The sequence below is a fragment of the Xiphophorus couchianus genome, chromosome 24, assembly GCF_001444195.1.
Source record: "Xiphophorus couchianus chromosome 24, X_couchianus-1.0, whole genome shotgun sequence".
NCBI lineage: Eukaryota > Metazoa > Chordata > Actinopteri > Cyprinodontiformes > Poeciliidae > Xiphophorus > Xiphophorus couchianus.
In genome coordinates, this window is record NC_040251.1 from 18,231,630 (window position 1) to 18,489,853 (window position 258,224).

Here is a 258,224-nt window from a genome sequence, read left to right on the forward strand (position 1 = left end):
TACCAGAATTAAGTAGCAATTTTAATAAGAATTTCTATGCAGAAAAAAAATGAAAGCTTCCTGATAATCATTTGTTTAGGTTTTACAAATAATGGCAATTCATTTTTAAAACACATCATATTCAAATTATCAGATTTTAAGAACTACATCAAAAATCTACTTTTCTGAAAACTTTACAGTTTTCGTCTGGTATTATTATGTCTTCATTCTGCTAGTCTGGCCTCAATAAAGTTACATAAAAAGCTTTATTTAGAGATATGAGGAAGTTTTTCAGATTTTCAGGTAAAATTATTACTGGGAATTTACCGCCCTCTAGTGGCGACAGTAGAAAAAGACAAAAATATGACATGATGCGATAAATTTTCACTAAAACCACAAAAAACAGGATTAACACTTCATTGCAACGCAATATTATCATTTGTTTCTGTGAAGATAAAGCATGAGCAGCAATAAATGGAGGCAACAAAGCAATATTTGCTGGAAATCAACAACTTGAGTGTCAGTGGGAGCTCCAGCAGCGGCAGCCCACATGAGGCAGATATTTATATCTGTCCCCAAAGATGGCACTGGAGCGGACAACGGAGGGCACTGCCGGGTCCGGCCCGGTCCCACCTGGACTGTTCACTCAGCAGGAGCTCAGAGCAGGCGGCCAAAGTTCGCCTGCAGCCCCTTGGATCCTGACAAACAAACACAAACAAGCTGAGCGGGAGGATCCACGGGTTCATGCCGTCTGAGTGAAGGATGCACTGATCAAACAGCTGGAGAGGAATTTAAAACAACTGGACCGCAAAAAGGTTCTGTTTATCACAGAACAAGACGTCTGTGTGCACCGCAGCAACTGTGAAGCATGGTGGCAGTAGCATCATGCTGAGGGTTTGGTAATTAAATGCATTTCTGGGGAAAAACCCACAAATGTTAAACTCTAACCTCAAATTGTAAACTGTTTATAAAACAGAGTGCAGCTGATTAGCATCGCAAACGTAGCATACAATAATGCCTGACCTTTGACCCCGAAACCAAGGAGTTGCAGAGGAGGAAGTTCAAACCATCTCTAGTGGGGATTTTAATCCCCTACTCCAACGTCTTTCTGCTCGACTTTCAAAATGGACTTTATGCATTTCTGTTTTGACATATAAACACTCAATAAGCTCTTTAAGTTTCACATGACTCATTCAGCCGAGCTGCAACGTCTCATATAAAATGGCTGATTTGCTACGAAGGCGAGGATGTGATGAGAGAAAAGCAGATGGCATAACAGAGTTTATTTTTCTCTTAATCAAGGATTAGACAATAAGATAGAGAGCAGCAAAAGCAAAAGAGGTGGATTAGCCGAGCTGATGGTGTTACTATGGAGCTGTTAGCAGGTCATGACAGCTGTGAGTCAAAGCAATGATCTTCAGTCAGAGGCTTCTTGAGATTCGTTGGAAGACTGACTGCTACTGGAGATCCTTCCTTCTCACATCACTAAAGATTCTCAGATGATTTTTTGACATTTAATTTCCATTTGGGGAAGAAAACAAAGTATTTTTGAATTCTGTCAAGATCACCTATCATGATGCTGCCACCACCATGCCAAACAGATCAAACACGTTTAAATTACAAAAGAATATTAAGACATTCAGGAAAACAATCAACTTTACTCCAAGTTTTCTTCACAATAAATTTCAGTAGATTTTTATCACATTGTATCCAAAACTTTAACATAACTGGGATTTTATAGGATAAAACGAGGTAATTGAAGCTTGATTGTAAAGTGGAAGAACAATGAGACATTCTTAAGTTTTTTACAGTCAAAAATCTGAAAAGTGTGGCATGCCTTTGCATTCAACCCCTCTGAGTGGAAGCAGCTTTTTGTGTCAAAAGATAAAAATGTCCAAGTGGAAAATGTTTCACCTGAAAATAAAAAATTTTAATGGTTTTTTTTTCTACAAAATTTCTGTTTTGTTTTTTTCTTGCAAATGTTCAACTTTTCAAGCTCCAACGTTACACAAAAATACTCTAAAATTTCTGAGATGAATCTGAACATTTCTGCGCTATTTTGGCAGAAATTTACTCCTCCATTTTTATTTCTCCTGTCCAACATGTCCCTAATAGGCCGTCGTACTTTCCTGACGTCATGAAATCCCAGCAGTTTGCAGGTTTCTAGTTGTGGGAAAAGTTGAACCAGCATGAAACCGGTGGAGTCTAATTTAGACTCCATCCTCCAGACCACAACAGGTGCCTCCACCTGTCTCCCCCCTTCCGCGGCGCGCTGGCCGTGACCCAGAAAGCAGCCGTCATTCTGCAGAAATGGTATGCAGCCCGCTCGGTTCGGTCACCGGATCGGCGGCAGCTGCTGAGCCCCGTCCCCCCCGGGGCTATTTTCACCCGCCGGATAAAGTGCCGCAGCTCGGCGGGATTCGGCGCAGAGTAGCGGCACGATGAAGTCCCGCACAGACGACTGCGCCTCCGAACTGGACACCGACACGGACAGCTCCGATGGGAAGTCCACGGGCGGCTGCAGCCCACCCCGGGAGTCCGGGGAGAGACTGGAGGCGGAGGGCGGCTGCCCGGGCGCGGCGCGCCGGCGGCGGCGGCGCAGGAGCGGCGCGGGCAGCGGCAGAGACGCGCGGCTGTCCGGCGTCAACAAACAGCGGCAGGCGGCGAACGCGCGGGAGCGGGACAGGACGCACAGCGTGAACACGGCCTTCACCGCGCTGCGGACGCTCATCCCCACCGAGCCCGCGGACCGGAAGCTGTCCAAGATAGAGACGCTGCGCCTGGCCTCCAGCTACATCTCCCACCTGGCCAACGTGCTGCTGCTGGGGGAGGACTGCCGGGACGAGCAGCCCTGCCTCCGGTACCAGGACCTGATCCTGCACGGCCCCGCGCCGCTCAGCGGCCCCTCCCTGCGGCCCATCTGCACCTTCTGCCTCAGCAACCAGAGGAAACAGGTGGGGCCCTTTCTGGACCGCAGGGTCCGAGAGACGGTGCACCGATTTATCGGTCCGCCGATTCGGCCGATACTTGTGAGGCCGATCTACCTCAGCAAAGATCTAAAAAATTAACCTCTGCCCTCCTGTGAGCAGAGGAGGGCAGAGAAATCATAAAAATTATACTCAAGAGTAGAACTACTTCAACATATTTTTACTCAAGCAAAAAGTAGCCCTCCAAGAAATTACTCAGGTAAAAGTAAAAAAGTATTTGTTAAAACGTCTACTCAAGTACTGAGTAAATCAAATTATCAATCATTTCATATTTTAAAATTACATCATTAGATGGACCAAAATATAAAGTTAAGTGCAAATTTTGGTATTTAAGTACAAAAATAATGCATACGAAACTAAAGAAAAAAATAAAAACAGGCAAAAGAAAATGTTTCCAAATCAGTTTCTTTCAATAAAAAAACTCCATAAAAATTTGAACAAAACTGAAGTGTGTCTGGTGAGTCTTTGGTTAAAATATGTTTGTTCTTCATTCAGTGGCTAAAATCTGAATCGGCAGGTCAGGCTTTTTAAAAGATCGGCGATCGGACAGAAAACTGCAATCGGTGCATCTGTAGTCTGACTGCGGCTCTCAGCAGGAAGAAACAGAAAATCAGTTTTACAAAGTGCAAGTAGTTTTTAAAAAATTGCTTCAAAACGTAAATATTACATTAAAATACAAAAAGTTATATACCATACATGGCATGATTATAAAAAAAATAATAATGAAAATGTTTATCGTATTGTTTGTTGTTCATCATTTATGGTGGACAAAAAAAATAATCAGACAAATCTGAAGCTTAGGAGTCCATTTAGGATTCATTTTGTTTTTATTATTATTTTAAATATAAAAAGAAAAAATCCCCCCTAAAAAGGAAACTTATTTGATTCCAGCCCCAAAAAGAATAAATCTTTTCCTTTTTCCAGTTGAAAAAAGATTTAAATTTTAAGATTTAAATATTATTATGAAATTTTTTATTAATGGTTTCTGATAAGATCCAGCTACAGAAACATGCTGCACCGTGCCAGTAGGAGGCGCTCAAGGCTGTTATCCCACATATTTTATCACCAGAAACACAATAATGATGAACAAGAACAAAATAAACCCATTTCTACAATTTTTCATCAGCTTGGATGAATATTTAAAACGATTAAAACACGTTTTTAATCGCACTTAGAGCTCATCATCGTTGGCCTGCTATATATGGGCAGTGATGATGTCACAGGAAGAAGAAGCATGTCTTGCTAATGCTAACTGAAAATGTGCAGGATGTTAAAGGTGCCAATTTGTTTCTCATTTTATCTGTATTTTTTTTATTTACTTTTATTTTACAATAATAAAAACTATTTTATTTGTCACAAAATAAATAAAAAAAATCCATAAAAGCTCAATATAAAAATTAAATAATACAAATTTGACCCCATCTGGTTTCTGATAAGAGTTAATGAGATAGATATTTACATTTTTGATTAAACAAATGGAGCAAACTCAAATATGTATAATTAATTATGTCATTAATGCATTAAATAAACAATTAAATGTGAAAGTTATTATTTGAAAACTTGTATTCATAATAAACACACATATTTGATGCATTTTAGAGATTAAATTATAAAAATAATGAAGTATAATTTAAATGGTCATATTGTTCACTTCCTGTTGCTTCTTCCTGTCCCAGCCTGACCAGTAAAATCAGAAGTTTATAATAAAACTGCAAATTACAAAGAAAAGAAGAAGAATTTGCCATAGGTCGGGATGAAAACCGCAGTGAAAATCTTAAATATTAAACATTTAAAGTTATTAATCTACAAGATTCAGTTAAGAGAATCTAAAAAATCTTTGATTACTATAAGAAAAATGTAGAGAAGTCACCAGCGGTCAGAAACAGGTGGGGGAGGGACAGTGCTTTGACTTAGATGAAGTTCACCTTCCAATATGGCGACTAAATATGGAAATACAAAATTTATGACCAACTTTGATGGTTTTTATCCCCTTAGATTCCCTCTTTACTCAGCTGATAGTTTGTTTATGTACTATTTCTTGAATCTATTGTAGTTTTAAGATTATAACTTAAATTTTTGGTACGTTAATACCAGTGCGTAATATCTGACAAAATAAAACACAAACCCATAGAAAAACATCTATAAAAATAATACATTTATGCATTTCATCTCATTCTGTAGCACAGGTGTTAATCATTAGCTTGTATAGAAACCAGCGTCATTATAAAGACATTTAAATACACAATGTTGGTTAAAAAACGTTTCTTTATCTCCACAGCTCAGAGATGGAGGGAAACACTCCTCTTCAGTGTGAAACGAAGCGGCTCTGGACAAACCCTGAGTCCATCTGATGTTTACAGTCTAAACTTTGTAAATACATATTTATTTTTTTAACATACTACAGGACAAAAATGACTTTTTTGAGCACTTTCTGTCCAGCGTGGTGAGCTGCTGAACCTCAGTGTTTTGACTGAGACGTAACCTGAGCCCGTGAGCGCAGCTGCACCTGACCTGGGGCTATTTTGGTCCCCACCGATAGTACAAACTACCCCATGACCCACCACCACCAAGTGTACCTCCTAAAAACAAGCTGGTCACCTTCAGTGCAGTAGTTGCTGTCAGTTTACTGGTTTCTGCCTTCAGCAGTAAGAAGGCTGTCCATTACTACTGCCTCTAGTGGTGGACGTCAGTAACTGCAACACTTACAGAACCAGGTAGTGAAGTGGTTTAACTTTAGTCCCCAACAACCATTGGCTGAGGTTCTCAACATACTTGATAAAGAATTGGACACACTGATATTCTACCAATCAACAAGCTACAAAACCACCAATTGTAGGAGAAAATCAATTGGTTACCTAAAGAGACGGGTTGGTTGGCCTGTTGTGCCTTGCAGGAAGAAGGTTCTGGGTCTTCCTTGTGCCTGAGTGAGTTATCTACAGGTTCACTGAACAAAAACATGGCTGCTAGCTTTAATTGTTGCTCTAAACAAGCAGAGTTTCCAACTGTAGTTCTCCACAGCTACTATCCAACTTCTCCAACACACCTATTTCCAATGATTGGCTTGTTACTATTTGGTATCTGTTTTGCATTACTGCCATCTACTGGTATGGAGTGTCATTACCAGGTCTTCTTCCTCTTGTGGCATTTAGTTGGCGATTCTAACATCTACACCAAATAATTAAAAAATGTTAATTAAATCCTTCCAACTAAGCCTATACACAAAACACAAATCTTTCCCTATATTTCTAAAAATGTAGAATAATGTATTCGACTGCCTCTTCCCGATCACAAAACTCATAATGTTCAGTTCAGTGTGTCCAAAACTGAGTTGATTTTATTGTAGATGGAAAGAAGAACCTTCAGTTATGCCTGCTGAAAATAATTCGACTGGGAAGCAATGTAATTAAAAAATTACATTGTGCTAACAAAATGAATGTGTTCATGTGAAAAAATGAATGTGTTCATGTGAAAGCAATGGAAGTGAAAAGTTTAAACAAATTAGTCTATTCTTAACCAAAACGTCAATGTAGCTAGCTAGTTAGCTACACTGAAGCTAGTGAGTTTTCAATATGGCTAGCTAGTTAGCTACACTGAAGCTAGCTACTTTTCACTGCGATTAGACTGCAGGCAATGCTGAAGCTAACTAATTTTTGAGAGGCTAGCTAGCTTTCAATATATCAAACTGGCTGCACTGAAGCTAGCTAGCTAGCTTACTAGATGCAGTGGTAGATTAATTGTACATTTGACTTGTATGTAAAAGTCATATTTTTATAGATTAAGTAAAATATTTTCCAAAGTTGGATCTATGAGAGAGAACATGTTCAATATCCAACATGGCTCCCTCTAGCTAGCAAACATCTATTATTTAAGAAAAGGCAGGTTTATAACTTTGATTCTGACATCAGAAACTCAGATGTTTATAAATGTGACATTTCTATCGTGGAGATTTTCTTAACCTGCTTCAAATATTTTTATGATTAGTCGTAACTTGATTTCACTGCACACTGTTCAGACATATTAACCCAAAGTGTTGAAAAGTTTACTACTGCAATGCTGCACAGTCACTTTAACAGCACACGATGAGCCTTTTGCACTTTTATAGAGAATTTAAAAATGTGATATTAAACTCATGTGGATCCCTTTGATATTTATAATACAGCACTAAACTATTACTGGGAAATTTTGCTCTCTACCTCAGATCTGTGTTTTAAATACAAAGGCCTACCTCTGATCAAAATTAGTAACAGGACTGTAACAAATACTTGAATGTCAGACACGTCTGTCCTTTGCACATTGAATGAAACTGCTTGAAGAAAAATGTATTTTTGTACAAAAAAATAAACTTTATCAACCTGTCTTTGTACATTTCTTTCCAATAGTAATCTGAAGATTTTTTGACTAACCGATCACTAATCAATTAGAAAAGTGTTATCAATACCACGATTTTTAATGTACACTGATGTTTTACTCAAACACATCAGATTTTATATTTTAGTAAATCTATATATTGTTTAAAATATTTCTTATATGCACTTATTCATAAAAGTTTTATTAAAGTAGCAAAGCAAATTAAGTAAGTGGGAGGGGCCTGATCAGACCAATCAGAACTGGTTATAAATAGCCTGCGGAAACCTTTGTACTTTTGATATATTGCGGTAAAATACAACAAAAACAGCAAATAGCGTTTCAATAATCTTTATTTCATAAAAAAGTCAAATTGGTTTATATCAGATTAAAGAAAGTATAAACTGACGATAATCAGGTAGCTGGCGAGGCGTTTTACAGGGCGGTTGGGGCGTTTCCTCAGACGCACTGAGCAGAAACAGGGAAAAAAGTGGAAATAAAAATAAACTGAATTTGCCAAAAGAAAAAAAAAAAAGTAAAATAAAGCAGGACAAAAAAATAACTTTGGCAAGACCGATTACATTTGTCAGCCTTGCAGTCGCAAGGCTTTACCTTAAATATAAACCCAATCCTGCTTCAGAACCAAGAGGCTGAGATTACATCGAATCCTTGGATCCGGACTACAGAAGGCGTCGGAGACGAATCGAGAAAAGAGGGCAGAATTCCTGGTTCTTCAGATTCCCCTCCAGGACCGTTTGCTTTAAATACTACTGAAACGTTTCGGTGGTAGAGGTGAGTGTTTGTGGAGAGAAATCAGTAACAGGAGGTAGAAGAGGAAGGGTCAAGACATTCTACTGCTCCTGCTGCTACAAAACAAAACGGAACAAAAAAGAAAAAAAAACAGGAAAAGCTCGTCTGGTGATGAAGGTTTCAGTCTGCCTCCTCTTCATCAGATTCAGACTCTGCAGAAAAGAAAAACAGAATTTTTAGTAAAAGCTTTTGGAGCCCAACTGAGGCCATGTTGCAACGTTTATTTTGATACAAAGGAAAAGATAAAATCCCCATTAGCTCTCTAGCTAATTTTAATGTAAATGTTTTGCATTAGCAACACCTGATGGTTTTGGGTCAGTTTGCACATCATGATGCTGCAACTGCCAGGTTTCAAAGTGGATGTCAGGAACTTTGGACGATAACGAGTTTTTTTAGGTGAATATGAAAAGATCGGGAGAGTTGTGAGAAGTTGAAGCTTTCCAGTGTAATTTATCGTCCAGACAGGATAATAATGGTAGAGTTTAGAAACCGTAACATTTGCTTGTTCTTTAGAACTAAAAAGACTAAAAAAGCTTAAAAAAACAGCTTATAGACGAACCATTAGCTTGTAGATTGGAGCATTAGCTGCTTTACTGCTATAAGCTAATGCTACAAAGCACAAGCTAATGTCATTTGTTTAAATATTAGCGTCATGTGACTTGGTTCTATGTGTTTGAATATTAAGGTTATTTTTTGTATTAGCAAAAAGTTTTAAATAAAGTCAACAAAGATAAAAGTTTATTAGAAATCTGAGGCCTTGTCTCTACGGTTCGCTAGGCTACTTCATGAGTTTTCATCACTCAGTGAAAACAGGGCATCCATTATGGTCAGGATATACATTCATATTCTTTTAATTGGTCTTTTTCTAGAAAGCTCAGTAAATTAGCCACTAAGCTAACGTACCTTCCTCTGCGTTCTTCAGCCACTCGACGAATTTCTTCATCTGCTCGAGGAAAACGCTCTTCCCCTTGGCGACGTGGGTTTCAGAGTACCACTTCAGTATGGCCTCTTCGCTCAACACGTCAGCTGGGAGACGGAAGACAAAGTTTCTCAAAGCGTCTGCTTCGACTCAGACTTAACACAACGGAAACAGGAAAACAAAACGCGGTGACTCAGAGGTGGAGGCTGACCTTTATAGAGGAGCACCACGATCTTCTGAAACGCCTTCATGAAGTGGATGTTGTCGTAGCAATACTCCTGGATCTTCAGCAGCAGGCTGAGCTCAGACAGACCCTGGGAGGTGAAGGCTTTCAGCAGAGGGCTGTATTGCTTCAAAAAAAAGATTTACAGCAAATTTTACAACAAAACTGCATTATTTTTACTTAAACATCTTTGTTTTGGTCATAGTTGGAGCTGTAGACTGCTAAATCGTGATACGTTTTTCAAAAATACTTTCCCTGCGCCTCACCTTCAAGTGTTTGATGGCTTGTTCGGTCACCAGCTCTTCCTTCTTGTTCCACTCCACGCAGCTCATCACGCTGGTCCAGATGATGCCGATCATGCCCTGCTCTGACAGGCCTGCCTTCTTCATCTCCTCCCGGGTGAAGGTGATGATCTGAGGAGCAAACCCCGTCTGGTTACCGCCCGTTTCCCTCGCTGTGGGTGGAGTTACAGCAGGAGGAAGCTCACCTCTTTCTGAGGGTCTCCACGCGACATCATTTCCTGGAGCTCCTTCTGCAGCTCCTTGCGTGCGCCGATGGATTGCTGGTTGCGGGCGAAGTCGGACAGCTCCTTCAGCCCGGCGTCGGTGAAGTACTTAGAAAAATGCTCACAGCTCCGTTTGTTGGCAGGAAAGAGTTCCTGAAGGAAAAAAGATAAAACCATCCCAAAGCAGGCGAGGTGAGACGCAGCTCAGGACAAACTGATGGAAAATTCTCAAACATGGAAGCTATTTAGCCTTGTTAGCTAACATCATCATAATTTAACTATCTGATGTCGACAAAAAGGTCTGGTGAGGTTTGTTGTTTATGTCACAAAACACAGAAGGAGCAATTTAAATATAATTTTAAAAAATCTAAATTTTATTTCATAATTAAGACAAATTAATTTGTATGTCACATTTAAGTATTTAATTCCTGATTCACAAATAAAATGCTGCATTTAACCTGAACAGAGAAGTCCAGACAAACAGTTAGCTTGTGCAAATTTCTTCCTTTCACTTAACTTTCCATTTACATTCTTGAATATGATATAAACAATCTTTGTAGCCTACTTATTTCACAGTGAACTATTTCAGAGTTAAACCTGAAAAGAGAAGTTTAGACCTGCAGTTAATTTGTGCAAATTTGTTCCTTCTACTTAACTTTCCATTCATTCACTTTGATATAAACACCGTTTGTAGCTAACTTCTTTTAGAATGAATATTTTGGAGTTAACCTCAGCAGAAAAGATTAAAGTAAAACCCATGTGGAATATATTTACATAATAAATTAGCTTGTTATTAATTGACAAATTAAAGCTAATCTACTTCATTTGGATTCACCAAGAGCAACTTTTCTTATAAAAACAGTTTAGTTGCCTCAACATTTTAAAAATAATGTTGATTTTCAGCTTAATATTTAGACATCAGGTCAACATCTGGATTTCAGGCGGCTCTTCTGTAAAAACACTGGGCGTTTCCATGGTTACAGGAGACGGCGAGCAGCTCCGCCGACTCTGCGGCGTTTTACCATCAGCCTGTTGTCCATGCCGACTTTGCGCAGACTGCCTGCAACAGAGTTGATGTCCTTCTCGTTGATCCACGACTTGAACAGCTTGACAGCAAAAGCTGCAGAAACTCCTGGAAGCAGAAGCAGAGCCGGGTAGAAGCTAGTTACATTTACTCAATTACAGTTGCTACAATAACTTCTTTTATTGAAAAAAACAGAGTTTTAGGAGCATTTTTCATTTTTACTGCAGTTTTAAACTGAAAGAAACTGATGTGGAAAAAACTATTTTGTTATTTTTGTCACTTATATGAATTATTGTCATTAAGTAAGAAATTTTCCACTTAACTTTAGAATTTGGTGTCTGATTATGTAGTTTTTAAATATTAAAGGATTATTTGATCAGTACTTTTTACTTTTACTTGAGTAAAAATATGTTGAAGCAGTTCTGCTCTTGAGTGAAAGTTTTGGGCACATTCGGGTCAAACAGAGGAACAGGAAGTGGTGACCCCCAGCAGGAAGTGGTTGCAGCCTCACCCTCTTTGACGAGGTTCTCGTTGTAGAGGCTGCTCAGGATGGAGGCGGATATGCTGCCGTTGGCCAGCAGGATGCCGGTCAGCATGGCCAGCTTGTTGCGCTCAGACTCAGTGAAACCCTTTAGAAACAGCAGCAGCTGCAAACAAACAGCCGCAGCGTTAGCTGGTGCCGCAGCGTTAGCTGGTGCCGCAGCGTTAGCTGGTGCCGCAGCTGCGTTGCGGCAATAATCCTCCTCACCTTCTTGATCTCCTCCTCGAAGCCCTTCTCCAGGTACTTGTAGCGCCTGATCAGCTTGTTAAAAACCTGTTGAGAGGAACAAAAACCTTGTCAGCGTCCGTCATTTCAACCCGCCGGAACGCTGCGTCGCGTCTCACCTGAGCGTAGGCTTGCATGGTCTCCAGGTCTTCCTGCGCCGTAAAGAGGCAGAACTCGGTGCGGGTCATGTCGTCAGACAGCGTCCCGCCTGGTGCTGCAGGACACACGCCGCCGCCGGTTAGCTTTCAGGAAACTCAAACACAAACCGTCGCCGGTCTATGACACTTACCCAGCATGCCGCCGGCCACCAGGATGTCGAAGAGCGTCTCTGCATACCGGCGGTAGTCAAGTTTGGCGCCAGAGGCATCAAGGAACTTTGCAACCGCCTCCAAATCAGTGCCAGTTTGATTCAAGCCTTGTACGATACTTTCTTGAAACTGAGTAGGGTCAAATCTCTCCTTTTCATCTGGAAGGGGTGAAATAAAAACGTTAAAACAGAGGAAGAGAAACGGAGGAAGAAACACCAAGAGGACAGCCGTTACCTCTTTTCCTCGTTTTGAAACGCTGGCCGGTTAGCGTTGGCTTTTGCTGCTTTTGATTATTCATAAAAGACACCTGGGAGGAAACGAAGACGGCGGTTAGCAACCAAACTCCAACAGAAGAAAGTCTTTAAACCTTTCAGACGCTCTGCTGCTCTGTTTAACAATAAACGGTGAAGGAGAGCGCCACCTTGTGGAATTAAAAGGGCGTGCTGGTCAATCCACTTCAACACAATCTGACCATATTCAAACTGATCACACTGCAGCTCAAACGCCTCAACTTAGCATCTGATTTACACATAAATTAACAGTTTTCCTTCAAAATTTACTAAAACCAACAAGATTTAATATTTCTGATAAACGGCAAAACTGAAATTGAACAAACTGGATGGAAGATGAAAAACAAACAAAACTCTATTGGTAAATTTGTTTTAAAAATAAACCAAATTAAGGAGGAAACTTTTCTAAATGTTTTTAAAACAATTTCACACACGCTGCTGAAAAACAGGCAAGAAGATAAAAAAACATCTGACCGTTTAAATAACATTTAAAATATTAATATAGTTTTGCAGCAGAAGAAAAAAATTGTTGCTTTTCAGATTTTAGAAAACTATAAAAATTCAGCTTTTTACTCAATTTTGCTGAATATCTTAGAGTTATATCTGCTACAGGTAATGCAGGAGAAAAAGTTTTACAATACAGAGTTTTTTTCTAAACACATTTATGTTTTTAACACTTCAGTTATAGAAATAAACACAAGAAAATGTAAATATTTTGTTGCCATTTTGCTCACATTGTCCAAAAAAAGAGCTGATTATGCAAAAAAGTAATAAAATATTTATAATTATTAAAATATGTTCTACAGTAGCTGAATTTAACAAAATACAGACTAATAAGTCAACTTATCCATGTTTACTGGTAATTAAGTATCAAAGGTTTAAACTTAATGTAAAATGTTTGAACTATCTCAACATTTAATCTATATATATATATATATATATATATATATATATTAGAAAAGTCTCCTGATTCCGTCATATTTTCCAGGTTGACCTGAATTTCCGGGCAGTTCGGGTCACTTCGTGCCACCTGACCCAACATGTCTCCATACCGAAGGTCTTTACAGTAGTTTGCTCAATAATTACCATCAGATTGTTTTAAAACACACCACAAAACTGTTTTTAAAGTTATTCTATGTAAAATGACGCGAAACAACAGATTTGAGTCCGATTTTCCCCCCAGATGAGGCTTTTAAAGGAAGGAGGCCAAACAAAAGGCGAAGCTGGGAGGTACAATGGAGCTGGTGGGTGTCGCGTCGCGGTTTCGAACAAGTGCCGTCATTTTCGGCCTTTTTATAAGGAATTGTACGTTAATCCAACGAGGAAAGACATCAGAAATATTCCTGAACTATCTGATTATTTGTAAGATGGGATCATTTCATACTAAAGCCAGCTAACTGAGGGATTAGCTCAAGCTAACTTCGGGCCTCACCATGCGCCGGGCCGCTGTTTGTTAGCCGGGCCTGCTGCGTTACTGACCGGGCTTACATCACCATCAATCTTCGGTCCAAACCTCACTGACACCTAAAGACAGTTAGTCTGTACTTAAACACAACCTGCCGTCGCAATGTCACGCCAATCCGCGACACTTTGTTGAGGCGGAGCTAAAGAAAGCGTGAGCGCAGCTAATGCTAGCAGTAAGCTAACTGAACTGGAGGAAACAGGATTCGCCCTCCGGTGGAAAAAAAAAAACCCGGATCCAAAAAAGCCTCTAAACTTCACTTACAACAGCTGGTCAGACCTGCCCCCGGTCCAAATGACCAACCCGTAGTTCGGAGAACACTTGAGTTTGCTGGTGAGGATACTCACCGAAATTAATGCAGATAAAAAACGGTTGTGAACCAGGGGAAGTGAAGCAAGAGTCGAGTCTGTGAGCGGCCCAAACAAAAAGACCTTCCCGTCAGAATCACAGCTGGCTCCGCCCACCGCGCATGCGTGGTTAAAGGGGATGAGAAAAGGAGGATTACCAAATCTTTCAGTCCACCCAAAGCTCAAAGTTTACGTTTTATTTTCAATTTATTGTGTCTAGTTATAATATATGTCCGGTTTTGGTATGTTATTTATCTCTTTATAGATTTTTACATTTTTTCCCTTTTTTGTGATATTTAAATATTTCAGATCAGCAAAGGCGAAGATTAACTTTACATTTTAAACTGTGCATTTCATACATTAATAAAAACTGTAAAAAAAAAACAACTGTTCATGTGTAGCTAAAGCTATTAGCATGAAAGTAGATTAAATAAACATTTTCTGGACATTTCACAGGGTCATATGCTTGACATTTTATGGATGCATAAAATTAAAATCAAACTCACACTGAAAGAATAAAGAAAATCAGTTGAATAAAGTTAAAGTTTTTACCATAAAGTATGACGGAACAATGGGGCTCTAAATAAGCAGCAAGGTTTCAGACAGGCAGTTATCCAAACTTTGGAAACGTGGAATAAAAATCTTATTTAACAGGACAAGAAAACATCTTTCTGCATCAGTGTTGATATCAGAAACAAAAAAGACCAACAAGTTCACTCAAATCTTTAAGTTTACACACAATTTATTGTTGATTACATGTTTTTTTTTAAAGTTACCTACACATTTACATGTGGTTACCAGTTTTTAAATGATCCTCCAGTTACATGATTGATTCTTGCAAAAGTTAAAGTTAAAATAATCAGAATCCTAAATTGGTTCCTTTCATTATTCTGCTCTAGGAGCAAAAGCACATAATCAATGTCACATTTCATGCTTGCAGATGAATTAATTCCTCTTGTAGTGGAAAGCATTTACAGGACAATAAGTACATTTGTTGGTTAAGGTTAATTCACAGTTGATTGATTGGATATTAGATGTCTAAGGCCCAGGGTTTGAAGGATCCCGGCTCACTGGCTGGAACCTGTGAATGAAAACAGATAAAAGTTGTAATATCAAGATGAATCTTTCACTTTTCGGAGTCTAATTAACCGTTCTCAACTCGACCTTCTTAATAAACGGCGAGGCACAAGCCAGACAGGCCCTCTCTGGAGTCGCAGGCGTGTCCAGGAAAAATGGGCCGGACAGACCGGAGTCGGAGCGAGCCGCTGCCAACGCGTCTTTGATGGCGAAGAAGACGGAGCTGCCCAGGAAGAGGGTGGGTTCTCCGATTCCCTGTGGCGCCAGAAACAGCCATGAAAGGTCAAGTATAGGTCGAGAATCGCTTCAGCACTCGGTGCTGACCTTTGAGGAGTAGATGGCGTGGGGGTTGCAGGAGTCCGGCAGGAGGAAGACGTTGAACGTAAGAGGCACGTCGCACACCGCCGGGATCTTGTACTGGGAAGGACCTCGGGAGTACAGGATCCCAGTTGGGGAGTACTTCAGCTCCTCCAGAGTGTAGAGACCCAAACCCTGCATGAACGCTCCTTCAATCTGAGGAAGACGACAAACAAAGAGGTAAGGAAGTTTAAATATGTACGTTTTTGCTGTGAGGTCCTCTAACCGGGTCCTACCTGGCCGATGTCCACAGACGGGTTTATGCTTCTGCCGATGTCCATCACAATGTCCGTTCTCAGCGTCTGCAAGAAGCAGGAAGACACCGACGTTACTCCGTTTTCAACAAACCCGAGGGATGGTCCAACGGTTCAGACAACAGAGATCCAAACCCGGTAGTCTCCTGTGAGGCAGTCCAGCTCCACCTCAGAGCAGCACACCCCAAAGGTAAAGTAGGCGTACGGATGGCCCTCCATCTTTTCCCAGTCATAGTATTGGTCTTTCCCTCTGAGAAGGAACAGAGGAGAAAGTTCTCACCTTTGGTCAGGAAAGACCTGAAACAGTTTAGACGTACCTGAAGAACCCAGTGGCTGATAAACTGATCTTCTGCAGATGAGCCTCCTTGATCTGCCATCAGACAAACAACCATTTACAGACCCATTAAAACCAGCGGTGGGCATTGCTAACTAAAAAGCTAGTTCTGCTAAAACTAAAACACTAATTATAAATGCTAGCTCTGCTAGTGCTAAGTGTAAATATTAGTCTCAATTACAGGTATTAATTCTCCAAAAGCTAAAGCACTCATCATAAATATTAGTTTTATCGTTGTTGATTTCTCCTACTGCTTTAAGACTTCTTAACAACTTCAAACTTTAACGTTTTAGAAATTATCTGGAGAAAAATAACTCAGAGGAAGCTAACACTTTTGAAAGTTGTCAAAAGACCTAAAGCGCTAAGCTAAAAATTAGCTCCACTATTAGCAGATTCATGGAAATGTGCCACCCACTGATTAAAACCATTCAACTTCATGTTTCCAACACTTCATACCCAACTCTCCCATGATCCTTTAGGGTCCTTCAGCCTGATCGGCTCCAGTCTGCGGTACAGAATCTCACAGGCGTCCTGAAAACAGTAACAGCAGCAGAAATGAGCAAAGATGGTTCATATAGTCAACAAGGACAGCAGGAACCAGGCTCACCTTGACCGCCATGCCGTTGGCGTCGGTGCCGAAGGAAGCGGCGGAGGGACAGGTGTTTGGAACGGTGCCGGTGCTGGTTTCACTGAGGAAGATCTTTGACGTTGGGATGTGAAGCTCCCGACTTGCAACCTGACAGCATTGTTTTTTTCTTAGAAACATTTTTCCACTAAAAATAATAATCAGAAATGTCTTTAAATATATAAAAACCCAATTTGTCCTAAAAACCAGCCACATCCGGTTGAGTTCAGTACCTGCTGCATCTTGGTGTGGATCCCCTGACCCATCTCCGTCCCGCCATGAGTCACCAGAACAGAACCGTCTTTATAAATGTGGACCAGCGCGCCGGCCTGACAAACACACCAACAGAAACCCTGAAAATGTTCTGGTAGTTGACGTGGATCCAGAGGGAAGCGATGTGAACAGAACCTCACGGACCTGGTTTAAGAAGCTCTCTGCGAAGGCGATGCCGTACTTGATGGGAATGAGGGCGACGCCCCTCTTCCTCCAGCGGTTCTGCTGGTTGAACTGGTCGACGGCCTGGCGCCGGGCGCTGTAGTCGCTCTTCAGCTTGCAAAGCTCCCAGCAGCGATGCAGGTTCTCTGGGCTGAACTCGAACTTGTAGTGAGTGGCTGACGGGCCTTTGTACATGTTGACCTCTCTGACCTGCAGAGCAATTCACAATCAGACAAAGGAAAGTTCTTCTTGAAGACCATTTGAGCACCATGATGACCCCTGACCTGGTCTGCGGGGCGTCCCAGCGCCATGGCAACGTCATTGATCATGTTTTCCACCACCAGCAGGCCCTGCGGGACGCCAAACCCTCTGAACGCCGTGTTGGAGGGCAGATTGGTCCTGCAGGCGGCCGAGTGGCCTCTCATGTTGGGAATGTCGTAAACGTTGTCCAGATGAAGCAGAATCTTCTCAGAGATCTACAAGGCGGTCCAAATCAGAGATTCTGTTTTATGTTCTTGTAGGTCAGCAAATATTTTCTTGAAGAACATAAACTCATTGACCTACCAGCACAGATTCGTCCACAAAGCAGCCGCCGTTGGCGTAATAGTAGTAATCCACAGCCACGATCCTTCCATCGTTCATAAAACCCACCTGGAACAAGTTTCATAATAAACTCAGAATAAATTTAAATCTTTGGTAGTAAAAACCTGACAATTTTTACAATTTATACAAACTTGGACAAACAAAAAAAGACTGCAGTTCCCAGCTTTTTCACTTTCCCACTGCAATCCCTGTTCTGGCCAGTAGATGGCACTGAATGTTCCAGCTGCTCCTTTAAATTTGGGGGAATTTCTGGACAGAAATGGCAACTCATAACTCAGACCAACTACCATTTAAGTAATGCAGATCAGATGGCTTCAGACGAATATGTTGGAGACTTGTGTTGCATCTTTTGTCCTGGAATGTAAAGTCTCACAACAGGAAGTAACTAAATTAGTTTTTTGTGTTTCACCGTTGTTTACAGAACAGGATCCATCTTTTTTTCTAGTTAGTGGGTACTATGGCAAAATATTAATGGCTAATTCTTAACATGACTAACATTAATTCAAAATATGAAAAAATACATAAACAGCTATACCCAACTTAGCCAGTAGATGGCAATATGTGATCTATGGGGTTCCTTTAAACCTTCAGGAAAGTCCAACCAACTCTCATTTTTATAATGTGACTAGGCCTGTCACGATAGCAAATTTTGCTGAGCGATTAATTGTCTCAAAAAGTTATTGCGATAAACGATAATATTGTTTGAAGACCTTTTTACACTGATTTAATGGAAATGACCTAATAATGATGCGATTTCCTGCCAAAGATAGATACACTTTATTTTCAAAAGAATATTTAACACTGGAGCTGATAAACAAAATAAACAAAACAACCAAAAACAAAAATAAAATGGATTCTCAGTCTCCATTAACAATAAATGTACTTGAATAAAAACTAAACAACATAAAGCCAAAGTGGAAATAAATACTGCATTCAACCAGAAGAGTGCAGATTATGAAGTCTGTATATTATGTTGCCCTTCAGTAATAATTAGATTTAAATAGAGAAGATGGGCACATCGACTACCTGATGCAATAATTCACACTACATGATTTTTGCTCCTATTTTTCCCCTTACAACAATCTTAAAACATTGGTCTTTCTAAGATTGTGTGGTGTGTTACGGTAGATCATCGTTGCCGCTCCGATCCAAATCAGGGGTTTTTCCCCACTGGGATCTTAACGCAGCCTGTCGAATGTGACAGGCAGCCAATCAGAAAGCGCAGATTCTCCTCCGTGTTTTCTGAGGGGAAATTACGGAGGGAATCCCAAACAGCTGACACGGAGCAACCGACGCCCGACGTGGAAACAACTTAATGTTTATTCAAAGAATATAGAAATGACAAGAGGAGGAGTTGGAGCGAAATTGCTACCGCAGTTGATAAACCCGGTAACTTTTCAGCTGTTCTTCGGTAACGTGACGTAAGGACTGACACTAGCCACATGCATTGCAGGTAGATTGTAGTAAAGCATTGATTAATGTCTGGTTTTAAAATTAGTTCACTGAACTTGTAGCCATTATTTTGTGCCCATTGTTGGACACCACACGGCAGGAACGAACCCGATCGAACCGTTATACCTAGGATTTCTGTCGGCTAATGTTTGGTCTGTCAGGTTTTGAAAATGGGCCGACAATCGGCTGACAGCTCTAAGATCGTGTAGTGTGTGCTGGGCTTTACACTAAGGAAATGAGGAAGGGAGGGTCAGTGGAGAGCACCGGAGTTGAGCCTTTTTTCATTCAGTGTCATCAACAGAAAGAGAAAAAGGCCGGAAGAGACGATAAAACCGATAATTAAAATGAGGTCGATAGTTTTAATTTATCGTACGATTAATCGATTTATCGTTTATCGCGACAGGCCTAAATGTGACTATTTCACACACGAGATGCCTTGAGATAATTAGAGAAAATAAATACTTACCAAATAGTTGTACTTTTGTTGAGTGTTTTGTCTTAATTGTTATTTCCGGGAACAAGATATCAATAAAATGTATATAAACAAAACAGCTGGCTATTTTTATTTCCAAATTGCCATGTGGAAATAAAAAATGTGAAATAAAAAAAACAAAACCATGATCCCTGCTTCGACCACTAGATGGCAATAACTGATCCACACTGCTTCTTTAATCCTGTTGGGTTTTGTGGGCTGAAAATCCGACCAGGTTGTTTTTATCTCATGCAGTTTTAGTCTTACTTTGAGTTTTTTCTTACTTTGTATTTTCCCAGGACAGGATGGCGCCCCCCGGTGATCAGCATGTCCTCGCCTCTCTCCAGGACACAGCGAACAGCTCGGTTGGTTCTAGAAACAAACAAACAAACGTAAACATTGTGCTGAGGAATTTTCTGATTGTTAAATAATATGAATAATTTCTAACTTTATTTTCATGAGACTCACTTCCACGCAGCCACAGAAGTGATGGAGGCCAAGACGGAGGTCACAATCACCTTCCCTCCAAAAGCTCCGCCCAGGCGTTTCACATGACAGGTCACTCTGTTGGACTGAATGTCCAGCGTTTCTGCAACTGCTTCCTGAAACCACAAAACGATCTCTTCTAAGCTTTTGTTTCAGTTTTAGGAAAGCCTTTCATTCCTCCATTGTGTACCTGAATAAGCGTGGGCCACTGGGTGGAGATGTAGACCTTGAACTCCTTCTCCTCGCCGACGGGAACAACCAGCATGCTCTGAGGCTCCATGTAGAAATGCTCTTGGCCTCCCAGTCGAATCTGTCCTGAGAGAAAAACACAACAAAAGCAATTAGATAAGCTAAAACATGTTTACCGTTTACATCTGAAGATATTTACCTTCGTAAACTCGATCACACGTCTTAAAAGCTTCAGTCACGTCTCCTTTGGAAACCATTCGCCGCGGCTCGTAGTAAGAAGACTTCTCGATGGCGTCCTGAGAAAAACGAGCGGCGCTGTAATGAGCCACGAGTCAACAGGTCAAAGGAAGTTGAGGTTAAACACAGACTCACCTCTATGGTGAAAATGGGGTCCGGCAGGTCTTCGTAGGTGATCTTCACGGCGGCTGCTCCTCGCTTAGCGTGCGTCTTCGTATCGGCCAGAACAGCGCAGACTGTCTGACCCACGCAGAACACCTGAACACATCAGGAGGGACTCAGCATTTCACACTTGGTTTAAAAGTCCTTAAATTTATTACATGTTGGATATTTTGAGCTTGGAAAAAACAGAAAAGGAAAAAAAGAAAATTGTCGCCATTTCCTTTGTGACCACTAGAAGGCGATACTTATTACACACGACTCCTTTAATTTATGAGAAACTTTATAGACAAAAAGTCAAACCAATCATGTATGAGCCAAATGGAGAACCTACAAAGTTCATACTTTCCATAACTCAAATTTCCATACCAGGATGAATAAGTGGATGGATGGATTGTTGGATGAAGGATGGATGGATTGGTGGATGAAGGATGGATGGATTGTTGGATGAAGGATGGATGGATTGTTGGATGAAGGATGGATGGATTGGTGGATGTAACCCAGAGTTTCTCCTCACCTGGTTCTCCGCCAGCAGCTCCTGCTCGTAGCCAAACATGGGGCGGGCTTTCTTCCCCGGAACATCACTGGCTGTGATCACGTCAACAACTCCTGGAAGCTTCAGGGCTTCGCTCACGTCCAGCAAACTGCCGGACCAAAAACATCAACTTATCTAAAGAAGAACAGAAAAACTCCAACGAGCTGAAGGTTTCCTGGAGTCTCTCCTCACGTGATCTTAGCATGTGCTCGAGAGCTGGTGACCAGAACCATGACGAGCTCCCCGTCCGTCTTGGGAATGTCATCGCAGTACACCGCCTCGCCCGTGGCCTGGCTGATGGCGGAGCGGTGCATCATGGGACGCCCCACTGGGTCCTGACTGTCCTGGTCCTTCGGCACATGCTGAAGAAGAGGAGAAGCGTTATGAAGGTGGTGCCGGGTGTTTGTGGTGTGAATGACTGAGGGAAAAGTCCTGACCTGGAACTCCTGCAGACTGGGTTGGATTTCTTTCGGCAAAGGCTGCAGCTTTTCTGGAAGCTCGTCTTTGATCACATTCTGCCAAGAAATGAGGAAGTTAAAGCAACTGGATGCTGTCCTGGTATAAAAGCGTAAAGAGGAAATGTGTTTTACCGCTTCTTTGAGCTTCTGCAGAACCTCCAGGTTGAATTTAAAGAGGAGGCTGAGTGTCAACGACCGGCGAAACTCAACCTTCCCACCAGGAGCAGACGGAGGGAGATCCAGCTCCTCCAGGAGGGAATCGTACGCCTGATTCAGGGTCTTCTCATCCCATGGCCTGACGGAAAACCAAACAGGAAGGGATAAAACACAGATAGGGGTTTAAAACAACATGAGAGAACACAGTAATACCAACATCCGACCTGCCGGTGATGGCCTTGCAGGTCTTGGTGGCGTTAACGGTGGTTGGACCCATTCCTCCGAAGTACAGGCTGACTTCCCGAACCACTCTGGATCCCTCTGAGAAACGCACTCTCATTCCAGTCGTTACCGTGGCGAAGGAGACCTCCTTCCTCGGCGCCTGTCGGAGAGCTCGCACATACTCCCCCTGCAGGTCAGATAAAGGTATTACATTTATGATCACTGCATTTTATAGCCCACAGTGGACACATGACTCTTCATAGTTCAGTACTTGCAGATTTTTCTGAGGAATGTAGCTTCAAATTATTAATGTAAAAGCCTCACTGCAACAACAAAGTCCACACGGCAAGATATGCTAAAACCAAGTTATGCTAAAACCAAGATATGCTAAAACCAAGTTATGCTAAAACCAAGTTATGCTAAAACCAAGATATGCTAAAACCAAGATATGCTAAAACCAAGTTATGCTAAAACCAAGATATGCTAAAACCAAGTTATGCTAAAACCAAGATATGCTAAAACCAAGATATGCTAAAACCAAGATATGCTAAAACCAAGATATGCTAAAACCAAGTTATGCTAAAACCAAGATATGCTAAAACCAAGATATGCTAAAACCACGTTATGCTAAAACCAAGTTATGCTAAAAGCAAGATATGCTAAAACCAAGATATGCTAAAACCAAGATATGCTAAAACCAAGATATGCTAAAACCAAGTTATGCTAAAACCAAGTTATGCTAAAACAGAAGTTAAGCTCAACTTGCTAGCATTAACAACTGTTGTAGTAAAACGTTTTTCCAAAGGTGTGTCGTGGTTTTGCATGTTCTTGGCCCTTCTGAGCCACCATAATGCTTGGTGTTAAAACTATTAAAAAAGTCAGTTATTAGCGTTTGTAGCAGAGGTTTCAAGTATTAGCCGTTATTAGCTATTCACAAACAGCTGTAGTTCCTAATTTCCTGCTAACATGGAGACTTCGCTGCACTGTCTCTTTAAAATACAAAGAGTCATTTATAAGCCTGATTCATTCCTTGAATAAGATGATGTCATCAATTCAGAACCTATCAGAACTCAGGGCAGTGATTAGCTCAATGAAATGTCCAAATGCGATCGATTAAAGGAGAATTCTGCACCTTTCTTGTGAATGGAATAAAAACTGAAACGACAACGTCCTCCGGCTTCAGGATGGTTTTCCCGAATCCAACGAAGAAGTCCTGATTCAGCGGAACCTCTCGTCTTCCTCCTGAAAGATTCAACCAAAACAAGCTTAGAAAGGATCTTACTTCTTTGTCCAGTAGAAGTGATGGAAGTGGAGGAAGTTCACCAGTGGAGACGACTTTAACTTTGCAGTTCCCAGCAGCCAGAACAGGGTTCAGGTCTGAGTTGGGGTACGCGCTCACAATGTTTCCTCCGAGGGACTAAAAATGAAAATCAATTACCCAGAAACATTTATACACTAATTTAACAGCATTTCCAACATGGCTGATGGTTCTTTGTTACTTTTTGAGCAAAAGAACTGTAAGTTTTATCCTACTGGAATGAAGTTAAGCAAGAAAACCAACAAATAATGAATTGTCCCTACGGCCACATTGCGGATCTGCAGGCTGCCCAGGTTCCTCAGCTGCTGGATCAGAGCTCTGAACAGCTCCGTCTTCTCCTCTGGGAGCTGAGGAACCATTTTCTCCAGCAGAGACTGGAGCTCAGACAGACTGGAGCCGGCGCCGACCCAAACACCTGCAGCAAACACGCAAAGACGAATTCAAAGACAAAATAGTTCATTTCAAGCCCTTATTAACTGAAGTTTTGATGCTTATGGATCCCAGAGAATGAAAACTCAAACTTCAGTGTCTCAGAAAATCTGAATTTTGTGAAAACTTAAATACATAGAAAGGTGAGTGGAAGGAAAAAGTGTAGTAGAATAGATTCTGTGAATTAGTGGGATCTTCATAAGCAATGATAAAGATGAGATGAAGGCAGGTTTTAAAACAAACTGGACTTCCTGAACCTCAACAGAACTACAGGCTGATCTCCTCCATGCTACGCCGCACTGATGCAGTAATTCATGCAGACCAATGTTTGAGTGCATAGAAATATGAAAATTCTGTTTAAAATATTATTTTTTATTGATCTAATGTAATATTCTGAGACTAATTTTTAGATTTTTCATTCTCCTTAAGCCATAAAGACTTAGAATATTACACCCTATGATTAAACAACACATTAATTTAATTTTTAAATATTGAACTTTCTCAGAATATTCTCACAGTTTGAGCTGCTCTGGTTTGGCTCAGTGTGGCTTCCAAAAATTCACCAGAACGTATTAAAAACTGGTACATTTTATATCTAACCATTAATAAAATACGGTTTTTAAATTTTACAGCTGCAAAACAATGAAATAAGTCTGCAGAAAGAAGTGAAGAAGAACCCACCGTCTGCCGCCTCTGAGACTTCGAACAGCTCTTTGACTCTGATGGGAGAGATGATCAGTGGATGCAGGACGCCTTTGAATTTTATATCTGGACCTGCAATCAAAAGAAAAGGAACCACCATGTTCAGTCTCAAAGCTGGTTCATTCCTACCATCACAAACATAAACTCTCTACTAGGACTTTAACTGGAGTTGTTGCAAAAACAACAAAAACAGGATGAATATTTTAAAAATTAGCATCTTAAAATTCCAGGTTTGATTTGTATTCAGCTGTTTTTGTGACAGTTTAAACATCTGAGTGCAAAACATTCACATACTTTGTTTTCTTTATCCGCTTTTCTTCACAAAAATCAGGAAAAACAAGGATCTAGAGGCCAAAGAGCCATTTTGGATATTTTTTAGATCTTTTCAGCAACTCAAAAAACAGAATTTCTGATAAGTGGAGCAAACACTTAGGTTTTGTTTATAAATCAATGCAGAAAACTTTATTTAATCAGATTTTTGTCTGTCAGATAACAAAATAAGACATGAAGAACTCAAATCTGGAAACTCAAATCAGTTTTCCATAATTATCCAGATTTGGAAAATAATCAAATCAAACTCAGCACTTCCCCAGACTGCACTGGAACCCTAACATGCCAAATGTTACGCATGGTGGTGGGCGTGTGATGCTGTGGGCTCTGGGAAGATTGTCAGGGTTCGTAATATCATGAAGAAACAAGCCTGTTGGCCTCTGGGAGCGATTAGAGAAGACTCATAACTGTGGATGGTTGGTATTGGATTGGTGACCCGTGCGGACCTATGTTGGTGTTGCCCAGGACCAGTGGAGCCTTTGGGTTCTTTGCCCTGAGCTGGACCAGCTCCTCCAGGGAGGTGGGGGTCACCCAGGTCATCCTCTCCCCATGAAAGGTCAATGTTTGGGGGTTCGCCGCCTCAGCCATCAACTGTGGATCATCACACAAAGAGATTAATGCGTATTTCCACAAAAAGGGCAGTGAGCTGCAGATTGATGACCTACAATCAGTTCTGGAGGAAAGATCAGCTCCTGGGTCGGGTCCAGGGGAAGGAACTTCTCTTGGTCAAATAGTTGTGGCTTTTCCTAAATAGTGGGGAGTAAAAAGTGGATTTTTAAAGACTAGTTGATGAAACAAGACGAGGTAATTGGAGTAAAAGTGGAGAAAGAGATAAAACTTGTTGGAACAGAGGTACAATGCTGGAAAAAAGGACAAGAAAAGACTGTAAGACGAGCTCACATGCTCTGATTCATTGGTATTTCCTTCTCCATTCAGGCAGCAGTTAGCTCCTCCATTGGCTTGGCAGCAGTTCCCTTCCTGCTGGCACAGATTAGACTGGTACTGTTTATGATTGACCATCACGTGAAACACGAAGCAGAGACGGTAAAAGTTAATCATTCCTGAATGATGAAACTCGAACCTGGCAGAAAGTCCTGCAGCCGTCCACAATGGGTCGATATCCAGTACAGCGACACAGATTTCCTGAAAATCACCAAAAACCACAATCTCAGGAGTGACAATAATTTACTCTGGGCCAGTAAGTGAGTACTTAAAGTTTAATAAAGCAAACGAACCACCCAGAGCCTGCGTGATGTCGTCCATGGTTGGCTTTGGCTTGTTCCTCAGCAAGGCGTACATGGACATCACCATCCCCGGAGTGCAGAATCCACACTGGGAGCCATGAGCCTTCGCTATTCGCTCCTGAAGGAACAACAAAAACTTGTTCCATAACTTGGTATAACTTCCAGAATCATTGTCTTATAATCTCTGGTACTATTGGCCGCCAGATCTCAGTACCCCAGGCTCCTGGATCACCCAGTACTTTAGACCGGCTAGACTCCAGAAATACTTTTACAACTGGATGTACTGGTACCCTACAATGCCTGAACCTTTCATTTAACTGACTGTCTAATCTTATTGGACCCAACTATAGTTTCTGAATGCCCAGGATGTCCAACTACAATAAATCAGACAACTCAGCACCTCCTCAGTCCTTTACCCTCCCTTGGTATTCCAGTCTGGAAAGCCTGAATCCCCAGTACTTCTTACTGGAAGGTGCTGTTCAGAGGAAGCTGCTGAATCTCTAGTATTCCCAAATCTCTCGAAAGTCTACATTGTCCAAACCCTGGTGATTCCTACTGCTGGATCCCTTTGTACTCTGAGCGACCCAAAACTCTATTCACTTCTCACTGATGGATCTCGTGTTGGTCTGCAGACTGCCCAAAGCCTCAGTACTCCCAACTGTTGGATCTTTGGGAGTAAATACTTCTTGAACTATTGCCACTCCTGACTGCAAGACCTCCTGGCATTATGGCGTCTCAACAAACCCTTGGTTCTTCTGATGGCTAAATATCTCAGTAACCTTTAGCTTCGCATGTATTTTGTGTTTCAAAAGAAGTAAAGACAGGAATTTTAATTTAAATAGCAACAAACAGCTACTGTTTAAAGAGACAGAGCAGATGTTTTTGCACAGTCATCCAGTTTTACACCATCAAGCCATTTTCCATAAAGTAGCTGTGGGACAAAGGTTCAGGTATGGGGCAATAGGACAGAGGTAAGTTTTAATTCCATTACTTTTAGTAACCACCAGCCAGTGTGATGCTTTTCTGTGCTGTAATTTCACTCCTAAATCCTAAAATGTGCAATATTTTCCTTGAAGTCTTTATGTATTTAGCCTGTTGTGCATCTCTTCTTGAATTATCTCCATGATGATTGAATTAAATTTGTCTTTAGAACACAATTAAAAACCTACATTAAGAAAACAACGTGCAGAAAACAAAGATGCAAGTTTTTGGTGCTGAAGTTTAGCAAAATCTGACATAAACTTGAAAATACTTCAGATATTTTATTCAGAACAGCCACATAAAATCAGGACTGACCTGCACAGGGTGGATCCTGGTCTTGGAGCTGCCGATACCCTCCACTGTGGTGACGGCGGCTCCATACAGCTGGCAGACCGGCAGCAGGCAGGCATTGGCTGAGTAATGGCTGATTGTACAGTGAAGGGAAACTGCTGCTGTTTTACTGGAAGCACTGGAAAACTTATGACTTTATTAAAAGACGGACAGACAGAATCTGAAGTGCGACCTTCTCCAGATCTGCCTTGTGCAGATTTGTTTTTATTTCTGTGAATTAGATGAATATGCAAACAGAGGGATCCTTTAAATGTCTTTAAAGTCTAAATAATAGGGAATAAAATGTCGTTTCTGAAAATATATTTGTTCTGTAATAAAATAAGGAGGTTCAGCAGCAGAAGTGTTGGCTTCTTATTCTCTGCCTGGAAATTTCTTGTCTGCTGTGTTTCATGACACTTTGTTTAATATCATTAAAATTTCCCCTTGTTCCCAACAACAGTAATCAAATTTAAACCTTATAAACCATAACAGCGCTAAATTTGAATTTAGAGAATCAGCAGAGCTCATGCCAAAAATGGGCGGAGTCTAATCAGACCACAGCAGCCAGCCAATCAGTGAGGTTCTCTTCTTTATATCCAACAATTCAGATATCTGCCATTATCTAAAGATAAAATAAAATGATCTGCCATTATAAAAAGATGATTTAGCTATCAGGTTTTTTCCATAATCAGTTCAAACAATTTCTGAGGTGTCAAAAAATGATTTCAAGGAAACTAAAACTATTATTTTTGTAGAAAAGTCGTACATATTAAAACTAGCATATTTTTTATAAATTTGTAGAAATGTAAACTAAAAGACTAATTACACATTACCTTAAATTATATTCTTAAAAAGTATGAAGTTCAATGCATTGCTAACTATCTGAATTGAACATTTAAAATAAAGTTTTAAATTATTTTAGTTTCTGTCAGACATCAATCTCTTTACTAAACAATAACTTTGCTATTATTTTGCAGCAAGTAAGGTTGTTAGCTTAGCATCTTCACAGTCCAGAAGCAACCAGAGAATCGTTTAAGAACTTATTATTCATTAGCTTTAGCATACGCTAGGCTAAAAGGTGTAGCTTTTGATCACTATTACATATTTTCACAGTAAAATTATTATTCTGAAACTGGTTTTCTATGATATTAAGATTAGTTTGATGATTTGAAACATTTAGCAGAACCTAAAAAGAAGATCTTTAGTTCTAATACCACAGAAGAAGAACCAGGAGGACAAAGGATACAGGATGGTCTTGGTAGTGGGTTGGTAGCGTGACACCATCACAGTACAAGCCCCGCATCCTCCGCCGCCGCAGCCAGACTTAGTTCCAGTTAACCTCACTGAGACAAGAGTCAAGAACAAAACAAACCTCCATTCATAAAACAAAACTGTAACAGGAAGGTGAAGATGATCTGAAGGATACGCTTCTCCCTGAGGAAGGGCAGCAGCATCGTCTCAGGATCCACATGGTTCTCAGTCACCTGTTAAATCAGAGAATCTAGTTTATTTATTCAGGTTCTGCAAACCAGAGAAACCCACAGCCTCCAAAACCTTCTGCTGCTAAACGACCTGCTGTTAAAAATGGATGCAGAAAAGGCATCAATTCCAAGATGTTCCAAAGTTTTTACTAATTATTTCTACAGTTTGCACAATAAATAAACATCACGCAGTTTTACACCATTAAAAACTACAATTTTCAAGAAAACAAACATTATGTAACTGTGTATTAGCACCGATAATGTCTAAAATCTTTTTTCCTACTTCTGCAACAGTTTGATGTGGTTCTGATTAATAGAAATAAAAAGTTACCATTATATTTACTCCTTTACGTTGTTTAACCCTAATAACGTATTAACTTCAAATCAAAAGAGCGTTTATTTGATGAACCGAGTGACGTCAATCCGTCCCAGAATCTGAGCCGTGACTAATGTGAGCAGAACACCTGAACTTCCCTTCTTTAAATCTGACCGAAATTTGCAGTTTTATATAAATATATTCTTATATAAACACACTTTATTGCTCAGATCGATGCTGCCTTCTGCTCTAACCCAAACGCAACATGTTTTCTTGGTTATAAAAAGTAAACGACAGTCAGAAAGTGAGGAAACCGAGATGAAAACAGTCTAAAATGTCTGCAGGTTGAGACAAAAACGGCATAATTCATGTGAAAAAGGACAAGTTTACCTTTTTCCCATTGATAAACACGCACAGAGCGTCTCCTACTTGTTGTGCAGACATCCTGCAACTGTATGCACAGTTGTTGCACAAGTGCAACTTTAACCCTGCGGCACTTCCGGTGGTGCACCTTTCAGAATAAGAGTCTCAGGTCAAAGAAAAATATTTCCCCCAGATTTTTATGTTTTTTATTCTATCCAGAATTTCTGGAGATGGTTTTGAATTATTGTTACTTGTTGACTCCTGAGGTTCGGTCCAGTTTATGGTTCGGAAATATTTAAGATGATGTTTTATTTATTTATTTTTTTTTTATCAAACTGATACTTTATAACACATTTAAATTACAAAATGAACTGAAAATCAGTGAGAATCGGATTTTTGTCTGTGTTTGATGAACTGTGAGAACAATTTCTCACAGTAATATTTAATTTCCAAACCATTTAACTTGTTTTTCTATCAAATTCACAATAAAGGAGTATTTTATTTTCATAGCTCACTTCCTGTCCCACTCTGCTGCTTAACTCTAATTTTATCAAAGTTAATGTGACGCATTTTGTGGGAGTAGAAGCTCCCACCTAAAACCCTGCAACCGAATCAAACATGACCTACTTTAGCAATAAAAACACTTCAGTTTATTACATACATTAAACATAAACATCTTGAAGTTTTTCCTGTTAAAAGTTCACAGAACTGCAGCGGGAAGCCATAATTAAAGTCACATTTCACATGTTTTGTAGTAAATCAGGTTAAACTGCAGTCAGCAGATCAGAAATCAACCAATAGGAGCTCAGAGTTACTAAAATAGTTCATAAACATTGTTTCTTTATATCTGCTGTAAAGTGATCCGTAATCATTAACACTGCTGCTTTGTTTCAGAGTTAATTATTCACAGTTTAGTTTATTCGCGTCTTTATCTCAGATAAAGAAGAGAGATTCATTTGAGAGCAATAAATGAGGATTATTAGATCCTATTTATTGGCGGTAATCTTTTCATATTAATCTTTATCTGCTTTAATTGTGAAGTAGCTGCGTCAGCAAGATGGACGGGACAGATGTGGAGAAAAATACATCTGAATAACGAACACAAGAGGGCGCTAAAGGGAAAGCTGACAAAGAAGTATACTGAAGAAATGCTCCGTTTTAAACCTACAAAACAAACATTCGCATTTTAATTCCTTAGAGTCTCATTAATACAGGAATGTTACATAAAACCTTATATTTATATTTGAGGAGATTTGTTGAAAAATACAAACTAACAGATGTTAGAGGAAACAAGGGAGAAAATCAACAGCAACAGGTAACTAAAAGTAAAAGTAAATAATTTAAGTAAAATTTACAAACAGCCCCCATAATCAAATTATTAATTATGGGGGCTGTTTGTAAAGTTACACAGTTTAAAATTAAAAACTTTTTTTTGCTATTTAGCAAGTCAAAAAAAGAAAAAAGGGGGTACATCTTTCAATGTCGTATTTTAACCGTTATTATCTATTTATTAATAAATGTTACAGCTCTGAGCTAAATATTTAGCTCGTAAATAATAGAGCTAGTCTAACATGATGCAGTTCAGTCAGAGTCCAGTAGAGGGAGCTGGTCCAACATGATGCAGTTCAGTCAGAGTCCAGTAGAGGGAGCTGGTCTAACATGATGCAGTTCAGTCAGAGTCCAGCAGAGGGAGCTGGTCCAACATGATGCAGTTCAGTCAGAGTCCAGTAGAGGGAGCTGGTCTAACATGATGCAGTTCAGTCAGAGTCCAGTAGAGGGAGCTGGTCCAACATGATGCAGTTCAGTCAGAGTCCAGTAGAGGGAGCTGGTCTAACATGATGCAGTTCAGTCAGAGTCCAGCAGAGGGAGCTGGTCTAACATGATGCAGTTCAGTCAGAGTCCAGCAGAGGGAGCTGGTCTAACATGATGCAGTTCAGTCAGAGTCCAGCAGGGAAAGTGCAGACTGGCTCCCCCTGCTGGACTCTGATTTGCCAACAGTCGGTTTCCTTTGAAAAGCGACATAAAGTGAGGAGGGTCTTCCATAGATAACCCTCACCATGTCACAATAAGCAATAAATCAGTGAACAAATAAATTGCATGAAAATTAAAACGAGCACAATAATTTCCATTTGGACAACAATCATCAGAGATTTGAATATTGGTGAAAACTTCCTGCCACTTTAGTGTGTTTTCTCTGTCTAAGCTGAATCACTATTATTTTTATTTTTAAATATAATTTTGGCTACAGAGACTTTCTAATCCATTTTAATTATTGGAGTTTTGTTTGTTGGTTTTTATATTTTGGATAATTTAAATCAAAGCTTTTTTTATCGTTGAAAACAGTAACAAATAATATTATCACTTATCGCAATATTTTCTGGGACAATTTATCATAAAGAATAATTTGCAATCATGATGATGTCACCATACCACAGAATAAGTTGAGCTAGCTGCCTCCCATCATCTGCTGAAAAAGCCGCCCTTCCCCCTCGTCTTTTGCTCCGTAATTCATCTTGTCCTCCAGGGAGTGCGGGTTTCATTCCAGTTCCTTCTGGAAGCAGCGTGACGCCATAACCCACAGCAGAGGCGTCCATATTGGATAGCAGCACCAACTCTCAGCCACATGATGCATCAGCTAACAACATAAACACAGCTTACATGTTCCAAGTGAGGAAGCTACCACTTTTTTCTGTCATTTCAAGAGTCAGACTGAATGAACCGAAGGGAAAACATTTAAATATGATGTATTTTAATACGACACAGACAGCCAGGAGCTCTGGAAAGTCATTTTCCTGCAGCCTGATGTAGTAAAATTGATTTAAAAAGCTTTTTGCCGGAGGATCTTTCTGCTCCAGAACATCACAGAGAAACAGGCTTTTGTTTCTGAGCCCATTTATTTATTATTTACAGTCCAGTTCTCATGAACAGCCAAAGGATTTGAGCAGTTTGGATGTAAAAGTTTTATTTATTTTTTAAAACTCTGTTCTGCCTGAAATAATGTTTGTTTCATTATTATTTCTCTTGATCCAGCAGTAACAAACATATAAACAAACATTTATTTCATGTTTTCTAAACCCTGGAGGTCTCGACAGATTAACGACAATTTCCAACAAGTTTGGAGCTTTTCTGTCTCCCAGTATCCTCCCAGTAAACGGGTCTCGCCCAGTGGATTGCAGAGGCGTGTAATTAAACATGCTAATGACACGCTCCAGCTAGCAGAAGTTACAGCCGTCTGACGCCACGTGTGTTTCTCACTTTATGACTTTTCTTCTTCTGTTGTGGAAAAAATAATAATTTTTAATCAACTTTCAGCTGCAGTTTCACAATCCAGCAGATTTTCTGACATGAAACAACCTGAAGCCTGTTTTACTCTCAAAAAAGGTAAAATTCTTTGTAATCAACTGTTAAAATATTCGTTAGATCCACTCCAGAGAAAATGATGAAACTCTGAAGATGTAGAAATAAAGTTAAAATATTTTAAAAAGCGACAAATCAAAGTAGAAAAGCTGTGAAAATTAAAAAAAGGTAAAAATAAATAGAAATAAAGAAATCGTCTGGAAAGAAACTTCTGTATTATTATAACACTAATTACATCTCAACACAATATGTAAGTGAAATTATTTAGAAATTATATATACTATGAATATAAGTAACAAAACAATCAGAATAAAGAAAATATGAGTAATCTAAATGAAGAAAAAATAAATTAAAAAATGTTTTAAAAATTGAACTGAACTAATAAAAAAATACCAAACAAATACAGTAAGATAAAATAATGAACATATGATTAAAATCTAGAAAATCTAACTAAAATGAAAATAAATAAGAAATAAAGCTGCAACATAAAGCAGCCAGAGCTTCACTGGAATGTCTTAGAATGGCCTAGTCAAAGTCCAGGCCAAACCTTGGTGAATTACTTTGTTTTTCTTGTAATCTAATCCTGAAAGTCATGTATTCTTTTAACTCCACAGCAGAAATTCGCTCTAGTTGGTGTCGTAACGTGGAAACTGAACCGACCAGAAAACCCCTGAGGTCCAGTCAAAGCCCGCCAACGCCGGCTGACGCAAACCGCCTCATTTCAGGACAACATTGTCAGATGAGTAACTGTAGCCTGTAAACAACATGTCTCTGCTCTGCGGTCAGAAACACGACCAGAGTAATTACACCTCTGGAGACAGGAAGGTAAATCTGCACCAACAAAACATCAACTTCTGTTTGCTCAACATGACGACCTAAAATAAAACTGGAAACATTTTCAATCAACCCATTTAATTATTATACTCTAAAAAACCATCGAGATTTTACAGACGACAAACACGAGCTCATTTATAAAGATTTTAATCCCAAAAATACTTTCTTACATTTACAACACATTGTTTGGTCTCGCTGTAGTTTGGCTTCAACACACAGATACAGATAAATATTGTCTGGAATCAGAGCAGCTGCCATGCAGGAGCAACCAGGAGCAACCAGGAGCAACCAGGAGCAACCAGGAGCAACCAGGAGCACTGACCGCTGGGGGCTACACATATTCACCAGCTGGACCAACATGCTGTTAGTTCGGTTCAGATGTGAAGCTTTGACACAATTCAGGATGTGAATCAAACGTCCAGTCTGTTTGAACGACAGGAAGTGATGTAGTTCAGACGTCCAGTCCGTTTGAACGACATCACTTCCTGTCGTTCCGACGTCCAGTCCGTTTGAACGACAGGAAGTGATGTCGTTCAGACGTCCAGTCCATCTGAACGACATCACTTCCTGTCGTTCAGATGTCCAGTCCGTTTGAACGACAGGAAGTGATGTCGTTCAGACGTCCAGTCCATCTGAACGACATCACTTCCTGTCGTTCCGACGTCCAGTCCGTTTGAACGACAGGAAGTGATGTCGTTCAGACGTCCAGTCCATCTGAACGACATCACTTCCTGTCGTTCAGATGTCCAGTCCGTTTGAACGACAGGAAGTGATGTCGGTCCGACGTCCAGTCCGTTTGAACGACAGGAAGTGATGTCGTTCAGACGTCCAGTCCATCTGAACGACATCACTTCCTGTCGTTCAGACGTCCAGTCCGTTTGCTCTGCAATCCTGAAGCTTTTAAAACGAAGCAGCTTCAGGTTCAGCCTGCAGGTTTTGCATAACTACAAGTTTATGTAAGGAAGACTTTGTGTCCTGATGTCTGCATTAAATCAGCAACAAGTCAAAAACATTTGGTTACAATAAATGATAAAATATTCTAAAATAATAATTCCTAAGGATTTGGTGTGATTTAACTAGCAGGAATTATTAGAGATGGAACTTTTAATAAATGGATTTATGGAAACAATTTCAGCAAACTGTCAAAACCAACAAAGGTTTTAGTGATTTTAGACTTTATCCAGTTATGACTGATGAATGCTTAGTGCTAATTATTCTGTTAAACATCCAGTTTGTCTGAATCTTCACCGTTTTGAACACAAACAAAATGTTTAAAGAAAATGACACGAGAGGAAGATTAAAGGATCCAAACCGTGGATCTGAGTCCGTCTTCTTCTCAAAACGTTAAATTTATCCATAAATCAGATTTTATGATGAATGTTTTAGAGCAAGATGTCTCCACTGTGGATAAAGAAAAACGTTGGAGGAGATTGAGAAAACTCACATTTCTGAGCTCTAAAGGTCAAAACATTTGTGAGAAAAAACCTCAGAAATCTGGAACTTAATCTAAAAAATATTCTAGAAAAAACAAGAACATTTCTAAATGTGAAAAATCAAAAAATCGGTTAGAAAAGAAAACTCAGAAATGGAGATTAATCCAAAAATCTCCATTTCAGGATTTTTATGGAGAATTCATGAAACTAATCTCAGAATTTCTATTTTTTTCTAGCAATTGTTTTACTTTTTTAACTCTGAATTTTAAAGGTTTTTCAGTAAAATTCCTGAAATTAATCTAAAAATGTCAGATTTCTTGTCTTGCAAGTTTTAGACTTTAGTAGCTCAGAATTTTCCACGGATCTGTTTCCGTCTTCAGTGGCTCTGATCCTCCATTCTGATGGAGGGAATCAAATGTTTTTCCTTTCATATAAACTTTACTTCTTCTTCCTCTGCTTCAGAGTCTTCCTCCTCTTCACTATCATCTCATACAGCTTGTCCATGCCCTCGTCCAGCCCCTCTCCGATGATGGCGCAGGCCGGCTGGACGTGGTACGGCGTGGACGGGCTCAGCTCGGACAGGGCCAGCTGCCTCTCGATGTCCCCCACGTCCAGGGCCCGCGGCAGGTCCTGCTTGTTGGCGATGACCAGCAGCGGGGTCCCCTGGTTCTCCTGGAAGCGGGTGATCCGGTGCAGCTCGGCGCGGGCCTCCTCCAGCCGCTCCGCGTCCACGGAGTCCACCACGTACACGATGCCGTCCGTGCAGCGGCTGTAGGGCTTCCACAGGGGCCGCAGCTTCTCCTGGCCCCCGACGTCCCAGAAGTGGCAGCTGATGCCCCGGGAGGCGCCCGGGCCGCCCAGCCGGATCCGCTCCGTGTTGAAGCCGATGGTGGGAACCGTGTTGACGAACTCGTTGAATTTGAGCCGGTAGAGGACGGTGGTCTTCCCGGCAGAGTCCAGACCCAGCATGACGATGTGCAGCGACTGGAAGGCTGCCAGACTGGACAAACTGGTCCCCATCTTACAGACTGGGATGGGGGGCAACGCGTGGAGAGGCGGAGGTGGAGGGCGCAGCCCCGGGTTGCAGCCAGAGCAGCCGCAGCATCCCTGGAGCCGCTCCAACCAGCGCACTCACTGCGCACTCACTGCGCGCAGCGCCGCTCCAAATGCGCAAAGTGTCCGATCATCACCATGCCGCCGCTTCTCCCTGCTCACCTTCATGCGTGGGAACATAAACACACCCCGCTGATGCTGCGTGGATCCGCCTCTAAACCGCGTCAGAAAACGTCACGTCATGTTGCATCCGGTGGGAGTTTCAAAATAAAAGCATTTCCTAAAGATTGGGTCATAACTTAAAAGCTTGCGTCAGTGTTTCCTCTGTAAAACATCGCCTCCTGGTGTCCAATACTAGCAATTACAAGTGCATTGCATAAACAACTATAAGTTTAAATGTTACCCCGAAATAAAAGATTTTTATTTCTAAGCAGTTTGTGTAATTGGGGCCTGCCATGCAAAGCAATGGCAGGAACCTATTACTATTGTCGGAGAGAAGCGTCTCTTTATTATTATTATTATTGGGGCCTGCCATGCAAAGCAATGGCAGGAACCTATTGCTATTCTCCCAAGAAAGGTTTCTTTATTATTTCTTTATTATTATTATTATTATTATTATTTATTTTTCATCCGTAACCGTTAATGCGGCTCATACCGCATGGTGCACACCTACAAATGAGGTATCAAAATGTGCAGAAAATTCACGCCATTGTTGCTATTACTTCTGGTGGGATTTGGGCTTAACGTGGCGACATAATTCGCAAAAAACTACGAAAAAAACCCCATTATAAGTCAATGGGAAAAATCCTAGAAATACCCTATTTTTGAGGATTTGCTGTGTCGTCACAAATTCACCTAGAAATGCCATTCAAATTTCATTTTGTAGATACGTCTGTGATCTCTTCGAAAGTGAAGACGGCTCGTCGATACCAGTTACGGTTTGTCCACAATTTGCCTCTAAGCGACCCAAAGTTTCTCATTTTTCCTCAAATTAGAGTGAGAGCAGACATCTGTTCAGATCTGGGCACAACATTTCTTTCTCTCATCGCTGTAAATGCTCTGAGTGAGGTACAGATATGAATCTCGGGACTATCGCAGAAGACCCATAGGCCTCTCATACGCTCCAAACGCTTTTCGAATATGTATTACGGTTCCCGAACAGGAAGGATTTGTTTCCAATGCTGTTTTTCAGTAAAACGTGTTTGCTCAAACACACATTTGTGTGTTTCAGAGCTCACAGCTCACACCTGCTGAGACCATTATTTACCATAGCAACGGAACTCAAGAGGCTATTGGCTGGTGGTTAGGACTACAAATACGCATCACTGTAGTTCTATATATAGTGGAATACTCAGTTGAAACAGATCAGGACTGAACTGGCCTTTAGAACTAATTGCTGCTATGGGCTGTATATAACTGATTTAACTCAGTAACTGTTACACATGGGATTAGTTTTGAACTTTGAAATTAAGCATATTGAAAATTTCAAAATAAAAGCCTTGAATATTTTTACATCATGTAATTGCTCTTTTTGGCTTTATTTGACTTTTTCATCCAAAGCACTCTTACATGTGGTATTAGTTCAGAACTTTAAAATGAAGCATACTGAAAATTTCAAAATAAAAGCCTTGAATATTTTTACATGACGTAATTGCTCTTTTTGGCTTTATTTGACTTTTTCATTCAAAGCACTCTTACACGTGGTATTAGTTCAGAACTTTAAAATGAAGCATACTGAAAATTTCAAAATAAAAGCCTTGAATATTTTTACATCATGTAATTGCTCTTTTTGGCTTTATTTGACTTTTTCATCCAAAGCACTGTTACACGTGGTATTAGTTTGGCCCTTTGAAATGAAGCTTAACAAAAATTTCAAAATAAAAGCCTTCAATATTTTTACATGACGTAATTGCTCTTTTTGGCTTTATTTGACTTTTTCATCCAAAGCACTCTTACACATGGTATTAGTTCGGCCCTTTGAAATGAAGCATACTGAAAATTTCAAAATAAAAGCCTTGAATTTTTTTCCATCATGTAATTGCTCTTTTTGGCTATATTTGACTTTTTCATCCAAAGCACTGTTACACATGGTATTAGTTCGGCCCTTTGAAATGAAGCATACTGAAAATTTCAAAATAAAAGCCTTGAATATTTTTACATGACGTAATTGCTCTTTTTGGCTTTATTTGACTTTTTCATTCAAAGCACTCTTACACGTGGTATTAGTTCAGAACTTTAAAATGAAGCATACTGAAAATTTCAAAATAAAAGCCTTGAATATTTTTACATCATGTAATTGCTCTTTTTGGCTTTATTTGACTTTTTCATCCAAAGCACTGTTACACGTGGTATTAGTTTGGCCCTTTGAAATGAAGCTTAACAAAAATTTCAAAATAAAAGCCTTCAATATTTTTACATGACGTAATTGCTCTTTTTGGCTTTATTTGACTTTTTCATCCAAAGCACTCTTACACATGGTATTAGTTCGGCCCTTTGAAATGAAGCATACTGAAAATTTCAAAATAAAAGCCTTGAATTTTTTTCCATCATGTAATTGCTCTTTTTGGCTATATTTGACTTTTTCATCCAAAGCACTGTTACACATGGTATTAGTTCGGCCCTTTGAAATGAAGCATACTGAAAATTTCAAAATAAAAGCCTTGAATATTTTTACATGACGTAATTGCTCTTTTTGGCTTTATTTGACTTTTTCATTCAAAGCACTCTTACACGTGGTATTAGTTCAGAACTTTAAAATGAAGCATACTAAAAATTTCAAAATAAAAGCCTTGAATATTTTTACATCATGTAATTGCTCTTTTTGGCTTTATTTGACTTTTTCATCCAAAGCACTGTTACACGTGGTATTAGTTTGGCCCTTTGAAATGAAGCTTAACAAAAATTTCAAAATAAAAGCCTTCAATATTTTTACATCATGTAATTGCTCTTTTTGGCTTTATTTGATTTTTTCATCCAAAGCACTGTTACACATGGTATTAGTTCGGCCCTTTGAAATGAAGCATACTGAAAATTTCAAAATAAAAGCCTTGAATATTTTTACATCAACTACTTGTGTTTTGAGCATTATATAACTGATTTTATCCAATGACTGTTATTCATGGGATTAGGTTGGCCCTTTGAAATGAAGTTTAACAAAAATTTCAAAATAAAAGCCTTGAATATTTTTACATCAACTACTTGCATTTTCAGCATTTTATAACTATTTTAACCCAATGACTATTACGCAGGGGATTAATTTGGACCTTTGACATGAAGCGTAACATTTCAAAATAAAAGCCTTGAATATTTTTACATCAACTACTTGTGTTTTGAGCATTATATAACTGATTTTATCCAATGACTGTTATTCATGGGATTAGGTTAGCCCTTTGAAATGAAGTTTAACAAAAATTCATTTGTTAAATTGATGTAAAAATTCATTCATTCATTCATTCCACTATTTTGAAACTACTTGCGTTTTCAGCATTATATAACTGATTTAAGCCAATGACTATTACACATGGGATTAGTTTGGCCCTTTGAAATGAAGTTTAACAAAAATTCCAAAATAAAAGCCTTGAATATTTTTACATCAACTACTTGTGTTTTGCGCATTATATAACTATTTTAACCCAATGACTATTACACATGGGATTAGTTCGGAACTTTAAAATGGAGCATAATAATAATTTCAAAATAAAAGCCTTTAATATTTTTACATCAACATTTTATCCAATGACTATTACACATGGGATTAGTTTGGCCCTTTGAAATGAAGTTTAACAAAAATTCCAAAATAAAAGCCTTGAATATTTTTACATCAACTACTTGTGTTTTGAGCATTATATAACTGATTTTATCCAATGACTGTTATTCATGGGATTAGGTTGGCCCTTTGGAATGAAGTTTAACAAAAATTCATTTGTTAAATTGATGTAAAAATTCATTCATTCATTCATTCCACTATTTTGAAACTACTTGCGTTTTCAGCATTATATAACTGATTTAAGCCAATGACTATTACACATGGGATTAGTTTGGCCCTTTGAAATGAAGTTTAACAAAAATTCCAAAATAAAAGCCTTGAATATTTTTACATCAACTACTTGTGTTTTGCGCATTATATAACTATTTTAACCCAATGACTATTACACATGGGATTAGTTCGGAACTTTAAAATGGAGCATAATAATAATTTCAAAATAAAAGCCTTTAATATTTTTACATCAACATTTTATCCAATGACTATTACACATGGGATTAGTTTGGCCCTTTGAAATGAAGTTTAACAAACATTTCAAATTAAAAGCCTTTAATATTTTTACATCAACTACTTGCATTTTCAGCATTATATAACTGATTTAACCCAATGACTGTTATACATGGGATTAGTTCGGAACTTTAAAATGAAGCATACTGAAAATTTCAAAATAAAAGCCTTGAATATTTTTACATCAGCTACTTGCGTTTTGAGCATTATATAACTATTTTAACCCAAGGACTATTACGCATGGGATTAGTTTGGCCCTTTGAAATGAAGTTTAACAAAACTTCCAAAATAAAAGCCTTGACAACATTTTAAATCGTACCGAATGGTGCGCGTCCGCCTCGCTTAACGTTCTTGCGGTTCTCCGCGTGCCACTGATTACGTTGCGGCGTTCTTTAGCGTCGACGCCGATTTGTGGCGTGACGACGCCGGGCCCGAGCCCGACGGGCGCGCCTCGGCAGGCCCCGGCTAAATTTCTTCCGAAATTTTCTAGGTTCTATATATTATTCAGCATATTAGATTTGTTTTTAGGAATTGTCTGGTTTTATATTTCATCTTTTATGCAGAAAATATTACAATAACAGAAGAAACACAACATTTTGCATGTGACAGAATTGAAGTTTTGCACTTTTCTTTTCAGAAACAAAATTTGGTTTCTGAAATAAAAATTAAAAAAAACAAACAAAGTAGAAAAATCGGAGCAAGACTCCATAAAAACAGCATGATTTTCTATCTCATAAACATATTCTTAATTTGTATATTTTAGTTATAATTGCATATCTCATTATTATAAATTAGAAAGTCGAAATATCTATCTTCAATCTCATAATTATGAGCTTTAAAATCGAAATTATGAGTTAGAAAATCAAAATATTTACTTTATTTTGTAATTATTACTTTAAAACTCGTAATTATAACTTCCTGTTGAGGTTCTACACACAAGTCAATTAAAAATAGAACTGAAATATTATTAAATCACAACAATTTAACGTTATCTAGTCCACATCTTATCGCTTATTGTAATAAAATGGTGAGGACTTACATGCTGTTCTAGCAGAGCGCCACCAGATGGCAGCACTGCAGTCTCTTTAGTTTTCTCTATTAAATCTGATTGGTTTCCATCAGTGTTTCCATCTAATCCTGATCTGAGACGGATCCAAAGTTTAAGACAAATGACACACAGACAGTGTTGTATAAAGTACTGAAATCTCAGAGTCAAGTAAAAGTACAAGTACCTCTCCAAAATATGACTTTGGTAAAAGTCGAAGTCACTGACTGAAATGTTACTTGAGTTAAAGTCTTAAAGTATCTGAAACTTCTTGTACTTAAGTATGGAAATTACTGTAAAAATGGATGTACTCAAGTAATGTAATGAAAAGTATAAGTAAAAAGTAAAACAAAGCAAATGCAGTTTGAATGACATTTTTTATATTTTGGTAAACTTGTCAAATACACTTAAAATAATGTAGCCAACCAAGTGCAGGCAAAATTAAACCTGCTAATAGATATACCTGCAGGCATCATTTAGTTAAGAAAATGAGGTGCTTTACCAATAGCACAAGGTTAACTTAACCTGCTTTACAACTGAACCAGCTTCTTAGTAAACCCTCCAGGACAGAAAATACAAAGTTTTTGTAAGCCTTAAGTTTTCCCTTCAAGTAAGGTCAGTGCTGAAAATGAGAAAAATAAATAGTACAGAAAATGCGGCCAACATGAAGAAAAAGAGCTGTTACGATTACTCTACCTCACAAATCAGTGAATCAGTCAATGCTACAGTCAGTAGGTGGTGCACACAACTGGTCATTATGCAAAAGAAAAAAGAATTGGGAGGGAAATGCAGCTTATTGGCATCTGTAAACCTGGTTTTGAACTTGCATGCCTTTCCTATATTCGTTACATTGAGTCTAAATTGCTATCGCTATGGCTTCTGTCCCCCTTGAACAGAGGAGTCTAGGTAGCCTGCTACAGTCAACATTAGGCCTAAGCTAAATACACCACGTATGGAACTGAAACAATGCCAAACAAAGTTCATTTAAGGTCAAGATTTCACAGTAGTGCCTAGTGACCAAGCTATAGTTACTGAAACAGGAGGATTATAACCATTTCATAAGACGTTACCTCGATGGTAGGGTGACCAGACGTCCTCTTTTTCCCGAACATGTCCTACTTTTCAGACCTAAAAATCGTCCGGGATTTTGGTTAACTGCCTCAAAACACATTACATAGCTTACAGTGCATTGTGATTACATTGCCACTCCGTTCCACTACTCCATTCCGGGTTTCTTTATATGGCAAATTAATCACGCCCTTCTCCCCAAATCCAATCATGTTGCATTATGTGTGCGAGTGTGTGTAGGAAAAGTAAAGATAACACCCCCCCTATCCCCCCCTCTCATCAAAGCCTAAATTGAGGTATTCAGCTGGATAATGTTCAGGTTGGCACCTTAACACTTGCTTGTCAACCTCTCTGGATGTCCACTCAAGGCATCACAACACCAAATTATTATTTTCTTTGCAGTTGTGAAACGTTTAAAACTTCCCATATTATTTCATTCCTCATAAATCATTTGCTTACTTAAACAAGCCACTCTAAAGAGAAAACTGTTCTCTGAATTTAGAAAACTAAAACTACATCAAAATCTTGCCTTATGCGATGATAATGACTTCTCTACTGTCAGACAGACCACAAAACAATCCTCACTCCCTCCTTGCATGAACTTCCTCTCACCTACTTTTCTTTCCAGCTTTTAGATAATTCATTATTTTTCATTTTGTTTACTAAATCATTTATTTATTTATCCATACTCTGTATCTTCAAAATCTTCTTTTTATTTTCTTTCTGTATTTGGTTGCTTAAGAGGAAAGGAGATCGGGTTTTTTCTGTTGTTGCTCCTCTTCTATGGAACAATCTACTTTTCCAAATTAGATCTGCCCACAGCCTGGATCATTTTAAATCGCTTCTTAAAACTCATTTTTATTCCTTGACATTTAATTGAACTAGTGTTTTGATACTCTGTTTTTATTCATTTGTGTTATTGTCATTCTTGTGCAGCACTTTGGTGCAGTTTTATGCCTGTTTTTAAAGTGCTATATAAATAAATTTGACATTGCTTTTTTCTTATAACTCCTACCTGAGCTCCTCCCTGCTCTGCTGCCTGATCTGCTTCACTCTTCTTGCTCTTCTGTTTTATCCTAACTTTTCTGATTGCCTTCTTCTCTCTTTTTAGCTCCTCCATCCACATTTCTAACTCGCCCATTCCTTCACTACTCATATTTTTTTGATTTGATTTTTGTTTTCTGTCGTACTTCATCCTATAACTCAGTCAGTTCTTTTGAGTGTTTAATTGGCCCTGAAAGTTATATTTTTCTATCAATTTATTTAAATTCTTTACTGAGTTAGGGTTTTGTCTTTCCATAAACTTCCAGTCCTTACACTGGAGTTTATCTTTCCTTGTTAATTTGCTATTCCCTTTTCCCATTTTGAGCAAATTAGTCAATTTCGTTCCAGTCTTAAAAACACATAGGGTGGACTCTAAAAGACTGGATAAATTCTTAGCAGGACGGTGATCAATCCCCTGTTGTGGTAATTCTCTCTTCAACCTTTTCAGGTGGGAAATTCTTGCCTACATGCATCCACCAGATGTTCACCGTTTGCACTCCTGCCGTTTGGTATGAGGACAAATACCTAGTGGTATTTAAATTCCTCCAAGTACTCTCACACTCACACTCACACACACACTTGGTATTACAGGTTTTTCAGTTTACGCGGACTCCGCCGTCCTTCTGTTACGGATTTTTCAGTCCTTCTGTTACCAATCAGTGCCTAGGATTCATGGGGTTTTACACCCCAAAGACCCTCAATCGTTCGCTCACTTTTTAATTTAAACGCTACTCACTTGTCCCCCCTTCACGGACGTCCCGTCAGCCGTTGGTTTCCAGCAGGCGGGTCGGAGACACAGTCCTGGAAAAGATGTGAGACTCCTAGGGGCCTGCCGTGGCCACGGTCTTCTGATGTCCGTCTCTCCCGCTGGAAACCGCAGGCGTATCGGACTCCAGCTTCGAAGGAGCAATTTATCCATCCATCCATCCATCCATCCATCCATCTTCTTCCACTTATCCAGGGTCAGGTCGCGGGGGTAGCAGCTTCAGAAGGGAGGCCCAGACTTCCCTCTCCCCGGCCACTTCTTCCAGCTCCTCCGGGGGAATCCCGAGGCGTTCCCAGGCCAGCTGAGAGACATAGTCCCTCCAGCGTGTCCTGGGTCTTCCCCGGGGCCTCCTCCTGGTGGGACGTGCCCGGAACACCTCACCAGGGAGGCGTCCAGGAGGCATCCTGACCAGATGCCCGAGCCACCTCAACTGGCTCCTCTGGATGTGAAGGAGCAGCGGCTCTACTCTGAGTCCCTCCCGGATGACTGAGCTTCTCACCCTATCTCTAAGGGAGAGCCCAGCCACCCTACGGAGAAAACCCATTTCTGCCGCTTATATCCGCGATCTCGTTCTTTCGGTCATGACCCAAAGCTCATGACCATAGATGAGGGTGGGAACGTAGATCGACCGGTAAATCGAGAGCTTCGCTTTTTGGCTCAGCTCTCTCTTCACCACGACGGACCGGTACAGCGCCCGCTTGACAGCAGACGCTGCGCCAATCCGCCTGTCGATCTCCCGCTCCCTTCTTCCCCCATTCGTGAACAAGATCCCGAGATACTTGAACTCCTCCACTTGGGACAGGACACCCCCCCTGACCCGGAGAAGGCACTCTACCCTTTTCCGGCTCAAAAAAATGGCCTCGGATTTGGAGGCACTGATCCCCATCCCGGCCGCTTCACACTCGGCTGCGAACCGATCCAGCGAGAGCTGCAGATCACGATCCGATGAAGCCAAAAGGACCACATCGTCTGCGAAAAGCAGAGATGAGATCCTAAGGCCACCAAATTGGATCCCCTCAACACCTTGGCTGCGCCTAGAAATTCTGTCCATGAAAGTGATGAACAGAATCGGTGACAAAGGGCAGCCCTGGCGGAGTCCAACTCTCACCGGAAACGAGCCCGACTTACTGCCGGCAATGCGGACCAGACTCTGACACCGGTCATACAGGGACCTGACAGCCCATATCAAAGGGCCCGGTACCCCATACTCCCGGAGAACCCCCCGCAGGGCTCCCCGAGGGACACGGTCGAACGCCTTCTCCAAGTCCACAAAACACATGTAGACTAGTTGGGCGAACTCCCATGCACCCTCCAGGACCCTGCCGAGGGTGTAGAGCTGGTCCAGTATTCCACGACCAGGACGAAAACCACACTGCTCTTCCTGGATCCGAGGTTCGACTGTCCGACGGATAGTTTCCAGCAGGCGGGTCGGAGACACAGTCCTGGAAAGGATCTGTGAGACTCCTAGGAGCCTGCGGTGGTCACGGTCTTCTGATGTCCGTTCCTCCCTCTGGAAGCCGCAGATTTCTGCCTCTGCTCTCAAGCTTCATCTGAGTCTTACCCTGCTTTTGTGGTCGCTATTTAATGTTTTTTTCGAAATTAAAATATCCAGGGTGGCACCCAATACCTCAAAGTCCCTGATTGATACATTTTGATGAATGTTCTCCCAATTGTCTGAAATATATTTGATTTCTCTTCTTTAGTTTCTTCTTCCGGGGTCTGATTCTTTGTTTTGTCCATCTTTTCTTTGTGTTGTGGCTCAGCCTTTAAATTTTCTTCCCTGGCTTTAAGTTTGTCCATCTTTAATTTCAGTCCAGCAATTTCTTGATTGAGCTCTTTGTTCACCTTGCCAATCCAGTACAACTGTTGTGATTTCTCTTTCATTGAATTGTTAAAGTTTTTTTTATCGACCATTGTTCCCCATTGTATCTTCCTATTATGGGTTGACAGGGCTTTGTTTTCTGATTGCAGTTGTTCAACTGTCGCTTTAGCCTCGTCCAATTCACTATTCAAAGTGCTGAATTGTTTTTTCAAATAATCATTTTTGTTGATCAGCCTTTCATTCTCTACCTGCCAGGTATCTTTTTTCCTGGCATTCAGTCGCTCAATCTTCAGCCTCAGATCTTCAACAGTTTTCTGAAGCTTCTTGTTCTCTCCTGCAAGCTTCCGGCAGCTCTTCTCCAAACTGTCCACGTTCTCCATCAATACATTTCGTCGCGCCATCGTTCAGTTTTGTTTGAGATTGAAGACTGCAAATGAATTTCTCTGTGGAACCTGGGAATACAAAGACAGGTGGCTGTGATGTCACAGACAGGATGAGTGACATCACAGCTTCACGTCAAAGCCACAAGAAGTCTGTTGGGTGAGGGGGAGGGAGAGGGGGGCGGATGTTGTTTTTTTTTAAACTTTATTCGCAGACACACTGTATAACGACAGAGTTATGCCTCATTTGTTCTGCCTCAAGAAAAAACAAATACAGATAAACATATTCAAGATAAAGAAAAAGCTAAGGGTTCATTTAAAGCAATACAGATTCCAATTGTTTTATTTTCTGTAGCTCTTTTTCTGTCATCTTCATGTCGAATCTTCACATTCAAAGACAAACTCCCAGGATTTTCTGGTTTTTATTCATTTTTATTTTTCACAGATTGTGAGAACATCCCACCTTTAAATGGCTTGTTTTCCGGTAGAGAAGAGACATTAAAAAAAAATTAAAGATAGGCAACAAGATTCTATGAAACAGTGTCATTGTTTTTATTGTTTCATACTTGTGCATATGTATTAATTGTTTTTATCTTGTAACCAGGTTGCTATGTATTGCAAATTTTTTGCTCAGGTCCCTCTTGAAAATGAGATCTAGATCTCAACGGGGTTTACCTGATTAAATAAGGGAATATGAATTACACCCATTGAGTAAATATGAATGCAGCAGCGCCCTCTGCTGTTTGACAAAGGTAAAAAAAAAAAACCCCAAAACTACTTGCCGCATGTTTACGTTTATTAAGTGTTATGTCACCGAATATCTTACAAAACTCAAACTCTTATGCATCACTCAATCAGTAGGTGGGTCAAAACACTTTGTTTCTCTCTCTCTCGCTTTTTTGTAACGAGTAACTAAACCACACATTGAAAATGTATCGGAGTAAAAGTACGCAATTAAGTTCGGAAATATAGTGAAGTAAAAGTGAAAGTCATCAAAACTTTTCATACTCGAGGAAAGTATGAAGTACTCCAAAATATACTTAAGTAAAGTAGTGAAGTATTTTTACTTCGTTACTATACAACACTGCACACAGACATTTTTAAAAAAATTATTTTGCATTCCTGGAAAATTATTTTGAAATTCTTGAAAAATCATTTTAATTTAATGAACCTTAGTTTTATAGAAACAGGAATGGATTCCTATGACAAGTTTCTATTGGCTACTCTTCAGAAGAGGAAAGCCATGAGAACATGACATTTGATCCCGATGTGTTTTGTTGATATGAAATATAATCATCAGAATCTTTTTCTGAGTCAGATCAGAACTTGTAGTTTGAAGCATTTGAGGTATTTAGTTACATTTTTATTGCGTTATCTGCAGTAAATCTAAAAAACAACACGTACCTGTCTGTGTTTTGTCTCTGATGTTCACCTGCCCACCTGTGATCGACAGAATCTCATCACTAAGCAAACAAACTCAGAGACGACGCCAACGAACAGAAAGAAAACCTCTCAGATCTCCAAATGTGGTAAAAACAAATTATATCAGCATTTGTAAATAAACCTTTTACTTACCTTGACTTGTCCTCAGTGCAATGTAGCATTTTATCACAAGTAAACCTTAAATATGACACTGGAATCCTCTGACTCCTTCCACTAAATTTTCCATTAATATGCTGGGATCCAGCGGGCTGTGAAAAATTATTTGCTGCTTTTTGTCAGCAGTCTGTGTTACAACTACACACATCAGTGATTTATACAATGAGTTTGACTTTTGTAATTGAATGAGCTTTTCTATAATTCTTCCAAATTATTGAGATAATTTATTCAATACATTTTAAACAAATTATAGTAGATTTAATTTTCTGTAAGGTACAGGTTGCTGCTATGTTTTCATATTGTCTTGGCCACTTTTGAGCAACTGTTACATAATCTCTGCCTGTTGATGCTTATTTTACACGTACAAACTATATTAGTTACCACTTTACTGCCATCTAGTGGCCAGAGTATGAACAACACATAGTTGAGAATGTAAAGGATTAAAATAAACACTGTGAGCAAAACATTTTCTCAATCTTTAAATGGTTGCAGATAAATTCAGAAATTAAAGTGTTGACAAGGGAAATGTTTTTGCTAAAAGGCTGGGGGTTAGCAGTAACCATGGCAACAAGATTCAGACCAAACTCTGAGCTTTTCTGCAACAAACACATCAAAGCAATAATTAAATTTGATTCAAAATGACCTTATTTATCCCAAAAGAAAATGAAATGTTTCGTAATGAATGGTGATGCTGTAACAGTCAGTATCACAAGGAATCTGAAGAGGCCTCTGACTGAAGCCTGTTCTGACATGCTAACAGCTAAATGAGCTAAATGAACTGTACTATATATCCAGGATATAGTAACAAATCCTGGATGGCACCATCAGTTGTTATCTAGCTCTGCTAATCCACTTCCTTTGCTTTTGCTTTTCCTCTTTAAATCTCTATCTGGTCCTTCTGTTAGAAAGATGTTGGAGTTGGGGATAAGATGCCATAATGATGGATAGTAGAGATGATTAAATCAAATGAAAGGATTTGTTTTAATATTTTTCTTCAAAGACGATGCAGCAGCAATAAAATCTTTATTTAACGATGAAATTAATCTACTAATGAACTTAGATTGCATTTTTCCACCAGCTCCAGCTTTTTGTTTGATTATCCAATAAAAGGGCTGAAACTAAAAGGCCTTGTTATGCAGAATAAGTCCCTGAGCAGCAGCAGCAACAACCTGAGTCATCACCGATTGTCCTCCAGCATCGACTCCTCTCCTGATCAATGAAGTAAATTAGAAACACAGGCGTTGATTTGAGCCCAAAATGATTCAAGCGCCTCCATCGGAGAGGAAGAATTTAACCTCTGAAGAGTCGGGTCTCCAGGAGAGGAGCAGAGTTTCATCCATGGAGGCGACAGGAAGTGGAGGGAATCGTCTGAAGGTCTGCGGCGCTGCTGGAGGAGCAGCAGATGAAGGTTTTTCTTTTCTGTTCTTTTCTCAGATGAAACCCGGTGAGCCGCTTGTCCCCGAGCTTTTCATCTCCGCACCTGCTCTGCATTTTCAAAAGCTGCTTGAATTAATTAATGGAAGGAGGGAAACGATGTTTTCTCCCTCTGATCTGCACACAGGATGTGTTTCTGTTGTATTTCTGTTTTATTCTGGTGGTAAAAACAGTCTGCTGTAAAAATAATCTGCTGGATTATTTTAAAAATCCTTATTAATGTATAAAAGCAGAGAAAAAGATTTAAGATAAAAATGTTCCAGGAAGCTAAAAGTTTGAACGTCTGCAGCCTCCAGCTCCGTCAGATTGAATTGAAAGCATCTAGTTCAGGTCTGGACTTTGACTAGGCCTTTTTAACACATGATCTAAACGATCCTCAGTGTGTGTGTTTATCCTTCTAAATAAAAATAAAGCTGTGGGCGTTTTTCTCTTTAAACGTCTGAGGGACGTCTGCAGTTTTTTGCATTTGGAGATTGAATACAAATTAAATTAAAAATCAACTTTTAGATGTTGAAGCTGCAAAAGAGAGTTAAAAATAGTTAAAAAGTAAATTTGGTGAATTTAGGACTGATGTTTTGGAATAATTTCTTTCTTCTCTTCAGGCTTGACTAACTTCTAAACTACAACATTTCTCTGAAATAAGACAATAAAAAAACCTTTCGAAAGATATTCCAAGAAAAAATGGACATTTAGAAGGATAATCTAAAGAAATGAGGGATTATTTTTGGACTAGATTTTAAAATAAATCCAACACAAAGTTAAATCCAGACAGAGTCGTTGCTTAGTTTCAAACTGTCTCCAGGAGACGAGCAGGAATGTGGAGGGTGAGTCATGAGAGGCGAAGGACGGCTGTGAAGGTGGCCGTCCTCTGAGCCAGAATAATTATCTGCTTTAATTAAGTCCATCAAACTCTCAGCAAGTGTGTGTGTGTGTGTGTGTAAAGGAGAGGGGATTGTGCTGAGAAATGAAGGATTCATGAGCTGCAACATCTTCATCTCTGGGTGTTTCTGCTGTTGGGAAGCGGTTTTATGTGCGGCGACGTAAAAACCATCTGCATGGGGATGAACCTGAGAACAACAACGGGTTCAGGATTCGCTCTTATTGCTGCTAGTGATTGAATGAGACACCTGGTGAGCAGAATAACAAGCACTATTAGTCTGTGAGGAGAAAGAAACGTGTTCAGTGATGCGACTCAGAAATACATTTGCTGCTACAGCAAAAAAAGGAAACATTGAGCTTAAATTTGGACATAAGTTTAGAGGGAAATGCTATTTTATAACTTCAAATAAAAACTACAAGCTGCATGTCTTGATCTTGTGAACAGAAGATTAAGAGATTTTGATTTTTTGCAGGGATTTGGAAATATTTGCAACTAAATAATCCCTGGGTATTAGTTTTGCAATTGTTTGTCCTGCCACAGGTACAGTAAGACCTTCAACACACACAGTTCTGGATGGAAATTAAAACCAGAATCTAAACATGTACTCGGTACATTCCCACTTTATTGATACTTTCTAAACAGTAATACTGAATTCTGATATGCTACCCATCACAAGTGATAGATTTTCTCTTATAAATCTGTCAATACTCGCTTGGTTTTCAGTAAAAATATAGAAATTTCTCACTCATTGTCTCTTCTGATAGTGTAAATATCCCAAGCACTGCAGAAGTCACCGGAAAAACATCAACATGACAAAAATATGAGCAGTTAATAAACAAAAAGCACAGAAATCAGATGATTATTGTTGCTGAAATTACATTCCAAACGTATTACAGCAGAAACAGTTTCTATAAATAAAACTGCAACAAAAAACAAAAAACATTCTTTGCCAAAGTAGGATTTTTTAAAGGCCTACCATTTTAAATGTGGTGACATCTAGTGGCAGAAAAGAAGATTGCATCAAAGTAAATATCCCTTTAACTAATATTTGACAATACAAGTTCAAATGTGAAATTATTGACCCTGACGGATTGAAATATTAATATTCAGTAAGTAATTTATATTTACGTTTAACAGGGGATGAACGTAAAAATTTACAGTCTTTGCTAAAAATATCTATTTTTTTTAGCTAAAGTTAACTCTTGATTATCAGAAACTCTGAGCAACCTGGTTGCTCTGAACACTAAACATTTTTATAAGGAACATTATCAACAATGTTAATGTTTTTATCTTCAAATATAAACTCATGTTTTTCTGTCATATATATAGTGACACTTTTTGGACATTAGATACTGTATACCCAATGCATTCATGTTAGCTTAGAAGCTAACATGAATGCAAGCTACATGAATGGCTAAGTGCTAGTCAGCTAGCACTTAGCTAAGAGTGTTTAAACTGATTGTAATTCCACTGAAAGGTATTTTTTGTTTATATTACACTTAAGTTTTACTTTGAAAATGAAGTACACTCATTAACATAGTTAATCTCTTACTTTACTGATTGTAAATGTTAACGGCTAATGCTAACTATAATGTTAGCCTTACTGTTTGGCAATTTATTTTCTAAAAAATTTAATCTTAATGTTTGAATTTATAAAACTGAAATATATAAATATGTTTTACTCAAGTACTTAAGTTTCGTTTTGATAGAAGATAACTTTTGTTTTTAGAACTAACAAATCTGTCCAAGTACATAAACAGCTCGCATTGTTGTTTATTTACTGTGGTATGTGAGGTTTTTGATGTTCTCCTGAGTAAAAACCTAAAGAAAAGCAACAATTAACAGTCAGACAGTGACAGGAGAAGTTTACAAGATAGCAAAGGACACAGTAGAAAGAAGTAGAAAAGCAAGAAAATCAAATAAGCAGGGCTCTCAACTAAAGTTTCCATATATCCTGATAATCAAAGCCTGGAGATTCAGTCATATTCTAGTTTTAAAAATGGGTTTGAATTATTCCCACCATGCGCTGAAGCGTTTAAATGTTTTCCAAGAGGGACAGAACGCTCAAACAGCAAAGTCCCCATAGCCGGTGGGGCAGAAAGCGGCACTGCGGAGGGTATCGAGGCAGTTTACGAGGATCAGCGCCCCCGTCAGGTGTTTCCACCTCTTAGTGATGGGGTTCCTCATTTTGTCCAGGCCGTGGTGGAGTTCCTGGATCACGTCCCGGTAGCTGTCCCCAACGTGGGCCGCCCACGTCAGCAGGAAATCATACGCTGGTTTCCACATGGACTGAAGAGTCAGACAAAGAAACGGGGTGATTTTAGCAGAGAGTGGGGTTTGGCACAAACTAGGGCTTTTTTATTGGACTCCCAGTAAGTGGACTATAGGATGGACAGAACATTTATAAGAACTCCAAACAATGGAAACACTTTCCTGCAGCCTTTCAGGTGATAATTATGTTTTTGGTGGCGAAACAAATGTGAGATCAACTGAAATGTTTTTGATTTCCAGTAAAAATTCAAGCTTCATATGCAAATGCAAGTTTTACGCCAATGGATTTTAATCAAGCGCATAAATTCACTAAATTAACAATTAAATATTATTTGTAGTGCTGGGACTTAAAATGTCTAATTGAGTTAATTGCAGCTTCTGTAGTTAATCAATCGCATTTTATTGACAAAATAAGCAACATTTTTAATTCAAAACTGACTGAGGATGCTAACATTAGCATTAGCCGCTACATGTGTAGCATTGAGATGCTATTTTAGGCCAGAATAGCTTCACTGATAGCACAACTTGAACACAACGATAGTCCAATCAGATTGTCTTTAGAAGCAGACATGAAACCCCAGTGGGCCGAGAGAAGCGATTTGATTGTTAGCGGACGTAGCTTGTGCGTCAGATTTGAGGGCGTACCACAAACGAATAAATACAAAAGTTCCAGATGGTTAAAAATATAGTTAATTGGCCTAAAATGCATTAAGATCTATACAATTAATCAAAATTTATGCATACACACTTATTCCTTTCTCTTGTTTTAGTAGAAGGTTATTAGACCTTCTGCAGGGTTAGCTAGCTACTCTGTTTAGCCGTGCTTTTTTTCTGTTTTGCCCCGAACAGACTTGTCCTCACCTCGTTGTCCAGGACGCCGTTCTTGTCGCGGTGCGGACCCTCATAAGCCTCCATCTGCTGCCTGGAAACTCGGGCCAGCTTCTCGGCCAGCTCCCTCCACCTGGACGCCACCTCCACCGCTGTGGTCAGCAAGACAAAGTCCAGCACCAGCTTAGCCACCAAACCCTGGCAGTCCATCTTCAGCAATGCCTGATCAATGAAAGATGGACAATCTCAGCATTCATTCACAACTTGAAAACCCGACCTCTACAACGTGTAGACAATGATCCAGACGCTCCTGTTTGTCCGTTTCTGATGATTGACGGATAAACAAAAGCAACTCTTGGGATTGGATTTGGTTTTCCTGGGAAAAGCATATCTGGATTATCTTGCAAAGTGTACATTTACCCTAACCTGGGTTTAGATGTGCTGTGAAACATGACCGCATGAACGGTCAGGGGGCCTCTCGCCAGGAGGAGAAATTTAAGACTTGACATGCAACAGATCCCTGGAAAACCAATCAGAGGAGTCAAGCAAAACGCCACAAACACCAGCAGGAGGATGATCCTCAGAAAAAATAGCTGGGTTCATAAAAATATATAAAAAGTTGTACAGATTGAATATTTTGGCTGCATTTTTGATTATCCTTTGATTTCCGTTGGACCTTTTAAACCAAACAGACGAATCTGTCATGTTTGCTGTTTCTTCTTCATGGATTTCCTTTTAAAATGGACACTAGCACTACAACATGAATTTATGAATCAATGAACGAATGAACAGATGGATGGTTATGTGAATGAACAAATGAATGAATGAATGGATGATCAGTTTGATAGTTGGAAAATCTCAATAATTTTTCCTCTTTTCTCATCCAGACATTAGAAACCCTTCTGGTGTCAGACGATGAAGGAATTCTTCTTCTTCTTCTTTAAAATAATTCCCCTGAACGTCGGTTCTCCAGATTGTGTCCAGGTCAGACTGTAAGCCCCGTCTGATGAGCTCTGCGTCTCTTTAGGCCACCTGCGGTTCTTCTGGTCTAAATATAAACTCTTTGAAGACCAGCTTGATCACAAACATGCCGCCTGCTAATGACCATGAGGCGTTCAGATGGAAATCTGCAGCTGGTTGCTGCTAGCAAAGCATTCAGGAGGAATTCGCATCAAACATGGCGCCTGTTTTATTCTATTTCTCACATTTTGCCAATTTTAATGAATCAATTCTCAACTTTAAACTTCTTTTATGTTAATGTGGGCCAATCAAACCCAAAGTATGACTCTTCCACCACCGTACAAGACAACTGCAAAGACGTTTTGCATATCAGAGTCCAGAGTGGAGCCTTTTTGTCCTTGATTAAGCAAGTTTTGGTGACCAATATGCAGTCAATTTCTTATTTTTCCTCCCATTTTTGTTAACCTAGGATCAGAAATTAGCCATTTTCTTTGCACATGTAACATATTTTGAGTTGGTTATAGCAGTAGCTGCTTTCTCCTGTGCTTCTATAGATTTGGTGGTGGAGACATTTTTATTTTAGGTTAGTCGCACTTTGTTTTTGAGAAAAATGTATGTTTTTAAATAAAAATTATATTACAAACATCTCAGGTTGATATAGCTGAGTTTGAAAGATCTTTAGAAAACTTTGAGAACAAACTAACTACGATAAGCGGTGGTTTTTTATAATTCATTCAGAGGCATTTTTGATAATACATTACTTTCTTTGTCCCCTTTTTCATAAAACCACGAAGAATGTTGATGAATTTCACGAATATAAGATGTAAGGATGAATAATAGGTGGTGGAGGTTTGCAGCTGGGTTTGAAAACCTGTGAAGCGGGTTCAGAGGCAGCAGCGCCGCAGAACATCCCTTCATCTGTTTCCAGCCTGGTTTGGTTTCCTGCTTATTAAACAACAACATGGTTGTGTCTAAAAATAGACAACGCTCCGCTGCACCAGGGAAAACAGCATCGGTACGAGAAAACGCAGGAAGTCCCTGCAGCAGACGGACAGACGGCGCTGACAGCTGTCAGGAAAATCAGACTCCGCAACGCAATTATGGACGACGCTGACAGGTAGAGACGAGGAAGAGGAGGAGGAAGACCTGGCAAATTAATATGCAGCAAAATATATTTAGTTTTCTCTCTCTACACAGAGACATGCATGAAAGCCTGGAAATTACCTGCCTGTTGAGATTTGGTGATTTATTTATTTATTGTGATGATTTTCTTTTAGCATTACAATAATTTAGATTTATTGTTGCCTTGATATATTTCAATTTATGATGTAAAAAAACAGGCTGATAATTGTCATTTTTATTGGTATTATACATTTTAAAATATTGCAATAAATTCATGAGTTCATATCTAATACCCCAATTATTTAGGTATTAAGATTTGCCAGGACAGAAATTAAAAGCTTAAAGTTGTAGTTTTGTTGGGTTTTCATCATTTACATAAACATTTTTAATACAAAATTTAAAAATAAAATGATCTAATTAATTAAAAAGTACTTAAAAAGCTCTGGAGATTTTGAGCTCCATCACTGCTGCAATAAATATGAATTAACTAATGTACTTTTCTTTATTTTTTAAATTAATTTATTTGAAGTTTAAGCTTAAATGTTTACCTTGACATGTTTTATAAATATATTCTAAGTATAAAAAGTGATTGTTTTTGTTAAGGCTGGATTATTGATTTTTTTTTTTTCAGCAAGGATTAAAATGTTATTTTTTGAGTAAAACTATAAAAATCTAAATAAAATTTGGATCTTTAAGAACCACAACAGTCAAACATTGTGCAACATTTTGTAAAATTAAATATTAGGTACAAATAAAGCTATTGTTGCTCAGGTCGGATTATTTATTTATTATTTACTTATTTTATTATATATTTTTCACTAGAAATATTAAATAGAACATTAAAAAACTTGACTTTTAATTTTATTTTAAAAATACAAAAAATATTATAAACAAAAATAAATGTAACTAATAAACTGACAAAGTTAAAATTAAGAATATTAAATCTGATAAAAATATAAAACTCCTCATAACAACAAGGTCAGCAGAATCAGATATTACCGCCACATAAACTGTTTAGGGTCTTTGTGGACATTTCAAAGACATTTTTTCAAGATTTTTGATGTTTTATTTTGCTTTGTGGAGCAGGAACTAAAATAAGGATTGTTTTTAAGTCATATCTGGACCAGAACCGGTTCTGGTTTGAGACAAGCTGAGATGAGTGGCGGTCCGGTCTCTCTGCCTCTCAGCGATGATCTATTATTAACAGCTCTCTCTTCGGCTCACAAACACCAGCTTTCTTATTCTGCCCTGTTGTAACCCGACACGCCGTGATGAAAGGATCTGCCGGGCGGTGTCGGATGCCCCACCGGGCCTCCGGGTCCGTCCTGATCAATGCCTGCTCAGATTTCACACAGGAGCACCTGTTGGCTTCGGGAAACATCTCCCGCTTTGGAGCTGCAGCTTCCCACAAAGCAAAACCTACAGAGACTCTGGTTAGATAAACAGAATTACTGTTACACTAATTTATGTTAGTGCTCAACATATTTAGAAACTGGAATATTTGGGAGATTATGCAAGAAGAGACTTTAGTGCAGATGAGGATTAGGGCCACAGGAAAATAAAACAGATTTTTTCTTAGAGTTCTGAGATTAAATTCAGAATTTTGTGAAAAAACGTCAAAATAATAAAAAATAAAGTCAAAATGTAGAGAAAAAAGTCAGAATGCAGTCAAGAAAGCCAGAATTAATTCTGAGAAAAAATCTGTAGAAAAAAAATCAGAATTTTGAAATTAAAAGTCAGAATTTAAAGAAAAAAACTGAGATGAAAGTTAATTAAGAGACGTCATTAAACTCATGACTTTGTTGATCTGAATTAACATCTGAACTCACAGCGAGGCAGAAAACAAAATACTCTTTTATATACATGTAAAACTTTAAAGAATATTTGTATATAAACTAGAACATTGTGAAAAAGTTCAATATTTTTTGTCACTTACTTCAGAAAGTGAAAATTGATACATTCATCATAGAACAAAATATTCTTGAACTTTTCATGATTCTGGTTCAGAAAATTTGCATTTTAATTCAAAATTAACTACAAACACCTGGACAAGACACAATCATGACCGGTTGCTCACAGACGTCTGTATCCAAGCATATTCAGAGAAAGTTTAGTGGAAGGAAGAAGTCTAGTAGGAAAAGGTAGAAACAGGGATAACTGCAGTGTTGAGAGGATTGTCAAGCAGAATCTAGTCAGGTGCCACAATAAAGGATACAAATGTTATATTCCTAATGTCAAGCCACTTTCTGAACCAGAACCAGGGTCCAAACTAATGTTTTAAAATAAAAGTAAAGATAATAAACTGTGGAGAGGATCACTAATGAGAGATGAGAGAGCTGCACTGATGCAGGAATTCATGCAAAAGAATTTAGAGAAGAAATGAATATATTAAAAAAGCTTTATATTTATATTATATTGATTTGATATAATATTCTAGTTTTCAGAGACATTGAACTGTGATTTTTATTCTTTGAAATGACATGATCAATCACAGAAACAACTCTTATTGATTATATGTGTTTCACTAACAAGTGAATGAATGAAATAGATTAAATTAGCCTGACAACAATGGCTCTCACCCTCTCATTACAGAGGTCACATCTAGTTAAGACATCAAGAGGCATCAACAATCATCAGCCTCTGTTGTTTTTTAATTAGCATAGAGAAACTGCATTTAATGAAGTCAGGCTCTTCAGATTGTATCTTTAGACAATGGGGCGATTTATCGGGCGCAGAGTTCCTCCTTTGTTCCTTACAAACACAGATTATTGTGGATTTGGTGTTTTGCTGCAGGTCTTTTCCGGATCCAGGAAAAAAAAACCAGGTCAAAAAACAACAGCTTGCTAATAGAGGGTTTTAAATCTGCAGCTTTTCACGGTCAGGAATGTCTGATTGAGTAACAATTACATAAGATTTCCTCCATTCCTTTAAGGAGAAGGTTTGTTTCGATCGATGCTGGGTGGCTGACTCGGCCGTCTTTCTGCAGCCTCATGATGACAGTCCGCTCTCCTCAGGGAAACATTGCATAAGACTTGTTGAAGCAGGAGCGTTTAGATGAGACCAGACATGAAGTCAGGGGGAATCAAAAGCTTTCAAATCCACCCAGTATTTAAAGAAAATGCTCAATAAGAGGAGCAGTCCAACTAACAACACGTCTACAAGAAATGTGTGAGTTGTTTTGGCGCTCTGGCTCCTAGCCCTACAATGTTTTACACAGCACAGACCACCGGTTCTCAGCAGGTTCTAATCTGAGTCCAGATTCAACAGAAATGTTGGTCAATACAATCATAAGGAACGCCACTGATTTCAACTGTTAAAAATCTGTTTTCAGATTTCTGTATCCAAAGATATCAGTGGAAGGTTTGGTGGAAGGAAAAACTCAGAAGAGTTGCAATTACCTATAAAAGGGAAGTGAAATACAGAAATGTTGGAAAACACATTGATGGGAAACACAATTTGGGCAAACCTATTAAGAAGCTACGTATATACAGATTCTTTATATAGATTCCTGTATTGAAGCATATGAGTGGAAAGTTTGGTGGAAGGAAAACTGGAAAGAGAGATGATTCCCTATAAAATGGAAGTTTAATGCAGAAATGTGGGTCAACACATCATAGAGAACTGATAAGATTTCTGATTCTCTCTTGACTGGTAGAAAAACCACGAGCCATTTCACCTGCTAGCGCCAGACTTGTGCGTTTGTTTGGTTTGTATTTACCCAGAATGCCCTGCACTATAGTGCACTTCCTGCTTTTGGAGCAGAGTTCAATGAACCATTCACACCTCTCCAAACAAACTGAACTTTGTAGGCAAACAAAGTAGAGTTCGATTAAAGCGGACTAAACATGGCTGATATCTGGTTTATTTTCTTTTTTGGGGGAGAAAATAAATTTTCTTTGTGCCAATCTGGGTTGTCTTTGCAAACTGCCATGCTCCATTTAGGTTTTATGTTGCTTAACTCAAAAATTGTTCAAATAATAGACAAGATGTTCCAGCCATTCAAAGATAATAACTTCTGATTTGACGCAAAATATAAAGAAAAGAAAAACTTAAGCGAAGGCTATGCACAAAGAGAAGTCTTACCATCATGAGTTCCCGTTGGAAGGACTTCCTCTCCTTGTTCTCCATGTTAGTACACTCTTCCTTTAGCTTCTCCAGAACCAACGCCACTCTCTCCGGCTCATTGTCCAGTTCTGTCCGACAAAAATAATTCAGGGGCAGGTTCCCGTATCCAAGTGCATCTGCAAATGCCCTCCAGCTGCCCACGTTCTCCATCAGGACCGTCCTCACAGTTGCGTAGATGTAGGTGAGGAACTTGCAAGGCTTCAGGATCTGATCCAGCAACATTGTGGTGGTGAGGTCTGGCCCACACCAGTAAATGGGCTTGACTTTACCAAGAACAAGAACGTTCTTAGCATGAACCAGCCCCAGCTTTCCCTGGTAGTATCCGATGTACCACTCCTTGGTCCGGAGCTGCCCTCGCAGCTTGATTTTCTCCTCGCTGAGCAAGGCGATAACATCCCCCTTCTTGTACTCCAGCAGGTACATGTTCTTATGCTGCCTGATCACCGTTTTAATCAGCTTACCAAACTTCAGGTTGGTAACACACCGATCCTGAAACTTTGGGTGTTTTGAGGTGACAGCCAGAGGCGACAGTACGATCTTATCGACCTCTCTCTTTTTCAGGAATCTCCGCTGGCCAGTGATCCTTGCTTCAGTTTTTGGTGGCGGCTGTGGCGTCTGGACGCAGAATTGGGTCAAGATGCAGTCTAAAGCATCCTTAACCTGGACCCTGAGAGTAAAGTCTGAGATACTGCTGGGGTTGTGCGACGTGATCATGAAGAGGAGCCTGCTAACCTTCCCTAGCTTCACCTGAAACCCCCGTATTATCCCGGTTCCTTCACTCGCCTTCACCTGGTAGTTGGTCATGTTGGAGTAGAGTCCAATCTGCAGGTCCTGAGGGAACGGCAACACAAACTGATGCTTCCCCCACAGCTGCAGCGCCACAGGTGGAGTCGAGGCCGCCTGCCATGTCACATCATTCACCAACAAGGTTTTGGGGGCACAGTCATGCCCGAACATAGCCACAACTGTCTTGAATGAGGGATGGATGTGTTTGGGTCCGTAAACACCCAGACTGACTTTCCTCTGCACATGGTCCCAGACTGTCGTGTTGTGTCCGACGTACTGTGCCTGAACAACAACCGCTACATACATGCAAGGCTCCAGACTGTCCAGCTGTACCTGAACTGTGTCTTTGAAGATGTAGGCATTGGGAATCGGGGTGTAAGGTCCTTCCTTGCAGTCACTGCGCACACAAAGTACATCGGCAGCATGACAACTCTCCTTCTTCACAGCCACTGACACTTTTATCTCTAGTGTTAGGAATGACTTTGTCTCCATGTTGCTGAGCTTGATCTCCACCACTGGGCTTACCGTGGTGCAGCGGTTGCTGTTCAGCTCCAGAGGGGGGTCCAGTAAGGCTTTCATGGAGATCTGCTGGTAGTCTCCATGACCGACGTGGCCCTCAGGGATGTGTACGCTGATGTGTGTGTCAGGAAGCTGAACAACTCCTCCGTTACAGTCCAACCGGCAGACAATATTGGTCTCCACCGGTTGGGTCTGCCCCCATCCAGGACTCTGGCCCAAAGAGTCCAGGTCATGGCAAGACCGAGCCAATTTTCTGTGGTTCAACCAGGCAGTCCGGAAGTCCTCTCTGCTCTGAAACTGCTCCGGTAAAGGAGCCGTCAGGCCCGTAAAGAACCCAGACGAAGGTAAAGTTGGATTCGACTGTGCCTGTAAGACAGAGAGTTCTGATAGACTGTGGGAACGTTTGCTTTTAAAAAAGGGGTTTTCACTCTGGAAGTTGGATGTAACCTCTTGGTTTGGACTGGTTGAGTTGAGGCTATTAATATGGCAGCTGCTAAACCCGTTGCTCATGATTGAACAACTGTTAGAACAAGACGACGGTGACGCCAGAGACTCCAAGTAGATAAGATCCGCCGAGTTCCTCACGCTTACGTCTTTGGAGTTTTGATTTAGTGGACAGATGAAAGGGTTCACAGAAAACGGGGTGTTGTTGTAAATGGTGGAGGGCTTCAGGCTCATCCCCATCCACTCCCCAAGACCTCCAAACTCCTTCCCACCATCATCATACCCCTCCCCGAGGCTGTCAATCATCCCACTGTCGCTTAGCGAAGAGTTCCTGAAGTTGACTGGCTGGACGTAGGCGGCTGGGATGTATCCCATCTCTGTGTTGTTGTGGGCGTACCACCATTCCCCGCCTGACGTGTCCAGCACGTAGAGGCGATCCCCCTTGGAGAACTTCAGGGTGGTGAAGCTGCTTGGGCAATAATCCTTGATAGCGACCACTTCCTGAGCAGCTCCAAGGGAGTCTTGACTGTCAAGCTTTAAGGCACTGGGAGAAGGCACTGAAAAGAAAGGAGAGGACAGAGTTTTTCATCTGGATCACAGACAAAAGGATGGATGGTTTTCTATGTGCTCCAGTGTTTCTCTCCTGTAATTAGTGGGTTATTTACGGCGCTGCAGTCAGAATCAAACAGTAACAATGAAACAGCTGAGCTAATGATATCGGGGTAATCTGGATCACACTTGGGTAATTGGCTCAATTTACATACAGATAATTTAGACGATCAAAACCAACAAATAAAGCAACTATTACATCACTTCCTGTCATCTGAATGCAGATCCTTCTCTTTTCATGTTCTTATTTTCTTTTTCTATACTTTGGCAGAACTTTATAACCCTGAACTCCACTTCCAGACGTTTCACTTAATAAATTCAAAGTGTAATTGAGTTTGAAGTGCAATGAGAGACTGACCTTTAACGTCACTGAGACTGGCCCCGGCCGGCCCCTCATCCAGCTCGATGAGCGTCCCCTCAGACTTACAGCGAGGGAGGATGTGATTGTGGTTCACTCGAATGATTCGATGGGCAGCCATGGCCGCTGCTTATGGAGTCATCGGCAGCTGGTGGCCTGAACGGCACCAAACAGACAGAGCGGGCTTCAACATGGACGACTGGAAGCTCGCATGTTCACCCAAGCAAATCTGAAACAGCTTCCAAACACTGCTGCTAATTTTCTAGATCAGCAATGGAGCTAAAGGTCAAAACTGCAGTGCTGGAAAATAAGGCTGACAGAGAAATTAGATTTTTCTGAATCAATGAAAAGAGCAGCAGAGCTGAAGCAAAGAGGAGATTTATACGGTGGAGTCTGCAATCATTTGAGCTCGCTACAGTTAAAACAGTGCAGTTAATTTCAACTAAATGGTCTGATCTCCATCAAAACAAAGCCCAAAATGAATTAATTGATTTGTTCAGGTATCAAAATAAAGCTAATACTCTAGAGATGTAAAAATAAATTAACTATGTTACTGAAAATGAAAACAAAATCATTTTTGCATCTACAATACATTTTATGGACGTGAATATCTGGTTAATAATTAGACAGCAATTTTTTTTTTTTAACCAGGTGAAGCTAAAACTATCACTTCTGGGTAAAATCTATACATTTATACAATTAACATACATTAACTACTGCTGTGAACATGTTTGTATATTCCAGTTAACAATTAATCAATTGTTAAATCAGCTAAAGATTATTTAAATAATTGATTAATGGATGGATTAATCCGATTAATCGTTTCAGATGTAAAACAGAGAAGCTGCAATAACTTCTAAGCTCACTGTGACTTTTGAAACTGTTTGTTAAAATGACCAGTTATAGAGAGTTATCTAAACTTTTGTAAGTTTAAACACTCTTAGTTTAGATTATTTAACAACCACAGCTGCATTAAACTAGTCAACGCCTCAGCAGAGAGACCTTTAATCTCATTAGTAACACAGCAAGAAATTGTTTCAATTCAAAACTTCCCAAGTGCCTTCATTACCCCTGCAGGGCGCGGCGAGCGTAAACAATGGGGACAGTTGTGTATTTACACACTAATGACGCCATTTTAATTTGATCCAAGCAACACAGGCTGCAGGAGCTGCTGTGGAAAAGCCTTCAGCTGATTATCGTCATTAAAGACGTAATGTGGTGGAAAGGAGGGACTGTCATTCCCACACAGGTGCTTGTTTTCATAAACTAATGATTTATAGTTAATATTCAGAGCAGCAAACAGAGAGTTATGAACTTTAGGTAAAGTCTGCTGTGAACCTCCAGGTGAAAAGTGTCAGGACTCCACTTAGATCTCATTATTTCACTGTAATGAATTTATGAAGGGAGCCATTAAAACGAGCAGACATCTGACTGCCGATGCAGCTCCAGGCTTTAAAAGGGTTTAAGAGTCAGGCTTCAATGCTCTAATGAAAGCTCTTTACATTAAAGCCCAAATGTTTTACCAACGGGACAGAATGACACGCCACAGGAGTTTAGATAAATGAAGATGTGTGTAAAGAGTTTGACAGAAGAGGGAAGCATAAATCTGACAAAGTGCAAAGTGAGTCCAAACGGTTTCAGTAGATGAGCTGATAGATTTCAGACCGGAGACGGTTTAAATATTCATGGCCGACTATTTTCAGGACTTTATCAGGTCAGACAGAGTCATGGAGGGAAACCGGGATGACAGTCGCCATAGCAACATACACCAAGTCCTCATGGTTGGATGATTGGATGGATGTATGGAGACTTGACTCTATAAATCTGCCTCTAATTCCAGCCCAGCTGGATTGAAACGGGACCGGACCGGTCTGATCTGGACTGAACCAGAACCGGTTTCCTGTCTCCATCTGGGCCTCTGCTCTTCATAAACAAACATCCAGCAGAGTGAAGCTCCAGAACCTCTGGGCGCCTCGTCCTTGTCCTGCAGCCGTCGATAAAATGCCTCCTTCAGGCAGGAAATGAGCAACATTAATCTCTGATCAATAAACTCACATTGATCAAAGATAAACACCGGAACTGGAATCTGCTGGTCGACGGGTCGGATCACTGGAAGAATTAACTCCCTGAAAAAAGCTGAAAGTTAATTTTTTAATCTGAGGAAGCCCAGAGAGAAACGGCAGCATAAACACATTTTCCTTTTGTTTTACATCAGCAGAGAAATTTCCACTACAGAGAGAAAAAATGTGCTTTGCAGCAAAACGCCGGGAGAGCTGCTGGGTCTGACTCTGAGAAACACAAACAGGGGATTGGGCTCACATCCGAGTCGACGTGTTAGGAACCCATTTTCCGTCAGGCTGAGCGATCCGAGGAGCGGTGAGCATGTCGGAGAGTTTAATTAACCACGAGTCGGCTGGTCCTAATCCCTGAGTGACTGTTATTACAATGACTGTTTCTAGGAGCCAGGAGCTGCTGGAAGGAGACGCAGCAGCAGATATGGCCGTCGTCTTTAGGCAATATCTTCAATTCATTTCAATCTGGAGCTGAACTGAAGCGTACCACTACTCCCAGATCCAGTTCAGAAAAATCTAACACTGAGATGATCTGAACACTTCAAATTGCTTTGACTTTCCTCCATTTAGATGTGCTTAGGCGTGTAGTACATGGCAGTTATATTGATTTTCATGTCTGAAGTTGAGAAAGGTGTTACACACCCCTGTTCAGTCCACTTTAATCAAATTCCAGGCCGTTTTTCTAGCAAAATGAATCATTTGTGGAGGTGTGAATGTGAAAAAACTCTAAGGCGGACCAAAATAGCAAAACTCTGGTTCATCTACTCTGGTCTCAGTCTGGTTGAAGTGAACTCTGGTGTGGTATATGACCCGGAGACCGCGCCAAAAGCAGGAATTCTGGGTAAATACAGCCAAAACAAATGCATTAGCTGAAATATTTCAAAGAAAATGCAGGTTGGGAAGCTAAAATAGCTAGCTACAATGCTTCTTGACACGCTATTGGCTGGTGTTTGCAAAGCAGCCAATCCGGAAGCACCATTTATTTTCTTCGTTGCTTATTAGCTGAATCCCCAAAAACGAAAATAAGGAACACCGAAGATGCTACCTTCTCCTGTAAAATGAACATTAATACATTTAAAAATATATTTAGGTGTGTGAACTATTAAAATACGCAGCTGTCAATATTTTTAGAGGAGGTCTCAAATATTTTATATATCAAAAGTTGATCAAATTGGACAATCATCTCTTGCTTTAAGAGTTATTTCATTATTTTATAACTGAGAAAACAAAAGCTGTTTTAAAGAGAAATGCTCCAGTACTTAGATCTGCTACTGTCCAAACCTGCAGGAGCAACAAAGTAATAAATAATAAACTTTCAGTTTGCAGGAAACACCTCCACTTCTGTTACAGCTGCGGCTATCAGTCATTTCATGGTCAAAAATACCCTCATGGTCTTCAAAAGTGGTCAGATAGACAATATCACAGCAGATAATCTTCAAGTTTTATTGAGCTAAATCAGATTAGACCATAATATCATTTCCTGCTTGCATTTGTTTTGTTTTTTTCCACATAAACTGATAGTTTCCACCTGAAAATGCTGTTGCACCACCCTCAAGGAAAAATGAAGAACCAGAGAAGGGAAACACACAAGGGCAATGAATCACAGACAACTTTGAGGATAAAATGAAGGCGATAAAGGAAGAGCTGTCTGCAGGATTTAGGAGGAAGAATGAGTCCTGGAGTTGGAGAGGAAGAAGAACAGAAGGATGATGATGAAGAAAAAGCACAAATGCTTCTTCTTAAAGCTTGTGGCAGACACACAGAGGATTTTCAGCTTATCAGATGACCTTATTGGCACAACCAAGAAGGTTCTGAACATTTGTCTTCATACACATTATGCTGCTGTTTTCAATACAATCAGTTTTCCTGCACCTACTGAGTCATTTCTGTCACAATTAAACAAAATGGCAAATGTTTCAATGTAATGTAAATATTAGAAATATCAGGCAGATATTACCAAAAGAAATATTTATCTACATTAGAAAAACACGAGTATTGAGAGCAAAAAAAAAGAGGCGCTATATTTACTGTAATTATTATAAAACAGCAGTTCACACAATACAAAGTAGATATATCTGTTTATACACACTGCAACATAAATATATTTATATGGTAGGTAAAGCCGAATTCATCCAAACAAACTTTAGTGTTGAAAACATAACAGTTCGAGGCAGAAGAAGCTGCTATGAAAAGGAGAAGAAGTAAAATGTAAATTTTGTGTTAATTTGAACTGACCTCTGGCTCGCTGGAAGCGCTCCCAGCACAAAGTGTCGGGACCTGAAGGAGAAGAAGATTGCTACTCTTCTGCCTCTCTTTTGACGTTTCTTCTCGACTCATTTGTCTTCGGAAAGAAAAATAAAGCAAATTTGAAACCAAAGTAACACACAACGCATCTCACGTGGAGTCGGCGAAGTTTTTAGCGGTGAAAACTGAGCAAACGAGCCACTTCTGGCCATTACTGCTCCGGTCTAACGGAGAACTGAACGACACGATCCGCTCCTGGAGGAGAGTGAGTGACGTCACTGGAAGGGGCGGAGCAAGAACGCAAGTACGTCAGCACGTACATATTCAGAACTATTCAAATTAAAATGTATTAAAGACAAAATAAAATCAAAAATATTCATTCATCTAATTTTAACACCAGATTAATTACATCAAGAAAATTATACATTTAAATTATTAAATTATTATCAAGAGACTGTTGAGGAAACTGTTTTAAATTACTTTTTAAAATCAAAGTATATTAAAACACGTTAAATAAAGTCTGTATATCAAGATTAAAAAGTATTCAGTGACCCAATCAAAACGTCAGAGGTACATGTAGAATAAATGTAAAAATCAAGACTTAAGTTCATATTTTTTTAAATGTTGCTTAAAAGTTGTTGTATAAAACAAACTGTTGCACAAAAATTATAAATGAATCCAAATATAAGAATAAAATGTAAATAAAATGTTGACATAAATATTCAGCCTTAAGTAATCATGCAATAATAATAATAATAAAGAAACCTTACAATAAAAGTAATATAAAAAGTCATAACTATTTTTAATGGTTGGAAATAACAGTATATTTTATTACTTAGATTCATTTATTGTTCATTTTTCAATTTAAAAAAATCACAATTATTAAAAAGACATTATTTTATGATTTTAAATGAGTTAAACCCATGATAGAAATATACTATGATACAAAAAATTAATAAATAAAAAAAAATCATGAAAAATGAAAATCCCACAAATCCAAGTTATTTTTGAGACCAGAAAAATAACACAAAATAATTGTAAACATAAAAACAAAAACTAATAAATGTATAAAGTTGTTTTTTAAAATATTTTATTCAATATTAAATATTTTTTAAGCGCCTCAAATGACGTTTTCGAACATGTATTTTTGTTTTTGCCTTACCTTAATGAGCACACAGGGACTCTCTATCACTGACGCATGGATCCAAACACAGCTGAAAGAAAACAATACATTCTGCCCTCAGGAGGTTTTAATGGTAAATGTTGCATGCATGCATGTCTCTATAAATAAAAGCCAAAGTTTAATGAGCCGTGGTTCACTAAGGGTCAGATTATTAAGCGCTGTTCTTACCCTAAGCACTGATGGCACCAAAACGCAGCAGAAAATCGTTTAACATCTCTGGATTGTAACAACAGTGAAATCGCTGCAATTTCATGGCGCATTAGTTTGGCTTACAGGAAATGCATTTACTGTAGAAGCATCTAAGCAAACCTGAATACTGGACGGATCCATTTTGACATTACAACAAAAACAACTACACTCATTTCAATCTTCTTTCTGTCGTCCCAAACCTGAAGGTGCTGCATCTGTTTCCGTTTCCATGCAGATGCTTTGATCAATTCTGCAGCAGCTTTACTTTACGTCTGAGAGAGATGTGATTTATTAATTTATCTCTGTCAGGGAGACACGATGAATAACCACCAAGGCCGGCTGAGAAGAAACTGGAGATAAATAAGAGAGTCTGATATCTGCTCAGCGTGCAGGAGTCACCTTGGAGACTTTTAAAGAAAACACAACTAAACCAAAAAGGATGATGTTTTTATTTATTTCACAGGTGACATCAGTCATTTTGTATGTAAATCATAAATCATGAAGGTTTTTTGCATGTAGTTTGGAGGCTCTATCCATTCATTTATTTTTCTCATATCTAAAATATCCAACAGGAAATGCAGCTTGGGAAGCTGAAATACTAATATAATACTATTATATTGGTATTAATAAAATACCAATATAATACCATTCATTTTCCCTGGTGCTGATTGGCTGGACCCATAAGGTTGAACATAATTAATGTGTTATAGCTGCTGAAACAGTTTCTACTCTGCATATCAACGCATATTAAGGCATATTTGGTGCTTCAATTTATAAATTGTGTAGGATATTTCAAAGAGTTGCTTGCTGTAAATGATTTCAGGGACATGCAGGAGCTAAAAGAAAAACTAAATCCAAACATTTTCCCCCAATAATAATTTGGGGGGGATAAATTATTATTAAGGACCTTAATTGGTCCTTAAGGGTTTTATATTTATGTTCCTGTACAAATTGTGACATTTTTATCTAAATTTCTTTAAATCTGCAATATTTGACCCAAAATTGTCTCAGTGCAGCCCTCTATAGGTTCAACGGTGGTATTGCAGCCAACTTTTTCTATTGGTTACATTGGATTGTGTTTCTCAGCTGTGCGCATGCGTGATTTATTTTAAATAATGCCTGCAGTGTTTAAGAAGTATAAAGGAAACACAGCAACACACGCTTCTCGCTACTGTAGAGGCAATTTCTGCTTCACGTGTTGTTGCCAAAGTCTCCAAAAACAGAAAAAAAGTTGCTACAGTTGTTGTTAGATGTTTTTTTTAAAAAAAGAAATAAAGTAATAATGAGAAAATGTTGTCATTATAACAAGATGCAAAAGTTACTACCACACTCTGGCAGCTAAAGTTTTCCTTATAAATCTTTGGAAAACAGTTTTTATGATACAAAGAGTGAGCTGTTTGATGACAGTATTTTTATTACGCTGTAATTTGAGTCATTTTATTACTTACTTGAGTAAAATTTGGTGAATATAATATGAGGTGCTTGAAGCAGCCGTTGCTGACCCCAGAGTTCATCTCTGATTGGAAACCCAGACTGGTTTTGACGGATCTATTCATGCAGGTTGAATGGGAACTGTGTGGAGAGAGAAAAGGGGAGCCTGCTATTCATCGTTTTATCAAGGAGCCTCGATATCAGCGTGCCTCACTTTGCATCAGAATAACTGGACATCAGCTTGTCGACCAGGTTGGTTATGGGAAAGAACGCCAGGAATTTGCTTGGGTGGAAATCTGAAAGAAAAAAAAAACCAAACTGTTCTCAAAGCAAAGCTAAACATTGTGTTTAGATATATATGAATGAATTAAAACTGTAAAAAACAAACAAAAATATCATCTAGTTTATAATTATTTATCGGTTTTCTAAAAGTGATGATTAGAAAGTGATGGAATGAAATGCTATGATTTTTTTCACCTGTCAGAGAACTGCAAAAACCTGAAATCTGAATTATTTATCTCATCTTTGCAACATTTTCCATTTAGCATTTCTCTGCTGCCTTGACGAGTTCTTCTGCTTATGCTGCACAACGTCTCAAATTAGCTATTCATTGCTTCAGGATTGGAAGGCTGCATATGTTTGGTCCTTATGCAGCATTTTCTGGGATTTACAGTTAAACCCTGATTGCATATTTGCATTTCAGGAGAGCGAGAAAGCTTTAAACGTCTGGACAAATCTCTTCAGATTGTAGTTTATTTTATATTTCAGGGAGATTTCTTTAATCTCTAAATGAGGCTGGCGATGGAGACGAGCCGTTTGATAAGAGCAGCAGTATTTAAACATGTAAACATCTGGATATTATTGCAATTTCAAAGCTTGGTTGCTTTGAATGAGCCACATTTTACCTCCAGAGCTGCTTTTAAGTAAAAACAAACGAAGCTCAGATGGAGGAAACTTGTTATGTTTCTGTTTCCACAGCTTCCATTGCTGACTGGTCAGATTTTTCTTTTTGTTTACTTCTCATTTTATTATTTTTTGATTTTGTGCAAAATGCTTTTACAGTAAGAGTGTGGTCAGTTTGGGAAATCTTCTCATTGCCTTGGATAAGTCAAGCTAATGACTAACTAGTGCAGCTAACGGCTAAGGAAAGTAAAGCTAACGGATAACAAAAGTCAAGTTAACGGCTAACTAGGGTCAAGCTAATAGATAACTAGATTCAAGCTAGCAGCAGCTTACTAGAGTGAAGCTGATGTCCAATGAGAGTCAAGCTAACGGCTAACGAGAGTTAAGCTAATGGATAACTAGATTCAAGCTAGCGACTAACGAGAGTTTTTATGTTTTTTTGACTTTAACTTGCTGCTAGCTTATCTGTGTTTGGAGTCAAAATTAAAATACTTTATTGATGTTTACCTGTTAGCTTGAGTTTTATTAAGCTAACTTACTAAAGTTAGAGTTACGCTAACCTTACAGTTAGCTTAACTCTAAAGTCTGAATTTCTCTGATTTTTCTAAACTGATATACATATTTGCCGTGTTTACTGTGAGTAAAATACTGACTACTCATAAATACACAACATACCTTACAAATAATAATAACAAATATATCTTAAATTTAACCACACAACTTATTTTGTTTGTTGAATGTAAAAATATGATTAACATTGAAATCCATTGCAGATTGTGTGATTACAGTTCTTATTTAGTGGCATTAAAATAAAAACTGTCACTTTTAACACTATTAATCTAAAGCCGCCCTGATCATTTCTTCTGTCTGAGACCTTCTCTGTCGATCAGTGATCAGCTTTGATTGATGAAGCTGCTGAGAAAATCAGACATCTAGAGCGGCCAGTTTCAGTGAAGCGATAATCCGTAAATTTATTGACAGAGGAGCGTGGTAAACCTCTTTTACGAGCTTTTTGAGCGATGCTGAGGTCAGAGCAGAATTAAAACACCATAAAAAGGTTAAATGGTTCAAACTCAGTGGAGAACAGAAGATAAAACATATGAGCTCATCAAGATAAAGTTTAAAACAAAACTGACAGGTTTGTTCTTATAAGAAAAATACAGATATTTAAACTGATGACCAGATTACATCAGTTTTCTTTTGAACTGTGACATCCAGCTCAGTCCTAATCCCTAAAGATGGCAGCTGAGGTGCTGCAGCATCCATGTTCCAGCCGTCTTAAGAGTTTGAAGATTTGCTCTCTGACCTGTCGGCAGCTTAGTTCCACCATATGTTGTTGTTGTTTTGGATCACAGAAGAACAATCAGCTTTTCTGCAAATATTCTGGATGGAAATGCAGATTAAAGGCAGATTAATTGCAAAAATAGGAATTAAATCAAAATAAACGCAACAAAAACTGGAACAGAGTCTCTCAATTAACATCAAAATAAGTCAAAGTAAAGAGGATGCTTTCAGATGAGACACAAAAACAGCTCAACTTGTGAAATATGACCAAATGGCAGCATCCAGAGGTGGCAAGGTTGTATTTGGAGTTGCAAAGCAGATATTGAAGGACAATAAAATCTTTTGTAGCGTCTCTTTGAAAAAGAATCAGGTTTTCAGGTTTTTCTTTGATAAGCACAAAGAAATCAGCTTCAAGTTCAAACTCCCATCCAGGAAAGACAAGTTTGCAAACTGCCTACGAAGGAGAATTAAGGTCAGACTAAGAGATTTCTTTGTGAAATAAAAATTACAGATTATCAGCGGAAAATTTTTGAATTGAATTATTTATTTATTTTGTAATGTTTGTTGTTGAATGAATTGTTTTGGTGTGTGAGCAGGAAGCAGATATTCAGGCCAGCAGGTTTCTGTGTGTGTGTGTCTGTGTGTGTGTGTGTGTGTTGAGGTCAGCAGCCTTTAATCCGATCGTGGGGGTGGTGAGAGTGCAAGCAGGGGAGGATTACGGGATTAGGCAGAGATGCGACATGAGATGGCCAATCTGCAGCCGCGGCGCTGGCTGGTCTGAGGTTGCCATGGTGGCGTAGAGACGGAAACACAAAACAGAGCTGGTTGTGTTTCTACTAAAGCAGGAAGATGAAACTCATTTAGCCGAGATAAAATGCAATTAAAATGATCTGGTGAAACAAATGTTCATTTTTTTATGAATAATGAACAAAGAAGTGAGTTGAAACAAATAATGAAAGTTATTTTCATCATTTCATACTTAAACAAACTATAAAAACATTAAAACAAACCAAATTTCCATTCAGCTGTCCAGTAAAGTCTTTACATATTAGGTTAATGTTTGTTAAAAGATTCCAAAGTTTCTTTATCCCTGAACAGGGAGAAAAAGATCGGACAGCATGAATCCTCCACAGAATAATAATCAGACTCTAGAAAGTAATTTTTAAAATCAGGCTTCTTGGCTGTAAGGGCTGCAGGAAGGATAGTAGTAACTTTGAACATATTCTAATGTCTGCTAGCGCCCCCTTGTGGTCAAAAGTTAAATCAAACAAAAGTGGTAAAAAGTACAAAAAAGTCCACAAAAGTAGGAAGCAAAGACACAACAGAAAAATTAAATCAATTATTTAGGAAAGTCAATTAGTCATAACCAAGTTTAGGCCATCAAACAACAAAACCAAACGTTGAAATAACTTAAATAAGCCACAGAGCTTTGCAAAAATATTTCCCTAAGTATTAAAAACGAATAACACACGAGCATAAAACAATAAAACAGCAAGAAATCAAGTTGAAATGCATCCAAAATGATCTGCAAAAGCTACGAAACGACCGTAAATAAGAGCTGGATGTCAGACACTGCCATCTAGCGGTTAGACGCAGAACAACACTTTCATTCCAGGAAGTTAAAATGTATTAAAAGAAAATACTTCATTTATTTTCTTCTAAAAAAATTAGCTCTGTTTTAACAGAACTTCAAAGTTTGTAAAAACTTTTGATGTTTTTTTTTTTTTTTTGCGTTTTTTTTTTTACACTAATCGCAATAAAAAGGCCAACATGGGAAATAAATGTTTACAAAATATTAATTTACTTCTCTCTAAGTATTTCCAGTCATGCGTTTTCAAATCACAGATTATTTACAGCTGTCCCGGTTAAATATTTATTCTACAAATAATTAAAACTACTATATATGGATCTGTTTTAACAGAATTTGATCAGTTTTACAAAAACAAATCATAAAAAGTCAATATCCAAACTAATCTGTTCGATGATTTGATCACATTTAGTTACAAAAGAAAAAAACTCGTAAAACTAACTCAGAACGTAACGAGTTATTTATAAAATGATAAAAATTAAAGTATATTTAAGGATTTTACTATAAAGTATTGTTCAACACGCTGCTGCCCCCTACTGGTAGAAACATATAAGGCCTTTTCTATCTTTCGTAGAAGGTTTATTCTTTCTGTCAGACTCAAATAGCATGCCTCATGTCCTCCAAAAATGTTGGTGAAAAGACTGAAAGGTAAAATGTTCTAATCTTAGAATAAAAAGCAAAACAACCCAAAACAGCAGCGGGCTTTGTCTGGTGACTCAGCGACCCGGTGGAGCTTTTTCCAGCCTGGCAGGAGATGCCAGCTGGCTGCTGTGGAGACGGTTGAGCTCATGGAGCCCGGCTGGCTCCCAGGAGAGAAAATCCTGAAAGAGACACGAAACACAGAGGAACAAAGAGGAGCTGGAGCTGAAGGGTGTCAGGAGAAACTGGACTGAGCTGCCAGATAAAAAAACAAACTTCAACAACAGTCACCAGTTAATCCTGGGAGGAAAACTAACCAACATAAGCAACAATACGGGAAAAACCAGGAAATACAATCATAAAATTATGTAAAAAATGGTTAAAAAGCAGCAGCTTATCTGAAATGAGAGAATTTCCAGTCATGTATTTTTAAAAGTTCAATTCAATACTTTACTGATCAACTAAATGTTGTTGTAGCTCATTAATTCAAGATTCTTCAAAGATTTAAAATAAGAACTCTAATTAGTTGATCATTTGTTTATTGTTTCATAATATAATTTTTGATTTAGGACAATTTACACACTAATATTCTATTATTCCAATTTTCTATTTAAAAGAAAGATTTAAGTGAGTTAAAGTGACAGATTTGCACTGATTGTGTTTCTTTCTCTCAGCCAGACTAAACAGCAGCTAAAGTGAGACGCTGTAAACCAGTGGGCCTGAACGTGTGGCGCTGGTTTCCAGTAAGTTGGTCCAGTTTCCTGCACAGAGTCGGATTGTTTGAGGCGAACAATGAAGCGGCCGGCAGTCGTCTGCGTTCATCACCAAACAAAGGCGAGTTTTGTTTGGAGAAGACAGCCTGATACCTGCTCTGTCACGATGCCCACACATCACCAGAACGTCGATTTAAAAACGTCAAAATCCAGATTTAATAGGGAATATTTTCCCAGTTTGTTGAGGAAAACGTGTGGCTGTTAGTTTGCGCTCTGTGGGCGGTGGAGGGCACACGTCTGGCCAAGAGGAGCTGTGAAAAGAGAGACTTCATTAATATGCACAGCCAGCCACTTCCTCTGAAACCAGCCTTTGTGGCTCAAACACGACCAGAACTGGACCAAATTGGGAGATTAAAAAATATGACTGTTTTTGTTTTCATCAGAGTGAAACAGAAACAGTCATTAGCCAGCTAATTTGAACCGATATCCTAAATCTTGGGAGATCGTTGATCAACCAACTTCACAAAAGTTTAAAAGTCAACCTCGGTTCTTTTGGGATGAACCCAAAACAATGAGCAAAACTCCAACACATTTACACTCAACTAAAAGTAAAATTACCAAATAAGAGTGAAAAACTATTTGGTAAAAAGTCTAATCAAGAACTGAACCAGATGGACCAAAATATAAAGTTTGGTATTAAATGGCAGTAATACAAATAAGTAACAAAAAATAACAAAATCAGGACAGTTTTCCAAATCAGTTTATCTCAATAAAAATAATTAAACTTTAACTGAAACTGCAGATGTGTGTCTGTTTATGGTGAATCTTAGGTTAAAACATGTTTATTTTTCATTCAGGGGTTAAAAAATCCTGAAATTTTACTCAAGTAAAAGCAGAAATACTTCATAATAAAATGACTCAAGTAAAAGTTAAAAGTACAGCGTAGTAAAAATACTCCTAAAAGTAAATTTTTCCCTAAATGTAACTAGTTACTACCCAGAGAGGTTTGACTGTTAGCCCCGCCCACCAGGTCATGTCTGCATGTTGACAGGTAACTATGTTACAACCAAACAATTTTTTTTTGCTATATTTTTGACATATCAGACAAAAAAACTATAATTGAGCAAAATCTGAAGTGGCCAGTGAGGTTTCTTAAAGATCGGTAATCGATGATCGGCCAGAAAATTGTGATCGGTGCGTCTCTGCTGCTGAGGTCTAAACGCCTCTGACAGAAAGCTGAGGCTGTTTCTGCAGAGGCAGTGGAGTGAGGGGAGGCGCTGGGCTGTGATTGGTCAGCGGTTTGACCGACAGCATGGCTGACCTCAGGTCTGTTTAAAGCCTGCAGCGCAGCGGCTGCCTCCACTGTCTGGAAACGCAGCGTCACTTTGCATCTGAACTACGGTAAGCACAACAAACCTTTAGACTGCAAAACACTTGAGTCATATACAGAATTAATGTCTTGTAGAGCAGGTAAATAATGTTATATACTTTGAAATATATTAACATTTTAAGGTCTTTTTTTAACCCAAGCTTTTACTTTTTTGATTTTAATTTGTTTAAATATGAGAGTTATTCCGTATCTGATTCTTCTGTTTCTAATCTTTTTTTATTTATCTTTGGTGAAGACAGCCGCTGCGTCTGAAATGAGTTCAAAACAATTATTTCTAAAGTATTATTTTTACTTTGTATCAAATATAATAATATCATTACATTACATCATGAAATTATCTTATTGTATACCAACATGTTGTTTTGTATATTTTGGGTTTTTATTGTATCATAAATCAAATATCATATTGTGTCAAATTAACATAAACATTGCGTGGTATTGTACTTTATTATATTATAATGTAAGATATTCTATCATATTATATGAATGTTAAATATTGTATTAATATGTACTGCACATTAATATAACGTTGCACTGTTTTCATTGTACAAAACTGTTTATTTTGTATTTTTATTACATTTTATTCAATTGTATAAATGTATCATATTGTACAATATTGTAAAATAACAACCTTATTATTATACACCATATTATATTGCCTCATTTATGTGATATTTTATTTTTCATAACCTAAAATATTACATTAAAATAGACATTTATCATGTCTGTGTCATAATAAATGGTATAATTTATAGTGGAAAAAATATATACTGTGTAATTAATTTGTATAATATTACATTGTATAATATTATTGTATCAAAATATTTTGTAATATTGCATCATGTTCTATTGTACTTGAGAATATTGTATCTTATTGAATCAAATTATATCACATATATCATATGATGTATAACCCAAATTTAATTATGCATGATATAGAATGGTGTCGTATATATTAATATACAACAAATACTGTATATATTATACATACAGATTAATCCTGATAACTTTAAAAAGTTTAACAGTTTTTCTTCCTTTCTTTCTCGGTGCTGAAGGTCAACGATGTCTGACCTTGAGACCTCCATAGCCACCATTATCGCCGTTTTCCAGAAATACTCCGAGAGAGAAGGAGACAAGCACAAACTGAAGAAGAGCGAGCTGAAGGATCTTCTTCACGACGAGCTGCCAGACCTGATGGCGGTGATTCAAACACTTGTTTTCTTTCTAAGAGCTGAAACGAGAGCAGGCTCCTGACCTCTGACCTCTGACCTTGCAGCACGTCAAAGACCAGTCCACGCTGGACGGCCTGATGGAGAGTCTGGACGCCGACGGCGACTCTGAGTGCAACTTCCAGGAGTTCATGACATTCGTCTCCGTGGTTACCGTCTGTTGCCACGAGTTCTTCGAGCACGAAGAAGAGTGAGGAAGGCGAGACGAAGAGGAGTGACAGCGAAATATAAAGAAATAGAAACCTAGCAACGAGAGACAACAACGCTTTTAGCTTCCAGTACAAGTAGCAACTAATAAAATGGAGTAGTTAAAACTTTACAGCAATAACAGCAATTTTTTGTTTAGCAGATTTAACCACTAATGTTTGCTTTGAAAGCAACTTCATCACATTCAGAAGAAAAAAGTAAAAATGTTTTGGAAATGTTTCCAAATTTGACCAATATTTGTCAACCAAAACTTGAGTTTTTTTCCTGGTTTTCAACTTATAATAAAGCTACTTTTATAACGTTGCTTCTTTTCAGCTGTTAGAAGAAATTAATTAAATATAGAGTCATAATTTAGCTAACTGCCAGTTTGGAAATGCCAGGATGTTAGCATACACAGCTATCAAGGCTTAATGAACAATATTTGTTATTCCAGTTTCCTCATAAGTGTTCAAATATATATGAAACTGAATGAGTCAATTCAGCTCAATGTTATGAAGTTAAACCAAAGGCAGGATTATTAAAATATCTTATTGATATTCTATGGAGAGCTGTTTCATTCAAAATCAAATAACTAAACATTAGCTCACATGCTATAAAAATAAAAGTCCATGAAATACATGAAGTAGCTTTACAAAATAAGTCTCACAAAATAAAACTATGAAATTAATAAATGAATAAATAAGAGGTGAAATACTTCATCAAATAAATTCTGAAATAAATAAATAAATAAAACTGTGATTGACAAAATAAGCTCCCAATGGAAAACAATGTATTTATTTTGTTTTTATTTCATGGGGACATTTATTTATTTGATGAAGCATTCTTAATTATTTATCAATAAAAGTATTTTTAAAAGTTATTTTTAGTTAAACGGCTTTCTATATAAGCTCTGGATTTAGCATTTTTTCTTGATTCTCCCTGCAGTTTCTAGTTTTTGTTCTTTATTAAAGCGCCATGTTTAATTAATTCCATATTTTTATCTGTTTTATGTTTATGCTGATGTTTTCCTGGGAAGAAATGATTTCAGATTGAATCTTTATACACTAATACTGCGGTCATGAGCCGGTTCATCATAAATGAACGTTTATTTTCTTCATCTGGATTCAAGGACAGAACTCACCGTGTAGGGATCAGGAGCTCCCCCTGCTGGACACCTTGAGATTACATGATATTCTGAAAAATGTAAAAACAGAAATAATCTAAATGTGATACATAAAGGGGAATTCTATGTAAGAGCATGAATGCTAAAATGTTTACACCTCTTTGTAAGTAAGGCACAATAATAATTCAAAACAGATGAAAAAGTGAAACTAAAACCCCAAATTATGCTAATATTTACCAGAGTTGGGTAGGAACTCTGGTACCTATACCTGGTAAAGGTATATATACCTTTACCTGAGCAACTTTAAAAAAAAAAAAGTACATTTAGGAGTATTTTTACTATGCTGTACTTCTAACTTTTACACAATTTATTATGAAGCATCTCTTCTCTTACTTGAGTAAAATTTCTGAATTTTCTACCTACTGAATGAAAAACAAACATGTTTTTACTAAAAATCCACCAGACACACACACACACACACAGCTGCTGTTTTTCTCAAAGTTTCATAGGTTTTAAATTGGAAAACAAAATTAATTTGGAATAATTTTCTTCTGACTGATTCTGTTATTTTTATTGTCATGTTGGTCCATAAAATACCAAAAATTTTAATTAACTTTATATTTTGGCTCATTTAATGATGTAATTTTTACATATTTAATGATTGATCATTCGATCAGTTACTCAGTACCTGAGTACAGACATTTCACCAAACACCTTCTTACACTTGAATAATTTCTTGCATTGCTACTTTTTACTTTTACTTGAGTAAAAATATGTTGAAGTTGTGCTACTCTTACTTGAGTATAATTTTTGAGCTCTGAAATTTACCATAAAATGCTGAGACGTTTCTTTGGCATCTAGATTTAGTTCAACAAGTGATCAGAAGTTGCTTTATTCCAAGTTTATTCTCTTTCTTGCAGTTTGACTTCAGGAAAATCTGTTGCAGAAAAATGAAATGAAACACTTTTTCTCCTGGGAATGTTTTAAAAGAATCAACATTTCACTGCATCAAAGGGAGGCTTGACATTAATGCTGCAGATTAATAAACAAGAATGATGCAAGAAAGCTGTGAGCTGCAGAGTTACACATCTGCAGGCTGTGGAGCATCACAGAGGCGGAGTCAGAGCGGCGATTGGCCGGATCTGGACCCGGGGGAGCAACACCACACCCAGCTGAGAGTCTGAGTGTCCAAAACATTTTTTTCTCCTTCTCTGTTTCTTCTTATTGGATCATAAACTGCTGCAGCCTGATCAATAGTAAGTTCTTGGCTTTATTTTCTATTTGCATCACATTCTCTGTTGATGATTTGAACTAAATGCTAATAGTTTTAGCTTCAGTTTTCATCATTTTATAACAAGAAAGTGATTATCATTCTTAAATATGTTGAAGTAAAAAGTTACTGATATTTAAGACTTCTGCTGTTATCTTAAAGTCAAGACTTGATAGAAAATAACAGCTTTCAGACTGAGGCTCATTTGTTTTTCTCCTAATGTTGTGCAGCTGTCAGAGTTAAGTGAAGCATGACTCTCATTGTGACAAACATCAACGCTCTCAGTTAACCTTACTGTCTCTCTAGGATTTGTGACTCAGGAGGTGAAAAATAGACTGGATTGTTCCTTTGCACACTAAACGGTTTCTCAAGACTTTTGTTATCAGGCAACAAAAATGAACATCTATGTTAGCGTTTTATTCTTTATCTTACAGAAATTTGGAAGTTTGCATGCAAAATATATAAATATCTGCTAAATTTAGTGCAAACAAGTTCAGGTTTTCTTGCAACAGCTGCAAAACAAGATCAAAGACAAAAACCAAATCACTTTATTAAATTAATTTCATAAAAAGGAAAACAATGGTTTTGATTTACTTTATTTTAAAAGGAAATGAAAATCTTTCCCATCAAACTCCGACTGAAACCCGTTTATTTCCTCTCCAGGTCAAGATGAACTCTTACTCGACTCCCTCTCCTCTGACTCAACCATCAACTGACGAATATTCAACCGTTTCAGATCTTGTGACCAAGATTGGAAAAAAAGGTGCGTCCATCTCCTTACAGATGGCAACATCTGTTATATATCACATTTAACAAAACTGTGAGAATGTGAACAGCTTCTGTCTGCTATTCTGACTGCAAGTCAGTGTAAATGTGATGTTTAAATATTTAATTTTAGTCAGCTGTTCTCCCGTTAACCTTTTGTAGTTTTCTCCAGGTATTACTGCCCGTATGTCAAAATAAATAAATGCAGAAAGAGTTTATTTAGTATTGACACTAAAGTAGCTGCAGAACCTTTAAGCGGATAATTTGATACGTTTACTTGTAAAACTAGTGGAAATAAAAATTATTGTGAAAACCCTGAAATCAAGCCACTATAACAGAAAAGGATGTAATGAAATACAGAAGAGAGAAAGGACTTGCCTTTTAGTAAGCTGTAATATTTCAACTGGAAAATGTTTTAGCTTAATTTTTCTGTCAAATCTTAAAGTGTTTAGTTATGACAACACAGATTGCAGAAAAAAACATTTATTTCTGCTCACTATTGCTGATCTAACCAATGCTAAGCTAATTATTAGTCAAATAAAACCCTCTAAAATCTGCCCAGCTAATAGTTACACAGAAAAGTGATGCAAAAGTAAAACTAAATGCTGATTAATAAAAATCTGTTCCAAGCTACTAAGCCAAAAGTGGCTAAGCTAAAATCATTTGACTAGCTAAATGGTTCTAAGCTAAAAGTTGCTAAGCTAATTGCTACTAAACTCCACTTCATCTAGCATTTAAAACACAATAATTTCACCTCTTTAGATGCAGTTAAATGCTGCCAGGATAAAGTCTAAATATTGCTTAGATGAAAATACTGCTAAATTAAAAGATGCTAATTGCTGCTAACCATTTAGCATTTAGCAAACAAAATAATCTGAGCAGTTAATGCATACGTCTATGTGGCTACAGCAGGGAGTGTCTTATCAGCGTTACGCCTCTGGGGCGTGTCGCCGTGGAGATGAGTGTCAAAACACTGATAGCAACAGGCGGCGGTTTCCACAGCAGGGGGCAACGGGTCCAACATGGGCTATAAGGAGAGATGCCCCTGAGAAATTCATTTATTACAATAAAAACATGTGAAATAAATGTTTTTAGGTTGATGGTTTAATGTTTAGATTATGAACTACAGTAAAGACTATTTCATTTTGAATTTACATTAAATAAATGTTGTTTTTACAGATATCTACAGCAGCACAGAGGATTTAGCAGCCTTAATCGGAGGTGAGAAAGTTTTACTTTTGTTTTGGTTCCACTTTCTGAAATGTTGAGAAGTAAAAAGTTTAATTTTGAGTCAAAAAACTAAACAACTTATGCAAATATTGATGAAATTTTAAAAAGCTAATTCCTCTTAAATATAGATGAAGATATAATTGATCATAATCTGTAAATTACTTTCTTTCTGATGCAACCGTGATGTAGTCTGAGTGGAGTTACGACTCATCTCTGCTGGAATAAATCAAACTGTTGGTGGAAGTTTGATTTCCAGTTCACCTGATCAGATTGAATTTTTAACGTTCAATTAGTTTTATTCCAGGTTTGATGCTTTTTCATGGAGTTCTTGCAACATTTCATACATTTCTTATTCAACACCTTACTGTTCTCATGTTTCCTTGCAGGTATCATCACTGTGGTGCTGCTGGTCTTCCTCTGCACCATCGCCGTCTTGCTGTGGTGTCTGTCCAGACAAAAAGGCTCGTATGTCACCAACGAGACGGAGGATGATGACGAGGAAGACAACGAAGATGATGAGTCTGTCGGCTCTGACGTGGCGCTTCAGTCCAAAGAACCTCTGAAGACGGACAAAGAGGACTGAAGAGGGACAGACGTAACTTCAACTTAAGGACTGCTGAGATTCATTTTTTAAAATAAAAGTAGAAAGATAAAAACATATTTTAGCATTTAAAAAAAAATAAACATCTTATTTTGTAAGCCAGTAATTGTGCATCAATCCCTATGAAACACCGATGAGACGTAACTGATTGTATGTAATTTCCTTCAGCTGTTCAGTTGTAATTTGTTGATTTATTCAACAAATTTTATTACTTCTTATGTGTTCAAACTCAATAGGTTCACTTAGAGTAAGTCTTGGATTTGAATGCTTTAGTTTGAGACACATTTGGCTGTCCAGGAAAGCAACATGAAGGATTTTTTATTTTTACAGGAACAGCAGAGATTATAAATTGTGTGTAGATGCCAGTGAGAACTCAGAAAAAGTAAATCTGGGAAATGGTTTCCTGCTCATTTTTATATTTTAGTGCTTTCTCCACACTGTTTTCTTGATTTAAAATAATCATTTTAAAAGAAAATGTATAAAAAGTTGTGTGTGGCTGTTTATTGGTGACAGAAAAAGGGAAGGAGTGAATGCATTCCCTACAAATATCTACAAGAAACACGACAGACAAGCAAACGAACCTTTTCCCCTGAATTCACAGCAGCGTTTTCTCAGATAATACCAAAAAGATTTAAGATGTTAGCATTTTAATAACCTTACAGTGGAGGTTTGCAATACTTCACACTTTGGTATAGATCCAATATCAAGTAAATGCAGCCCCAGTATCGCCAATATAAATTGCGATATTGATACTATAAGTGCCAGTTTAATACTGAACTAGTGAAGCGTTGACCCGTTGCTGCTTGTTATGACGCGCTGAGCGGCTAACGTTGCTAACGTTGTACCTGTTGATCTCGTGTAAAGTCAATCCCAGAGATTTTCTTCTTCTTCTTGTCCAAATTTGTTCCAGTCAGATGAACCATATGTGATCAATAAACATTTATTACACGACACACGGGAACAGTATTAACAATGACTCCGCCACAGCGATTAAAAACTTGTATGCCCTTCCGGATTCAACACCTCTCAACGACCTCTGACCTCTTGGTTCATATACTGGAGCCGACAGCCCCATCTAGTGACCAAAACCAAAAATACACACATTTGGCTCCAATAGATACATTTTATTAAAGTTTTAAATAGCGTCACACTTTGGATGTTTTATGTTTTCTTAAAGGGTATCAACCATTAGTTACAACAATAGACATTTTTTGGGGAAAATTATTATTTTAAATATAAAAACAATGTAGTAATAAAACCCTAGGTTATTTAGCTTTTATACATTTTAATTAAATATTGTCACAGAAATGTCGCCATGTTGTTCACGCTGCAATGCCTTCTGGGTAAATGATGTCAAACGGTCCAACTGCCAGCCAAAACAGTGATGAGTAACGTTGTTAAGCCTTTTAAATTGAACGTTGAAATTGATGGGAAAGTAGAAATCACAAGAGGTGATGAAGATGAGGAGGACCAAGTGGAGGAAGAGGCGAATGGCTCTGTATGTGTTTGGTCCAATAGCGCCCTCTAGTGGATGTTAAAGTTTAGTCTTTAAAGTGAAAGTAAAAGAGATATATTGTCAGAACGAAACACGCAAAGAGAAAATAAAGAAATCACACTGGTAAGACTGAACAGCGTCCACAGGTTATAATTTCCCCTGTTTTCACTAAATCGTTTAGATTGAAGCCGAGGCAGGAACTATTTAGATGTTAGCTCTTGTTTTCACATTTTATTGAAAATAGACGAGTATTTTTCGCTCTGATAGGACACGGTGTGTTTTTTTTTTTACTTTAGCTCTGTAAAATTGGATAGATTTATTTAATGTATGTGTTGTTTAAGCCCATAAGAAACGCTTTGCTGAAATGACTCATTCATTTCTGTGCGTCTTAAAGGAGGTTCAGGTGAGGGTTTCTACTTCCGGTCGACTTTCTACGTCATTTTCAAAACACTAGATTGTCATATGATGAACTAACTTCAATGAGAACTGCAGAACTTCCGTGTAAAGGTAGGTAAAGGTGTTTATTGGGATGTTAACGGGAGTCGTTTCGTCTTGTGTGAAAGGCAAACAGAGACTTTTAAACATGGAGTATTTTCAGGAGTTTAAAGTTTGCTTGATGTTAGCTTACCTTGCTATACTGTGGTGTTGCTAACCAAGTAGCTTTAGCAAATGTTACAGTTTGAATAACTTCACGGGTTTATGCGAATAGTTTGGTTGATCTAATGAAAACATTCATGTGTAAAAGTGAAAGTTGACTTTGTTTAGTTAGGCGACAATAAACTTGATAGATGCTATTTCAGTCTAACAGTGGACTAATTTTATAACAATAACTTCATTTTTGTTAAAGGTACCATATAAACACCAGATGAGTTTCGTTCATGGCAGAAAGAAAATATTCAAGGTAAGTAGAAAGGACTGCTGCTGTCCTCCAAAAGGGTTTATTTTTTAATTTCTTGCTGTGGAGTTTGCATGTTTTGTCTCCCATTCATGTGAGGTTACTCTCTGGGAACTCTGGCCTCATGTTGCATGTTAACCTCAGTTGTCTTTAGGTGTGTTTGTGTGTCTCTGTTGTAAAACATGATGTATTGGCAACCTGTGCCGGGTGTACCAGCTTATTGAAAGGGTGAAACAGGTATCAAAAATTCATATTAGTAGCAGTGGTTTGTGTTTACAGTTATGCCTCGTCTGTCAGACAACTTTAATACTAGTGATACAGGTTTGGAGATATTTGCTATAATATTAGCGGTTAAAGTTAATGTTAACTGATATTTACAGAAATTATATATATTTTCCTACCCTTAAACGCAGTAAAAAAATGGCCACACCTCTGACGTTGCTTCTCTGACTCACTGAAACACCCAACAGACCTGTGCTCAATAAGAACATTGACTAACTCTTTTTCTATTGTGGTTTATAATGTAGCATATATGTGAGAACCTCCAGGATGTTTCATTGAAATTCAAATCTTTTTGTCTCTAGGTCCAGAGAAAATGAGAAAAATCACACCGTTTTTACACCATGTAGTCCAGGCCTGTTTTCACCAATGAATATCATGTGTTGACGGTCAGAACAGGTGATGTTTAAGATTTGTTATAAAATATGCAAAAATAAATTCTACCAGTGAAATGCTGATCTTACTGGATGGTTTGTATGTAGCTGTTAATTTTCTTGTTTTCTCAGTGTTGGAAGGTAATGAACCATTGGTAGTTTATCATCATTTGAGACCTTAAGGGCAGTTTACCCTTAATGTAGATCTTAAAGGTAAGTCCTACATTTCCTAATGTACAAATTACATTGGGTAAGTTCTAAATTACGTACCCATCTTACGTAAATGTTTCTACGTTCTACGTCTGGTTTATGTGCAGAAGAGAGGTCAAGTGTCATGGCTTGTTCAAAACAGTCTGCGAAAGATTATATCGCCAATGCCAGAGTTTACCTGGTTGGAGAACTGAGGAATCTGTCAGTGATTCTTGAGAACTTGTATCAGCAAAAAGTTCTCACTGATGAAGAGGTCAGCAAGATAAAGGCAGAGAAAGATGACTATGATAGAACCAGAGCAATACTGGACTCAGTCACTAGAAAAGGTGAAGCAGCCTGCTACAGGTTTCTAAGGATTATTGACCAGACGAGGAGGAGAACCTTAGAGAGACCAACTCCTATTTTTAAGATCAGTCATGAAGCTTCAACTGAGGCTACAAAGTTTGACCTGCACCACTGGATCAGCTGCTTTTCCTTCACAGAAGATCCAGAAACGGATCAAAACTACATACAGGGTAATTATTGTCACGTTTTTGATATTTTATCTTTGTACTGATTCCTTAGTGGCATTTGTGACATAAATGCTACCAACTACAATATGAATGTTTCTTCTTTTTATTTTTTAATCTCAGAATCAAGGCCATGCTACAGATATCAAGCAAAGTTGAAATCAAAAGCAGAAAAAGTATCAAAGGACTTTTGGAAAAGAAGTGAAAATCTTTTTGCAGAAAAAAAGAAACCTGAACTGTTGTACACGTCACTTATATTAGATATTCAAGGGAAGAATTTTCCAACAAGAATAAATAGATTTAAAAGAGATATGTGCCGTCCTAAAAAGTTAAGAACAGAAATCTCCCCCAGTGACCTGCTGAAAACAGATAAAAACATCCTCCTGGTTGGAAAACCTGGAATTGGAAAGACGGCTCTGAGTCATGAAATATTGAGACTGTGGTCAGAAAGAGACAGTAAGGAGCTGGATTACATGTTTTACTTTGATATGAGGGAATTAACCAACATCCCACCAATCACGAGTTTGGAGGATCTTCTTTTCACTGCATGCAGTGAACCAGATGAGGGCAAAGATGAAGTCTTACATGACATAAAGAGCAACTCTGATAATGTTACAGTCATTTTGGATGGAGTCACTGATTTATCTTCATCAATTGTGAAGAATCTTGTAGACAAAGATTTCTTACCTGATGCTAAAATCATCATTACCTGCAGACCAGAAGATGAGGAATACCTCTGTCCTGAAGACTGGCTCAGAGTGGAGGTGAAAGGCTTCAGTGAGGAAACAATAAAGACATATTTGTCTTCAACTCTGGGTGAAGCTCACAGGAAGGTCCTGAGTAACGTGGAGCTGTTGACTCTTTGTCATGTTCCAATGTATGCGCTGATGGTGGCTGCCAGCTTTTCATCTAAAGACTCTCTGCAGCCCAGAACTGTGACTGAAATATACATCAATATTGTTCGATTTGGTCTTCAGATGAACAGCAACAAAACCAGGATCAGGAACCTCAATCAGTTCATCAAAACCAAGAGAAACGGAATCCTGTCTCTGGCCGAAGCTGCTTTTAATGCAACCGAAAGAAAAACTGTGAACCTGGGAGAACTTTCCTGTGAAGACAGCTGCGTCCTTTCCTTCCTGAAAACACTTGATGTAAAAGTTCCTCCTACTGAAACCAAAACTCTCTATGCTTTCCTCCATTACACCATGCAAGACTTTTTTGCAGCTCTGTGGCTTTTGGAGAATCCTGATAAGATCAGGGATGTTTTCCAGCAGTGCCTCACTGAGGAAAATAAACACATGAAGCATCTGATCCCGTTCATGTGCCGTTTGTTGAATGACAAGAGTCCACGTTTGATGAGCTGTTTGATTCCAGCTGAGGAGATCAAGGAAACATCTGGATGGTTCTTCACAGAGATAATTGACACATTTTTCCATCAGGCTGTCGCTAATATCAGTGAGCTTCATGTAGACACATTGTTTGTATACCAGTGTTTGTTTGAGTCACAGAGCTCCAAAGTCTGCATTTCCTTTCTGGACAAACTGGACTTCCATCTTGACCTCAGTGGAGAGAATCTGGACCCTTATTCCTGCTGTGCTGTGGCCTATGTGGTCACTCAGTCAAAGGAAAGGAAAATAAGTCTGAACCTTCAGGATGTGACGATCACAGCACAAGGAATGAGACATCTGTTTGGATGTCTTCAAAATGTTGAATGGTATGAATGGATATGCTTTTAATACTTACTAGTGTACTTTATGACTGAGCACTCTAAATAAACATCATGCATTTGCCTTTTAATGACAGGTACGATACTCTCAAACAGCAGCTGTGGAAAATCTTTCTTCTCAGTGAAGAACAGATGGATTACCAAACCTTACTGGGTCTCAGTGGGAACCTGCTACACCTCCCAGTTGTGGGTAAAAAAAAGCTGTTTGACAGAGCTGTGAAAGTTTTGCAGACGATTGCAACAAAGGTGAATGTTTGCCTCTACGGGGACAGAAAAGATCCTCTGTGCCCGATTTTGCGTAACTCTCTTTTAGAGACTTTGCCATGCATCAACTCTCTCAGGTCAGTTCATTTGCTTTTTTCTAAAACATATTTAAAAATGTGTTGCATATGTTGATTTTACATTTCTAATTTTTGATGATTGGTGGTTTAACATGAGAGCCATAATTCCAGTTCGAAGCATGTATGTCTCAGTTCGAGCAGATTTAGTTAGATACCGGAAATACCGGACTACCGGACTTGGATGTATGTTTACATTTGTTTACTTCCTGTCCCATATTAATAGAAGCACACAGAGATTGCTTTCTGTATTAAATTGTATTTGTTTTAGCTGAAGCAGGTCTAGTTTAATAATACTTTGTTGTCCTAGGAGTAAAAAAAAAAAAGTCAAAATTGAATTGAATGTGAAAAGGTTTTATTGTGGAGGTTTGATGGACATTGTTTCTTAATTCATCTGGTGTGTTGCGTTTGAAAAAAAACAAACATTTTCAGAACGCTTCATTATCACCGTAGGATAAGCAGACCCTTCACTATGATGCCACTCGTCTGGTACACCTGACAAGCTCAAAGTTTTCTGTATGTAGAAAGAATTTACTTGCATCTTACCTGTATTTTAAATAGGTTTTAAATAGGTTTTTATAGTTGATGCATTGAACTGGGCGCTGTAGCCTGCTGCGCTTTGGTGTTGCAGACTGTCACAATGCCCGGTAGTCCTCCTCCAACCTTTTGTTGTCTCGACCATCTTTCTCTTGATTTGGAAGGTGCTCCTGCAGAGCAGGTTTACCTGTATCGACATTTATATGATCCCTGTCTGAGGGGTCATTTTCAGAGAACACTGTACCACTGTACGAGTCAAACATGTTTGGCTCATGACTACACAGGCTGAATTATAGTCACTCTTTTAGAGGTATCTCATTGAACGTTAGACTGAAATAAAATGCAAGTTGGGAAGCTAAAGTCCCTAACCACGATCCAACATGAAGCATTATGGGCTGACATTTTCAAAGCAGACAATGTAGGAGCGCCATTATTTTTTCTTTGCATTGATTGCTTGGACCGCCCATATGTTTTGTAGAGACGTGCTGCGTAGACCTGTTCAAGTGTTTCATTGCGTAACTCTACACTTTGTATAGCTTTGTTTTTAATCTGTGTATGGATGGTTGTGGTCCCTGTGAATATCCAGGGTTGACCGGATTACCAATAGCTTTTTGAAGGACTATGGCGGCTTGTCAAACCAAAAGTCCCATGCAGTTCTCACAATGTACATTGTTTTTGCAGCTCAAACATAAATGTCACCATTTAATGCTCTTTAATAAGATTATAACATGAGCTAATTCATATGTGCATGAGATCAGATTGGGAAACATTAAACTAAATCAAGATGTTTAATTGATGAACCTTCAGGATGACCTACAGATCTGCAGGTTCAATGAACCAGGAAGAATTCAACAACACAATGGAAAAGGATCAGAAGAACATGTTCCTGGATTTATGCTTCACAACAGCACTGTACAGCAAACAAAAGTTTTATACTGCAATGCCTGAGCTCGTGAGAGTTTGTCAGGTTAAAACTGACTTGGTGAATACTCTTGTTGATTTACATCAACATGCAATTAGCAGAGGGCTTTCCACTGACTTTCCAACCCTGCGACCAGTTTTCCAATCAACCCCTGCAGACTGGCTCATAGACCTCTCAGAGAGAAAGGCCTCCACCCTCCTGGAAATGCTCAAACTCCAATCAGAGAAAAAGAAAGTGGAGCTGACTGGATGCTCACATGACAAGAGTGAAATGAGAAACTTGCTTCAGTGTCTGCCTTATCTCTCAAAGCTCAGGTACTTTCCCATTTTAATCTTTAATACTTTCTCTTTTGGTTTGCAGATTTTTTTCCTTAACTTTCGTTTTGTCTTTTATCAGTTTTGTGACTGAACCGACTGAGTCATCAGAGAGCATCTGGTTCTTGGAAAAGTTGATCTGCGCTGCGGCAGAAATGAAAGAGCAGAACGGAGTAAATATGCTGGAGCTGCTATCAGTTTGCACATATAGAGGAACCCCACTCCAGTGGAAATGGTGTGACTTCCTGCTGGACCTGTACTCTTCTAAAACTGAAACAGGCCCGACGTTTTCATCATTCACATCAGTCCTCCAGTCAGCAGATCCTGCAATATGGTTCGTTAAGCTCTCAAAGACGAAGGCCTCCATGCTACTGGATGTTTTAAAACTTCAGTCAGGGAAGAAACAAGTTAATCTGACTGGCTGCTCACATGAAGAGGCTGAAGTAAGGAGTTTCCTACATTGTCTGCCTTATATCTCACGACTCAGGTAAATAAGTCCTATATTACTGACCTTATATAGTATATAATATCACATTTTAAGACAGAGTTTTAATAATACCAATGAGTTATGGGCTAAAAAGTCACAGTGTAATTTTTTATTTTGCTTTCTTAAATTAGCTTTTTCTACTAAATATACTGCCTCAAAGTGAAGCAAATGCCCTAAAATTCAAAAAGGCAATAGGGATTGATTGGCTAAATGGTAAAAGACATTTAAGATTACAGATTATATTTATGATTAATTACTGCTTTTGAGTTACAGTGATGTGGAGATAGGTCTTCCAGATATAGCTATGTATAAATAATATTTATTCTTCTTTTTGTTGCAGTGTGGTTCCTCTTTGGTCAAGCTCTGTTGAACAAACCCGATTCTTAACCAGGCTGTTCTGTGCTGCAGCAGAGAAAGAAAAGCAGACAGGAGAGAAGATGCTGGAGATGTTAGCATCAGTCTGCAGATACGAGCATTTTCCATTCAATAACAGATCCATCGACGAAACATATAGGCGTAACTTCCTGCTGGATCTGTACTCCCAGATGAATGACTGTGAGACTGAAACAGGTCTGAGTCTCCTTCCATCAATACAGTCAGTTTTCCAGTCAGCTCCTGAAATCTGGACTTTAGATCTCTCAAAGATAAAGACCTCCATCCTCCTGGAAGTGATGAAACTCCAACCAGAGAAGAAACAAGTGAAAGTGACAAACTGGTCATATGAAGAACGTGAAGTGAGGAACCTCATAAAGTGTTTGCCTTATATATCCAAGTTCAGGTACATCAACTGTATTTCAGTTTCTATCTGAACAGGATAGCTTTTCAATAATTAGACAGTATGTTATGATGGTTAAATATTAAATTTGGTTGTAAATATTTTTCTTCTTCTTGCTCTAGATTTGTTCCTGAGAGCTCGAAGCTTCATGAGCAAACGAGCTTCTTGGTGACTCTGTACTGTGCAGCAGCTGAGAGAGAACAGCAGACAGGAGAGAAGATGCTGGACCGGTTGGCATCAGTCTGCACGTTTAAAATAATACCTGTGAGCGATACGGATATGAACGAGCAAGCACAGAAGTCTTTCCTGTTGAGTTTGTACGGTCAGGTGACGGACTGTGAGTCGAAAACAGGCCTGAGTTTGTTTCCTTTGTTAAAGTCAGTTTTCCAGTCTGTTGCTAATGTCTGGATAACTGACCTCTCAGAGAGAAATACTTTAATGCTGAGAGAACTATTAATCCAGTCAGAGAAGAAACAAGTGGTTTTGAAAGGCTGCTCACACGAAGAGAATGAAGTGAAGAGTTTCCTAGAGTGTCTGCCTTTTTTCTCACAACTCAGGTACAGTCATTCTTCTTTATAATCTGGATTATTTTCAGTAATTCTTCATTTTCATATAATTAGTTTAATCATTAAAAACAAATATTATTGTGAATTATTTAGCTTTGAGCCTTGGGTATCGGAGGCTTCTGAAGAAATCCAGTTTCTCCGGAGTTTGTTCTGCGCAGCAGAGAAAGACGAGCAAAAGGAAATGAAGACTCTGGATATGTTGGCATCAGTATACATTTATAGAGAAGCACCTCTTAAACAGAAATGGTCTGAATTCCTGCTGGAGTTGTTCTCTTATGAGCTTAAAACAGGCTTGAGTGTCCTGCCATTACAGAGAGCCAACGTCATTCTCTTCAAAGTGCTGAAGCTGAAGTCAAGCCGGACACACGGACCCAGGTAAGTCAACTGCTCTTTGCCTTTGGATCAAATGATCCATGTCAGCGAGATTTAGCAACGTCCAATACAATGCAACAGAAGAAGAAGAAGTTTGTATTGCATATGTCTTGCAATACAAACACTTGAAATAAGACAAAACAGACTACAGTGTGACGCAGCTCAGATCAAATCATCACTAATCGTTTCCTTCTTACAGGATTGCGCCTGGCAGCTCAGATCTTCAAGAACAAAGGAGGTTCTTAGTGAATCTGTTCTGTGCAGCAGCAGAGAGAGAACAGCAGACAGGAGAGAAGATGCTGGAGATGTTGGCACCACTCTGCAGATATAAAACATTCCCTTTTAAAGCTGGTGATAAATATCGGGTTGACTTCCTGCTGGATCTGTACTCCCAGATGAAGGACAGAGAGACTAAATCAGGTCTGAGTCTCCTTCCATCATTACAGTCAGTTTTCCAGTCAGCTCCTAAACTCTGGACCATAAAGTTCTCAAAAAGAAAGACCTCAGACTTTATGGAAGTGATGAAACTCCAAGCAGAGAAGAAACGCGTGGAGCTGACAGACTGCTCATATGAAGAGAGTGAAGTGAGGAGTTTCCTGCAGTGTCTGCCTTTTATCTCACAGCTCAGGTACAGTCATTTTACTCCATGTTGTTTTAACTTGAACCTTTCGATCTCTAATTAGCATCAAATAGCTTTTAATGACAAGCCCATTATTAGTACCCCTATCAGATGAACACACTATAGTCTATAGGCTATAGTCTATTTATTATTTTTAAGAGTTATGATGATTTATCTTTTTTTAAAGGAAAATGTTATTTTTCTGGGGTGAACACTAATTACTTTGAGGCCAATATATGTCGTATAAAGGCCACTGTGCCCTGGTGGAGGAGGAATGGGACTGCACCCAACTGGCTCATAAAACCTGCTAGTATCCATTTAGATTGTAGAAATGAAGGCATTTGTCATGAAGAATGTAATCAATCTGAACGATCGACTGGGAAATCTCAACTGTGAGTGCAGAGTCTGCAGTATGTGGGAGCCTCAAGTCAAGACACAGGCCAGATATTTTTCATCAGTAGCTTGATTGCTTGTTTGTAGTTGGAGAAAGAAGTTATGTCAATAATTCAGCTGTAAAGTTGGGCTGTTTTGTTCATAAATTCCCAGACATAATTAGAAATAAGAGAGTCAGTGATTATTGTGGTTAACGTTTTTTGCCAGTGGTTCTGAATTATGGTTCCAGTTTATGGAAGGTGCCCCAATTCAACTAAAGACACTTTAACTTTATTAATAATGTCATTAATAAGAAATTTTAAATCAGGATTATTAATAATTACATAAGATAAACATTGACTCAAATTTTAATTCCCAATATTTGTTTGTTGTGCTATTGTGTTATTACTGCATATATATTGCTGTTTTATTATTATTATTACTTTCATTAACTAAATTCCAATTGTAATTCTTTTAGTTGTGTATAAATGAAATTTAGTTAGATTGTAGAGGATTATGGTGCCGTCTACCTCTTTCTGTTTATACATGTAATTAGTATTGTTGTTCACCAGGTGGCTGCACAGTATTAAGATTTTTTACTTTTACATTTTTTCCTGTTTTTAAACATAATTCACAGACAACTTGTAACTCCATTTAAAATATTCCACCATGGGTTCACTACAACATTTTGTACGTCTTCCTCAACATCACTCTCTTCAACTTGAAGCAACAACCTTTAGATATTCGTCTGTGTGAAAGTACTGAGAAGGCAGCTAGCATTCGCACCCCATCACATACAAGATGGAGTCCATCAATGGTGTGTGGGGTTTTTTTCTCATAAATTGATAAAATCATCAATTTTCTTTACTTTTTTTAGCTTCAATTTGGATGACTGGGATGATTCCAGTTTTGATCCTGATAAACAGTCCAGGTTCTTAGTGAATCTGTTCTGTGCAGCAGCAGAGAGAGAACAGCAGACAGGAGAGACGATGCTGGAACGTTTTGCATCAGTCTGCAGATATAAAACATTCCCTTTTCATGACATTCATGCTGATGATGAAGATAGAAGTGACTTCCTGCTGGATCTGTACTCCCAGATGAAGGACAGAGAGACTAAATCAGGTCTGAGTCTCCTTCCATCATTACAGTCAGTTTTCCAGTCAGCTCCCAAAGTCTGGTTTATAAACCTCTCAGAGAGAAAGACCTCCATCCTCCTGGAAGTGATGAAACTCCAAGCAGAGAAGAAACCAGTGATGCTGACAGACTGCTCACATGGAGAGAGTGAAGTGAGGAGTTTCCTGCAGTGTCTGCCTTTTATCTCACAGCTCAGGTACAGTCACTTTATTTCCCACTGATTTAATCAGTTGTATTTGTACTGTTAAAAACAATGCTAAGCTGCTCTGATCAAACACGTTTTAGCTTATAATTTCATCACATTGAGGACAGACATGTAAAAGATGGGTTCTATCAGTAGTGTGGTTGTTTTTATGCAGCTCAGATCAAATCTTCGCTAAATGTTTCCTTCTTGTTGTTCCAGTTTGGATAATGGTGAGGGTCACAGCTGGGATCCTGATGAACAAACCAGGTTGTTAGTGAATCTGTTCTGTGCAGCAGCAGAGAGAGAACAGCAGACAGGAGAGAAAATATTGGACATGTTGGCATCTGTCTGCAAATTCGAAACATTTAGTTTTCAAAATGAAAAAACGAATAATGATGGTGATGCCATCAAAGATCGTCTTGACTTTCTGTTGGATCTCTATTCCTATATGAAGGACTGTGAGACTAAATCAGGTCTGAGTCTCCTTCCATCATTACAGTCAGTTTTCCATTCAGCTCCTTCATTCTGGACCATAAAGCTGTCAGAGAGAAAGACCTCCATCCTCCTGGAAGTGATGAAACTCCAAGCAGAGAAGAAACGAGTGAATCTGACAGACTGCTCACATGGAGAGAGTGAAGTGAGGAGTTTCCTGCAGTGTCTGCCTTTTATCTCACAGCTCAGGTACAGTCATTATATTTCACACTGATTTGATTATAGTTCTGACAACAACAATTTAACCTTCATACACAACATATCCATGGCAATATTTTATATCAAACTGTAAGATTTGTTTGGTATAAAATTCAGACTTTATTGACATGCAGTCATGTCTTAATTACTTTATAAATCAATTTCTAAAGAAAACATTGTTCTCAACACAACACATTTCTGTGCCAGAAAAGATTGAAAATTTGATGGTTTGAGATGAACATGTGAAACATTAACACCAGGACTGAATAGAAATACAAGTCATGAGAGTTTTTATTACATCACATACACAACATAAATTTACAAGTTATCCAATCAGTAGTATCTGGTAAATGTTATTTTCTTATTTTTCCAGCTTTGATCCTCAGAGCTCAGATCCTGATGAACAAACCAGGTTGTTAGTGAATCTGTTCTGTGCAGCAGCAGAGAGAGAACAGCAGACAGGAGAGAAGATGCTGGACATGTTGGCATCAGTCTGCAGATATAAAACATTCCCTTTATATTATAATAATAAATCTCAGAGTGACTTCCTGCTGGATCTGTACTCCCAGATGAAGGACAGAGAGATTAAATCAGGTCTGAGTCTCCTTCCATCATTACAGTCAGTTTTCCAGTCAGCTCCTGAAGTCTGGACCATCAAGCTGTCAAAGAGAAAGACCTCCATCCTCCTGGAAGTGATGAAACTCCAACCACAGAAGAAACCAGTGATGCTGACAGACTGCTCATATGAAGAGAGTGAAGTGAGGAGTTTCCTGGAGTGTCTGCCTTTTATCTCACAGCTCAGGTACAGTCATTATATTTAATCTAATTTAAATTTAAGTTATGAAAATGAATATCATGAATATTTTGTGAAAGTTAACAGTTTTCCATATGTAACATTTACATAAATTTCTATCCACATATACATAAATACACTCCATTCTGATTTAATTGGTAGTGTGTATAACTTCTCCTTTGTAACCAGATTAAAAAAGGTTAAGAAAGTAACTTCTTCCTACATGAAGTCAACCACAAATCATATGTGCCTTGGTCATCCACATGCCTAGTAACAACCAAGATTGAATTTATGCAGCTAAGATCAAACCATCACTAAATGTCTCCTTGTTGTTCCAGGTTTGATCCTCGAAGCTCAGATCTTCATGAACAAACCAGGTTGTTAGTGAATCTGTTCTGTGCAGCAGCAGAGAGAAAACAGCAGACAGGAGAGAAGATGCTGGAGATGTTAGCATCAGTCTGCAGATATAAAACATTCCCTTTAGATGACAGATGCATGGCTAATTTTGAATATGGATACAGAAAATATCAGAGTGACTTCCTGCTGGATCTGTACTCCCAGATGAAGGACAGAGAGACAAAATCAGGTCTGAGTCTCCTTCCATCATTACAGTCAGTTTTCCAGTCATTTCCTTTTTTCTGGACCATAAAACTCTCAGAGAGAAAGACCTCCATCCTCCTGGAAATGATGAAACTCCAACCAGAGAAGAAACCAGTGATGCTGACAGACTGCTCACATGAACAGGGTGAAGTGAGGAGTTTCCTGCAGTGTCTGCCTTTTATCTCACAGCTCAGGTACAGTCGCCCTACTTCAAACTGTTTTAATTTTTCAAGTACTTGTTAGATCTCAATACCAACGTCATTACAATGTTTCATATCACGTGGTCGTATTTCAGTTGCTTTATATAATTAACCTAAATTTTATGAAATGAGCACTGGATTCCTCTAGATATGTACAGACTAATTTTTTCTTGAATTTCCTGGTGTTCAGATTAATAAGCTCCCCAGGTCTGAAATAAGCTGGGGAGCCAAACTCCTTTGGATAATTACCTAATTACATTGTCTAATGACGCATGCAATGAGGAACAAGAACATCAAGGTTTAGAGATTAAATTGCTGCCTTCAGCTATGTTTCTCTGAGATTTGGAGGGAATTGAACATTAAATTTTCTCAGTACTCAAAATTTTAAAAAATGGTCAGACAACACAAGGTTATGAAGAAGTGCTGCTCCTAATATGTTGCTAGTTGCAGACTTGAGTTCATGGCAACAGTGCTTTCAAAGACCCACTCAGTCTTTAAAAAGTTGCATGTTACTGAGAGAAAACGAAAGTTACTACTTTAACTACGGTTCTATGAATCCCAGATGACCACCAGAGGCAGTGTTCCAAGCACTGAGTGATCATTCTTGTGCATGTGCAGGTCGAGTACTAATGACAACAAATTCACCTGTGACCTCCCGGGGACCCACGTGACTCTGTATAGTCACATGGTACTCGGCGTTCAATCCCTTAATCTTCTTGCGAGAAGCAAAGATTCGGAGGGACCAAGCACTCTGGCGGTCATCCGGGATTCATAGAACCGTAGTTACAGTAGTAACCTTCGTTCTATTTCATCCCTACTGACTGCCAGAGGTGGAGCTTCAAGCACTGGATGACTTATGTCAAAAGGTCACGAGGAATTTTCAACATTCAAGGGACAACCACTACACCACCCACCCTAATGTGATGCAGAGGTATGCTGCTCCAGGATTCCTTGAAGGGGATAGGGAGCAGCCACATTCACCCTGTAAAACCAAGTAAAGGTACTAGGTGATTTCCAGGAGGCCGCATGGCATATAACGTCCAACGGCACCCCAGTCATGGCAGCAAACGATGTCGACATGCCCCTTGTAGGGTGACACTTCACTGCTGCCGGCAGTGGCCGGTCCTGCAAGGCATAAGCCTTGGAAATCAAATCTACAAGCCAGTGTGCAAGTCGCTGCTTAGAAAGTTCCTGACCTTTCCGTGAGCCAGCGTAGCAAACAAAAAGGCTATTTGTCTTTTGGAAGGATGCCGTGGCATTGATATATGCCTCAAGGGCACAAACAGGGCACAGTGGTTCAGAGCGGCATCCGGTGTCCATAGACACTATAGCGCCCTTGGCCAGCAAGGTATAGATTTCTTGGTTCAGTGCCTGTGCCTTCACCAGGTCGCGGATCACAGTCATCCTGACCCAGCCAGGGACGGGTGGCGGAATTGAAGATGTTACCCCCGGGACAGGGTGGACAACACCCACAATTCCGGGGTGTGGGCAGGCCAGAAGCCGAGCTGTCTCGGGGTAAAATAACCGACCGCCAGCCATCGGGCATCATCTGCGGGCCCCCTGGCCCTTTGAAGGCTTGGGAGGACGCCGGCCAGACTGTGCGGTTCGAAAGGGATGAGATGACTTTTCCCCAGCTTGGTCTCGAGCCCGGTTTCCCTGATCTGGAGCAGGTCTTTGTACTGATCTCTGACCTGATACCAGACTCTGGGGCTCAATGGAAGAAGGAGATGGGTGTGAGGACCTCTGTGAAGGACCTGCAGCTGCCCAAGTGCTGCAGGCACCTGTGAAATTGGCGATCACATCTGTGAAGTCCTGCCAGCTGCTACCTTGTTCTAGAGGCCTGAGCTGTACGGTCCAAGGCGTCCAGTGCTGCAGAGCTGAAAAGTTTCCCCGGAACTACAGGCAGGGCCCAGAGGGTTCTCCTACAAGGCTCAGTAAGTGGTGACTGCGCCAACCAGACCTGGCGGCGAGCGTGAACCAGTGTGGAAAGTGTGTGTCCAAGCTCCCTCGTCATGAGAGCAAAGGCCTGCAGAGATGCATCAACCAGGCCTTGTGTGGTGTGGTCCAGTGGAACAGATTCCAAGGAAGAAGACATGGCCAGCATAAGATGGGAGAGAGAGTTCCCAATCCGGCCCATGCGGGCCCCAGAGTCATAGGCCTTGCAGAGAAGGTTGGGTGCCAGAGGCCGCCACCGAAATAGCATTGTCATCATTGTCATCCTGAGCAGGATGATACTTCATCCTGCTCAGGAGGGAGAGCCGCGCCATGATCACCATCAGCCTGTAAGGATTGGAGGAGGGCCTTCATTTGGGCCAGCTCAGTAGTGAGATGATCCACTCTTGTGTACAAGCTCCCTGCATTGGTCCGTCTGGCTCGCTTCGCCGGAACCAAAGGTACAGCCACAGTAGGCCGTTTGCACATCGCTTTTCCCTGTGGCAACGGACTATGCTGCGCAGCTCCTGCAGAGTTGGTAGGCTGCTCCAGCGCAGCCAACCAATCCAGCCTGACCGACCAGGATATGACGCAACAGTTGAGGCAAGCGTTATCCGACAGCGCCTCCCGGAGATGTTCCACACCGAGATCTGGTAAAGATGAAAACTGCTTGTGCAGCCCCTGGATGGCGAGACTTACCTGCAGCTCCAACCAAACTCGGTCACGGGGCTACCATCAACAAGCAGCTAAGATAACAGTGGTACACACAGAAGCAACCAGCTTCATACGACCACACATCTGTACTCAACACACCTGTGTGCAAGAAGAACAAAAGGGATTGAACACTGGGTGCCATGTGACTATATAGAGTCACGTGGGTCCCCAGCAGGTCACAGGTGACTTTGTTCTCAGTATTTGACCTGCGAATGCGCAAGAATGACCATTCAGTGCTTGAAGCACCGCCTCTGGCGGTCAGGAGGGATGAAATAGAACCATGTTTTCTATCGCCAGCCTTGTCTTCTCTTAATTCCAGCATCAAGCAGCGAGGGACTCTTAAGTATAATACCTAAATTCTGCCACTAGATGGCACCAAACGAACACTTTCACAGCATAAACCTGTGAAATGTCAATAAACTGACATGCAACAGCATTAAAGTTCCTCAGTCTAGTAATTTGCACCTAGAATGAGGAAAACAACGTTTTTTTAAAAAGTTCTGCCACTGGATGTTGTAAGGATTTTTGTGTTGATTATAACAAAATTTGGAGTTATTACATTTTGAAGTCAGTTATTACATGTTGCTTCATTATTACATGATGCGGTTTCACTGGTAGATTTTGGTGAGTGGTTGAAGGCCTGCTCTGGCTTATTACTCCTGGATTTATCCTAGAATAACACAGTTTTGTTTTTCTTATCTTTCCATGGTTTCTCTGTTTCAGGTGTATGCCAAGGTTTTTCCAGAGTGTTTGTTCATCTCTATCAGTGAGATCCAGAGAGGAGATCCAGCAGCTGGTTTCTCTCCTGCAGCTTCTGAACTTCAACCTTTTTCTAACAGGAGAGTTGAATGATAAAACCTGCAGCTCTGTGGGGAAAGTTCTCCCCTTGGTTGGATCTAAAGTGGATCTGATCCTCACAGATAGCCGGATGTCCGTCAGAGGAGCTGCAGTCCTGTTTAGATCTACAACACAGCTACACAGTCTGAGGCAGGAACCAGAAGAACAACGTCTCTTTCTCACTTCTTATCTGCTGTTGAATCATCAGTTCTTGATGTCCATCATCTCTGTTCTTCTCTCTGATCCAGACTCTCCAGCAGTCTGGTCTTGTTCTTCTCTCAGTGGGTGAGAAGAGGCAGAGTGGCTTTTCCTCTGGTCCTAGAAGAGCTTTCTGTGGTTTCCACCAAAGCTCAGCCACAGAGAGTCTTGCTGAAGGTCGGCAGCAGTTTGGCGTCTCTGCTGAGGTTCTGGACAGTGGGACGGTTGGACCTGACCGAGTCCGGACTCCCTGTTCAGAGTCTCTTCAGTCTGTTGCTTCACGATGGTCCTCTCACACTCAGGTGAACGTCTTCATCATGTCCATCAGAAAGTAAACAGATCAGAAACACAGTAAGAGTTTAATCTGTGATCTCTGCAGACTGAGTGAAGAGAGACTCCAGCAGCTTCTGGTTCTCCTCCACGAGGTTCAGGACCAGGACAGGACATTGTCCCTCTTGAATAAGCTCGGTGGAGACCTGAGCTCCTGCCAGTTGAGCTGGGAGCTTCTTCACTTCCTGCTGCAGCAGCCGACAAGTCAGACCATCACCGTGAACCTGAAGAAGAACCGATTCTTGGAGGAGAGAGCTGCTGAGCTGCTGCCCTTCCTGCACAGGATGGTGATTCAAAGGTGGAGCTTTTGTTTTCTAAGAAATATTTGGTCTGATCTTCCATCAGCAGCCTGTGGTTCCTGGAAGTAACAGAGTGTTGTGGCAAATCCTCTCTCTGCTTTCAGGCTCAGTCCCAGTTTTGTTAGGACTTCCATCAGGGAGATCTTCAGGATTCATCCCAGTCACATGATATCCTGGTTGCTGAGGTCACTGGATCTTGTGATCAACCTGAACTGCACAGAGCTGGACTCAAAGGACTGCGACGCTCTGCTGTTCATCCTCAGACACAGCGACGGAGTGAAACTGAAGCTGCTGTGGAGCTCCATCCCAGCAGAGGGAATCCAGTCCATCCTCTCTGTGCTGCACAGAGTTTCTGATCTCAGGTCAGACATCAGAACCTGCTCCTCAGGCCTCCTTCCCACGATGAACCATTCCCTCCTGGTCATGACCTGGTCGGTTTTCTTTCTTCTCTCTTCCCACCAGTGTGGACAGGAATCTCCTGCTGAGGTTCATCCACTGCTGCGCCGCCTCCGACAGCCAGCAGGGGGCAGCATCGGGCCTGCTGAGGACTCTACGGCACAGGTTGGATCTGTCCTGCTCCTCCTGCGTGGCGCTACCAGAGGAGGATCAGACGGAGCCTCTGAGGTTGACGGCCGCCGACTGCGGGGCCGTCTCCACCGTCCTGAGACACAGCAGCAGGGACACCCAGCTGGACCTGAGAGACTGCGAGGTGGAGGACAGCGGGCTGGACCTGCTGTTTCCTGTCCTGGACGGAGTCTGTCTCAGGTCAGTAAGAGAGCCGCCGAAGCCGAAGCAGGGAGAAGTGTGTTGACGTTCACGTTGATGTTGTTTGGTCTGTGTTTCCCGTTTAGAGTCAACAAGACGGTCCCGGTCCAGCTTCTGTCTCTGCTTGCCGCGAACAATCAGAGGGACACCGTGAGACGAGCAACGTCCCTGTGCAGAGCCCTGGGAGGAGAACTGGACCTGAGTCACAGGCCACTGGATCAGAGGCTCTGTGGAGCTCTGGCTCTGATGCTGGACTACTCTGAAGATCTAACAGAGCTGGACCTCAGCCACTGCCAGCTGACAGACCAGCTGCTGCTCCAACTCATCACACATCTGCACAAAGTCCACAACCTGGAGTAAGTTTCCCAGACTGTTGGATCTGGGGGAGCCAAACACAAACATTCCCTCGTTTTTAATCCAGTCAAAGTGGAGCAGCTGATGCAGTAATACTTCAGCCTAACATGCCGTGTTGCTGTCCCTGTTGGTGTCTTTATGATGAGGACAGACTTGTGTCCAGCAGGATATGTGGAACCTGTCACTGGCCTCCCTGGTTCAGAATGATCTCTGTTGTATAACCGGTGTTCACGGACATTTTTGGTGCTCAGCAAAAACATCTCTATGTTGTTCACCACTAAGTCCAGAGACCCTTATCTCTCAAGGTCAGGACCCTAATCACCACCTGTAGCTGCTGCATGCAGCATAGATGGCTCATTATTACTTTGGGTGCCAACTATTCCTATATAGGCGGCTCATTGGCACATTGATCACCATCTGTTGTTGGTTGTGGTGGTTAGCCCCACCCAACTAACTTCCTACTCTGAGAGGTTAATAACTAACCATCTTTCTACACCATGTGCTGAGATTCCCAAAGCCTGTCGGGTATTCAGGATTTTTACTGAATCTATTTAGCAGGATTTTTGGAGAAGACTCGTTTTGATTCTCAGGGGTAAACTGTGTCCCATTCTCTTTCTTCCATGATGAGTAACCATCAGTTATTAAACAGCCACTTTCCCTCTGTTACAACTAGCACTGGACACTGATCCAACTATGTTTTAGTGACTCGTGGAGTCGCAGGGGGTTTTAATAACTTTGGGCTTTTGTACTATTATACCAATTGAATGAATGTCCACAAGTTCTCTAAAATTTCAAATGCTTCTTTAATTAGTAAGGATTTGCAGTGGTTAATGCAGCTGAATTTCCATTTTTCAGTACATGGACATAGGGATTGATCTCACCTCATTTCAACATGTTCCCAGTAGAACCCAACATAATGTTCTGTGTTGTGTTTGTGTTCCAGTCTGAGTCACAATCAGATCACTGATGCCTCCACTGGCTGGTTACTCCACCTGGTCGCCATCAACCCTTTCATTGTTTCTGTGAGGTGAGCAAACATTCATCAGAGCTCCATCAGTGGATGGAGGATCCCTGGCTGATCTCTGAGCATTGGAAGCCATGTTGCTGTTTCTCAAATCGTTTGCTTTCTGCTTTGCTCTTTTTGTAGTCTTAACAACAACAACATCATCAACAAAACTCCTTTTAAGGACAACAGGAAGTTTGAAATCTCTTGAAGCGGCTGTCAATCAGCAGGTTAAGTGACCAACAGGAAGTCTGTGTCTCTGGTCCAATTAAAAACCGTCTCTTCTGGACCATCAGATGGACATAGTGGCTTCTGACACTAAGCCAGTTTGCACATGGATGTTGCACCAAAACACTAATTTAAATGCAGTTTTAAAAAATTATCTTATCTTAAATAGTTTTTTTTGACTTTTTTATCTTAAAATGTACGTTTTCTGTACACATAAGGGAGTATTGTTTACTTTACTTTACAAATGTAAAAGGTTAATGAGGTTTTAGATCATGTGGTAATTTATTTTCAGTTTATTCTGATGATGTGCAATTTTATGACATATTTACGTGCTAACCTTAGGTCTACACTGAATCTAGTGAATTTTGGAGAGATGCTGCGGTTTTTAAATCAGGGAAGATTATTGCTGGGATGTTTTATTTATTCAGACTCTACATTCTTTTTTAAACTTTTGAATAATTATATTGTGCAATTTGCTTTTTCCACAAGATACAAACCAGACCTCAGATAAATATTCAGATAGATTTGGTGCATCTGATTTATTTATCATGTCGTTATTTAATAATTATGTTAAAATGTTGGTTCTTTGCTTTTGGTGAATCAATAAAGTTAATAATCTTTTCTTTCCCTGTGCTTGATTACAAGGATTTACTGCACTCTCATGGAGAACTCAACAAAACACCCAAAAGTACTTTTATGAGATTTCCTATCTTTACTATATTAACATAATTTGAACTTTTTAATAGATTCAATGTAGGATCAGGTTTGATGTCCTGAAAACGGTCTAATCAATACTGTGGTTACCTTATGCGTCCACCAGATGGCAGCATGTGCCGCGCTCTGCTTTAAAAACAGTGCAGATCTTTATCATAACTGTAGTTGCTTGTTATTTTATTCTTCTTTTAGTAAAAACATGGTAATAATTTCCATGTTATGATTTCTGCCCTCTACCATCTCTACTATAAAAATGTTTTAAATATTTATGATTTCTTAATTACCGCTGTAGTTACCCTTAAAGGCAGGGGTGGGCATTCCAGGTCCTTGAGGCTCGGTGTCCTGCAGCTCTTAGATGTCTCCCTGGTCCAACACACCTGGATCCAACAGCTGAATCACCTCCTAAGTGCAGTCAGGTTCTCCAGAGTCCTGCTAATGACCTCATTATTTGACTCAGGTGTGTTGAAGTAGAGACACATGTAAAAGTTGCAGGAGACTTTTAGGCCCTCCAGGCCTGGAGTTGCCCACCGCTGCTTAAAGGGGACCAAAGGGCAGAAATGTGAAGAAATTCTCTTTAATTGTGCAGCTTTTAATTAATACTTTAACTCAGGGACGGTTCTAGGTTTTATGAGGCCCTAAAGAAATTGTAATTAGGCCCCCCATACTAACATGTCAACACCACATACATCATCATTTAGAGGCAACGCTAATTAGCGTAATTTGTAATTACTTACATGACACTGTGATGTCAAGTTTGCTACGTTACAGGAGCAAACAACCAGACGCTCTAATTAATTATGTTATTTTGTTTTGCATATTAATTGAACTATTTAAAAGTAAAATCTGCAGACTATGAATTTACAGTAAACAAGTTAGCAAGTTTATATAAATGACTGTTTTAAATATTTGAAACAAATTTGGAAAAAGGTGAAAATGTGCAATCTTTAAGGTACAAAATAATAAATGAATAAGTGATGCTCTTGGGGGCCCCCTGGTGGCGTGGAGGCATATTTTTAGGAATTCACTAACAGGTTTTATCAACGTTTTCTGGCTGTTTGAGGACATTCATGATTTTAATATGAGCCAAAATGAATTTGTTATGTTTGAACACCAAATCCATTAAGATTTTAATCACGAATTTTGTGATAAACTTTGGGAATATTTGTTAGCATCAACACTAGAGGAGGACGAGGAACTAAAACTGAACTGAAAATCTTTGGTACATATTTGGTACATATGTATCAAGATTTAAAAATTCATAGAAATGTTTTTCTGTTGGTAAATTCATAATTATCATCTACTCTAAGCAGAGGTCGTGATGTTCTCCAGGCTGCAGTTTGGGTCGTTCACTTCACTGCGACTCAAAAACTTGTTTGTCAAATAGTTGAGCTCACAGTTTTGTCCCTGACAGCAGATCAGCCGCAGCCAAAATCAACAACGAGTCGAGTTTTCTTTGAAGAGAGAAACCAGAGATGGGACTGACGGTAAGGTTTCCTGCAGAGCCGGGTTATTTCCCAGCAGCTTCGCCGCCGTGTTTTCCACAAGACCAAAAGCTTTGGCAGCGACTAATTTCCCACAAGATCATTAAACTCTGTGAAAAGCATCAGCTTGAGAAAGAAATGTATTAATCCTGCTGACAGTCTCCAAACTTTCACACAACTTTCAGGAAAACTAATAAGCTTTATTCTGCCGGAAATCAAACTCCATCTGGGACTGACTGCAAATCAACGATTTTCATTTTATTAGACTGTAAACTTTAGTTCAGGCTCATGATGATCCGGGTCGTTTTTCAGCTCCAACCTTTAATCCAAAACAATCAAATAATGTCAACATTTATAACCTTGGTCTTTATTTAAAAGTCAACAAGTTGTTAATCATCTGAACTCTAAAACCTTATTTTATTTTACACTCTTGTTGTCATGGAAACAGACACTTCATTGGTTTATTTACATTTCAGTTCTGAATGTTTTCTATTTGGTTTAAGAATATTAGAGCTGTGGCTCCTCAAGCCAAAGGTCAAAGTTCATTGTATATTTCTGAGAAAACTTCTCCTTCCTTTATTGATGTAACATTAGCTGCGCAGCACAGCTGACTGCAAGATGAACATAGAAAAGCAACACTTCAGGAACAAAACAAACACTTAAAATATAACTTTTGATCCATTTATTGATTTTTTAAAACCTGTGGCTGTTTAGAGAGATAACTGCTGCTGTTAGCACTGAAGCTAATATCAGCAATTAGCATCATTAGCAACCTGTGATATTCTGATGTGAAAACCATGCAGGTTAAATGTAATTAATCATATTTATATACTGTACAGCCACCTTGGTAAATGTTTTAATCTCTGCTGGGAGTTGTAGTTCTTTAAGTTTGTTTAGTACGTTTGGCAGCCATTTTGAAAAACCATCTCTTTTTATCTAGTTTTTGATATTTGCTCCCATTTGTGTTCAGTTTCCTCTGTTTTTATCTGCCGTTTAATAGTTTAAGTGGATGTTTGTAGTTCTGCTGGTTGTTACCTTTATATAGAAATAAATATTTTAATCTTTGTTTTTTCCAGATTCTTGTATGAATTTCTGGATTTTGTTTTGAACCATCCACCTGCTGCCTCTCAGTCACGCAACGAGGCTTTTGCTGCTAATGTTGTTTTTGTGGCGCTGTGTGAACTCTTCTTTCTCCACTTTCTTGACGGTGATTTGAGGAAACGAGGAGTGGCACAAAACGCCGCGCCAAAGCTGTTCATAGGAAATGATTTGAGAGTTCAGAAAGGAGATGTTTTCAAGAGGTGACTGGGTTTAAGCCGTCATCACATCCTTTAAAGCGTGTGTGTGTGTGTTGTTGGAAAGTAGGGATGCTAATCAGTCCCAGATGGCGAGCAGAATCCCATTTTGCCTGTGTGTGTGTGTGTGTGTGTGTGTGTGTTGCAGGGGTAAAAACAGTCTGGGCTGCCTCGCTCCGTCCCAGGATCTTGAGACGGCGGGTGAAACACACTCTCAGTGAATGCGAGGAGGGCCGAGGCGTTGCGTGAGAACGACTCTCATTCGGAGGGGGAGTGTTTGCACGAGTGTGTACTTCGCTGACAGACCCGGCTGCCAAACGGTTCTGCTCTCAGACTCAAAGTGAGTCATGCCTTCGAGGTCAAACGGGACTAATTGCCGTGATATACCCGAATGTTGTTGTTCTTTCAGCTTTGACACAGTAGCTAAGAGTTTGATGTGACGAGTCTGTTGTTTTTAACGCGATGCCAGGATGGGAAGACATCAGCAAGGACGTTTCAGGAACAACTGCTGCTGCCGTCAATCTGGCAAAGTTAAAAAAACTCTGAAAAAGACTGAAACAGCTGCGTCTTAAGGAGAAAACCTCCTTAAATTTCCATCTAAATGCACTTATAACTGTCTATTTGATACATGTATCAATATTACATTATTTACCTTCTTTTCCCATTTAATAAATTTATATTTATACATTTAAAATCTCAGGAGTTTATTGATTTCTTTTCAATTAGCATCAAAGAGTAAACTTGTCATTATTCAAGCTAATTTATAAAATAAAAAAAAAACACAAATCACAAAAGGAAAGCAACAAAAAATATATAAACAATAAAAATAAAACTTAGCAATCTTAAATTCGACTGATTTAACTCCAGTTGGTATTTAGGCCTTATCAGATTTTTTTGTGTTATATTTTCTTTAAGATGATCAGTTTCTGATCTGCTTCTGCTGTCTGTTAGCATGGATAGCATGTTAGCATGAGTAGCATGTTAGCATGCAGGCTGGAATTTTCACTTTTTAAGAATAAAACTTAAGAAAAATGGTTCGCATATTATATTAGCAAAAGACATAAATTACATCCATTGACTTTTTTTTTTTTTTTTTACAGAACTACACATGCTAACCGTTAGCCACTCCAAAAGTGCATTGGAGTGGCTAGCAGCGGACGTTTTGTTACTGATGCCAAAATATCATTGATCAAATCAGTAGCTGGACACAATGGCGGCACTGCTGGGTGAGTAATTTTCTTAATTTTGTCCCTAATTGCACTCCATACAAGTTTACAACAAAATGGCAGAAAAAGAAAACAGTTGTTGTTACAGCGGTCTAGTCCAAGTTGCAACCTGTAGAAAGAAATGTAGCTTCCACATCAGCTCCTAATAACTGGATTAAAATCTAATAAAGAATTAAATAAAGTTTTTACATAAAAATAAAATAAATGTATGGTTTAGGGTTAGTAACTATTCATGCAGAATTATTTCTCATCATTAGGTTGGAAATTATGTGAGGTTTAATTGCATTTTTTTAACATAATAACAACAGCCAATAAAAAAATATATCCATCATATTTTATCAAAACTTTTATGCATACATAAATAAATAAAAGTATGGAAACAGATTTCCTGTTGTAAATATTTGTCATGTTTTATTGAGCTTCACTGAATTAAAAAATACTTCTTGGACTGTAAGGGTTGCTTACCTCCGGTCTAGTCAAAGTCCAGACATTACATTAAGAGTTAAAGAGGAGAGGTCCAGAAATCGCTCCAGTAATTAGAGAAACAGAAAATTATTCCTGGAAGTTGCCGGCGGTTCTCAGTGAACTCAGTTGATCATGAATCATGTAAAAAATGATCTAATATTTTCCCAGCTCTCTGACCGCTGTGACGCCATCTTGTTTTTGACTACAGTATTTAATCCGATGAGTCAGAAGTTATGAAAACTAAAACGGATTCACACCAAACTCCCAAAACAACGAAGCAGAACTAAACTAAAGTCATCGTAGTTCATTCGGTTCCACCTGATGGCTTCAAGATTCATATTTTTCTGGAAACTCTTCCAGAAAATAGGACAGAAACAATAAATTGTGATTAATTGATTACTGAACTGATCATCAACTTGTCATTAATCATTAACTGGACTTTACAGACTCAAAAAAAGAACATTTGCTGAAAAAGACACAACATATTGTGAGCAGTAATGAAGCCAAAATGGTACAAAAAATATGAACATTTTCCATTTAAGGTTAAATATGTTCTACAAAAAACTCAAGTGGCATATAAGTTGTATCAAATTATAGTTAAAAAATCTTTTATTAATCATTATTAAAGCAGAAATGCTGAGTTTTCCACATAAATTGTCCCAGAAATTATTGCGATAAATAATAATATGGTTTTTTAAAAACTAGTTTCAAGTAATATTAATAAACTTTAATTTTGAAAAGACGACTTAAGTCTGAAACTGGAATAAAACAACCAAAAATAATAAATAAAATGTATTTTCATGTTTTCATAAACAAAATTTTCTTTAAAAAATGTTAATCATCAAAATGGAAATGATCCAATTAATTTGATTTATCATTAAGTTAATTGATTAATTCATATGTTGATGTTAGAAGTTTTTATTTAGCTGTATTGTTGCATTTTAGGTCATAAAAAGTTTATTTGCATTTTTAATATTTCTAATCTTGTATAAAAATGCTCAAATGAAAAATCAGCAGAATGTTCCCATGTTTTAAAATCCAATTATTAGATTAATCCATAACTGAATTAATAGTTGCAGCCTTACAGAAATGACATGAAGTTTTGTTTTCCAGCATGAAGCTCAGTCTCCTACTGGGAGCTGCCCATTACAGAACCAGTAAGACCAGTAGGAACCAGAACAGCTCTTCCATCTGAACATCTTCGGTTTGTTCTAACTAAACTCTCTGACGCTCGTCTGGTTTTGTTTCCACATATTTGAATCAGAAACAATGAAAACGCTGCGGCTCTGATTCAGGCGGCGGTTTGATGTCCCAGGAATGAAGTGGGAGGATAAAATATGTGATATTCCCCATAAATGATTTATTTTTCTGTTTCTGGGTTTGACCGAGGAAGAAGAAGCTGAGATGTTTTCACACCAGCAGGAGATCAGATGTTTTGGTTTATCTCCGTCTGACTCTGAGCTGTGAATTTTCTCATATTTCTGTTTCCGGAATATCGTTCTTCGCATCAGGAATTCCAGAAGTGCATCAGAGACCAGGATCACCAAACAAAGACGTTTTCCCACAGAGCACAAGAACAGCTTCGCGCTGGATGATGGAAACTTTCACGCTCACACATTTACTTCCAGCTGGGAGGTTGTTTCACAGTTTGGTAACATTTTGATCCGACAGCATCGAGTTATTTCAGCTTTAGGAACATTTTAAACATCTCAGATCGTTTCTGTCTTATTTCTTTCCCAATAATCTCCAAACTGCAGCTTCTCCATCTATTTTATGCCATAATTTATTCATTTTTATGCTCATTTTACGTGTGGTACCTACAAATAATGACCTGTTTTGCTGAATAAAAACTTTTTCAAAGTGGTCAAGAAGGATTTAAAGCTCAAGAAAGTCCTGGGTTTTAATCTCTTGGGGATTTTCTGTCATATCCTGGGATTATTTTGGGTTGTGTTTCTATTATGCTAAACCCAGATATCATTATTTATTTATTTAACTTTCCTGTCTTTACTCTTCCTCTGCTCCTCTCCCTCAGTCTGCCTGCCAGGTCTCCCCTCTCAGCTGCTCCCGTTTCTCCCAGTTTTAAACTTTTATTAACTGGTTGATGGATTCTCCTGCTGGATCCCATTCCTCCCTGCTTCCCTTTCTTTTCTTCTCGCTATGTGTAAGTTTGCTTTTATTTTTCATTACCAGTCTGTATTAGCTGCTGCCTTTCTTAGATTAAAACTGTTTTAAAGGCTATAAAACATCCATAAATAATAGTTTCAGTTTCAGAAAGAATAACTTACATTTCCCAGGCAATATCAATCACAAACATGCTAAATGATTAGATTTATTATTAATCCTAGTAGATTATATTCACTAAAGATTGAATAAAGTAAAAAGCAACACAAAATATCTCTTCATGGCCAAAAATGTATGGTTTTGGAGTGACCTAGTCAAAGTCTGAACTTTGATCAAGTGATACTTACTCAGGTTTTCTTTGTCAGACATTAAAATTTGTTTGCTCCGGAGCATTTAAATTTGACATTAAAGCTAGAATTATTGGCTCTTCCTTTACGTTTTCACAGAGTTTTATGAGTATTTTTATGTTTTATGTTTGCTAAACTTTAAAACTCCTGCATCACTCCGCCAAGCGTTTACAATCTGCAAAAGATTAAAATTCTCATAGATCCTTTCATACCGTCAGAATCAGCTGCTGCAGCTGAAATCTGCTCATCAAATCCAGATGTTTTTACATGTTTCATAATAAAACGCATAACATGTTGACACAGACATCTGCTAGCAGGAGGAATCTGGTTCTATTGCTAGCATGTAATTAGTTGTAGTCATAAATTATAAACTATAATTCTATATAAATGTTGTGGTTTTAGCAGGATTTCTGTATCCTGTTGATATTTTTGTCAGATCATGCAAAAAGTTTTATTCAAACTCTCCTCTTTGATCAGGTTCATAGCAATGAAATAGTGAAAGTAAGTAAGAAGAATTTGCAAAGTTCAAATCATATCCAACCTGATTCATTGGATTTTTTAAAACTTGTCTGTGAAACGACATCTTGATCTTGTATTTGGAACGAAAACTTTCCGTTTTGGTGCAAATTCATCCTGAACTGAAGAGGAAGTCGTTCTGAGCCGAACAGTGGAAACCTGGAAGCTTCCCTCTCCATTTCAGAACCATTTGAATATCTTCTGATTTGGATTTGCATCCAACAGACTTCAAAGGCTCATCCAAATTCACATGCAACTGTTTTTTTGTCTGATAACTCGGAAGGTTGAACAGTGGTTATTCAGAGCAGTTCCTGCCCAGAACGTCACGTCATAAACTGAACCGTAGCTTTAAGGCTAACAACCACCTGCCACCCAGTTATGGGAAGCTAAAGGGGCCAAAAAGATGCAACTTTTCCTGTCTTTGATGCATTATCTGCATAAACACTTAACACACAAATAAAGCATCATACAAGGAAAAGCGGAGGGGAAAAAATCACAAATTTTCATATTCAACATCCTGTTGCCCAAAGATTTTTGTCTGTTTCCTGTTATTTTAATGTATCAACTGAAGAAACTCCATTTATATAGTCTGTCTGTGTATTTCTGAGATGTGTGATAACAGAAAGTATCAACCATATTGAAGTAATAACAAACATTTTGTGTCTTTTTTTAAACCGTATTTCAAGTTAATAACCGTCTTTAGTTAGTTTAGTAGCAGAGCTAATGCTAACGTCTGAATCGTAGGTTAACATTATAAACCTCAGGTTTATTTCACATCAAATGCAAAACAAATGCTAAAGTCAAACTTGCTAGCAAGTTAACATGCTAATTTGTAGAAATACATTTTAAAAGGTTTATTAGTTTTTTGGTTTCCATCTTGACAAACCAGATGGAAAAAATAAGTCAGACTTTAAGTAAATTCTAATAATTTGCAGGTTTAACTCATCATGTGTTTTTATTTCTAGACTTAAATTCCTAAATAATTCAAGAATAATTCATCCCTAAAGTTTGGTCCTTAAAAAGATTCCTTTGCTAATTAATTTAGCTGAACTCTTCTTGTTTTAGCAGATTCCCAAAAATATCCTAACACTGATATAAACAACCTGCAACATGCAATTAATTGAGTTTCATTGTAGAAAATGGGCACCTATTTCCTGACTTTTCCTAATTTAATTTAAATGACCTTTTAAATAACATTAAGGCCAAAGTAGGAGCTACATTTCCTATTTATGTAAGAACAGGAGGAAAAATGCTGCCTTTGTTTGTCGCTCAGGAATAAAGTCCAGTCCAACTTGAAACTCAACATCCAAACTCAGCAACATCTGCTGTTAATTTACCAGCAGCCTGGTTCAACCAGATCTTCATCCTGCTGGGTTTTCTGTTCACCAGGACAGAACCACAACCGGCCCGCTGCTTCAACAACCTATAATCACATCCCGATTCACCAGCTTCATTTCTAGAAGTTAATTTGAGACGTTGTGAGCCTGGAAAGTTGCTCCACATTTCCATCGTTTGTTTTATAAACCAAACACAAAGCAGCAGAGATGAGTTGGCAGTTCAGAAAACACAAACATTGCTTTAAAAAAAAGTTTTATATGCCACCAGCCTGAGGTTTATTTTTAATACGGAGCAGATTTTCAGCTTTTTGCAGGCTGCATAAAAACAGCCGGCGCTATGTGAAGAGGACCCAGGAGGGTTAAACGACTCTACCACTTTAAAGCAATGGATTTTATTCAAGGTCTTGTATTTAGTTATTTGACCTAAATTCCTTTGCATTCGAGCAAGTCTACAACCAGGATCGTCCACGGCTGGTTACAGGAAGTAGATTTATTGGAAAAATTAAGCAAAACTCACAGAAGGAACTCAGGAGGAAGAGGAACAGCAGACTCATAGAAACTGGCTGGCTCAGAAATGCTGGGGAGGTGATTACTGGATCCTCTAAGTTTAATCCACAGAATGAAATAATACAAAATGATAGAATAAGAAAAACTACAGCTAAACATGAATCAACAGTAAGAAAACATGACTGAATATCAAAAACAAAGGCACAAAGAAGCATCAAGAAGATCTTCTGGCCAAACCAAACTCTCTAAAGCCGTTCCAGCCGCTCAGAGCAGATTGGATACAGCTGAATAATCAACAATTACATTTTTCCTGGAATAACTGGATTACCTTTTCTTGAAATTGATGAGCATTGACATAAAGCTGTTAATATGAAGCCTCAGCAGCTTTACGTTGGAGATAATTAACAAGTTGTACCCAGACCTACTGGAGCTTTTACTGCCATGTAAATGCCACCTCTGCATGTCGCAATAAAATGCTGCGGTGGTCTGCGGTGGCACAGTGGAAAGTTAACATTTTGGTGCTGCCAGTGTTTGAAATAGTGCCGTTTAGTCATGGATCTGGGCGGCTAATGATGGGAAACAAAGGCTGCTGGCTTCTCAGACAGATCTGCTCTCTGTACAGTTAATCCCAGCAACAAGAAACAGGCAGATTCCCTAATCCAGGGACAAGCTCTGATCAGAGGGAAACTTCAGTCTCTCTGTCAGCCAAAGACTTTACTTATTCCTGTAAGAACTTTTATTTGCTCTAATTACAGGAAAAGACCATTTAAAAGCTTGAGCTGTCCAGATCAATCAGCTTTGTCATGATGTGTGAAACTGGAAGGGCCAAAGTTACTTATTCTTCGTTTGAAGAAATTTACATTATTACTAAACAGACCTTTGAATCTTAAAGTTTCAGTTCCTGCTAGAAGTTTCCATGTCAGCAGATTTCAACCACCAGTGACCAATGAAGCTCCTTTAAAGACATCACAGAAACGATGGAAATATTCAGAAAAGTACTAACTTATTTCTAATTATTTGAAAAATACTTTGACTGGACAGTGGTGCGGTTGGTAGCGCTGTCTCTTGGTGCTCTGGACCTTTGGTGACTGAGAGACGATTGCTTCCTGAAGTCGAGTATTTTGAAGTTTTAAATTCCTCAATCGCTAATGTTTGTCTGATGGATTAAGAACAGAGAAAACCTGATGCCTTACCCAGAGAGCCGAGTCCTTACTGGTGAGCTACTGGTTCCCAGTCTGTGGATCCTTTGACATGACTGGGCCAGTATGAAGGAGTTAGAGGAAATCCCCTCTGGATAGACCCACAACCTGCAGGAAGGAGCTGGAGGAGGTTTCAACAACCAGCTCCTGAACATGATTCTTCCTCCAGTCCAAGCTCTTCCTGGTTCCTGTCATCACCTGCTTCATCTCTTCTTCCACCTGTTTCCACTCTTTCTTTTCCTCTTTACCCTTGTAGTGTTTCTTTGCTCGCCTGGTTAATGACAATATGTTTGTACCTTGCTCAGTGGTTCATGTTATAGGGCCATCAACTCCCAAAGCACAAATGATCTCAAGGCTGTTTCTGCTTCAGCGCCTTTCACTGCATCTCTTCGTCTTCTGTAGCCAAGCTGACATCAAACCACAGCCGTCTGCCTCGGACTGCCTCAGGTTTCCAGTCTGAGTCCACTGACTGGACGTTATCGCAGCTTTCTCTTCTGTCTTCTTATAGATTTTTGCACATATTTGCCGTCTTTGTTTGCACAAGCCTTTCTGTCAGGACTGTTTGCATCCTGATATGTGATCATTCTTCTTTTACAGTGTTGAATACCTGCAACATTACACCACCTGAGTCATCACTACAAGGTGTCTTGAATCAGAAACAAGCAAAAACTACTTCACACATGTCAAATGTGAGGACCAGCGAATACCAAGGTTCTTGTTTTTCACCCTGAAAGTCCCGAGATGTGAGTCTGTCTGCCTTTTGGTTTTGTAAATTTAGTCTTTGGCGTGCTGAAGCAGGTTTTTCTCAACAAAAACAGTGATATATCACACCGACTTTGGCTGCACTGAATAAAAGGAACGTCACAGGAATCCTTCACATTTATAGCTTTGCACAAGCCAGCGCACCTCAGTGTGACAGAGCGTAGGAGGATACGGTGAGTGACTGCCAAACGACCCAAACATTAAATAAATATGAGCAGGCACCTCGTGATTGCAAACCTCGAGCCAGCGCAGGAAGAGTTCAGCCACAGGGGAAGAAGTTCAGTCTTCACCTGCTGATTGTCCCCAGAAAGAATGACTCATTTACAGCCTGCGAAGCCAACTTGTTCTTTTAATGCATAAAATCAGACTGATTGTAGAAAACCCCACACACCTCAGACAGTAAAGACTTCAGTAGCTGCATTAGACTCATTAGTCATTAAGAATATCATAATGTAAAAGACGTGAGGTGGAAAAATGTATATTTTTGTTTAGAAACTGAATGTTTTAGCTCAACCAGTGACAGGAAACATCTAGTTAATATCATTATCTTACAGAGGGATTGTTCATTTCAGCAAAACAGGTGGAAAAACTGTTTAAATCTGTGAATTGTACAAAAACCCACTGCCTTTTGGCGTGATGGGTTGTGCATTATTACTAAACTTCTCTACTTTGGACTAATACTGTAATTGTTTAAAAGTATCAGGTAATTATTTTAATTTAGGCGCTGAAAAAAGTACATGTATGGATTTTTTTGTTACACTTAAATGTTTCAAATCATCAAAAAATTCAATAAATACAAAATAGTAATGACAAGAGGTAGTTTTTAATTAATTTACGACTTTATGACTCAAGTTAAGACATTTTAAAGCTACTTTTTGCTTTTATTTACGTCATCTTTGATTCATATTTTTGTTCGGATTATCTTAAAACATTTATAGCTTCAGTAAAACTAAAAACATTTTTAAAAATATATTTTTTATTTATTTGTTGAAACTCTCACTATGTCATGACAGTATAGTGAGACATACAATCTGTGAAAAAAAAAAATCAAGCTTCGCTGGAATCTTCCAGTGCTCCCAATGCTAACTAGAAACAACCAATCAGAGCCAGGAGGCGGGCCTTAGCGCTGTCAATCAAGCCCACCTTGCTCTCCTGTACATCTCTGTCACCAGAGCCTGTCGTGAATGCTAATACACGTTAGCATGGCTACTGATGATGGCAAGTAAATTATTTATCCACCATTAACACATGTAGCAACATGTTCACAAGGATGATTGACAGCGCTAAGACCCTCCTCCTGGCTCTGACTGGTTGTTTTTGACCAGAGTGGTGCATTTCTTCAGATTGCAATAGCAGCCCAGGGAGGAAGACGTTTTCTCAGATTATCTGTTTCATATTATACTGTCACAACATGGTGATAGTTTTAACAAATGTGTAAAAAAAACCCTTTTTTTAATAAAAGTTACATACAGCAGCTTTAAATGTGACAAAAACCAAAAGTAAGAACGATTTGTACTACATATAAGCTATAACTATTTATTTATACATCAAATAAGGTTTTTATTGTTATGAAAGTATAGATTTACGAAGTTGAACAGTTGTCCAAGTGTGATTGTTACAAAACTCTTCTTAAGGTCTTCCAGGGAGATAGCGCCTGTGTCGTCCCCGTGCGGCTGCGGTCGGTCTACCTTAAATATTTCCGCTCTGATGTTACAGTGACACATTACGCCGCTGCTCCGCTCCGTCAAATCACAACGGGGGCGCCGCCGCCGCAGTCTGAGGTCTTCAACCCTCCGAGGGAACCCCTTAAACTGCTCAGAGTTCGGGCTTTTGTTCGGATGATACCGGAGTGGAGACGCTCGAACAACCCAAGCATGACAATTTGTGACGGTTTGCTACGTCTTGCCATGTCGGCGTAGCGAGAAAAGTCCGGAAAAGTCTCCGCCGTCCGTAACAATAAGCCGAGCTGTACAGAGCAAAGCCGTCGAGTATTTCCCTAATCTTTCGCTGTTATTATCGGTTTCATTTTGATTTTTTTTCGGGGAATGTACCTTTTCCGAACCGGTCTGGACGTGTTGAGGTGTTTTTAAAGTCGGGATAGCTCTACTTTGTTCTTATTTGGACTTTGTTGCGTCGCCGCACCATGTTGCCGAGCACGGCGCAGTACGCCATGAAGAAACGGAAGAAGCCGGTGCAGAAAACGTAAGTTGACCGAAGAATAACTTCGCTAAATTGTTTTATTAACAACTGGTTACGTTCTAATAATGGTCATTTAAACACATTTTCCCAGTTTTCATGCTTTTCTTGGCTGCTAAGGAAGTGAATCTGATTGTTTTAATAACAACTTGGCTCTAAAATCTGTTTATATGTTTGGATTTTAAAAACAAGAAGGCGCAGCTTTACAAACACATCCAGACCAGTCAGCGCTTTGCAGCCTGTTGTTACAGAGTCATACAGCTGTAATAAACCCTGCTGTACTCTGTGTGTCGTGAAGTTGGGAAATATCCCAACCATCATTTCGATCCATTTATCCCCGCATGGCCGGGTTCCGCATTTTAGGGGGAAACCTTCTTGGTTTTCTAGTTATTTGTGTTTTTCTCTGGATTTCCGCTCTGCGGACTCTCTGAAGGGTCCGTGAGCGTAACGTGAAATAAACCTTGAATATTTCAGGTGAGTTTTGTCCGAATGAAGTAACTGGATCTCTTTGTTAACAGCCAGACGCCCACATTCACACACATCTCCTTCCTCTGCTGCAGCATTGTCAACAGATTCGCTCATTTTGTTCATGTGAACTCTGTGGACCCTGCATTGATCTCAGTAAACCCATAAACACTCACAGTAATCCTCTGTTGAATATAAGGAGCCATTATTGAAAACCATTTGGTGTGTTTAGTTCCTCTGGATTTGGATTTGCCTCCCATGCTGCTTCAATAAGCCAAGATGGCCGCTGGTTCTCCTTATGTAAACAGATTTGACTTGTTGTTCTGGCACCACAGCCAGGTGACATGCCAGCGTCTCGCTGCAGGACTCTGTACCGTGTCTGCTGCTGTGTTTGTGTTTGACCTGTTTGGTTGGAGCAGAAATGTCCTGTTGCTGCAAAACAAGCCCACAGTACCACCCCTCCACCACCATGCTTCCCAGTTGGTTTGAGGTCTGACATGCTGCATGTTAGAGCCAAGCGTCTTTACTTTGGTGCAGTGGTGTGCAGGTTTGGATACATTGATTATTCAGGGCTTCGGTTTCTGTTCTTCTCTTTAAAGTGTCTTAAGATGTTCTAGGTTTGCACCAGAAGGAATCAGTTTGTCGTAGCATGTCAGAGGTTTTTGAAAACTCTCTAAAACTGTTTCTCTGTTTGATTATTCGTCCAGAGACGATTTAATTTAGTGTTTTTCAGGCCAGCTAATCAGGACCTTCTATTTCTGATCTGTGTTTTTGGTTTGAATAATTTGGTTTTGGTCTAAACTGATGCTGTGTAATCATCTTAAAGTTATAAAAACACAAACTTTAGTGTTCTGTTAAACATTTTTCCAGCTTTATCCTGATATCCAGAACTTGCACACTACAGTGGACCCTGAGTGGATACTTTAGACCTCGTAACTTCCTGTTTTTATAGTTCAAATGCCAAATTTACACAACTTTGGATTAATATGCATCTTAGCGCTACTGCAGAAGCTAACATCTACAGTCTTCCTCACCTCTTGCAGCCAATCATCACCAAGGAAATGAATGATGCTCCTGGGTTATATAGTATGTTAGTAGCATTGAGTCTCAGAATATTTCAGAAAACAATCTGCAAATTTTGTGAATACTGAACCTCAAAGAGACGTAGGTCCATTGTAGTCAAATATGGATCTGAAAATAACAAAACTAATATTTTTAACCAAACAATGAATTAAATCAACCAAACTTAAAGCTGATTTGCCTCCTTAAGGATTAAAATAAACTGTTTCTTACATAAATGTGAACCCAGACTGTAGTGTTGTGTTTTAATAACAGGGAAATTGTGTATTTCTTTTGCTAAATATTCATAACTTTAAAGTTTTTCCTTATTAGTGAACAAAATGCTGCAAAGCAACAGATAGTCGTCGGTAACTCTGATCCTAATCGGTCTGTATGGACCAAAATGAGGGATCGATGTGCAGAAATAAATCAGCTTCTCAGAGTGTAATAAAAGTCATTTTTAGCCGTCCTCCAGCTGCTCCAGGCTGCTTTAACCCCTTTCTGTTTCCTCCTCTCTCATCTAAATGGTTTATAGTTCAACTTCTCAACAAAAGCAGAGCAAACGCGAGCCGCTCCGAACCGTCTGAGCGCAGATCCGTGGCAGAACCCCATCCAGAACCGCGGTTTCAGTGTGTGTGTGGCGCTACCTGCATTAATCATAATCAGGACGTGCAGCGAGAGCGCTCTCACGCAATGTTTCCACGAGGGAGGAGGGAGAGCGGGAGGATGGCGTAATCTGAGACTCGCTCACTATTTTTTCTCCTCCTCCTCTGACTGCCACAACATACTTTTTTCCTGTCTTTCCTTATGTCTTTGTGTGTTTTGTTGAAGAGGTGGGGGTGTTTTTTTCTTCCCTCCCTCGACTCAAATTAACATAGTTTTGTGTCACGCAAACGTTACATAAGTCTGCCATGTTCGGGGTTTTAGGAAAAGTGTCTCCCAGGGAGTTTATCTTTCTTTATTTGTAGGGAAATGGAGCTGGTTGGGCGAGTTCTGCGCTCACTCGCTCTAACATGAGCAGAAAAGTTTCCATTTGTGGTGATTTCTGTGTGAGTAAATGCACCAGCATCATGAAGCAGAAAGGTGAAGCCTGAACAGACACCTGGACGCAGGCAGAGGCTTCAGATGTGGCAGACGGTGTGAAAGTTCATCCCTAACATGTTGGAGGCTGAGATCACGGCTCTGCAGGCTGCTCAGCTTCCTCCCACACATTCATCACAGCAGCCGAATACTTCTGAGGTTGCTCACTCACTTCCTCTCTGACAGCGGACTTTTCTGTCCTTTACAGAGATAAGACGCTTGGTTCGTCATTTAGATCCTCTCCAATCGATCTGGAGGAGAAAGAAGCTGCTGAAGTATTTCTGCCATGATTATAAACACAATAAAGTTGCATTAACCACATTTATTGGTTGTGGTTACGTGTGTGTGTGTGTGTGTGAAGGCTTCCCACAGATTTTTAACCCTTTTTCTTTGAGCCTATTGTTGAGGTCGGACACTGATGTTGGACGAGAGGGTGAGACTGAGGTTGGAACAGGAGGAAGTTGTTACTAGAAGAGCTCAAAGTTTGATACTACGAGTTTATCAGAGGTTAACTGAGTCAGACTTATTATTATTATTAAGGAGGTATAATCTGACGCTATCTGGACGGTTTATACAAAGCAACAAAAGCAGAACATTGAAGGAAACGGTTCACTTTACTGAGCTGAAAGGTTGGATGTTTCTTGAAGTTGCTCCAGCTACAGACGGGTTTCCATCCAGGTGTTTTCTCTGCAACACTTTAACGAGTGTGTTCTTTATGTCAAAGGTGAGATCAGTGGTTTGCTCCAGACGAGATTTTATTGGCTTGGAAAGACTCCAAAAGAGACACTGGGACTTTCTAAATGCTGTGTGCAGGTAAAGCAGAGGTGTGTGTTTGTTTCTGTTTGAGGGGATCCAGTGGGTTTAGAGCCCAGTACCTGTGCAGGTGTTTACAGGTTAGCTTAGCACCTGATCCAGGACGGTTCTGATTGTTTTGCTGATGCATCACGTGACGCCTGCCGGTTTTTATTGTCTGTGAACAAATGCGGCTTACCCAGATCAACCACAGAGCTCAGCCACATTAAGATCTGCCTCTTTAGTAATACTTATCTGCTGTTTTCATTCCGCAAACACATAGAGCTCTGCAAAACAACACAATTAGTCATAAAAACAAGATTCAGGTCAGAGGAGGAAGCAGGTTGTTTGTTTTTATTGCAGCACTTCTCTCAGATAAGATAAGGTCTGAAAACTTCTTGGTTTACATTTCTAATAAACGCCCTGAGGAGTCCCGCTTTCGGCCGCTGATTGGAGCGGGTTCTAGTGCAGCCCGGCGGTCAGATGCTGGTGTTTGGTTTGGGTTTGTGGTGAGGTCACGCTGCAGTGAGTGTAACGTGTTAAGTGAAGGGACAGCTGCAGCAGACGCAGCGTCTCCCTCTGTCTCTCATGACTGACATGTGATGGAAATCAGGCCCTCAGCTTTCTGACCAAACACAAGCAAAAAGGACTCTTTGTGCTTCAGAGCTGATGCTATAAAAAAGGAAGGCGATGTGTGGAGGATTTGAACAGAGATTTTAAAGGCGGTTTAATCTTTTCTGAGTTCACTTTGTTTTTAAAGAAGCAGCCAGTAAAGCAGAAACTATTTGGATGCTTTTAGGCTGAAAAACCAGTAAATTCCTCACATAGTTTCCATGTTTTTCTGTAAAAAGATGCATTATATCATCAACAGACTATTAGTGCATGACTAAAGCCAATATGTGTGATTGTTGCTGATATTTGTGATACTCTGAGTGTTGAGTTGCAGGTATTTCATTGGCCCAGGTGTGGTGTTTTCTGACATGAGCTCAAATGATCCTGTTTCTGGATCATAACTGCAGCAGAGAACGCCGTGTTTAGTTTCTATTGTTCTGAAAAGGTGCTGCTGCCCCGTCACGGACAAAGTGCCTTTGTGAAAGCGCAGGAGAGAGTTTCTTCAAGTCTAAAACACACACACACACACACACACTCTCTCCAGTATAATGCAGAGCGTTTTCTTCAGCTCACACGCCCCTTCCAGGACAGATCTGCTCGATAAGACGAGGAGCAACAACACTGGCTGCTCATTGTTCTTACAGGGAACGCTGTCAGGAATGCAGCGATAGTCATCTCGCCTTGATTCCAGATATGTCGAGCACCACAGTTTTATTTGAAACAGATGTCTTATTAACAAGACAGGAAAGGACACTTTTAGACATTTATTTCACACAAATACACATTTTAGTGCTGCACATTAAACAGATTGTGTGACACATTGTGATTTATTTATTCTGGAGGAGAAATGTTGAGTTAAAGACCTAAGCTGTGTGGTAGATGACAGCTAGTGACAAAAACGCTTCAGTTCTGCTCAGGTTCTGACCAGCATTGTCTCCCCGTTTCCTCAGAGTAGCTTTCAGAAAGCAGCAGTGGATGGCAGCAGTTTATGTCAGTCATAAATATTTTGTGCTCGTTAATCAGACGATGTCGTTGTAAATTAAATGGTTTAGGATTTTATCTCTATAGATAAGAATTTGTGTGTAATCAAGCTTTGTATTTGTGAAAATTTGCCTTGTGGTTTTTTATAGATGCAAAGTTAAAAAAAAAAAACTACATATAAACGTTTGATATGAAAGTTTTGTTTTGTAAAGAAAGCAACCTGTTTTCAGTTTGTAGCATCGGCCTGGCTTGGCTTGTGGTTTTTCATCATTCATATATTATACAGCTTGTTATATTTTATAAAGTTTTACCTTCCAAAGCGCTGTCACTCTTAAAAAAGCATTTCAAATTCTATTCTGCTTTAGAAACCAGCTGAAGGCCCGACTGTGACTGATTTATGCTGATGTTGTCAGGATTTGTGGGTTTTCTGGCTCTGAAATCTGAACTGTGTCTTTAACCTTCACACACATTGGTCACTCTGTTAGTTTCACACGAGGCTCCTGGTTTTTCCTCTTATTTTGAAACATATGGCCTTGAGACGCACCAATGTAACAATTTGGGCCAATCCCAATATCCAACTCACTGCCCTGCACTGATTCTCAGATCTTTGCGGCGATTGATAAAATTGATGGATGAGATCGATTTCTCTTATAAAATCGGCCGATTCCGACGTCAACGCCGATACTTGTTGCGTCTTTTATTTTGACAGAATCAGATGATCATGGATGATAAAATACACTCTCACTGGGAGCCATCTTAAAACTGGTTGATGAGCGTAACCAGTGGAAGCAGAGAATTCCCATCTTTTGCCAGCCAGTGAATGCACCGTCTGTAGGTGGCCAGTTTGTTCTAGTCTCTGGATCAAACGGTGAAGTCAGAAGAAGCTTATTCATGTGAAAACATGATTTATAAACGTTGGCAACCGGTTGAGAAACTCTGAGTAACAGTAAGACTCACAGATCTCCTGACTGAGATTTAAGACATTTCAAAACGTCTCCATGGCGACCATTTCATCTGTTTTTGTTTGAGATTGAAACAATGGTTGATTTTATTACAGCAGCTCTCTCTCTCTCTCATCATCTCTTCTCTTAATGTGAATATTTAATGTCAGGAAACTTCATTCAGTTACGCTGTAGCATTTACAACGTCCCACAAAACACAGTTTACTGTCAAAAGAAAGAAATTGCAGTAAATAAATATATTTATTCTTTTATTTTCAGGTTCAGTTTTAGAGAGAAGCTTGTTTGATCATAGTGACAATTGAGTATTTCTGGTATTTTTCCCTCAATTTTTAAGATTTAAATTTTGTAATGCATGTTCATTTCTGTCTTTTTAATTATTATGTTTTAAATATATTTTTAATTTGCCTTTTTAACTCGTCCCGTCTGGCAGTGAACAATCAGAGCTGCTGTCTGAGTTCCCAGGAGAAACCCAACAGATTTCCTTCCACAGGTGGCGCCGTTGCAGATTTAACTCTCCGCTTGTTTTATTCGTTATTATTCTGCAGAGCAGCTGGAAGCTGTTTAACTTAAAACCAGCATGTCAGAGTTTTACTAAAAGTAAAAAATGGACTTTAATCAAGGTTTGTTTATCATCACTGATTGCTTAGCCAGATATTTGGCTCTTCTTATTCCTTATTTAGCTTTTCTCTTCTTCTTTTTGAGGAGTTTTGTGTTTTTTTGTCAACTAAAAAAGCTGAATCTGAAGCATAACAGCTAACAGGTTGATGGATTTTGAGTTCCTCCCACTAACATCTTGCTGAACTTGTTGCTCTGCTGCAGCCTCAGCTGACCTCTGACCCCTTCAGAGCCTTCTCCTCTGAAGCTGATTTACCTCTGTGTGAGCCCCACCTGTAGCTGTGAGGTCAAGGGTCGCATGCAACCCAGAGAAGCCTGAGGGAAATCTGTTTCATTTATTTTTTTTGTCTTTAAAGAAAAGCATGTGTGTTGTGGTTGCCATGGAGATTTAAAGAGGCAGTTGATAATGAGCAGATAATGCTCAGCTTCTGGATCTGCTCTCCGTCAGGAGGCGGTAAACAAGCCCTGGAAAACAGCTGACCTCATTCCCGCTCACCTGGTTCCCATGGTAACCGGGGCTGAAGCAGCCTCCCTGCGGAGAGCTGAGGCGGTGTGTGATGTTAAACTGATAAGGGCAGCAAGAGGGCCGAGCCTGTTGTTTTGTGGTAATATTGTGATAATGATTTGATTTGTTTATTATTATTATAAACACTCCTACTTATTTGTTTGTATTTATTGATGCTTTGTTGAACAAAATCGGAGAAAATAGTAAAACTAATAAATCTGACATTAATTAATCATGAGACTGAATCAAAATTCTCACCATGAATTGAGATTTATCACGATAAATGATGATCGGTGCCCCCAGTTCTCGTCTGTATGGTTCTGCACACAGAGATGTTTGCATGTTTTCCCTCCTGCAGCGAAGCGACGATTAGAAGCAGCTGTGGATCTCTGACGCACGCAGACGTCCGCTTCAGTTGCACCTTCAGCGCTCGTTCTGGTCTGCACGACCTTTCTCAGTCAAAGCCGACCTCCGGCTCCCAGCGGAGAGCCGCTCTGCTCCGATGTGGGAACCGAGCGGACTCTCACTGCTGTTGGTCTCTCTGTCCGCAGGCCCAAGCCGCCTCCACCCGACGGCACCAAGTCCAACCCGTCCAAGCGCCACCGGGACCGCCTCAACGGGGAGCTGGACAAGCTCACCAGCCTGCTGCCGTTCCCGGAGGAGGTGCGGGCGCGGCTCGACAAGCTGTCGGTGCTGCGGCTCAGCGTCGGCTACCTCAAGGTCAAGAGCTTCTTTAACGGTGAGTGTTGGGTCAGCAGAACGCAGCCTGAGATACAGTGGATGGTCTAGTCAAAGCCCAGATATAAATAAACCTGAGAATCCGTGTCAGGACTTTCATCAGATCTGGCAGGCGGTTATGTTGGCGTTCGTTTTAAAAACTGCCTGCAGTGCACTGTAAAAACACAACATCTCACCAAATATTTCTGTCTGGTTTCTGCAAACATCTTAGTCCATGTCTTTAACTAACTTAAAGACATGTTAGTTTTGTCTTTAAAAAAGACAAAACCTACTTACAAGTATTTTTTCAGTTACATAGGAGCTTGTTTTTAGTAAATCATTCCTTAATGTTGATGAAAAAGTACTTCTTATAAGTGAAATAACGTTTTCATCAACATTAAGGAATTATTGTCCTAAAACAAACTTATATTTATTGCTAAAAAGTAGCTTTTAAGTTCAATTGTACTAAAACATTTCCTCCAGAAACTAGACAGAAATACTTGGTTAGATTTTGTGCTTTTGCCATGTAGAAGAAACTGAGCCCAGATCTTTTCCAAGAAAGCTGGAGCTGAAGCAGAGGAAGTGTTTGTTTTGTTAGCGAAGCAGAGGAAGAACGATACTTTCTAACTCCTTCTGAAAAGACAAATGTGTCCTCTGGGGCTCAGCTGATTATTTATTTGAAAGTAAAACCTCCTCTATTTCTGTCATCATCGCGTGTCGTCCAAAGATCGCGTAGGGTTTGGCTGCTGAGCTTCCAGGAAACTTCCTGACTTTGTTCTGCTGCTCACATCACATCCAGCGAAGCCGGAGCGGAGCTAAATCTGACCTCTCCGGCTCACTGTACATTTACATCTGGCCTCCTCAGCAGCGGCAGGTGTGAGGTGGAGGCAGCGGAGGCGGCCTGCCGTCTGAAACATGAAGGAAACCGTCCGGTTGCAGATATTTGTGCTGCAGAGAAGCAGATGGTGATTGGAGGAGGTGAAGCATGACCACATCACAGAAAAATGAAACCGCTGCTGCATCAACTGGAGCTTTTGTTCTTCACTCTGAAGACGTAACGCCCCATCCTCTTCAAAACAGAACCTTTTGGGTCTCGGTTCTCTCCTCTCGTGACCCGTTGCCAAGGGAAACGCACAGCCAAGTCTGTTGCCTCAGGATCATCATTTATTGGCAGCGCTGGGTGTCTGGTTACCGTCAGGCCGACGCCGCGGTTCATGCAGCACTGTGGGCCGCTGCAGTCACGGCGCTCTGTCTGGATGTGAGTGGAGCTAGCTGGATGTGAGGAGGTGTAATGACAATAATTTTCTGCCATAAGTTATTATTCTGCAGGTTCATTCCCTCCCCTGTAATTTTGAAGCCAAGCCGTGTTCACATGGGAGCTTTTAAGACCCGCAAAGAGTCAAATAAAAGCAGACATTAAAGGCAGGAAACAATTCAAGGTGGACCAGATAAAAGGACAAGGTCAGATTTAACTGAAAACAATAAAACATCAGACTTTAAACAGCTGAAAGTCACTTCATAAAGTTAAGTTTATAAAGCTCTGATAGAGTTCAGGATGTCTTTCTAATTCTTTTGATTTGACTGGACGTGACTCCTCCACAGATTTAACATTATGTACAGTTTTATTATCCTTAATGAGATGTTTGTCTAAAATTTTATCAGAAACAAACATCATAATTAAATAAAAAGGAACTAAATCTTCCAAGGTTATCAATAACTTTGAGGTTACAAGTTACTTTCTGAAATTTTGCAAAGTATACGTTGCGTTTAAAAAGTCTGACAAAAGCTATTCTGGAGGTTGATTTCACTAAACCTACAGATTGATTTCATAAGATATATAAACTACTTTTTCACAATTACCTGCAAGTTTTAGAAAGCAATAATTAAGCTTTGTCAAAGTTTTGGAAAGTTGCAGAAGTTTGGAAAGAAAAACTACAAGTTCCACACAGTTAAATAAAATCAAAAACCAGATTCTAGAATATTTATTTTAGAAAATTGTTAAATTCTGTAAATGTGACCTGTAAGATCTAGAAAGTAACCTTTAGGTTTTGGAAAGTAACATGTAAGTTTAGGTAAATTCTGGAAAAAAGATCAAAATAATTAAAATGTTTCAAAAAAAGTAACCTGTAAGTTCTTCAAAGTGACGTTTAACTTTTGGAAAAGTCACCTGCAGGATGGAGACGGTAACCTGTCAGGTCCAGAATGTAATCTGTAAATTCTGGAAAAGCTCCAGAAAGTATCATGAGCGTTGAAGACGTTCCCATGTCTTCCTGGCTGGCCGGTCCCCCTCCCCTCCTGTTTCTTGATGCTTGTCAGGACCCCACTTAGCGATGAGGGACCAGGACAGTAACTAAGCAGGAAGTGCTTTGATCCTCCGGAGGGTAAACTCACCCTTGGCGTCAGGGGAACGCTGCATATTTTCCACACACTGTTTCAGCACTTAGAGCTGTAAACGGACGCCATGTTTAACGCCGCATGTCGGCGGCGTCGCCTTCACATGCGTCTCATTGGTGAGGCTGTCCGAAGCCGAAACCTTGGTTGTGTGAAGGCTCATGGGAAGGCCAGCGTTCGCTCCAGAAAGAGGAGCTCTCTGTCCATCCTTCGTGTCCTCCATGTCTCCGACTTGTCCCCGAGTGTGGGGCGGAGCTGCAGGTTGGGGACTGGGGGCTGCTGGGAAACACCCGAGGGTTTGATCTCACATCCAAAGCGCACAACGCAGCCATTGTTCCAGTTTCTGAGGCAGACCTCCTTCATGTTCAGACAGAGCTCCGTTTTATCCTCACTGTCTCCGTCTGTCTTCTTTCTGACCGGAAAACTCATTTGAACGACTTCACTACTAGAAACAGCCTGGTAGATGACCTACACACCATGTTCCTGTTCATGTGTTATCTAAACACACACACCACGCCCTGGGATGGATTACTAAACAAGGACAACACCAGGGGCCCCTAAGGGTCCAACTGTAACTGACCCTTGTACTCAAAAAGTACACAAAGAGTCACAACACAGCAGCAAATACCGAGAAAAAGTCAAAAATCACTAAAGGATGTTCCCCATTAGATGAACAATCAGAAATGAACCAAAAATGTTTCGAAAGTTTGCAGAAAAGAACAAAAAACAGATTGAAACGTGCCAGAAAGACATAAAATATCCTTAAAAACAACCAGAAAGAGACGAAAATATTCCAACACACTCACCAAACCCGTTCCAGAAATGTGCATAAACCGCTAAAGGATGGAAACATTTTACAGCACAACCAGAGAAAAGTCAGATACGACCCACATACCAACAAGACAAAGGAGAAAGAGATGAAGTTAGAAAGACATCGATGACAAACCAGAAAGACAGAGAACAGCAATTATGTAAAATATGGTTATTTAAAACCGGAAACAACTAAAAAATACTAAAAAAAATAAAAATACATACAAAATTTCTGAAAATCTAACAAAGCGACAAAAAGGAAATTTAGCTCATGACTAATCAAAGAAACTTAGTTTAGAAATCTTCAGGAAGAACATAAGGAACGGAGAAAGATGCCTAAACGTCTCAAATGATGCATAAAGCAAAGAAAAGAGACGAGCAGGAAAACAGGAGGATTTACAAATGAATGTGAAATATTCAAAAATATGCAAAGAAGCTTAAAGACAAAGAAGTCAACAGAAATGTTCTTCTATTAGCAACGTTTCTGTTGTCATGGATTACACTTTGCTAAATCCAGCCAGCGATGAAAACCTTTGTGAAAAGTAAAGAAATAAATCCTCGTCACTTAATGCAGCAACGTTGGAAGACTGCTTTGCTTTTTTTCAAAATATCGTTTATTTATGATGTTATTACAGAGATAAAAACAATTAATGTCTTCAGACGTAAATCTTTTCAGTTTTAATTAAAAAGACAAAACCGGTCATTGAATTCTTAAAAAAAAAACTGGACTTCACTGAGTGAGTGAGAGAGGAGGATGTGGGAAAACAAAAAACAAAACCCAGAGTGTAAAACTGTCCACATCCCGACCAGAACACCAGAAATATGGATAATATAAACCGGAAGATGTAAAAACAAATCTTCAGCAGGACAGGAATAAACCGATCAGATGGCTGAAGCAGAACAACGCGGATCGATTCTGGATGAAGCAAACACCTTCACCATGAGCAGGATGACAGGAGTGTGTGGAGAGGATCAGATCGGGTCGGATCAGATCGGGTCGGATCGGTTCGGGTCGGGTCGGGTCGGGTCGCCTCTGAAGTGTTGATTGCGGCGCTGAGGATGTTTCTAGCTGCCTTGAGTTGTAATTTGTGGTCTTTTAATAGCTCAGCTGAACTTCCCTCCTTCCCTGCGCATTAGGAAACCCACACTCTCAGTTCTGTGTACACACATTTTTTCTCTTTGTTGTGCGTTGATTTTCTCCCTCTGAATGCACACACACCCTTCCTCGCTGTCGCTCACGAGGTTTCCAGATGGAGGTTGGCTCTTTGTTGTCATGATTTCCTTCTCACTGATAAAAACATTCAACTTTCTCAAACTGCTTTTAGAAAACGGCTCACTGTGTTGATCATTTAAAGACAAACCCAAAGGAGTGGTGTGTGTGTGTGTGTGTGTGTGTGTGTGTGTGTGTGGGTGTGTGTGTGTGTGTGAACACAGTGTCCCCGCTGTGCTTCAACTTCTGCTTTTCCCTGCTCTTTGACTGACAGGCTATCATGAGGCGTCAACAGATGCAAACAGCCCGGTTTGGAGCAGGCGTTACATAAACACCAACCATTTTCAGCGCAGCAGCTGCTTCGGTTCTCTGCCTGCGTTAGCAACATTCGGTCGGGACCCGTCTACGTCCTGGATGAGCCACACTGAAGAGATTCTGGTCTCAGGATTCATGCTGGTTATAGAAGTCCAGGAATATTAGGGACTTTTTCCAGATCAGAGGTCAGCTGAGTGGCTTCCCTGCTGGTAAACTGCTGAGTTACTGGACGGCTGCCACGGCCGTCACATGTCGGCTTCTTTCTCATACAGGAATTAAAGCAGCCGCACGCTGTGAGGGGATACAGTCTGGATTCTGGTGGATTTTTACAGCTCACAAGGGTTGGCAGGAAGAATCGAGGCGGGTTTGTTCACAATTAAAACAGGAAGTAGGACGGGGGCGTAAAAGGCAACGCACTTTATTAGCCAGTAAACAAATTAACTCATCTTCGACAAACTGAAATGCAAATACGTGAAGTAGCTGTCAGTGAACTTGTCTGAGTTGATTCAGGAATCGTTCAGAGGTTCGTTTCTTCATGTTTGATCTTCTCCATTGTGATCTGCGTTTCTACAGCAAACCAAACATCCTTCCTTCCAGGTTCCTGAACACGCTCTGAAACCAAAACGCATTTCCAAATGCTGCCAGCAGGTGTTAAGTTGGTGATACTAGCCAACCGGACAGAGTTTATAAACTGACGTTACCTGTATTTATAGATTTAGCCACTGCAGCATCTTTGGGCCAAAATATCAAAAGTTAAATAAGCTGCTCTCTGGATCTGATTTTCATTATTAAAAACAGCCAATAGTCCAACTTTTTACTCATTTCTGCATTGATTATTGAGTATGAGACCAGTTGATGACGTATTACTGATTTTTCAAACCCCAGCCTTGCTTTTCTGTAATATATATATAAATATATATATATATATATATATATATATCTTAATTTTCCAGAATGTTGGATGGATCATTTAGTTTTTCGCCAGATCACAACTTTCAGATTTGAGGTCTGATTTGATCTGCTTCCTTGTTTTAAAGCTGACCCTTTAAAAAATGCTATCATACTCTTAAAAAATCAAATTGAAATAAATGAGGAATGACTGCAGACTTTTACAGACTCACCAAAATATCAACAAAAGCTGTTCTTAGAAATTTCTATTCTCTCTATCAATTTGTTGCCTCAGTTTCTTTGTCGTTCATTTGTTTGCTGCTGAAGGAACTTCATCCAGTGTGGTCTATTGTTCAGGGCAGAGGAAGAGGAAGAGGATTAAGAAAATAAAAAGACAGAACTGGTTTTTGCTGGAGTCTGAACACCAATATTTGTATTGGCAGAGGAGACAAAGTCCAATAAGAAGACCTTTAAACGACTGCAACAAACCGGTTCTGTCAACAGAATAAAACAAGGGATGGGAGGAGAGGTGGAGGCGCTTTATTCCTGTGGTAATGTGAGTGATGGAGGTGATAGCGATAGCATCGGACCTGCAGACCCTTGGCTCGGAGGAGCGCAGCCAAAACATGGCAGCCGGGCGTCGTGTAGAAACCTGCAGAGGCATGTGAGGAAGAGCAGCAGAAACACGCAGGCCTGCAGCCGCAGCCAGCACTGATTTAAAATCTGCTAATTGGCTCTTTAATCTCCAGATCATTTTATACAACAGTTTTTTTATTAGCCATTGAGAAGCAATCAGAGGAGCTCAATGCATGACTCAGTCAAAACCTTTAGTAAGAAGTGAGATAAGGGTTTGTTTTTAGCTCCAGATCTGCAGCCTGTTAAAGAAAGCAGCTTGTGGTGTCAGAAAACACAACTGTACTTGTTTATAAAGGGATCGTCTGACTCACAGGAAGTTGACTGTTGAGATAAGCGTCCTCCTGATTAACCTTTACACCGGTAAAACTGGTGCAAACAACTTCACGCTGAGAGTTCGGTAGAAAAAAGGAAAATGTTTTATTCAATTCCTGGTTTTAGTTGTCTCTCTTAAAGGCTTGATCAACTTTCTTTCACAAGCAACACCTTAAAGAGGAAGTGTGGTTATTTGACTCCAATCAGCAGCTAGCAGCAGGCGGTCACTGTCGGCCATGTTGGTTTGATCTGGGTCATTTCTCTCATTTATCAGAATCTAATTGACCTCCATCAGTTGGATTGTAGTCGTCACATCCAGTTAACAAATGATTTCCTAAATAAGCCCTTGAGATTGCATCAAAACGTTTGCAGCAATCCCCGTGATCAACATAACATGTTGATTCCATCGACCTGTTCACTTCACAGCAATCTCTCCTCAACGACCATGATGCAACAGTGCATGAAGTTGCAGCAATCCCTCTGTCTGACTGAGCATGTGGTGAAACTGGACAGTTGATTCCATAGACGTGTTGCAGCAATCTCTCCTCCTGAGCACTGCATGTTGCAGCAGTGGATGGTTGATTGCATGGAGTCGTGATCTTTGCAGCAATCTATCCTTAAATTACATGAGTTTGTAAAAGTACACTGATGCACAACATGGAAAAGAATTGCTTTGTTTCAAGGGTCAGACAGACATTAAGAACATGTCACATATTGCAGGAATTGCTGAAAATAGATCTGGATTTTTCTACGACTGTCAACACAGATGATAAAAACCCTTTTCTGATTTTAGGGCATTGCTGCTTAATTTATCAGATGCCTTTACTCTCTTAAAAAAACAAAAAATCAAAAGTTTCCTTTGAGTTGAAGTAGAATTGGGTTTTTTTCTGACAATATTTGAAAGTAATCCCCTGACTGCAGTAAAAGCCCACAGGTCTGTCTCAGAATGTCTCAAGCGCTAACTCTGACTGGAATGAGCGCGGTGATACTCTCTGCTTCCTGAGAAATTTCACAACCTGCTCATCGTGTCGTCGCTCCAGCAGTTCCTGGAGCTGCGCAGGAAGTGACATGACGTGGCCAAAAAGCTGAACATTCAGCTCCCAACGCCTCGCACATTTCTACTTCTGTTCAGGTGAAAGTTTCCCTGAACAAACGGTTTAATTCAGAGCAAACACAGATTGATAGTCACTGTGACTCCACCTCTCGTTTTACGAGCTGCCTTCGCGTCTCGCTGCCAGACAACCAGCAGCTCTGTCTCCACTCTGTCTCTGCGTCCAACAGCTGAGCTTTAAGTAGCTAATTACCATGAGACACAGACGCAAGGCTGCGGCCGGCCTTATCTGCCTTTTGATCTCACCCCATGCAAATAAATGCTTTGCATTTTCATTTTGCTGCACTGTTCCCACCAACTTCATGGAGAAGCGTTCTGAATCCCCTGGACGCTCCAAGCTGACGCTCAGGATCAGATTTGTTGTTCGATTCAGTTCTGAGGTGTTTGAAACCAACAGTTTTTCTGTTTTCACTGAAAGTCAAAACCGCAGAGCAACTTTCACCCAGAGCGTGGTTAAGCGGAAGCCATGCGCTTGTGGAGAGTGGCAGCAGACACAGATTTCCTCGCAGCGCGGTGCGTGTGGACCGGAACGGATCCGGAGCGCCAGCGGTGCCGGCGGCGGCTCGCCTCCTCACAGGGAAACCTGTAAATCATGTCGACTCGTCTCAGGAAGTCGTGTTTGCTAGAGGAAGTGAGGGAGAGAGGAAGCGCCTGGGGCGAGGTTGGTGGTGTCAGCTGGAGCCAAACCCGGGTTTGGACTGAACCTGAACCAAACCGAAGCCTTTATCAGCAGCTGGCTGTCCTTCGTCCTCCTCAGTGTTTCTCTCCTCTTATCGGCTGCCAGCGTTGTGCAAGTTAACCCTCAACAAGAACTGGTGCTAAGTTCAGATCCACAGATTAAAACCTGATCTTTCATCGCTGCAGTTCTCCCTCTGACTGACACTAAACATGTTCTCTCTGTTGTGTTTAAAGCACTCCAATTCAATAAAATCCACATTTTAATTTATTTTTATTAGAATCATAAACATCACTCACACTTCAAAGACATCCCAGGACTTGATATTTTTCCCTTCGACACATTTACACCTTCGGAAATGTTTTTATTTACATTCCAGCATAAACAGCAAAATATTAAACAATTTAGTGTTTTTGGCAGAAAATGTGGACGCTCTCTGCTGGCTTTCAGCCGCGCTGCAGACCGAGCCGTTAGTCCACAGATTCTCTACTTTAACTAGGCCGTTCTAGAAGCTTTAGTGGTTTCAGATCCAGTCAGGATGTGTGTTAGGGATCTTTGTCCTGAGCGCTCCACAGTTTTCACATTTCAACCGTCCAGCTGCTGATTTGAGGTGAATGTCCACAGCATGCTGCTGCCACTACCGTGCTGGTGACTCCTCACACTGGTTCCTCCAAACTGGCTTGAATCTTTCACTATCTGCGAAACGGTTTTGAGATGAAAAGTTGTTGTCCAGTCAGGATGCAGAAGACCAAGCTGCTTCCTGACTCCACTTCCCCTTCTGTCCACCCAGATGTGTCAAAGAGAGCGTTTCCTTTCATTAGATAATCTGGAGACGGATGTGTTTTATATAACCGAGTCCATCCAGAGGTAACTCTGAGACATTTTCTAGTAATGGACAGCAGATTAGATTAGGTCTTTTTCTCAGCCAAACTGGCTGATATGAGGAAACCTGAGGGAAGAACTTCAGTCACAGTTTTCATATTTATGAAAAATAGAAGCGCAGACTGAAATAAGCTGCTGTGTTTCAGTGCATGTTTTCTCCTGTCGCCTGCGCAGGTCGACTATGCACCTGCTGCTGATTCCCACTCCCAGCATGCACAGCGGCGAACCCTGCGCTGCTGTGACGGACTGACTGGGATCTCCCAGCAGCCACTGAGGTTCTGTGAACGCAGCGCTGCCGTTCTAATGACAGGGAATCCAGTTTGGTCGGATTTTTATGGTGGAAAATTACTGGCAGCGCGACTGCCGCGCCTCTCTCCTCATGAATGAGAGTTTATATAGGCAGCCGGGCGAGTGTGTGTGGATTGTTAAAGACACGAGGAGCTGCCAGAAAACACACGGCGCTTTCACACACTCAGCTTATCTCCAGCCGCTGATTCACACCAGAGTCTTCAGGGCGATAAACAGCCGTGGAGCTTCCTGCTGAAGCATCGCTCAGTCTGAGGCTCATCAGGCTGCTACGTTAGCATCAGGCTAACGCTGTGAGCCTGAGCAGGAGCTCATTCTGTCGGTTTGGACTCAGTTTTACTCAAAATTCCTAAACAGGAAAACCTCTGAGACACACGTTGAGTTTTAGCTTCATTTAACCTCAGAGACTTTCAACAGGATGTCAGTAAGAACTGCAACTACTGATTGTTTAACAATTATTCAGATTTTTAATTTTACCTCATAAGAGTATTTTATTGTGTTTAAAAATACATAAAATATTTCAAATAAGCAAATAAATAAATAGAAAAATACACTTTTTCCTCCGGCGCCTCCTTCCATCTGGTTCAGACATGTCGGCAAACCGGCCGTCCTCGCCGCGGGCTCCAAACACCAAAACAAAGCCTGCGCTTGGGTAACCGCTGCGTTTTAACCCTTTAATGTCCGCCTTCCGCCATGCAGGCTGCAGAGCTGAGGATGCAAACGTAGCTGCAGCGGTTCGCCGTCCCCCTGCGGCTGCTCACACACTCATGTGTTTCCTATTGAGGCTGCATGGAGCAGCAGCTGCAGCAATCAGCAGCCATGTGTGCCGCAGTCCTGCAGAATATTTTTAGTCTCACAACGTTTATTTTTAGGGCCAACAAATTGGGATCTGCAAATAACACTTGTTGGAGCGGAAGGTGGGACATTTAGACGGATGGAATGAGGCAGGATCCTTTAAGCCTGGTTTTGGTTTTAAAGCTGGATTTAGCTCTAATTTAATCACGGCTGTTAATCCAAACACAGGAATGATGCTTTTAACAGGCTAAGAACCATATAAAGTGTCAAAATGCTATTTTTTTCATGCAATATCCTGACTTTGCTTCTGGGAAACGTTTCTTCCTTAATATTTTAGATCATATTATGTTCTGTGGTCCTTAAATCTGATAAAACTTTCTTTCCACTGCGGCCGTCTGCCGTCACCGCTCCGACCTGCTGATGGAAAACAAGCGTTCCCAGGCCCAATCTGAAAGGCCTGTGGTCACGCTCGCTACCATGGCAACATCCCGGCGCTCCGGTTGCTCTTTTAGACCAGTTCATATCGACTAACTTTTCATTTTAAAGCAAATCAAGTCCATTTAGGAGAAGGAGATGCTTCCTGCTGCGCTGATCACAATAATATGCAAAGATTAGACACTAGGAAATGAAAGTGATTGTTTTGGGTCTGGTTGTGTCTATCATTAGGGAACAATTGAAAGGTTTTTATGAGGAAATCCATCACATTTCTGTTAAGAGTGAATATTTTGGTGCTTTCCTGGTCTTGAAGTCAGTAGCTGAGCTCCGCCTGCCCACCATCCGTGTTTCAGTGGCTTTTGTGTGTAAATGCTCGTGCAGGTCTGCTTGTGTTTCATAAGTCAAAGAGTCGTAGTCCTCCTAACCGGCGAGGAGAAAGCAGAAATGAGGCCAGGACGGCGTTGAGGCGCAACGCAGCTTCCTGACTCTAGCAGGTTACTGTCGTTCATGTAAACTCGCTCTCTGACAACTTGAACAACCTGATTTCTGTTGTGTGAAATGTGAGCCGCGCTCGTCTCTAATGATGCTTTTTGTTTTCTTTCTCTTTCATGGCTGATGATCCTCTTCCTCCTCCTCACCCTGCAGGTAAGACTCCCGTTCGTCCTCGCTGTTTAATCCTCGGCTGGCTCTTGGTGCTCGTCGTCGTATCAGGACTGCAGACATGCACGTGTGCAGATTGTCCCCACCCTTCCTGTTTCTGTAGCAACATGAGGGGAGCTGCTTCATCTCCTGCTCCGCTCTGAGTTTGTCTAATAATTTCACCAGAAAACAGAACTAGTCCAAGCAGTGAACCCTGTGGTGCTCCAACCTGTTGTTCATATGGAGAAACTGAAATATTGAATCCATATGATTCAACCAAACCTGGATCTGCTTTTTGTATCTCTGTAAACAAATATTATACAAATAAGGAAGGAAAGATCAATTGGTAACATAATAAACCAAACCTGATACAGTATAATTTAAATCAGGCTAAATTTAGTTTAGGAGCAGAAAATATTGAATGATTTTTCTGCAGTTTTTGCATATAAATTATACAATAAATGAGAAACCATCTGAAAATGGACATATGCACATTATCACTTTAATTATTAATGATATTTTAGTAATAATTTAAAATATATATTAAAATATTATAATTTTGCTCATGTTGCATGAGCAACATACTTAAATATTTAATATTAACTGTATATATTTTAATGTTTTGAAATTAAAGTTTTTAAAATATAGATTAAAATATTTAAATATAGTTTTAATTTGATATATTTTAACAATTTAACTGTATTTATTAAGCATTTTTATAACATATATTTTAATGGAATAACATTTTAAAGTAATTTCTTACATTTTATTTAAAAACTAGTATTAGTTTTTAAATAAATATATTTTGATTGTAAGAATATTTTCATATAATTGTAATAATATACATCTTTATAATTTGAAATTTTTCTTTCTATATTTTTATCTGATTTTTAACAATAGATATTTTATAAATGTAATAATAACCTCAACGTTTAGCCCTTGTTCTTGCTGCAGGATGGTGATAAAACGTTTGTATGAATCTTACAGAAGCAGCAAACCTGCTGCAGACGTTTTTTGTCGCGTTTATCAGTAACTGAGTTTCTGATGAATCATCTGGGTATTTTAATGACAGGCGGCCATTTGCATAGAACTCTCACATTTCCCCGTTCAGGAGGTTTAACTTCCTTGAAGCTGTGAACTGTCGTCCGCCGTCCCTCTCTGGTAGGAAGCAGGCAGCGTTAGTGGAAATGATGAACCATCGGCTGCCTTCATGGAGAGTGTGTTTCACCACAGTGGCAGCTTCGGCGCCACCACTTCCGCCTCGTGGCGCCCACAGCTGGTGAGAAGCAACAGGCTCGTTTCAGGATTTTAAAGCTGCAGGCTGCTGCTGGTGGTGAACCGACGATGATGAGCCGTTTGTCTCAAACCATCTTCACACTGGTGGAAGCTAAATTAATCACAGGTTCTTCATTGTTATGACTCGCTGTTCAGACGTGGCCTCACCTTAAAGATGGGTGTGTAACCTGCGGCTACGGCTCAATCACGCCGTTGGTGATGTCAGTTTGCGGAAGCTCCGCTTGGTTTTCTACGCCCACCGCTGAGCTTAGGGAGGAAGCTTCTGAGGTTGGCTGGGATTTCCTCTGATTCAATAGATTTGAGAGCGACACCGCAGCACGCTGAGCAGAGCAGCGCACAACGGCCCGGTGGTACCGGGAAATGTCGCTTCCACCCGAACATATCCCACATGCAAAGCAGCAGCTGAGAGCCGAGAGTCAGGCCGTCAGGAATCCATCCTGGGCTGATTTCTGCTGTGAGCCAACACCTGGAGGCAGCTTCTCTCCTCCGTTACTGTCACTTTAATCTCACTCACATCAGTTTGGTTAAATAAAACCTCAATCACAACAAACCTCATCTCAAACCACTTTACTGTAGGAAAAAAGCCACATCTCTTGGTTTATTCTGTATTTGCTTGTGGTTTTAAAATCACTTCTGAAGAGTAAAAAGTCAGATTTTTACCAGACTTGTAGAATCAAGCAGTTAACACAGTAGGACCTGTCTGACAGCACGAAGTAGGCTGCAAGAGAACAGATAAGAAACAAAGTGCATCCAGTCATGTAATCAGAAGTATACTGTCACATAGTGCCATCATTTATTATCTAATTTTATCAAATGTGGCTTACATTAAAGCTGGGAACGTGGCGGATGTTTTGATATTCTTTATAAATATAAATCTATAAACATTTGGTTTCTGTCAAGACGTAAAAGAGTATGGAACAAATTTCCATTTTATATTAAACAATTTAATTTTACATAATTGGGGCTGTAGGAGACATAGTGCAGAGATTACATTACAGTATATCAGGAACCAACACCAATGGATGGATCAGGCATATTCTAAGCTCTGGAGGCCTTGGTTAAGGTCAGAGGTCATGGTTCAACAGCTAAAAAGAGAGACTGGGCAAAAATGGCTTCCCTAGAAGAGTTCCAACAGCAGAACCATTTCTGACCCAGAAGAACACGCAGGTCCGTCCCACATTTACCCAAAAACATCTTGATTGTCCCCGAGACTTCTGAGAAACCATCTATGGACCGAGTTTTGTTACATTTGGCATGAAACTAACATTTCAGAAACGGTTGATCACACAGAGTCATGCCGCTGCATGTTCATCCTGATAGACGGAGAGGAACCGATTCCTCGTTATCCAACAGAACCCGGTCCACAGCGCTGGAGCTGCATCTGCTAGCATCACTGAAACCTACGTTTCTCCTCTAATACCGAACAATATGCTTTTTTATTAGCTAGATCTCTGAAGTGATCATCGCCTCCATGTGTAGCTTGGGCTGCTGTTAGCTAACCGTCCCAAAGCCTGATGTTTCCATGGCGACGGCTGTGAGTGAGTTGGACAGTGATCACTGATAATGATCGGTCCACATTAATGAAAAGCAGAGAGGCCTGCTCCGCTGTAAGCGTGTTAGAGAGGGACGCTGACGAACAGAGAGAGTCTGCGGCTCCGACATGATCAGACACAGCCGATCAAACTGATAGAGTCTCCATGGAAACCAGAAACAGATCAGCTCCTCCTGCGTTTCGCGCTGGGGTTGGCTTTCATGTCTGCTGTCGTCTGAGTTTTTAACACACGGGAACATGTTCAACACCATGGTTTGAGTGTGATCTGGTGGATCTATAGATCTGAAGATTACTGACTGCTACTATTGTTTTACTGACTGACTTCATGCTGAGCTAGTGAGTAGTTTAACTTCTGGTTAATTTCCCAGAAGGTTGACTGGTTTTTACTGGCTGAGCAGCAAATGGACTCAGGAATGTGCTGAGTAGGTGTTTGGTTTTTGTTTTCCTGACAGGAAGTAATTTACTAAATGTTTATTAGCTAGATCTGGTTGTGTTGCAAATGAACATTCTTCTTTCTCACTTACTTTGTTTGTATTTTAGCTCACTAGTCTTCCTACTTATTCCAGTAAAGAGGATAGGCTGTGACTGGGTTCACACATCTCTTGGATTACTGGCAGCTTTGTTGTTGCATTCATGGAAAATGTGTGTATTTGGAGAGTGTATGATAAATAAAATGCAGTTTTCGACTCTATGCTGGTTTGAAAACATGAACTTTGGTCCGCCGGAAAAACCTCACTCTCTGTTCGGTTGAAGTGAACTCTGGTGCTGTTTGAATGTAGATGTGAATGCCAAGTGGACCAGAGACTGCTTCAAATACACGTAGTGGACTACCTCGCATGGCATTCTGGGTAAATACAAGCAAAACAAATGAAAGAGTCATGAACTAGCAGCAGTAAATAAACGATGCAACTTTATTTGTGTTTGCATTTCATGATGAAGGAAGTTGCATTCATTGTCTTCTTTTGTGTTGTTTCCTCCAGTGGTTCGTAGTGCAGCGCCCCCACAGGTGAGGAGGGGAACTGGTTGCTCAAACGGTTTGGTTGGTTTGACTCAGAGCAGAGAAAGAACCACAGCAGCTGAAAATGTAATAAATGTTGTAATTTTGGTCCCAATCGAACCGAGTCTAGTCTTTAAAGTAGACTAACTTTCTGCACAAATTACACACACTTCATGTATCTGCCAGTAAAAAGTGTTTAAATGTAGTTTTGCTGAAAAGTGTCAGACTGACTGCAGAGCTTTCAGATGAGTCAGGCCGGCTGAAAGTGAGACCCACAGCAGACCTTGAAGCTGGACAGACGGCAGCCCTCACAGCTACCTCCAGCTCCTGCTCTCATTAGTTATAAAACTCACTTCAGAGTGCGTGTGTGTGCGTAAGAGGGTGTGTGTGATTGTGTATGTGTGTGTCTGGGGGGCTGTGTTTCCTGTCCTCAATGAGTCCATGGCACGACAGCGATAAGAGCGCCGGAGCTACATTATGTTTCCAACTCCATTACAGATTAGCCCCGATTGCTCCCTCCTCATCCTCCCATCCTTTTCTCCTCCTCTTCCTCCTCTTCCTCCTCCTCCTCCTCCTTTTCCTCCTCCTCCAATCAGCATTATAATATTCAGCAGCTCCAAACTGGAGAACATGTAATCATGCAAACCAGTGGAGAGCCAGACATCAGACTTTTTGGCAGCTGCTCACATTTGCTCTAGCAGTGTGTGTGTGTGTGTGTGTTTGCATGTGTGTGTGTTTGCATGTGTGTGTGTGCTCCCAAAATAATGATGCTGAATGTTTTCTCTCTCTCTCTCTCTCTCTCTCTCTCGTCATCCTCTCCTCCGACGGTCTCCTTCCTCTCCATTTTCAACTCAGGATGTCGGGGTTGAAAGTTCGCACGCGAAGCTGTGTGTGTGTGTGTGTGTGTATGTGTGCGGGTGTGTGTACGTGTGTGTGTGGGAGGGGGGGGGGGTGTGTGTAGATGTTGAAAGTGAGCAGTAACTACGGTAAATTATCCGAATTTCCTACAGTTGTGTTGAAGTGAACAAAGAGCCTTCCTGAACCTCAGACTTGCTCTCTCTTTTTTCTTTCTCTTTCTTTTTTCCTCTCTTTCTTCTTTACGTTGTTGCTTTTATTATTTTATTATTTTAGTCCTTTTTCTCTTCATTGCAGTTTTATTCCTTTCTCCTTTCCCTCCTTTTCTTCTTTAGTTTCTTCTTTCCTTGCAACCTTTCTTCATCCGTTCTTTCCCTCCTTCCTTTCTTCCTTCCTTTGACTTTTCCATCTTGGTTTCTGAGGCCAGACGCTTCAAGTGATAATAAAACAAAAATCATAAAACATATTTTATCAAATTCTTCAGTTGTTTGACTTGAAAGACACCAGGACATTTTCTAGTCAAGATTGTTTAAGATTTTTAAACTCAATGACAGACGTAGCATGAAGGTTAGCATCAGCAAAGCTTCTAATTTCATCTTGCTTCAAAGCTGAGCTGCCAAACTGGAGCCTGGCCCCTGAGGGCGGGACACACCTGCAGCGTGAAGCTGACTCTGACAGCAGCCAGGAATTTTAATTCCTTGTTGGAAAGACGCTGAGTGATGAAACCGTCTCTGTGAAGGAGAAGGAGTCCAGACCTGGAGCTGCCCGCTGACAGCCGGGTACGATCTGTACGGCTGACCCGAAAGTCACATTGACGAGTGTATACATTCAACCTTATTGCTGCAGGTCTGGGGTCAGAGGTCAGATGTGGGTGAGACTGTTGTCAGAAAACAAAGCGAGCCGGATTATTCCAGTAAACAGCGTCCGAGATCCACCTGCAACCTGTTGGTAGATTAAACCTCCACTGAGTGTGTTTGGGTTTGCATTAGCATCTTGAAGGTAAGATATTAATAATTAATACAATACAGAAGAACGTACTCGCAAATTATTAGTAGTATTATTTATTCTAAAAGGAAATTAAATGCTGTCGTTGTGGAAGGATCTCCAGTAGCAGTCAGTCTTGCAACAAGTCTGAAAAAGCCTCTGACTTAAGGCAGTTACTGTATTACTCATGACATGATAACAGCTCAAACTCCAGACAGCTGAGACCATTTTCCATTGTAACACCAACACTGCTGATCCACCTCATTTGCTTTTGCTGCTCCTCTGAGATGTTGGGGATATAATCCGTGTCCAGTGTGGAGGCTGCATCCATGAAGCCCTCTGGAGTTTGGGGTCATAGTTCAGCTATTAATGTGGCTGTTGAGATGCTAATCAGCTGCTTCCAGCTGTAAACTCAATACCTATAAAAACAAGATAAACATTTAGCTGTAAATGTTGATTATCTGTAGAGTTTCATGTAGCAGACAAAAGAGAACCTGTCGACATACAACTGGATGTCGTCTGCATAGAGTTGATCAGAGGTATCAGAAAAAGACTGAATAAAGCTAGCTAATTAAAATTGGGCCCAAGAACTGCGCCCTGTGGAGCCCCTCGGGTCAGAAGAGAACCTGATTCAGAATCTCCTATCAGATCTGAGTCCAATAACCCAAAATACTGAGATGTTGATGTCCAGACGGCTGCATTCAGCTGCAGTTCAGGGTTTCTCCATCTGCCTCTGACCCTGTTGTCCTCCAGAGCGTATATTTAGTCGCCTGAAGTCGGGACCAACGCAGAACAAACGCTACCCTGTCATTTACTGTCGGGCCTCCAGGTTTGTAGCTGTATAATTCAGCGAGTGGTTGAGATTTTCAGGCAGAAGAGTCAAGTTAAAACTTTAAATTCTGCTGTTTATTATTGTTTTTTCTTTTCCTGAGAGGGAAAATGAAAAACCTGCAGCATCAGCAGCTGATCTCTGTTGGTGCCTGTTCTTCTGGGTTCTTTCTAGTAAGATGCTTCTGTGGGGTATTTATCGTCACGGGTGGGTGTGGAACGTCACCTCGGATCAGCAGCTAAACAGAAAATCCATGCATGTGGAGAAAAATGTAAGAAATATTTGACCATTTAATGGCTTCTGGTGGTGCAGATCACAGCAGCTGTCACTGATCAAAGGGACGGGAGCAAAACAGGAAGTCACAGCAGATGAAGCATGTTTAGATGATTTACAACCAGAGACCAACTCACAATCTGAAACCTACCGGCGCTCATGTCCAGACCTGCGCTCCCCGCTCATGTGAGAGCAAAAGGCATGGAGCGAGCGCCTGTGATCCTGATCTCCTGTCATACCCCCGCCTCCGTCATCCTGCAGCCCAAAGAGAGGAAGAACAATGGCTCCTTTCAGCGCTCCGGTTTCAAAGTCAAAGAGAAACCACAAAGTGCAGGAGAGCCCGAGCTGGAAGACGGAGGGATGAAGGAGAGGGAGAGGCGAGGAGGCCTGCAGTCGGGGTCAACAAGTGCAAGAAGCGAGATGAAGAGCTAAAGCTGGAAAGTCTGAGAACCTGAAGATGTTTGAAACTGGGAGAAAATAAGAAAATATTCGGACTGGCAGAAGATGAAGACGCTTTGTCCAGAAATCTGTCCTAGTTGTTCTCAGGTTTCTAATTTAAGAAAAACATGAAGTTTTTTTTGCTTTAAACCTTCAAAACACATAAACTCATGTTTATTTTTTTTCTAGACCAGGAGTCTGCAGCCGGCGACTCTTTGGACCTTACAAAATTACTCTTAATAACTTCATAAATGTACCAAAAATATGCATTTATGTCTGTTTTCCTTGGTATTAGTGGAATGCTTGTTTGAAAAATAAAACATCCTCTTTTATGTCCATCTTTATTTTAAATCCTAAAAATAGAAATGAAATGCTGGAGACATTTTCTAAAGTAAACGTCTTTGTGACATTAGCAGCTGTAAGTGAGTTTTATTTGGCCGACCTGAGAGCAAAATGGCTCTTTAGTTTTTAAAGGTTGCAGACCTCTGGTCTGGAGTTTCCTTCAATGTTCCTGAATTCTCTTTAGTTCTGTCATTACTGTGTGGAGCCAACAGAACCGGAGGATCAGTTCTTGTTTTTGTCAGAGTTCTGGACCAGACGGGTCTGTTTGATCAGCCAAATGAGTCTGGAGCGGAGCCGTACGCAGCCAGCGCTGCGGGGCCTCCTCTTCATCACAGGGCCGTAGAGGAGGAGAGGATTTGGTTTCTCGTGTTTTATGTCGGCTCTGGAGGTCAGCTGGTTCTGGTTAAATGGCGGCTCTGGAGCGTGAAGTCAGTTTCTGCTCCAGCAGAAGGAGAACTGGGCTTTCCTAAAAACACCTGTGCTGCTTTCACTGTCCTCGCTTTTTACTTCTACCTGCACTCTTCTCCTCCATCAGAATCTTTTCATTCTTTGTATTTTATCCTCACCTGGTCTCCTTTTTGTTTGACCAAGTATCTGCTAATTACTCACACCTTTTTTCTCTCCTCTGGATCAGACTCTATTCTTCTTGTCAGGCCTAAAATAGCTCAGTGTTGTTGTAATAACACAGAACCACTAAACCAAATGGCCTCCAGCTATGACTGTGTCGAGGCGCAGCGCTCTGAGCATGCCCAGACCAAAACCACTGTGAGGCAACGGCGAAACCGAAGACATGGAGAAAACAACACGTCGTCGCTCTCGCGCACCACATCCAGCTGCTCCTCGTTTGTTTGCATCTCCTCATTATTTTTCAGACTTCTTCGTTCACTGAATGCGCTCGGTCGTGTTGGGTTTCTGTTTGAAATGCGTCTCTCTTTGATTTCTGGACGTTTTTGGTGTGTCATCAGGCGTTCCTGTGCTCTGAGCTCAGTTTTGTGACATTACAGCGAATAACTCATGTGGTTTTGTTTCCTGAGCATCACCAGTAATCAGCCAAACTCTGAAAAGTGTGTTTGGATAACGATTACTATTCAAAACAAAAGCTTGAGTTTATTTTATTTAAGGGTGAGGAGTGAGCTAGATTTGCGTATCACTGCTAAGTTAATGAACTTAAAGCCAGTAGCAAACAGTAGAGAATGGATCCGAGTACACAGCCTTGAGGTACCCCTTGTAAACCAGGGCTATAGGAAAGTGAGAACTACAACTATTTTCCAATACTTTTATTGTGAAGTGACTTTCTTAAGGTGGCTTTTTCTTGAGCGTCATTTTTCTTTTCTCTGTTCTGCAGTTGAAACATGAAAGGTGTCAAAACGGACCGTTTTAAAAATGAACAAGCTGGTTTCGGTTCAGATAATAATCTAAAAGATTGATTACTTAGTAATCGTGATAGTGATTACTCAGTTCCAGAGCAATAACCTGTTAATATTCAGATTCAGAAAACCCATGTTCATCTTTTTTATACGTTTTGCAGCAAAGTTTTCTAATATTAAAATCAGTCTGGAGTTTTTTCTGTCTGTCTTCTATGAATTCAGTAAAGTACCAGATAACAATATGTTTCTGTCATTACATCTTGTTCATTTTATCATTAATATATAATAGTTTTTCATCAGAAATGTCAATGATTTCTGATGAAATGACCTAATTAGCAGTGATTGAAGCTGTTTCTAGACGTTTGGAGTCATGCTGGTGAAAATTGTCCATAAAGCAAGTATAAAATCAGCTCTGAGTAAATAAACACATAAAGCAGGCCTGAACCCATCCAGTCATGTAGAAACGCTGCAGCAGTGGGAAGACGGCCTGAGGACCGCTGAGGGGAAACAGCATCAAATCGATTGTTGCTCTTGAGTTTTGGCATGATGGCGTGCGGAGCGCGTCCTGGGAGCAGTAAAACATTTGAAAGGAAACTCCCTCTGAGCCGAGTCGGAGCGGAGGAGCATGGGATTAAAGAGAAATGTGTTTTTATGTGATCTGTGTATGTTGTCGCTCCAGAGGAAGCCGGCGTGTTGCCACTCAGTCATGATTAGGTTGGGGAGACCTTCTGGCTCGGAGTGGACTGGGTGTGAGCTGGTGTTGGTGGGCGGTCGTGAAAAGACAGAGCTGAGCTCTGGGAATGTGCAGCTCCATTAAGCAGAGTAAATGAAACATGCAGCAGCGTAAATCATCACAAGGAGCGTCACTTTTTTCTGTCGTCCTAACAGGCCTTCTCGTCTCTAATGAGTTTCTGTCTCGGTTCCTGCGGCTGCCTTGGTATTCGGCTCCGGCTGTGTCATAATTCAGAAAGTGTCCCTCTTCATATTTTGCTTTTGTGGACCAGAGAGTTGTGTAAGCTCGCATGAATGTGGATTCCTTGGTATAAAATGTCAAAGTTGGCTCCTGCAGCAGGAAACTCCCAGTTAGGAGATTTAAAGGGTGATTCTGGGACGCTTCCCTCCTTTGTGCGGCGGTTGGTTTTAGAGCAGCCCATCTGGTTGGTTGTTCCTGCCTTTGTAGCTGGCCACTATCACGTTTTCTGGGATTACTGGAGCTCTGTGCGCTTTACAAGGGAAAGGTTTGGGACTGATTCCAGGTTTCTCTCTTCATACAGTAGATCCTCCGTCCAAACTCAGCCCAGCTGAGCTAAAAGCCTGGAGGAAGAAGAAAATATTAATTTCTCACACATTTATCTTTCTGCCTCTTTGGAGGAACAAATTCAATCAAAACTTTGATTTGGCCCAAATTATTGACGTTTTTTTTTTATTTTAGGATTTTAGAATATTTAAGTATTTAAAGTTTATAAAGTTATTGTTATAAACTGGAAACAAAATGGATGCCATGCATCGATTAATACCCACTGATGTATAGGACTGTCCCTTGAAATCAGAGGAAACTAATTTAAGTAACTCATCAGACAGATATAGGAACTCGTCAATAATTGACTTTAAAAAATAATTTTTCCACTGGCATATTATTTCACTTTCTCCACGTTATCAATGAAAATAATCTGCCAATCGAACTAATATTTCTGAAATCAAGATTGAGTTATTATTGACTTGAAACAAACACATTTTTCAGAAATATGTTTGATGTTGTTTAAGATAAGAAAAACCAAACTGCTGAGTCATGTTAAAACCACAGACTCAGAGAATGCTGACTCACCGGTTGCCATGGGGATTTCCCCCATTTTCTACAAGCCACAGCTCCAGTGTTTCTATCGGAGGACCAGGAAGCAGCAGGCCTGAATTAAAACCTCAAACTGAGTTGCTTGGTATAAATTACTGGTCTGATTTTAAATGTTCCCAAACAGAAGAAGCAGAACCTCTAATATAACTTCAGAGGTAAATCTTTCTGTTTTACGTTGGTCCAACTTCCTGCTCCAGTGTTGAAAGAAAAAGTCAGAGCTGCTGGTTTCCCTTCACTGAGACCAAAACAGGAAGTTTAAATCAAAATGTTTCTGCTTATTTTAACAAACCTACTGGATAAAGTTACTTAAGCTTTAAACGATGAGGTTACAAATTTAACTTATTGAGTTAAATTTGCTCATTTTTCTCCAAATTATTTGTGGAAAATGTATCAATTTGTTTATTTTGCGTGTAATGCAACTCCCAATTTGTCTGTTCACACATATTTGTGCAGAGCACGTCTAAAATATTCAGAAGAAAAATCAGCTGTGGAAGCGACTCAAGCTGTTGTTGTCTGCTGGTTTAAAACAGCCAATCCAGGAGTGGCTTTCATTTTCCTGATTGCTGATTGGCTGAACCCCTCAGAGCTTCTGTACGTATTAATGCATACCAAGTTATATTTGGTGTTAAATAGGCAGTTGTAAGGTGGCGGTGGATGGTTTTGGTACCGAACCCCCGGGAATCCCAGTGGTCCTTTAGCAGTGGTGCTTTATTCCCAGTTGAATCCCATTTTGATGCATTGGATGAACTGCTCCAGATGTAATAATGTAAATAAATATGTTTCCATTGTTTAAGTTTGGCAAAATCATCAGCTTAAAGAGTTTATTTGCCGTATATGTCAGTGTCTTTTCCTTTGGATCTATCTGTTAAAGTGGATCTGGACTTTTAAAAGCCAGATTTTTGTCCTTTGAGTCACAAAGGCCTCGGCGTGAAGCGTTTCCTCCTCCAGAGTTTGAGCTTGTCAGACCTAATCACTGTGAGGATGTGCTGGTTTTCTGGCTGATCTCTGTTGCTTTTTAAAGGACTTATAATCTCCGGGTTTCCATCCACTGCCTCCAAATTACACATTTCATTCCTTCAGGATTGTTTTCCATCGGTAGCGATCTGCCTCCCGATCGATGGGGTGTCTCTGTGAGCCTCGCAGGCCTCCGTCCACCACTTCACACGCAGCCGTTCTTCCCCCAAAAAGTCCCCTTCCCTGCTGAGTTCAGATCAGATGAGTCCAACGGGTAATTTTGTGGCTCCGCCTGTTCTCCTCGTTTGGCCTCTGGAGGAGCGGCGTTGGATTTCAGAGCTCTCACTCTGCAGCTGCAGCTTTTCCTTCTCTGTAGTTTCAGACTCCAGCTCTGCTTCCCTCCTCCATCATCCATTTGAGCTGCTTTCCGTCTCCCAGCCCGCCTGCTTCCTCTCTGAGGATATTTTAAGCCGTTATTTTCTCCGCTGTTATTGAGTCGCTCTGTCTGAGTGATAAGAGGAGGAAGAGGAAGAGATGCAGGAAGGATCAGGCTGCTCCGCCCTGATAGAAACATGCAGACAGATAAAAGCTCTTCCCTCTGCTCCATCACCTGAACTGAGTTCAACATTAAAGATGTTTGTATTTTTCCCCTGCAGCCGTTATGAAAGCCGGCCCGAACGGCTCCAGCTGGAGCAGCGAGCAGGAGCGGCTGTTTGGAGGGAACGTCCAGAGCGCCGCGCCGCCGTCGCTCTCCGCCTCCTTCTCCACGGTGACCACCTCCATCGACGGAGTCAGCTTCTCTGAGGGAGACCTGCTGCTGCAGGTTTGGCTTTGCTTCAGAGCTGCAGCTCAAAGGTGATTGGCTCAGAAAGCAACCATGCTTCCTCTCTGCCTGCAGGCGCTGAACGGCTTCGTGTTGGTGGTGACGGCTGAAGGTTACGTCTTCTACACGTCGCCCACCATCCAGGACTTCCTGGGCTTCCACCAGGTACAACACAGCAGCTACCGTCAACATGCACCAAGCACGTGTGTGTCACCCTGTGTGTCACCCTCATGTTCTGCTAAATCATTAACTTTGTCATTGTTTTCACATAACATTCACAAAAATCACAATAAGACCTTAAAAAGGATCAGATTTGACTGGCGGATGCTCCAGACCTCAGCTGCACAGGACGTCCACTGGACTCAGACCAGACAATAAAGTCTTGATTTGGCTTTATGGTTCATGTATTTGCAGATTTTTATTTAATATCTGCTGCTACTTTAACTCCAGCAACCGTCTCCTCCCACAGGAACGAATTGTTCAGCATTTCTCAGTGAACAGATGTTTCTGTGGAACGTAACTCCAAAATATTCACAATTAATTTTCCAATTTGCGGATTTTCTGTGAAATTTAACTACAAATTATTCATGTAAAATTATTTGTGGCAAATTTACAGATTTTTCTTGTGGAAATTGGCACTTTTTTTTTTAACCTAACTTCAAATTATTCTAGAAAAATTTACTAATTTTCAGATTTTTTTTAAATGTAGCATAACTCCAAATTATTCACAACAAATTTGCGCATTTGCAGATTATTTTTATAATACTTAACTCAAAATTTTCAGTGGAAAATTCACTCATTTTTCTGCGAAACTCCAAGTTACTGTTGGGAATAGCAGCAGGCCGAGCACACGCCCTGGAGGAACGCCGTTCCTCACAGCAACGTCTCGGATCATCAGGAAGACGTCAGTCAGCCGGCCCTGATCACCACACATCCTCCACCGTGCTCATCAGCTCACAGGAGAAGCTTTCTCACGTGTTCACCGTTAATTTCAGTGTTTGGCTCAGTTAAAGTCCAAGTGGGGCGTAGCAAAGTCTAAATGTTATTAATTATTATTTCCTCTGGTAAATAAATGTTCAGATTAAAGTTTTAATCAACTTTTAGGCTGTTTGTTCCCCTCAGAACCTAAAAACAAGTATTTTCTCTGCTTTTAGTTGCGTGGCAGATGAAGTCTCAGCTGGACGACACGCTGACTGACACACACACACACACGCACACACACACACACTCACACACCCCGACACACACTCGTACTGAATCACATGAGAGTGCGTGAGAACTGAACCTCTTTGTCGGCTCTGAACTCTTGACTCGTAAACACATCCGATTGAACCGGGGTTAAACATGTCTGCAATCTGAGGCCGGGGGACAAAACCTGTTCCCGGGGGGGAAACACGTGGTTCACACCCCCACACACACAGCACGGTGTGTGTTTTCAGCTGATCCAGGAAGTCTGCAGCAGCTGCTGGAGCGAACCAGCTGCTTTGGTGATTAGTTTCAGCTCTTCTGGAGCTGCTCTGCTGAGGAGGAGATGAAAGCTGGAACCAACCTGTGTTTTAGATGTTTAGCACACAGACACCAGGGGGCGCCAGACTCTCAGAAACGTTTGACTGATTTGTGTCGTTGTCGTTCAGTCGGACGTCGTCCATCAGAGCGTGTTTGAGCTGATCCACGCAGATGACCGCGCGCTCTTCAGAAGCCAGCTTCACTTCTCCTTCGACCCCGACGCAGACGGATCCGAGAGTCCCAGTGAGTCTGACACAGGACAACCTGAACCATTCGTCCTCTGCTGGCTGTTCAATGTTTACACAGTACTTACTTAATGACTTTCCATTGATTGCATTGATTATTCATCTTTATTTTTGGCTTTTTTCGTTGTTTAGCAGAAACTGGTCTGTTCTTCAGCTTCGGATCTGTTTTGTGTTTAGTTAAAATGTTTTCTTAGTTTTTTCTGTTTCCGCTCTGCTCTTCCAACCAGCCTTGTTTTGTTTGTTTTTCTATGTTGGCTTTGCTGGTAATTTCCTTGTTTTACATAAATTTCACTCTGATTTATGGTTATGATTCAGAGTTTTCTCTCTGTGGGTCGGAGATGCAGCTCAGAACCACTTTGTTGTCCTTTCTGCATCTCTTTTTTCTTTTTTATGGAAGCAGGTTTTGTTTGACAAGTTTTTCTGATTTCAGTTTTGTTTACTTTGGTTTTGCTTCTTTTAAGTTCTTGTTTTAAGTAATGTTTGCTTCTTTAGTCCTTCCTGTTGCTGCTCACTTTCCTGTTTTGCTTCTCTTCTTTCTTTTAGTTTGTTTTATAGGTTTTATTGTTTTTACACGGTGCTCTGCAGAAAAACATCAGGCTTTTTAAAGTGTAAATCTAGTTTGAAGCTTCCTGACTGTGTTATCTGCTCCCTCGCCTGTCCAGGTGAGCAGAACAGCGCTGACATCAGCACCAACGTGGTGGCCTACGACCTCCAGACCATCCCTCCTGAGAACTCGTCCTTCCTGGAGAGAAACTTCTGCTGTCGTTTCCGCTGCCTCCTGGACAACTCGTCTGGCTTCCTGGTAAGACGCTCCTCCTTTTCTTCCTGAAGCCGCCGTTCAGATCGTCGCTCTGAGCTGCGTCTCTTCGTCCTCAGGCTCTGAACTTCCGCGGCCGGCTCAAGTTCCTCCACGGACAGAACCGGGTGTCTGAGAACGGGTCGCTGGTTTCACCTCAGCTGGCTCTGTTCGCTATCGCAACGCCGCTGCAGCAGCCGTCCATCCTGGAGATCCGCACTAAGACGCTCATCTTCCAGACCAAACACAAGCTGGACTTCACACCCATCGGCATCGATGGCAGGTGAGTTAAAACACCGCCCGGCCGTCAGAACGCCGAGCCATCGGGAGTCAGAACGCCGAGCCATCGGGAGTCAGAACGCCGAGCCATCGGGAGTCAGAACGCCGAGCCGCCGGCCGTCAGAACGCTGAGCCGCCGCTGCAGGAAGCTGACGTGTGTTTGTGTCCGCAGAGGGAAGATCGTTCTGGGCTACAACGAGGTGGAGATCAGCATGAAGGGTTCAGGCTACAGCTTCATCCACGCCGCCGACATGATGTACTGCGCCGACAAGCATCTACGAAGTAACAAGATCTAAAAATGACTAAATATTCCAGAATAATTCAGATCATTATGGAACCAGATGTTCCTCTAAAGGCTGGAAATATTCTAAAATAACAAAGTAAAAGGTCAATTGATAAATATTGATAAAATTTTACGAGAATGTCATACATTATCAAAATGTTATACATTTTGATAATGTATGACATTATTATAAATATTGATAATATTTTGATTTAAAAATGGTGACTATTGATAATTTTCATAAATATTGATACATTTAGTCAATTATGGACATATATTAATAAATAAAGGTGAATGTTTGTAGATATTGATCCACTTTATTGATACCTGGTTTATGTCAGTCGATGTTTCCTGATGAATTTGATCCGTTGTAATAAATGCTGGTGATTTAAATCGTGTTTCTTGTCTGCAGTGATCAGAACCGGAGAAACTGGCTTCACCTACTTCAGACTGCTGGCCAAAGATCGGCGCTGGGTCTGGGTCCAGGCCAACGCCCGGCTGCTCTATAAGGACGGGCGGCCAGAGTTCATCGTGGCGCGGCAGCGAGCGTTGACGTGAGTCCTGGTCCGGTCCGGAGACTCGGACTTGTCCGTGGGTCTGCTCCTGACCCGGCTGTTTTTGTCGCTCCGCAGGAACGAGGAGGGGGAGGAGCAGCTGCGCCTGCGCCAGCTGCAGCTGCCCTTCAACTTCGCCACCGGCGAGGCGCAGCTGTACGATCTGCCGCTGAGCCTGGAGAACCTGGACGTGCCGGACCTCTGCTCCGCGCCCAAACTCCGGAAGATGGAGGGAGAACCCAGCAACTCCAACTCCCTGCTGGACTGCCTGCGGAGCCAGGGCCGCGCGGCCTACTGCAAGCACGAGAACCCCAACAGCATCAGCTCGCTGAGCGATGTGGTGTTCCAGGACACGCACGCCACCGTCAGCATCCCCCAGGAGCTGCAGGCGGAGCCGGCGGCCGGCGTGCCGCTGCTGCGCATGGACCCCACCATCCAGGACATGGTGGAGACGCTGGAGCAGCTGTTCGGCGAAGCGGACCTGATCGAGGCGGTGGACGTCGGGCCGGAGGAGCTGCAGAGCTGGGAGAACTCTCTGATGAACTTCACCGCCGGCAACCAGGTGTTCCAGGACGACATGAACGACCTGCTGAGCAGCGACATCCTGACCTACGTGGCAGAGCAGCTGCAGACCGAGGGCGGCCTGGACAAGATCCAGAACCGCAACCCGGAGCTGGCCGGGCAGCAGGACTTCAGCTGGCCTGTCCAGAACCACATCCAGAACCAGATCCAGAACCAGAACCAGATCCAGCCGCCGCTCTCTGGGTCAGCCAAGCTCAGCCACCTGGACTTCCCTCCCATGACTTCTGCTGGGCTCAACGGCCTGCAGGTTCCGGTTCCGTCTTCCCTTCAGCTGGGCAGCTCCTCAAACATGACCTTTAACCCTTCGTGTCGTCAGCACCAGGTTTTTAAAAGCAGCCCTACAGAGTTAACGGACCCGGACCAGAACCCAGTGTTTATCTTTAAAGGCTCCCAGTGGGGCGAGTCCGGCCCAGCCCAGAACTTTGTAGAACCCTACGCCCCGAGTATTTCAAGCGGTGCCGACATTCAGCCGCCGCTGTCCGGGTTCCAGCCCAACCCCACCATCCATAACGCCTTCAGAACCCCCGAGCCCGACCTGTTCCCCAACCAGCTGGACTGCATGTTCAGAACCGCCGCCGCGCCGCTGTCCAACGGCGTCCTTCACGGCCAGGCCAGAACCGACCCGGACTTCTTCCACATGCCGGCCAAGGCCACCTGCTGCTACCAGGCGCTGCCTGCGGGCGGCGCTGTTGCGGCGGCGCTGCCATCGCATAAAGAGGCGGCGCTGACCTACCAGGTCAAGTCCAACGGCCAGACAATTCAGCAACACTTTCTACACTTCAGTGACAACACACAGGTTGACTCCTTCTCCTTCATACTTTGACTAGGACAACAAGCACGAAAATATGAGAATCAATAAATAACAAAAATACTGGTTGTTTATACAGCAGCACTGATCTGAAACACCAGGGTACGGAACCTCAGAAGGGACAAAATTAAATAAATACTTTATGAAATCATTAATTAAATAATTTATAGAGAAATGTGATTAAATGGTTCAAATTCAAACCTCTAACAGCTGATGCAGAAAATGATTTAATTATGTGCTTAATATTTTTTTTTCATAAATTTATTTGATGAAAGTCGGGGGGCGGGGCTTATAGTGGCGCTTTCCCATCAGCCCTTTGGAGAGACTTTACAGTTATTAGGACACAATGATTTATGATTAATGATTCATTTGATGTTCAGTTCAACTTTAAAGAGATTTTCTTTTAAGATTTTTAATTTTACCAATAATGTCTTAGTTTTTTTTTTTTTAAATGAGGAGAAAAACTAAAAACTAAAACCACAGCAGTCAGTTAGGATTGTTTTTAAGAGCTGAACATTTACTGTTATTAGTAGTACTCTTATTTACGACACATTAAGTCACATAAAGTAGTTTTTTATCAACAAACTGCACACAGTGTCTGCATTGAATCATATTTTCAAATTAATTGATATTTATTGATGCACATTCATGTAGTAGAATATTAAATGGTAAAATAGTAAAGATATAAGATAAAAATCATACAGTTTGAGGTTTTTAAACATCATTTATATGAATTTATCATGACAATAAATGAAAACATTTCTTCTATGAAACTTACAGCTACTAGATAGAAAGGTATTTAGCTCCCCCTGGTGGTCAACATCTGCTAATCTTTCTAGATTAAATCTGGATTAAATCTCTCCACTTTATTACCCAAATAATTCTGTTAAATCAGGAAAATATAACGTTTACCACAGATTTCCTGAACCGATGGCTCAGTTTTTTAAACTTCGGATCGTTGCAGGTTTCTGAGTTGATGTGTTTTGTCTCCACAGATGGACAACCGTCCCATCGTTGGGAACGGAGGATTCCCCTTCACCTTGCTGCCCAACGGGAAAACCTGCCTGACAGAGAACAAATAGGACCGCCGAGACGCCTGGACTCCAACCCGGACTGAAAATCGGACTCATCCGTGGAAAACCGTAAAGACTGGAGCGACTAACGAGGGTTAGACTGAAGAACGGGCGAAGGACAAGTTCAGCTTTGGTTCAGGTTTGGTGGTGTTGGTTCGAGAAGACAATCAGGACTGGGGAAATATCTCCTCTTTTATAGGACTTATTAAGCAATTTGGAGGATTTTATTGTAATACTTCCTCATATAGGAATCAGGAGTTTTCAAATTAACCATAAAAAAGGAAGAAAAATGTTTTGAGTCATTTTTCCTTCACATTTAACGGTGAGAAGCAGCAGAAAGTCGTGTGGAGTGTTCATAAAGCATTAAAAACATTTATTTAAAACACTTTTTATCGCACACAGGCAGTTTGAGGAGGTTGGAAGTGAATTTAAGTAAAACGGGACAGAATGTGAGCGGTTCGGTTCACCACTAGGGGGCAGCAGTTACAAACCTGAGTGATTCTTAATCTAAACGACTTCAGCGCCTAGAGGCCGGAGGTGGTATTGCGCTCACACCCATTTGTTGCTCATTTTATCCCCATTTAAAAAAAAAGAAAACGACGAGAACACTGAACCAGCCGCGAGTTTTTCCCGCTGTCGTGTTCAGCGCACAAATGTTCCGCTCCGACCCGAACGCCGAGCCGGGTCGACGGTCGCTGTTTGGTTGTTTGGTTGCTGTTCTAATCTGTCTCCTTTGAGTTCATTTCAACTGTCCTGCAGCGGGGAAGATTTGCTTTGCAAGCAGACAGGGTATAATATAAAACCATGAACATAAACGCACAGCAGAGTGACGTCATCATCCTACTACGAGCCTGGAAGTCGAGTCGATTCAGTGAAATCAGCTGCTTGTTTGTATTTTTTAAAGCTTTGTCTCTGAGCCAGATCTTTCTCTTCCTTTCATTTTAGTTTATTTTATTTGTTTCTTCTGATGTTTTGCTCTTTTCTTGTCAGGGGGTTAAAATACAGACGGTGCCTTAAACTGATGGAGCTTTAAAAAAAAAACAAAAAGGGAAAATATTTTAAAATTGACCAAATTTACTTTATTAGTTTAAAGCCAAACTTTGAGATTTGTTTCACTTTAAGGTGTTTGATTTGCCAAAGTACAGAAACACTTAGGATTAGATTCCTGGAGCCACTTTATGAAACTAAACAGGCACAAATTAAAACTTTAGCACTTAATTTTTAAAGAGTAACTCTCACTGCACTGTTTGCACTAGATTTAAAGATAAAAGTTTATTTTAGTAAGGCTCACATCCTCCTCTGTGTCTCCACATCCTTAAACCCGTCCAGCAGCAAAACACAGAAGTAAGACAGTGTAAGGCAGCTAATGTATATATGAAATAAGGAAAATAAATGGAAAATCATTCATAGATGCCTTTTAATTGACCTAGTTTTAACAGTTCAGCCCAAACTGAGCCAACTTTAGTAGCGCTTCTTCCAGAATAAGAAAAACGAATCGTTTTCATCAGATTTTAGAGGAAACAGACTTGAATGAAACCAAACTTTTGTAACCAAAGCCATGTAAGAAGCTTTAGTCCTGAGGATACCAAAGGGAATGTAACGTAATTAACATTTTCCGTAACGTTCATTTGTTTGTGGTTTAAACATTTTTAACCACAAACACGCTCAGGTCTCACCGCGACGTTTATCCGATCTGCTCCAGGTTTCCTGTTGGTTTAAATGTTTTGCACAAGTCAGACATGGAACTCTGGGAAATGTAGTTGTCCTGCATTCAGCAGTTTTTACTGGAGAGCTTCTGGAAATGAATGAAACTCCCTGAACGTTTCCTCATGGAGCCGAACGTCGGTGACGTCTGGAGCTCAGATTCAGTTAGAAATCCAAACCCAGCATGAAGCGCTTCATCCTCAGTCAGTGCCTTTGTTTCATAAAGTATTCTATGTATAGAGATATAAATATATATTGTTACTCGCTCTTACACTATGAAAAGTCTTTAATATTTGACCTATATGCTTCAAACCTAAGGAAGCCTCCATTATGCAGTATCTATCTGTGTTTGTACATACATTCATATGTGTAATCTGTCATATATTCTGTATTGTAATAATTATTGCCTTTATTTGACCTTCTGTTATTTTGAATATTTTCTGCACAGCTCATACGTAACCTTCTGCTCTCCTGTATTTTTGTCTTTCTGCTTCGTTGTGTCTCAATATTTGACCTTTAAATCTGTATCTGAGTGTTTGAGTCAGACTGTAAATCTCTGACATATTAAAGGTGATCTGATCACTGCAGATAGTCTCTGGGTTTTATTTCAAATACTAAACGATCCGAACCAGAACCGGGTCGGATCTGGATCACAGAAATGAGCTGCAGTCCAGATCCGGCTGTCGAAGCGCTCGACGCATTCAGGAGGGATTACACAACTATTAATTTTATTTAAAATTTGGTTTGAACATGTAAATGCTACCTATGGTTACACTGCACCTTTATGGTGCATTCAAGTACACCTCGTACACTGGATTGTCCAAATGTCAACACAACTCTAAAGTGATTTAAACTTTTGTTTTGCAGGTTTACACACTTTAAAAAATGTATTATTTTAAAAAAAAGTAATTAAAATGTACATAAACCAGTTGAGTGTGATGGTCTCTGTGTCCACCAGGTGGCAGTGCAGCCACTTTAAGGCAGTTGTGGCATCAGTTGCTCCCAGTTCAACCTTTAATGGTTTCCAGCTGCACCAGTCATGAAGCTGCCACCACTGTGCATCACCTGGTAGTTTAGAAAGTTATTTATGGAAAAGTTTCCAGAAATAAAGTTATGTTGGACAATAACAGCTTGATGTCTTCATAGCTCCACCTTGATTGTAAAGTTTAGCGTAATGTTTGAATATTTCCTTCAATATTCAATAAACCATGCCTTATTTTATTTTATTACATTTTTATTTGTCTTCTATTCCTAGTTTTCAGTCAAATTTACGTCTGTGACCAATAATTATTTTAGTAATCGATAAAAAAGTTGCCACTTCTGCATATTTTCTGTAATATCAGAAGTAAATTAAAGAATTTAACTATTTATTTAATAAAACAACAATCATTTTATTGAACGCTTTCGGAACCAAAGTTCGCTTCTTAAAGATCAACCTGAACAGAACTTTAACAAAACGTTTCATGGAGATTTACCTCCAGGGAACTGTTAGAGAACGTTCTCTTAGAGAACGTTCTCCGCAGGGACTCGGAAGGCTGCACTGTGAAAGTTGCAGCAGACTTTAATCAGATAAAAGTTTGTGTAAACTTTTACTTTAAAGTGATTTAACTTCCGGTCTAAAAGCAGCAATCTGCTGACTGAGTGAAACTGAAACATTTCTGTCATTTTTCAAAGTTTAATTCAGCATAATTCCTACTCTGACGTCACACGCGCGCTCCCGAGGTCTTATCAGATCACTGGAAGTGCGCTCCCGCCACAGAGCAGCAGAGGTCCTGGAGGAGGAAGAGGAGGAAGAGGCGCAGATGGAGGCAGGAGCCTGAACTCCGCCGGGATGAGTTCACCGGGTTCCGGGATGCTTTAACGCGCCGCCTGGATCTGACGCACACCAACAAAACTGCGCCAGAAACCTTCCTGACTGCGCGCAAACAGAGAGAACCACCTGCGCTCCGGTTGGACCCCCGGTTCTGCGCATTAATCACCGCCGCAGTCGGACCTTTGGCGCTGTTTCTGACGGTACCGGTGCGGAATGAGTGAAACCAGCGCAGTGGAAACTGAGAGACGTCGCTGCAGCGCCGGCGGATTGTTTGGGACGGATCCCGCTTCAGCGACTCCGAACTGATCCTGAATGAACGCAAACATGTACGCTGGGAGGAAGCGCAGAAAACCGGCGCAAAGAGGGTGAGTTCTAAAAGTGCGCACATGAAGGCTGTCCGTCACTAACTGCGGACATGTAAGACGTATTAGTTACACTTTAAGTCGTCCCTGTTTAGCAGCGGCAGACAGTTTGTAAACATGAGATTATCGCCCTGTAATGGATTTATGGGGCCGCACAGCGCCCCCTGTTGGCCGCAGCGGGAGCGCCACTCTGGTCAGACAGTTAATTAGCTCGTCTTTAATTATCAGATTATCCAGGAGCAAATCTAGAGATCTTAGAGCCCCGGGGCGCAGGAGGCCCCACAGCGTTACTTTGACTGTTTTCTTTGTAGATTTCTGATTATTTAGTGATCGCTGCACCGGAAATTAAGTTTTTTAATCGGGATGTGTGTATTTATTACCTCTTTCTAGTTATTTACCGTTTTGTAGATTTTTTTCTCTTTAGATATGACAGTTGTGAGATTGTTTCAAACATCTATGTGATTATTTTCCAGTCTCTTGTGACTTTTCTGACCATTTTGGGCTTTTTTCTCTAACTAAATTGATCTATTCTTTATTTATTGCTGTTTGTCATTTTGTAAATGCTCTGTTGTTATATAATATGTTTTTGTCTCTTCTCGATGTTTTGCTGTTTTTTCTGTTTGGATTCATTTTTTGTCTAATCCTTTCGTCCATTTGCTGATTATTTTTTGCTTCTTGTGGATAATTTTTCTTTCCTAATATTTTAGATTTTTGTTCCTCGTTTTGCAGTCGTTGTGTCAGAATCAGGGTCTTTTTTAAATCACAGATCATTTTACAGATTTCTCTTTTTTTACTGATGCCCCTTTACTCTGAAATCCCAAATCCAGCCGACATTCATCAGAAGTCACCACATATTCTGACCTTCACAAAATGTTTCCTGTGCAACATTTAGTTTTTCCTGTTCCTAAATTTGATGCTGGTATTTCCTGACCTCCAGAGTTAAACCCGTTTCCGCTGAGGGAACCAAAACCAACCCATCCAAACGGCACCGGGACCGGCTGAACTCAGAACTGGACCGGCTGGCCAGCCTGCTGCCCTTCCCAGAGGAGGTCATCTCCAGCCTGGACAAGCTGTCCATCCTGAGGCTCAGCGTCAGCTACCTGCGCACCAAGAGCTTCTTCTCAGGTGAGGAACGCACAGAGACGCCTGAGCGAAGCTGGTCCAGACGAGAGTTTCAGAATCGGACTGCCTTGGTTCTGTTCGGTGAAAACGAACCGAGTCTCCAGCAACGTTAGCTTAGATTTGGCTCCACTGTGAGTCTTAAAGTGTGGATGTTAATAATTCATCCAAGACATTTGGGATTCTGCATTGTTGCTGCAGAATAAGACGGCAGCTGCGTTTCCATTACAAATGTGTGCAAAACTTTGTCAATGTTCAGCTAATGTAAAAGATAAAAACAATTTTACAATAAGAAATGCATTTAAATTCATGAATAAGTTTGTTCCCGTAATAAATCATTAAAACACGCTGCTCTGGTCCTACAACTACTTCCTGTTTTCTTCTTCTTCATGGTTTGCGCCAGTGGCAACTTCTGGTTGTTGATCATGTGACTTGTGGGACAAAAAAAAGTCTTTTCAGTGAAGTTTTACTAAATAAACCAAAAGCTCCTCATCCAAGCAGTGAAATTAGTTATTTTTTTTAAATTGGCGTGTTTTATGAAGCAAATTTATTGTTGAAATGTCAAAATGTAAACTGCTGTAAACTTTGTAAGAGGCTTTAGGTCAATGTAAAAAGGTTAAACCTGTTGGATTAATCACGAGTTAAAGTCTTAACGTTGACGGCCTGGTTAGATGTTTTCAGGTCCAAATCCTCCCAAAACCACCGGATCTTCCAACATTCTCAACCAGAACGGCTCTTCATGTGGGGAACATTTTAATAGTGGGTTTATATTGAACACACATCCAGCCCTCCATGTCAGAACTGGGTCAGAGCCTCCATCTCCATCTAAGTGTCTGAACTCTGGTCGACCTCCTTCCATCCAGCCAGCGGAGAAACCCGCCAGGACTCGGCCTCTTCTCGCCCGTGGCCCGGAGCCGACCCCGTTCTGAAGGCTGAGCCAGTAATGTAGGTCTGGGGAGACGGACCCTTTACTGCGGGCGCTGAGGAGATGAAAGAACAGAAACGCGGGGGGATAATCCACTCAGGGGAGGCTTATGGGCCTTTACAGGGAGGGGGGCGCGGCGTGAACAAAGTACAGTCTGCTCTCCGCCGGCATCCTGCAGGAAAGCTGCAGCGCTGGAACATGAACCTGGGAAGATCAGAGGAGTCGGTGAATCTGAATCTGAGGTTTTCTCATGAGGTCACAGTCAGAAAGTTAAAGTTATGTTCATATTCATATTTTCTACGTTTTTGTACCTCAGTTCGAGTTTCTACTGCTTCTAAAATCAGTCTGAGCTCCTAAAAACAACCATCCAGCCGTTTTTTGGCAATAAATTTTTGGTGACTGGAAAATGAGCCGTTTCAAAAACTTCCCGATTGTTGAGTCACATTCCATGGAAACTGCGCTGTTACCTAGCAACCCCATCCAAGCCCAGCCCGTTACCTAGCAACCGCAGTGGAGCTCCAGCACATTTACTTAGCTGGTTTTAGCGCTGCATGGTCTGTACAACGGCTGCTGGAAAAGACAAGTGTTTTGTTGTTAACTTACCATCCAGGAACCATTTGCTGCATTCTCATTAGTTGTGCAGGAGGCTCCACTAATGCTTTTCAAATATATACAGTTGCATAATTGTGCATCTGTTTGCAGGCATTTTCATGTGCGAGTTAAACGTTGAGTCGGAGGTGATGAGAAGAACTTCTGGATGAGTCGACACTAAAACTGTTTTCACACCTGATAGTCTGGTGTGTTAGATTGGAACCGAAATGACTCCTGCTCCAGTTCCAGCTTCCTGTTCTGTTTCTCACTGCACATCAAACCAACCAAACCTTCTGAGCAACCTGTTCCCCTCCTCACCTGTCCAGAAACGTACTCATGAGGTCCAGATGGAGCTTTAACTAAATGTTGCTTGTATGTTAAATCAACATTAAATTGAACGTGAGACAGAAACATGGAGCAGTTTTAGTTGCTCTTCTTTTCTGAATAATTCATTCCGGTCTGCAGCGACGTTAGCGTAGCGTAGCATGGGGGTTATTCAGGTCATGGTGTGTGTCATCATCCCCTCAAACAGCAGCTGATGAACTGTCGCTCAGATTAGGTTCATCTGCAGAACTCAGATCTCGGTTCGGTCCTTCGGTGACGTTCTGTCCTCACCAGGCTGCTGTGTCTCTGCTAGCCGCCGTCTGTTGTGACGTTTTTAACGGATGTTTTCATGCTCGTCGCTCTCCGTTGTGCCAACACACGTCCCCTCCCATGCGCCGTCGCCGGCCTCAGGCGGTTTTTCTTCCCCTCGGTTTCCGTTCCTGACGTCAGGCGGTTAAAAAGCCCGTTCTGCCTCCTCCAGCTCTGAATTAGTGACAGTCCAGATGAAATGCTGCCATCGCTGCGAGACTGAGCCACATCCATGGCGATGGATGAAATAAAAAGATCAACTTCAGATGTTTTAACCTCTGTGGTGAATCTGGATCAGGTTCAGGAGAGAGCTTGACCTTTGACCTCTGGATTCTCAAAGTCTTCCTCTTCTATTAACGTCTGAACCTGCTGCATCAGAAAGCATGCTGAGTGTATTAAAGGTCAAAGGGCACAAAGGAGCCACTTCAGTCCTTTTAAAACCTGCCGTCGTCTCTGAACATTCAGCTTTACCTTCTACTTCCAATCAGGCGTCAAAGACGATGAAAAGTTAAAATTTTACTGTTTTATGATTCATTTTTGGAGTCAAGGAACCTTAATAAAAGAAAACCTGAACATTTGTATGTAAGACTTTGATTAATTCAAAACCAAACATGAGTTTTTTTTTGTTTGGTTCTATTTCTGAACCAACGACGTGAAAATGTCACTGAACAGAACTTCCTTCTGCACCAAATGAAACAAAAATCTAAATTTAGAACAAAAAAGTGAGAAAAGTTACCAGCAGATGGATTGGAAACAAACTTTTCTATTCTTTAAAGATGTCAGTTTTTGTTACTCGCCGTATTAATCACAGATTTTAGATAAACATAAGTTGACATCAAGTAAAACAGAGACAGCAGTGAGAAATACTGCCATCTGCAGGTGGGAGTTAGCATCACCTAAACTCAACGTTTTTGCAGAAAATTAATAAACGGCAATAAACTGGATAGGCTGGATAATGATGTACACCTCTGGGAAACAAAATCCTGTAGCTTTCAACATGGTAGCAAGCTTGGTGGTGGCAGCATCATACTGGGGGCTGGTCTTTCAGGAACATGTAAGATGCTAAAGTGTTTAGATTCATGGTGAAACAAGAAGGATCTGATGGAAAGGAACCAGCTGATGTTGGTTTACTTTGACTTTAGAGTGAAACATGACGCTGTGGATGGAAGCAGCTGAAAGTCTCACTTTTCTACCAGCTCCTTGAACAGCTCATGGTATAATTTTAGTTCTTTATTAGGTGAGTTTTTATTGTCGACTCTAAAACCCCAAAGGAACCTTTGGTGCAGCGTCTCTAACTGGTTTCTGTCTCCTCCTGCAGAGGCGCTGAAGCACCAAACTCCCAACGGCATCAGCAAGAGCAGCGATGGAAACGGCGGCGGCACGACGCCGGGAGCCGCTGAGGGCGCCATATCAGAGGGCGAGCTTCTGCTTCAGGTTGGCTCGTCTGTTACAACATGTTGGTGAAGCTTTGCTGCTTGTTTTGGTCTGATGGAGGAGCAGCGGCTCTGCACAGCAGGGCAGGAACACAAGTATTTAGTTTTTTTATTATACAGTGAAATCAGCATGCCCAAGGCGGCCATCTTGCTGTACAGCATCTATTTATTTGGACTATGAATTCAGCTCAACTGTCACAAAATATGAGGGCCAGGATAAGATTTTATGTTTTACAAAAAGTCGTAATGTTACAAGAAATCTTCCCAAAAAGAAAAAGTAGGAAAATGTAAATATTTTATGGTTTGTTTTTATTGTTTTTCCTTCACATTGGATCAGAACCGGTGCTCTTTGGAGGAGTTTTAGTTTTTCCGTTGCTACAAATTGTAAAAATTTTCACAAAAATTTGACTAAAGCCAGAAGAATTTCACTGTAAAAGAATAAAAATCATATTTCTGACCCTCTTCGTTTATTCAGCAGCCTGTGAGTCTGATGCTCAAAAAAGATGGAAATGAGAAGTGGAGCGAATGTGTCGGATCGGGTGAGGCGCTAGTTCTGGTGATGGTTGTAAACATGATCTTCATCAGTGCGACGGTGTCATCACTTCCTCTCAGAAGCCTCAGGCTCTTTGAAGATGGCGATGGAGGTGTTAGTCATCCATCGGTGACCTCCTCCTGACCTGACCTGACCTCCGCTCTGATGCTTCCTCCTCCCCGTCAGCCTGGGGTTGAAGTCTCATCTCCTCTGTTGCCGTTTGTTTGTCTTTTATTCTGCTCTATCCGCTGCTGGCCCATTTCTTCTCTCTTATCTGAAGGCTTTTTTATCCAACCGGAGTCTGATTGAGTCAAAAAAAAGCACAGGGTGAATCAGAGGTTGCAAACAGATTACGCTTATGCCTTTCCCATCCAATGAAAACAAAACATTGGAGTAAGCTGATCTAAAGACGGGATTATTCCACATCCAGAGAACCAGATTCATGTTTCCCTTCATGTGTTTCACCTAATTTGGTCTCTTGACACCGCGGTGAGCAGAATCACGGCATGATGAAGTAGCAGAGGCTGTTCTCTCTGCAGGCTCTGAACGGCTTCGTGTTGGTGGTCACGTCTGAAGGAAACATCTTCTTCTGCTCTCACACCATCCAGGATTACCTGGGCTTCCATCAGGTACTCACTCATCATGCATCACGTCTCGGTTCTGCTGGTCAAACCACTAATACTGGTTTTGTTTGTCTGAAAACAAAGTCTCTAAAATGGTCGGCTGCTGTTGATCACCTGACAGTGACTGATTATCAGACCTCTGTAGAAGAAGACAAAATTGGTTTCACATCCGAGTATCATTTGATCCCAGAATGAAGGAAATCTGGGCCGACTTATACTGATGCTATGTTCTATTTAAAGACAACAAAATTTGAATGATTTGAATTGGATTTAAACTCACAAAGTTATGAACTGCTAAGTACGGAAGTGGTTGCATCATGTTGTATGTTGCTGCAAGAGGGACTGGTGCTCTTACCTCATGGTGACATCATGAAGACAGATCATCATGTGGAAATATTAAAGCAAAATCTCAAGATTTTAGCCAAGAAAGTTTGGTTCTGGGATCCAGAAGGTCTTTAATGTTCCTCAGCATGACGTTATATCAGATGCAAAATGGTTTAAAGACAGTAAAGTAGATATTTTGGGGGCTTTTCTGGTCTCAGTCTCAGTCAGACTAAGAGGAAGAGGAAGAAAACCCAAAATATTTGACCTCAGTAGATATTAAAGGTAATTCTCTCAAATACTGAGAAGTTAATAAATTCCTGATTTGATAAAAGTCTATTTAGTCTGACGCTATGGTTTTGTGTCTTTTTACACAGTGTGTGTAAATATTTGGTGTTAAATCCACAGTAGTGACTGAATGTTCCTGAGTGGGCAGAGGAGCCACATATGGGCCACGAGGCGTAATCCAGTTAGCGTCACAACAAAGCGCTGCTTCCTTCAGCCTAATCTTATTTCAGACAACATGCTTACAAATTTAGCCTGGATCCGCCGGCCCGTCTCACACCACCACAACCAGCGCCAGCATCTAACTCTGGACTGGAAGCTGTGGTTTACGTTCACACTCTGGATAGGACCGTACAGTCGGGTCGTACGGTTAGCGTCGGGGTGTGATCATCACCTTTCACCCCTGGTTCTTCACCCGCCCGCCTGAGGCCCGTCTCCTCCTGTTGACCAAACCACCCCAACCTGACGCAGGAAGAACCCAGACTGATGAGAGTGAGCTCAGTTCTGATCGGAGCTTAAAGTTAGTTATTGGATCATGTGCTGAAGACACTTTATCTGCTTTAACAGTGGAGATTAATATAATGGGATCATCTTAGGTGAAGAATACATCCATTCTTTACCTCGGACTTGGCGAAATAACACTAAACCTTCAGTTTTCCTTCAGATGGAAGAATGACAAGAACCCAGTTCAGCTCTTTGGGTTCTCTGTGCTGATCTGAGTGAACCGACAGGGTCCAGAAACGGCCAACAGGAATGTTTAAGAAGCATTTCACACAACACTTCTGTCTGTCAAAATTCCTGCTGTTGACCCGGCTGTGACTCCTCCCCACTGGGAGGCCGGTCCGCTCACGTCCAGTGCTGGGTCATGCTGGTTCTGGACGGTCCCAGCAGGTTTCTGGCTTTGGTTCAGCCACCTGAACTAAATAATAAGCGACACTTGGTTTCTTTTGGCTTCACTTCAAGGCTGTCGGACTCCAACGCTCTGCTGTCTTGAAATGTCTGGTGGAGCTTATAGGGTCAGAATGTGAAGTTCATCTCAACACCTTGTGGTTCTGGAAAACCACCAGAGTGATTATTAATGAAAACATCGGGGACAAGTCAAACGAAAGCCTTCACTTTGGACAGAGGTCTGGTAGAGGTGGATGTTTGGTGGATGTTTGGTAGATTCCAGAACCTGCTTTTCTTTTTCCCTAGCAGCTGATTTGAAGTAAAGTTAAAGGATGTGGAGAAAGTTGTTGCTGATGGTTTGCATTGTACATTTGAAAACTTTGCTATGAAACCACCAACTCTGCATTTAGAAGCCCAAATCAGACGCTAACTGATCAGAACCGAGTTGGAAGATGTTGAAGAACCTTCAGTACCTTTAATTTGAGGGTTTGGGTGAATATACACAACTGTTTCAGTGTAAATCTGCAGATCTGTTGAAGGCTGTGTTGTTTCCCGTCAGACTGATGTGATGCACCAGAGTGTGTTTGAGCTGATCCACACTGAAGACCAGCAGGAGTTCAAGAAGAACCTGCACTGGGCCCTGATCCCGCCGGTCAGCCTGGAGCCCCCCACCGACCCAGCAGGTCAGTTTCCTCAAACACTCACCGTCATTCCCACAAATATTCTGCTTTCTGTGCAAACGGGCTGAACTAAAACCTTAAGAGGAGTCAGACGTGAGGTCAGGAAGCGGCGAGGAGAGGTGACCTTTGAGACGTCACATCATCATCAGCAGCAGTATGCTCTCAGATGCTCTTACTGTACACTGGAGTTTAACAGCTGGCGTTCTGCATTAGCTTCACACAGCAGCAGCAGATGTAGGTCAGCCTGTCCTCCCATAAACTGCCACTTCTTCAACACTTTTTAACCAAACTGTATCTGCTCAGGTGAAGATCTGACGTCTTCCTGCCCGGTGAGCTACAACCCTGACCAGCTTCCACCGGAAAACTCCTCCTTCCTGGAGCGAGCGTTCGTCTGCCGCTTCCGCTGCCTGCTGGACAACTCCTCCGGCTTCCTGGTAAGTCAGAAAGCTCCACCTGCCTCACCAGGAAGATGTTAAGCATCCGGAGCTGAGTGGGTGGGTATAGAAATGGAGGCCATTGTTTGTTCCAATAAAGGAAACCTTAGAGTCCCGGAGAGAAAAGCTTTATCCTCTCACCTGCTCTGTTAAAGCCACAGCTTCTCCAGGGGATCATAAGGTAGAGGCCAGTTTCTGTTGACCTTCTGGTACTGAGAGTGAAGACGTGGTGGTCCCGCCCCCGAAGACGGACTTTAGCTTCTCTGTAATCTGTCATCTGAATCCACAGCTGCAGCTTCTTACACCCACCATGGTCTGTTAGTCTGAGGTCGTTCCACGGTTCCTGCTCACTCTGGAATCAAGTCTACAGAAGGATGGAAAAATATATTTTAATTCCTAGATTGATTTATTATTCCATTGTTGCATCCATGGATTGTGACTGAAATGTATTTTTCTTGCAATCAGAAAGCTGTGGGTTTGACTTTTAACCCCAAGTTGCCAACCAATCTGCATATAGGAGTATGAATGAGTGTGATTGGATGAATGTAGCTGCAATGGTCAGAGACTAGAGAAGGGTTATCTAAGAGGTTAAAACACTGATCACTGGACATTGTCAGAGTTAGGGAATCCTTCAGTAACTCTGCCATCTGTCTGTCCAGACTGATTGATGTCAGTAACTTTGTTTCTAATCAGATTAGTTCTTGAACACATTTGCATGATGTTCTGTTTTGTGAGATTTTAGTCCGGTCCAATAAAGGAATTTCTTGATTCTGCTGGTCTAGCAGAATGTGGTTGGTAAAGTTGAGCTAATCTTTCCAGTGAATGTGGTTAATTCATGATTTAGTGAACAGGACAACATCTCCATCTGACTGCTAACCTTTTCCAGTCTTCTAGTTGCTCTGCTGACTTCTACTCTACTTTATTTGCACAGGTTGCTTCTTAAACTTGGTGTAATAATGAATATTTACAATTTGCTTTGGGACTTTAGACTTGACACTGTGTATAACCAGAGCGAAACCATTCCTGCTAGTATGTTTTCACTCTACGTAAAGTGGTTTAGGTAAATATGACTGATTGTGCTCGACGGGCTGAGAAAAAGCAGCTCTTACTCATCTGATGTGAAGGAGTTCTGCTCTGCTCTCATTTGGATTTATGGATTATTGATGATGATGGTGATGAGATAATGATATGATGAAATGACTTCCTTGCAGCCGCTGAGCATCCAGGGCAGACTGAAGTTCCTCCACGGTCAGAGTCGGCAGAGTGGAAGCAGCCCTCCTCAGCTCGCCCTGTTCGCCGTGGCAACGCCGCTGCAGCCTCCGGCCATCCTGGAGATCCGGACCAAGAACATGATCTTCAGAACCAAACACAAACTCGACTTTACGCCGATGGCCTGCGACGCAAAGTACATCCTGACGTAACCTGAAGGTCTGGCCTCTGGTTGCTCTGAGTGTGACGGTTTGTGTTGGTTTCTGGCCGTTTAGAGGGAAAATCGTTCTGGGTTACACCGAGGCTGAGCTGAGAGTGCGAGGATCCGGCTACCAGTTCATCCACGCCGCTGACATGATGTACTGCGCTGAAAACCACATTAGAAGTAAGTCCCAGCTGCTGCCGCTTGACGAAAGGTTGCTGGTGCAAATGACTTCACTGAAGTCCCGGACGACCCGGTTAGTCAACGCCAACCGGGTCGTCCGGTGCACATACTGTTACACATGCAATCAGGCAGAGAAAACCTGCACACATGTTCCGAAACATTCATCCCAGAGATCCCACTACTGGGAATGTCAGTGATGTAGCTTTGTGTTCAGATGTGCAACCGCTCAATGATTCTTGGGGTGGAAGAAGTTTGTTTTTATACCAGACAAATGTTTTTACTGCCTACAGACAACATCACAGCATGGTGGGAGTCGTGCAGCAGAAGGAAATATTTAGTATTTATCCCTGTAATCTCCCAGAACACGAGTCAAAACAAGGTCACAGATCTAATCACCGTTAACAAATAATCCCCATTTTTCAGCTTTACTTGGAACCAGGCTGATGCTCTCTCAACATCCACCGTTAAATTGCTCTTGTCAGTGGATTATTAGAGGAAGTGAACTATAAGGTCATTTGGATGCATATGTTTACGCCAAGCAGAACGGAGACCACTTCAAAATCAGGAAGTGGACTAAACGCAGGGCATTCTGGGTAAATACAACCAAAACAAATGGACTTGAAGTCTTTTGCCGAAGATAAAGACTAAAATCTGACTCCACTCCATTTTACTTCAGATTTTGTGAAGTTGTGTTCAACGTCGTCTTCAGAGGTTTTCAGGTCATTTCTTTTAGTGGTTCTTGATGCAGCGCCCCCACAGGTGAGAGGGTGAACTGGTTTGTTTGACTCAGTGCAGAATGAAAGAACTGCAGCTGCTGAAAATGTAACAAATGTTGAAACTTGCCCTGCGACAGACTGGCGACCTGTCCAGGGTGTACCCCGCCTCTCGCCCGGAACGTAGCTGGAGATGGGCACCAGCAACCCTCCCGACCCCATTGGGGACAAGGGTGAACGGAAAATGGATGGATGGATGGATGGATGTTGAAACTTTGACCTCCAGTTGAACCAAGTCTGCTGGACTACCAGCTGTGAAAACCTCCGACTCTCTGATGGTTCATTTTGTTGCTTCGGTTCATTTAGTCGACCAAAATACTAGAATTCCTTCATGTCTGCTGTGGCTCAGTGTTTGACAGTTATGACCAAATATTGGCCTCATCAATGATCTACTCAGCTGGGCCATCGAATATCTGAGGGGGTGAGAGTTTGTTTTAATGAACTGGGCGCCAGTAAGACATCCAATGACTGACCATTAAAGGTTGAGCTGGTTCTCCACCTTCTGGGGACCGTTTGACCTCTCTGACCCCTTTGACCTCTCTGACCCCTTTGATCCAGCTGAACAACTGAATCACAGATTAAAGAATCACTGAACCTGTTCATAACTTAAAGTTAAAAGTTTGAACGCTCCTATACATCATGAGCTTCTACATGTTCTCTGATGTGCTTTCAGTGATAAAGACGGGTGAGAGCGGGCTGACCGTCTTCAGGCTGCTCACCAAAGACAACAGATGGAAGTGGGTCCAGGCCAACGCCCGACTCGTCTACAAGAACGGGAAGCCGGACTACATCATCGCCACCCAGAGGCCTTTGGCGTTAGTGCTCCTTTGAGATTCTGCTGCTTCTGTTGTGAGTTTTCCTTCACTGACATGTTTGTTCCTTCAACCACAGGGAGGAGGAAGGAGGAGAACACCTGAGGAAGCGATCTATGCACCTTCCCTTCACCTTTGCCACCGGAGAGGCTCTCCTGTACCAAACCAGCCACCCGCTGCACGGATTCCCTGATTCCTCCCACGGCAAAGCCAGAGGCAGCAAGTCCAAGAAGGGCAAAGTGGACAAGAGTTCCTCGGATGAACTGAAGCCCAACTCACTGCTGGGGGCGCTGATGAGTCAGGATGAGTCTGTGTACGTCTGCCAGCCGGATGCAGAGTCTCGAAAGTTGTACCATGGCAGCAGGCCTGCTGAGTCCGATAACTTGTTGAGCAGCACCTCCTGGAATATTGTCTCCAACCGGGAGATGGGGACATGCAACGGAGACGGCTTTGACCCTCTTCTGTCAACGCTGGACTCTTTGTCACTGGATGGAGGGGAAACTTGCTCTAACAGTGAGCTGTTCAGTGCTCTGGAGAGTCTGGGCCTAAACGCAGACGACCTGGAGCTGCTCCTGCTGGATGAGCGGATGATGCAGGTGGAGCTGGATCCCAACCGCGTTCCCACTCTGACCGACCTTCTCACCAATAACGAGATCCTCACTTACGTCCACGACACTCTGCAGAGTGAGCTGGAGGACGGAGTCCTGTCTTCAGACCCTGACTCCGCCCCCCAGCAGCCATGTTTGATGCCTGAAGCCTCTTTGGACCTCCCCGCCTTCAGGCAGCCCATCGTCCAGCTGTCGCAGCAGATGCAGCAGCACATCCAGGCTGCCTCACATCCAGCTGGTTTATCTGACAGTCTCTGGGTGGACCACCATCTTCAGACTCCACTAACTGGTCCACAGCTGGACGCTGAGCATCTACACCCACATCTAGAGTCACCATGGCAACTGCAGATAAACAATGAGAGCGCAGCCTCATCAAGCTTCCAGAACGGATCTCACATTCCAAACCAGAACACGACTTTCCCCTTGAACCTGAACACTAGCGTCCCAGGTTACTCTTTAGATGCATGCACCACTCTGCTGAACGGCGAGGCAACGCTGGATGTTCATCAACATCTGGATGGGATGACCACAGCGGCCACGCCCGCACATCTGGGTCAGCAGAAACAGAACCCAGCTTCCTGTTTGTCCTACGGAGCAGCACATCTGGGTCAGCAGCGGCTCAGCCTGCCAAACCTGAGCTGCAGCGTGTTTGACCCCACAGCAGACGGGAAGGTGAGAAGATGCTAACATCATCCATCCATCCATCCATCCATCCATCCATCCATCCATCCATCCATCCATCCATCCATCCATCCATCCATCCATCCATCCATCCATCCAGTTTTTAATAGCTTGACATTTTCTTTTTACTGTGTAATAATTTGTGTTGCTGCCTCTTGGTCTGAACTCCCATGAAAAAGAAGTTTTTAATCTCAATATGTTTTTATTCTGGTAAATTAAAGGTTAAATTGGTCCATTCATTTTTCCATCCATCCTTCGTACTCCGTGGTTTTGCCCCATGAAGCCGAGGTTCTTCTTCTTTGCTCTGAAATGTAACTGAACATCAACACACCAAGAGCTGCTGGATCTGCCTCCCTGCAGCTCTGTGCTGCTCCCTTTCCCTGTCAGGAAAATGGATTATTTGATTTCCGAGTCGGCTCTGGAGGCCCGGGGCCGATGTGGAGTTCAGAGTAAACCGCCATGATGCAAGTGGACATGTCGTGTAAATAAGATGAGGAGGAGATGGGCCGGGCCAGCACTGAGTCAGTTTAAATTCAGGAGCCTCACATTGTAGAGGAAGCCCAGCTTGCTTTGTGCTGACTGTTCAGTGGAAGCACAGCATGTGCATTTGGTGAATAATCTTGACTTCTGCTGGATTTATCCAAATCTGGCTGTGCTGATTGGATCCGGTGCTGCCCTGCAGGATTCTCGTCTCATTGGGCTGAAATGTGTGGGCAGCACCATGCATACACAGGATGGTTGGCAGTAAACACTGAAGGTTTCAGCCTTGATTAAATGTAATATAAAGTTCCTAAACATTTATTTCTGGCTTCCTTTGGTTCTGGTTCTGGTGGACACTAAGTGAACGGGTCTGTAAAGACTTGAGGCGTTTAATGGGTCAAATGATTTCTGGATTTGAATGAGTTTCTCTCTGAGTGGTAAAGTTTGACCACATAAGATCCCAATGACTCTGATTTAAACAGATTTTAGTTTTTTACAACATTTGTGTCATTTATTGCTGATTTTTAACTTGTTGACATTTTATGGACCAGAAATAATTAATTCTGTCTTTTTATTGCCCTTTTACTCATTGTTGTTATAGCTTATTTACTCAGTGGCTGTAGGGGATTGTGGCTTTACTGGTATCACATAAATATAAGGCGGAGCATCATCAGCATAGAGTATCATCTGAGTTTGAGAAATGTCATTCTAGAGGGAGTGAATACAAGTAATGAAGCCTTTAGCTTCTCTGAATGTGGCTGCAGCTCGGAAAATGTTTTTAAAACTTTATGAGAACCAGTTAAAGCAATTAATTTTTAGGATTTTCACCAATAAAGCTGAGATGCTTACTGAGCCAGAAAAATGAAATTAGTAAGGACTATGAAGATCCACACACATCGTAAACACAAATCAAGTTCAAAGACGAAAGCAGTTCCAGATCTTTCTTATTTAAAATATAAATTTATAACATTAAGGATTTAAAACAGTAAACCCTGTGGTTTATCTTACAGCAGGCAGTCACACTTAGCTTGGCTGCAAATCCACAAACAGGAAGAGGAAACCATGAAGCTGGTGTGATATAAAGTAATTCATGATGTTCCAGTTTTGTGAGCCGTCCTGGATCAGCTGGGCCTCCCTGTTACCATTCACTGTGTCGTGTCTTTCCGAGCATGACAGCAGCGTTTGAACAGAAAAAACAAACTGCCAGATCGGGATAAAGACGGAATGAGTTATGAGTGAGGACAGGAGAGAAAAATGAGTACAATAATGAATAGAATAAGGCCGGGAAGAGCCGCGGCCGGCCCCCAGAGACGGCCGAGCCCAGCAGGCATCCCTCCATCCCGCCCTATTCAGCCTCCTCTGTTATTCTTCGGGGTCAGTGGCTGTCCCTGAAAGAAAAATACTGGCATGGGGGCCAGTGAGGCATGAGCGCCGCTGACCTACAATTTATCTGTCATCATTACCTAATGCTGCAAACACAGGATGGGGTGGGGGGAGGCTGCCGTGCAGAGAGACACGGCTCGCAGCGCAGAGACTGTCTGTACACAGAGATACGTTATCTCTTATTTAACCAGACCAGAACGTCTCATATTGTCTCACTGGGCTCTTGGTCTGTACCCTCACTTTGCTACTGGCCTCCATGTTGTCATCTCCTTATAGTTGAAGATGGCATCTGTTCATCCATCCATTATCTGATGAGTAGAGGAGAGTCGGGTCATGAATGAAGCAGTGAGTTCTGCCTTGTTCTTCATTGGAGCAGGCTAGCAGGGCCCCCTGTGCTACAGACAAAACCTCAGTCTGTCTCCATCCCTCTCTGTCCTCCTGTGGCTCCTGACCAAAAGACCTGAACTCTTCATCTTGAAGACGAGAGGAGCCGGTTGAGAATCATGGCACCAGGCCAGCAGAAGGAGGGATCCAGGATGAGCAACACAACAAAACATCGTCTGCAAAAAGCAAATATGAGACCCTGAGGTTCCTAAACCAAACCATGGTACTTTGGTACCATGAAGAACAAACCATGGTACCTTTAGCATCGGTAGAAACACTTCTGCTTCCACTTAGCGCTTTGAAACTTTGAAAACATTTAGTTTCCTCTAGATTACTTTTTTGTAAGCTCTAATTTACTTGGCTGTCAGAAACGTTCAGTTGAATAAACTTTACTGTGTGTGTTGAAGTTTTGATTATGGACTGTTAAGGATTCTTCAAGTAGTTTAACTAAAAAGGAGTAACTTTTAGTTAGCTCTTTAGATTCTGTCTGTGAACACCTCTGGGTCGACCAGAACTTTGGACGGTTCTGGTGTCGTCTGGGCTGCATTGATTGAACTATAATTGAGGATCTTTGCATCCTGCAGATCAGGTGTGATCTGATATGACTTTTAGTTTCCTGTGTGAATCATCAACTCAGACCCTCCAGATTTGTTTCTAACTCTGTTTAATCTCAGATGATAAAAAGAAGGAAGCAGATCGTTTGAGAAGATGATAAGGAATGAAATTAATCTGAAGCAATGTGTGGTTTGTTTCCAGGTGGAGAACGGCTGCCTCCTCAGCGCCCCCAGTGTAGGGTACGTCCGGACGTGTCTAATTCCTGGAAGAAACGGAGTGGAGGCTGTGACGGGCCCTGACGAAGTCTCCGACTTACAGGACCCCCAGAAGTCTGGATTCTTCCTCTGACCGGACAAAGCAGGGCAGAGGTGGGACAGATGTCAGGGTTTTAGGGAAAGATCAGGAACTTTGGACCAGATCATTTTCACGACCATTGTTCTGATGTCTCATCTCAAAAGAAAACCTTTTTCACTGAATCTGTCCTGCTCATTGAAGCAGGGCTGAATCCTCCAGCCTGGACGTCCTGAGTGGAGGACGTCCTTATTCAGACGTCCTCCACCCAGAGGAACTGCTGGGAAGGTTTGAGGTTCTCTCTCCTCATTACTGCTGCTTCTACTCCACCTTTTAAGATTAATATCCTCTTATGCAAACAGATGTTAGTTTAATATGAGCGCAGTCTGAGATAATCTGCAAAGCTCAGAGTCAAAGAGCATTTAAATCGTCTAAACAAGAAGCTTTAGTCAAGAGTTTAATGTCGTCACGTGGTGCAAACACGGGCAGAAGATAAACGGCAGCAACTTTATGGTCTATCAGAAGAAAACCAGACCACTGTTGGAGATTTTAAATCAATCTGCAGTATTTTAAATGAAAGTATATTTCGTGTTTTGAAGGACATTATTTGTGGTGTTGGGTGGTTAAATTAAGAAGAGATTTAAGCAGAAGACTAATGAGATCGCCTAGATGTTCTGTAGAGACGCAGTCAGAGACGACTGGATTGGTTGGAGAAAATTGAAAAGCATTTTTTGTTTGGTTTCCAAACTGGAGGTGTGGGCGGAGCTCCAGTTAATGCCTTGTCCTGGAAACAAACACCTGTCGAGTGGAAGAAAACCCAACTGCACTCACAGCCTCGGCAGACATGAGGACCTAACTGTAAATACGGTTTTTGCTTTGTTTGTTTTCATGAGTTTTGAATTTACAACACTTAAAACACTGACCGTGTCTACGGGTTCTGTTCAGTAAGAAAGTAATTACACCCGCATTTAACTTTAGGGTATGTTGATTGAGGTTTAGGGTCCTACCACAGCACTGGTTGAGGTGTAGACTTTAACTAGGCCATTTTAACACCTTGATTCTTTCCTTTTTCAGCTGTTCTGTTGTAGATTAGCACCTCTCTTTGGGTTCACTGTTGGTTGCTGACCCAGTTTGGTCAGCATTGGACAGACGTCCTCACATTTGACTTTGGAAAAGCATATCCTGAAAACTAAAACAGGGTGCACTTTCTTTTTGAATTGACTGTATGTAAAACCAAGATGTTTCTGTGTTTCATTCTGGTGCTACTTTCTCAGCGGTTAAAGCTGGAGGCTCAAACCAAATCCTGAACCAAGACAACGCCATCAGAGCTCCTCCTCTCTTAAGTAAAGAGTCTCTGTTGGTTACCGTTTCCAATCCAAGTGAATCTGAAGGTACCAAACAGCCAGAAGGAGGCGGTTCACACCTGGGGTTCAACTAGGTCACCACTTGACTCCCAAGTTGCTTCTGGTCATCAGATCTTAATGTCTGGTCAAATATGCAGATCTGCAACATTTACTGGTCTGAAAGATGTGCAAACCATCTGTACCTTTTATGCTGGACGTTTCTGGGATGTGCCTTGGTTAAGATCAGAGCTTTAGGTAGACATTTCCAAAAAGATAACATTAGCATTAAACCAGTCTGGACCGGTCTGAGTCAGTCTGGACATTGACCAGGAGGAACACCAAACCTTGTCCAGGTCTTGATTTGAAGAGTACTGAAAGAATTCAGTGGTTCATAAGTTTGAGTCTAGATGGTTCCCATATCCAATCCAACTTCCTCTGAACAAACCTTTTATTGTGACCAAACAGTTTAATCATTTTCCTTGTTTGACCTTAGACCTTTGTCTGGATGGCTTCTTGCAGCAGGAACTCCATCTTGGTTGACATCCTTTCAGTCCAACGCTGTAGTGTGTTTCTACAGATTTGGTTCACAATCCTCTGAAACCCTTTTCCATTACACAACTCTGAAAAATTGCATAGCAGCAATATTACCAACACCGTATTTGCCCCACTGTTCGCTGTTGTGCTTTTTGCTTTTGTCTTCAGTTGGACTGGACCACAGGTGACATCATACCTGACAAACCAGGTATTACCGGTGACCAACTGGAACGAGGTTCGGCATTCAGGAACTGGTGGTTCAAAATCACTTTCGGGAACCAGAAAGGACTCCGAATCACGTTGGTGGATAAAACCTTGGTGTTCCAGCGGAAAACGTCTTTGCTGCCACCAACGTACCTCCTTTCATCGGACGGGACAGTTTGGGACTGGTTTCAGATCTTTGGACCGGAACAACTTGTAATTATTTGGGTTCAAACTTCCATTCAGACCCTTTGACTGACAGTAGCTCCAGGTGTGAACAGCCTAACGCTGCAGAAGAGCTGCTGCCATGTTTCCTTCCTCCCACTGTGACAGACCAGACACGCTGCTCCAAAGGAACCGCAGAGACCGTTACCCGGCCGTCTTCTTTCTGTACCGAGACGGGTCGGCGTTTAGCATTTAGCACCACGTCAGAAACCAAAACTCAGTCAGGAACTGAACAGGGAGTAGATCCGGTGTTGAATGTTCTCAGAGTTTTTATCTAACAGGAAGTAGGTTCTTCAGGTCAACCAGCAGACGACAATCAATACGACAACAAAAGGCATTTACTGATCTGCCTCGTTTGGTTCTATTGTTTTTATACTTTAGTCATTTTTCTTATAAAGCAGATTATTTAAGAGCACTTATGAGATCAAATGCTGTATGAAGACAAATTATAAAGCAAAGCATCGTTTTCAAAGAAGCTAAAACAGTATGGTGTGTGTGTGTGTGTGTGTGTGTGTGTTACGTGTTTGGAAAGGTGTTTACGATCACTGTGCTTACAAACTCTCCCCAGCACTGAAGGGACTAAAAAGCATTTTATTATGTATAAATATTGTTAGTGTTCTGGTTTTATGTTTTGGGGAGTTTGTCACTTTAGCTGAAACAAAATGGTGCCATAAGACGAGCTGAAGCTCACGATTCAGTGTTTCACAATAAAAAGGGCACAAGAGCATTTTCTGTGTTAAAATGTGTTTTCTGATGTTGTTCAAACCCACTTTGTCTGGCTGTTAATGAAACCAAACTTTCCTCGCACCGTTTTGTCCATGTTAGCTCATTTATTTTGCGACTTTTCTTCACTCAAGCTCGTAGTTGTTTGTCAGACTTTTGTGAAAAAGAAAAAAATAATGCAGTTTTTCTCTGAGATGCTGGAAATAAATGATTTTGTTCAACCACAGTCATTAGTTGCCTCTTTGCAACCAACTGCTGTTCCTCACCTGCCCACCAGGTGTCAGCGAAGCTCCCCACCCAGCTGAAACTCCCCCCTGGAAAAAAAAAAGTGTTTCAATGCAAGAAAGGAAGCAAAAGAAAGAAATCATGGTGAGAAATTAAGAAAATAATAAATCTTTCTTCATAGTCAAAATTTTCCTGTAATCCGTTGTTTGGATTTTTGTTGCTTTTCACAATTTTTAGTCCACTTCCTGGTTTATCTGTTATCCCAGATAAACCATCTGACTGTGAAATGAGAATCTTTCAGGCACAAAGAGGCTCGTAAATTTAAAGAGTGAGTCAGCGTTATGTCTGCACAGAAACCATGACGAAGCAAAAAGTTCAGAAAAACAGTTTGTCCTGACCTGATTAACCCCAGAATAAATCACAAAACAGCTTTCCTTAAGATCATTCGTCTGTCTGTCCATCCTATAATCAGGTTCTTTGTTTCAAACTCTGGCCTTTAAACCAACAGTGAGGATTAAATCGATGAAACTTAAATGCCAGCAACCTTTTGTTTTGGATTACGTCTGGTTGGTTTAAAAAAATCCCTGAGTCTGAAAACTGAAGTGAAGCGCAGCAACAACAGCCTGAGGAGGCTTTTAGCTGCTGTTGCTTCAGCAAACACAACGTCTGCCCTGCTTTCCTTCGGCTTTTTGCACCGCGGATGTGTGAACGCACACACAGCCGAAAGCAAACAAACACACACTGATTCCCAGGGCAGCCCACCGGAGACCAACATGGCCGCCGGGAGAGACTCGGAGCCGTAAATATTTCTACCAGAATGGTTTCAGTTCCTTCAGAGTACAGAAACCATAGAAACCAAGAGGTTAAAGGTTAACCTGGAACACAGCCGCTCTTCAGTTTAGTTGTCTTGTTGCATCTTCTACTGAAAATAAAACGTTAATAAGACAGAAACTCAGTCAACTGATTTATCCAAGACAGAGAACAGAACCACTGAATCAGGTTTACTTTCTGTAGAAACTAATATATCCACAACAAATATCTAAAGAAACAATAAAAATACAAAAAGTTAGCAGCAATAAAAAAAGAAAATGATGCAGCTAAACCCTAAGCTCTGCACAGCAACGGCTTTAAGAGAATAAGTTTGACATTTTCACAGATTTAAACACCTCAGTGAACTTCCCATAAAATCTTGTTTTAATTACAGCAAAAGAAGAAATAAAAATCAAAGTGTAAACTATTATGTGTGATAAAGTCAGAGATCAAGCTTCGTCTCGGAGTGGAAAGCAGTCTGCTGAATGTTTCATGAGAGTTTGTCTTCTCCTGCGGTTCTGTGCAGGTTAACTTTTCCCTCTTGTGACGTGATCAATCATCCAAGGAAGATGTTGTGTGTCCCAGTTTAGCTGCTGCCTCCTCCCAGCGGCTGGAGAGGAAGACACAGATCCCAGACAGGAACAGGCCAGGAAACGCCGAGGTGTCGATGTTGAAGCAGAAACAGAGACGATGGCTTTAACTCGTCCTGTTGGTGGAGAAGCTGCTGAATCTGTGACCAAATAAACCTGATCTGAGTGTTTAACACCTCGGTCTGCTTTCAGAGTCGCTGCTGCTGCAAAGAAGAGATCTGAAATATTTAACGAGCGTCTTTAACCACTCGGGCCTTCTGCTGATGGAAATATGGCCGCTGCTGCTCCTGTGGAGGCGCTGACCTGCTTTCAGGACGACGCTCCGTTAAATCCTGCTGTTCTTTTTCTTTCAGCATCAAATGATTTAATGGGGAACGTTTCTCTCTTCCAGTGAGTTTTCTCCTGACTGCTGGCCCTGCAGCTCTGATCCATGGGACACGGATTGATCTCCGTTTCTGTCTCTTGGTGTTGTGTGGCTCTGCAGCAGGACTCTCTCCTCTCCCTGTGTGCAGCCAGCCTGCTCCCGTCGGGCTGTCAGAACGCGTTAGCTCCACCTCAACAACCACCAAGGTAAAACACCCGGCTGCACAGCATGAGAGGTCGATGAATAATGAACAGCGGCTTCATTTGGGCTCCTGTCGGCCTCCGCCACGGAGCAAACGTGGAGTTTAAGGAGAAACGACACAAGGAGCCGAGGTTAGCTGCAAAATGTCCACGTCTGTGCAGAAATACCCCGACACGTAATGTGTTTGTTTAAAAGCCTCCAGCCTGAGGGGCTCTGACACAGAAACGTCCAGACGAGAGAAACGAAGCCTGGAACACGACTGGAGGTGAGGAAGAAACAACCAGAAGATCCCAGACCTGATTCTATATCTGTGAAAAACCACAAGGATTTTATTAACCCAGGCAGCGTTCATCTTTACAGCACTGATATCTGTTCAACAAAACTGTTACCATTTATAAACATCAGAAAATGAAAAGAAAAGGTCAAAGGTCATTCAGTCTAAAACTGTTTCAGTTGAGAAAAGCGATTATAAAAACAAACTTTCTAAAACTTACTTTGATAAATGGATATTTGTTCTATTTTATGGATAAACTGAAAACTTTAAGCTTCAGAAACCTGTTTAATATGCAGGATAGCATCTTTATTTTGCAAATATTATGACTTTATTCTCATAACTAGGAATAAATTAATCTGGCCCAAACTCTGTCATGGTTTGGAGTTTTTCTCCTGTAATGAAAGAAATCATTTTAAAAAGTGATTTTTGTTTTTCTCTCAGGTTAAAATGTGTTTTTAGATCTGGAACAAACCGACTGGATGGATGGAGAGTCTGGACTCTGATCGGGTCGGTTGGTGGATCCGATCCGATCCGTTCGGCTCCTTCACTCCATCTGAGATCCATCAGATCCACTTTCAGTGTTTCCACAAAACCTGCTGCAGCTGGACTCAACATGCAGCGTCTGAAAGGTCGCAGAGGACCTGCGTGTGTGTGTGTGTGTGTGTGTGTGTGTGTGTGTGTGTGTGTGCAGCTGCGGCGCTCTGCCTTCGCCTCTGCTGACCTTTACTGAGTGTCGCTGCTGGACCTGCCGCCTCAGCGTGGCGCTCGGGTCGCGTCACGGATCGCATGTTTGACTGACGGCCTGCTCACACACACACACACCTCTGTGTTGATGATCACAGTCGGCTCTGGATCAGAACCGGTTGCAGTTTGTGCAGTTGGGCCAACAGGTGCTGAAACATGCGGCTGTAATGCGGCTCTGTGTTTGTTGTGCCGACTCAACATGATGAGGCTGAATTATTCACAGATTCTCCTGGAAGCTGCAGAAGCTCCGCCTGACATAAAAGCTCTGGCGTCTCAGGGGCCGATCTCATGCTTGGCTGCAGAAAACACAGAGTGTGTGTTCAGGAGGGGGTGTGTGTGTGTGTGTGTGTCGTCTGCAGTGGAGAGCAGAAACACAACCTTGACCTAGATAACAAACCTGTGGAGAAAAGAAGAGGGAGAAGGAAACTGGTCTGGAGGTCATGACCTCCTGCTGCTGGTCTGATGGATCCACACTGACACAGACCACCGGAGACTCGGTGTGTGTCTCCAACACACACACACACACACACACTTCATCAACCAGTTTCTTTATCAACTCAAACACAGGAGCCTCTCGAAGGGCTTCAGCATTAAACCAGTAATCTTTCACTCATCTGTCATTTTCTTCCAGTCCTTCCAGTCTGGCTCCAGACTTCCTGCTGGTTGATGATGGTCGGATCTGAAGTGAGTTAAAATGGGAGGAAACCAGAAGATCCCAGTGGAGCTGGTGATGATGAAGATGATGGAGTGATGATGGTTATTCTGATAAGTGGGTTCACACCCACTCAGGGGTCTCTGGTAACGTGTGAGCTGCTGGGAACCAGTTCATGATGGTTTCTCTGTCTGGATAATGAGGTTTTATTTAGTCCAAGGCTTTTATTTTCTCGGGTCCAACTCTTAGTTTTTATTGTAATTTGAATTACTTTATTTTCTAGGAACAAATTCATTTATTTTAAAAGGTTTTTATTTTCTGCAGGAAGTTTTCTTTTCTTTTCTTGCTTCTCTTATGTTGATTTTAATTCATTCAGGAAATTATTTCCTTCCAGGATTTTATTTATGAACTTTAATTTTCTAAAATCAAATCAAAATTATTCAAACACATTTTAATATTCTTGGTTCCTGTCTGTCATCTCAGGTGTTTCAGAGTGGTGGCCATGTTGTTTCTGATTCTGGTTTTCTGAAATCTGGGCCTTTATTTGATTCAGGCAAACAGTGAATGGACCAGCTACATGTTTAGGACTTTACAGTAATAATAAACCAGATGTGTGTGTGTGTGTGTGTGTGTGTGTGTGTGTGTGTGTGTGTGTGTGTGTGTGTGTGTGTGTGTGTGTGTGTGTGTGTGTGTGTGTGTGTGTGTGTTTTCTGCAGGGTCTCAGTCCTGACTGAGGACTCTGATGGCGGCAGGGACAATCTGTCCCCCCGCTCCGCCTCGGCTGCCAGGACGGATCCACGGTCGGGTGTGAACGGCCGTCACTGCTGCCGTCTCCCACTTTCACACGAACTGTACGAGTTTTCACACACTGCTGGTCAGCAGCGGGTCCGTCAGCAGAGTGCAGCTGATTTGGGAGGACAGATGTTGCTGGATTGGCAGCTGCAGGTCTGGTTGAGGTAAATGAGGTTTGACTCATCAGATAAACTCATTTAGAAATAAATCCTGAAACATTTGGAAAAGATTGACTTATTTTGACTTGGTTTGAAGGTTCCTCTTGTTTTTTGGCGGCCTCTGTCGCCCCCTTCTGGTCACTAGTGCAAACTGCAGTTTGAATCCAGCACCTTTTAACATGGCGACCGGATCCTGGTTGTTTTCATCTCACAGATTTTAATTGAATATCAGTTTAATCTCTTATTTTCTTCGTATTTACCATCAAAGGAACCTGGAAAGATCTGAAAATGATGGAAAACTTGTTTGCTTGTTGCTCTCGTCCACAATGACTTTTAATAGTTTTTACTAAAAATGAAAAAGAACGAGCTATTGTATCTAAATTTAAATATAATAAAATAAAAAAGATGTTTTGTAAACAGATTTAAAAGTTATTTCTAAAGTATTATCATTGAAATAAGTAACATGCTTCCAGGACTGTTTCTGTCGTTAGATTATAATCTGATTTTTTTCTGTTCTACATAAAAAAAATCATTACAATAAAAAATTAATTAGTGTCACATTTGTGACTCTAAAGTTTTGTTTGACTGACCTGAGAGTAAAAATGCTTTTTGATGCTTTGACCAGCAGATCTGCAACATTTTCAGATCTAACAATAATCCAGTGTCAAGGTTTCGCTCCAGATTATTGGCAGAAAATGGTCACTTTCAACACCTTGGCAGCAGAATATCAGGATGAAAAAGTGTCTTTAAGAATCAGGGCGATAAATCCAGTTAAGATCTGAAACCTGAGCCATGATCTGATGTTTTAAACCCTAATAAACCCGATCTGTCAGTGAACATGGCAGGATTTCCCAGTTTTCTGATAATCTCAGCAGAAGTGGAAAGTAATCCTGCTGTGCAGGGATTAGAGTCTTCATGGAGTCTGGAGCAGCTTTCATGTGCTTCAGTAACTCCATCTTACCTTAATCCTGCTGCTGTCTCATGATCTGACAGCTGCTGACACTCCACCCTGTAAACATCTGGACACATCTGGACTGTAAACACAGATTTGGACCAGCAGTGACGGCGCGGGGAGCGGAGACGGTTTGTGGATCATCAGTCGGACGCAGCGGTGAAACCGAACCCTGCAGACACCCAACACCCGAGAGAGGAAACTCCACAGTGGGTCTGCTGTCGACCCGGAGAGCTTCAGGCTGGAGGTCTACTCTACATCAACCAGAATCGGTTGCCTAGCAACGGAGGTAAAACAAAACCCCAACGATGATTTAATCTGTATTCTGAAAAACTATTTTAAAGAAGTCTGATAGAATGCAGAGACAGCTTTATTATTATTATTATTATTATTATTATTAATAATAATCAAATCTATTAAAATGTCATTTTATTCATTCATTCTCTCACAATCAGACCTTTGAGGACATCAGATCCTGATGTGACCCATCATGATCATGAGTTTGACTGGGACCAGTAACTCCAGTCACTCCAGTAACTCCAGTCACTTCACACTCCAGGGTTACATGTGGAGTACCACAAGGTTCTGTGCTTGGTCCATTTCCGTTCAATAAATACACACACACACACACATATGTATATATATATATATTTCTTTAGCTTTAGTTGGTTAAATGTTGAACAGTACTTGCTTTTTGAAGCTGACTGGAGAAAAAACTCCATGTCAGGTTATTTTAGACCCACATCCAGGCTTTGATTTGGTCGTTTAAACTCCTGCATTAAATATCCAGACTTCGTTTTGGAGTCATTAAGCTCCAAAACAAGATGAGTTCTGCTGTCCCTCAAGGATGAGTTCTCAGCTCCTGTTTTTCCCCTAAATTTACATTAAATCATGTAATTCATAATGAAAATATTTGGTATAACTTCTACAGTTGGCTGTAGATGACAGTGAAACCTAGAGATGCTACTTACAGCTTGTCTTTCTAAAATCAAACACTAAGAATTTCAGTATTTGTGATAGTTTTTATGTATTTATTGTCATTGACTTTGCGTGAAGTTTTGTTTTGTCTTTGTCCTGCAGCCTTGTCTTCTCTTCTAAGAGAATTTCTCCCACAAGAGACAAATAAATGATTTTACCTTCCTTTTTTCTATTTTAAAAGTCTTATTTTGCATGTTTCAAGTGGAAATGTTCATAAACGAGACTGCAGAACAATTGTTTCATTTGTGAAAGTTTCAATAAGATGTTTAGTTTAAAACTCTTTTAGAAAGTTGTTGCAGAGACTTAATTTATCCATTGCTTTTGCAACTTTGAAGTTTTATTGATTGAAATCTGAGATCTTTCTCTCTTTAAATCACATTAAACTTCTCTAGCCTTTCTGTAACTAAACAATCTTGAAGAGAAATAAAGCAGGATATAAACACGCAATCAATGAAATCTTTTAATTCTCAGCTCCTGTCCCAGTTTCCTTCAATCTCTGAAAGCTGTCCTCTCTAACCCCTCCCACATGGCGCCGCCTGCCTGCCTGCCTGCCTGCCTGCCTGCCTGGTGAATAATTGACGAGCTCTCCCTCCTCTTTTCCGTCCTCTGCCATTGTCGCGTCGCTCGTCGGGTTCTCCGGCCGTGACAGGCCGCCCTCCCCCGCCTCCATCATGTCCAGTTTCCACCTGCTGCTGGGCGGATGGTGACAAACGGACCGGGAGCAGCTGCTGGTAAGACCTGAGGATTGTTTTATTGTTCCTGGGGAACAGAGGCTGGAAAACAGACGCAGCAGGAACTCTGGATCTTTTTTAATGTTTTACCTTTAATTGTTGAAGAATTCTGGGTGTGAATTGTTGGATCTGTAAGAACTGCATCTAAATTAAACAATTTCTTGTCTTCCCTAAAGTTTTCCTATTTTAAGAAAACTTTTACCTGTAGATGAATAATCAGAAGCATAGCTCAGAAAAAAGATTTTTCTTGTTTTTCTAATCTTTCTCATCGATTTATTCCTTTATAAATCTGTTGGGTTTATGTCATAACTCTGAAACTCATCTGAATTCTTCTTTCAAAGGTTTTTGCCTCGTAATTCAGTCGAATCAGATTGAAGCTGGAGATGATTGGATGGTTGGAGCTGAACATTTTCTAGTTAGAAAACTTGTTGCTTCCTGCAGATGAACTCAGATGATACTGGATGTTTTCACTCCATCTCCATTTTAATGCAGTAAAAGAACAAACATGTCTTCATCACCTGGTTGGAAAAAGTGTTTCGTATTACAGCTGGACTTTGATTTTCACCAATTTCTACAATGAATCTCCAATTTTATTAAATCCAGACAGTTTTCTGGTTGTTTCATTGAGTTTTTATTGTTCTGAAAGATTTTTGCTTAATTTACAGATAAATCATCATCATAAGAAATCACTACATCATCTGCAAACCGACAAACTTTCGATCTAAATAGCTGCTCAGAATCAGTGGCTGCAGAAACTCAGTTTGTTTTTATCTGCTGGTTGTTTCTTATGTTTCACTCAGATGAGACCAAACAAAGATCTTTGAATAATGCAGATTAAGTTCACTTTGATTCAGACGTTCTTTTAACAACAGGAGGGGACAAAACAACATTTTAAATTGTCAACAGGACTTAGTTGAGATAAGGTTTCTGATTTTGTCTCTTTTCTGTCCTAAAGTTTCATTTCTCTTGTTTCTGAGATCTCTCTGGAGTCATGAGGGACTTCCTGTTTGTCCTCCTGCTGGTCGCCGAGTCGTCCTGCGTGTTTCTGAACTGGACGTGTGATCGAAGCTGCGTTTGCCATGGAGACCTTAAGTTCACCACCTGCTCGCATGATGACCTCACCCAGCTTCCCGTCAAGGTCCCGCCCTCCACCGAACTCCTGGACCTGTCCAACAACCTCATCTCCGTCGTCCCCAAACACGTCTTCAGCAGCAACCGCAAGCTGAGGGTTCTGCTGCTGCAGAACAACAACATCAGCCTGGTGGAGGACGGCGGCTTCGCCCAGCTGGAGTTCCTGCAGAAGCTGGACCTGAGCTGGAACCGGATCTCCGTCCTCACAGAGGGATTCTCCGTCGGCCTGACCTTCCTGCGGGAGCTGCAGTTGTCCCACAACCAGCTGACCGGCCTGGACAGTCGGAGTTTCCTCCACCTGGACGGCTTGCAGAGGTTAAACCTGACCAACAACAGCATCCAGAGCATGGAGGTGAGGTCGTTCTCCTCCATGAGCAGCCTGCGCCAGCTCCACCTGCAGGACAACCAGCTGACGTCTCTGCGGAGCGGCACCTTCTCTATGCTGCGCTCCCTGGAGGTCCTCAACCTCGCCGGCAACCAGATCCATGAGATGGAGTTAGCGGTGTTCAACCCGCTCACCAGCATGACCTTACTGAACCTGGCAGACAACCAGCTGTCCACCGTCTGCTTCAAGACCTTCCTGAACATCCACACCTACAGCACCCACATCCTGCTGCAGGGAAACCCCTGGAACTGCGACTGCGAGCTGCAGAGGGTTTTCCGGAAGCTGCGCAGCATCCAGAGGATCTTCCTGGACGATTACTACAACCTGACCTGCAGGGAGCCGTCTGTCCTGCACAACCACCGGCTGATGGAGGTGGACAGCGAGCTGTGCATTGCTGAGACCGTCACCGTGCTCATCATCACCATCACCGTGGTGATAACCGTGCTGGCCGCCATGCTTATGGGCGAGAGGAAGAAGAAGAAGAGGAGGAAGGGGCTGCACTGGACGCAGCAGAGGGAATTCTCGGATGACTCGGATTTCTGAAGCAAACTGGTTTATTTTCCTGGAAACTTTTACTGGATGTTCATTTACACCTAAAGTGAAACTCAATGGTATTCGTTTGCCTTGAACTCTTGCTAATGCCGGTTCTTACATGGACAAGCCCCTCCCTCAGCGTTCTCCTAACCAATCACAATACAGGAAATCTAAATTCTTGGGGGATCAAAGGGCAGTGCAACCCTGCAGAGAGCCTGTAAAATAATCTCCATATTCATCCAGACTGAACAGAAACACCTTTCAAAACAGAGCTGATACTGTGGGACGATATGGATTTATTTTGTGATATTAATGTGATAACGATAAAAATTATGATTAAAAAACTAGTTTTCTACACAGGATATTGTTCTTGAAAACATTCTCATTTGTAATAGACTTATTCAGAACATAACTGACTTAAAATGTGTGATTCATTTCACTAGAATTCACTCAATAAATGCATTTAATTGTACTTTTGAATTTACTCATATTTATTGATATTCTTGTTGAACAAAAAGTGGAGAAAATAGCAAAAATAACATTTCTGATCATGTCCATGTGTTCACTTCATCAGTCCACAATTCAGATTTTCAGTTTTCCAAAATCCCAATAAAATTCAGAGACGTTTGTTGCTCCACCGTGAAAACTTTCCAAGTTGTATGAGTGGATTCTGGTTCCCTCTGCAGGTGAAGAGGACTCACTGCAACCAGGATCATCTGATGTCACGAGGTCATTTGCTGGGTGTGGTTGTGCAGGTTTCCTGCAGGTTTCTGACGCCCTCCAGGAACATTTCCTTTTCACAGAAATCAGGAATGGCCACAGACCTGTTTCCACGCCTTTGCTTGGAGTCTAGACCATGCTCTTATGTAGGAGTTAAATACAAATGAAGTTGTGAAATATATGCAAAACGTCTCGAAATAGATCTGTTTTCATACACTTAAAAAAATCTATTGCTAAGAAACTCACTTTTAGTGATTTAATAACTTAAAGATTTCGGTGATTGTCGTCTGTAAAATAACATTTAGAAAAAAACCCGGATTAAAATTAAATTAAACCGAATTTGTGTTTTTCTTACACGGTAAAACTAATTTACGGTGTAAATTGCCAGTATTTTCGGAGATACTGACAATAAAATCCGTTTTGTTTCATTGTGACTCTGAAGCTGCCTGTGTGTATTTTATGCTTATTATCATTAAACATTTTCTCCCATTGATTCCTGGAGTGTAGAAGCTCAGATATTTGCGTAATTTGTCTCTAAAGTCAGTCGCAGTTCTGCTTTCAGACGTAAATACAAAGGTTAATGGAAGTTTCCCTTTAATTGAGACAGTAGAGCCGGTTTTAGGCGTGTCGGTCCAAAATGTAAAGCGACAGAAATTAGCTACTGAGGCAACCGGATGTAGCTGATTTAATGCACTTATATGTAATTTTATCACTTTTATTGTTCATTTGTGAGCAGTGGGTTTAATTATTATTGTCTCAGCGTATTTGAACAAAAATATTCATACAATATGCAGCTTTAAATGTGTTGACTATTTCAAATGTAAATAGTTGTGAGTTTTATTTTGAAGGAATTTTACCGGAAATTCCAAATGCTAGTGGCTAGCTTTGAGGCTGACGTCCGTTTCGGGACAGGTGGACTCTCCGGTTCGACGAGCCGCTGTTGTTCTCACAACAAAAGGGATCCGAACCGGAGAAACGTTTTAATTTCTCCACGGAACGCAAACATGGACACGTCGTCGCGAATTTAATCAGTTTTCACTCATTTTTAGTATTAATTTTAGCGGGTTTTGTGTGAAAACAATGTCCCAGGGACAACAGAGAAATTCCGGAAAATTCTGCGCAGTCACAGTTTAATGGGAGCAGTGACCTGAGCAGGTAAGAAAATCATGAGTTTGTCTTTTATTTGTTATTGGAGGCGAATTTAAATGTTTAAACTAGACTTCTAAGAGGAGAAAACTTGACATTAAGAGTCACTTCCTGTTTAACCACCTTATAAATCACTAACCGACCTTTTGTGAGGATTTGTCCGTAAATTCGTAATTTTTTCATTGGTTTGAATCGCAGCATGTTGAAAATAAATGTTGTTTTACATCAAATGTCAGGTACTTCCGCATATGACCTCCAGTGACAGACAGGCGGTCCGCGGAACAACACAATGGGTCTGAACATCTGGTCCGAGGGCTTTCAAAGGGTCCTACTATTTGAATTTTTTAGGCCCAAATTCAAATCAAAGATCATAAAACTGACACGGAATTGGTTTCTGGTTTATTTTATTGTTGAGTTGATCTGTGAACCAGAAAAACGTTTTATTTTTAGTTTTTTTTACACCTAAATTACATTAGAATCAAATCATCGTCCTAAGATTAAATCTGTTAGTAATACTTTGACCATGTTCAGCGAGAAATATTTAAAGAATCTGCTCCACAAGTTTAGCAGATTTCCATCTGTTGTGCCTGGAGGCGGTGGTCAGGCTTCATGTTTGAGCGAATGAAGAATGTGAGAACTGTTTAAAACTCTGATGTTCCTCTAGAGACGGTTATATTTCTAATCATATTGTTTTATGTCTGAGCTCAGTGTTGATGAATGATTTATCAGCCACAACAGATGATCTCCAGAAGGCTTTTAGTTTTCTTGTTGAGTTTCTGCTGGATCTCCCAACTCTTCATCATTTGGTTTGTAAAAACCAAACGTCCAGCCGTTTCTCATTCTCTTCCTCATTTTCTTATCTTCCAGATATGCCAGCTGACGACAAGGTTGCCATCCTGACGGACGATGAGGAGGACCAGAAGAGGAAGTATGTGTTGGCGGAGCCGTTTAACACCCTGTCCATGGCGCAGCAGGAAGGCGTGTCCACTCCGGCGCCGTCCGAGTCGCTGCCGGCGCCGCAGCCCGACCCGGTGGACTGCTGCGAGAGGATGTGTCTCCGCATCAACAGCCACCTGCTCATTTCTAAAGTCTTCTACTTCTTCTTCTACGCCGCCTACGGCTCGCTACACCCCCTGCTGGCGGTCTACTATAAACAGCTCGGCATGTCGGCCAGTCGGAGCGGCCTGCTTGTTGGCATCCGGTACTTTATAGAGTTCTGCAGCGCCCCCTTCTGGGGCGTAGTGGCGGACCGCTTTAAGAAAGGGAAGGTGGTGCTGCTGTTTTCCGTCATGTGTTGGTTGGTCTTTAACTGTGGCATTGGGTTTGTCCAACCAGCGGAGATGAAGTGTGTTTCTATGACAACGGTTCCCCCACCGACCACCACTGTTCCTCCTGGGAACGTCACCGACCCGAGCAACTCCACCGACCACCCCAGAAACCGGCGGAGCGTCATGGAGTTCCCCAAAGTTCCTGAAGTCTGGCACAGTTCCTTCAGTATTCCCTACCGGCAACAACGAAGCATCGACAACTCGATGTCCATCAACGCCACTGAGGCTGCGCCCAACACCACCCTACAGACCACCACCACCCCCCCGACTACAACCGCCAAGACGGACTACCACATCATCTACAACCAGGACCAGGTGGAGAACATCTTCCTGCTGATCCTCCTCGTCATCATCGTGGGCGAGTTCTTCAGCGCCCCCGCCGTGACCATCGTGGACACCGTCACCCTGCAGTACCTGGGGAAGGCCCGCGACCGGTACGGCCTGCAGAGGATGTGGGGGTCCCTGGGCTGGGGCCTGGCCATGCTGGCGGTGGGCATCTGGATCGACCACACGCACATCACCGTCCTGATCGACGGCATCGGCTGCATCCTGCCGGAGTACCGCCTGCACAACTACCGCCTCGCCTTCATCGTCTTCGGCGTGCTGATGGGCGTGGCCTTCATCGTGGCGACTCAGTTCTACTTTGAGAAGGGCGAGGAGTACCGGCAGGAGCTGCCGGAGGTGGTGGAGGACTCGGCGAGCGGCCAGGCCTCACCAGACTCCGGCTCGTCGGACCAGACTCCGGCGGTGTCCGAGGCCACGCAGGAGTTCCACTACGGCGACCTGCTGAGGCTGCTCTGCACGGTGCGCTACAGCTCCGTCCTCTTCGTCGCCTGGTTCATGGGCTTCGGCTACGGCTTCGTCTTCAGCTTCCTGTACTGGCACCTGGAGGACCTGAAGGGGACCACCACGCTGTTCGGGGTCTGCTCCATCCTCAGCCACATCTCCGAACTCGGAGCTTACTTCACCAGCCACAATTTCATCGAGCTTGTTGGTCACGTCAGGTAGGAAACGCTCAACTTCTAACTCCATCTGTGTCCGATTGATGCTTTTTGTACTACGGAGTCTAAAAATCCAACACTTTAGTCGACAAATCAACGCCGTCTGGAATCACGTCCCTCTGTTAATGACCAAAAAACCCAACATTGATGATGGCCTGAATAATTAATTGTGATTAATCGATTAAGTGATTAATTCACTTTTACTTAAAGTGAATCTGTTTGTTTATTTTGGGAAGAAAAGTGTAATTAATGCTGGAGGAAAACGATGCAGCTGATTGTTGGTTTGTTAAATTTCTCCAAACACCAAATGACTTCTAGATTTTTCTCCAGCTTAGTTTACCTGCTGCTTCTGGAAGAGCATGTTCTGTTCTGGTTGGTGAACATGTCTGCCTGATATTCAGTCCTGATGTGGAGAGATTCCCCACAGTGAGCCGTTGGCGGCGGCGGCGGCGGCGCGGATCCAGCAGCATCAGAACGCGGTTTTGTTCTGTGGCCGAGCGCAGAGACAAAGCTGCCATTGATGCTCCGGCTTTCCGTCCAGCAGGGACATCTGAGAGCGACGGGTTGGATTTCAGGCTGCAGCTCTCAGAACCGGGCCGTGGTTCTGCTCCGCTCTCTGGACCGGGTTTATAATGAGACGGGGAAATGATGAGGAAGTAACCTAATAAAACCCAGAAGCTCTGCTGAGCGACGCTGAAGAGACTCAAGTTAATCAATAACTGAAGCAGCTCTCTGTTTGTCTTCAAGCTGCACATTTCCACCATTTCTGTGTAATTAATGTCACATTTTTACCAATTAGTTATGATTTTTAATGTTTATTTTAGTAATTGATTACTCTGGTGATAAATTAATTGGGTAAAAAATTGACACTTTCCACAGATTTGACCACCTTTTTTTTTTTACAGTATTAAAAAAGCTAATAATTTAAATCCTTTTTAAAATAAGAACATAAACATTTTATTGCCTGAATTTAATAACATGGCTTCTCTTTAGTGTGAGCCTCATCATTTTATCTTTTGCAATAATTGATTAATAACTGAATAGGGAAAAGATTTTTATTTATTTTTTTACAGAACCTAAACTTATGCCAGCTTGTTTTTATCTTAAATATAAGTGTACATGTTTTCTCTTTATTAATGCTCTGAGTATCTCAGCACATAATCTAGTAACAATTAATCAATTAAAAAATTAGTTGACTATTGTTTTAGTAGTCAATTAATCAGATTAACCGTTTCATTCCTGGTGTTCAATTTGTCAGCAGCAGTTGTTGTCGGCCGCAGTTTCAGTACCGCCTGTAGACGTTACCACGACAACAAACGATTTCTGAGATTGTACTTCAGTAAAAAAAAGGCTTCATTATCTGTTTGTCAGTTAGAAGCATGTTTTTGATTCAGCAGCTCCTCTGAGTGAGAATCTGAAACCAACATGAGGTTCAGTCGGAACAAAGCCGCTGCATGCAGAGTTTCCGGACGCAGTTAGAAACAGAAACTACGCCCCAGTTTCCTCCCTGCACCTCCTCTGGCCTGAAACAGGAGCAGAAAACATGTTTCTCCTCCTCACTTCAAAGCAACCAGCAAATATTTATAAAGTTTAACTGGTGAAAACATTTAGTAACTTTTCTGCAAGATAAAGGAGCTTAATGTATATGAAAAATCCAAGTTCCACTGGCAGATTATTTATATTTCAGTGTCATGTGAAACAATCTGCTAGAGGAAATAGTACTTTTTATTAATATTAAAGAATAATTTACAAAAATCCTGTTTTTGCTGAAACAAGTTGTATGTGCAGTAGAAACTAAACCAAACACAGCTGGTAAGGTTTTGCAGTGTTCAGATGAACTGGTTGAGTCAGTTTTAATTTCTGACTCTGAATAAATTGCATAAAAATGACAAAAGTTTACACATATACAGACTTTGTCTTGACTTTCGCAGCTCAAAGTGAAGTTTTGTTCTTCAGAGTAATTTGATTGTCAGTGAAAGGCTCATCTTGAGCTCTTCCTGTCTCCAGATCAGCGTTTATTGGTGCGATAAAACAAACTCTGGGATCACATCCAGAGCGTCTGTCAGCTGTTGACTCTGAATCAGATCTGCTTGTTTGCCGTCTGTCCCATATTACCTGGTTTTAGTTTGCATGAACTGCGGTTTGTTCATAAAGTCTTGATTGAAGTAGAGTCATGTGTTGCTGATTATGAAGACGTCTGTCATCTGTGTGTGTGTGTGTGTGTGTGTTTGCAATAAAACCTCCATGAACAAACAGTGATGTAATCTCATCACGAGCTGCAGGATGTGATGGGTGTGAACCAGTGAGTCACTGTGGATCCGTCTGTCTGTCTGTCTCCCTCAGGGTTCTGTACATCGGCCTGGCCTGCAACACGGCGCGCTACCTGTACATCTCCTACCTGGAGAACGCCTGGATCGTCCTGCCCATGGAGGTCCTGCAGGGTGAGTCGGGGCGGGGTCAGCCTGTGTTTACCCAACAGGACGTTTATCAGGCGGTGACTTGGTCAACAGCAGCGGAGCAGGATCTTCTCAGGAAGCAGAAAGCAGACACGCCTCATGGGAGCAGACGCTGAGGCAACATCAGTTTACACAGGAGGCCAGTTTTAAAGGAGACCTGCCTCAAAATTCACTTTTTGAATGTTTTTATACTTTTATTTGGGTTTTGTTGACTTACCATCCAGAAACCACTGGCTGCTTTCTTATTAGTTGTGCAGAAGGCTTTACTAATGCTTTTCAAAGATGAACAGTCCTATAATTGTGCATCTGCTTGCAGCCATTTTCATGTGCAAGTGTAAATATTGAGTTGGGGGCGTGGCCAGCAGCAGCTCATTTAGACTTAAAGAGACAGAGGCTCTAAAACAGCTCAAATCTGATGATCTAAGAATTATTTTGTTCTAAAAAATGTAATGAACATGTTTTCTGTCCTAACCTGTTTAAGGAAGCAGAGTAGGTCAGTTGATGGATGTACTGAAGGGAGCTGAAAGCGGCTCCCTGTGGGACGCCACAGGAAACGAGCAGGTGGCGTAAACGTGAGCAACCTGCTCTTAAAGGGCCACCGTCTCTTTGTGGTGACATGAAGCAGCACCTTCTAACTGTAAACAGGAAGTAGAGCTCACAAGGAACTGAAAAGTTGAAACCAGGGGGGTTCAAAGTGCGGCCCGGGGGCTCATTTGTGGCCCTTGGAACGATTTTGTGTGGCCCTTCATCACAATTCAAAAATATCCTAAATTTGCATCGTCAGTTCAGGCAGCAGATGCAGATTTAAAAACGATGTCAGGTGAAATTTTCACTGCCTCTAGAAAAAGTTCAGACAATTTGAGATGTTAAAATGGAAACACAAAATATTCATCCAGGTTTTTACTTTTAATTTGATTTAGTTTCTTAGGAAAAAGACCCTGAACGTCCAGTGATGATTACTGAAATGCAGACTTTGTTTAATAAACTATTCAAATATAATCAATTAGAATATAAAATAAAATCAACCGGAAAAATGTAGAATATTGTTTGTTGTTGTTTTAAACCATTTTAAACCATTTAATGTTTTAAATCTCCATGACATTTCTGACCACTATGAAAACACAAAATAGTTTTTGCAATTATAATTAAGAAAGATGCTAAAAAGTTTGTGAATTCTTGACGTGATGTTTTGAGCCGTTCTGGTCTGAACTGTGTTTCTTGTTTTGTGACGTCCGGCCCGTCCGCTGTGTTTCCAGGAGTGACCCACGCCTCGGTCTGGGCCGCCTGCATCTCCTTCCTGAGCGCCGCCGTCCCCCCGGCGCTCAGGACGTCGGCTCAGGGGATCCTGCAGGGCCTCCATCTGGGCCTGGGCCGGGGCTGCGGCGCCATGGTGGGCGGCGTGTTCGTCAGCTACTTTGGTAAGAGACTCTGACCGCGTGGAAGTGACCGATCAGAGATGTGATCGATTTAACTGTTGATTTGCTTCCTGCAGGCGCTGCGGCCACATTCAGAGGAATCGGCATGGCCTCCCTGGTCATCCTCCTCATCTTCTCCTTCATCCAGTGTCTGACCGGAGAGATCGAAGGGAAAGGTGACAGAAAACATGACATATTTAAACAAAAAACACATTTATTTCTGTAAAATCAGGGTTTGTGCAGGTGGTTTAAATCCTTAAAAACGCTTGAATTCCATGTAGGCATTTGAAAAGTCCTTGAAAGAGTTTTAAATTCAAGCTGCACAGATTGGTAATGAAGTGAAATCTAACATTTGATTAATAACCTACATTTGGAAAACATTTACAGATGTATAAAGATAATAAAAAGACATTTTTATTACTGTTTGAAGTTAAATCAGATGAAACTTTTCTTACTTTGGTCAGTTAAAATCAGCAAAATTATTTCTATTTGATAAATGACAGAAAACATGGAAAGAGAAAAGAGATTTTATTTTTTTTGTAAATTTCTCAAGCCAGAATATACAGAAGTAAAATATTACCACAAAATATTAAGAGCAGTAATAGAAGAGGTGATGTAATCTCTTTATTGGGTTTATTTTTATGTGTTTATGGTGCTGGAAACGTTTTAAAACTGGCCTTGAAAATGTTTGAATTTTACTGTGTAAAAAATGTAGAAACATTTTAAAATATGACAAACATCCTGATGCAGACAAACGGAAAACACAGCAAACATGTTTGGAAAGGTTGAAGGAGAAAGAAGTCTTCTGGAAAATAAATAAATTACTTACTACTAACCATGTTACTTAAAACTGATTTTAAGTGACTCAGAAGCAACTTTAAGATGTTTTTTCTGTTAATATTTTAACAACAAAACTGTAAACAGATGTTTTCTTTTCTTCAGAGGACAGGATTCTGGCGGAGAACATCCCGGTTCCCTCCAGCCCGGTCCCCATCGCCACCATCGACCTGGTCCAGAGCCAGAGCGCCCCCGGCAGCCCGGTGGCGCCTCGGCCGGTCGCCACGGCGCCCGTCAGGAAAACCAAACACCAGGAGGACCAGGAGGACGTGACCAGGCCGGCCTGGATGCTCTCCGGCGCCCCCTGGGTCACCATCGCCTTTGCGCTGGTCCAGATCAGAGAGATGATGAACATGAAGAACAGCGCCCCCCCTGCAGAAAATCAGCCACTGCAGGTGAACACCAACACAGTGTTCAGCACATCAGCCAGACACCAGAGTGTATTCACCATAAAACTGCAGCCAGAGAGGAGAAAGATGCCAGTTAACCTTCATATAGAGCAATAATATTTAATAAACTACATGCAGTGGTAGTTAGGGTGATGTCTGTATGTCTGTCCAAATGATGAACAATAAAGTATTTTAATTAATTAAAGACCTAAAAACTTCTGTTACCTCCAGCTGCATGTTTGTTTCATTCACTGATGCTAATTTCATTTTTTGGAGGATTAAGTGAACATGATGAGCTAAAGTTTGTAATTCAGACTTTAGCACTAAAAGTTGAGGATTGTTTTTAGTTTCCAACCTGATAGAAACAGAACAAAAAGTTTCTTCTATTTAGTTTCTACATTTATTCATGAAACTCCTGACATCTTGAGTCTTTATTTTATTTCAGTTTTTCCTTCTTGTTCTGTGAATTATCCTGTTTTTAACATTTTGTTTTCCACTAAACCTTCATCTGTTATCTACTGATGCATCTGTTGCTACAGAAACGTTTTCACCTTTTAATCACTTTATCACCACAAACTTCATATTATTTTCATAAGTAACAGACCAACAGGAAATACTTTACCACCAGAAATCTTAAAAGTGTGGCATACATTTGTATTCTGCCCTCATTAACCAGCTGCTTCCCCAAATAAAAAACAAACTGACCTGAAAACAGGATGTCCTCACATCCTTAACGTCTTCAATTTATGTATTCGAGGCCTTAAAAAGTCTTAAAATGTGTCTAATGCCAGAAAGTTTAGATCAGGAGCTGAATGTGACTCTGAGAAGCTGATAAAACCCAGAAGTTTGTGGTGTTATGCTAACGTCTGTAGCAGCAGAGCTAGCAGAGCTAACGTAGCCACTGTGTGACTGTTTCCATGTTTCTTCTTTATGGTTTAATTTTCACTAACCAGACTCTTCCTCCTCTCATCGGCTGCCTGCAGAAAGGTGAGGCGTGTTGGTGGAAAACTACCGTGTGCAGGGTGGCGGCGGGCTGGCGTGTGTGTGTGTGGGCGTGTGTGTGTGTGTGGGCGTGTGTGTGGGCGTGTCTGCATGCAAACGTCTAACACATCTGATGGATGATGTCTGGGGTACGCCTTCATGTTTTGCTCACTGCTGACGTCAGGATGGGTTAGCTTGTTGCTTTTTAGACATTTTTCTTGCTAGTTGGTTCCAGAACCTTCCTGTCGGCTCAGGCAGTCCGTCCGTCCGTCCGTCGCTCTGTTCTGTGAAACATCTTCTGAATACCAGAAACGCTGAGTCAGCATTAAGTTCACGTGAATCGGAGCAAAACCAGGCAAACAAGACCTGGAGCTCTGGGTGAGGTCATGACGAGGATACGGAGACGAACGCTAAACGGAGAACAATGAGCTCTTCAAAAATAAAGCAGAACTAGTTATATAATAACACAAAACAACTGAAGGGAGTCTGGCTCCGTTCTTTTCACATGAGAAAACATCAAAACCAAAATGTTGATCACTGGGAGCGTCTTGTTCTGCCAGAGAACAAATGGAGGATTTAACCTGGTTCAGGAGAAAAAACTGTTTCAACTAAACATGTTTAGTTTAAATGGTTAGTTTAAACTAGTTTAACTAGTTTAGACTAGTTTCTGAACGTTTCCATTTACAAAATGGGAACCTTCAGAAAGAAAAAGCATAAATCAGACTAGAGCTGAAACAATTAATCACTATTAATCAATTATTAAAATAATCAACTAATGTAGTAATCGATTAATCATTAACTCTGGAGTAAATAAGGTGTTTAATTACTGCAGTCAAAGCCGTAATTAAACCAAAACTGGACAAAAAATCAAAACATTTTCATCAATAAATCTGATCGACCCAGAAATCTTTATAACTTCATGTGAGAAATTTAATTATTTGCATCTTTTAAAAGCCTTCCAATGAAAAATATGCAGAATGAAAACATCTTTTATGCGATCAATCACCAGAATAATTGATTACTAAAATAATTGATGCAATTTTAATATTTATTTTCTAAATTTATTGAGAACAAAGACGCTCCAAAGTCAGATTTCTCATTTTGAACAGAAGCTTAAAGACTCGTCCTCCTGCAAGGCAGAACTTCCAGTTGCATGATGCTGCCACCACCGTGCTTCTCTGTGGTTTCACCCCCTCTAGTGGTTTGTTCCAATCAGACTTATTGAAGTCATAACAGTAAAGTTGAACTGGTTTCCTTACATCAGGACTCTTTCTGGGAGACGTCAGTTTTTCTACTGAACAGAGGAAATTAGAAACACACAACAGTTAAAAAAGGGCAGAAATAAAAAGTTTGTCCCAAACTGAAGAAGACTCTGATTTAGTTAAAGAGGAAACAAAAAGGTTAAAATAACTAAGTACACAAAACAAAAACAAAATAAAAGCTTTTTGGGTCTTAAAATGTTCTGTAAAGTTACCAAAATAATACAGAATAAGAAAAAAGAGACAAAAACAAAATGAAAAAGTGATGGAAAATAAAAAAAATCTAAACTCTTGGAAAAATAAATAAAATGAACAATTACAAGATTGAAAATAAGATGGACATAATAGTGATATGTTTATTGGTTTTTCTGACAAACTTGTATTATTATCAATAAATTACATTTTCCGGGATCATGTCTCATCACTTATTGGTAGTTAATAATAATCCAATAATTCTGCATCATGTTTGGGTTTGAACGGCTGGAATGAATCAGGTTGGTTGATTGTGATGAAGCTGGAGCAGAAACGCCCCTCAGATCCTCCTCATCATCAAGTGATGAAGCTGGAGCAGAAACGCCCCTCAGATCCTCCTCATCATCAAGTGATGAAGCTGGAGCAGAAACGCCCCTCAGATCCTCCTCATCATCAAGTGATGAAGCTGGAGCAGAAACGCCCCTCAGATCCTCCTCATCATCAAGTGATGAAGCTGGAGCAGAAACGCCCCTCAGATCCTCCTCATCATCAAGTGATGAAGCTGGAGCAAAAACGCCCCTCAGATCCTCCTCATCATCAAGTGATGAAGCTGGAGCAGAAACGCCCCTCAGATCCTCCTCATCATCAAGTGATGAAGCTGGAGCAGAAACGCCCCTCAGATCCTCCTCATCATCAAGTGATGAAGCTGGAGCAAAAACGCCCCTCAGATCCTCCTCATCATCATGTGATGAAGCTGGAGCAGAAACGCCCCTCAGATCCTCCTCATCATCAAGTGATGAAGCTGGAGCAAAAACGCCCCTCAGATCCTCCTCATCATCATGTGATGAAGCTGGAGCAGAAACGCCCCTCAGATCCTCCTCATCATCATGTGATGAAGCTGGAGCAGAAACGCCCCTCAGATCCTCCTCATCATCAAGTGATGAAGCTGGAGCAAAAACGCCCCTCAGATCCTCCTCATCATCAAGTGATGAAGCTGGAGCAAAAACGCCCCTCAGATCCTCCTCATCATCATGTGATGAAGCTGGAGCAGAAACGCCCCTCAGATCCTCCTCATCATCAAGTGATGAAGCTGGAGCAAAAACGCCCCTCAGATCCTCCTCATCATCATGTGATGAAGCTGGAGCAGAAACGCCCCTCAGATCCTCCTCATCATCATGTGATGAAGCTGGAGCAGAAACGCCCCTCAGATCCTCCTCATCATCAAGTGATGAAGCTGGAGCAAAAACGCCCCTCAGATCCTCCTCATCATCAAGTGATGAAGCTGGAGCAAAAACGCCCCTCAGATCCTCCTCATCATCAAGTGATGAAGCTGGAGCAGAAACGCCCCTCAGATCCTCCTCATCATCAAGTGATGAAGCTGGAGCAGAAACGCCCCTCAGATCCTCCTCATCATCAAGTGATGAAGCTGGAGCAGAAACGCCCCTCAGATCCTCCTCATCATCAAGTGATGAAGCTGGAGCAGAAACGCCCCTCAGATCCTCCTCATCATCAAGTGATGAAGCTGGAGCAAAAACGCCCCTCAGATCCTCCTCATCATCATGTGATGAAGCTGGAGCAGAAACGCCCCTCAGATCCTCCTCATCATCATGTGATGAAGGCCCGTTGGGGCAGACTGAGTGACGGTTTGGTGCTGGATTATTTACCCGGTCTGAGTTGGATTGTGCCGTGTTCTTCCGGGTAGACGGGTTCTAGTAGCTGCTGGTTTGTGTTTGTTGTTTTGCTCTGGCGCCCCCTGCAGGAAGCGCCCACCTTCCAGCCGCCGTCATCCTGTTTTCCTCTCGTTGCCAGGCTCCTAGCGGCCCGGCGGCGGCCGAGTACGAGGCGGTGGCCATGTCCCACGGAGAGCAGAGCCAGGAGCCGGAGTCCGCCCGCCCGGATCCTCCTGAATGAAGTGTTAAACATCAACACCAGACTATAAACACCGTATTTATATATTTATGTAAAATCTCACTTAAGTTATTGGAGGTTTTTCTCTTTTGGTTCAGTTTTTCCAGCAGTAACTTGAAGCGGAGGTGCTTGTTGTGGTTTAAACTCCTCCAGGTGAATAAATCCAACCCACCTTCTCCTCCCTTTGCACTGTATTTACTGCCGCTGGACTGTGAAGGACGTTCACATGGAAATGTGCTTCTTCCTGGAAGATGTTTCAGTTAATTCATCTGGGTCGTATTCAACCTTTAAAAGAAGTGATGAAAAGAAGATTAACGGTTCTGTTTTTCTGCAGACTGGCTGCTAAAAACACCAAACTGGTTTCAACCTACTGGTTGGATCATGGATGCTAATTTAATACTTTATACGACTTTGTTCTTTTTTGCTAATAAATAATGTGAGTTCTGACCTTTAATCGCTGATGAAGCAGTTTGGCTGCAGGCCTGAAAATATAAAAATCTGACCAGGATGTTTCAACCTGTGGTGATTTTCCTCTGAGTTAAAATGAAAAACACTTTGTGCTTTTTCTAGACTGGGGTTCTGTGGAGTAACTATGAGTCGTCACTATTTTACCTGCTGCAGACTCCATTTTATCCTTTCATTCCTGATTTAAATTATCCTAAACGAGGAAGAGGAAGAGGAAGAAGACTGCTGGCTGCGTTTAACTTCATAAAAACAAATCAAACTGGAAGATTTTTAAACATTTACATGTTTGGAGCGAATCTGTGCTGAATCCATCCTCACTGTGATCCTTCCAGGTATTTTTTGACATATTTCCTTATTAGAAATGAAGTAAACTGTGGATAGAAAACAAAAGAAAGGTTCATTAATTTGGCTTTTGGGAGGAAAAGTGCCTTAGCTGATTATTTTAAAGGACAAATAAATCAAGTAGATGAGACAGTTTAGTGAATAATAAATCAAATTCAGTGGCAAAGCATAAAAATGTATTAAATATGAGCAGAAATTCCTCTAAAATCAGATTTTTATGCATCCAGACCTGCAAAAAAACCAACTAATAATCAAACTGAGTTTTTCAGAGTTCATCACTTCTTTTAAAACTTTCTTTTTGCCTTTGTAGACAAAGACTGACTTATTTTCTGCATGTTTGTATATAAAAGCACACCGGAGGAGCTGTGAAGAAGAAGAAGAAGTGCCTCTTTTTTATTTAAAGCTTCTTTCTGTAAGTCAGGAGCAGCAGAGACCTTTACTGTTTCACTCCCACTGAGAAATCTGCGTCTTTAACGTACCGATATTCTCACCCTGCAGACAAACGCAGCTTCCTGTTTGATTTTCTTGCCAAATGATTCCCAGTATTCAGCGTTTCTGTGGAGGAAAGCCTTAAGATGAAGACTGTTTACTTACTTGGTGTACAGAGGAATAAAAGACGTTTTAAAACTCTGCTTTTGACTCTGTTTTTTTCTGATACTCTATTTGCAGAATTGTTTTAATCCAACAACATCTTGCATGATGTGTAGGATTTTCAGATAAAAACATTTCAAATCTTCATGAAAAAACTACTTTTTGCTTCCACAAGGGTCCAACTCCTGCACTCTGATGGAATTGTTAGTCCATAACAAGTTTTACGTCTGTAGTCCAAAATAATCTGCTGCTGAAAACCTTTAAAATTTTCCTTTTCACATAAAAATTGAAAGAAATTTAAGGGTAAATGGCCAGAGATCAGTCAGTAATCATGTGGTTAGAAAGTAAAGCGTAACTTAAACACAACACCTTGTTGGAGCTAAAATAAGTTTTCATTTTTTAAAATTTTGATGTTTGATTAACGTTCACAGATTCAACATTAATTATAAAAAGTGTTTTGTTTTTTCTGCGTTTCTGATTTCTGGCAGAGAAAATAAGTATTAAACACATCCATGTTATATTTCTTACTGATTTCCTCATTTTATCCACACATACAAACAAGTCCAACTAAAATGTTCCACAAATAAGTTTCAGAAACGGCTGAAATGAGCCACCTGTCAGAGCTGATGAGCAGCAGCTGCTCCAGGATCTGATTCCTCCAGAAACCATCCAGCTCCAATCAGAGGTGAGAAACTAAATTAAACCTTAAATCTGTTAGAATCAGAGGAGAAGGTGGAGCTTTAAAGAGATGGAAAGATACTTTCTCTTCTTCTAAAATAAAACAAACTCTTATTTAACGTTCATTAGCGGTTGGCAAGTAACAGCCTCTCAACGTGCTTCCATAGTTACAGCGGATGCAGTTCCGGTGTGCCGCCACTTGATGGCAGTAGCGCTCTGGAGGCGTCACTGCAGGCCTAAATGGACCCAGTCAGCCTCCCTGTGTGTGTGTGGAGGGTTATTGAGGTCTTGGTGTGCCTGCTGCTGATGGGTGTGTGTGGGAGGACAGTAATAGGCTTCCTCAAAAACTAGACTATGTGCTGTCATAAAAAAAATACAAAAATCAAACTTCTTGGCACGCTCAGGCTGTCTGATATCCGTGGAGGGAAGCCTTCGGCCCGCCGCTGCTGCTCTGCTCCGCGGTAATGAACACAGTAATGGTGTTGGGTTTCCATCGGAGGTCTTCCTCAGAACAATGCCACACGTTTTAATTCAGGCGACCCGGAAGATCTCTGACATGTGAGGGAGTTACCTGAACTGATGCTTCATCTCAACCAACCTGCTGTTTCCACCTTCATGTCCAGATGTGTGAAAGCAGAAGCCGTTTCCATCTACCTGCTCCTCCCTTATTAAAGCGCAGGGAGATTATTCCTGCCCAGATACAACCTGAGGCTATTTATAGTGGTACTCCATCATGGAGGGTGGGGGTGTTGAGCAGCGGTGGCGGCAGCGCCTGCTGTCCCCCCAGACCCCCTTTAGACGTGATGAAGACTTTCTTTTCCATCACAAAAAGCTTTTTGTGGCATCAAGGTCTTTCTGTTTGTCGATCAAACATGAGTTTTAAAGTTTTACCAGATCTTACTGGAGGCGTTCAAGGACTCCCTGTTGCCACAAACACTCAAGACCTGAAAACTCTTTATGTTTTCCTGAATATTAGGCCTTAATTCTTCCCTCCTGCTGCCACTGCTGCCTTCTGTTTGGCTCTTGAAAGCAAAATATTCTTGCAACCCATAATTTTGATCAATAAATGTAAGGTTTTCAGAGGCTGGAGACAAAAACTGGTGATTGTTGCTTTATATCTTGCTGCAAAGTCTTGGTAAAAAGAAAGTACAACCTTTGTTAAGTCTGTTAGAACATCATAAAATAGATCTGCTCTTTATTATCTTAATGTATGTGGATCTGACCATGACTCTACAGAAACTGTAGATTTGCAGACATTTGTTTTCAGTTTTCGAAGACTTTGACTAGGCTATCTTGACTTTTTTTAGCTGTTCTTTTGTAGATCTGCACCTGTCTTTGGGATCAAAACAAACAAAACTGAAGTAATAATCTTTGGACCTAAAGAGGAACGATCTAGAGTCGACACACAGCTTCAGTTATTACAGCTGGAAACTAGAGATCAGGATGAACTCTGACCTGAATCTTCACAGCCACACAAAGTGGGACTCAAACTTTTGCCTAAAAGTCAGATGAAGGGAAAAACTGAGAATATACAATATGTACAAAATGTAAGACTTTTGATTAACGTATTTAAGGCCAAATGACATTTCTGTGATTAATTTAAGACTTTTTAAGGATGCACACACCTACATGTTCAGAGGGCAGAAGGTCACAGAGTAATATAAGAACCAGCCCAGGTTCATATATTACCAGGTGACCCGGATTTAACAGTCGGTCAGGATCCAATCCCCAGAAATCCTACAGTAGAGCTGAAACTCCGTCATACGGTTTACCTGGAATGCAGAGGGAGACTTTACCGGCCCAGCATGAGTATCACTAAATAAACCATCAGATCACTAAATCTACTGACCTCAGAAAAAAAGCATTGACATTGTTCGTGACGCTGCTGAAGCCGCAGACCACCATCACGTTGTGTTTTGACTCCCAGGGGGCTTCGCTGTGCTGCATGAAGCGTTTGCTGGTAACAGAAACCTGCAGACCACCGAGATAAATGACTAAACGAAGGAGGGCAAGAGAGCAGACAGCCGAGCGGGGCCCCTCCCTCAGCCCGGACCCCCCAGCAGAGTCATGCTTGAGTCAGACTGAAGACCACAGCGAGTCATGTTGTTGGCAGGAAGCTGCAGACTGAACATCACATGGCTGCACGCCTCTTGTTCTCGTCTTGGATGGAGAAATTGGAGCCTTATTTTAGAACAGACTCTCTCCTTTTAGTTTCCATGAATTTCCCAAGTGGTGCCGCCGTTCTGCACTGTTTACATCACAGCTTTTAATCAGAACAACACAATCCCTGTTCTGTTTCAGCAACGATTCACAGAAGATTCAATTATCACCAGTTTAAAAAACTAATCAGCTCCAAGTTGGAGAGTTTATAGTTTTATACTTAAGTTGTTTTTCATGTTGAAATAAATGTTTTGGTTCTACAGTCATGTGTGTTTGTGCATCAGGCTGCAGAGTTTCTGCAGAAAACTAACATGTATGAGAGCAGACAGCTGTCATGGTCGCTCTGCCATCACCCTGCTGGCTCGGTTCACACGACCTTAACTGTTCATGGAGGACGGAGGGGACGGAGAGGACGGAGGGGACGGAGAGGACGGAGGGGACGGAGAGGACGGAGGGGACGAAGGGGACACAGGGGATGGAGGGGACGGAGGGGACGGAGAGGACAGAGAGGACGGAGAGGACGAAGGGGACGGAGGGGACGGAGGGGACGGAGAGGATGGAGGGGACAGAGAGGACGGAGAGGACGGAGGGGACGGAGGGGACGGAGGGGATGGAGAGGACGGAGGGGACAGAGAGGATGGAGGGGACAGAGAGGACGGAGAGGACGGAGGGGACGGAGGGGACGGAGAGGACGGAGGGGACAGAGGGGACGGAGAGGACGGAGAGGACAGAGAAGACAGAGAAGACGCCGCGGCGCTACCTGGAAATCCTCTCCGACTCTTTCTGTCATTCCAGAATCTATTTCTTAATTTCTCTAAAGCTGCTTTAAATTATTTCCCCTTATTTTTGGCTCTTTTAAAAAAACAAAAATCACATGATGCTCTTTAAATAATCCCTCTTTTAATGTGAATCAGGATCTTTAATCCGGAGTTCCTCAGGGAGCTGCTCCCGGTCCCGCTCCGGTTTTAGTCTTCCAGGTTTCCCTCTGCTTGTTCTGCTGCGTCCCACTGTGCAGCTTTTGGCATGTATTTAAAAAAACAACGTCTTAAGCACATTACAAGCCCATTCTGTTTGTTTAATCACATTTGGCTACGACATGCATCATTATCAAGGGGAGCAAATTAACATTTTCATCCACTGGTCACAATCGCTGCTGTTTCTTCAGGATTTTTGACGTTCGTTTGTAACTGAAAACAGCTGAAACATGTTTCAGTTTGTGAAGCTTGTTGTTTTGGATTACAGGGCTAATCAGGGATATGAATTTTTAATCACAACAAATCAATAAAGCGCTGCAGAGCTGCTCCGCAGAGCGGTTAACGACGGATTAGGACGAGTGAGGTTTCACTAACGGGGCTAATTAACATGAAAACCTCTCATGTTTTCCAGATGATTCAACATCTGGAGCAGAAGCTGCTGTCAGGCGGAGGACAGAGAGCACGTTTCCATGGAAGTGAGTTTTTATTCCCTCTGTAGATGAAAATTGATTAGTTTTGTGAAATCTGAAGCAGCTCACTGCTGTGATCAGATGAGCAGGATTCACATCATGCATCACTTTTTCATGCAGTTTTGCTCAAAACCTGCATGAAAAACGAGAAGTGAAGCTGATGTGAGAGCATATATTTATGTAAGCAAACAATATTCAGAGCTAAAGTTGGTCTAACATTCCTGCTCCTCATATACGGAACACCAAGAAGGTCAAAAAGGTTGTAAATTTCATGTTGAAACACAACCAGTGAACAACCAACCAGTTGTTTTTATCCAATCAGTGTATTCCTGGCATGGAAAACAGCCAATCACAACCAACCAGTCAACATCTCCAGGAAGTGACAGAAATCCCGAGACAAGAACTGTTTGGTTTAGACAAAACACGAGAAACAAGGAAACACTTCCTGTATCTATCCGGTGATGTCATTATTAGTTTAGTGGGAATAAACATTGATGAAGTGAGGAACTGATCAGTTATTGACCTGCAGTCAGAACTGACCTGGAGTCTGATAGAGTCCTGAAGAGCTCCTTCAGCCGGGGAGGAGAGGAATGATGATCCTCTGTAGAGACTTCCTGCGGTACAGGAAGTCGTCATGTTTCAGAGAAATTATGGAAAATAGCCAAATAGTTCAGCCTCAGTTATTACCTGATAAAGGCTGAATTAAGATTTTTACACCAGTTTTTGACCCGATTCTTCCCTTCCGACAATCTTTCAGATTATCGTGTTTCATCATGTTGCTCTGAAGATAATCTCAGGTAAAGTCCTGTGGTGTGTTCAGGTGACCTGGTTTATTCTGTAGGAATGATTAGAATAAAACCGGATATTCAACATGGTGGATTATCTTAGCCTGATATCTCAGTGTGTGTGTGACGTTTAGCCAATCAGGAAGCGAGGTGACGGAAACATGGAAGGGACGAAACAGCCGCCATGGCGCCTCAGAAACCATCGCTGTTGCTTCTTTCATGTCGGCCATATTTGTTTATTCTGAACTTACGTTTGATTTTGATAAATTTGTTGAGATTTTGCCTCTGACATGCGGTACGCTGCATACCAAGGAAATATTGGACCAATATCATCGATATCAATTCTTTTTATTAGTTTGGTTTGATGTATCATCAAACTATTGACTTTTACATGTTTTTGTGGTTTTTCTTTGTTCAAATAATATGAAAATAAACAAATTTTATACTTTATATCAGGGCTGAAATGATTAATTGGATTAATGAAATAATCGTTAACTAATTTATGTTTTGACTAATCGTTAACTGGAGTGTGAACACAAAAAAAAAACATTTCAGGGCAGAAAATGTACAAAACATTTTATTTGTTGATTTTATTGATTTTATTTTTAGTTGCAGTTTCATCCTTTGCTACAAATGATCAAGTTTTCACTAGATGAATGTTGTTGTTGCGTTTTAGGCAATAAAATTTTTATTTTCTCGTTTAAAAAACAAATTAAATTGTTTATTTGCATCTTTTCTTTTATTTCTAGTATTGTAGAAAGACTTAAGTGGTTAATTGCAGTTTATTTTATCCAATTAATCGCTAACTAAAATAATAATTAGTGGCATCTTTACATTATTTAAAAAGAAACACCGTTTGCTCCTGGAAGATGTGAGTCTCATTATCTGTTTCTGCTGGAACGGTTGAAACAAACTCAGTTTATTATTACAGTTAATTAAACTTCTGCTGGTTCTTGGCAGTAAGTGAAAGTTTCCACCCTTAAAGTTTCCAGGCTGGTTGACTGTTGAGACGGCGTCACTCCCACGCCTCCCCCACAGCTGATAAACTGCTCTGATGTGTTCAGAGGACTGAAGGATGCACGCGTTACAGCCGTGACCTTTGACCTTTTCCCAGCACACACCTCCACACTGAACCCAGAGCAGCCAGGCGGCGTTGCTGCCACACGGCTTGGACTTGAAAGGAGACGCTGCTGAGACGCCAGCGTCGCAGCGGCACAAAATTTAGCTCCTCGTTTCACCCTTTCCACTTCTTCCTCACTGCAGCGATAATTAATGGAAAGTTAGAAGATAAAAATATTATTGTTCCATCTGCTGTGAAATATAACATTTTCTCCGTCTTTTTCTTCATCTTAACATTAACTAAGATTAATCTGGAACCTTTTTCTGTTTCTGCATTTTGACAACAATTTGATGCAAAAAACACAAAATCTTAGTAAGTATTTCTGGTCTAGTTTTAAGTGAAAATATCTTATTTCAAATGTACTAATATATCTGATCTAATAACTACACCAGAAATATTTGGTTAGGTTTTGTGTTTTTGCAGTGTACTTACTACTCTGTCCAGTTTCAACTCAAACTCACAAGATTTAAGAAAAGTAAAATAAAAATCTTACCAACCTAAAAGTTACTTGTTTTAAGTAAATACATTTATTTAATATTGATTTAAAAAGTACTAGTTCTCACTGGCAGAATATTTAATTTACAACCAACATATTTTCCAGAGGAAAAGTGAAATAATTTTCCAATTAAACTAATACTTTTCCATCAATATTTAGGATTTATTGACTATAAATAAGCTCTTATATCTTGCTGAAAACTGTTTGGTGAAAACTAAAAAACAGCCCATTTAATCAACATTGAAGAATGTTAATTATATAAAAACATTCATGCTTTAAGGTATTTTTTATAGTAGTAGGGATGTTGAGCAGAACTCGGCTGGAACAGGAGCACAGTGACTCGTTTTGTCCTGACCGGGATCAATCAGTCCATAGATGACGCCCACCAAGCCATGCCCCTCTGTGGGCGGCCCGGTCCGGCCCGGTTCGGCCCCGCTGGGCCCTCCTCCGGCCCCCGCAGCCTTCACAGCAGGGTGCTGCACTATGAACACTTTCTAGTTCAGTGGAAGGTCAGTAAAGGGAGCAAAGAGAGAGATGCTTCCTTTACAGCCAATAGGAGATCAGTTAGAGGAGGAGGCTTGTTCTGATTGGACGGTTTAAAATGTCTTGGGTTGCAGTTTTTCCTGAAAATATGAAGAACATAACATGATATTCAGGCAGGACTGCAGCCGTGGTAAATGTGAAACCTCAACAATCTGTTTCCCATTTATCCTGTCAATCAGAAATAAACTGGAGAACAAAATAAAAATATCAGATTTTCTTTAAATCCTTGGTTCTGCTTTTTGGCAGGGAAGGTTAAAAATCAAACAGCTTAATTACACTGCAAAAATACAAACTACTGGCTAAAACTACATTTCCTCTAGTTTTAGTGCAAATTTATTATTCCACTTAAAATAAGACAAAACAAACTTAAAAGGAACTTTTCAGAAACATATAGGAGCTTTTTATAAGTCAATAATTTCTTAATATCAATGGAAAAAAGTATTGGTTCCACAGGCAGAATGTTTTCCTTGTTTTGTATTTATTATTTGTATTGATTTGTATTGAAACATTTATGTATTCAAGTTATTTTAACTTTGTTTTTACAACATTTGTTTGTTTTTAGCAGGACAAATTATGGTGCTTTTACAGAAATGCCAAAGTTCATTATTTCCTCTAAATAAATAAAATATATACATAAATACCATAACAAGACATTTTCCTATAAGTGAAATATTCTGCCAGAGGAACTGATAGTTTTTAATATCACAATTAAGGAATTATAGATTTAAACAAGCTCCTATTTCTTGCTTAAAAGTTACTTGTATGATAATTTTGTCTTATTTTAGGTGTAGATATTTTTACTAGATACAAGATGAAAAATACTAGAAGATTTAATGTTTTTCAGTGTAAATGTTTCTTTCTGAATGCCTGCAGTGTGTTTATCTTTTAAAGAGTTATCTAAATATTCAAATTAATGTTTTTCCATCTGATTTATCAGTTTTCTCATATGAAATGTCTCAAGCAGACATCAGTAACTGGTACATTCAGTATGTCTGGACATTAACAACCTGCAGGGCCTTTCGATGTTCTCCTGATGTGAGCTTCGTCTGCAGCGCGTTCGTCCTGCAGCGCCACATTTACTCATCAGTCAGAACATCTGCATTTCCATTTGCATCTCCATCTCTCTCTTTTTGTTTTTCCTTCCAGTAAAAAACTGAGCTTCACTTCCCAGACCACAGATTCAACCAGGAAGTAATAAAAGTCACAGCCCTGCCTGGGAAACGGGGAACATCCAGAGTCTGTGTCTGTAAATTATAAAGTTTAATTTGCTTCAGACTCATAAATGAATGAAAGCACAGACCTGAGAGGCGACTGGCAGGAAGAGGAAGTTTTAATCCTCACACTTCCTCATCCTGGTTCATCAGAAAACATTAAAACATGAAAGGAAAATCTGTTGCGTGTTCATGGAAGCATGACCATTCTGAAGTTACCCATAAAGTTACTCAATAGCTACGTTATCAAAACAAATGTGTGCAAAACACGATTTACAAATTTCAGATTTTCTGTTAAATAAGAAACAAAACCAATCATAAAACGTCTTTATCTTAAACGGTAAATTTTACACGTTTTAGTCTCAGTTTGTTTATTTAAAGTTAGTTTTACATTTTGGACCAAACTTGTGAAACTGTTAGTGTATTTAACTTATCGGTACTGGTGCAGAGTTATCAAATTGATTTTTTCATATCGGATCGTATCGGTCGATGCTAAACGACAGACATCTGAAACTGGAGAGTGCGGCTGAGCGGGTTCCCTTCTGGACCCGTTGCCACAGCAACCCGATCTCAGACGATTTAGACGGATACATTTCCAGCTAGATGTGTAAAAAGTCAGTTTGTTTCTGGCAGCAGACGGAGCATCTTCATCCTCGTCAGCCTCTGAACCGGGTCTTCAGCTCGCGACGCGTCTTGTAGGTTTTGTTCTGTAATCATCAGGAGCGAGAAGATTAAACTCTGCTGGAGATCCGGTTTAATCACAACGCTGTCGTCTTAATGAGCGCCCCATCACCTCCTGCAGATTCTCATCTCCAGACGTTTCCTCTTCATCCAACAGCCTATATTTCTATATTTGGACTCCAGCTCCAAACAGAACTGATATTTGTCTTTATTTAACAAATTCCTTCCATGAATGTGAGATTTTTCCACACTACTGACTGTAATCTGTGGTTTGGCTGAATTTATCAACATGAAATGTGGTTAAAAACTGCTGAGCTGGTTTTCCATCTTTACCCTCAGTTAAAGGGTCGGTCCGGTTCTGCGCTGCCGCGTCAGAAACGGATGCAGATAATTAATCAACCTATCACTAAATGTCCATTAATTAAATTAAAATGAGTTCCAATTGATCAACTAATGCCGTCCACTTAGACTTTTGTTTTCAGTGTTGTAGTTTGGCTGCCGCCCAGAAGATGGCGCCACTGGTCATCCTTAAGCGGAACCAGTTGGTACAGAAATAAAGATGGCCGCCACACTAGAACAGGAAAGAGAAACAAACAGTTCAACATGGGATGAAAAATGTGTTTAATGAGATTCTGTTTCAAAATATAAACTCAACAAGCTCCTTCAGTTTCACCTTTTATTTTTATATTCAGCATCCTGTTATATTTTATAAATATGTTTAATAATGTGAGAAAAACACAGTTATCTGTTTATTCAGTCAGTATTTATGACGGAGTATTAAATACTGACTAAACTACGACAATAACATCAAAATTATATTATATTATTTCAGCTATTGTCATAATTTGACCTTTGACTCCTAATACTAGGATTTTATTCTTGTACTTTTCTAATATTATGACTTTACTCTTGTAAGTTTTCTCTGTTTTTCTTCGTATGGCCTTGAAACGCCGTATTTAATACAGCTGACACAAAATAATCTTAAAATTTAATGTTTTTGAAAATTAACTTAGAATATTATGAAAGATTTTGCATCTTTTTGTGGAGAAACGGTCAACCCTTTTGAAAATGACTGCTTATCAATTAGTCGACCAGCTCAATCGACTTTAGACTGACCGATTAATCGATAATGAGTTGATCAGGTCCGTCTGCAGCCGGTGAGGAGACGGTCTGATGGGTAATGAGAGGCGGATGAGCCTCTGTCTGCTGGCGGCGTTGGACGCTGCGTCTCCGTTGTCATCTCGTCTTAATGCCACCAAGACAAATCCCCAGCCGGCGCTCTTTGTGCCGCGATTAAAGCGATGCCGGTTGTGATGCTGCAGGACGTGGGCAGGGTGATGTGGGTACTTGTGCGTGAGGAGCCCTAAAGTTGCAGAGGTTTTTTTTTTTTTCTAATTGAGTCAGGGACTTATGCTGGCAAAGGTAGGCGTGTGAGTGGGGGGGAGGGAGACTAATCCCAAGCTGCTGTTGTTTTTCGTGCCTGCTGGCTCCAGATCAAAAACTTTACCAGCAATAATCATGCAAAATGTGTGGCTTCACTTCAAAGCCTGCCGCAACTTTGCTCACACCCTTGCAGTGTTCATTGTTTCATCATTTCTATCAGTTTTCCCTTCTTCTTCCTCCTTTTACTCCTCAGCTGTTGTGGCGTCTCTTTGAAGGCGATCTGATACGCGGCCCTAACCTTTCTGCAGCCGCTCAGGCTGATCACACCTGCAGATACGGCCTGTGGGTTTCTCTCTGCGTACAGAGTGTGGTGGCGAAGGCAGCGCAGCCTCCGACTCAGCCAGACGTCAGCAGGGCGAGGGTCGCAGCGTGGCCAGAAGGGCAAACCCCCTGCTGCACGGTTTAAGATATCAGAAACTCCAAATGACTCTTGGTTTACACCTACAGCTTCAGTTTGATTTTAACATTTCAGCTTCAAAATGCTTTGAGTCAGCTGAGTTCAATCAAACTCTTCAAACTTGTGGCACTAACTTTAGTTGTCACCACTGATGATCCGGTAGACTCAGTTCTGTTTCTCACTGCAGAGTCAAACGATCCAAACTAATCAAGAAGCCTGTTCCCCTCCTCGCCTGTGGGGGCGCTGCAGTAAGAACTACTGGATGAAAATCTCTGAAGAAGACACTGAGCTCAACTTCCTTCTTCACTAAATATAAACAAACATTTTAGCGCTTATTTCTTTGGTGAAAGATCACGAGTCAGTTCTTCCGCTAGCGCTAGGCTAACGATTTGTTTTGGTTGTATTTACCCAGAATGCCTTGTGCCTTAGTCCATTTCCTGGTTTTGGAGCGCTTTGTGTTTATATATTCATTCAAACCGAGCCAGGTCTGTAAGCGGACCGGAGTTCACTTCAGAGTTAGCGTACGCTTTCACACGTCCCCAAACGAACCGGACTTTCTGGGTTAAAGGTCACTGAACAGAGCTGGTGGGAATCTTTATATTCTTGCATTTTTTTACTCTGACACTCTGTGTCAAATCTTTAACTGTCAAAATATATTCCAGGATGTTGATTCAGCACGTTGTCAGACCACAGAACGATGCAGCTGGTTAAATGAAGCCGACATGCGAAAAGGCTTTTTAATATTTCAGTGTTTGGTGTTAATTGTGACGTTCTGAAGCAGTTTAACCTTTCCACTGCACTGTGATCTTTTTACCCACAAACACCTTCTGCCACCAACTGAGCCCACTTTAGAGGATGAGTCAGTTAGTGTCAGATTTTGATCAACCAAAGAAACTTCAGTTTTAACAGTTTAACGTTAATTTTAAAAGAAGTGAGGATTTGTTCACTGGTTCAGGACAGGAGGGATGGAAAAGCTCAGGATCCATCATGGCTTCATCCTCACTATCTGATGAGTCAAACTTCAATGGTGGTACTGTTAAAAATGGCACAATTATCAGAGTTTGTGAAAGTGGATGAGTTGTACCTGGGGTCAACCATTAGGCTTTTAAAGGGCCGGTGTTGCATATTTTCCAGGCCATTTTATGTCACAATCAAGATGTTACCTTCAGCTGGTATAAAAGTACGACTCAGTGTGACTTGGCAATTTAACGCCTTGAAATTGGGCCACTGTCTCTTTAAGAAGCTCCTGTTTTTTCCGACACACCAATGTTTCTCCATTTAGCCTTTAACATTGTCAGGCAACACCTAAAACATGGCAGGCCTTTGAGGACTGAGTTTGAGACGGAGTACCACAGGGCTCCCTGCTTGGTCCATGTTTCTTTACATTCTATATTTCCGTTTCTATACTTTGAAGCTCTTCTGTTTCTAAACAAAATGGCCGTTGATTCATAAAGAGTTTGCAATCTAGACTTCAGGAAGATATTGTTGCTTCTGAAGCAGAAAAGAAGTAAAGTTTGTGGAGCTAAAATGTCAAACAGGCTCTTTGGCGTGACGTTCTGAGCGTCTTATCCTCGGAGGTGATTGCAACCTAAAGTAGTCAGAGACGCAGGCGAAGGAAGGCAGCAGATTTCCACGCTGGCACATTTGTAGGCAGGAGGCCTTATAGCTGTTTCTGCTCTTCACACTCTGCAGTAAAGTTTCACACACATAAACACACTGCAGGAACACTGCAGTCTCTATCTGTATGTCACATAACCCCCGCCTACGCTCACTACACCCACACACATCCTTGCCCAAAACGCCCACAACAGTGTAATGTGTGCAGAGACACAAACACACACACACACACACGCACATCACCCCTATACACACTCCCTGCCCACGCAGGCACACACGTGTTCAGTCAGACATAAGCCGCTCATACCATCCCACACTTTCTCAACAGACACAAAGTAAGACTGTGAGCAAACACACCGGCTCCGGCGCTGCACGTCACACACACTCTGAGAATACACTCCGATTATTAGAGAGGGAACCTGCTCCGCTGCTCCAACCTTCCTGATTTCACAATGTCTTATTTTTTTAATCTGTGTTCCTGGTGAGGTCACATCCACGCCCGTCTGCCACCCAAAACAGCAACACAACACAGGGTGGAGACCAGACGAGAGGCGTTTGTTTTCCTTCTTTCTTTTTTTAATTATTCTGCTGCTTTTTCCATCACACTTGTATTCCTTTCAAATGAAAGGGGACACTTCATGACAGGCACAACACCGCCTGGAGACTGAATCACATCCCTCTGTTGTTCCTCCTCTGTTTCCTTTCTTTCTTTTTAAATCTGTCCTCCGAAAAAGAGGAACTTGGATGAAAGGAGCTGCTTTTTCTGAGCGCAAAGTGTTGAGGATGTGGGTTGGTGGAGAGGGGAGGAGACCGAGGGGAGCAGAGCGGCGTGGGCGCGCTGACAGGGTGAGGGGCTGACAGGCCCAGGCGTGGGCGTGTCATTGAAATGTGTTTCTACTCCGGGGGGGAGAAGAAGAAGAAGAAGAAGACGGCGGAGGAAGGGAAAAGGAAGAAAGTTGCAGGGAAAGAGAGGCTGCAGAAATTAAACGAACAGGCATCTCGTGAAAAGTGAAATATAAGAGGCTCCCTGCCAAATGAGATACATCCTCTGTTCACGGGTTTGGGGAGGGGAGGGGTGGACTAAAAAAAAAAAAAGAAAGAAAAGAAAGTGACGCCTACTCTCAGAGGAAGATTGACAGGACGACATAAAAGTAGATTGCTGCTGTCATGTGGAAACTGCAGCTCCTGCTCTCACAGTTTTAACGGTTTTCGACTAAAACTGGAGGATGGAAACGGTTTTAAAGCCGATCGGATGAGCTAATTTCAATTAAAGCAGCTTCCCGGCTGACATGCAGCGCCGTCACACTAATAACTATTCCATGTTTCTGAGCTTTAATTTGATGGATTGCAAGAGGAACAGATGTTCAGACAGTTAACTGGGGTCAGACAGCTTCTTCTGTTTTACTGCTGAAATCCTGTGTCAGCAGTCAGAGGTTTGCTTTAATAATATGAAGTAAAGAAAAGCTGCATTTGAACAGGAGCCACAATCCATCGCTGTTTTTCTTTAAATTAAAAATAATAAACATTTTAATAAATGAATAAGTAACTCAGTTTTTGTAGATCTGTAACTGTCTTTACTTCTAAAATAAATGTTTTTCACTTTAGATGCACAATTTGAAAATGTTTGTTGATCAGGAAGCACAGTTTGATTAAAATGAGTAAAATATTTTTATTTCTGCTTCCTTTTGAACTTTGATGGAAGCTAAAATATTGTTAGTAAAACACGATTACTTTATGTTGCATGTGACTTTTTCCATTTGGTGAAAAATTTAAAGTGTTTTTGTTCTTTTCCTGAATTGCAGACCAGAAAATAATCATTCCAGGAGCCGAATACGGCCCTCACTCCACACTGTGGACACCACATCTATGAACAATCAGAAGTTAATAAACGACTTTGTTCAAAAAGTAAATTAAACAACCAGGCAGACGACGGATCCTGTGTTTGGCAAACGAACCACAAAGCAAAATAATGTGAATGTTGATAGAAATCGTGCTCATTAGAAATTATTAATTTGTGAGTTATTATGAATAATAGGTTTCATTAATACCAAACTGTGTTTTAATGAATCTTTTATTGAACCTAAACTCTGCAGTTCAGGTTCAATAAAAGATTTAATTATCTTTTAAAGTAAAGATAATTAAACCGTTTCCAGACAAAGAGCCGAAACCGATGAAACTTTAGTAACTAGCATTTAACTAGCCGCGATAATCTGCAGCCAAACTGCATTTTAAATTCTCTACACAAACATCTGCAGATATACATTTTCTGCAAATGTGGAAAAATCCATAAATATGAGAATACTGAGCCACAAATAGACTATAAATCCATAAATCTCAGTCATTCAGTGGATTTTTTTTTCTTGCTAAAAAATGTCAAAACTTTCTCACCTTTTAGGAGTTTAATTGCACAAAATCTTACCAAGTATTTTTGGTCTAGTTTCTAGAGCAAATATTAAATAATTATTGAATTATTGACTTAAAACAAGTTCCAATCTCACTGAAAATTTAGTTAGTTTTGTCTTTTCAAGTCAACTAAGATTTGGAAACTAAACCAAAAATACTTGGTGAGATTTCGTGTTTTTACAGTGTAGTAACTCCTGATTGGACGCAGTGTTTGTTTTGAAGTGTAACAGTAACAAAGCAGAACTTCAGCCAACGCATTAATGCTTCTGAATATAAAATATTATTGCATATTTTCTCTTCTATCTGATGCTGATATTTCTAATTATTAGAATTAATTTTCTAGTAAAAATAAACCCAAAACTTTGTATTAATTTAATTCAATCATTACCTTTTTAAAGTACCAAACAGTTGGCCCAAATAAAAGGTTTTGAAATGAAAATCGTGTTTTATTGACTGCAGGTCAGCAGTGCAGACAGACTGAAGGATCATGGGATTCTGATCTGAGCCGTTTCCTCCTAATTATGGTCAGACGGAGCCCGGCTGCCCGGCTGCCCGGCTGCCCGGCTGCCCGGCTGCCCGGCTGCCCGGCTGCCCGGCTGCCCGGCTGCCCGGCTGCCCGGCTGCCCGGCTGCCCGGCTGCCCGGCTGCCCGGCTGCCCGGCTGCCCGGCTGCCCGGCTGCCCGGCTGCCCGGCTGCCCGGCTGCCCGGCTGCCCGGCTGCCCGGCTGCCCGGCTGCCCGGCTGCCCGGCTGCCCGGCTGCCCGGCTGCCCGGCTGCCCGGCTGCCCGGTCCGGCATGCAGGGCAGAAATCACAGCGATATCGATCCAACTCTGAGTCAGACAGGCAGACAGAGACCAGCGCTCTCGCCAAAATGTCAGGCAGATTTTTAAGGAATGAAGTGAACATTCAAGGGCAAAATGAACAAACTGTCAGCCTGATAAATGCAAATGTGTTGAGCTGAGGCTCCTGATCTTCATGTCACTGAAGAGAGGCTGGCCGCTACGGTGGGGGGAAACTGGGACTTGTGGGAACAGGCAGCCTGGGTGTCAGCCACCTCCCAGTGTGGGCGAACATCCCGCTTCCTGTCGGCGTTTTTATCTGCTTTATTTGCGTCTTGTTGTGGAGTATTGAGCTCAGTTTGTGTAGGTGAACGGAGGAGAGAGGGTAAAGATTTCCTGTTCCTGCTTTCTTTGGAGTTTGATCCTTGAACACAGTTAGAAGGTCATATCTGCATAACACACACACACACACACACGGAGTATCCAGACGTGGATTTAGAGGCTGAAGGTGGGCGGACTGGAATCCTACCTGCCTACCTGGAAAACGTTTCACCAGCTTTTGCTTCAGCCTGAACTCAGTTTTGGTTCCTGGAAATAAAAGCAAAATAATCATTTTTACCCAAAACAAACATATAAATCTCCCTGCAGTGACCACAAACACACACTTTACACACATTTACCAGAATATTAACAAGATATGAGTTAATAATTACTCAATTTCCATGGAAAAGTATTAGTTTCACCAGCAGATTATCTCACTGTTAACATGGAAAATGTCTCGTTATGAGTGAAATAATCAGAATTTAACATCAACATTAAGGAATTATTGACTTAAAACAATGATTCCTCCTATATTCATTAAAAGTAGAAACTAGACCCAAACACTTTGTAAAATTTGCAGTTTTCTTCACATAGATGCCAAGTTTTTAGGATTTCTACCAGTAATTTTCATGGATTTGTGTAAAACCAGATTTCATGGTGAGAATTTCAGGCGACTTTTATCTTCTTCTTTTTCCTGAAACTAAACTGATACGATTCAGGCAGTAAAAATGAGCCACAGAATGTTTTCAGGATTCTACGCTGTCGCTTTGATATTTGTTTTACTTTCCTTCTGAAATTAATTAGAGGATGTGAAACGTACGCACAGAGAAACACACACACACACACACCTCAAACCAAAGCAAAGCACACAAATACACACACTTCCCAAATACTGGTTTTCTCCTCTCCTGGGCTGTTTGAAAGCACATAAAAGGAGCTGAGGAGTGTGTGTGTAAATTGCGGGTCTTTGTGGTGTTTTCTGCTGCGTTCAGGGGGTAATGGCGCTGGAGGTGGGTGGGTAGGGAGGAAGGGGGCTTTGAGGGTGGGAGGTTGCTCCCCGAGGGGTTTGCGCCGGTGGCGTCTGGCCTAATTCCCCAAAATAACTGGCTGCTGGGGAACGAGGCAGCGTGGAGGTGACGGTGGATGGGTTGGAGTCGCTGCTGTGACAGCAGAACGTTTTCTGGTGCAACAAGTTTCCTTTCGCTCAGTCGGAGTTTCTCTGCTGATGAGGAGCTTCAGCTCCAGACGTATCGACTCGATTAGCGTCTAATCTCTGGTATTCCTGAGCTCTGTGTTAGCCGTGACCTTTGACCCGCTTCTTAACCTTGAAGTTGATGCTTCAGGAATTAGCAGAGATAATAACTTTCAACTTGATGCAGCACCTGTAGCAGCGGTTTGTATTCTGGGCGATGTGGGCGGCGGCCCAGGGCGGCTCCTCGTCCGGGGCGCCACAGATTTGGTCTCAGTTTTTAAGGTTTTAATTCTTCAAAAACGAAACTACAACATGGGAATGAAAAACTGGAAGAGGTGTTGCTTGGTCTCCCAATATGATTATTTCATAAATTGGAAATATATGTTTTTGTTTTTACTCATTTGCTACATTAGCATAGCAGCTCCTCAATCACTTCACATTATTTTTTAAAGTTAAGTTTTCCTGCTAATCACTCTGCTCCCACAAAACTGAACATTTGGCCCGATTTACCAATATCATATATATTTTATATATCCTAGCAGTGTCTATAAGCGGCCATTTTTATTCTCAATTAAACGCCTCTTTAACCTGCTGCTTCATATTTCCTCATTTTTTAAATGAGAAGGTCAAATATATTTTTAGGATTTCTGCGCCAGCAGTTGGAAATGTAAATGACGTTATGGTTGGTTGAATGTTGTTGGCCCGGGGCCCCAAACTGGCGAGGACCGCCCCTGCCAGTAAACGCTGTGAGGAACCGTTTCCCTTCAATCCATCCCAGATTAATGCTGGGATTTTCCCAGGTGGAAGGATTATGTAACATCCCTTAGCACAAGTCTTTGTTTTCTACAAACCACAGGATTAGAGTAATTTAGCTTCATATTTGGATAAAGAGATTTATTATTATTCAGCAGTAAGAAAACTGTAAATTACACGAGTTTGTTGAGTCTTGGAGCCGTTTTGGAACAACTGCTGACTTCCAGATTATCATTTCTACAAATTATCCAGTCAAGATTCAAACTTTTCCCTCAGATTTACAGAAATGGTTTCATTACATCAGAAGATTATGTGGAAATATTGAAACATCTCCAGACAGGAAGTTGAAGTTTTAACACAACGGGTCTTAAATACTCACTGACCTTAGTACCTTGTTTTTGTTTGGTTGTTGGAAAGCAATGTACAAATCACATTAGATCCAAAATGTAAGTATTTTTGCATGATTAACCTTTTTAAAAGAAAAATATTCAGTTTGAAAATGTTTCTTTTAGATCAGTTTATTTAAAATCAGAACATGAAGTTTATCATCCAGAAAAAGGACAAGATTTGGGTCAGTTTTATTGAAAACACCTGAAGTATTCAGCCAAGCTTAATAAATGAACTGAATCTAGAATGAATGTTAATTGTGTTTATTAAAAGACAAACAGTTCGTTTTGCGTCTAGAATTAACTTAAATAACTGTAAATAATTAAAAACAAAACGACTCAACCAGCTGGACTGAGGCGACTTTGCATCGTTTTTGAATCGCTGTCAAAACTTTAGACGAAGGAAAAATGTGCAAATTTCTGATTTGAAATAATTTCTTTATCCTAATTGTGATTCAACAAATAATATAACAGCTTCACGTATCATTAAACTGGAAACGTTCATTCTGATTGTTAGTCAGGCATAAAAATCACCTTCCTTTGTTATTCAGTGTATGTAAATATCAAGTTGCAACTATTTTATTTTGGAAATTAAATGATTTATTGCATTTAATTGGTGCAAAACCCAAATGTTTTTCATTTTCTGCTGTAAAAATGTTCTTTTAAAAAGTTTTTCCACCTTTTTTGTCTGCTTCACAGACAGGAAGTTGTGACTTTTCCATCAGCATTTTATTCACTTTCAACTGAGCGTGAAAAAAACAGCAATCCACCCGTTAACCTGTTCGTGAGAAGAGAGGAGAAAAGTGTGAACACTCCCTGTTCCAGCGATAAAAGTGCTGCAGAATCAACACAAAGCAGTGAGTAATAATCATCATCATCATCATCATCATAGTTTCTGACTGCAGCTGGATGTTTGCCTCACCTGGACGTGTTTACAGTGACATAATTCAGATTTTTGGTGGTGGGTTTTGTGCGTAACAACCACGTTTGCATCTCGGCCGCCTCATTCTGGCCTGGATTGGTTTTGATTAGCAAAGAGCAGCTCAGTCACTTTGGGGAAACTCTCGATCAGATCAGCAGAGCTGCGACGCTCACGCAGCGCTCTGAGCTTCCTGCTACCCACTTCCCTGTGTTGGAAACCATTTGCATGTCCTGTCACTTCAAATTGTGAAATCTGAGTGGAGCATTTGCATACGGGCGTGTTTCACTGACGCACATGTGTGAGGCTAACGCGTGACCCAATGGGGCTCCTTCAGTTGGCATTATACCGAAATATTATCATTCAAAAGGTCATTCTTCTGACCTAAAGCTGGACTGAAAGCAGCTGGAGTGTTTCCATCACAAACAGAAGGAAACTTTCCACCTCACATGTTTAAAAGGTTCTGCTTGTTGCTGCCAGAAAGCAGCCTCAGTGTGTTTTCCTCCAAATGTCAGCAAATCTTCTCTAGATGACTCTGTGATCGTCTCTTCTTACTCTGGAATGTCCCTCAAAACTCCTCAGGTGAACGAGTCTCTCCTCTGGGCTGCTCTCTTCATGCTTGACGCAAAATACTGACAGACAGTCATGGGGAAAATAACTTACTGCATCTTAGCATGAATATGCAGAAGAACCCCAAACTAACCCAACCTATGTAGCATCACAGACATCACAGGCAAAACAAGAACATAATGAGGTATTATTTACATTTCTACTGATGTTTTTATCTGCAAAAATAGAAATAATGAAACAGATTTGAAATTTTTGTTTTCATTTAACTTATTTTACACAAAAACAAGGAACAACACATTCAGCTCCTCAACAGAGTATGAGGGTAAAATAAAAAAATATATAATAGTCGTAATATGATGATGAATAAACTGGTATGACAACAAACTTGGAATAATAAGAAAATAAAGTCATAATATTAAAAGCATAGTGTTGAAACAATGCAAGAATATAGTCATAATATGAAAATGAATTCCTCATATTACAAGAACAAAGTCTTAATATTACCAGAATAAAGTTGTACGATTTTATTTTGGAAATTTACTATTTTAATTATTTTATTTCATTTATTTTTCTAGTTTTTTCATTTTTTTTGTGTGGCCGTAATTGTCTTCCGTACCTCTCCACCATGCGCCAAAAATAAAATATAAATAAAATGAGAAAAGCTCAACATTGTCATGACACTCTGAACACCAGGTGGTGCTTAATAATCTTTAGCAACAAATTTTATGGTTGTTGCAGAAAGTGTGATTATATAATCATACGGCTTTCCATACACACGACAATTAGGTCCCAGATCCGTTTGGTACCAGAATTTAGTTTCACAAACTGCAGCGTCGTCAAACTCTTGTGTTCATTGTTGCATTGCTTCGGTGTGGAGGGCTTCAGTAACTGACACACATGTGAGCGCCCTCTGTTGGATGGAAGCTGTGATAACATGGAGTTAACATTTATGACCGAACACCTGCTGACCAGCCTTCAAATACAATTATTCTAACTTACTAAATTCTCCTGAACTTTTACAGAACTATGGAATAATATGACTAACTGACTTTCCATAAATCTACGGTCTGTTGCTATAAATCTCTGGGGATCTAAATTGGAGCATTTTTTAAAAAAAATACTATTGTTCTTCATTAACAGCCTCACCAATAATTAAATTATTAAACCATATTCATACACTATAAAAAAAAACACAAAATTTATTTCTATTCTATGGATGTTTACATTAAATTGCAAAATTACACACAAATACAATAAATTATAAAAATGATCAAAAATGAATTCCTAATATAAAAACCAAAAACTCCAAATAAAAAGTAGTTTTATTTTGTTTTTCATAACTTGCATAAACACATGATATAGTTAGTGTTTGTGTTTCTCTGCCACTCCAGCTGCCTAAACATTACTGTTGAATTATCATTAAAAATGAATTAATCAATAACAAATATATAAACACATGTATATTTTTACTAAACGGGTCTTTTCTGTAATTACATTTTATCTGGATCAATTTACAGTATTTATTTTTCAAAAGAGTTGCGACATTAAAGGCACTAAAAGTACTCCGTATAGTGTGTGCTTACACTGTGGCACAAAGCTGCATGTTTCACTGGGGAGAGGTTTCATTTCTTTTCCCATTTCTTATTAAATCTAAAACTTTTTATTAGTACAGAAGTTCATATCTTATGTCCGCCCACGTCTGAGCTGCATTGGTCCAGAGACGCTTCATGTGGACCAATCAAAGCCCAGACAACGGGTGAAAATCCCAAACCTCAGCCTCAGTCGAGACAATTCAGCTGCAGCTCAACACAGAAAGACATTTATACCTTAGAATGAGCTCAATAGATCATTTGAACTTGATTAGAACAGATCATGCATGTGATTTCATCAACTAGGCCTCATAATGTTGTTGCGTCACAGAGTGGGAGAAACGACCCTGAAACGATGCAGAGCCGATTCAGTCAAAGTTCAAGGCTGTTGCTTTAATAAACGCTGAGGGGAAAAAAGAGAAAGTAATCAAATGGAGAGGTGGAAATAAAATCCAAGGTCAGAAATGTGACTTAGAGTGAAAGCTTTGTGTGTCCAGTTGGTTTCTGGGTTAAAATAAAAAGCTATAAACTGATTTTTGTGATTTTTCCAGATGCAGAAACTATCAAACATCTGCAAATGTCTGAAACTCCAGAGTTTAAAGTCAGGAGTCCTGTCCAGGAGCTTTGAATTTATGATAAAAATCTATTTTTACATTCAAAATCCAGCAGCAAACAAGCTGAGCAACCCTGAGCTCAGCATCCAAAATGGCTGCCATGCTAATCAAATGAACTCTTCCTCAGAGGAAAGAGGAACGGGTCAGAGTTCATAAAAAGACGGGCTGGAGGTTCACCTTCCAGCAGGTCAACCATCTCAAACATACAGCATACTCATGTTAGAGTGGCCTAGTCAAAGTCCAGACCAAAATCTAACAGAGTAGCTGTGTGAACATGTGAAATAATGGATACAAATTGAGTTTCTAAAGGTTCTAGAGACGAACACTAGAGGTCCTGTTAGCATTGACTCATGGGGAGGTGAATATAAATGCACGCCACACTTTTCAGTATTAAACGGCTTCATGTTGATCCGTCACATAAAAACCTCCGTAATTATTAAATGCAAACTGTAGCTGCAGTTTGCAGAAGACAAAACAACAATAACTGATGTTATTAAATATTTAAAATATAAACATGTCCGATTTAAATATAATTAACGCTGTAAAATGACAACGTAAATATCAACAGAGGCCCCAGATCGAGCATATTGCATATTGAATATTGATTATTGAACGTTTCTCTGATGATCAGCTCACACAATATTTAGTGCTGATGAAACCGTCTCATCTCTGCTCTTAGTCAGGGAGCGTCTCTGCGTGTCTCTGTGGGTGTCGAACCTGCCTGTGTTTGGTATTCCGTGCAGAAAGCCTCCCACGCCCCGTGTGTCCACCCACGCGCGGATTTGCGTCACGCAGGGAGCAGCGTGGGCGAGAGAGAGAGAGAGAGGAGAAGCAGGCTTAGTGGCGACCGCGCGGAATATCCCACTTTGTTCAGCTGCTGCGTGAAGCTACACGCGGTTAGGATTATCAACAGGAAGTCTTAACAAAATAAAAGCACAGGGCAGTCGGGAATAAAATGAAGAAGTTTTGTGCTAAAAAAAAAATAAAGTTTTATTTAATACTGGAAATTGAAACATAAAAGTCGGTTAGACCCACTACTTATTGTTATGATGAAAAATTTCCAGGTTTTAATATTTAATTTTTTTTTCTGTTATTATCGGCCTCTTTTGTTGCTTTCAGCTTAAAATGGCTGCAACATTCATCAAAATACGTCTTCAAAGAAAGAGTCACACTTACTGTGTCCAGTTAACAGATTTTTCCTGTTTTTCTGCTTTTTGTTGAGAAGCAAAGCAAGAAAATAAACTTTGTATTTTTGTTGTAAAACAATTAGTTTTTTATGTTTGGGATCTACACAGATCATTTTTCTCTAGAATCATCTCTTCTGGTCGAAGCAGCTCTGTTATCGGTTTTATTTGTTCTTTTTAGACTTTTGTTCTTTTTTTTTTTGGTTGAGTTGTTGCATGTTTTATAATTATTCCCGTTTAAAAAGTTGCACAGCTGTAAGGATTTCCTTTCTTACTTTTTTTTCAGACAGTTGTTGAGATGTGTAACCATTTTTTCTTACAAACCAAATTCGAATATGTTTCATCCATTTTTTGTCTTCAGTCAGAGGCCTCTTCTTCTCCGTTGGATGACTGACTGCTGCTGGAGATATATCCTGCCTAGAGCATCAGTAACATCTATTTGTAGATATTTGGGTGATAAGATTTATGATAACATCTGATATTCCTTTAGTATAAATAATATAATAACATTAATCCAACATGGCTGCAGCATAAAGATGTTTGTTTGCTTTTCTAGCAGTTTGCTGACTGACTGATGTTGCTCTGTGAGTATTTAGTGTTTGCATTCATAAAACTCTGATAAGTTTATTTTATTTTGCCTTGTAATGTTAGTACTAAATGACAGCAGGTCTGGATGGATTGTTTATTATTTAAAACGCAGCATCAGTGAACCAATCTGCCTCATTCTGCTCTGATAATCTGGATTATTGTTACGGTTCCAGCCTGTGGTGCTCTTATTTTGTAGGCTCAGGCGGAAGTGCCTGCGCGCGCCTCTTCGTGTGGTTTGACTTTTGAGAAGAGTGCAGGGGAGTGGAGAGACGCTGGGAGAGGACTCTCACACACTCACACACTCATCACACACTCCCCACGCACATACGCAACACACACTCCGAGGGAAGAGACGCACAAAGCTCCGCAGCTCCGCGCTGACATTCTGCGCTCTTTTCTCTTCTCTCTCGGCTCCAGAGGAAGGAAAAAGTTTTCACGCAGAGAGGAGAGGACACGCGGAAACACGCACAGCCTCTGCCTCGGTGCTGGTTCCGCTGCGTCCTGGAAGTTGAAGGTTCCGCCGGTCTGCGCGCTGCGCTGCTCCTGCGGGATCTCATTCTGTGGGATTCCTTGTTTCTCTCTGCTGTGCGCCAAGCGACGGGCTGTTGTTGTGTTTGGTGAAAACTGAAGAGCACGAAGAGGAATACAGGAAAGGAAGAGGATCCGGACCAGGGCGCGCCAAAAGGGGCCAAACACTCAGCAGGTAGGAAGACTTCATCCACCACGACGCTTCCTCCTCATTCTGCTGCACATGATGGTGAATCTGTGATCAGGTTCTGCTGCAAAGATAGAAATGCTCTGGAGAAATGCAGCCATGTGAAGGAACTGCAGTAAAATGTAAACATGTCTGCAGGAGAACAGAGTATAAGTCCATTTAAATCAGATAAAACAGATAAACTTTGGTTAAAACACTGAGCACCAACATAAATCATTCACTTTCTGCGTCTTAAATGTTTTATCTCTACGTAACTGGACTCTAAATGTTCCAGTTTATTGACATATTTCATGTTTTCTGTGTTGTTGGTTTATTTTTAGCTGCTACAGACAAAGTGAGTATTTAAGGATCACATCCTCATAGAGGCACAAGCTCAAAACATCCGACTGATTTTATTTAGAAAGCACTTTAAAGATAGTTTAATAAACTATGCAGACGTTTAATGCATTAACTCACTATAAAAAAAATATAACGGCACAAACTCGCACAAAATTTGCCAAGTTGCAGCATAAAAAAGAAGGGGGCCGAGTTCGGTGCCTTGTGGTACCCCATGGAAGTTCAGTAAGATCTGGCAGCCGGTGGAGAGAAATTTACTTTTTAATTGTTAAAAATCAAACTTTAACATCTGGCACCGGTTCCAAAGGAATCATTTTATAGGAACAGAGAAAGAATCGACTTTATTTCCAACAATCGTCACCGGATTTGACTTTTGTTTTTGCTTTATTGCTCAAATTCGGAGTTGAAAGTTCAACACGATTTCCTCCTTTTGTCATCCAGTGACTCCATTCCTGAGTTATTGTAGTAAAATCCATTTCCTGATGCCAGTAGGGCAACACTAAACACCCACTGAGGGTCAAACTGGCTGTTATCTGCAGAAAAATAATAGGAAACTTGATGTTTCTGGAAAAATCATCAAGTAGAGAAAAAACGGGGGTGAGAATAGAGCCTTGTGGGACACCCCATGAAAACCAGCGTTTAAATCCCACAGCACAAGCAGTGCACGTCCACTAGAGTCCATTTCTGAACAGGTGTTATGCAAGTGTCATGATGAGCTTCCAAGAACGCCTTCTGGTTGAGAAATGTCCGAGTTTGTTTCCGGAATCAGAGCGAAGTCAGAGGAATCCTCTCTACAGCGAGGGAGCCTCACCTGTGTGTGTCAGAGTTCACCTGACTTCACCAGAGCTGCTGTGGTTTCAGAGGAAGACTGTCGGCTCACCTGCTGCTCACCTGCTGCTCACCCAGAGGTCAGCAGATGAATGTAGCTCCAGAGTTTTGGTTGGAAATGGCAGGAAAACATTCAGAATCAACACAACATGAAACAAACAAACCTGGATGTTTCCTCAATGAAACTTTAACTTTAATCATTAACAAAACCCAAACCATGCAAAACAATCGTGATGCGGTTAACATCTGTGAAATAAATCGCCTTAAGCTTTAGAGTCCAAAAAATGTTTATCTGCAGTGAGTGACTCCTAAACCGGCGGAGGAGGACAAGACGAGAGCGCCTTAAGACGCTCCGCTAGCCCACGTGTTTTTATCATCAGTGCTAATGTTCTTTAAGTGACATTTCACGTTCCTTTATTTTCCACCTCTTCTTTATCAAATCTGCTCACGTCCTGCATGTCCTCGTTTTGTTTTCTAGACTCAAAGCTTCGCTTAACGTTTGATCTGATGGGGGGGAAAAACTCAAACCTGCTGTTTTTCACTTCACCGTTCATAACAAATGTTTTTCAGCTAAACAATAAAACGATTATGGAAGTTTTCTGCTACTGACGGAATAACCGGTGAGTAATGCGGCTGTCAGGACGGAAAAAGCTGAAAATCACTGATTAGTTGAAAACGGCGCTTCTGATTGTAGAAGATCATTTTGGAAAGTCTGGAAGTTTGAGGTCAGAGGTGAACGTGACTCTGAAGGACAAACTGATGTTAGACGGTTGGACATGTGAGATCAGCCTGCAGATCTGATGCTGCTGCTGCTGATGCTGCAAACTGTTTGCAGCAGCAGGAAGAGGGAAAATCAGAAAGCAGCTGCTGAAATCTGGAGGTCAGCCAGGGGCGGCGCAAAGAGGGGGCCCCAGGGGGGCCGCGGTCACCTCCTCATTTATTCATGATATTCACAGTTTTATATACATTTAAGAGCAAACAAGAGATGTTATTATTATTATTGAATAACATTTAAGTAAATATAATGTTTGACAAATTCAAAGAATTAATAAAGAAAAAAATAGTTTCTAAATTTATTTTACAAATCTAGGTTTTTCAACTTTCATAATTTGGTCCTAATTTCTTTTTAAAAAATGACTGAAATAATAATATTAAAAATGTTTTTGTAGGGTCTTTGGTATACTTAATTAGATAAACTTTTATAATTTGGCCTTTTTTGAATTATTCTGATCAAATACATAGTATAAACAAATATTATGCTGTTATTACAAATCTTTTCTTTTAGTTTTTCATAAACTCTTAAAATTTGGATTAATTATATATATATATATTTTAACTTATGGCTCTGGTAAAATAAATATTGATAGAGGAAAATAAACACCATCTATACTAATATTACAAATCTTATTTATTTAACTTAAATAAATAAATCAATGCTCTATTTATGGGCTAAATATGTGTAACGTATATATTTAAATCTTAGAAGCTGTTCAGGCGCTGAGGGGGGTGTACTTTCTTCCTGACGACAGAATGAGGACGGTGCAGTGAAAGTCCTGATATCCGGCTGAGCCGTTTGGTTCTGGTGTGAAACCAGGACCGTCTGTTGGCCCCATCTGGTCACCAGCTACTATTTGTTATTTCAGGGTGAGGTTGCGGCGGATCTTCGACTCCGGGAACCTTTTGAGTCCGTTTGAACAAAAGCCACTCAGATCCTCCCTTCCATCAGTTTGCACACGTCTGTTTGCTTTAGGTGTTCCAGAAGCTTTTCGGTTCGTGCTGCAGATAAGGAACTCGCTCTGACTTCACGTTTCTTCCTCACGCCTTTGTGCTGCTGGTCGACGTCCGTACAGGTCCGAGCTGCAGAGATTTACTGGGAAACTCACTGCTGAGTCACTGCGGACTAATAAATGTAGAGATTAGTGTTTACATCTGATTAAACCTGCATGTCGCAATAGGTTTACATGATGTCCAGTGTAAATCAGGATAATTTGTGGGCTAAAAACAAGAAGTTTCTGAGGAAACAATCCTGCAGATATTTATTTATGTTTGGTTTTGTCTCAGGCAGCTTCTGTCTGTCATTTTGTGAGTCGACGCCTGCCTGGCTCCCTGGGCCTATTCTGGGCGAGGCAGGCCCACCACCTACACATCCTGCAGGGGTGGAGAGAGGCATGTGGTCCTCCCTGCAAGCCGGGCCGGCTGGCTGCCACTCCTCAGTCAGCCCAGCCTCCGCAGGGCCTCACATGCACCCAGGAAGACTCAAAGCCAAGCCTGTACTCCCTTAAAGTGGCAGGAGCCCGCCGTGACTTCACAGTTTCTGTGAAAAGTTTAGATTAATGGCGACATTTCTGAGGATAAATACCAACATGATGGATGTAGAGACACTTTCAGGGAGGAAAATTGTGGATATTTTTGATTTAGGAACAATATATCTGTGTTTCCTCAGTTTAGCTAAAAGGTTAGCGCTAAAAAATAACACTATCATAAATAAATGCTAGCTAGTCCTGCAACAATAGCTAATTTTATTTGATTTTTCCTCAACATTTGATGCTCAGCAGGTGCATTCAGTCCTTCCAATCAGCAAAGGACTTTTCTGGCATCTTTCCTTTTGAAATTTCTTTACTTTTTTGAGAAAGAAGGTGAATATCCTGACCTGTAGCTCCGCCCCCTTCCTCTCTGCTGTGCTGCAGCTCTGAATCCATAGAAACTGTACAGGAAGCATCATAAATGAGGAGCTATTAGCTTTAATAAAGCACCAGAGTTTTGCCTTCGGTTTCCTAAATTGCTTATTTGCAGAAACATCCTGTAAATAATGCTGACGTGACATCAGGAAAATATATTTTCACACATTTTCTTCACTTTAATGTCCAAATCCAACTGTACTGACAGATGGCTGGGAAAGCCTTTGAGCAGGACTTTGGCTTTTATATGTCTGTCTAGTGTCATAAAAACAAAAAATAGAAGTAAAGAGGTTGGAGGTTTACAACCAACCCCAACCTCAACATTCAGTAAAATAAATGAAACGTCTGAAGATTTTAATCTTGTTGAGTCTTTCAAAGTCATAGTTGTCACTTCTCATTTAGTGACCACGTTGCTTCAGTGTTTGAACACAAAACACGCAAGAACACATTGCTGTTAGCTTGTGCTAAAAGCAGTTAGCCAAACAAAATAGAGGTTTATTTCAATTTCCACCTTCAGTTTAATTTCTCTATTTTAGGAAGTCTTCAAAGTTTGTCCTCTAATAGGAAATGACATGATAAATGTTTCTACTTTCTTCAGAGGTTATTTTTCAGATTATCTCAGGTGTTTCCATCTGCTGACTCTGGGTTCCTCTGTGTTTCAGGCATGGCGGCGGTGTTGCCCAGAACCCTGGGTGAGCTGCAGCTCTACAGGATCCTGCAGCGCGCTAACCTCCTCTACTACTACGAGGCTTTCATCCAGCAGGGCGGCGACGATGTGCAGCAGCTCTGCGAGGCCGGTGAGGAGGAGTTCCTAGAGATCATGGCTCTGGTGGGGATGGCCAGCAAGCCGCTGCATGTGCGGCGCCTGCAGAAGGCGCTGCGGGACTGGGTCACCAACCCGGCCATCTTCAACCAGCCGCTCACCTCGCTGCCCGTCTGCAGCATCCCCGTCTACAAGCTGCCCGAGGGTTCCCCCACGCTGCTCAGCGCCCAGGACCGCTCCAACACCGCCAGCGTGAAGATCCCCAAAGCCATCGCCGCCGCCTGCTCCGACCCGGGGAAGCTGGACGTGGCGAGAGAGAAGGTTTCCACCGGGTCGCCCCTGCAGGGGAGCAGCGAGGTGCGGTTCTGGTCGGGCCACAGCAACGACAGCGAGCACAGCCTGTCTCCGTCGGATCTGGGCTCGCCGTCGTCCCCCAGAGACGCCATGGAGGCCCTGGACGCGGCGGCGGTGCAGTCGGTCCTGGAGTGCGTGGACAGGATGGCGCCTGGACTTCCTAAGACGGACCCGGCGGACGTCAAAGAGCAGCTGAAGAACAACAAGAAGCTGGCCAAGATGATCGGACACATCTTTGAGATGAGCGACGACGACCCGCGGAGGGAGGACGAGATCCGGAAGTACAGCGCCATCTACGGGCGCTTCGACTCCAAGCGGAGGGATGGAAAACACCTGACGCTGCACGAGGTGCTTCACCGAACCGGATACCTGCGGACCAGCAGGGGACGCTTCATCCGTGTAACCCGACTGGTTTGTTTCCTGTGCAGCTGACGGTGAACGAGGCGGCGGCTCAGCTCTGCATGAGGGACACGGCTCTGCTGACGCGCCGCGACGAGCTGTTCGGACTCGCCCGGCAGATCTCCAGAGAGGTCACCTACAAATACACCTACCGCACCAGCAAGTAAGAGACGAAAACAGGGGCTGGAAACCCGGCGCTGCAGCACAGCACAGTGTTAGGAGGACTTCACTTCACTAAAAACTAAAAAACTTTCCAAATTTATCTCAGAAAATTTCTAGAAAAACTTTTCTCTTCTCCAGAAGTTGAAAATAGCTAACAGTTAGTTAACAGTTAATTTCTAGATTAATCCCAGAAATTTTATAATTCTGAAAAGTCTGAGCTCCAAAAGAGGAAAATTTGCAAGAAAAACTCTGAAATTTTGAGAAATTAAAAAAAAAAAAAAAAAACCTGTTCTGACCTTATAAAGTCGAAATGTCAACTTTAGAAATTTTTCAAGTCGAGAATTTTTTACTATTTTTCATGAATGCTAATATCTCATTTGTGAGATATCGAAGTTTTATATATTTTTATTTAGGATACAAATGCAGCTCAAACTTGCTTCCACCACAGGCTTTCCATCCTTCCTCTAAGACATTAACAGAACCAGAACCGGGTCCAGAACGGTAACAGTAATGTTCTTTGCAGATCTCGGTGTGGAGACAGAGACGAACCGTCGCCTAAAAGGATCAAAACCGAGGTGAGTTCAGCGTCCAACTCAGTCTGATTAATGTGGGTCAGAGACTCCGACTTTTAGTTGTGTTTTTCTGCTCTCTACTTTTTACTTGAGTCATTTTCTTAGTTGAGTAAAATTTCTGGATTTTCATGTTTTAGTGAATAATTCATTAAATTTTCATAAGTTTTAGACTGAAAGAAACTGATTTGGAAAATGTTTATGTTGCCTGATTTTTTTATTTCTATGAATTATTTAAATTTTGCCTCTTAAAATACAAAAATGTTCACATAATTTTGTACTTTAGTCCATCGGATGATGTAATTTTTACTATTAAATGATTATTCAGTGCTTGAGTCGCCCTTTTACCAAATACTTTTTTATTTGAGTTAAAATATGTTGAAGTAGTTTTATTCTTACTTGCATGTAACTTTTTGCTCCTTCTGGAAACAAAGCGCTGCTGTGTGACGTCTACGTTCTTCTTCTGTGCTTCCGGGTCGTAAACCGTTCACACTGAAGTCTGATTGCGGTTGCATTTAATTAGAAGAATGAAAAAAGAGATTTTAGGTCGACACAATTAAATTTTCTCACTTTGTGCTGCAAATGTTTTTGTTTGAAACCGATCCGGTTTATGTGGAATCATGAAGTGAATCATCAAAGTAACGGAGCTGAAGGCTTCGGAGGACTCGGGTCTGGCAGCTGCTGCTCCTCTGAGAGCATCGATCTGGAGCCGAGTACAAAGCCGGGTCTGAGCGCTGCTCTCCCGGCGCCGCTCGGCCCGGAGCCGGTTCTGAATGGCTCCTCTCACAGAGCGAGCCGCTGATGGAAAACATGTGGCGGCTCCACAGGGATCCAGAGGCGCAGATGAGCCGACACCTGCTCACACAAAACAGGGGATTCCTGTTTAAATCTGCTTAAAGCCTCTCATTTAAAGAGACAGGCTCTTATTTCTGCAGATAGAGTTAAAATAAAGACTGACTGGAAAAGGAGATTTATTTTACTGACTGAAGGGACGTAACTGTGCTGCAGGAGAACTTCTTCGACATCCAGGAGGCGCTGCAGGCCATCCACATGAGGCAGGAGATGCTGAGGGAGCAGCTGGCCTGCGCCAAGTCCAAAGGAGAGGAGACGGTCGGACGCAACCTGCAGGTAGGACCAACCTGGACGACGTCCAGGAACGCTTCAGCTAGAGAAACCAGACAGACGACTGAAGATTTCACTGCTGGAATACTTCCTTCTGCTTTTACAAAACCTTTAGATTATTCACATCTTATCACAGTTTAACCAAAAACTTGAGTTAATTTTACCTGCTTTAACCTGACAGAGCAACAGAGAGAAGTTAATCATTTTGAGATTCACATTCAAAAATCCTTTATTGATGCCAAAGAAAAAATAAAATCTTAATTCAAAATTCTTCAGTTCTTATAGATGATGATGGCTGTGAGCAGGAAACATCTCCTGTAGCAGTCTGTATTACAACAAATATGAATGGCCTCTGACTAAAGATTGGAAAAATGAAAAGAAAAGAGATTTTCTTTAAATAAAGCCATTTTAGATTTTTCTTTATAAAAATAAACAATAAATCAGTTTCCTCTGCTGTTCTGCTAAACTTTGTTGCTCTTAAAATCCTGATTAAACACGTTAAGTTTGTGTTTTCAAGACGTCTCCGCTGCAGAAAGCGTCCCACAGCATGACACTGCCACTACCCTGCAGCAAAGATGCAAAACAATGTTAAAGTATTTTTAATGTATTGTTATTTTTTAGATTGGTTATAAAATTTTTCATAAGAAGAAGAGATTTCATGGCTGTGTTGGATGTGAAAGACGTCCTGCTGTGATTTAAAGAGACAGTGACAGATTCATTCTGGTGCCTGTCTCTTTAAGAAAACCCCTTAGGAGCCTCGTTTTGTCCTGATTGGCCAGTTTTAGACCAGAATTAGCATGAATTAGCATATAAAAGCCCATCAGAACGCCGGGCTCCCAGCTGACGCCTGGTTTCTGTGCGTCAGATGCAGCTGGAGCGCCTGCTGGCGAGGCAGATGGAGATCCTGCAGGACGCCGCCGTCCAGGAGCGGCTGCAGGCTCTGGACTGGAGGATCCCGCCCGCTGCGCTCAAGTACCTCAACGACCACCAGAGCACCAACGGAGCCGCCGGCGCCGCCGACCTCAGCCGGGACAGCCATGGTAGGACTTTTCAGCACTTTTCACTCATTTCTGAAACTTTCTCCTGGCTCTCTGCTGCCCCCTGTGCCCAGATAGAGCGCATTGTTTTCACTCTTTGTTGTTTTTTGAGCTGAATTTAAATCTAATTCACGTCGACGTGAAGCTTCTGACTGGAAGGTGCAGATTTTCCAGAGAGGAGAGGAGAGGAGAGGAGAGGAGAGGAGAGGAGAGGAGAGGAGACGCATCATTATTCAGGATCTTTCTTCTCCTCCAGGCCTCGTCTCATTTTCATCCTTTTTCCTCTCTCACCCACTCCCGACAGCTCATTATAACGCTGTTCCCACAAATCCCACAATGCACCTGTAATTATGGCGCCCACGCCTGTTTACCTCTAGCCAGAAGCCTGGAGGGGGGCGTCTCTCTCTCTCTCTCTCTGATTCTGCTCTACTTTTCTTCCTGTTTTTCTTTCTCCTGAACTTTTGGTGACTCTGTCTATAGATAGAAACACTGAGTCTTTTCTCCTGGTCATTTTCCTCCAGATGATCGACCAATCAACCTGCGGGTGGTCAGTCAGAACATGCAGGAAGGAGACCTCCCATTGGGCAAGCAGCTAGCCAATGAGCTGAAGCGCCATCACAACCACAACCACAACAACAACAACCACAACAGCAGCAGCAGCACAGATGAGGCCAAAACACCAGCAACAGGTTGGTGACAGTAGATTCACTTTAAATTAAACTGGTTTATTTTTGTCTTTTAAAAAAACACATCAAATCATACAACGTCTTAGAAAAACGACTGTAAACATGAACTATGTTTGCAAAATTGTCAAACAATTAAACCCTAACAGCATCTTTCACATGATGTAGCTCAATATTTCAGTCACACCTTTCAGAGTTTACCTGAATTACAATTAAGTTTGAAGATATTTTGAGATTTTGTCAGGGATTATAGAGCTTAGCACAGCGATGAAACACTCTCTAGATTTTTAGCCTAAAAGACTTTTTGTACAGCGGATCTCTGCCTGTTCACAAATACTTCTGTGAATTGTAACTCCAGATTATTTGGGTGAAATCCACCTATCAGCAGAAAAAGTATCTTCAATTTATTCGCAGAACATTTTAGTTTTCTGTGGAACATGTTTACAAATTATCTGTGGAAAATTTACCAATTCACAGATATTTGTTTTATAGAGCATATCTAAAATATTTAAAAAGAAATGCAGCTTGTGAAGCTAAAGTACCAAGTAGCAGTTGCCAGCTGATGTACTGTTATCTGGTGGTTAGGAAAGCAGCCAATCCAGGAGCGGCTTTCATTTTCCTTGGTGCTGATTGGCTGAAACCCCAAGAGTGGAAATAAGGGAGAACATTGATGTTAGCTTCTGTGCTAAAATGGTTTCCACTGTCTACATTAATGTCAAATTAAGATGTATTCTCAAGATTAATTTTTTGGATGAAATCAATAGTTTTCACAACGTGAACTTTTGTTTGAGTCTTAACTTCTTGTCTGAATTTGATGAAAAGGTGTGAATCACCATAGCAACAAGTGACTAAGCATTTGAGTTATATTTTCTACTGTTAGACGCTAAATCAGCCGTAACATTATGAGCAACATTTCAGCAGTAACCAGCCTGGAATCCATCAGGACGTTTTCTGAAAAACCTGTACGCTGATGATGCTGCGTTTTATTTGTCTCCAGAAAACGGGACGTCACAGCGAGCGTCCGGCAACGCCGAGAAGAAAATCATCAAATCAGAGCCAGAAGACTCCACATAGTGCCTCCCGCCTCTCCATCAACCCACCCTCTTCATTCTACTCGACAGTATGCAGTAATCACCCATCTATAGATACTAAGCAAGCACAGCCACAGCAGAGCCTTAACAACCAACGTTGCCTCATGAATAGCATTTATTTTAATTTGTCTTTGTTTTTAAAAGTATTTGCCAAAGCACCTGGAGAGCACATCAGGAAGCCCCTCGGTGCTCTTTGTGTTTTCTTTGGATGTTGATGTGAGTTAAACTCGGTACCTCTGCTTTCTGTGCCAGGGCCTGAATCTTAACTCCACTTCTACTGTGGAGGCCGAAGCATCGGTTGGTGTTGATGCAGTTAGCAATTTCTGTTTTTAAACAATCGTGTCACAAACATGATCTGCTTGCTAAATCCACACTGTTGTTGCGCTCATTCAGGGCAAAGGTCACGAAATCAGTCTTGGGAGTGAACTGCAAACATTTTACCAGGCAGTTATGGTTTAGTTTCTAGTGCAAATATCTGAGTACACTTGAAATAAGACCAAATTAACTTAAGCAGCTTGTTGTAAGTGAATAACTCCTTAATATTGGTGAGAAAATACTGGATCCGCTGGCAGAAATGTTTTGAGTTAAATGATATAATCTGCAACTGGAACTAAAACTTTTTCATTAATATTTAGGAATTATTCACTTGAAACAATTTGCTAAAATTTAATGAAAAGTTACTTGTAACTTTGTTAGTTTTGTCTTATTTCAAGTGTGCTAAATATGACTTCAAGTTTAAATACGACTTCAAGAACTAAGTTGATTAATGAGCTGTGTCCTGATTAACTAAATTAAATTAAACTATTTATTTTTTCTGTAACTTTATAGCTGTGAATACTCTTGTAATGTACTTCTTTAAGACAATAGTCACATAAAGCAGTATACTTTTACTACCAAACTGCACACAGTAACTATTTATTCATATTTTCAAATTTATTGATATTTATTGATGCTCTCATTGAACAAACTGGAGAAAATAATTAACTTAACTATCTTGGGAGATTTTAAACCTCATTAATTTGACTTTATTGTGACAAATGATGCCTGGTACTAAGATATGTGCACTAGAAACTAATAATAGTAGGTAATATTTATTTTTTGTTTTTGCGGTTTGAATCATGAACACATCTGTAATGGATTTGATAACTTTAGTTTCCATCCAGGTGTTTGCTGTAGAGGGTGGCGGGACAGAGGATGAATAAGGAGGCTGAGTTAAAGTGCAGCCCGGCGGCAGGTTGTCAGTTTTTAACGTTTCCTTCAGACGAGGCGGGACTGACCGCTGCTGCCTCGTGTGTATTTATGGCAGGTAATTTATGAAGAGGATGTACAGGAGCTGTTGTGGATCAGCAGCAGCGAACGTTTCACGTTGTAATTTAGAAAAACACTGCTGTCAGAGGAGAAACCTTCAGGAATGAACTCCTGCCTGTTTCTGAGGATGCAGAAAAACAAGCCAAGCTCGCAGGTTTGGGGGATTTTGTTGCAGCGGCTGCAAGATATTAAAAAAAAGAATAAAAAGAAATAAAAAAGCTTATTGCTGTTGTTGAAGCATCGGTTTGTAAATATAACAAATAGCCTAATCTGTCAGCCAGGGTTTTCTCTGTCCAGTGTAACTTTGCTGTAGATTTTTGGTGTCACAGTGTTCATGTACGTAGAGCTACAACAGAAAAAAAAGAAATCTTAATTGTCACTAAGGAAAAAATGGTGTCTGGTATATAAGAACCTGCTTTTAGCCTTAGCTCTAACAGTGTTTTCTGGCCATGTGTGCAGATTTCCAACGTGTTGTTGATGTTTAGACGTAGAAACATGACGGCTCAGTGTTCTCTCTGTGTAAATACATCTGTTTCACCCCCTGCACATAGTTTAGTCTCGCTCAGAGATCAATGCAATATTTATGTAAGTAATAAGTCTATTTGCATCCTAATGCGTTTTTTGTCATGTGCTCAGTAACTGTGTGTCTGTCACCAGGGTGGGACCTTCTGGGAAACGTTTCGTCTGTCTGTATTTCTGCAGGTTAGCGATGGCAGGACGCTCGCATGTCGTCTCACTGATCACTGTTTCTGTTAAAGTGATAGATTAGGCTTTCACCCAGTTATGCACCTGTTTTTTAAACACTAATATATTTTATTTGTTATACAGCACATAAACATTAAACTTTATTTTTTGAACTCTATGGTTTGGTGTGTTTTCTGGTTCTGATTTTCTTCTAACACTTCTGGTTCTTGTTCTTTATATTTTACTTTGTGGATGTAAAAAGTATAAATTGATCAGATTATGCATTATTGGGTCAATTTTATTTTATTTTTGTAATGTTTTCCCTCTGCTTTTTCTGTCTGTTTCCATTTTAAATTTTGTTTTCTTCTAGTTCAGTGGTGAAAGAAACACAAACTTTTCAATGACCTTATAACAACGTTTCACTAAAAGTCACTTTTTACAGACTCTTTGTCTGTAACTCTACATTTCCATGTGATTATTCTGTATAACCTTTTAGGAGACTTTAATCTAAAAAATGCTTTTATTTTCAGTGAAACCCTGGGTTTGTTTGTTTTGGGGTTTTTTACCATGTATTGTTAAGAAAAAAGTTAATGATGGAACTTCTTTTTAAAAAATGCTTTAAAAAGTTTAATGGGCCACATTTGTGTTCAAGGGACCAAAATAGAGCAAATTATTTTCATAGGAAATTCCACAAAATGAAGACATTTGATCAAAACTTGACAGATATACATCACAGCATCTATAAGGAAGATTTTCCTTAAATTAAGGCAATAATAGCTGAACTGGGCTTTCAAAACTTCAGAAGAGAATATTCTGATCATATTTTTAACCTTAAAACAGCATATAGGAGACAATTTGTTTACAAAATGTTTACGTTTTTCATTTAAATCGACTCATTTTGTCTATAGGAACAAAACCCCTTTTTCTAATGGAAAAATGAAACGGAATCAATGTCTGCCAGGGTAGAAAAATCCTAAATAATCCTTGATTTATAGGATTATTTTGGATTAGAAAAATAGAGAGGGAGGTTTTTAAAGGGGTTAAAACTTCATAAAATGTATGAATAACAGATATGTGTAGCTTAATGAGGACTGAAGTCAATAATGATCATAAAAACCAAACAAATCTGAAGAAGTGACATGATTTATCCTTCAGAAAGCCGCCATGTTTGGCCTTCTGGACTGATCCGCTGCAGGTGAGTCTGCTGGGAGGATGAGATGAGATGAATCCCTGAGCGGCCGATTTGCATCAGCGTCACATCAACACATTGTGAAAGTGGCTCATGACTCACTCTGACGCAGGTCTCCTTCTCACATCCACACACACACACACACACACACACGCACACACACACATACGTAGACAGATTTTCTCTGGAGAGTAGCTCGGCTCATGAACGCCCACGCCGAGCGCCGCTCCTCCTCCACTTTCCTCCCTCCTCTTCCAGCACAAGTCACAGATGATGATGATGATGATGATGATGGGGATGTGTAACCATGGCAACGGCTGGAGGTGGGCGGCGGCTCCACCGGTGGTGGGCGGAAGCCAGCCAGCCGCTGAGCAGCGTGGGAGGGATGTGCAGCCATCAGCCGGTTTGGAGGGAGCAGGAAGCGGCGGTGGGCGGCTCCGCCTGGGATCCCGCTCTGCTTCCTTTGTTTACTGCCTCAGAGCTGCAGGGCGTCGAAAACACCACATTCAAAATTTAGATTAAAAATGCCACCAATTTTCTTTGTCATACTTATACCAAACTAAAAAGTGCGGACATAATACCTTTCTACGTCAGCAAATTAGGGGGATTGTAGCTAGAAAAATATATAAATCACGGAGGAGTAAATCTCCGCCAACAAAACTTATCTTAAACTCAGAAATATTCTAGAAAAACTGTGAAAATTGTGAGCAAAAAACTGAAAACTTCGCGAAGAAAAAAAAATCTCTAAAAACCGTGGAAATTTCATAACGTCAAAAGTTGATAAACTCAAACTTTAAGATTAATCTTAAAATTATTATTTTTTAAATAAAAAACAAGAATTTTTTAAGATCCAAAGCTAAAAAAAGCAAGAAAGGAACTCAGAAATTTTCAGATTAATCTCACAAAATAAAATAAAATAAAAAAACGTGGAAGTTTTCTAAGGTCACCAAGTTGAACATTTGGGAGGAAAAAAGCTCTAATTTGAGATCAATTTCAGATTTTTTTTTTTTAGAATAAAGAGAAATGTTTAAAATATTCTTGATATTCTGAGCTCATAAAGTAGAAAAACTCAGAAGTTCTCTTTGAAAAATCTTTAAATCTTCTGGGCTCTTAAGATCAAAAATTTGAAAAGAAAATTGATCTAACCAGGAGATTTCTAAGATTCAGAGGACAAAAAATTGCAATAATAATAATAACTAAAAAAAACATTAAAAAACGGACATTTTGAGAATAAGCTCTGAAAGTTTCCAGAAAAACTTTTCTGAGCTCCAAAAGCCAAATATTTCTGACAAAGAGGCTTGAATACTTTAATTTTTGTGGTTGTGACAAAATGGAAAACTTGAATTGCATTAAAACTTTAGCATCAAACAGATGCTAATCAGTTGAAAGATAAGCAGTTATAGGTTACAGAAAAAGTCTCTGCATGTGCATAAACCGAGGCCAGGTCACGTCTTCGTATGCATCTGCACAAAAAAGGGATTTTTGTTTTTGACTACGTGTTGATCAAAAATGCAGATTCCTGTAATTTTTACTGGAAGTCCCCTTTATTTGTCTTTGTTTTCAGGTCAAACTCATGAATATTTTATGTCCAGGTTCAGAGGAGTCAGCTCTGATCGGTTTGTTTTATCCTCCTTGGAGGTCCAGGTGGGTGGAGTTTGTATGTCGACATTTAGATAAACGCTGATAAGAGTGAAGAGAGAGAGAGAGAGAGCAGAAAGTGGGATCAGCAAATAGTTTCCAGTGAGTAATCGCTTTAGTAGGCCATTTGTTTATGGGTGTCAAATATCACCCACACACGTTATTAAAGGTCAGAATAAACATTTAAATTCGTTCCAACTGGATTTTATTGCTGTGGAACAGAGCAGATGAATGTCAGGTGGTTAATTCTCTGCTCCTTCCAGGAGATGGCGCTAAATCCACTTTAATCCCAGAAAGGGTCTGAGAAATGTATGCATCAGGATGCAGAATCAAAAACGCCCACAAGGTGGCGAGAGCAGGATAAGATGACCTCCTTCAGCAATTAGAAAATTAAAGATAAAAGTAAGTCTAATTAAGATAATGGAAGTATAAGGCTTGATTTCACAGCAATTTTTAAAAATGCAATCTTGTTTTTTCTTCTCTTGGCTGCTACTATTGTGTTTATTGTTATAAATGTGAAAAGTAAATCAAATTTGAATTTCTGCTTATCCGTTTATGAGGAAAAAATTATAGAAAATAATGTGCTTATTTGGGTATATGATTAGAACACCTGGTCATAAAAACATTAATTTACCGGATATAGTGGATTTTTGTAATCTTTTTATTTGTTGAAATTGTTAAGCACATAAAGATTTATGTACGTATGTATGTAAACAGGTGTAATAAATATTGTGTGGACAGATTTATGGATGAAAACATTGGATCAAACAGTAGGTGGGGCTTTATGGTGATTGACATACGTTTTAGCCAATCAGAGGCCAGCGAGGGACGGAACTGTCCAATGAGTAGCCGCACCGGGAGAAGGGTAGGTTGTGGATACTCAGAGCCGTAGAGTCGCAAGCAGAACCGTTAAGAGGCGGTTTCCAGGAGGAACAACTCACTTTTCCAGGTTTATTTCACCCTTCTGGACCCCATACAATCCGGAAAACCTGTTCGGTTTTTAAAGGCGAACATAAAATGTTGCCTTTTCGCTCGACGGCAGCTCTGAAGGAGTTGCTCCAGAGCCAACTGAAGTGGCCGGTCAGAGCCGCTATGACAGTTCCGCCCGCGGCCGCGGCTGCCCTCGGCTTCGCCTGTCCGCTCAGCGGCTGGAGAGCCCCGCAGCCCGGCAGGAAGGCCGGTTATAGGGGCTTCTGCACCCCGGCGAAGGGCCACAGCGAAGCCACCAGTGACACCTCCGGAGATAAGTGAGTAATCCGGGTTATGGTTTGAACCTTTTAATCCCCTCAGTTACATTATTGTTTAAATATATTTTAAAGTATCGATAAATGTGACAACATTCTGATCAGGCAAGATAAAAAACAACCTAAAGCGATAAAAATATATACAGGCTTGTCCGGAAATGGGAGCATGTGAGGTGCAACGAGCCATGAATCGTGACCAGCAGCTTCTGCATCATCATCATCGTCATCCTGTTTAGCTTCATCCCGGAGGAAACTCGGTTAGACATCAACCTGGGAGCTGCTGGTCAAACAATAACAACACAAACAACCAACTCAATGACTGATGAAGGTCAGGCATGACTGCGTCCGGGTCCAGCCAGCAGCCCTGTTACTACAGCTGCGTCTACTCATTATATCACCGACAAGTTCATTCATTTCAATACTGCAACCAAAAATAAACTTATAAATAATCTGGATTTATTGCACACTGGTTGTTATATTTATATCAGCTTGGTTGAGGCTCCTTTTGCCCAGACTGCATTTTCTGTATGAGGTTCTGCTGCTTTAAAATGTTCTGGTAGATCCCGGTCCAGACCCAGGGACTTTGATTTTCAAATGAAATGCACGGAGCAGCTGTCTGGTTCTGGTTCTGGTCCTGGTCCTGGTAGAATAGTTAATGTTGTCTCTGGTTCAAAACTCATTCTGTTTAGGACTCTTGAATCTCTGAGGTGTTGTAATTCTCATATCCACACATCCTTAAAAAGTCTTAAAAACATTTATGTACAATAAAGGCCTTAAATTCATTTGTAGAAAGTAAGTTAGCCTTAAATACGTTAATCACAGGTTTTAAATTTTGTTGTAGCATGACTTTTTAATCTCGTATATTCTATTATATTTTCCTGTTGGGCAAAAGTTAGATTATGTTTACTAACTGCTAATATACAATTGCTAACTAGCTAGCTAAGTTTTTTTGCATATATTTGTATGTCTGTGTTTAAAAAATTTTAAACACAGGCATAAATTTACTGAATTACAAATGTATTTGATAACTGCAGCAGTACAGCACAGTTAAATACACCAATAGTTTCATAAACTTGGTCAAACATGTTAAAACAACTTTAATTTGTTCAGTCAGTGTAATTAGCAATCTTACTGACAATGTAAAATAAGTAAAGAAACTGATAAAACAATGTAAAAATAAACTGCATCAAACCTTTTGAACAGTTCAGAAAGTGCAGTTAGAAATTCTAAATATATCAATAAAGTTATGCATATATGCATGCACCATTAATGCAGTATTAATGGTGCATCTAATCACTATTACCTGTGCACTTTTTCCTTCCACACATTTTTCCAACAACATGATTGGATACTGCAGCTTCCCCTGCATGTGTGAAACGTCCAGGCTGCAGATTAGAGATTAACTGAGGATGGATGAAGGTCGTTGTCTCTGACAGCGTCAGGCTTTTACTGTATGAAATGAGTCCAGATGTCTCTTCAAAATGGGAAAGAGAGGTGAACACGCTGCTGCCCCCAACAGGCTGATATCTGCAGTGAGCAGCTGGGCGTCCATGTTGTGTTTCTGCTGATGAACGACGTGTTAATGTGTTGCACTAATTCACTCTTCTTCCTCTGCACATCTCTCTCTCCATGTTGTTGGTCTGCTTGATTTGCATTTGTAAGTATGTTTCTCTTTTATTTCCTCTAAGTTTTGCTCTCCCACTCTGTGGTGGTTCTGTTCTGCAGTAGATAGACGTTCTGCTCCTGAAAGCTGCTTTTACCTTGAAAACAGCTCACCTCCCCCAGTGGCTCCGTTTCAACCCCCCTCCCACTCACCCACTCTGACCTGCAGGCTTCGCTAATGAGGTCAGAGGTCAGCCAGCAGGCTGCCAGCATCTCCAGGCTTCCAGTTTCCTCACTTTATTGAGACTTTTTCTTAATTTTCTGTCTCAAACAAACAGAAATTGTCCCTGTTTTGATCAAAAATGAGACATTTTGTTGGAGGGAAAACGACTCCTGCTGAAATAAATCTGATAAGTGTGGCATGCAGGTGTCAGTCATAGTGGATGGAGAGCATTGGTTAACATCAACTCCTACCACAGATTCTCAATTGGATTTAGCTCTGGGCTTTGACTAGGCCATTCTGACACATGAATGTGTGTTGTTCCATATAGCCAGCTCTGATTTGTTGTTTTTGTAGAATGGACTCTTATTCTTATTTCAGCTGGAAAGATTTTTGCTCCTGACCTTTTACTTTTGAACAGCTGTGATATGTAACCATGGTAACGATGTATTGTTTTTATTAGAAGTTTCAGTAAAGCCTGAGCTACAACCTCAAATCTGTTTCTATTCTAACTTTACATAGACAAGAGCAGCTAAACAAATGAAACAGTCTTCAGTCAGAAGCCTCTTCAGATGTGTTGCGAAACTGACTGCTACATTAAAATAGATCTTGATGATCAATAATTTCATAATTATAATATTCAGCCTTTGTTTACATCCTGATTTATTACTTCTGGCTTCTTCTGGTGCAGAATTATGAATCATGTGTCACATTAATGATGTAAAAGTCGGATGAAATGACCGTCCAGACAGCCAGACAGATTGAAAACAAATGATTTAGTTTCACACATGGAAGTGAATAAAAAATGTAATAATTCTGAATTGCTGTGAAAAAGAAACATTAGATTCCTTTGGAGATAAGTAAGCTACTCTGCAGAACTACAGGAGGTGTCTCAAAACGCCAGGTGGAGGTCAGGGATGAAAACCAGGACTGGTTTTCCTCCCACTAACTCTTCCCAGTAGAATGAGTCCTACTTTGTGTTTGGACTGTTAAAAACTGGAAACGTGAAGCTGGAGCTGTGGCTGCCTGCTTCCCCTAACATGCAGGTCAGAGCTCCCATGATACCTTGCAGGGAACGGTGAGGCCGGACTAAATCCTCTTTGCAATGAATCATAGCAGAGATCCTGCTGTCGCCATGGTAACGTTCCTCCATGGGGGATCTGGTGTGGGGTGGGAACACCAGCCAGCAGCTGGAGAAAACTGCTGGAAGTTTCTGCTGCTAACAGCTAGTTGCTAACACGTAGCTTCCTCCACTGTAGCTGCGTTTCCATTAACTATTGAATTGTGCAATTAGAAAAATTTAATCCACCGCTCTTCTGTAAAAATACAATTTCACCAAAGCGTTGTATATGTAGCTGCTCCCAAGTAGGCGGGGCTTATCGCTCCAACGCCTGAACAAAACGGAGATGTCTCCTCTGATTGGCTGATAGATAATGAGCGCTATGGGTGAATTATGAATATTAAGTGTTTACATCCACGTCTGCCATGATTTTTAATGACTTATCGCATCAACAAGCTTATTCACATGATTTTAATTATTTATTGGAAACTCCACAATTGTGAAATTGTGTTTTTTTACATTAGCAGAAAACAGACTGAGATTTGCTGACATTTGTAATGGAAACGCAGCTGGTGAAACCTCCCAGTGTGATGAAGACTCCTCCAGGCCTTCATCGCTGCAGCTTGTTCTGGCTGCTGCTGCAGCACCCAGACACCGGTGGCCCTTTGGGGCCTGGCGGTGGCAGCATCATGCCTCCACCCCCCTCATGCTGCTGCATGTCTGTGTTTCCTGCAGGAGAAGGAAGGCGGGCATCCTGCCCAGCCTGGAGGATCTGCTGTTCTACACCATCGCAGAAGGACAGGAGAAGATCCCGGCTCACAAGTTCACCACCGTGAGTCTGCAGAGGACGGAGACGGAGACGCCGTCCGCCTCGCTGCTCTGATCTTTCATGTCTCTGCCTTCAGGCTCTGAAATCCACGGGGCTTCGGACCGGAGACCCTCGGCTCAAAGAGTGCATGGAGATGCTGAAGGTCACCTTGAAGACGACCTCAGACGGAGCGCTGGACCGACACCTCTTCAAGAAGTACGCTTTCATTCTTTTGCTACTTTCTGGCTTCAAAAACAACAATTTATTCTCCTTTTTAAATTTGGTTTTATACAAAAAATGTCTTATTTCTGTTTTAAAAAGTTTGCTTCTAGGCTATTACTATGAAAAGTAGTTTTATTTTACTTTCTTCAGAGCAAAAGTATTTGTAATATAAGTATGCAGTATTTTATTTTAATAAAATAATGTTTTATTTGTAAAAGCTTTTTACATTTTTAATAATTTTGAATATATTTTATTCAAAAGAAAATTATCTTTTAGTTTATTTTAGGAAAAATAGATTCTTTTAAAATGTTTTTTATTTTTAAAGAATTTTTTTTTTTAAAAATAAGCCTTATTTTTTCATAAAACTATATTCAGTTTTTTCATCATGTAGGATTTTTGTTTACATCTCAGTAATTAAAAAAAAATTAAAAATGTAATTACAAATCAAACTTTATTTTCTATTCCAAATCATATGTGATCCATTTATTTAATCATTTATTTAATCATTTATTTAGTCATTTATTTAGTCATTAATTTAATCATTAATTTAATCATTTATTTAATCATTCATATATTCCAGTCTGGTCTGTTTTTGGTGTCTGGGCTGCAGCCTGGTTTACTTAGCAGGAAGCTCCAGCCTCACTTCTTTCTTTATTTCTCTGCTGCATCGTTTTGCTGCCAGCATGAATCTTTCATCTTTGTCCACCTAAAAATACTAACCGCAGCCCGGAGTCCTGCACTCGTCCCTGCGGCTGAAAAAGGTCACTGGATCTGCTGAATTATTCAGGACTCCTCTGTTTGCGCGCCAGCTGCAGCTTCTGGATGGAGCAAAGTAGAAGAAGAAGAAGAAGAGCGATGAGAGGAGAAGCTGGATCTGTGTAAACATTGGGACAGCAGGACCCCCCCTGCAAGAGGAGAGCAGCTGGGAGGTGGCAGCATGGTGAGCCGGGACATATGACGACTCAGCAGGGAGCAGACCTGAGAGCCGGCTGCTGCTGGCCGCCATCCATCACTTCCTGCTCCGCCGGCTTATTTCTAGAGCTCAGCTTGTCAGAGACTCGGAGCGGAGCACGTGAGCTGCTGGTGTTTGTTTCTGCGGGGATTAGGCAGCACTCTCTCTGCCAGCTGAAGAGAGAGGTGCTGTAATCGCCTCATGAGAAGGATCAGCAGGAACGAGGAGGAGTGAGAGAAATGTGTCAGTCTGAGCTGCCTGGAGCGTCACATCACCAAACACCAACTCTTTACTTCTCTATTGTTTTAAAAGGACCATAAAAACAGATGGTAGCTTCTGTGAAGAACCCGGTCAAAGTCTGATCATTAATCAATCAATAATTGTCTGAGGGTTTGAACTTCACTCTTTGAGCTTCATGCTGACAGAATCACCATCCAGAAACATTTTTACATTTTCTACTTTTTTTAACAGAAAATAGAAAAACAGTATGGTTATTTTCTTTTTGAAACCTGAACAAACGTAATTTCATCATGTTCCAGTTGGATCTGTTTCTGATGATGTTTCTGGTATCAGGTGTGTCCAGAGCAACATCGTCCTGCTGACTCAGGCCTTCAGGAAGAAGTTCGTCGTCCCAGACTTCCAGTCCTTCTCCACCCACATCAATGACATCTATGACAACGGCAAAAAACTGTCAGGAGGGCAGGTAAGCTAACAGGAAACGCATCATCATGCCTCTGGTGTTTTACATAAAGCCGCTACGTTGGTCTCCTCCTGCAGGTGGCGGACTACATTCCTCAGCTGGCTCGCTTCAGTCCCGACCTTTGGGGCGTCGCGCTGTGCACCGTGGACGGACAACGGTACCGTTCAGATTTTTAGTTGTGTGTGTATCGGGGGGTGAGTGTGTGACCTGTTGACGCTCAGAAAGCCGTCGTCTTCCCAGGCACACGGTGGGAGACACCAAGGTCCCCTTCTGTCTGCAGTCGTGTGTGAAGCCGCTGAAGTACGCCATCGCCGTCCACGACCACGGCACCGAGTACGTGCACCGCTTCATCGGCAAGGAGCCCAGCGGGCTGAGGTTCAACAAGCTGTTCCTGAACGAGGATGGTGAGGACACACACACACACAGGTCTACTGTTTCATATGTCAGCGTGTGTCCGTTCGCCAACCCAGGAAGCTGGCTCACATACCGAGGATCCATGTCATCGCTCTGTTACCACGGAGATGTGATCCAGCAGTAATAAGAGGCCTGGTGAAAACACAGGAGGTCTCTCTCTGAATCCCGTCTTTGTTCTCTGAAGGGTTCGCAGAAAGTTTCCTCCTCTGACCCTGGATTGTATTTTATTAATCAATCCATGTGACTTTTAGACGTTTCACAAGAGCCTCCACTTCTGGACAAACAAACAAAATCAACACGATTGGACGAGCAAATCATCATAGGGCTGCACCTGATTGGACGAAACTAACACCTGTCATTCATCTTACGGCTCACTTCCTTCTCTGGCATCAGACTGATTTAGTTATTTAGTTTCTCTGATGAAGCACATGGATGTAAGAACGGAGGCCGGTTGTGTTAGCGATCCGACATTAGCAGCGTTCTCCTCCCAACGTCTGGTTGAATTTCAAAATAAGATCATCAACATAAATCACACTTTTAATAATTAACGTTGGTGATTATTCAGAGAATGTATGGAAAGCTAAATGTTGACTAATCTTGTCACAATTAATCAAGAAAATGAGCTAAATAATAAGTAGGTAGAAAACAATAAAGATTAAATTGTTACTTTAGTCCCAGTGGATTCCTGCAGCTGTTTCTAAACCTCCTCCAGCTGCACCAGATGTTGAGTCTGTCAGAAATGTTCTGTTTCCTCCCTCATCCTGCAGATGTTGACTCGTTAAGCTCGTTAAGATGCCTCGTTTCCACCTGCAGCACTAAAATGTTGCTAACGCCTCCCTGCAGATAAACCCCACAACCCCATGGTGAACGCCGGCGCCATCGTCTGCACCTCCCTCATCAAGGTAAGCCCCGGCGTTTCTGACCGACCCCTGACTTCCTCTGCAGTCAGACGGAAATGATCCTCAGATTATTATTTTCCGACCAGATTAAGGTTCTGGAGAATCATGCTAAAAGGGGATTAGCAGAGAGCGGCAGCAGAGACGGAGCTGCTCTGGGTTCTGCTAACCTGAACGCTTCGTTCTCACTCAGGGATTTGCTCTCTGGGCTCGCCTGGAAAGCACAAGAGCGCCACCTGTTGATCCTAGTCGTATTTAAGTCAGCAGGAGCCCCAGAGAGCCGCTTCATTACAGGAAGTGACTCCTCCACTTCCTGCGTAATTCCTCAGTGGTTCAGAGAACTTCAGGGATAAAGGCAGCGGCTAAAGCAAACGAGGTGGATTAGCGGTGCTGATCCCCTGCAGGTCCGTCACCGTGGTAACTCCTCCGTTTTTCTCCTCAGCTGCTCTGTCCTCATCACTTACTCCAGTAACCATGGAGATGCAGAGCTGCAGTCAAGGCTAACATCACAGTTGGAGTAGATGAGTTTCCCCCTCTAACCTGAACTGATCACACTGAATGACCTTTGACCCCGTAGAGTTTCTAGCTGATGTCTGTTCACGTCCACCTGCTTCCTGCCTGGTTCTGGTTCTGGTTCTGACCGGGTTCTCTGTGTTTCAGCAAGGAGCCAGCAACGCCGAGAAGTTCGACTACGTGAGTACGAGGGAAACTGTCGCTTCTGTTCATCCCCACATTTCATTTCTTTCTTCCGTCCCTCCTTCTGTTTCCTTCCTTTTTTTATTTTTTCCTTCCTTTCTTCATTTCTACCTTCTTTTCTTTCTACCTCATCCCCACCTTTCACACTTCCTTCCTCTCCTCTTCTGTTCCTTCCTTCTCACCTGTCCTCCTCCCTCTCTGCAGGTGATGAACTTCATGAACAAGCTGGCAGGAAACGAGTACGTTGGCTTCAGCAACGCCACGTGAGTTCCTCAGCAGAACCTTCTGGTCTCAGGTCGGTTCACTGCCGGCAATAATGGACCCTCCTGGTTCTGTTTGTGACCCAGTTTCCAGTCGGAGCGCGAGTCCGGAGACAGGAACTTCGCCATCGGCTACTACCTGAAGGAGAAGAAGGTGAGGGTGGCTGGTCTGTAGGGAGTGTTGTTGTTCTGGTCCGGTTCTGATCCGGTTCTCCTCCGCAGTGTTTCCCTGAAGGAACCGACATGACCTCCATCCTGGACTTCTACTTCCAGGTGAGTCTCTGGTTCTGGTTGGGCCCGGTGGGAGCCGGAGCCGCACCCTGACCCGGCTGCCCTCTGCAGCTCTGCTCCATCGAGGTGACCTGCGAGAGCGCCAGCGTCATGGCCGCCACGCTCGCCAACGGCGGCTTCTGTCCGATCACGGGCGAGCGCGTGCTGAGCCCCGAGGCGGTCCGCAACACGCTGAGCCTCATGCACTCCTGCGGCATGTACGACTTCTCCGGCCAGTTCGCCTTCCACGTCAGTATCGATCGCGAAGCTTTAGCTGGTTTCCATGGAGACGGGAGCTCACTGTCGTTCTGCTCCAGGTGGGGCTGCCGGCGAAATCTGGCGTAGCCGGCGGGATTCTGCTGGTGGTTCCCAACGTGATGGGCATCATGTGCTGGTCTCCTCCACTGGACAAACTGGGAAACAGCGTGAGAGGGATCCAGTTCTGCACGGTAACTGGGTTCTGTTCAGGTTCTGATAGTCGAGTTTACTCTGGTAGATTGGGGACCAAAACAAAAATGGAAATTATTGACCTCATTTGCTTTTACTTAATTAATCAAAATTTCTGAGATTTTTGACTTTTCAAACTCTTTGAAAACTTGAAAATTTCTACAGATTAATCTCAACATTTCTGAGTTTCCTTCAACCGAACAGACCGGTGTTTACAGGCGGACCAGAGTTCGCTTCTTTGGTCCGATTCCACATTCAAACCTCCCCAAACGAACCAAACTTTCCAGCCAAACTAGCGTTCTAGTTAGCTTTCATGCTAGGCTAGGTGAGCAGAACCTGCTGGATCCTGAAACCGGGTCGCTCTTCTTCCTGCAGGACCTGGTTTCTCTCTGCAACTTTCACAACTACGACAACCTGAGGCACTTCGCCAAGAAGCTGGACCCCCGCAGGGAGGGAGGAGACCAGAGGGTGGGTCAGCTGCTGCTGCTGCTGCATCACTGACCACCACCAAGTATTTCAGTCTAGTTTCTAGGACTCTGCAAATGAAACACTTACAAGTAGCTTTTCAGATATAGGAGCTGATTTTCCTCTGCAGCGCCTGCTGCTGGCAGGCCGCAGACGATGAAGGTCTCCCTCCTCTTCCTCCTCTGCAGGTGAAGTCGGTGATCAACCTGCTGTTCGCCGCCTACACCGGAGACGTGTCGGCCCTGCGCCGCTTCGCTCTGTCCTCCATGGACATGGAGCAGAGGGACTACGACTCCCGGACGGCGCTGCATGTGGCGGCGGCTGAAGGTTGGGCCCAGACAGGAAGTGGAGGCGGCTGCTTCCTGCTGCTGTGTGTGTGTTGTGAAGGCTGAGGTTCTGCTGGTGTGTTCCAGGTCACGCTGAGGTGGTCCGCTTCCTGCTGGAGGCCTGTAAGGTCAACCCAGTCCCCAAAGACAGGTAGGAGCGTCTCCAGGGACACGGAGACACTGAGGACCAGTTCAGACCTCACCATGTTTATTTCCTGTCTGCTTACATCATTCCTCATTTCCTTTGACCTTCCTTCCTCCTGTCACCATATTTCCTTCTTAATTTCTTTCCTCCCTTCTTCCTCACTTCCTTTTTCCTTTCCTTACTTTGGTCTTCTTACTTCCTTTCTTCTTCATTTTCTTTCTCTGCTGTTTCTTTACTTCCTCCTTCCTTCATTTTGTTATTTTTTAGCCTCAAACTTTAATTTGTTTTGAAAGCGTTTCAGCGGCGTTTCCATGGTGACGGTGTTGCCATGTTTTGTGTGCAGGTGGGGCAACACGCCGATGGACGAGGCGGTGCACTTCGGCCATCATGATGTGGTCACCATCCTCAGAGACTACCACACCCAGTACAGCCCTCAGGATGCCGCTGCCACCGCCGCCGCCGACCCACAGAGCGCCGAGAAGAACCTGGACGGCCTGCTGTGACTTCCTGAAGGCTCCTTCAGTATAAAAGCTCCTCATCATGTTTGTTATCTGTTCTCCCAGTAAAATAATCGATTTTTACTTCCTCCTCTGGGTCCAACCATGAATCAATCAATTATTCTGGAAACAGGAAGTGGAGTAGGCGTTGATGGTGTGACCCTGACCCGGTGGTGTGTTCTGTATATAAGACGTGTAAATATGTTCAGCTGTTAAACTGTTTTCCTGTAAAACTTTATTTCCTCTCTTATTTCTCTCTTCTGTTTGAACATGAAGCCGTTTGTACATATCAGAAGAGACACTGCCAGACTGAATGGACCGGTTCTGACCGGGCCGCAGTCAGAAGGGACCAATATTCAGGTGGCAGGAAGGGTTACCGACGGTAACGACCTTCACCAGAACCAGTAAGACCTGCTGGGTGAAGTTCTGGTCCAAGATTTGGCTGAAACCTGAATATTCTCCCTGCTGATGCCACGTTTGAGGTGTGTGTGTATCTCTGTGTGTGTGTGTGTAGGTGTGTGTGTGTGTAGGTGTGTGTGTGTGTCTTTCCGATGCAGATTGTTTCTGACTCATACCTGAAGAGTCCGGTTCTGTTTTTGTGCTGAAAGTTTGAAACAATCATGTTTTAGTTGTTTTTTCTCCCAAATCCAAACTTTAAAAAAAGGAGGATCATTCCAGAATCAGGTCAGAACCGGCCGGTAGTCTGGTCAGAACCGGCCGGTAGTCGGGTCAGAACCGGCCGGTAGTCGGGTCGATGGTGGCGGAGGAAGCACAAAGCGGCGGCGCGGTCCGAGCTGCAGCTCTTTGGATCATGTGACGTTTAGTTTCTTTCTGAATGTAACGTGTTTGTTCTGGTTCTTCTTCATGTGTTTTTATGCCGCTGCGCCACCAGCAGATATTTATTCACACCCAAATAAAAACTAAATATGAAAAACAATCTGCATTCCTCTTATTTAATTAGTCATAATTTCATTCAGGAATTAAGACAACTGCTTCTAAACGCTTCTGACTTTCCAGACTTTTTATTTTATTTTTTATATTTTCAAATGTTTTTTTAATATAAAAATTAAAAATGTAATTAGGGTTGGTTGTGTTTTAAATAAACCTTATTTTATTTTATTTTCCTCTATTTCCAACCAGGTGAAACTAAATTTCAAAAGTAAATTTTTATTTTTGTATTTCATGAATTTGCAGAGAAATAAAAGTTGAACTTTTCTCCTTCATTTGCAACAGAAACTGGACTAAAATCCTGGAAACATTTTGTGTTTTTACAGATTTCAAACTGAACACTGGATGGAAAATCAATATTTTCCTTCTAGTTTCAATGACCTTAAAAGTTCCCAACATGTGAGGACGAATAAAAAGTCCCAAGTTTCCGAGTGAAGAAGAAAAAGTGTTTCTGCAGATGAAGTGAAATGTGGAGTAAATTGTTCCAGATCTCCTCCGTTGTTGTTCTGAACATGTTGATTCATCAGCTCAGCTTGGACCTGTGGCTTCTGGACCTGAACTCTGACCTTTTTTCCTGGATTAGAGGCGATTCTGAAGCCACGCCTTCAGTCGTCGCTGGCAACGCCCCTTTTTCACCGAAATCCTCAGAAAACAGAAGACAAGTTTTAAAAAAAAAGTATTTTAGTGTAGATGAGCGAGTGGCGGAGAGAGCAGGAATACAGGCTGCTTATCTAAAGGTTGTTGGTTCGAGTCCTGCAGGGATCTTGTTGTGTTTTGACTCAAATAAAGGAAAAATTAAAGTAAAATTGGTCGAGTTCAGGACTCGAACCTGCAACCTGTGGACTCCCAGTCCACTTCTTATTCCTCTGAGCTACTGCTCAATACAAAAAGTTATGATTTCCGCGTAAATTTGTCATAAAAAAATCACCACATTTTGACACTTTGTAAAATTTTGGTGAAAAACCAGCCGAGGGAAGAAATGAGGCGAGGAAAAGTGCTGATGATTTGATCAGAGGACTGCTGGCTGCTTGGAGCTTCACTGCTTCACATTCTCTTCATCTTCAGACCAAACACTTTCCAGATTCTCTTCAGCGACTCTCGTTCAGCTCCGGCGGACCTTCGTCTGTTGGCCGCTAAATCCGCCAGCAGGACTCGGCTTCTCACACGCTGAAGCTTTATTTCTTCATCTTTACACACAAAGACTTTCTCTGGGCCTCGACCTCAGAGAGAACAGTTAAAGCCCGACGAGCCGAGCAGAGTCGCATTTTCTCCAAACAGGAGAGTTTCCAGAGTCTTCAGCAGTGATGAAGGTTAGTTAGACTAGTTAAAGCAGAGCTCTGCAGCCTGCAGCTCGTTAGGACTAAACATCACAAACTCAACTTTAAACAAGAAACAAAGAAGATTTGAACCATTTTCTGTTTTTAGTGACATTTAGTTTTTAATTTTCACAATAAAATGACATTAAAAGTGTTTAAATAACTAAATCTGATACAAATAAAAATCACATTTTCAATATTTTTCATTTAAACCTTTTTGTACAATATTAGAAATAAAAGATGCAAATAAACAAATAATTCAGTTTCTTTTTTAAATAAGAAAATAAACATTTAATGACAGAATTCCTTTATTGATCACTTGATCATTTCTAGGTATTATCAATAGAGTGGAGAACTGACCTATTGATTATTTGATCAATTAATCAATTAATAATTGGTGATTAATAAGAGATTTTTATTTTTTACATAATTTGAACCTGGTGAAGCTAAAACTGCAGCTTAATGAGTTCTGAGTAAAAATATTTACAAACAGGATTTTATTTCATCTTAAATGTAAAATTATAGATTTTTTTGTTCAGTTTTGGTTTAATTACATCTGAATGTTTTTTTTCCAGCAAATTAACTTTTTGAGTGAAAACTGAAGTTATTGATTAATCGATTACCAAATTAGCTGATTATTATTTTAATAATTGATTAATCTTCATTTTATTGACATTTATTTTTCTTGATATTGAAATAAAAACTAAATTCAAATATAAACATATAATAAAATGTAGAAAAAGTAAAAATAAAATATTTTGTCTTTAACAGTTAAAACAGATTAAATGAAGTAAATATTTAAAATGTGGTTTTGTGGCTCTGGACCCGTTTTATTAAACTGGAAAATAAAATAAAATAAAATGTCTCTAGATTGTAAAGGTTGCAGACGACTGGACTAAACAAAGGACCAGAACCAGAACCAGAACCAGGATCAGAATAAGGATCAGATCCAGAACCAGAACCAGAACCAGGACTAGGATCAGAACCAGGATCAGAACCAGGATCAGAACCAGGACCAGAACCAGGAGAAACGGCAGCAGATTGTCTTTAGTTTATCCTGAAACTCTGAATTGTGGAGAAAACAAGAACGAATTAATTGATCTGAAACAGAACCAGTTCAGTTCAGAACCGTTCATGTTCAAAGTTCTTTTCTTACTATCAAATTCTCATAAACTGAGCAGAAAAAAGAAGAAATAAAAAAGAATCGTCACAAACTAACTGAGGAAAGAAAAACAGAAAATGTTACAAATGAGATGAATTTCTAATCTTAAATTAAGTTATTAATATATTGGTGTAAAGATTGGGATTTTGTGATGTTGCAACGTTTAAACATTAAAATAATTTCACTTTAAAAACTGAGGTGATTTTTAGGAAGCAGCAAATGTGAATAAAAACTTAAATTGTTTAAATTGTTAATATCATAATTTAACTCTTCATCCCAATTTGACCAAATTTTATCACATTAAAAATTAAAAGTGGAATAAATTTCTTGTACAAAATCAATTTTGAAAATATTTCTAAAAACATTAATGAAGTTGCAATAAAAAAAACTCAGACACAAAACAAACAGGAATTGATATTAAATTTTAAATTTCATTTACAGAAACTCATTACAGGGAAAATTTAATACATAATTATGAAATTAATGTCAAATCTTTTGTGGGAGTGAAATAGAAAGTTATTTATTTCTATTATTTATTTGTAATTTACTTTTTTGGATGTGGAAGTGACGTCACAATTCTCACATTTTTACACACTCCAATAAAACACTGTGACTTTGACTAGTCCACACTTCATAGAGGCGTAGGGTGCAGAGTGAGGACTAGGACCCGGCCTACGGTGGTGTGCTCTTCACTGACGTCATCATTGTGCGACTATTAAAGACGTGAGACATGCGCAGTTCTGAGATTGACTGGAATAAAGTAAGTGGTGTCTTTCCTCCTGGTTCAGCTGAATAGAGAGTAAAGTGATTTTCTCCGACTTTTCCTGCCTTAAGACGTCAAACGCGAACAAGAGGAAACTGCGACATTAATAATAAAACAGCTCGACTTTTCCCAACTCATAACCAGAACTTATAATCAAAGCTGAGAAGTCCGAGTGGCGCCATGTTGTCTTTATGAAGCAAGACAAAGCACAAAATTACACTTTTATTAAAGCGCAACTAACAACCTATA

General features: G+C 41.0%; 14 protein-coding genes and 2 long non-coding RNA genes across 46 annotated transcripts; 11 read left to right on the forward strand and 5 right to left on the reverse strand.

The window, feature by feature from the left end:
* Positions 1–1,515: 1,515 nt before the first annotated feature.
* LOC114140276 (transcription factor 15) lies at positions 1,516–7,329 on the forward strand. The gene is made up of 2 exons (XM_028010040.1): positions 1,516–2,933; positions 5,245–7,329. The coding sequence occupies exons 1-2, from the start codon at positions 2,421–2,423 to the stop codon at positions 5,278–5,280; spliced, it is 549 nt and encodes a 182-aa protein (XP_027865841.1). The 5' UTR covers positions 1,516–2,420; the 3' UTR covers positions 5,281–7,329.
* A 316-nt stretch (positions 7,330–7,645) lies between these two features.
* bzw1a (basic leucine zipper and W2 domains 1a) lies at positions 7,646–14,118 on the reverse strand. Its single transcript, XM_028010044.1, has 12 exons — positions 13,965–14,118; positions 12,100–12,172; positions 11,847–12,023; positions 11,677–11,771; positions 11,540–11,605; positions 11,303–11,438; positions 10,790–10,899; positions 9,750–9,920; positions 9,529–9,675; positions 9,251–9,389; positions 9,024–9,146; positions 7,646–8,272 (listed from the first exon to the last, which is right to left on the reverse strand). The coding sequence occupies exons 2-12, from the start codon at positions 12,161–12,163 to the stop codon at positions 8,241–8,243; spliced, it is 1,260 nt and encodes a 419-aa protein (XP_027865845.1). The 5' UTR covers positions 12,164–12,172; positions 13,965–14,118; the 3' UTR covers positions 7,646–8,240.
* Positions 14,119–14,688: 570 nt separating this feature from the next.
* Positions 14,689–29,639, reverse strand: aox6 (aldehyde oxidase 6). 3 transcript variants are annotated; one of them, XM_028010043.1, is made up of 35 exons: positions 29,537–29,639; positions 28,776–28,833; positions 28,596–28,692; positions 27,335–27,443; positions 26,030–26,156; positions 25,876–25,937; positions 25,695–25,772; positions 25,460–25,540; positions 25,241–25,385; positions 24,444–24,536; positions 23,597–23,748; positions 23,339–23,432; positions 23,148–23,257; positions 22,018–22,202; positions 21,770–21,932; positions 21,617–21,694; positions 21,372–21,541; positions 21,162–21,288; positions 20,621–20,743; positions 20,448–20,544; positions 20,250–20,374; positions 20,042–20,175; positions 19,858–19,945; positions 17,611–17,697; positions 17,331–17,522; positions 17,029–17,256; positions 16,845–16,940; positions 16,594–16,722; positions 16,443–16,517; positions 15,970–16,022; positions 15,788–15,902; positions 15,635–15,700; positions 15,366–15,554; positions 15,129–15,296; positions 14,689–15,045 (listed from the first exon to the last, which is right to left on the reverse strand). In XM_028010043.1, exons 1-35 carry the CDS (start codon positions 29,588–29,590, stop codon positions 14,995–14,997), a joined length of 3,999 nt encoding a protein of 1,332 aa, XP_027865844.1. In that variant the 5' UTR covers positions 29,591–29,639; the 3' UTR covers positions 14,689–14,994. The 3 variants fall into 3 exon arrangements, 2 of the variants coding, with proteins under 2 accessions (XP_027865844.1, XP_027865843.1); XM_028010042.1 differs by having other exon boundaries at positions 21,617–21,932; XR_003594533.1 differs by lacking the exons at positions 14,689–15,045; positions 15,129–15,296; positions 15,366–15,554; ... (1 more) ...; positions 15,788–15,902; positions 15,970–16,022 and having other exon boundaries at positions 16,437–16,517; positions 16,594–16,759; positions 29,537–29,590.
* A 4,192-nt stretch (positions 29,640–33,831) lies between these two features.
* LOC114141223 (ADP-ribosylation factor-like protein 4C) lies at positions 33,832–36,579 on the reverse strand. Its single transcript, XM_028011708.1, has one exon. It carries the CDS (start codon positions 36,151–36,153, stop codon positions 35,572–35,574), a length of 582 nt encoding a protein of 193 aa, XP_027867509.1. The 5' UTR covers positions 36,154–36,579; the 3' UTR covers positions 33,832–35,571.
* A 4,061-nt stretch (positions 36,580–40,640) lies between these two features.
* Positions 40,641–59,180, forward strand: LOC114141058 (uncharacterized). Of its 2 annotated transcripts, none has more exons than XR_003594757.1 (3): positions 40,641–40,946; positions 42,972–42,973; positions 59,167–59,180. It is a non-coding gene; the product is annotated as an uncharacterized LOC114141058 (long non-coding RNA). The 2 variants fall into 2 exon arrangements; XR_003594756.1 differs by lacking the exon at positions 59,167–59,180 and adding an exon at positions 43,205–43,223.
* LOC114141057 (SH3 domain-binding protein 4-A-like) lies at positions 51,099–67,087 on the reverse strand. Its single transcript, XM_028011463.1, has 5 exons — positions 66,824–67,087; positions 62,517–62,672; positions 59,759–62,106; positions 53,627–53,815; positions 51,099–52,783 (listed from the first exon to the last, which is right to left on the reverse strand). The coding sequence occupies exons 2-5, from the start codon at positions 62,635–62,637 to the stop codon at positions 52,559–52,561; spliced, it is 2,883 nt and encodes a 960-aa protein (XP_027867264.1). The 5' UTR covers positions 62,638–62,672; positions 66,824–67,087; the 3' UTR covers positions 51,099–52,558.
* An 8,935-nt stretch (positions 67,088–76,022) lies between these two features.
* Positions 76,023–77,892, forward strand: s100b (S100 calcium binding protein, beta (neural)). Its single transcript, XM_028011743.1, has 3 exons — positions 76,023–76,163; positions 77,208–77,352; positions 77,429–77,892. Exons 2-3 carry the CDS (start codon positions 77,215–77,217, stop codon positions 77,573–77,575), a joined length of 285 nt encoding a protein of 94 aa, XP_027867544.1. The 5' UTR covers positions 76,023–76,163; positions 77,208–77,214; the 3' UTR covers positions 77,576–77,892.
* Positions 77,893–79,772: 1,880 nt separating this feature from the next.
* gypc (glycophorin C (Gerbich blood group)) lies at positions 79,773–83,021 on the forward strand. The gene is made up of 4 exons (XM_028009948.1): positions 79,773–79,946; positions 80,624–80,723; positions 81,905–81,946; positions 82,342–83,021. The coding sequence occupies exons 2-4, from the start codon at positions 80,630–80,632 to the stop codon at positions 82,536–82,538; spliced, it is 333 nt and encodes a 110-aa protein (XP_027865749.1). The 5' UTR covers positions 79,773–79,946; positions 80,624–80,629; the 3' UTR covers positions 82,539–83,021.
* Positions 83,022–84,106: 1,085 nt separating this feature from the next.
* Positions 84,107–104,224, forward strand: LOC114140869 (uncharacterized). 15 transcript variants are annotated; one of them, XM_028011144.1, is made up of 25 exons: positions 84,107–84,174; positions 84,899–84,952; positions 85,531–85,624; positions 85,732–85,812; positions 85,917–86,324; positions 86,442–88,032; positions 88,122–88,385; positions 89,727–90,155; positions 90,238–90,642; positions 90,983–91,420; positions 91,540–91,974; positions 92,077–92,358; positions 92,555–92,983; positions 94,224–94,676; positions 94,884–95,345; positions 95,728–96,156; positions 96,486–96,941; positions 100,317–100,580; positions 100,679–100,930; positions 101,008–101,256; positions 101,362–101,619; positions 101,720–102,022; positions 102,109–102,378; positions 103,320–103,403; positions 103,524–104,224. In XM_028011144.1, exons 5-25 carry the CDS (start codon positions 85,934–85,936, stop codon positions 103,588–103,590), a joined length of 8,211 nt encoding a protein of 2,736 aa, XP_027866945.1. In that variant the 5' UTR covers positions 84,107–84,174; positions 84,899–84,952; positions 85,531–85,624; positions 85,732–85,812; positions 85,917–85,933; the 3' UTR covers positions 103,591–104,224. The 15 variants fall into 15 exon arrangements, with proteins under 15 accessions (XP_027866945.1, XP_027866946.1, XP_027866950.1 ...); XM_028011145.1 differs by lacking the exon at positions 84,107–84,174 and adding an exon at positions 84,463–84,558 and having other exon boundaries at positions 94,224–94,678; positions 94,895–95,345; XM_028011149.1 differs by lacking the exon at positions 84,107–84,174 and adding an exon at positions 84,463–84,558 and having other exon boundaries at positions 92,555–92,750; positions 94,444–94,676.
* Positions 104,225–117,311: 13,087 nt separating this feature from the next.
* Positions 117,312–157,943, forward strand: ahr2 (aryl hydrocarbon receptor 2). The gene is made up of 11 exons (XM_028010224.1): positions 117,312–117,779; positions 125,396–125,583; positions 149,360–149,526; positions 149,602–149,691; positions 151,161–151,275; positions 151,940–152,079; positions 152,154–152,356; positions 152,525–152,634; positions 153,048–153,189; positions 153,268–154,567; positions 155,575–157,943. The coding sequence occupies exons 1-11, from the start codon at positions 117,721–117,723 to the stop codon at positions 155,659–155,661; spliced, it is 2,601 nt and encodes an 866-aa protein (XP_027866025.1). The 5' UTR covers positions 117,312–117,720; the 3' UTR covers positions 155,662–157,943.
* A 1,169-nt stretch (positions 157,944–159,112) lies between these two features.
* Positions 159,113–178,812, forward strand: LOC114141236 (aryl hydrocarbon receptor-like). Its single transcript, XM_028011724.1, has 11 exons — positions 159,113–159,534; positions 160,469–160,656; positions 164,118–164,233; positions 165,304–165,393; positions 167,441–167,564; positions 167,865–167,995; positions 169,207–169,400; positions 169,480–169,589; positions 171,036–171,177; positions 171,254–172,454; positions 175,467–178,812. Exons 1-11 carry the CDS (start codon positions 159,482–159,484, stop codon positions 175,611–175,613), a joined length of 2,496 nt encoding a protein of 831 aa, XP_027867525.1. The 5' UTR covers positions 159,113–159,481; the 3' UTR covers positions 175,614–178,812.
* A 4,341-nt stretch (positions 178,813–183,153) lies between these two features.
* LOC114140484 (insulin-like growth factor-binding protein complex acid labile subunit) lies at positions 183,154–189,316 on the forward strand. The gene is made up of 4 exons (XM_028010402.1): positions 183,154–183,398; positions 184,439–184,633; positions 184,800–186,053; positions 187,031–189,316. The coding sequence occupies exons 3-4, from the start codon at positions 186,023–186,025 to the stop codon at positions 188,110–188,112; spliced, it is 1,113 nt and encodes a 370-aa protein (XP_027866203.1). The 5' UTR covers positions 183,154–183,398; positions 184,439–184,633; positions 184,800–186,022; the 3' UTR covers positions 188,113–189,316.
* Positions 189,317–189,735: 419 nt separating this feature from the next.
* LOC114140483 (major facilitator superfamily domain-containing protein 6-A) lies at positions 189,736–203,174 on the forward strand. 3 transcript variants are annotated; one of them, XM_028010401.1, is made up of 8 exons: positions 189,736–189,978; positions 190,837–192,301; positions 194,642–194,739; positions 196,011–196,172; positions 196,247–196,345; positions 197,112–197,401; positions 198,349–198,382; positions 201,637–201,748. In XM_028010401.1, exons 2-8 carry the CDS (start codon positions 190,839–190,841, stop codon positions 201,642–201,644), a joined length of 2,154 nt encoding a protein of 717 aa, XP_027866202.1. In that variant the 5' UTR covers positions 189,736–189,978; positions 190,837–190,838; the 3' UTR covers positions 201,645–201,748. The 3 variants fall into 3 exon arrangements, with proteins under 3 accessions (XP_027866202.1, XP_027866201.1, XP_027866200.1); XM_028010400.1 differs by lacking the exon at positions 198,349–198,382 and having other exon boundaries at positions 189,737–189,978; positions 201,637–203,174; XM_028010399.1 differs by lacking the exons at positions 198,349–198,382; positions 201,637–201,748 and having other exon boundaries at positions 189,737–189,978; positions 197,112–197,619.
* Positions 199,407–205,888, reverse strand: LOC114140485 (uncharacterized). 9 transcript variants are annotated; one of them, XR_003594597.1, is made up of 5 exons: positions 205,661–205,886; positions 205,437–205,583; positions 201,800–203,097; positions 201,492–201,730; positions 199,407–199,670 (listed from the first exon to the last, which is right to left on the reverse strand). It is a non-coding gene; the product is annotated as an uncharacterized LOC114140485 (long non-coding RNA). The 9 variants fall into 9 exon arrangements; XR_003594599.1 differs by lacking the exon at positions 199,407–199,670 and having other exon boundaries at positions 199,974–201,730; positions 201,800–202,020; positions 202,184–203,097; positions 205,661–205,888; XR_003594600.1 differs by lacking the exon at positions 199,407–199,670 and having other exon boundaries at positions 199,974–201,730; positions 201,800–202,393; positions 202,483–203,097; positions 205,661–205,887.
* Positions 205,889–227,246: 21,358 nt separating this feature from the next.
* nab1b (NGFI-A binding protein 1b (EGR1 binding protein 1)) lies at positions 227,247–239,913 on the forward strand. Its single transcript, XM_028011141.1, has 8 exons — positions 227,247–227,709; positions 232,226–233,028; positions 233,109–233,242; positions 233,765–233,816; positions 234,819–234,938; positions 235,798–235,972; positions 236,491–236,658; positions 237,650–239,913. The coding sequence occupies exons 2-8, from the start codon at positions 232,228–232,230 to the stop codon at positions 237,724–237,726; spliced, it is 1,527 nt and encodes a 508-aa protein (XP_027866942.1). The 5' UTR covers positions 227,247–227,709; positions 232,226–232,227; the 3' UTR covers positions 237,727–239,913.
* Positions 239,914–243,415: 3,502 nt separating this feature from the next.
* glsa (glutaminase a) lies at positions 243,416–254,723 on the forward strand. 4 transcript variants are annotated; one of them, XM_028011113.1, is made up of 17 exons: positions 243,416–243,809; positions 247,424–247,520; positions 247,594–247,712; positions 249,244–249,373; positions 249,448–249,527; positions 249,611–249,774; positions 250,628–250,686; positions 251,341–251,373; positions 251,581–251,639; positions 251,724–251,790; positions 251,859–251,909; positions 251,979–252,155; positions 252,224–252,355; positions 252,729–252,821; positions 253,007–253,145; positions 253,232–253,295; positions 253,633–254,723. In XM_028011113.1, the coding sequence occupies exons 1-17, from the start codon at positions 243,580–243,582 to the stop codon at positions 253,790–253,792; spliced, it is 1,854 nt and encodes a 617-aa protein (XP_027866914.1). In that variant the 5' UTR covers positions 243,416–243,579; the 3' UTR covers positions 253,793–254,723. The 4 variants fall into 4 exon arrangements, with proteins under 4 accessions (XP_027866914.1, XP_027866915.1, XP_027866916.1 ...); XM_028011114.1 differs by having other exon boundaries at positions 247,430–247,520; XM_028011115.1 differs by lacking the exon at positions 243,416–243,809 and adding an exon at positions 244,782–245,463.
* Positions 254,724–258,224: the final 3,501 nt, after the last annotated feature.

What these genes read in the sequence shown, in the direction of transcription:
- LOC114140276 (XM_028010040.1), top strand. Translation starts at nt 2,421, where the DNA reads ATGAAGTCCCGCACAGACGACTGCGCCTCCGAACTGGACACCGACACG. An exon ending in TCAGCAACCAGAGGAAACAG is followed by an intron (nt 2,934 to 5,244) that starts GTGGGGCCCTTT and finishes TTATCTCCACAG; the next exon opens with CTCAGAGATGGAGGGAAACA.
- bzw1a (XM_028010044.1), bottom strand. Translation starts at nt 12,163, where the DNA reads ATGAATAATCAAAAGCAGCAAAAGCCAACGCTAACCGGCCAGCGTTTC. An exon ending in GGTGGCCGGCGGCATGCTGG is followed by an intron (nt 11,772 to 11,846) that starts GTAAGTGTCATA and finishes TGTGTCCTGCAG; the next exon opens with CACCAGGCGGGACGCTGTCT. An exon ending in CGAGAACCTCGTCAAAGAGG is followed by an intron (nt 10,900 to 11,302) that starts GTGAGGCTGCAA and finishes TTCTGCTTCCAG; the next exon opens with GAGTTTCTGCAGCTTTTGCT.
- aox6 (XM_028010042.1), bottom strand. Translation starts at nt 29,590, where the DNA reads ATGTCTGCACAACAAGTAGGAGACGCTCTGTGCGTGTTTATCAATGGG. An exon ending in CCTGGGCAACACCAACATAG is followed by an intron (nt 24,537 to 25,240) that starts GTCCGCACGGGT and finishes TTTTGATTGCAG; the next exon opens with GTCCAGATATAAAATTCAAA. An exon ending in TTATTCCATTCACAAGAAAG is followed by an intron (nt 22,203 to 23,147) that starts GTGCAGAATTCT and finishes TCTGACCTGCAG; the next exon opens with GGGGAGTATGTGCGAGCTCT.
- LOC114141223 (XM_028011708.1), bottom strand. Translation starts at nt 36,153, where the DNA reads ATGGGGACCAGTTTGTCCAGTCTGGCAGCCTTCCAGTCGCTGCACATC.
- LOC114141057 (XM_028011463.1), bottom strand. Translation starts at nt 62,637, where the DNA reads ATGGCTGCCCATCGAATCATTCGAGTGAACCACAATCACATCCTCCCT. An exon ending in CAGTCTCAGTGACGTTAAAG is followed by an intron (nt 62,107 to 62,516) that starts GTCAGTCTCTCA and finishes CTTTCTTTTCAG; the next exon opens with TGCCTTCTCCCAGTGCCTTA. An exon ending in TCCAACGGGAACTCATGATG is followed by an intron (nt 53,816 to 59,758) that starts GTAAGACTTCTC and finishes TTCATTGATCAG; the next exon opens with GCATTGCTGAAGATGGACTG.
- s100b (XM_028011743.1), top strand. Translation starts at nt 77,215, where the DNA reads ATGTCTGACCTTGAGACCTCCATAGCCACCATTATCGCCGTTTTCCAG. An exon ending in AGCTGCCAGACCTGATGGCG is followed by an intron (nt 77,353 to 77,428) that starts GTGATTCAAACA and finishes CTGACCTTGCAG; the next exon opens with CACGTCAAAGACCAGTCCAC.
- gypc (XM_028009948.1), top strand. Translation starts at nt 80,630, where the DNA reads ATGAACTCTTACTCGACTCCCTCTCCTCTGACTCAACCATCAACTGAC. An exon ending in GACCAAGATTGGAAAAAAAG is followed by an intron (nt 80,724 to 81,904) that starts GTGCGTCCATCT and finishes TTGTTTTTACAG; the next exon opens with ATATCTACAGCAGCACAGAG. An exon ending in TTTAGCAGCCTTAATCGGAG is followed by an intron (nt 81,947 to 82,341) that starts GTGAGAAAGTTT and finishes GTTTCCTTGCAG; the next exon opens with GTATCATCACTGTGGTGCTG.
- LOC114140869 (XM_028011144.1), top strand. Translation starts at nt 85,934, where the DNA reads ATGGCTTGTTCAAAACAGTCTGCGAAAGATTATATCGCCAATGCCAGA. An exon ending in CCTTTTATCTCACAGCTCAG is followed by an intron (nt 96,157 to 96,485) that starts GTACAGTCATTA and finishes TTGTTGTTCCAG; the next exon opens with GTTTGATCCTCGAAGCTCAG. An exon ending in CACAAAGTCCACAACCTGGA is followed by an intron (nt 102,379 to 103,319) that starts GTAAGTTTCCCA and finishes TTTGTGTTCCAG; the next exon opens with TCTGAGTCACAATCAGATCA.
- ahr2 (XM_028010224.1), top strand. Translation starts at nt 117,721, where the DNA reads ATGTTGCCGAGCACGGCGCAGTACGCCATGAAGAAACGGAAGAAGCCG. An exon ending in AAGAAGCCGGTGCAGAAAAC is followed by an intron (nt 117,780 to 125,395) that starts GTAAGTTGACCG and finishes CTCTGTCCGCAG; the next exon opens with GCCCAAGCCGCCTCCACCCG. An exon ending in ACTTCAGTGACAACACACAG is followed by an intron (nt 154,568 to 155,574) that starts GTTGACTCCTTC and finishes TTGTCTCCACAG; the next exon opens with ATGGACAACCGTCCCATCGT.
- LOC114141236 (XM_028011724.1), top strand. Translation starts at nt 159,482, where the DNA reads ATGAACGCAAACATGTACGCTGGGAGGAAGCGCAGAAAACCGGCGCAA. An exon ending in ATTACCTGGGCTTCCATCAG is followed by an intron (nt 165,394 to 167,440) that starts GTACTCACTCAT and finishes GTTTCCCGTCAG; the next exon opens with ACTGATGTGATGCACCAGAG. An exon ending in GCCACCCAGAGGCCTTTGGC is followed by an intron (nt 171,178 to 171,253) that starts GTTAGTGCTCCT and finishes CTTCAACCACAG; the next exon opens with GGAGGAGGAAGGAGGAGAAC.
- LOC114140484 (XM_028010402.1), top strand. Translation starts at nt 186,023, where the DNA reads ATGGTGACAAACGGACCGGGAGCAGCTGCTG. An exon ending in CGGACCGGGAGCAGCTGCTG is followed by an intron (nt 186,054 to 187,030) that starts GTAAGACCTGAG and finishes CTTGTTTCTGAG; the next exon opens with ATCTCTCTGGAGTCATGAGG.
- LOC114140483 (XM_028010399.1), top strand. Translation starts at nt 190,839, where the DNA reads ATGCCAGCTGACGACAAGGTTGCCATCCTGACGGACGATGAGGAGGAC. An exon ending in GAGCTTGTTGGTCACGTCAG is followed by an intron (nt 192,302 to 194,641) that starts GTAGGAAACGCT and finishes TGTCTCCCTCAG; the next exon opens with GGTTCTGTACATCGGCCTGG. An exon ending in GCCCATGGAGGTCCTGCAGG is followed by an intron (nt 194,740 to 196,010) that starts GTGAGTCGGGGC and finishes CTGTGTTTCCAG; the next exon opens with GAGTGACCCACGCCTCGGTC.
- nab1b (XM_028011141.1), top strand. Translation starts at nt 232,228, where the DNA reads ATGGCGGCGGTGTTGCCCAGAACCCTGGGTGAGCTGCAGCTCTACAGG. An exon ending in CGGTCGGACGCAACCTGCAG is followed by an intron (nt 234,939 to 235,797) that starts GTAGGACCAACC and finishes TCTGTGCGTCAG; the next exon opens with ATGCAGCTGGAGCGCCTGCT. An exon ending in GGCCAAAACACCAGCAACAG is followed by an intron (nt 236,659 to 237,649) that starts GTTGGTGACAGT and finishes ATTTGTCTCCAG; the next exon opens with AAAACGGGACGTCACAGCGA.
- glsa (XM_028011113.1), top strand. Translation starts at nt 243,580, where the DNA reads ATGTTGCCTTTTCGCTCGACGGCAGCTCTGAAGGAGTTGCTCCAGAGC. An exon ending in AGTGACACCTCCGGAGATAA is followed by an intron (nt 243,810 to 247,423) that starts GTGAGTAATCCG and finishes TGTTTCCTGCAG; the next exon opens with GAGAAGGAAGGCGGGCATCC. An exon ending in AAAAACTGTCAGGAGGGCAG is followed by an intron (nt 249,374 to 249,447) that starts GTAAGCTAACAG and finishes CTCCTCCTGCAG; the next exon opens with GTGGCGGACTACATTCCTCA.